The sequence below is a fragment of the Thunnus thynnus genome, chromosome 3 (genome assembly GCF_963924715.1).
Source record: "Thunnus thynnus chromosome 3, fThuThy2.1, whole genome shotgun sequence".
Lineage (NCBI taxonomy): Eukaryota > Metazoa > Chordata > Actinopteri > Scombriformes > Scombridae > Thunnus > Thunnus thynnus.
The window spans coordinates 1,921,652-2,156,510 of NC_089519.1; the positions used below are offsets into that span (position 1 = coordinate 1,921,652).

The following is a 234,859-nucleotide window of genomic DNA, read 5'->3' on the forward strand; positions in this document are numbered from 1 at the left end:
TAGGAAATGTACATGCATGACAAAATAAAACACTCCTTTTATGTTTTGTGTAAAGTACTTTGGATTGTGTTACTTTTTGTCCAGGTTAACAACATATCTGGATGTCCAACGATGCCTGGAGTATCTGGGTTACCTTGGTTACTCAATAATCGCTGAGCAGGAGTCCCAAGCAGCAGGAATTACAGGTGAAGCTTCACATCAAAGTTGATCATAACATCACATTCATGGTTGTAACAAGGACATTTTGATTTCAGTTACTCACCATCATTCATTCTAATGTCAGACCTGTTAGCATTATTCAGCATTATAAGTTCATTTATCTGTTGAGTAAACTGCTTTATTGCCACATCAGTAGTCACCTCTGACATCACAGCAGCTGTTGCTGCAGCAGTTCAAACTGAATGTTGTTGCTGTCTGACTGCAGACATGTGTTGTGTACAGCAGCAGTCTCAACTAATCCTCTGATACCCGTGTGTGTTTTGCCCCTGCAGTGACCAGAGATAAGAAGATTGACTTGCAGAAGAAGCAGACCCAGCGCAGCGTCTTCCGCTGTAATGTCTTCGGAGATGTTGGCAGCGGCAAGAGCGGCTTCCTCCAAGCCTTCCTGGGTACAAACCTCATGGTAAACAGAGATAAACACCAGCATTTTAATGGAGGCTTTGCCACTGCAGAATATTTCACCAGGTGGTTTTACTCTTTCATAAGACCCACCCCCCCACCCCCACCCCCCAGGCACCACAAAAACAAAAGTATATGTATGTATTACCTGTATGTTAGTGAGTAAAACATACAGTATATAAGAACTATTCTACTGAAATATTACATGGCACACAATCACATACATTATAACATCAAAAAGACACTCGCTGCATGTTGTTTTTTCTTCTCAGCGCCAAAATATGATCAGAGAGGAACACAGATCCTACTACGCCATCAGCACCACATATGTTTACGGTCAAGAGAAATACCTTCTTGTGAGTATCACAGTTACCTTTTAATATTGCATAATTTATGAGCATTTTTTGTATGTAATGTATTGTTTGTGTATATATATATATATAGAACTATTGTAGTGCTTGTATAAAACAATAATTACTATATATGTATATATGTACTACAGTGCTTTGTGTTTAAGATTCTCACTTCCAAACCTTCGAGGCTGTGAGGATAGCGGTGCTTACCTGGCTGTTTGTATAAGCCTCTTATCATGTCCACCTAATGCTTTTGTCAAGGAAGCATTTATGCTTGCATGACAAAAGTATTAGCATCGCATAGCTTCACTTCACTTGCAAAAGTGCAGGAGTCTTTGCATTCTCTGTTACAATACACAACAATTGAAATATGGCTAGTTTTGGGGTCAGGCAAAAAAGCGCTATTTAATTAGCAATTAAACCACAACAGATGAAAAAGTATTGCATTACTTGCTATATTTAAATATAGTACACTCCTTGACTCATACCTGGCTGAGTTACAGTGATGCCCTCAGAGGTGGAGGGAAATGAGCCAGACAGACCATCTTCTTATACATTAGCTGATGACATTAGTAAACTGTGCCTCTACAGCCAGCCGCAGCGATACAGAGAACATCAGCAGAGACTAAAGTTGAAACTCAACAGTGTTCTTTCTGCTCTCCTCTCCTCAGCTTCATGAAGTGTTCCCTGACTTTGACTACCTGTCTGACGCTGATCTGGCCTGTGACATCGTCTGCCTGGTCTATGACGTCAGCAACCCTTACTCCTTTGAGTACTGCGCCAAAGTCTTCAAGGTAAAACTGTGTAACCGGATCGAAAGAAATATGTTCAACCCTGTTGTGACTTCATCTTGACATCTACTTGATAATGATCATTCATCACCCGCACTTTTCCCTCCTCAGCAATACTTCATGGACAGCAAGATCCCGTGTATGATGATAGCAACCAAGTCGGACCTGCCAGAGATCAAACAGCTGTATGGCTGCAGTCCTCTGGAGTTTTGTAGGAGGCACAAGATGCCACCTCCCCAGTCCTTCACCTGTAACACTGCAGACGCACCCAGCAGAGACATCTACACTAAACTTACCACTATGGCCATGTACCCGTACGTATACAGACACATCATCTGCACTCGTTCAACTTTACCTAAGCATGTTTACACATTAGGTTCCCCAGAGGGTAGCAGATATAACTGTAATTTTACAGACTGAAGTCTCATATATTACTTGACCTGATTACAGCAGCATCCATCTGATAGAACGCGTGGAAAATATATGTATGTTCACCATATTACACTAAAATCATACCAGGATATTCAAAACTTTTATTATCACTTTGCTTGTTCATAAATCTACCAGCTAACGGATAGCTAGCATGGTAGGCTATGATGGTTAGTACACACTATCACCCACCAGAACCAGTTTTTATTTTTGCTCCCAGTGTCAGTTTGGTAACTGTAATTTTATTTATGCAAACTTCGACCTTCTTTCAAAAGACTAAACAATGTCTAGTTTGCAACATGTGTGCAATCCTCTGTGTATTTGTGCCAAATGTCACTAGACAGCTTTTTGTTTTTGTTGGCTTAATGCCTTCTTCTCAGTCGCTGTCTGGGACAGAAGTGTGCAGCTGCTGATTAATTATTAATAGAGAGTTTTGTATTTTTTGGTTGGATTAGATTTTGCTCTGTTTTAGCCCTGTTTCACTATTTAGGCTGAAAGCATCGCACTGTTTTCATGGTTCTTTGGTGCTTTGATGGTTAAGATTCACCTAAAGTTAAAAACACAAACTGTGATCAGAATTGTCCGGAGCCCCGGAGTGGTTGTAGAGAAAAAACATGGGCTTTATGGTGAATAAATTGTTGCCAAGTTAAGGTTGATTTTATAGTTTAATACTTAATTGTCAGTGTACAATTAGTGCAGTTTTTTATTTATATTTATTTCTTATCTGTTTGTTCACACAAAGCACATATACATCTCTTTCTCTCTGTGACCACTCCGGGGTTCTGTAGAATCTTTCTGTGACATCACTCCCTACCTCAGATAAACTCACTTCCCGTCGGGATGTTTCTTCTCTTTGCAAGTGTCAGTATCTGACATCATGTACTGCGTCTACACGCATTAACACACTTCACTGCCCTCTGGACATGTTGCCTTCAGTCTGAAGCCACAGAGGGTTTCCCTGCTGAGCAGGGATACTGATCTCTCCCAGAGGGTCACAGTCCTGCAATCATACTGCAGTTCACTGTCAACACACAGCACCGCTCTGCACGTCACTCACATAATTACATGACAGTAGATTTTAACCCACAGCCAAGTCAACTACATAGACTTTTTTTTTTGTTCCGTCATAGTTTTTTGTAAGAATTTTTCATTCACCATAGGATTTATTGTTTTAACAGGCTAATATCTGTGACTTTCTGATGCACTAGAGTCAGAAAAGATCACAACAATAACAGTGAATTCAAGCACAAGCAGTTTTTTGAATACTTTCTTGAGAATAATATAGTTAGTTTAGAGATTAGTTTGTGTAGTGATTTAATTGGTGTCGAAGCGTATTTTCCTCATCTTTCATGGATCTACAGATGACTCTTATGATGGTGGTGGCATGTTTTAACTTGAACCGTCTTTTCTTCCCCTCCTGTGTTTTGTGTGTGTTGTATTTGGTTCTATATGCGTTCATATATATATGAACGTGTGTGTTGGTGTTTGTCCTCCCCGTATCTCTCCTCAGCCATGCCCGGCTGCGCTGCATGTGCACTTGTAACCGGTGCACCTTCTGCTTGTGTCAGAACTTCCTCAACTCTGAGCTGCTGCAGACGGTCAGGGCCAAACTCTACACTGTGGTACTCAGAAGGTCCTCTTTACCTCTTACATTCTTCTCTTCTTCTTCCCGTTCATTTGTCTTCCTTTCATCCCGCCATGTTTTTTTGTAAAGTTACTTAATCTTGTGGCATCAGTTTCTCAGAAATTAGATTAAAAGTGACATTCATCAGCAAAACCTTGACTTACTTCCAAGTCCCTTTCGTTTTCCCGCCACTTTCCCTTTATTTCATGTCGTCAGAGTCCTTTCAGTTCATTCTTTTCCTCTCAGAAACCATTCTGACATCTTCATTTCCTTTCAGCTTTCTTTGATATTCCTCCCAAGCTTCCTTTATTAGTATCGAAAGCACTTCCGTTTTGATTCCAGTCCCGTTGTCATTCAGTTGATGTTGGTTTTTATTGCTTGTGCTGCGTTCCTCAGCTGTCTCATCTAACAGAGATGTCACAACTCATGTCAGGTCCTGCTGTCTCATGTCATAACTAAAACCCCGCCTGCCTCTCATCTGCCTGAGAATCTCCATATCTGAAGGCTTCGTCCCCGCTCTGTCATCAATATCATCCATATTTTTCTGCATGTCTCTTCTTCCTGTCGACATCATCCCTCTTTGCAATATGTTTACGATTGAGACTATCTTTATTCATATTTGTTGAGAGATATCAGTTGAAGAGAAATAATATTCTGTACAAACTTCTGTGAACTGTGTTAACTCTTTGCTGTCCTCCCCCTTTGTCTCTGTGTCCAGATTTCATTCTTATATTACTTTTTGTTCTGCTGCTCTGTTTCACAGACACGTGAGTCAAGCAGACCTGAAGAGCTCAACCTTCTGGCTGAAAGCGAGCGTCGGGGCCACAGTGTTTGTAGTGCTGGGCTTCGCTATGTACAGAGTACTGCTCAAACCACGGTGATCGTCAGGCACCTGGGTCCACCCCCCCTTACACTGGGTACATATAGAACTATTTTGACCAGTCGCAACACTAGACTTCCCCACTTGTATTCAGCAAATTTATGAAAAAATCTGTCATAGGTTTATGGTTGAAAAGGTCCCAATAGACTGAAAACAAAATGTGTGCAAGCTTACCTTAACTTTTCTTTTCTTTTTTTTTTTGCATTTTCATTCCACTTTACATTTCTCTTCTTGGGGAAAAAAAAGAGAAAAAAATATTTAATTTTGTACCAAAATTGCTAATTTGCATAATCTGTTTGTCTGCAAGTATTTGCAAAGTAAAGATAATATATTTATATTTATATTAAAGAGAAGGATAAGCTGCTGATGAGCCGTAGTGAGCTGCATCTGAGAGTTGCTAAATAGATATTTTTTCGGTTGCTCGCTGATTGAAATAACGAACAACTCGTGTCACTTGTAATAGGGATTGTGATGTGTGAGGTATGCAATAGAATTTATGATTTTATTAGAGTGAACAATATGTAAATACTGTATATAACATAGTAGATGTACATTTGTTTGTCATTAGTCCAAAAGGTCAATGTTTGATTCACATTCAGACACTAAATGCAAAGATATCAGTTCAACAAACAGGTCATAAATGACACTTAAAGTCTCACAAACATTAGCATCGATTGTCAGCACTGACAGATTTCTGGTTTGCCTGTCATGGCCGAACGCTTGGATGTACACTTTTTCTTTTAACGGTTGTACATCTGAGCAGGTCAGTGTTTGATTAACGGATGTGAATGTGTGGAACGAAGCTGCTCTCTGTCTCATGTCTTCCCATTTCCTATGTGTGTGTGTGTGCGTGCGTGTTTGTGTTCTAACATATTGAAAATCTATACTGTATGTTTGCATGCTTCAGAATTTCTGACCACATTCCAGTGTGTTAAGAATTACTGTAAAAAAAAAAAAAAGACCATGCCAATTTCTCCTCATTGCTTGCAAGCTGTCAGAGACCCATGGATGCAGAAAAGTCTCTTAGATGATACTTTGACCCTCTTGGTGATCCCCGGTTAGCTCTCCTGGTTGCAGAAGATGCAATAATGTCAGCCCATTATTAATTTTCATGCAATTGCAACTGTCTGCCATGAAGTTCAGTTTGATGTATTCACTCATCCCTGCCTTTCCAGAAGTTTACAATAAATAAATACGTCTGTTACATTTGGTGTGATGGAATTGATTCTTTTCAGTTTACCAAAAATCTAATTGTCTTGCTTGCTTTCCAGTGAAACATTTTTAATACAGCCCCCAATTTATGATGTAACTTTGTTGTATGAATCAGGTATTAATCAGGTAATGAAACTAATTATTACTCCCTTGAATCCATATAGTCTTGTTTTCTTCCACTGCACTAAGTATTTTATTAGTATGTAATTAATACTGTAACTGCACCATAAATTACAAGCTGAATTATAAAGTGTTATTGAAATGTTTTTATTCTTTTGTGTATTTCTGAATTGCCCGTGATCCGTATTTTTTAAATAAGGCTGATCTTTCAGTCTACAGACGACTCCAATGGAGGGAAATGCTTTACAAGAACATGATCCAGACAATATTTGTCAATTAATAATTACAATCACAGCTTCTATCTCACCAAATAATCAACTTTGATCTCGTCCTGTCTGTGTTATCTTGGGTGAATACAGTATCGGCAAGCAAGACAGAAAACTGTTCAGACAAGATGAGAAGTTGTGTCCAGGATGATATGAGGGTGAGATCTGTTTAAACACAAGAGGGCAGCATTGTTTCAAAGAAGAAAAAAATCCTCACAAGTGTAAAAACTGAGTCACCGATTTCTTTGGCTGCATTGTAATGTATGTTTTACAGTTTAATGTGAAACTAACTCAAGTCTGTTCATGTGTTTAGAAAAGTAAACCAGCTTCCATAATGAGCCAATTTCAGGAGAGGATGGACCAGAGTGGCGTCATGTTTAAGTGGTCAGTGATGTTGTACAAGGTGAGGCTTTTCTGTCTCTGAGTTTGAGAAGATGTGTAAGGAGTCACTTTGAGAAATATCACATTGATGATAAACACTTCAGATCATTGTCTGATTGTGCTGATGTTCCAGTCTGATACAAAAACATGATCAAGGCATCATCTCGACTTAGGAAATCAATTTTTCTCCTCAAGAAGGAGCCCTTCCTTCTGTCATTGTAAATTAACAGCGTCCCTGAGTCATCGCTGTCAGCCACACAGATGCTTTCTCACAAAGAATCTAGTACCTTTGATGATTTTAAAATTTAATTTGGAGTATTTTCAATTCAACTTTTTCCTCAGTTTGACTTTTTCACAGCATGTTTCAAAAAGAGCAAGAGGATATGATAGAGATCAGGCAGAGTTTACAAGCTATTACTGTGAAGTCATGAATAAACTAATCATTTATTTACTGGAATATTAGTCTGAAGCAGCTATCGGTTAGAGCCGCTGGGCAGTTTTGAATCACTTATTCATGAGGGATGTGACAGAGAGGATTATGTCTGGTTTACTCAGAGTCCTGACCTTGAATTTTAATCTCCTCCAAACCTTTACATTTCAACTACAGTACTGTACTCTCTAACCAAAAACTTTCTTAAAAGCAGAATGCAAAATTGTGTTAAATGAAGCAGTAGGGTACACTAAAAAGACCCCAGACCTATTCTGGGTTATTAAATCCATAAGACATCTGAGGCTGAGTTGTCTGGTGCAGCTGCTTTGTCAGGACATTTAAAGCACCACTGATTCTCTCACTAATGAGTATCTGTAACTATGTGAGACAGTCAGACACTGTGCTGCATGAGAACTCCTATTTATCCATGAAAATTAAGTCCCTGCTAGTACATTACCAGCAATGTATGAACAAAACGGCCTTTCTGTAGTATTACCAAGCCAACACTTAGTGCCTGCCAACAGCTTAGAGAGAGACTCCTGTGAAAAGAAGGTAATACTCCCCGGTGGTTAATTTATACATGAGCTAATTCTCCCACATAGCAGGTGTTTTGCTTATCGCTCTCGTTCTTTCACCCCCTTGTTCACACTCTCTTCCTTCATCTCCCTCCATCATCTTTCTCCGCCTGTCACGTTACGGCTCCTCAGCTAATGTTAGCACATGACTTGCAAACACATCAGAGCTTATTCGGTCCAATTAGCTGCATTTGATGGAAATTCCCACTGCTGCCTTTAGCTAACAAGACAATAATTCCCTTTACATCCCTCTTGTTAGCAAAATGACCAAAATGAAAACCCCCTTGTTAACCTGCCACCCCCCCTCTCCATCCCCTAGTAGCAGAGAGAGTGCAGGGGCTGAGGGGTTGTTTAGTTGAATATGTTAGTCTAGTCTGCCTGCGTGATGGATCCTTTATCTGACTGAGGTTTGTGCAAGTTCGAATCTATGGCCCCGACCGTGGCTCTGAAATATCAGCAGCCTAACTGTGCTGTGTATTGATAAATCCATGGTGCTGTCCGTGGTGCTGAAATAGCAGACAGATTTGTAATTGTTCTCAATCCCGCCCTTCTGTCAGTTTTGTCTTAGATCTATAATATTCTCTAAACTATATACTATAAATACTCAATTCTGTACTATATTGTAGCCTATACACTCTATGGAGTAGTGTCACCTTCATGATCAAAGTGACAAGTAGCAACGTGTAGTTGCGGAAGAGTGAGAGGATCATAGAGACACACTGCTGCCGGTATAGCTGAACACAGAGATTTGTTATAAATTCTTAATAGAAGCAGAAGTTTTAAAATGCAGACTGACTGGTTTTGCAATATCATTTGGAGTTTTGAGTATGCACTGATAATATAGAAACTATTTATATTGTAAAGCTAAATTAGTGGATTTTGGGAAATATTATGACTGAGAGGTTTTTACAAGCTGAACTTTAAACATCATTGAGTATATGATTACCCTTGTTATTTATTTGTAGTATCAGTAATATCTAGTTTGCTGTCTCAATTGTCTTCACAGGCCACCATCCTCTTTTCACAACTGCTTCCAGGAACAGCTGAAAAAAATTGTTGTGTTAATTGTGAAGCTCAAAGGATTCTAATGAAGTTTAACGTTGCATCTGTTATGCAAATCCCAGCAGCTTTATACCCTGAAGTCCTATATTCTATTAATAAATGTGCAACAATATGCTGTCATCTCCGTTCTGGCTTTTTTTTTTTGCATAGACTTTGTTACTTTGAAATTTATTGTTTAAGCTTTAATGATTATCAGTATGTGGGAGGTAACAGTCAATTATTTTGCAGCTGTTCATATTTTGTTAGACGTCTGCATTCTGATCCAACCCTTTTGGCCATGGTTTGCTGACTTATGACCGGTGACGCAGAACAGCTCCTGGGTGTATCTCGACAATGTGGCAACAGGTAACAGACAACAGGCTCCAACTTTAACCCAACGCTGCTGTGTAGGAGTCAAGAAAGGACCCCCAGGGTTTAAAATATCAACTGTCCATATTGTTTCCATGGCAATGCTATCACATAGCTGGGGGAGTTTCACTAGAGGGATACTGATCAACCTACACACTGTGGACCACACCGCCATCGCATCATTTCTCTTCATAGATGGCTTCCACCCAACTATTAAGTGTGTTTGATGTCTCACTAGTTAATAGGTGGGTGTTTGTCTGAAATGGGACCCCATCATTTGAGTGATTGCTGCAGCAGACCTGGAGGGGACAGTTTATATCCCCATAAAACAACCTGGAATTTAAAAGCTTGGACACTCCCTTCTTCCTGAGTCTATAAAGGAGGATACTGTGCAATTTAGGAATTTATGTATGCTGTTTCTTTGGGACACTTACCATTTATAACATGAGATGAGATACGATTAAATGTGAATCACTAAGAAACTGGGTCATTGCAGCAGTAAATATTATCAGGATACATAACAAAAATGAAGTATTTCAACAAATACACAACAGTAAGAACATGCTGTAATGTAACTAAAATGACTGAAAATGAAAATCTCATATGTCCAAACTGTGTGGAAATACAGCAACACAATAAATCAATGCACTAAAGAAGAAGAAGAAATTAGTTAAATTAATTATGTCCGAGAATAGCTGTCCTCTAGCAAGAAGTGAATTAGACATTTTGGATGTTAATCACATTTGCACTCCACATGGTGAATACTGATTAATATTTGGAAAATATGCACAGATTGGAAGAGGGTGTAGTGATCGAATGACACTGCTTGTCTCCAACAGAGCTGTTACTGTGTGGTACCTGTGTCTACATGAACAATCTGCAAGTTTTAATTCACTCTTGAGTAACCAGAACCACTAACAATCCAAGTGTCTGTTTGCTTCATCTTTTACAGACTCTGGAAACAGTGACCTTAATGTAACTTGTGTAATCCTGCTATCAGTTATTATCCATAGAACAACGCTGAAATTAACCTCACATTTTATATATACTGCTTTTCAGGTTTTAAATAATTTCAGTGAAACATCATGGTCATTTCAAATTAAATGCAAACCTACAGTAATAGCCTACCTTAAGGTCTAAATACTGAATACTTTGTTTGGCATCATTATGATGGTTGAGGTTGAATCTGAACAACCGCCACTTCCATAAACGATACCTTTTTTATGAGTTGATGTTAATAAATAATTTATTATTATACATCAGTTATAAGTTATTAATAAGAACAACTTTGGGGTTTTCCAAGTGTGTGACAAATCCTATTGGCTGGTGTTAATCCTTCAGTTCTTCTTCCTCAGGAGGACCACTCCACTGGAACTTTAGACCACTTAACTTCTTGGAAAGATTTTCAGAACATTGGACCAAAATCCATTTATTATTAACAACATTTACAACAGCAGATTGTATTAACGATTCTAAAAATCCTTTATTAATGACATATTAATATTTATAACTACAGATTTGATGACTTATTAGAAAGTGAGAAACTCACGACCCTTTAATGGATTACCGACATTATCACCTGCCAATTTATCCCAACCTGTCAATCCGAAACTTATTCTTATTGATGGCTTATACCTGATCTATGAAGTATTGGTTATTATACAAAGGGTGCGTCATTAGGAAAGGGTACCTCATTTTGTCACATTATTGCTCATTTGACTGGTGTAATAATGACCACATAATTATAGAAGTGCTACATTTCATCATCAGGCATAAATGACCAAACGACGTAAACTAAACCGTCTGAGCCAGTGACAGAGTGACAGCCAGCTGTTTAGGAAGCCGGAGTTCCTCGAAACCCCAGAGCGGGAGTGGCTGGTGATCCCTCCTCACCGCCGGCCAAATCTCTCCATGCCTCTCCGCCCCCACCCTCTCACTCTGTCTCTCTGTGCCTGGAAGGACGTATGCGGCCAGAGTCCCGGTGTCTCCTGGAGCATCCCGGCGGAGGCGGACAGTGCCCCCCCCCTCCCTCCGTCCCCCCGGCACACAGCGGAGAAACCAGACGGTTGGCCCCGCGCTGCGCCGCAGAAATCAGTGTGCCAGGTATCATGACGCACCAAAAAATCGGGCACTTGCTTTGACTTCTGAGTCCGTCATGTGACTGTGCCCACTCTGTTTAAGTCGAGTTTCACCGGCTCCCCCTGGACGAAGCAGCCAGGTGAGACTTGTGCGTCATTCAGTCCGGTTTGTCATTTCTGTCCTGCGTTTCTTGTTGTTGTCAGTATTTGATGATGTCATTATTTCTTTCAGATGGATCTGCGCTCCGCTGCCGCTGCCGCTGCGTCGCATCTCTCAAAGTGAAAAGCTCTGCAAATGTGCGTCCCCCTGCTTCACAGACTTGGACCTCTGCCTGAGCCTCTGTTCTTGGCGAGGAAAATTCAGGCTCCCTTCCAGCTCTGCAAACCTCTGTCACTGCTGCCCGACAAGACTAACGATGTGCTGGACGGTGGTGTGACGCCGCAAGGGGACTTTATAGCCCAGAACTATTTCTAAACTATTACCAAATCAACTTTTCCTCAGTGGGTGGTTTGTTTGCAGATTGTGGAAATGCGCTGGGATTAACTGGAGTTCACACACCCCTTTGATTTATTGCTGTTTGTATTTTCACTTGGACTCATCCAAAATCAGAGAGAAGAGATGCGCGAGTGATCATGATGCTCAGCGTTTACATCCTTTGTTGTTGCTGACGCACACTGGGAGCGAAATTGGATTGTAAAACTATGTGGAGTCATTCCTGAGGACTGAGTCGCTGCTCTCCGCGGGTTTATGGAGAAGAGCAGTCCGAAGATGACGGGCGGAACCCGGGAGGCGCCGGTAAACTCCTCTCCGGCGGTGGCGGCCAACGCGGAGGGCGAGGAGATCGAGGTTTTGGAGAGCACCGAGGTCCTTCCCGTGGCCCCAGAGGACGTAGGTTTTACACGTAGTACAGAGGGACCTGAAGTGAACATTAGACCATTTTTCACAATTACGCAGCAGGATTTCTTACGCACTGGAGCAAATCCAGCAGTGTATTTGATTCTAAGAAAGTATGAGCCTGAGCCTATAATTAATTTTAGAAGGTTATTTATATACATTTCATGGCGTTATTTATAACTGGAGTTTTACAGTGATAGCAGAAGGAATTTAAAATACTACAGAACAACGAGAGTAGCTACACAGCACATCCTTTTCAGCAATATATTTGTTTTTTGAGGGAGACAACACGTGCACATGCACACCACTCTTCCTCCTGTAGTTGTCTCAGACTTTGAGATAAGAGAACCCTCACACATAATGATGTACACCTTGGTACCCTATTATCTTTTTCTGCGGCTCATTGACCACAATGATCAGATAATAACAGGATTTGATTGCAAGACTGCAATTAAGGCAAATGCTCACAGAGTGAAAAGTCCTTTTAGCCAAGATTCATCATTTCCAAACAGGTGCACCACTTAGTTCTGGCACCTGTTCCAGAGATTTTTTTTTTTCCTTTTTCCACTGTCATCCTCTCTCTCACTCCTTCACTTTGCTCTTTTTTCTCTTTCCTTGTCTCAGCAATGGAAGTCTCTGTTTGACAAGGTATGTTCTTCAAGCTACGGTGGCTTGAAGCTCTTTCCACATGCATGTTTCACTCATTGTGGAGCGGTGTTTGTCTTCAGAGGTGCTCATCTGTGTGTGAACTGTGTGTGACCTCTGACTTAATCTGTGTTATCACCGAGAAGCAACACAGATGTGTTCAACAGACGAAGCACCACAATGGTTAAAGGTCATGAGACATGGGGGAATTTTTGGAAGAGCAGAGATACAATATTGCACTAAAAGCAGAGGGGAAACTGGATAAATCCGCTTTCTAATGTGAAACAAATTAATAATACATGGCTATAAATTACATTAAAGACAAATGTTGCCCATGTGTCATGACCACAATGTTGTACTTACGCTGTAACACTGGCTCTGTCACTAATGGAAGTGACTTAAAGCTGCAATAGGAATTTTCTTTTGGCAGTAAGCAGTAACTGTGAGAAAATTTTGAACTTCAGTTCTCACAAATCACAAGTCATAAGGTTAGGTAACTCCACACAGATTTCTCATGTTTGTCAGCCATCCCAAAGAGGTTAGGCAAGAAAAAGAGCGTTAGTGAGTCCTTTTATTGGTCCAACTGAGTGCATCACTAATACATTTTGATTAGTCTCTCACCAGAATTCCATTTGGCTAAAGGAAATGAATCTACTGGGTCTCAGCTGCTGGAGATGAGACACTCTTCTTTCCCTCAGCCTCAGTTTGTGATTTGGGCTGATTAGACAAATGTATTTTTAGATCGAAATCTTGGCTATTGCAGCTTTAAATCCTTTGCCTGCTGGGTAACAATCGCGGCATGTAACATGTAACCAAGCTGTGGCTTTGTCGGACTAAACTCCTGCAGAGAGGCGATGGTGTCAAAGGAGTGCGAGCACAGTGGAGGTTTTGGGTGTGTCATCCGCTGACATTGACCCTGATAATGCAATTAGAGCGATACATAATCCAGGGTGCATTGATCTGTCAGCAAGGCCAGTTTTGTATGAAACACATGCAGGCACTCGCGCGCACACACACACACACACACACACACACACACACACACACACACACACACACACACACACACACACACATTGATACAGCAGAGAAACCCCAGGAGAAGGGAAACACAGACCAGCTGAACATGCGAGCAGCAGGTCGGACTGACAGACGGCAAGCGGACCCCCTACTACCACACGCATATACACACACACACACACACACACATTCATGTGCGCACAGTCACCACTCTGTGGGACTGCCCCAGCACCTGCCCAGCCTGGGGCCCCCTACTTTCTCCTGGGGGGAATTGTATGCATGTGTGTGTGTGTGTGTGTGCGGCGGGTTAGTGGGGATGTTAGGGGTTGAATCAGAGGCTCGTGTCAGGCTCACTCTTTCAGGGGGAGACTGAGGTCCCGTGGGATTAGGGGAAAGGCTAGCTGGGGTGTGGTGTGTGTATGTGTTAGTGATGGAGCATTTTCTATGGACGAGCATTAAGTGGGCCTCTCAATCCACTGTCTTTATGCGTGTGGCGTCATGGCTTTGAATTTCCTGAAGTGGACGTCGGTTTAAAAAAAAAATCGTGGGTTTGTCCAAATGGCGAGGTCGGTGCCCGGTCTGGCAGCAATAAGCGTCCTTTCACTCTTTTATTCTCCTTCCCTCCGTCGTCCTCACAATGAGTTGTTCCATTTGTCAAGAGGCTGACCCCGGAGACCCACAGCTTTTCTGAAGTGTCTAAGGAAGAGAAATGATGGGCCACTGAAGACCAGGAAAAGAAGGACTTTAAATCAGTCTGGCAACCTGTGTCACTGCATGAGGGACAAAAGATAAATGTTGCTCGAAAATAAAGAGCAAGATCTTTTATACGTCTAATGCAAAGACACACACTGCAATGTGCAGCTAAGTGTGCGAGTCCGGTGTGTTTGTGTAGCTCAGTTTAATTGCCAGCAATATGAGAGGGAAGTCATAAAATACATCTACAAATGTCAAGGATGACACTGTGTGGACTGCTTTTATCCAAAAAGCTTCACAATTTTGCCATCATTCACCTATTCATACAGTCCTTGAGGGCCTTTAAGAGCAGGAGGGGAAGAACACCTTGATGTGGAGCTTGGGATTGAACTGCCAATCCTGCAATTAATGAACGACTAGCTTGTCCAAGACATTTTCATTGTGACTCATTATGTAAACACAAGATATCATAAAGGTGTTGGGAGTCCATGTGGCTAGGAAACATCCTGTATCCAACAAACCAATACATGAAATATCTGATAAATATAATAAAATCACAGCAGGCTAAACCACACCTTTCCGATGTCAGAATTAGGATTCGCACAACAATTATTGCGTCCAGCGATTTTTTTGTAACCTTTTGAATCTGACAATCCAACAAACACGCCCACTTCACGCAACAATTGGCCAGGTTTCCAGAGGTGAGACATCATGTTTCACTCTGCTCTATGACAACAGACTTTTCATCCTGCCTTCGAGTGTGTAGCCATTTGGAACAGCTGGTTTTAGATGTGGTCAGATGACTCTCTGTGTGATCTAGTCTGTTTCATGGATACCCGTCATTATGCTTACAAACTTCCCACAAGCTACAACTTGACTTCTAATGCCTGTAATTTATTCATTTGAGTAAAATGTTCCAGCGAGTGTAACGTGTTGGCGAAATAAGATGTCCAGAGATGAAGACAATGATTCATCTCTTGTGTTAATCAATTTTGGCATTGCTGCCTTGTTAAATGCAGAGCACATTCTATTCTGTCCACCCCATCAGGGATGTTTACACAGCAGAGAAAAGACAGGATCATCTTTGGACTGTGGCTTTCCTCCAGCTTCTTTAAAGCAGTTGGGCTGTGTACAAAACCCTCCCCATCGTATCATTTTTACCGGCTCCCATGTGAACTCGGTACATACAGCTATCAATTTCTGGGTTTCAGACCATCGGGGGCTGGAATCAAAGTGCTGCGTCGCTCTGTTCGCTTTCCCCTTTACTCCTCTCTCCTGTCCCCGGAGAGGATTTTGTTGCTGTATAAGTGCTTTCCTCCTCTGCGTGCAGGAAGTAAGTGAGCAAACCTCAGAATGCTTTGATTCATGTTCCCTATCGCCTGAAACAAACATGAGGACTGAACTCAGACAGAGACAAAGTCTAATGAAGCAGAGGAGATGCTGTTAGGAGGACAGCAGCTGCACTGCCATTTAATCAAAGTGTCCCAGCCTCTGTCTGTCCTTTTGAGACACACAAACCAATCAGGAAAGACTGCAGTCATTGTGGTCGGATTATTCACAATCTACTATATGTATCATCCAAAAGAAGAAACAGGATGTTTGTTTTGAAGTCTCCATTCTGTGTTGATTTGCACTGAAGTGCCTTCATGTTGCTTTTTTGAGGATTTCTGGGGATTTGAGGATGGAGTGTGTGTCCAGGATTTATCTGATAAACCGCATTAAGCATGTTTAGATCACACTACGATATGAACCAAACACATTTGTTTTGTTCTCCCCGGGAAGGCACCTCTAACAGATTTCCTTGTATGACTGTGACTGAAGGACTTACAAGAATTCTTTGTTCTTCACCAGTTTCTGGTAGAAAGTGGAATCTAGGGGGCTCCTCTGTCTTTCTGTTGGAAGTTATGAGGAGCTACATCTACACTACAGACACAGAAAGTCATTATTTAAGAGGACAGGGAATGTCCCAGTGCTTGTAAACCCTTAGAGTGGAAGTCCCCAGTTATACAGACTGGAAACCTGCAGCTCAGAGTAGATGGAGCACTTGTAGAGACAGGATGTATACAGATACTTTTCTATCCAATAGAAATCTACATTTTTAACCCAGGTGGCTCCTCACTGCAGCCCTGGAACAGGAATATTTGTCAGTTGTGGTGATTTAAGTCTTGAAGCACTTTTACTATCAGTGAACAGTAACGTTTCTTTGATTCGGGGTTGAGTGTGTGTATCATTATGTGTGTCCACATTTGCCTCTGTGTTGACAGCTTGCTCCCGATGGCATGTTGAAATGCCCCAGGCACGCGTCCAGAGCAGCTTAGTGATTAAACACTTTCACATGGCTGCATACTTTCCATCAAAGTGTTTTCCCTTAATAACTTGCTTGGTGGCAAAAGGCTCCGAATGTGAGCTGTGATCCCAAAACTCCTCACTGGAACAGCACAAATTAAAAATCTTCTAGGTCTTTTAGGAATGTCTTGTAGCCAGAGGGACTTACTCAGCATGTACTGTTATGGGGAAAACGCTTTATTAGCCATGTGATGCATGATTTATGATGATCATCATCATTTTTTTTTTACTAAAGTAATGACAGTGGGTCTAGTCTCAGAATAGCCCAGCAAGCATCATTAATTAAAACAAGCAGAAATTCAATGGTGGGGAAGCCACCTGTTCCCAATGGGACTCATGTTTCCCAGAGTTTCTGTTGTGAGCTTGTTAGTTGGACATTCAGTAGCCAACTCTGAGAGAAAAAGAAGGTCATTATTTAAAGTTGTTTTGTCTGGCATTGCCGTCTCACCTCATCATCCCGTCACAGCACAGTTGGCGCTGTCTCCAATGCTGCTTTTTTTTTGTTTAAGTGCACTTCAAGCGAATGGTCCACCACCCAGGTAACTGGTACTTAATGGATAAGCCAACTGGGAACCCTGAGCTGTGTTTAGTGGTGCCTGCATGGATAGCATGTCTCATCACACCCTGTCAGTTTTACCTACATTAAACGCAACAGGAGGTTTAGAAAATGAGGTCCGAATGTCAGTCACAGCAATTATTGATGGCAACAGTAGAGGATACCATATGCAGGATGTCTGCTTTCTTACTGTCTCAGGTGCATCAGTTCAAAGACTCATGTAAGAAAATGACCAAAAGGAACCTGCAAACTGTATGAAGGATAGAATTCCAAGAAAACTAAGAAGTCAACTAATGGAAAAAAAGTTATTTTACTTACATCACAGAACTGATGGTGGTGTTGTATTTCCTGTTTGTTCACAGTTTCTTTTTTTGTCACTTAAACTTGATTAACTGACAAGCTGTAAACACAACACTGATATAGCTTAATTCTCCACTATGTTCACCACTTTGTCTGCCTGTTGTTTGGTGCTGCTCTGGTGGCAGATGGTGTGTTTATGAGAGCAGCTACCTTCTGCTGAAATGCTATGTAGAGGTTAGAGGAACTGCAGAGACAGGTGACAGCTCTGTTGTTTTATCACTACAGGCAACCCTTTTTCACATGAAAGTCGTCAAGTGATCTATTGTTAATATATGAAGGAATATTTTTGCATCATTTGACCTCTCCTTGGGTTTGTTTCCTTTATATTGTGCAGAATCCCTTTGGTCTTTTTCTCTTTTATCCATATCATCTATGGTATACCGATGTGCTTATCAGCCTAATTGCCATTGACACATACACAGATGGTGGGGTCACAGTCTGCTGACCTGTCATCTAACACTACCCCAGTGATTGACACCAGCTGAGTCTCGGGGATAAACGGTAAATGGCTGCTTATATAGCGCTTTTTTTTTTTTACAGTGTTTATGCTGCTCACTCATCCGTTCACACACACACTCACATGCTGTCGGCGGCAAGCTACCACACAGGGTGCTGGTGCAACCATCGGGAGCAATTAGGGTTTCTGTATTTTGCCCATGGACACTTCGAGATCCGACCACCAACCTTCCGATCGGTGGACGACCCGCCGCTCTACTTCCTGAACCACAGCCTATTCTACCACAAACAGTTTGAACAGCGCAGTCTTGATTCACTATCATAAAAGCAGTTACAGCCACCAAACTGCACCCCGCCCCATTGTATTAAAAAGCAGCCGGGTTGTGTGGTGATGAAATAACAGACAGCGCCTCAAACATTTTCATTGGAAGATTTAATCAGAGCTCATCTTTCCCTGCTTGTCTGCCTCTCCCCTGTTCAGCTCTAAATAGATTTCCTTAATGAAAGGCACAGTTCCAGTTGGCGGAGTGTGAAAACAGCCTCTGCCTTTATGCAGAGGTAAAAATAGCTGCTGTGCCTGTCGATCTGTAAATGGGAGAAAGAAGATGTGCCAGTTTACCCGTAATTGGCTACAGTGTGCAAACTCATAGCAACCGTGGCATGAAATCGAAGTGTCTCTTTTGATCGCTGAATGGCCCAGTGATCTGGCAACCTCCATATGCTTTGTGTCTGTGTGTGTATGCGTGTATGTGTGTGTGTGTGTTCATGCAGTTTGTTTGTACATACAGGACCTAAAAATGTTAATCCATTACTAGAGGTCGAAGGAGGGCAGTTGAAGTGATGACAGCAAGTAACACCTGCTAAATACTGTGTGTGTGTGTGTGTGTGTGTGTGTGTGTGTGTGTGTGTGTGTGTGTGTGTGTGTGGTGGAGACTGGATATGCCTGTTGCCTTTTAGGGCAAATTAGTGCTAATTTGTCTGCCTTCTATCTTCTCTTTCATCTCCCTCTCACTTATTACCTCTCTTTCTCTCTGACTCTCATCTTTTTGTTCTGAAGTCCATCAGAGTAAAGTGGATGACACTGCAGATATGAAGAGGCCCGAGTCTCAGTCTGCTCATCAATGCTTTCATCACGTCTCTATTCATCAGCTCTGTTTACTGTTCACTGCCGTCACCGCATATGAGTTCATCAGTTTTATAATAACAGCACAAAAACTCAAGGGCTCCAATGGGAAAACATCTAATTAGGGTTTAATCAAGGAGGTTATATTGTTTTCCATAGAGGTTACGTGTTGTGTCATTGTGAATTCAGTGGGTGTCACTGCTGGCTGTAACCTGCGTTTGTTTAGAAGCGTATCATGTTTCAGTCTTTGTTGTTTTCTGATGGATGTGTGATGGTTTCGGCCCTTGTTAAGCCTGTTGTTCCTAAGCAATGTGCACACTAAGCTGGATAAACCTGAAACGCTGTTTATGTGTTTTTCATAAAGATCTCTGTCCACACTGAAATTCAAACACCATGGATAACTTTCTTCTTCTTCTTTGTCCTCTTTTAGTCAGCAAACAACAAATTTGTGCCTAATAGCTGTTAAGAAGTGGGACAAACACAGGTGGTCACATTATGAGTCTCAGCCGCTTTCTGTGATCACAATTTAGTTATATTTTTTATATATTTTTCACATATTTTTTCTGCTTTGAATTTATAAATGCTACCAGTTTACCAGGCGAACAGTAATTACTCTGCTCCCTCGATCAAATCACTGCTCTATGATAACAAAGTCATGTGACAGAATCTGTATGGTGTGATCAGCTATACTGACATTTAAAATGAGGATTCATAGTGAGGGTAGGAAGTGACAGAAAGGTGTCTTCCGACCTTTTCTGCCACAAAGCCCAAGACATCATTGTTAGCCAAAAGCTTATTTTCCCTGTCCGCACTAAATAGTGATGACTAACTATTCAAAATCTCTGCTTTTTGTGTGTAGAAAAATGCTGATTGAGGGTTGATTTACGGTCAATCAGAAGTGGTTCTTACAACCAAATGTGTTTATATGGAAATCAAACGTGTTTATAGTCATTCTGAGTGGCCACTAGAAAGCGGAGTGAAAAGCCGACTGTCACGGAGAGGGGAGGCGGATGGGGGAGACTCAATATTGTGTAAATATGGGATAACGGTGCATATTTTCACAGTCTCTCCTGGAAGGCAGTCACAGTGTTGCACTCGCTTGTTCATATAAAAAGCGACAGAAATAGTTGTGTCAAAAATGAAAAAGGAGAGTTCTGTTCTCACCTCCGCACAGCTGGCCAATCATCGTGTGAAGTGAGTGTGAATGTCAGATCGTCTGTGTTGAAAAGTTACAGAAATAGCCGTGCACAGCCTCCCCCTAATCCGCCGTCGGAAAGGTGTGGGTTTCCGAAGCTATTCGACCATCCGACAAGCTGTTCTGGAGGAGTATACTTGCTCCTTTAGTGTGGACAGAAGCCAAATAGATTAAAAAAAAGTCAGCGATTTAGTTGTCAGTATGCCTGAAATTAACTCGTTTAACAGCCGCAGTTGAAAGTGGGGTGAAAAGCCGGCCGTCATAGCGACGGGCACGATGCAATAATCATTTCAAAAAAGGAATAACAGCTCACACATTTGGACAGTCTCTCCTCGAGGGTAGTCATAATGACAGAAATAATTGGGTCAAGAATGAAAAAAGAGAGCTTGAGAGAGAAGTTCAAACCAGACCTACTGCTCTTCCTCACTTCCACACATCTGTCCAATCATGAACGTTGGGATTGGCGGTTTCTGAGAAAACTCTCAGAAAACAAGAATCCCAACGTTCTTCGGTGTTGGGGAAACATTCAGACGACATTCAACCATCGGACAAGTGCTTTGGTTGAAGCATACTGACACCTTTAGTATGGATGTAGTCTTTAAGCTACGGACCAAGTACCAGAATTTATTATTAGGTTGTTTTCTTTTGGGTTCACACATTTCAACATTTGCTCAGAGAGTAAGTTGAAAAATCCTCTTCCTTACCTGAAGCTTACCAATCAAGCAGCGCTTGCAGTTAAACAGCTTCCTGCTTCCTGTTTCAGTCTGTCACTCTGATCTTCAGGGCATCAAAGACACAGTGCAGCTTCATTCATTCCTTATGGCTGAAACTGTAATACCTTCCCATAGGCTATAGTTACAGTGTACTGTTGACGGAGTGCCATACTGGCCGTGACCCATCACACCAACACCTGGGGGCTCTGTGTGTGTGTGTGTGACAGATTTGGAGGCCTATTGTTTCTCTGTTTTCTAGCGACGGCTCAGAGTTTGTATGAAATGGAAAATGTCTGTTGTTTGTCACCAGACTTATATATAAACCCCCCCTCCCCTACACACACACACACACACACACACACATATTTTGGAACACATTCCTGCGTCACAGGCTGTACAGGTCCACACTGATGTCTGGCAGGATACAGGTACAATAACCCTGTGTTTGGTGCGTACACCTGTTTGTGTGCGTGCGTGTGCGAGGGCTCGTGTTAACTGATTTCTGCCTCTTCAGTCGAGTGCTGCCCATTAGGGAACGTTCCACACCGAATGTACAACTCAGCCAACTGTTTGATTCCCCTCTGTTCTCCCTTTGGAAGAACAGTTTAGTCTTTATTGAGACAGATGGCACGTTGATGACCAACGCAAAACAAATGCTGACAACTACTAGCACAGATGTATATGCTTGTGTACGCTAGATTTATAATGCCAGCTACACTTGCTGGATTTGAACTGTAAATTGTTTGCTGGCTTTTCAGATCACTTTGTCTTGCTATGTGCTCAGCTGTCCGTGAAGCACTGTTCTAACAAACCGTCTCAGCAGCGTCTCCCTGTTTACTCCTCCTCCTCCTCCCTTCTCTCCCTGGAGAGTTTGCACTAAAGTCTAGGCAGACCATGGTGTAGACGAGATAATGCGAGACACTCATAATTCAGAGGTAATGGCATTTTTCACTGCTTCATACACGCCCACGCTAAACCTGTAGGTAGAGCGTTTCATTTGCAGTTCGCAGTGACAGCTCTCTCTGGATTCACTTCTCTCATCTTCTAAAAATGTTTCCTTGGAGTATTTGTTCTTTATTTTGTCATCGAAATCTGGAGAATATTACCTCTTAAAAACATCAGATACAACCAAGTGCTTATTCTCACATTTGTGAAAACACTATTTGTCTTTCAGCAGATTTCGCCTTTTCTGGTTTGTGTTTACATGACAGCTATCGAGCAGCTTACTGCTTTCCTTGCAAACCTCAAAGAAGCGTCTCTTTACTTGACATCCCACTTACGGGAATAAAAAACACTTTCCACTTGGCACAAAGCAGGTGGGCTCCCACTCAGCTTTTAGGCCTGTGAACAAATGTGATGAGCACAGTAACCTCTCCCAGAGCGTTTGTTCTACGCGACGAGCACTGCGAGGTTGCTCAAATAAATTAAGCTCACATAAGTGGCTTCCCCCAGACTCTGTGGATGTCCCAGTTTTAAGCCTGGAGAGACGCAGCGAGAACGACGCTGTTTACATTCATAGAATAGTCGAGTCACGGTGAATAATTAGAGAAAAGGATCGCTTATTTACATGGTTTCACCCCAGGTTTGCATGCCTTGATATTGGCTCATTTATTCAGAGAAGTACATGCTGCAGTGACACTCAACCTTGCACCTAGATATACTGTAAAGAGTATTAGGGCCACCGTTACAAAAAGAAACTTGAGAAAATGGTGTAATTTTATGAGAGAAATCATAATATGTCAAGATAAAGTTGTAATTTTACAAGAAAAAGATGTAATATTAAAGAATGAACATACTGAGTTAGTTAGGTGAACATCAGATCATAATTAGAGGGCATGTTAACATCATCAGTGTAATTTTCAGGACAGTGAAACCAGGTTTTGGCCTGTTAAATAAAAGAAGTCAGTGTTTTTGGCATACCCTGGCTGTTTTTTGTTGTTGTCATGGCAACTTGGCCCGGCCCATCCCGGGCAGGCTCAGCAGATGCCCAAGGTGAGCAACAGTGCTTAGTTTTCACCCAGATCTCCGTTCCCGTCCTGTCCCCACCGTGTCGTCTTACAGGGCATCGCTGCCAAAGGCTGCCAGCGGGGCTGAAGTGCTGAAGTGGCAGACTGTGATAAGGAGAAACCAAATCACACAACACAAGAAGTAGACCAGCAGAAAATATAGCCACGTTTGACCCTTTATTCCCTGGTGTGATATTTACCTACACATCTTCTGTCTTGTAGCAGTGTTGTCGGTGATGTGTATTCATGAAGTGGTGACATATTGCTCATTTGCAATTTGGAATGGTAAAAACTTGGCCAGATGTCTCGTGTATGATTGATGAAGGCTCATGCCAAAAAAGGGAAATAAAAATAGGTCACAGATGGAATTGGCCCCAGTGATGGTAAGAATTTGTTATTTGTTAATTTGTTTACTATGAAGTACGAAGTTCTGAGATGATTTGATTCCCTTCTCTGAAGTATATCCACAGCCCAAATTACATATGATCAGGCATGCATGTCTGTATTGATCTTAAAAAGGCATTAAGCAATTTATGACTAAAATTTAAAATCAATAGAAAATTAATTGGCAAATATTTTGATAATTGATTAATATTTATACTAATTTCTAAGCAAAAAGGCCAAAATTTGCTGGTTTCAGCTTCTCATATGTGATGATTTCATGCTGTTTCGTCATACTTGATAGTAAAATGAATATCTTTGAGTTTTGGACTGAACAAAACAAAAAAGACCTTTGAAATGGTCATTTTTCACTATTTTCTGACATTTTATAGGACAAATGATCATTAGTTGCAGCCATTATTTTCACAATGCAAACATGTTTTTCAGTCTAGTGAAGAGGTGACATATCATTGTGCACTATACTGTAGTTGTATACTGTTTTGGGGCTTTAGCTTATATATATATCTTGTGTCACTTGCTCATTTCATGGTAGAGTAGATGGAAATGCACGGAGGTTTGGTGGTTGGGTCTTTAAAGTGAATACTAAATGCCAGAAATATTGCCCTTGAAGTAGAGATGCATTTATCTAACTTATACCCTCCTGACACCAGTTCCAGTATCTCAACTCAGGGAACCTGCTGATATGAGTACTGCTCCAACACCAGTGCTCCCAATTTTATATAAACCTCACTGCAGGACACTCAACTGAATAATTTTAATGCAAGTTAAGGTGAGGCACTATAACATTGTGGCACTGTAATCTTTTAGCTGGAAGTTGGAAGTCCATGACTTTAGTAAATGTAAGGTTATATATATGTAAAGTTATGTCATGGTCCCAGTCTGCTTCAGGGTCAGTGATACTGGGGCTGATACTGATCTGGAATATCAGACTGGTGCATCTTATACTTTAAAGTAAGTAATTGTTGACGTTGTGCTGTGTTCCAGCTTCCTCTGATACTAGTATGATTTTCTATGGCCCATTATCTTGTAATTAGAAGCTGGGATATCAGGGAGCACTTCCAAGTTTCAGTGTCTCTGTGTTCTACTATGTTCAAAACGTGAATATGAATTTAGTCACGCTACTAAGACGTTCTCACCAGCATTTACGTCACTTCATTGTCAGCAGGTAACCCTCACTCCCCTTTGGAGATCTGCTATTATCATTTCTGTTCTGTTAGGCAGTAAAAACCTTATTTATTGCACCAATTTGAAGGTTTCTCAAGAAACCTCTCCACTGGCTGTTGAAATCCCACATGCTGCACTGTTGTTATGCCGTCTTCATTACCAACAGTAGCGGTGAGGATGTTAGGATATGTAGGATAGGCTACGTGTTAAGAACAGCAGATAACAAGGGAATATTACATTTGGAAGGATATCAGCGTGTATACTTTACAGATATACAAGGGATTTTGTAGCAATTGAATCCCAGTGTGTCCTTGATGCATTTTTGGGTAGAGTCACATCCATATTTACAGCTGTCTGCATGGAATAGAGCACCTTAACTGCATGTTAGTGCTAAGTGCGAAAACAGGGCCAAGGAGAGCCTTTAGGCTGTCCTGTCCCATGACAACACTATCATCCTGACAGTGTCGCTGTGTCTAATAGAAATCCTCTCAGAGTTTCAGGGGGGAGATGGAGAGAATTCTTATCTTTTGTCGCTGGGTTTACTGCAGCCTCGGCTGCAGATATAGCAGCTCATCAGGGTGCCTGTCAGCGTCTGGTGCTGAGAGTGTCATTATGATAAGAATTATCTGCTTCAGGGGAACAGCTGCCAAGGTTGTGATAACTTACAGTTCCATTACAGGTGGAATAAGGATCACTTTTTATTCGTCACTTTTAGCAGAGCCTTTCCAAAATGAACCTAACTTTTTTTTAATGGGGTATAGGTAAAAATGTGGTACAATTACATTTTTTGGTACAATTACATGTTTGGCATTGAAATCTTTAGTGAGGGTCAGTGGCAGTATGTGGTGTGGGTATGTGTGCATATTTCTGTTGGTCTGTGTACTCTAATTAAACAGTTGTGTGTGTGTTTTATCCAGTGTTCTGGTATTTTCCGTCTAAAAAATGAAGTCAGGTTCTGCAGTTCATTCCACTATCTTGACAGTCAGCACGGATCTCGTTATTTTGAGCTCGAACACCTCTGCAAGAACTTGTTAAGATATTTGCTATGAGATTCTGCTCTGATTAATCACACAGGGAAAGGTGGAAGAAGCGACTAACAGTGTCACCTCCTGAGTGTCATGAGCTGACTTTTCTTTCTGAGGATGCAAGTTTCCTTCTGATTTTGTACCTGGGCTTTTCCTCTGATTTAAAGAATAGTTTGACATTTTGGTTAATATGCTTATTCACTTTCTTGCGGAGCATAAGATGAGAAGATCAACAGTACTGTCATGTTTGTTAAATATAAGGCTACTGCCAGGAAACAGTTAGCTTAGCTCAGCACAAAGACCGGAAGCATGTGGAAGCAGCTAGCCTGACCGGTCCAAAGGTAAAAATATTAGTCTACCAGCGCCTCTAAAGATCCCTAATTAACACGTTAGATTGAATTTCTTTAACCAGCAAGAAAAGTATTGCCAAGTTGTGATTTTACCAGGAGTTATGTGCTGGACTGTTTCTTGTCTGGGAGCAGTGACTCCATGGAGTCTTGTGATGTTGCCAAACAACCAGGAACTGTCCCTAGCTAAAAAAAAAAAACATAAATCCCTGTAAAACAACAACTATTTGCTCTTAATTTTGTGGATTAAACAAACCACGTATAATCTAATAATTAGGGAAGTGCTGTTAAGCAGGTTATCTTTGGACGGAGCCAGGCTAGCATTTTGCCCGTTCCAGTCTTTATGCTACACTAAACTTCATGATTTCATGAAGATGTGAATCTTTTGGCTGCTACATAAAGGCATTATATTTGCCTTACTTCTTTAGCACCATGGACTGCTGTTTCTGGAGGTCCCTCACCCCCCCCCCCCCCAACTCCAGTAATGCAGTTTGAAAGAACTCCCTTCTTCTTCAGCCGTAAAAGGAAAGGGGAGTTGGTCATAGGGGGCGCATGGACTGTTTCTTGTTCGTTGACCTCTGAGGATTACTGGAATAGGATTATGAAGTAGAGGGTCCCTGAGTGGGGCTCTCCACCGTCACCAAGGATCAGCAGACAGCTGACTGGCTGACCGCCTGGTTGTAGCTGATTAAAAAAGCTCCTCGCAAAACAGCACAGGAAGTGAAATGTCAGAGGGTATTTGTCCCTCATACTTTTACAATATGGCCCTTCCTCTCCACAGCCTTAGGCTAAATTCACACAAAATCAGGCATTGCAGTGAAAACGCCAGTCCTCCCATTCATTTGAATTGGGCTGGTGCGTTTAGCCTGCAGGGGTGGGGGCCACAGGGGTGCCGCAGTGCCCTAAGAGTGAACAGTGGTAGCGAGAATGTTGGTGAATGAGAGAAATAAAACGTTTTTCTCTGATTGTTTCATGGCGGTTGCAAATAAATACGCCCCCGCCCCCACACACCTCCGCGCAAACTCTACAGCCTTATCCTCCTGGTAGGGGAGGGGTTCTTGCCGAAGATTGACAGACAGTTTGAAGGGTCCCACCCGACCCAGATGGCAACCTTGAAAATATTTCCGACAGCTCCACCGGCTCCTCCATCCTCACCCCAAGCTCTGCTCAGCTCCCCATTTTTCTTTCTCTTTCTTCTCGAGATTTGAAGAAAATAAGTCGGGGGGCCTCCCCTCGGGGCAGCCCCAGCCTCAGGTCCATTTGCCAGCTATTAGAGATCATAAATCTCTATGCTGAATGGAGCTGCTGCCATCAGTAGTGCAGGGTTTTGATGGTGTTGTGGTGGTGGTGGGGGGGTTGACCTCGGGGCAGGCCTGGAGCAGAAGAAGGGACTGAATGGGAGAGAAAGACAGCCAGGGAACGGCTCGTTAAACAAATGTTCCTCCCCTCTTTTTGTTCCCCTTCTTATTCTGCGAAGAGCCGCCTGAATGCGTGCAGCAGTGAAGGGATGTTTGATAGAAGGTTTGGCCCAAGAGGGGTTCTCACCTCGGTGTAAATGGGAGGTTTGGGGAGAAAAGGTCACCAATCTCTGTCTTTGTCTCTGTGCCGACCTGAGTGTGCCCTATGCCTGAGTGACACGGATACACCATCACAGCTTTGTGTGTGTGTGTGTGTGTGTCTGACAATGATTTTGACTTCTGTATGTATTTTTGCAATTGTGTCTCAGTGTGAGTGACATTTATAGCTGCAGTAGTAAAGCTTTCCCTTCCTGGTGTTTTGTGGATCTTCATCCTATGTGTGTCCTGTTGTGTGTGTGTGTGTGTGTTTGCGTGTGTGTTCGATCGTGTCCTCATACATGCTTCTCTCCAGTGTGAATGCTTTCACAAGCGGCGACAGGGGGTAAAGTGTTTATTTGAACACATGCTAGAGAGCCTGCTGAGGGCTGTTTGGTTGTCTGCTGCAATCCCCTCTGCTTCTGGAGACACCCTAGGGGCAGTACAGCGCTCCCTCTCATTTAGTCTGTCTCTCCCCTCTTCAACTATAGTCTGTCTGTCTGTCTCGCTCCATCTTGCCTTATGTCACACAAAATCAAACCATGTCCACGCTAATGGTAATAATTTTGAAAACACTTTCGTTTTTTTCCTGCATCCATCTGCTGTTACAGTAGATGTGATCTCTCAAACGCTCTGAAATTGAGCTTATTGAAAATGCTTGCTAAGATGCCTCATGTGCTGTTTAAGGGCAAAAGAAGCTGACATACAGTATACTCAGACTTTAACAAACATACAGTAGCAGGCAAACAGAATTGCGAAAGAAACCAGCTGTCCTGAAATACAAAATATATGAAACCGTGGATGTATTACATGCTGGATAACATGGCATAAAATGCATGACATGCAAATGAGGATTTTACTGGGGAAAGAGGGATCCAAGTACTTGTAAGTGTGAATGTACATTTATGTCATATGTGTGTGAATGTATCCACATTTAGACAGACACCAACTTAAAGACATAATCAAGAGATTGTAAGCAGAACTCTGTAGTGGAAGGGAAATTTTTATTATGATGGTCATTTTCCACTCTATACTGACATTTCATAGACAAAGCGATTGCTCAATTAATTGAGAAAATAATTAGCAGATTAATTGATAATGAAAATAATCTTTAGTTGTAGCTTGAGGAACTGCAGTTTTAGTGACATACACATCACATCTAATTGTGCTGAACCACAGAATTATATCATACCTTTAAAACCTGTAGACAGACAGTGTTTTGTAGAATGTCACTTTATTAAAAGTGTTATGTTTAGTGTGGATATTCCACATGGCAGATTTTATGGACCGTCTGGGCCCAGTTGCTCAGAAGTAATCGGATCGGATTTTGGCTATCGGACTGGATCAAAACTTGAAAATGGGTCGTTCAAAAGAAAAAAAGGATTCTGAAATCTGATTAGATCACGTAATCCAGTCTTGTTTTGATCTGGATCAAACCTTCAGTATGTGTTGAAAACCTTTCAGTAGGATTGGGCTACCTTTGATCTAAAAAATCTGGATTATCTTGATCCCAGCACAAAGGTGGATTCAGGGTGGATTACAGGAACAAAATGCAATAAAACTATAAAACTGGTCAAATAATACAACATTTGTATCATGTAGTATATAAATGTATTTATATTTGCACTTGTTTAACTGTTACAGTGCTTTACACTCCTTTCAGTCTGGTCTGGGTCTTCAACAGGCTCAGATTCATTATAAATGTCATCACAGAGATGGACATTGCGCCTGGTAACGATGTTGTGCAGGACAATACAGGCAAGTATTATGTTGTGCACTCCCTGTGATTCCACTTGTGTGTAGTTAAGGCAGGCAAAGCACCTCTTCAGAACTCCATTTAAATGCTCAATTGCACATCTTGTTTTGCAATGAGCGGTGTTGAAGCGTGCCTGCTCAGGTATGTTTGCTGCAAGAAAAGGGGTCATCAGCCATTGTAGGAGTGGATAGGCATTGTCTTCTAATGTTATGCCATCTGGTTGGTTGGTTTGGAGCTGACTGTATAGAGAGTATAGATCCTGGACAGACCCAGGCCACTTCACAACGCAGTTTGTGATGATGAGGATCAGTGTTGCCCACAAGTTGGATGTTGATGCCTCCCCTTTTGGTTGATATACTCCCACTCCCTCTCATGAGGCACTTGTGTATGCACATGAGTGCAGTCGATAACCCCAATAGTATCGGGCATGTTCCCAAAAGAAAAAACTTGCGATTGGTCTGGGCGATCTGGTCATCCTTTGGAAATTAAACAGATTGATTGCAGGCTGGCCAGAGCTGTTGACACAGCTTTCACCACATCACAGAGCAGAGCAACAAGGCCCTGTTCTTCCACAGACAGACCATGACTCATTCAGGTTCTGCGTTGAAGTTTTGACCTGACAGTGTCTGCAGTGTACATAACAGTATTTCCCAAAGCGAAACTGAGCATACAGTTCCTCAGTTGCTCCAGTGGTTTTGTGTGCTCAACATACACCCTTTGATGGTATCTTCTCCTACCAAAAATTGTGGTGGCGATGGACAGTATCTGCCATGTCAGTGCCTCTCTGTAAGTCCTCAGGGAAAGGCTGAATTAGATGACTGTGTAATTGGTCTTTTCAAACACACACCCATTCAACATCAATTAGCTGATGTGCTTCGGCTTGTGTTCAATTAAATCAATCCTGCCCAAGGCTTTCAAACTCTATGTTCACTACACCAAAGAGGTGGAACCACCTACTTTTGACTGTTGCAGAAATCTACGCACTGCTGGAGGGGGTTAGGTGTCATTATGCCTCAGTAGTAGGAAGCTTTAATTCTACTAAGGGTGGAGAAGTGACTCACAAAAAGTTAAAAAGACATTTGGGTTGAAATCACCCAGAATGTGAATGTCATGGGGTCTGGCCAGAAGAGGACCATGGAGCAAAATGAGATTTAGATGGAAGAATCTGAAAGCCAGGGCAACAAAGGACCATGCTGAAGCAAAAAACACCCCACAGGAAACAAGTCATTTAGGAGAGGTGATTACACAGATTTGGTTATTGACATTATTAGAGGTGAAAACTTAAAATTCAAGGTGTTATAGGGAACAGTGAGGCCACATTTGTAGAGGAAAGCAAGTCAATTTCTCCTAAGGCTGCATTCAGGCCAAATCAGGTGTTGTGCTGCACCGCCGCAGGGTTGAGAGAGGTGTGGGCGTGTTTGTGCTCTAGAAGGTAACCGCTGTGAAACAATCAGAAAATAACGTTTTATTGATCTGATTCACTGGCTTTCTCGCTACCACCGCTCCCTCTCTTCATTCACTCCCTTGCTGGCTCAACCACAGCTGCTCTCTTTCTCTCTCTCTCTCTCTCTCTCTCTCACCCGCTGGTGCTCTCAGCTCTCTCTTTTTCTCTTAAAATGAGTTGGGAAGCCAACAGCAAAGTCTGACTTTACTTTTAACGTTATCAAACAAAGAGAAATGTCCCTCTTTCTTACTAGTAATGTCTTTGTACTCCCTCATGGCAGAGTGTACAGCTCTGATCAGTCAGATCACCAGCTGTGATTGGCCACCGCAGCGTGATGCGGGGTGGCAGTTCTCAAAAGTTGATTCTGGATAACTTTTGGGCCGCAGGCTGCTGTGGCACTGCTGCGGCCAAAGCGCCTGCAGCCTAAACGCACTACCTCCATTCAAATGAATGGGAAGACTGGCGTTTTCGCCACACCGCCTGATTATGTCTGAATACATTCTAATGTTGAGGAAACATTTATTCTGGATCTCAGCACTGTTACTGAGGAGGAAGGTGGAAAAGAGGCCAGAAGTGATCTTTGCCAAGTGACCTCATGCTGGTTATTCTACCCGTTGTTCTTACATAGCTAGTAGACTACATTGTGATACGTAGTCCCATTCAGAGCTCTGGTCATCTGAATTTGGTAATCTTGAAGTTTGTATCTGGATCCAGGTGATCCAATCCAATGTTGCTTTGAAAAACCGACACAAAAGTAAAACGAATTACCAGATCCTGGATAGCAAAACATGGGATTTCCAAATCTGGATCATTCTGATCCAGATTAAACTGGGCCTTGGTGGAACGTAATTGTAGAACTTTTCTTCATTTTGTCAGAATTCCTGGTAGTGAGAGAGAGACATTATTGCCAATATCTATAATACGGTTCCAGTAATAGTACTGTATGAGCTTTGGTCACCCTTTTGTATCATAGCTGAGCGTTGTCAGACCTGGTTGGACAATTTGTGTTGACCCACTCACACTGAGGGCAAAGATGTTTTTATTCCAGGTCACTGCGACAGTCATCTGTGGCTTCAGTCACAGCACTCAGAGGCTGGATGATGAACAATCCTTGTTTGTTTGATAGTGTAGCGTCTGTCCAAGAAAAGCCCTGATGATATTATGATGGCATCTCATCTCTCAGACACCTGAGTACTTCTACTTATGCTACGATTGCATTAAACCTGCAGGGAAAGATGATTTTAAACTTAAAGGACCTGGTTTGTAGAGGAGGAAATTAAGTGTGTGTTTGTGGAGTGAGCTGCTGTGATATGGTAGGAATTAGTAGAGAAGGGACACAGACAGATCAAGCTGCTGGTTGATCAAGCGTATTGATACTGTGTCGCTTAGAAACATTTAATTTAGATTAAGATGCTCCAAGGTGCTATCGGTCCTTTTTATTCACTGTTAATTACTCAAGCAAAATGAAGTGGACCACAGAATTATTCAACAATGAGTGGGCTGGTTGCAGGGAAGGTTGCACTTTCTGCACCTTCTAATATTACATCAGGTTTGCACAAATCTGAGCACAAGCTGCATACCATATCAGCACTACACACATCACTGAAACCAAGCGTCCAAATAAAGACTCATACAGTAGGTCATAAATAGTCAAATAACTGTTTGAGATCACCTAAAGCTCTGAGAGAATTCATCATTATCTCAGTTAGATTACCTGCCATGCACAGATGGACTGAAATGATGACTCTGTGATCTATTTTTCTGATGTTTAGCTGATCCAGTTTTTCATTTATGTGATCTAAAGTGGATTTTTTGCACCAATGCTATTGTACCTTGAAGGATTATCCTTCTTTAAAGCATCTTGTTCTGTCAGGATTTCCTCCTTCAGTCTTAAGAACATGAAGAATGATTAAATATCAGGGAAATTTAACAATGGTTACAAAAGATGAAACCACTCCTTTGACTTGTATATCGAATCAGGGTTTGCAGATACTTGTGAATACTTGTGAGGCCGTTTAAGTCTTGATATACTGTATATGTCTGTGTGTGTCCTTGTGCGTCTGCATGCTCATGTGCAGCACAGTGAGGGGATCAGATGTCCGGGGATTTAAAGTAATACCTTAGTGTCTGACACCTATCCACATATCAAGCCTCATCCATGTGTGTGTGCGAGTGTGTGTGTGTGTGTGTGTGTGTGTTGTGTGTGTGTACATGCCCACTGAAGACATCTTCACACTGACCAACGTTGCTTGGTTACAGGCCAGTTGGCAAGGAAACGGTGACGGCCCATTCTAATTTGTGATGGCCTCAGACGAGTGTGTGTGTGGCAGTGCATGTGTGTGTGAGATGAATGAGGTTCATCTGTCAAGCGAGACAGGTGACCCAGCACGCCGTTGATTAGCCCAGACAGATACGTCAGTCATCCCCGCAGCCACCGTGAAACACACTTCTGTGTGATAGAAAACCAATTCAGGACTGTCTGAAATCCACCTCAATTATATTGATTGAATGAGCAATTTAGGTGGCTTACCTAGAAATTTTTATTTCGTAACCAAAGTGGTCCAAAATGTGACTACTGGCAGCAGCTATCTCTAATTCTGATAGCAATTAATTTAATATTTTTTATTTTTTATATTGTTCCAACATAAGAGAATAAAATGATTTCAGCCAGCGCTGCAGAAGAATTACAGTTAAAAAGAAAACTAAATCTGTTCTGCATATAGAAAAGCGTAACAGTACAACAGCTGCATGATCTAAAATTTCATTTTGGCTCCTGAATGTAGGGGCGTGATCGTGTACTCTGTGTTATCTGTTTTATGGTGAGGAAGATGGAGAAAAAAAGAGAGCAGAGATAGTACATTAGACTGCATGTGAGAGAAAGCAATTATCTGTGGCAGACTACGTGCTTTTCCCATCACAGGAGGACAGGAGAGCAGAGGAGAGAATGGGAAATAAAAAAGAAGACAGAAGAGGAGAGGAGAGAAAGCGAGGAAAAGAGAGTAGAAGTGAGATACTGTAGACAGCTGGACCTGCCAGTCAGTTCTCTCCTGTGTCTGCTGATAAGACTGAATATAGCTCCACAAGTAATGCCATGCACTCCAAATTTCACATTTTTTTTTGCCTCATACTGGGACTTTGACTTGGTATCACTTGCAGGAAGAGATGATGGGGCTAGGTAGGAAGAGCTGCTGAGAGAGCTTCAGCCTCAGTGCAGCAAGGAGGTGGATTTGATTCTTTTTCTTACTGGTGAGTTTTTTTTCCCCTCGTATTCATGTGGTTTAAGTCGGGCAAGTTGACTTCCCATTTAAACCCCAAATTTAGGTCTGTCAAATTCTTTAATGTAATTTTTAATTGTAAGACTCTTGAAATGATTTTGGACATAAAGTCTGCTACTTTCAAGAAACACCTGAAAATCTCAGCTCTTCTATGAACACCTCAACACTTGAGCCCCTTTAACGGTTACTTTTAACTGTTGATTGTTGCAGTACTTTCTTGTTGTTTATGGTATTTCTAATGCACTTGTCTACTTTCAGTCATTTCTTACTTTGATAATAAAAAATAAACTTCTGTCTCGCACTGGTACCCGGTCAGCTACTTGAGAATTTGTATCACATCTCTCTTTGAGTCACTGTCCTCTAACACTTGATTGTCTTGCCTCACTTGTAAATTAAACTGTTGTACTTCCAGACTACTTTGAAGTCAGGAAGACACCATATTTTCAAGTTTCCAGTTGTATAGTCTGCCATGCATTTTTTTTGTTTGTTTTTTTTTCAAAATGACTGAAAAGATGAGAGTTTAATCTATCGCTCGACATATTACATGTGCTTATTCATCATCTTTTCATAGCAGCCTGTTAAAGTTCTACATCACGCTAGTGTCCCGGGGATGAAACAATGGGTGGTAAAAGGTTAAGTTTAAATTTGACCCATAAGAAGCTATAAGAAAGTTTTTTTACTGCTAGGATACAGAGTATATATTATACACATTTATGGCCATAGTTTGTGGTTTAATTGTACTGGATACCTAATATTTTGCCACTTCTGCTCTTTTCTACACTAACCTTTCAATTGAAAAATGACAAACAGCATTCACCAACACCCATCACCTGTTAGTGATTAGTCCTCATCTTTTGTCTCTCTTCCTGTTCCTGTGTCAGACACTTCAAAGCAGACTGGATTCAGTCTGCTCGCTGTCCTATACAATAATCACCCCCTCACACAATGAGCCAGGGAAATAACAAGTTCAAGTGTGCAGTCTGTGCAACGCTTGCCCCCTCAGTCTTTCACCAGGAAAACACTGCTCGTATTCAAACATGAGTAACGAGGGGAAAGAAAGGAGAGTGGGTGAGGAAACGCTGGAGGAGCTGCTGTTTAATGAAAGCGCATTATAATGGAGTGCTGTGCTGGGATGAGCGAGGTCCTCTCTCAGCTTGTTGATCTTGCTGATGAATGCTAACTCAGATTGTTGCTTAATTGACTTGGTCGGCGCCCAGCTGAAGGGTATCCTATCAAAGGTAGCGGTTCTATTTCTGTCCAGCTGTCTATGCTATTTTTCTCCAATAACAATCAAAGTCTTGGTATTTCTTAAATCTTATTAAAAGCTTTCATTGTACATGAAGATGACAAATCAGCAGGATAGTTAGTGTTGAATAGCAGCTTCTAGTCAGGTGCCCATATGAACTCTGAAACAGGTTTTGCTTGCTGTAATCATTCCTCCTGATCATAACGACCATTAGAAGATCCAAATCCAAAAGTACATTATAAAGGGAGGATGTGTCAATGTTCATTTGGGCACCTGACTATTGTTTTAGGACCTATCCATTCATTTATCCTTATTTTCCTGAGCTCAAGCAGGACTGTTGCTCCCAAGTGTGTACAGGCGAGCTATATATTACCTCATCTATTTATAACATCTCCTCTTTTTTATAGTGCTTTTTTAATCTTTTACCCTTGCTTTTTTCTTCCTTAATGCCTTTTACTCCTTGTTTTATTCCTTTTCTTCTGTCCTCCCTCCGTCTTTCCCTCTCTTTCCTTATTTGTCTCTGGCCTTGGCCTCAGTCTCCGAGTCTAGTTGTTGTTTATGGCCACATTAACAGCCAGTGCTGTGGCATTTTGGGGGCTATTAGAAGTCTTGTTGAGGCATTAGTCATGTCTCTGAAGTGTGATGTGGGCAGAGCACTGGCTGGGCCGGCGGGGGCCGTATCATGCATGGTGAGCTGGTCTTTATGCAAGCCAGACGGCTGACCTTTTCCTGCAGGATCCTATGTGATGGGAGAGGTGATGTCTGGGTAATTAATGGTGTGAAATCGTGGCGGCTCATCACATCCCTTCCCTCTGTATCCCACCCCACTCAGCTGTCGCTGTGTCACTCAGCTGTCAAGTGACACCAGCAGGGGATCTCACTAGGAGGAGCAGGGAGGTATTGGATCTGCCCATCTGTGTTTGTCTGAGTTGAAAATGTGTTATGTAGTCAAAACGCAGGCAGAGTTCAATTTCAACGCTTAGATGATAATGAAATTGAGAAGAGGAGTGAGAATGTGAGTGGCAGCCGGACTGAAAAGAGTCATCAAGTTTCAGTGTCACACAAGTCAATTTGAATTCATTGTTTTCATCACTGTAGAAAAAAAAGATGTCTTCTGAGATTTACAGGAAGACACACACACACACACACGCACAGGCACAAATTAGAATAGAGATTTCTCCCTTTTGTATTGTTCTGTAATGGATTCTGCAACATTCCTGCATCGTTTTCATTCTTTCTCTCTGAACAGTATTGCTTTTGTGTGGGTAATTCTGAATTCCCTCTCTGTCAGAGAACAATGAAACAACCCACTGGCTACTGACTGGTACCCTGTCAGCATCAGTGCCTGCTCGAGCCGGGAGCTGTCAGGTCAGACCCACACTGTGGTGGAGATTAGACCTTCTCATGTCAGATCGACCTCCATGAACGTGGCACTTTAATCTTACAAGCTACACTGACCACTGTGTGGGTTTACATGTGTGTTTGTGTGTGTTTGTGCAAGGCTTCACAACACTTTCAGTTCATACAGGTCGGTCTTATTAAAACATCTTTATTGCATTTAAAGGTACAGTGTGAAGAATTTTTTTTGCATCTAGTGGAACGGACTTGGCAGAAATGGAATATAACATTCATAAGTTTGTTTTAATTAGTGTATAATCACCTGAAAATCAAAATTGTGTTTTCATTACCTTAGAATGAGCCCTTTATATCTACATAGGGAGCGGGTCCTCTTCCATTGAGCTCGCCATGTTGCACCACCATCTTTCTACAGTAGCCCAGAATGGACAAACCAAACCCTGGGGGTCTTTCACGCTTTTTGCAACCACCATAGGTTCTCCTATACACTTGGAAGGGGAGGGGTATTAAGTTGGTTGCAATCTGCAGCCTCACCACTAGATGCCACTAAATCCTACGCACTGGTCCTTTAAAGTAAATGTACAGGGGTAACGCATGCTCACACGAAGGCAATTATGTCAAAGTTAAAGTGGCTATAATTGATATTTTTTAATATAATGTATCAAATCACAATGAGTAATTTCAGAAGCATTGCTTATAGTGATGAACCTTCATCGACCCTACCGTCCCCTCGGCTTTACGGAGCTTTATAGCGAGTTTCAGCTCAATGTTTAGATGTCCGGTTGCAACCAGCTCAGCACCAAATGGCCAACAGACACAGTTAGTGACTAGCTGGTCAATGTAATGGAGCATTTAGCAGCTAAAGAACCAGATATTTTCCCCCAGGAGTTGATAGAGAGCAAAAACAGAGCTAAAAGAGAGTGAGTACTGGACTTACATTCATCAGATTGACAGAAACAACTTACTTACCCCCAAAATCAGCTCCAATGCAGCTGCCAGAGATATTTCGCTTCCATTCTACCCACTGTGCCAATGTTCACCGAGCACGTTACTGGAGAGACTCGTCACGACTCATGAGCAGCTATGTAGTGCACTACATTAACCCCCCACCATTTTATTTGAGTGTCTGAACTGCAAGTGTGTAATTTATGCTCTACATAGTGCCCTCAAAAATCCTACATTAGAATGAAAAAAAGTGGTGTTCATGGTATGTACACCACTTTGTGCTAACAATCCCACAATGTTGCATTTTACAGATGTGAAAATTACTTTAGTGCATCTCTACAACTGTCAGTGATGACGATGATAATCTCAATTTACTGTTCATTGTTGAGTAAACTGAGGGTCTGTTATAGAGGGAGTAGTGAATAGGTGAATGAGAGTGACTTTGGACACAGTTTCTCTCTCTTTCACACACACACCTTCACTGACATCAGGATTTCAATTCTTGATGTTGGATTACCCCACAGGCTTGACTCTAACTAACTATACTCGCAGTATGTACTGATTTGACTAAAATGCGGCATGTAAACAAACAAAAACCCGGATGTCACACAATTTTACAGTATGCATCTGACCAGTCTACCTCATCTACTGTGTCCCACAATGCAAAGCGCTCGAACGGTCATAACTCTAACATGCGTGTACTGTAGACTGTCTGGGTACTGCACTACCCTCATAGTTCATTGTTCCACCTTTTTCGGTCCGTCAACATCAAGTTAGTAAATAACATTTAGAAAATCAATTTTTGACATTTGTAAATCATGAAAACCCACATTTATGACTTCTCTTTTTTTGGAGTATGAGGGGATGCTACACATTAGCGATGGAATGCCATTAGCCGTGCTATTATTTGTTGTTGGTACATAGTAGGCAGTTCTGAATATAGCCTCTGTTCTTCTGGGTGATGTCAGCTGTCAGTCACAGGGTCTGACTTTTCACCACTCTATCACTGCCCTGCCCCTCCCATTCAGAGCCAAGCTGCCGGATCCTCTCAACCTGAACTAGTCTCCTAAATGAGACTGAGTCGAGTCCCCGCCATCGGGACCGATGATACGCCCCAAAACCACATAGCGTCTCCAAGCTTACGGTGGCCAATAACACTGATAATGTACTCTTTCAGCTGTGTCAGATAATGTGACAAAAGAGTGTGTGTGTGTGTATCTGTGTGTATGAGAGAGAGAAATAGACAAAGATAGAAAAAGATCTCACAGAGGAAACCCCCTTGGTGTCAAGGCCACGGTCTGAAAAGCTTGATTAACATGAGAAGGTGAGTGTGTTTCCATTGTACCTGCTATGTAGGAGTGTGTGTAAGTGTGTGTGAGTGATGGCCAGTGAATGAAGTGCCCCTGGTCTCTCCTGTCCTCCCTGGTGCTTCAGTGTAATTAGTGGGGAGACTAACGAGCTTCTCCCACTTTAACGAGGCTGGCTTTTTATTAGAACTGCTAATTGCCGCGTATCAAGGGAATATGCAGGCTCTGTGTTCAGGAAGCACGGTGAAGCAGAATAACTGTGTATGAGGCTTTATCGTTTGTGTGTGTGTGTGTGTGTGTGTGTGTGTGTGTGTGTGTGTGTGTGTGTGTGTGTATTAACATGTACAATATGTTAGGAATCTGTTTTAATGCCCACAGGCAAAAATAGTATAAAAGCTGAAGAATGGATCACCTTTAAAGACTTTATTGTAATGTCTGTCTAAATAAAGGTATCCATATATCTAAATTGATGTCTAAATATACAGCATTATGACCCTAATTAGCAGTTGTCAATTAATTACAGTGTGTACACCTACTACAGTTCTGAGTAGAGGTCTAATCGAGCAAAAGTGAGAACACCTGTGTGGGTGTAACATGAACATGTAGCCCTTGTTGCCCTTTTTATTCATGAAGATTAAGATTAGACTGTTGATCAGTAATTGAGGATGTTGATCAATTGGTATAATGATTTAATATTCATGGTTTAAGCATCATTTTGAAGCCCCTACTGCAGCTCATAAGAAGACATTTTTTAAGGCGTTTGAACTGTCTAAGCCTCACACTGCTTAACAGCAAACACTGTAGTTCTGGTGAAGTACTATAGAAGTCTAATTTGCTAGTAGTTGAGTTCTAAATGTAAGTGTGTGTGTGTGGAACTCCCCTCCTCCTCCTAAGCAGAATGTAGCTCTTCACTAATCAGTGTAAATTGATTAATTGGTTAACAAGCATGCTCTTAATTGCCTGCCACTGTTTCCCTTTCCTGCCCTACACAAGGCACCAAAGCCCCATTCAGACCGGATTATTTCCGTACTTTGGGTGATTTTAATTTTTCATGTGCCAATCAGTGCTTTTAATCCCATTTGGAACACATACGCGTGCATTTCTATTAATTATAGTATTACTTACAGTCACAAATACCTACTGTTTGGTTGGTTCTACTAAACTTTTAGTCTTATCCAGACACGCTTTGCATGTTAAAAGGGTATTTCTGAGTTCACTAAAAGCGTGCAGTCTGTAATCAAGTTGGGGAACCCATATGACTAAGAAACAGTAGGAAAGCCATTAGGAGACCCTGCAAGCTCATCAAATTGGCTGTTCTAATGTCAGCCACAGGTAATTAGTCTGTCTTGGCTACTCTGCCTTCATACAATATCACAGATTTTATGCGTAGCAGTATACCCAATCACCTCATAGTAAGCCTTTAAATTAGAGGCTTGCAATTGTACAGAAATGAATTGAAAGTTGAGTTGCTGGCTAATATGGAAAGTATCCAAAAGAGCCTTAATATCTTCAAGTCTTAACACCTTTACTGTAAAACAAGGTTTTTTTTTCTCTACAAGGTTTTTTGTAGGACACTATTGTATTTTTAATCAGATGTTTGATGCTCTGTAGAATATAAACCAGTGTCTGGACAAACTAATATCTTGTTTTGTCTGCGGGTCAGCAGATTGAACAGGTAGAGGCTGTTTTTATTGCATAGTCTTCATAACAGCAACAACTCAGTGGTGCACACTGTCTGACTTTGTGGGAGAATTGTAAGTAATTATACTGCTGGACAGGCTCTATATTTAACTTGAAGAGGGCTATAATAGTATGCAGTGAATCTATCTTATAACAATACATTTTTAATACTTTAAATAGTACATAGCGTAAAGTAAATATTTGAGATGAGCACAGCTTCGTAGCATCAGACTTATATTTATATTGACTGTGTTTCCCAGGAATGTAATTTTGTGATAATAATAATAACAATATAGGGATATATTCTATGTTGTGAAATATACTGTAAGCATTTGTGGACTGATAGATTGAGTTAGTTTGCTCTCCTCTCTGATGCTTGTTTATAACAAACAAATGTAAGTCTTCTGCATCTCAAAGGCAGGTTTATTTTTGGCACTTCCTCCCTCCGACCACTTACAGTATATGCATGCGCACAAAGAGCCACACACATACTTACTCACACATACAATTGGGCACCTACTGCAGTCCTTTGTCTGCTGCCCCTCTATCATTATGACCATACAGTAACTCAAGGGCTATTGGAGCTCCTGTTGCTTAGGTTACACGTGTTATTGCACCCTCTGCCAGTCCTGTCACGCGTGTTGCCATGCTGATTAACCATGGTCATGCCTGTTATTCTGCTTTAGCCTGGGAGGTGTTATTATTTAAAAGTGTAGCATTAGAAATCTTTACTGAGGCCCCAGGCAGCAGCCAAGGTTTATGTTAATGCAGTGTGTTTACTGCTTATGTCCTTGTCCACCAGCATACCTTTGCTGTCATTCCAGGTAACGTGCAACTTAACTTCGCACAGCATTTCTGCTAGAAGAGAGTGACACTAACTATGGGAGAAAGCTCCACCTGCTGATATCCTGCGTGTCATTGCATCCAAATGTGGCAGGTCACACATGTTATGGTGCTGAATGACTGCTTCATACTGCATGCATGAGTTGTATTACTTTCCAGTGTGAAATTAGATCACTTAAAAGGGGATGAAACTTCAATTTCCTGCCTTGTCAATTTGCCTTCATGTCATTTCTTCTTTACTATGTATAAGACAGCAAAGAGTGAAAGACTGACTGGAGAGTGACAGACAGGATAACTTGCAGCAAAAGTATTCATACCAATTCAATACCAACATTTCGTGATTACATGGTACAGTGTGAGCTGCTTCCTGCAGAGCTCCGAGGGTGCATCCTGTCTGAAATGGTATTGCTATCTGGTTCCATTTTCTGTATACGCAGCATAAATTGGATACAAATGTATCATCACCAGTGTAGCTACTGATCTTTTTTTTTTGTTTGTTTGTGCCCTTTCTTGTATTTTCCAAAAAAAGTTGGCATGGAAGCACACACTAGTTTTTGAAAGGTGACACTGGACTGATATAGAGTAGAAAAGATAAAAGATTTTGCACTGATTTATATCCATTCCATCCACTTCCTGCTGCTTATCCGGGACCAGGCCGCGGTGGCATCAGACTGAGTAAGGTAACCCAAACATCCTTCACCCTGGCAACGTCCTCCAGCACTTCCTGGGGGATCCCAAGGCATTCCCACACCAGAAGATATATGTAATCTCTCCAGCGCATTCTGGGTCTGCCCTGGGGCCTCCTACCAGTTGGACGTGCCTGGAACACCTCCAGAGGGAGGTTACCAAATGCCCAGACCACCTCAGCTGGCTCCTTTCGACACGAAGGAACAGTGGCTTTACTCTGAGTTCTCTGCAGCTCTCTGAGCTCCTCACCCTATCTCTAAGGCTGAGCACAGACACCTTACGCGGGAAACTCATTTTGGCTGCTTGTATCCATGATCTCATTCTTTCAGTCACTACCCAAAGCTTGAGACCATAGGTGACGGTTGGAACGTAGACTGAATTTAGAGCTTTGCCTTCTGGCTCAGCTCCTTCACCACAACGATCTAGTACAAGGCCCACATTACCGATGATGCTGCACCGATCCGCCTGTCAACCTCACGCTCCATCTTACCCTCACTCGTGAACAAGACCCCAAAATACTTGAACTCCTTCACATGGGGCTGATTTTCAAGGAATTCAAACAAATGCACATGAGAGTGTAATGTTGTCCCACTGCTGAGGCACTTTTTGGCTACACACACAACACGTCAGCACTCACTACATCAGCTCTTTAATACAGTGTGATAAAGAGGTGTAAGAGGATTTGAGCGTGGCCACCAGTTTGCTGTTAGTAGGCCAGGATATAGGATAGAGTTACTCACTGTCTCTCTTAATCAACTCAGGTCTCTCTCCATTCATGTCCCTCACTTCCTTCTTCCACTTAGCCTGTGCTTACTGTTCCAGACAGCAGTTCAAGGCTCATGGAGAGTGAACCGTACCAGTCTGGGTCAAATGTCAAAGGTCACTGGAAGTGCTGGAGATCAGACAGGGCTGAGACTCGGTGGTGAAGTTGATCAAATACTCTTAAACCTCCTCCTGCAGAACCTCCCTCTTTTTCTTAGTCTTAAGGGATTTGATGGGTGCATGTAACTCAGGGAAACAGGTTAATGGCTTGTGCCAGTGGATATGATTCATGGGTAAGGTGAAAGAATGAGTCATGAAAATTACTGCATTTTGAGCCACATTTTCAGGTCTGTAAAGACGACATAAAAACAGATTCTTATTCAGGTGAATGGGAAGGTGTGCCCAAATGTGAGAGTAAGAAACTCAGACAATTTTTCCAATTTTCTCCATAACTAAATCTTCTATGGACAAGATGGTTCTTACTTTTTTGACGGTCATGAAGGCTCAGTCTGTCACCCTGAAGGTGATATAATATCAAATTTTAAGTTATCCAAGGAGCATTGAATCGAGGGCAACTGGATTTGGATGTAGATACTTGAAGACATTTCACCTCTCACCCAAGGGGCATCTTCATTTCTAACTAACTGGCAGGGTGCCCCAGGTATTTAAGCTCTGTGGGGTTGTTATCAAAGTCATTGGTTTGTTAGTGCTGTAAAGAAAGTCGTTGGAGTTATTGGAGTCCGGAGGCCAAGTGTAAACGACAGTCGTTGGAGTTGTCACATGAGGTCAAATGTAAATGGTTGTTAAGTCTCCTGGGAAGTGTTGACAGGACAGCATTATAGGTGGGGGATAAATAGTGTCATAGACCTCCTCCTCTGTTGAAGGATGGTTTCTCTACTTTGATGTAGATAGCCTCCTTCACTCCTCTTTCAAAACATCTGTCCTCCATATCCAAAATATGTACGTTGTTGTCCTCGAAAGAGTGTCCCTTATCTTTCAGGTGACGGTAAACTGCTGAGTCCTGACCTGAGGAATTGGCTCTCTTGTGTTGACCCATGTGTTTGTTTAATTGGTTGTTTAGTTTCCCCGATATACAAGTCTGTGCATTCCTCACTGCATTGGACTGCATACACTAGATTGCTTTTCTTGTGTCTGGGTCTGCAGTCTTTCGGGGGGGACCAGTTTCTGTCTTAGTGTGTTTCTGGGTTTGAAAAACACAGGGATATGGTGTTTGTTGAAAATCCTCATGAGTTTCTCAGATATTCCAGACACGTATGGGATGATGTTGTTGCATTGATTCTTCTTTTCTTCACCACTGGCAGTGTTGGAGTTCTTCCTGGATTTTGTGGCTGTTTTCCCAAAGGTCCAGTTGGGGGACGGGTTTTAAGTATATCCTTAAGGTGTTTGTGCTCCTTCTCTTGGGCCTCCTCAAACCATGTTCACAAAGTCCATGGAGTTTTGAATATGATGAGGAGTGTTTCCAATCAAGGGGGGCTAAGACAGTAGATATGTTTGGTAATGTTGTAAGTAACTGAGTTGATGCTGCTGATAATGGGCCTTATGGGGGCTCTTTCATTGCAGATCTTGGGGAGCCCATACATGCATGGGATGGCTTCTCCAGGATACAAGTGATAATATTGTTTGTGATTGATGGTTTTCTTCTTCTGTAGCTGTTGTAAATATTCTATGAACTTTTTCTTGTTCTTATTGAATCCACTGGTGGGATCTCACCGCAGTGTTTCAGATGTGTTAGTGTCACTGAGTAGCGTGGTGACCCTGGCCTGGTAGTCTGCTGTGTTTAGGACCACCGAGCATCTTCCTTTATCAGCTGGTAGATTGGTGATGTTTTGGTCCTTGCTCAGTGACGTCACAGCCTTCCTTTCCTGGATGATGAGGTTGAAAGGAGGTGCCTTTGCATTGGAATGGGTCGCCGATACCTTCAACCTGAGCTGTTCGGCCTCTGTTTCCATTAAGTTGTTTTTCCTTAAGGTTGATTCTGTTGCTGTGATGATGTCAACTATTGGTAAAGGTTTAATCCTTTGGCTAGGACATCTTGCTCTAACTGGGTAAGTTGCCTGTCTGACAGGTTTTTCACTCATCTGTCGTATGTTTCATCCAGTATGGAATTATCTTTCTTTTGCATCCAGATAAGTTCTTCTGCTTTCTTAGTATCGCTGGCTCGTGACTCTAGGTTTTGGAATTTTCATGTCTGTCTTTCCTTGCTTCTGGCGTATTGAGATAATTATGCCTTTTCAATGAAGTCAGTGACCTTCTTCAAGACTGCACTGGGCAGATGTGATTTCAATATCTGGAGTAAGCTGTCAGCCTCTTTATTCAAAGCTTCAATGATGAAATTGATCTGTCTCACTCATTCTCATTCATTAGCTGGTTCTGTGCCTTCTCTAGGTTCTTTCCAGCTCTGTGGCCTTTCACCGTAGAACCTAGACGTAGGCTGTTTGGTATGAGTCTGTGTTGTTGGCATCTCAGGTTAAACCGTAGGTGGTTTCTGTAGTCTGTAGTTTGCATCACGTTGTTTTTGCTGTTTGCAAACAGCAGATTTTAAGTTGTTTTGATTATATTTTTCACTGTAGCCTTTTGTATATTTTGTTTGCCTGGGCTGCTTCATTTCTCCAGGCTCTCTTTACAAACTGCAATACTTTGTAAACTCTCTGACCCATACAAACTGCCTACCCTCTTGTTCCTTAATATTCAGCTTTATGAAAATGAGGATGAAGACAAACAGCCTTGCATTGTGTCCAATCTGCACACCCTCCCACCCTCTGCAGTTTTCCTCCTCTGCACTGACATCAGGCTATGGAGAAGCCCTCAGTATGAAAGCTTATTGGTTGTGAATGTTTTGTGGTATTATGTCTGCACCAGTATGTGTGTGTATGTGTGTGTGTGTGTGTGTGTGTGTGTGTGGTGTGTCTGTGTGCTTATTTTAATCTGAGGGATTTGCATCACACTCTTTTTGCTGTTTGCAAAAATAAGCCCCAGGGAGCACAGACAATAACATAGTTATAAAATAAAAACGTCCTCGGATAAAAGTTAAGTTAAATTCACAATCTATTCTTATATGCACAAGCTAAATACTTACCAGCATGTAAGCACTGCATTACCCAAAACCTCCCCTCATCCAAGTCTATATGCACTGTAGTATCAGTAATGTTGTGACCCAGAAAATAAGCATCTCCAGTTTTGTTTTTTACCACATTTTCACTTGGAGCTCACAAGTTCTCTGACATTTAGAACATTTTATTACAAATGCAAATAAATAAAAGATAGAGATATAATGGCAACATGGTCAAAACGACTGAGTAGAGCTGAGACAATTAGTTGATTTATCAGTTAGGCAGTCAAGTTATTCTGCAACAATTTTGATAATATTTTTTGAGAAAATGATGCCTAAAATGTACTGGCTCCAGCTTCCTAATTATAAATATTTTCTGTTTTTCATCAACTTCTGTGAGAGTAAATTCAATAACCTGAATATCTGAATATCAGACCAAGAAATAAATAAAATATCAAGCAATAACAAGCAATTTCAATATGTCAACTTTGGCCCTGGGAAATTCGGATTTTGCACAGAAACTATAATCAGAAAATAATCGTTTGTTGCAGCCCTGTATGAGATTTTAAATCTTAAATCCTAAAATGTACCATTTTTAGTTTGGATGGAGAGTTCTTGTATCATGTAATGTCCTTCTCTGTGTGGACCTTTCAGTTCTTCAGTAGGAAATGATCACTAATTGGAGTGAAGGGATTGGGTAAACCTTGCATGAAATTGCCATCAGAGGCCCATTGTTGAGTGTGTGTCCCTCTGCAGCTCCACCCCAGCAGCCAGCCTGTTGACTTCAGAGAGTGCTCACTCAACTATGAAGCCTGTGGTGTTGCAAACTGGAGCCAGGGAATGTTTGTGTGTGTGTGTGTGAGAGAGGAAAATAATGTATGGCTGCCTGCGTCTGGGAGTGACAGTTGGAGAGATAACAGCCACATTTATTGAACTATTTATTTTTCTTGTGAGGGAGCTTGCATGTTTGCTTTAGAGAGAGAAAGTGATGGGAGAAAGTGTGATAGCCAAGAGAGAGCGGGGCACGAATGTAGGGTGAGGGGGTGTTCTATGTGGGGCGGAGCGAGGAGGGTGAGAGGGGGCTGACTGGGGTTTTAGGGGTGTGTTGTGTGTGTGTGTGTGTGTGTTTGAGAGAGAGATGGGGGAGGTGTGTGGCGAGGGTCTTGGATTGGACTGTAATCCTTTAGTCCTGGTTGGGAATAACCCTGCACAGTCTGGGACAAACAATATGACAGGGGCTCACACACACACACACACACACATACACACACACACACTCACACACACACTCACACACACTCACACACAACATATTGTCTCGCTCACTCACTGCGTGGTGAGACGGGCTTTGGCTGACGTTACTTCATCATGACAAAATGTCCTGGCAGAAACTGGCTGATTTACTGCAGGAGAAGGTCAGTTCTTTCTGTAAAGTAGAGCTTTGCTTACATTTGTGCATCAAGAGTGTGTGTGAGGGTGTGTGTGTGTGAGAGAGAGAGAGAGAGAGAGAGACAAAGATGTTTTGGTGTGTTGTGTACATTCAAGGGCACAATGTTGTGTGCATGTTGGACTCTGCAGTGCAAATTTTATCATAGTCTGGAGTTAACTTCTATTTTTTTTCTTATTATAGAGTATTGTTGGAAAGATGAATTGTTAATATATTCTCTAGTACTTTATTAAGAGGAATGTAGAAAATATTTCTGCACCTTCTTCCTCCTCCTCTTCTTCTGTTTGAAGCCATGAGGCAGATGGAACACATTTACACCAGTTGGTTACACTTGTGATCAATGATTGCTTTTTCCTTATCCAGTCACACCACATCTCCCACATTAGATAAGTACACGTATGTAAGTTGTCACATACTCATGTCATGACAGAATCTAGTTTAAATAGCCATACTGTGAAGTCAATGTAAAGTGGGAAAAAAACGTTAAAAAAGTTAACAACTTTCTCACAAATGGCATCTATCTATCTATCTATCTATCTATCTATCTATCTATCTATCTATCTATCTATCTATCTAATAATCATTTTGCATCATCACAGACAGCTACAGAGTGGCACCTCTGTCATTTTTACATATATAAAATGCAGTGCATTGCATTGTGGGATTGTTAGCAGAAAGTAGTGTAAATGTCACAGACTCTTTTGAGAGCACTAAATAAAATGTCAGATGTTAAACATAGTGCAGAATACATGGATGGTAAATAGCAAGTGATTTCAGACAAAGCCTTCATCTTTACATTTTGGTACTTGTGATGAAATATTCCTTCTCTGGTTTTTCTTCTTTTTGCTCCAGTAACACAAGTAAATAAACGTGTTAGTGGAGGCAGGTGTCCCTCTGCAACAGAGCAGACTAACGTTCACCTCATCTGAGAGACCCTGTGTGTGTATAATAATGCAATCTGTGCACTCCTGAAGAGTCTTTCCATCTCATATCCCCTCTTAAAACTTAATATACAGTACCTAATACTGCATTAGCATGCTTGCCAGACAGAGTTATCGGCCAAAGGCACGGATGATTATGGAGATAATCCTCTCACATATCACTTATTAAGGAAGCTAAACGTGCCAAAAATCAGTACATACATTTAATTAACTGCAACCACAGAAGCTGCATAAAATCAATTTTCAGCCAAGTGTGAATATACACTTGATTATTACAGTAAGATCTCAGATGACATTGAGTGGAACGTATACTGACAACCGTCGTCTTAACAGGGAGAAAAACTGCCTTATCACTGTTAGGTAACATTGTGAAAAACAACATGAGGGAGAGCCAAAACCTCGTCTCCCTGTTGTCATTTGGTGGAGCATAGAGCACCTGCTGCCAGACTGGCTTTACTCAGCGTCTGCCAACACCAGCATATGGCAAACACACACACACACACACACACACACATATATATATTCATGCATGCATGTACACAGGCACTATTCTATTTCTGGTTCAGGGGTGTTGGAATCTGGCAGACGGCTCATTTTGTCTGAATGTCACATCTTTATGCATGGATTCACTGTATTTACACAGAAGGACATGGTTACTCTCACACACACGTACATTTGCAAATATACGGATTCAAAGACACACACACAGTTACATTTACAGTACACTCACACACAGACGCAAAGAGACTGTAGAAGTAGCAGCTTTCTTCTGCTCGTACTCACAAAACAACCTGACGTTCAAATCAAACTTTCAAGCCCTAAATACTGTATATTCCAACCCAAACCTCTATCATTGCTCTCTTGGAAGTTAACAACATCAAACACAAACAAAATGTATAGTTTTTCATATTTATAAGTAGCAGTTTAATTATAAATTGCCACTTCAGATTTGAAGTCTACAGCTATTCAGTGTGAAGATGATGTCAGGGGTAACAAAGCTTTAGAACGACGTGCGAAGCTCTTTTCACATTCAGTGCTTTAAGTAATCACTGCTCTGAAGGTCTTTTGAATTTACATTTAGGTTTTGTTAGAATATCTCTGGTGTTTTTTTTTAAGCCATATTTGAATGCCTTTTCTGTTCTGGCTGTGAATATGCATAAAAAACAGCCCGTGGTTAAATGTGGCGCTCAGTGTCGTTTCAAAGTGAAATCCAAAGCTGTTAAAAGTTGCTGCTGCCTCTCGGGCCGTTTTCGAGCAATTAGGGCTCTTTCATAAGGAGCTCAAACTATGACTAAACTGCTGCTGATGGCTTTTTGGCTTTTGATGTTTGGCTGCACAGAAAATTATGCACTGGGGGATATTGACAGCTCATGAACTTCACATGTTTTGTTTTTTTTTGGATCTGGTGCTTATTTGATACACTGCATGTGTGTTGTGTTTGTAAGATACTGTTGACCGTTTAGTTTAGTTTGCTTGAAGTGGAGATGTCCTTGAAGTGTTCCTGTCTATTCTATTCAACACATCCATATCCTTTCAGTTAGACAGATGATATAAAGTCTTAATCATTTTGCATGATCTGTTTATGTGTGTGTTCAACTGCAGTATGACCCAGAGAATTCGGGCTTCATCAGTACCGAGCGGTTCAGGGACCTGCTGGCGACCCACAGCTCTGAGCTTGACCCCCACAAACTAGAAGTCCTATTGGCCCTCGCCGATGGTAACGCTGATGGAAAGATCTGTTACCAGGACTTTGTCAACCTGGTGAGATACTTTAACCTTTTATGGACTCGCTGACGTCAATATCAAGCAGAAATCAGTAGTTTATTGGGACCTCTTGCCCACACACTTACATCTAGGTTTAAATTTCCATCTCAAACTCTGGTCAATCTGTAATTCATGTGAGAATAAGAGTCTCTGCTGTCAGCTCTGTGAGGCTGTACCATAGACTGTATTGTACGTAGACACAGTAGTGCTTTGAGCTCAATGCTTACAGCATGCTACTGTTTGCTAATCAGCACTTAACCCAAAGTACAGCTGAGGCTGATGTGAATGTTTTGCAGGAATGTAGTTATAAACCAAAGTACTTGACACATTCAAGTTTTGAATTTATGCTGGCACAAGAGGAAAAGTCAGGGGATCATCAAAGGTATTGCAATTCATCCTGAGGGGAGTGTGAATGTTTCATTTCATGGCAATCCATCCAGTAGTTTTGGAGATATTTCACTCAAAACCAAAAATGTCAACCTCATGAAGGTGCCAAAGGAGAATTTGGGATCAGGAATCATGAATGTCAACACAATTTTATAACAATCCATCTAATAGTTAAAACTTATTTCAGTCTTGACCAAAGTGGTGGAGCGACTGACCAATCTAGAGCTGCTTGTGTGGCTAGAAACCTCACTGTCTCCATTATCTACACTTTGGTCACACATCAAACTTTTTTTTTTTTTTCCATTTTTACATCCAGTCTCAGAAGCAATATTCCAAGATCACCTCAGTTACAGAGTGGAGAGTCTTTCTAATAGGAAATGACTCTCTGTCTGGTGATAAATTCCCCTCTAACGCTCACCTTGCTCCACTTTAAGTTTCTCCTTCAAACTGCTGCCTGCTGCTGATTGTCCAAGGTCTCAGTCAAGCATCTCCAGCTGCGCTTGCTGCCTCATAAAATTCTCATTTTCTGTTTTCCACTGTCTTGTTGCTGTTCCTCATGGGAGGCCGAACCGCTGACCCACGACAGTGTGACGTCCTCTTGGTGTGGGAGTATCTGTGTGGTAAACAATAACTACTGGGTGGCTGAGGGGTGGGAGTGAGGGGTGCGTCTGTAGAGACTGTAGGGAATTCATTGTTGTCTGTGATAGTGAGTATGTCCATCTCTCCCGTTCTCTCTTGTTCCTCAGAGTTGTTTATTGTGTGATACAGTGGGTGAGGAATGGGCTTGTTGGAAGCTTGGAAAAATGTCAAAAGGGCCTTTTGCTGTTGGTTTCCAATTGGTCCATTCATGTCACGCGACGCGCTGTATGTGGTGGTATGCTACTAGAAGTGAGACAGAGAGGAATGGGGTGCAAGTATCTATTTGTACATTCACATTTTTTTCCTTAGTCACTATTGTGTGTGTGTGCCCCCTCCACAATGGTTTATGTATTCATGGATGCAGCCACAACAGAGGCTGAACACGGAGAGCAATACATGCAGGAAAGAAAACAAGAAAGAATGGAAGATCGATGTGACGTGTTTTCGTGATTATGGTAATGATGTGAACAGTTAACTTATATGTGCTAAAAAAAAACATTTGCTGGATGCAGCTCTCTGATGCTGCCTCATTCTGTATATCTGGGGGTTTTTGGACTGTGTTGGGTCGGACAAAATGAGTTGGGAAAATGTGATGTTTTTTTCACTATTTTTTGACATTTTATAGACCAAACAATTAATTGATTTATCAAGAAAATAGTCACTAGATTTATCAATATTGAATTAAATATGTAGTTGCAACAACTCAACAAAAATAGGGCTTTTTTTGCATTATGCTGGTGTTTTTCAGCTGTGTTAAACTGTACCTTTTATTAAAAACTGTACAGAAAAATGTCCCCCTTTGTCTTAAAACATTGCCGATGCATTGTGCCCTTCAAACTACTACTCACATATATCTGGGTTTTACACTGTCCAAAACCCTGAATGAGCTTTTGAGCACGTCACTTTGGGCTGTGAGATGTTTAATGGACATTTACATTATTTCCTGGCAGATTTCAGACTAATCTATTAAAGGGTTTATTGAAAAATAAACAAATTGACATATATTCATGCCTATAGTAATATGTAATGAATGAACTGGTCCTGAAAAGACTATTTTGATAAAAAAAAATAATTCTTGAAGTCAGTTAACAGGGAAAATGTCAAACATTTGCTTGTTTCAGCTTCAAAAATGTGAGGATTTGCTGCTTTTGTATTTTAAAAATAATTGTAAATTTTGACTCTCTTTTGGTTTTGAACAGTTAATCAGGCAGAAAAAAATCCCCAATTTGAACCTTGGAGTTTTTGAAAATGTGATTTTCACTATTTTCATTTGTAGACATTTTATAAACTAAACTATCAATTGAAAAATAATCATAAGACTTTTGGTTGGAGGTTACACCAAGGTTTGGTAGAGTGAACACCCCTTTTTGAGCCAGTATTAAAGGCTAAATGTTCATGTGTTATCTGTAAGGAGTCTTGCACATGTGCACCCATAGTTCTGTGAAAAATTGACCATGTTGCCCATAAATATGATACGAATATCTAAAGGAATGTAAAGCATGTAAGTACAAGATAATGGATTTTCAAAGGGCAGACATTAATGGTCTGGAAGATAAAGATCAAAGGATCAAGGTCAATATGGGAACTTGAGTGAAAGTGATATAAATATTCCAGCAGGTTAATCAGTGGTGTCTGGTCTCTGTTGGTACATTTCTGCCTCCACGGAGGGAATAAACGAAGGAAGAATAGAAAGGAGAGGAGGTGGGCCATTACAGACAGAGACAAACTGCGAGGGGTTTATTTGTTGCACCATCTCTCCTTTGCACCACAGCTCCTCCATCAATGTGATTGTCAGTAATTGCCTGCTCACTTCTCTGTCACAGGCGGCGTTCAAATCACCGCTCACTCCCGCTCTTTACCCCTTCCTCCCTCCCTCCATCTTCTCTCACTCTTTACCTTTACCTCTGTCGCTCTTCCTTTGCATAAGCTCTCAGCTTTTTTTTCCCCTGCTGCTTCTTCCTCATCTACGCCTTTTCTCTTTCTTTTTTTGTCCATCTGTCTCTCTTTATCTGACTCTCTCTCATACATCACACTGAAGCGCTGCCTTCCTTGCGACTATCCTGGGTGGAAATGAGCTTTTATAAATGGTTTATGCTTCCCAAAATATCCACAAACTGATTCAACCAGTCTGTTTTTCCACAGTGGGGTGAAATTATGGAATGCTTATGATGGATTTGTATCTGTTTTGAGTTGTGAATACCTGATTCAGTTGTTTTTTTGGTAGTGATACACTACAGGGGCAAAAATATGTGGACGCCCATGCTGTTTTTCATGGTTTAGACAATAGTGTGCTTCCAACTTTGTGGCAACATGGCGACGCTCTTGTGCACCAAGACAGATGAATAAAGAAATGATGTTCCAAGTTTGTTTTGGAGGAATGTGACTTTTCTCCACAAAGCCCTGATCTAAACCCCATCAAACGTCTTGGGATGAATTGGAGCACTGATTGTAAACCAAGACTCATCACCCATCAGTGCCCATCTTCCATTTGAATGCGGCCACCCCGTCGACACAGTGGAAATGCTAATAAAGAGAGCTCCGGCAAAAAAGTTGAACCTGGCTCAACTTTCCTGGCTCGACTCTGGTTTGGCAAATCAAATATGTGCCAGCACACATTCATGGTAGATTACTTTGTAACATGAACGCTGTTTTTCTTCTGTTTCCCTCACAAACATTGCAAGAAAGATAAAATATAACATCTGTGATGACTTTCCAGTTGTAAAGTCCTACCTAATAACATTAAAGATAACTTTTAAGTGATTTGACATCTTATAAGTAATAAGACTCATAAATCTCTCACTCAAACTGGACTCTCTAGACTTATTACACAGTCTCACTGGAGCCTGGAACAAGCAAGCCCCCTTCAATTCAGCCCCTTGCATATTTGAACACAGGGCTGTTTTCAGACTGAACGCCCACTAAAGCTCTTGTGGCTGAATGGGAGCAAATCTCTGCAGTCAGGTTCCAGAAATATATGAAAAGCCTTCCCTGAAGAGTGGAGGCTGTTTACAGCGGTATATTAATGCCCCTAGTTTTAAAGGCAGATGTTTAAAAAACAACATATGGGTGTAATGCTCAGGTGTCCACAGACTTTTTGCTGTGTCATGTTTTCCCTCTCTTCCAGCCTTTATCATTTTTCCTGTGCTTCCCTCTTCCATCTGTCCACTTCTGTCTCCTTCTTATTCTATTTATATGTCCCTCTGTCTTTGTCTTGGTTACGTCTCTCTCCTCTGATTCCGTTTTCCATTAATCAAACAGGGAAATTGTTTCTTGCTGGTCGAATACACATTTGTCCCCTTCACCTCCTCTCCTCCTCTCTCCCCTTCTCCTCTCACCAGTAGGTAAACAGACAGAATGTCATTCTTTCTTTTGTGTCGTACAAAGAGGAGAGGAATTGCAGTCACTTCACACGAAGAATTGACTGTCTTTATGGAGCATGGCTGCCTGGGGGAGGTCTCTGTGTGTATGTGTGCGTGCATGCCTTTTTGTTACCTCATCGGGACCTTTTCCGGTATAAACACCAACCTCGTCGGGACCAGCAGTCCTCATGAGGACCGAAGCCCGGTCCTAATGAGGCAAAATATCTTTTCTGTGGTCATGGTTAAGGTTAGGGGTTAGTCATGAATTGGTTATGGATAGGGTTAGGGTTTGGCTTAGGCTGTCCACAATGAATGGAAGTCAATGCAATGTCCTAACAAGGATAGCTGCGCAAACTTATGTGTGTGTGTGTGCGCGCGTGTATGTGTGCACACTCTCTCTATAGTGTGCGGTCTGGAAGTGGCCATGGTAACCCGTAATCATTTTCCCACAGTTCTCTCTGCCTGACAGAAAGGCTGAAATAATTGGCTTTTTCTGAAGTTTATCTCCAAGCAGTGATCCCTGCAGAGACACTAAAAGTCTCATTAAACAGTGCCAGAAGAACCATCAGCCAACTGTTCATACAGCGATTTTTATTGATATTCTGATTTTACATCTGTCTTCTTATCAATGTTTTCTCCTCACTGTTTTTTTTTTGCTGTACATATCTTTTTCAACTCAGTCAGATTGAAATTACTTAGAAATTGTGATATTGTACATGTTGTTTCCAAGCTTTTTACAGATAAGCCCGTTATCTTTAAACCAGAAGGTTCCTTCTTGATAAGTCTGAGCTTCTATTTGAATAAACATCAATCACAACTTCATTACCATTTTAAAGCAAGTAAAAGTTGTAGCTTTTGGAGTTGCAAATATTATATCCATCCACTATCATTACTATTTAGTAAACCTTTACAGCTACTAGACACTCTGCCACATTAAATCGATCCGTTCTGCCCTCACTGAAAACAATATCAACCATCTTTATTGCCTTAAAATAACATCCACTAACTGACACATTCGGGCTTCCTGCAATCCTCGAACTCAATAGAGTTGAGTTATGGAGTGTGACATAAACAGAGCAGAGCAAGCAAGAGATTGGGGAAGGTGAGGAAGAGAGAGAGAGACAGACAGACAGCGAGAGAGAGAGTGAGGGAAGGAGACTGTAGGAGAGAAGTGGGACAGGAGTCATTGCATCGTCATGGAGAATCCCATAAAACGCACAGCAAGTGTAATGAAAGACACGAAGCTTGGAGACGGGGAAGCTGAGACTGATACAGATACAACCAGAATCTGTTTCTCATCGATGCAAAGAAATAGCAAAAGTTGCTTTGCTCTTAAATATGAGCTCCGCCCCTTAGCGTCATTATTTCTTTGTTTTGCTTAGAATTAAATTAGTGATACAAATATTTCTATGTCCATTGCATACCACTCTTTCAAGGATTATTTTAAATATTTTTCAGCTTGTTGCGCTGTTACTGAATTGCGGCCCCTCAAAAAGTAACTGAAACAGACTAAAAATGGCTACCACTGTATGTGATAAAGCTTGTGATCCTTTATTGGCAGCAGATTTAGATGGAGCACTCGAGTTGTAATTAAGCTGTATGATGAGTACATTCTCAACAGTTGCTTTGGAGTGAGAAATAAATGCATGTACTTCCATAATTTCTGCATCTAAAATTCAAAAAGACATGTTTCTGGGCTCACCCGCCTGGTCTAAGGGAGGTTCATGAATAATTTCAACATGATTTAGCTAGAAAAACATTTCTAATCCCCGCCGTGGACGCTTTTTTTTAATGCGAGGGTGTGTGTTGTGCAAGTAGTTCAATAGAAAATGTGTGTGTGTGAAAATGAGATGCCCACAATTTGAAAAATGTCATGGCTAAGCTCGGAAAAATAATTGCACCGAATCAAAATAGATGACAGTGCTTTTGAAATGAAAGCAGGAAAGTCATTTCATAAGGTAAAAAAAACAACAACAACAAAAAAAAATTCACTGACAGGATCTTTTATAACTGAAAGCTTCTGAATGATGAACTACTTGAGAGGTCCCTGCCCCTTAAAAAATTGACATACTCTGCATATGTTTGGAAATGAAGACAGAAAGTGATGAAGAGAGGGGTTTGGTGGTTGCTAGGTGATGATACAGGCATTTTGTTGCCACGGTGAGGTGGGAGGGGTCTGTCAGTGTGCTTGACTGAGGAGGATTGTTGTGTGTTTGGCCTGAACCCAGAGTAGAGTACCCGTGTGTGTTTAGGCTTTAATGAGTAGTTCTTAAACATTACAAAATAATCTGTGAGTATATTTAAGTGTTCATATGATACATAAACAACTATTTCTAAGGTAAACTGGATAGTTATTAGTAAAAGTAAAGCAGTAAAAATCTCTGACCTGTACGTCACCCCTCTCTACTTCCCCCTCTGCCCTCCCCTCCATCGTCTTTCTTCCTCCCTGGCCTTACTCTTCACTCCCCTCCCTCCCCCTGTCTCCTCTTCCACCTCCTCACCATACCTCTCTTTCATCCCCTTCACCATTTTTCTCTCTTCCTCCAGATGAGTAACAAACGCTCCAACAGTTTCCGGAGGGCCATCCTCCAGGGCAGCAGGCAGCTTAAAGGCTGCAGTCTCAGAGACGAGGTCGGCTTGGGACTCTCCCAACGGCTAGTCCGACACGTCGCCTACGAGACGCTGCCCCGCGAGGTCGACCGCAAGTGGTACTTTGACAGCTACACCTACTGCCCTCCACCCTGGCTCATCCTGGCTATCACCATTGCTGAGGTAAACTACATAGGACAAACAGACCAATAAGTGTTTTATACTCTCTCTTCTTCTTTTAGAAATCTCCATAGGGTACCTTTAAATAAGTCATATATGTAAAGGTTTTGCATTATAAACTTCAATAGACTGCAGCAAAATCTATTATCACAAGTCATTGTAGAGAAACAGCATTGTTGTCTGTGTTAAAATGAGAGGAAGTACTCCAAAATAATCAGCTCTTGATGATAGCTTGTTTATCCTTTGGGATTTTTATTTGCCTCCATTTCCTTCCTAATGTAATTTGGCTGATAACTCTTGAAGATAAGTACATAAATAAAGTCTGTATTCAGCATTCATCTCATTACTGGGATGACTCATGGATTGATTTTTGATGCTGAGCAGTATTTCACTGTATTTACTGTGTTGACTAATTAATTGCCTGTGCTCTTCCAGGTAGCCGTTTTCATGTACTATGGGTTCCAGCTGGACCGTTTGGTCCTGCAGGTGTCCAGTCCTTCATTCCTAAAGAGTCCCTTACCTTACCACCCCCAGCTCCGAGCCCAGGCCTGGAGGTACCTCAGCTACATTTTCATGCACACTGGGTGAGTTCACATTTCTCTATTAGAATATAATATTATTAGTGTTTCTATGAGCAGCTTCCAAATTTCCTGAAAATTCCTCAGTCTTATATTTTACATGACATGAACTCCACTAGAATGAGTTCACATCTGTTGTTATTTATTGATAACAACAAATTAGATGTACTATATACCAGTGATGCCTCAGTGTTTGTCACATAGCTGAGCTTGTTACATAAGAATCATTAAAAATACAATTAATTTTGAGTGAAACAAACCAACTGAAAGCAATTAATTCGTCCTTAGTCATGAAAAAGAAATGCAGATAAGGAAGAGAAGCGTCCTTATCTCATCCTTTGGTCAAATGAGGGATTCTAAGTTGCCAATAAGTCTTTGGATGCAGTTCATAATATTCAGTAAATTCAGACTAAGTGAGGTTACAAACCAAATAAACAAGTGACAAATAATCTTGTGGGATTAAGTATCATGTTCACAAACAAGCGATTATTATTGGATAAATGGTGTAATGTGTCTATACAACAAAGCCGATGTCTTATCTGAGTGTGGGGAACACGCAGATACGACTGCTCCTCTACGCCATCAGTTCAGGCCGGGTCATCCAGGTTTAACTACCCCTCTAGGTAAATGTGGTCTCAGGCAATAGTGAGAACTAATAAAAATGATCAGTTAGTCAGGAGAGCTGGGGGTGCTGGGAGACACGCTAGCAGGGATGACACATAAACTAGAAGTGATGAACCAAGGGATGCAAGGAGGAAGGTGAGATGTTTAATATGAATTGATTACAAAGGGACATACTGGCTGTAAAGTAAAAACAGTTCAACGTATAGTAAGCTAGAAAGGAAGAGAAAGTTTAAAACCAGTTTTATACAACCTTATCTTATGACATTATGACACTTTAAAGATGATCCAGTACTTTTCACATGTACATTCTGGCAAATTCTAAGAAGAATATCATCAATCTTCTTGTTCTTCTGCTGTGATGCAATATCCATTTGTGTTGTGAAGGAATCCAATAGATTTTCTATCAAATATTTTCTGATAGCTGACAGCGTGGACTGAATTGTTGGGACGGCCGATGTTTGTAATAAAGATCTCTACCAACGCTCCTACATCATGGAGCGTCATCTCTGAATCTCACAGCTGGCCCTTGTTAAACCAGAATAAGTTCAGTCAAAAGTCAGATCTCATCCACTGTAGTTTTACGTTCATTGCTGCTCTTATGGGATGTTCGCTGCCACTCAGTATCTGATATATGTATCCAGCCAAGATGGTGGAGATGCAACTAAATGATTGCAAATCTACAAAACACTGATATTTGTATGACCTTGATGACCTGTTTGAACAAACAGATTCAAATTTCATGAATACTGAACAAACTTTAATATATCAGTATTAGTTATGTTTGTTTGTTTCTTTCTGGTCCACTGGTCCACTTTGACAACCTAGAAGATTATACTTCAAATATAACCTTCCTATCATTATTCAGCACCCACTGCTCATGACCCTACACGCTGTATTTTCAGAGTTTCACTTGCGTTCACACACACATGCAGACATGTACACACCATGTAATCCCGTCAACAGCTTAGCAACACTGATCCTTTTCTCAATCTCAGCGCTAAAACAGAGTGTAAATATCAGCCCCCAAAAACAAACCTCACGAGACCACTATGCTCTACCGTCTTTTTCTCTCTCGCTCCGTGTCACGCACGCAAAAAGCGACGTGTCTGTGGCAGCTGTGACGACTTCAGGATGATTAGCTTCCTGTAGGATTACACCATGACTCGAAACAGCTCTTTGCTTTGATTTGTTTATGGTTACATTTGGCCTTCTTTTGTCCACTTTTCATTACTTTTACTTCATTACATGACGTACAATAATAAATGTTAAAGGGGAACTCTCAGATTTTTACACATCAACGTCTATATGTATGAGAAAAGTTGTATAAAGCCCTTTGAGGCAACGTTGGTTTGGGCTGAAGACTACAAGTCTTAAAATGAATAAAATCTGTGGGTGTGGAGCAAGCGGCACCTACCATGGCTGTGGAAGTGCAATGCCACCAACGGCCACTAGATGCTGGCTCCAAAAATATCTCTGGCTCCAACTGACTCCCATTCTAAAGGTCTAGATCTAAAGGTCTTCTAAGGTCTAAATTGCTAAACTTGAGCCCTCTAATAAGCGTGCTGGTGGTCATTTTGGATATTATTGCTCTGTTAATAAGATTTGAAGACTTATAGGAGGCTTTTATATCTGCTCTGTGGCCGACCATAAGCAGCAACTCCGGGCTTCAAACTGGCTCCAATGTAAACCAGTGGGTGACGTCACACCTCACTACGTCCATCTTTAGTCATCATATGTTGTGTATGAGTTAGAAAGAAGTGAAGTTACCACACCTCCTTAGTAGCTTGAGGCTACATCAGCAGTTACTACACCTGAATCTGTACAGTCGAGTGAATCAAGTTGAGTTGCATTGTGGGTAATGTAGGCTCCAGGTTTTGACAGGCAAGAGGAGTGTGTGGAATAAAAAAGACAATATTTCTGGTTCTGCTGCATTGATGTTGATCCTTTTTTATTGTTCAGTGTGAGTCCAACAGTGTCATAGGAGTGCGAGCAACTTCTGAAAGTTGACATATTGAGCACATATTGTTTTGTTTTTTTTATATGATGTTCCTTGTTAGGAAAACAACACAATTTGTGTCTCTTCTCTTTTCTATTTCAGAAGTGCATCACGATCCTTTCATCGGTTCGATGCAGCTGAGACGTGAGAATAAGTTGTGCTGAGTGTAGTACTTAAAAAAGTTTAGCTGTACTTTGGTGAGCCAGTGATAAAAAAAAGGAAAAGATTAAACAGTGCTTTTGTCGAGCTCCCTGACAGACCATGGTCATCTGGACACAATAGGACCTCTCGTGGGTATCCACAAATCTGCCAGACAGTGCAGCCCATCCCTCACAGCCTCATTAGCAGTATAGAAATAGATAACCGCTGTTATCTGGAGTGGAGTTGTCCTTGTGCATTTGGACAGGCCTCTCCGAGCTAATCAATAACCCCCGTTGTCTCTCTGATCACTGGAACAATCCTCTGTGCCGCACATTGTAGTTGAGGTGGCTGGTTTATATCAAACTAAATAGATTATTGGCCTTGTCTCGTGTTTTTCCTGCCTGTGTTGGGGGGATTGTTTGTGTGTGTGTGTGTGCTTGTTTGTTAGGGGACTGTTTGTGTTAATTTCTACAAAGATGCAGACGCTGTTTGTTTTGTTGAGAACAAACAGTCAGGACACACTGCATTCACCAGTTGAGTCTGTCAAACTGTCAAACGGGGAGGGGGGGGAGACTCCTGAAAGAGTCATTTTCGTCTCTCTCATTTGTCTTTCAGCAAATGTGAAACTGAGATGACAGTATAATTCAGACAGACACAGAAAAAAGGAGGCGATCGAAGCGAGTGAGAGACTGCGATACGGAAAGAGAGGAAGAGAGGGAGAGAGAGAGAGAGAGACTGAAAGGCCGGATTATGCTAGCTGCTGTCCTTTTGGATTCTGCTGCGACACCCGAATTTGTCTGCACTGCTGACTGAGGTTTGGCTGGAAGGACTCTCTCCAGCCATGAAGGGCACGGGGAATGCGTGTTTGTGTGTGTGTGAACGACGTATCCCTTTGCTTACAGTCATCACACTGAAACACAAGTCGTGAGGGGCTTTTGGATAAATTTGCAGCAGCCACACAGCTCTTTTATCTTCCTATTGTGCTGGGTGTGCATGAGTGTGATTCTGCCAGCACTTTTCTCTGTGTGTTCACTGTGTGCCCCTGTGTCTGCTCATATGTAATGTTTGAGTGCACTGGAGTGTGTTGATGATTATCTGTTGATGGCCACAACAGTGTGGTTTGATGAAGGAGCAGATGTTCTGTGTGTGCATGTGTGTGTGTGTGTGTGTGTGTGTGTGTGTGTGTGTGAGCAAGCATAATAATATGGTTTTGGAGGGAACAGGCTGGTGATAATGTGATATACTAGAAACTACACACTCTTACACTCAGTAACTGATCAAAGTCTTATTACTTTTAAAAGAATTTTGCTGTGTAAAACACAACGGACTATTTGCTTAAGAATTTCCTCTGTTATTGTTTTCGTTATTTGTCAAAGAATTATAGTGTTTTTTTCTTCTCCTTTCCTCTGTTTATGATGTTTCTGCACACTCACAGAAGAAGCCATTTTCTGCCATTCACTCTCTGAGACTGTGGAAAACAACTTCCATCATAGTAAACGTCAATCCACAATTTGATTTTGTTACAGTTTCTGTTTTATCATCGTACGGTGCCACAGTTAACTGTGTTTGCTGTCAATCATATGACACCCACAGGAGGAAACAGAGGCTTGTCATTCCTCCAGAGTTTATTACCACATCCATGTCTTAACATTTTATTAGTGGGGAAGGAGGTTCATTTCAAGCTGATTTTGATTATAGGTTTGCATAAAAATCTGAATAAGTGTGTCGTGTGTTGCAAAATCCCCGGAGAAATGTAAACTATCTGTGAATAGACGTAAAAAGCAGTGGGTGGGCATTGATGTGTGTTTAGTTCATTTTGTAGTGTTTTGAAGCGAGAAAAGTTGCATAAAACGAGGGATTGGTGATTCATATGTCATTTTTGTGACATTTTATACTCACTAGATGTAATCCTGTCTACAATTGAGCAACAGTGATAATTCCCAATTTTCAAAACTAAAATTTAAAAAAACAAAACTTGGCGAACACTAGACAGACACTCTCCAGCTCTCTCTCTTTATTTTCCTATGTTTCAACACTTAAAAAAAATATTTGATGCATTACAAATGTATAAATATGTTTTTTTGTGTGTTACAGGATTGAACACTTGAGCCTGAACATGGCCATGCAGCTGCTTGTTGGAGTCCCTCTAGAAATGGTCCACGGAGCCCTGAGGATCGGATTAGTCTACGTGTGCGGTGTGCTGGCAGGTGGGTGCAAACACGCTCATACATGAGCCACATAGTATTCACAATCTCAACATACATTTCCCTCTCTCTTATCTACACAATCACTCCATCCCAGAGATAAAAACACTCACTCTAAAGGTTTTTTTTCTTTCCACCGTTGTTCCATCTGCTTGTTTTGTGTGTTTTATGTATTTAACAGCCTATCAGATTCCAGCCAGTGTGTTGGTGGATACTGCTCAATGAGAAAATTGAGTATGTGTGTTTGTGTGTGGTGTGTTCAGGACAGATGGCACAGCACAGGCCTTGTGTTTCTGTCCTCCAACCAGACGTGGTGGGATACAGGGGGTTGTCAGTGCCCCATCAAAGCCCCCTCATCCCCCTACGGTCATGTACAATAGGGCAGAGCAAAGAGAGTCATCTCAAATGGAGCTCAATCAAGACAAACACACACACACACACACACACACACACACACACAATAATAATGAAATAGAAAGGGGGGGAGTGTGTGATGTAGGGATGAGGAGAGAGAAGAGGAAGGGAGATGAATTCATAAGTGTTAATAAGCCTGAGAGGGTTTGGAGAGGGGAACCAGGATATGAGAAACATAGATGGGAGAAGAGAGGAGGTGGGTGAGATTCAGGAGAAACCGAGCGAGCAACTGCAACTAAGAAAGAGAAATCAGACACAAAGCTTTGAACAAAATGTCACCGCTCCCTTCCTGCTTCCCTATCAACCCCAGACACTGGTGCAATTTCAGTGTTTAGCCCTGTCCTGCTGAGACAGTAAGTCTGTGTTTCTGTGTGTGTGTGTGTGTGTGTGTGTGCACTATGTGTGTCATCACTGCTGTGTTTTTCTCTACTGAATCAGTACACACTAATAAAGTCATCCACCCTGGTGTTTCCTCCCCTAAACGAAGCATTAGTATTTTTTAAAAGCTTTTTCGGTGGCCGTGGGTGACACCTCCAGCCACTATGTAACTGGGGTGGAAATATTGGTCTACTTTTTTTGACTTTTAGGGATGGAATCATGATGCCTCATGGCGGCAAATATGTGTTATTGGAAAAAGCAGAGAGAATCGTGAACGATGTGCGATTTTGTTTAATATTAATGAAAATGATGTCTCTTTTTCTCTCTATGTCTGAGTTTCCATCTGTGTGTGTGTGTGTGCAGGGGTCAGTGACAAACACCCTGGGGATGCCAGCTGTAGCAGCCTGTAGCATTAACCTCACAGTGAAATGAGGAGGAAACGCACCATAAATCACACACATTTATGTACACACACAGACACACGCGTCTGCTGTTTTAATTAGATATCGACCAACAGCGGAAGAGGGGAGGCACGCTCTGCTTGTATTGGTTGTGATGTTTTGGTTCATTGTGTCTGACTAGATTTTTTTTTTTTTTTTTGTCGAGCAACTCCAGCCAACGTCACAGTTCTCTTCTCAGAATATTCAGCAACAAGTGGATGAATATGATAAGCTCAGTTATCATGTGATAGATATGCATCTGTTTTTTATAGGCTGCAGTTTTATGTGTGACTATTTTATAATATTTCTGCCTTTATTGGATAGTAAACAGTATAGAGAGGTGGAAAATAATTATTAAATTTCCAATGAAGTTTAGCACTGAAATCATCTTATATTACTGTAATTTTTGATGCAGCTGTAAAACACCATGCCCTATATTTATACTTTTTTACAAGTTGTCAATAAGCAAATTTGAGGGATCATTGCGAAGTGTTTAAAGTAGCAAGATCAGCTTATCATTTTTTATAAATGTACTTTTTTACTCTCAAATATCACTACATGTATCTGCCTAAAAAATCACATATCTGTGTGTGTGTGTGTGGGGGGGGGGGGGGGGGGGGGATTTTCAGCTTATTCACAAGGACATTGTTGTTAAATAGTGCTTTTCTGGAAATTAATTTACTATGTATATAAGTATGTATATGTATCATATATAGATATATACTGTATACGGGACAGTTCATTTTTTTACATGCTTTCGATTGAATGCTTTTTCAGCAGTTTGAGCATCTTCATCAAGCTTCACAATGTAAACTATCAGTAACAACACAAACACTGACTTTTAAATTGACACACTAATTGTGTGAAGAAAAAAAAAAGAAGCAATAGTGAACAGAGAGGGGCTCAGCTGGCACACACAGGGGTCACGGCAAAGTTCAGAGGTCAAGTAATGAGTCAGAGAGAGGTCAATGACCCTCTAGGCCCAACACACACTCTGACACTTTAATGGAAACAATGGACTTGCATGTAGACAGCAGACAAGTACACAAAGACAATAAAAACAAGTCTACATACACAGAAAGCATCAGACAGGTGCAGCAACAGGCCAGAACAAGTATTCAACAGCAGAGAATCAGACGTAGAGACAATAAAGTAAACAACAGGGTCTCTATGGGAGAGAGTGAAAACGCACAAAGTCACACAACCCCACACAACCCCACACAATCAATAGACAAAACTCTACTATTATGACTTTGTAGATCCAGTCAGCTCAGCATGCAGCCAAACTGTTAATTTTTTTTCCATCATGAGCGCTGATGTATATTATTACCTTCCCTCATATCTCGGCTTCTTTTGTCTCCAGTTTGGAACAACAGCCAAGATAAATGAGATGCCACTTCCTACTCTAAAACCTACAGGCCTCCTGGGACCTGCTGAGGGACTATGAGAGACTCTGCCCTTGTCTGTGTGTGTTTGTATGCATTGGCAACCACAGTACTAAAATAATGTTATTAAACCAAGTTAATTACGGGGACGGGGGTCACCCTGTGTAGATACAATGCCTAAACACAGGAACTACAGAGGTGGAGGTGTCCTGAACGTCACTGTACGTCTTTAAAAAGGGTTTATTTTAGAGGATGGGAATCTTTTTCAATATTACTATTCAATTTTATTATTGAGGGTCACAATTCAATCCAAAATTGATTCACGATTTAAGATGTTTTCTAAGTAAATCAAATCTTTTCCAAAGTAAAGAGTCTTGAATCTTCATGTGTATCTATATGCGTGCCTGTGGGTAAGTGAGAGGAAAACAGTTAATGTGCCTATTGTGAGCGTGTGTGTGGGTGTGTGTTTATGTGTGTAATCATCTAGCTGTTTTAGATTAACTCTACAGTGTTTAATGGCCTGGTGATTCAGACGCTGTTATTATACCACCTCGTTGTGCTTTTATTATGGTTCACATACCTGAGAAGGTCACACATTAGGAAAAGAAGAAACTCCCATTTGGTGCTAAATGTCAGCGTCAGTTTTTGAAAAAGCCCTTTCATTTCACTTTCAATCACGTCCTCCTTTGAAAATACAGGGTTGGAAGCCAGTGCAGCCAGTAGGTAATCCCTGATTATTTTGAATAATTTCAGTGCAGTTTTGAAGGCTTATCAAACACAAAGACACAACACAGTGGTTTATATATTTTAAAACTCTGTAATGGAAATTACTGAAGCAATTTCTCCTCAGTCTTGATGCTAGTGAGGAAAACAACAACATGTACGATAATTATTATGAATATAATTACTATTAGGACTGTATGTCTCCAAATGTTTTTTAGAGGTTGCTTCACTGAACAACATTGTGTTTGTTTTAACAGAAACTTTCTCAGGTAAATGCAGAATTTAACTGCATATTTACAGCGACAGAATGAGGCCACTGTGAGAACAATTCATGTTTGGATGGTTTGCATGTATAAATGTACTGTATGTGTCTCTGTTATTGTTTGCACATCTGTATGGTAATTACTGTATCTTATATACAGTATTTTTGACTATGTGCTTATTTGTATGGGTTTACTTTTGCCTCATGCTTTGCCCACTCCCATAAATAGCACCATGATTGAGATGCCAGAGCTTATCATCACTTCTTATGGTGATTTGATATCCATGAAATCCAATGACCTTTCTGTCTGCTGTAATTATGTACAGTATGCCCTGTGAGAGAAAACTCAGTTGCATGCTCATAGTTTGTCATTTCTTTCTATGTTAATCATTTGTTAATTATCATTTGACTTTCAGAATATGCTTGGTCACTGTAAATGTGAGCCATCTTTTAGTGTAAATGTGTTTTATATGTGTATTATATGTTTTCAAAGTCACAGTGGTCCTTTGTCGAATGGATATATCATGTGTGTGTGTTAACACCATGGCTTTGGAAGAGAGCCCAGAATCTTGTGATGTGTTGTCATAGCAATATGTTTAAAATAATCCTATGAATTTAATTCATTGGATGATGCGATGCTTTACCGATGGATAACAGCTTCTTTTGTTTAGTTTCTTCTAAAAATCACCCCTGATGTGTTTCATCTTAGAGATGCTGAAAGATTCCTGTAATCTCCATATTGTATAATATATTAATTTTTCCAACAACCTGCAAGTGTTGATGTATATTGTTTAAGGTTCATAGGAATTGAAGGCAGTTTTCCAGCACAGCCTGTAGTGTAATATAGGCTGCTCTGTTGTTTGTGTGTGTGTTAGTGTGTGTATGAAAGAGAGAGATAGAGCGACTAAACATCTGTGTGTGGAACTGAGCTTAATTTAAGCTGAGCACGGCCCAAACTGCACGACTGCATTAATGTACAAAGTTACGAGGTCGGCTAAATGTGACTTAAGCTGAGTTGGTTCATTTTACAAGTATGTGAAGGCTGAGAATAGCCGGCTGCAATTTTACCAGAAATCATGCAGGCTTATATGTCTAAATGGGGTCTAATGCTCAGTGGGTCATATATATATACATGCGTCTATATATTATGCACATAAAGCATATTATACATTTATATGTATGTGAGACAGTAAGAGAGGAAAAGAAAGAGTGCTGGTGAACATAGAGGGAAAGTAGAAGACCATTCATCAACAGCTCCATGTGCTCTCATGCAGTATGGGTAGTAGTCTCTCATACACTAAGCATCAATTATGTACACAGGTCAGTGCCGTGGCGAGGAAGAAAGGAGGATACAGTGAGAAATGGAGAGTTTCTGTGGAGAAGAGAAAGAGAGGGAAAGAAAGAGAGAGGAGGGTTTGTGTTTGGGTAATTTAAAAGTCCAACTATGCATTTCTGTATCTCTCTTTTTCTTTTATTCTGTGTCTCGCACATAGACTGCAGTAAGAACAAATCTTCTCTGGAGAGTCTCTGTCTCCTTCTGAATGTCCCATATTTAAAATTTTGAATGCTTGATTGGATCTTTTGTGCCTGCGATGAATTGGTACCAAGGTGCTGAAGAGAGCAATTTCCTGTTTGCTATTGCCCAATTTGTATGAATGAATTAGTTTTACAAAAAATCCCAGTGTGTGTTGGTACAGTATGAGCCAGACTCTATTCATGAGGGCCTATTTATAATACACCCACATTAAATAGCGAGTAGCAAAGCTGCCTTTATGCCATACAAAATAGATGTTTCAGCGCACAAATGGTCACAGCTAGTACAAAAACATTTTAAATTAGACAGTTAGTCACAGTGTCTGCCAGTGTGACTGTCTGAGGGAGAAAAATATTTGAATTTTCTTCTGAAAAGTGAAAGCTCAGACTCAAGATTGTGGTCATAATTGAAACAAACAAATACTGTATCACTTTCATTGTATGTCGTTATAGAAAATACGCAATTGGCAAACAATATATATCCAAACCGTATCTATCCATTCATCCTCAGATTGACCGATCTCACCACAAGGTCCATTTAGTAGCGGTTTAGGAGCTTTCAATCATATCACATGAGTTGCCCAGCACTTTAAAGTACAGGTTCACAATTTTTCAAGTTTGTCTTTAAGCAATCGTCAGATGTCTGTATGAACATTGAAACTGGTTTTCCTGGCTGTAGTCATTCCTCCTGTTCATACTGACCATTAAGAGATCCTTTCCTATTGTGCTTTAAATCCTCCTTCTGTGCAAAAATGTATTAAAAAGTTTATCTGAGACTAATATGAGGCTTCAGTTGTCCAAAGTAGTCAAAGCAAGTGGATATCTCAGATATTTACAGCCTATTTAGTACAAATTTCCCTCTTTTTTTGTTACCATACTTCCACTGCAGCTCAACAGGGAAACACATAGAGAGAATTTTCTACTAAAAAGACACCAACTTGGAAGATAACCACATGATTTGACTAACGTGAGAGGCAGAAGTATTATATTAGCTTAAATTAAACTTTTGCAGACATTTTTATGAACAGCCAGCAAACCTGTTTCAATGTTCATACGGGCTCCTGATGATTGTTCTAAGACAGACTTAAATAATTGTGAATCTCTCCTTTATAGACTGTTTGTTTAGAAGCTGAGGTTCAAAGTTCCTTCTTGACCTTGGAAACAGCAGTTGAGAAACACTGAGATTGTTGTTTCAGGGTAAAGAATGAACCTCTAATCTAATCTAACATTACTAATTTCCCCTTCCTGGGTATCTTTCATGCTGTGGATAATACAAGAATGTCCTACTTGGTTTATAAATGTATCTAAAACATGTTCACTGACCTATGACTCATCACTACAGGGTCTCTGGCGGTGTCCGTCACTGATATGACGGCTCCCGTGGTCGGGTCATCTGGGGGAGTGTACGCCCTGGTCTCAGCACACTTGGCCAACGTAGTAATGGTGAGTTTTTTTTCATGTGTGTGTGCATCTGTGTGTAGATAATTATCACATCACTCAGTTGTCCCGTCACTACAGAGCATCGTCACATCATCAAAGCCGTCTGTTTTGGGGCCCTGCAGGTGCTGCTCTATCTACAGATGCCATACATTCCACAACATCAGTTTTTCCTTTTCTCCCCCCAAAGATCTGAAAAGTGTGTGAGCAAGTGCACGTGTTTGTGTGACAGCATGTGAAGAAATCTCATCACATCCCACTGCACTATAATGTCCTTTTACATCTATGCTTACTCTGTTTGGTTTAAAACCCAACCTGTTCCCGCCCTTCCTCTGCGGGTCGTCACACACACATACATTTGGCAACAGGCACTCAAGGTGAACCTCTATTATACGTAACAGGGTACTCATTATGTACCCTTCCATATCCTTGGCATCATTCTCGGGGTCTGGATGGAGGGGATTTTCTTCCTCTGCTCAACTGAAATCATATTATCTCCCTCAGCAAGAACAGATCGGGGGTCAGAGTGTCTCTGAGGCTTTCAAAATTGACATGAATTGGGACAGAGGGTGAGATCTCATGTCATGTAATGTCAGCATGTATGTGCGTCTGAGAGAGACGTGACCTTCTAGCACAGTTTTTCCTGTCTTTATCTTCAGAATTTGAAAATGTCCTCATGAATTCTACATCCCTCTCTTTCTCTCTCTCTTTCTGTAGAATTGGTCGGGAATGAAGTGTCAGTTCAAGTTATTCCGGATGGCCATGGCTCTGGTTTGCAGTAAGTCTGAATAAAGTGGACACACTCCACTTTCACCTCAGCTTAAAGGATAAGGCTGACAATATACTATATTCTATATTTGTTATTGTCAACACATCCCACTAAAAACTAACAATGCGTTAAGTCTGTCTCTTGGTGTTTTACAACTTCTCTACTCCGTCTGTGGCATCTTCAAACCCATTTATTCCTGCTGAGGATATATACTTTTTTTCCCATTTTGATGTGTTTTTAGTTTTTGGACAACACTGGTGGAATAAGCTATATCAGGCTTTGGCTAGATAGACTCTACTTGTTAGGACGATCAATTTGTTGTTGATTTTGGTTTTTTCATTGGATTTGTTGACAGTAGGAAAAATACAGAATAGACTCAGACAAAATAAGATAAGAGATACTTTAATGTCCCCATAGGGAAATTTGTTCTGGACTTCATCCTGCAGTTCCACAAAAGATAAAATCATACATACTGCATAGTAAAAGAAAAAATATCAGCAGTTTGCCTGTACACATATACACATACACACCTATTGACAACGGTGACATATTGCACAACTCTCGTGGCCAACGTCTACATTACATGTTAGTGTTGAGAAGCTCAATGCACACAGTCAGGAGTTAATGTGTATAACGGTTCAGCCTGCTCTCGGGAACCTTGAATGCTCTACCAGAAGGTAAGAGCTGGATCTCTGGCTGGAGAATGTGAGTTGGATCAGACACTATTTTCTGTGCCTGTCTGATAATAGACTGCTCATAAATTGTTTGGAGGCTTTTTTTAATCTCCATAATTTTCATAGCAGTCTGTGCCAGATGAGCGATCTGTGATTTCAACTGTACTGTCGTTTACCGTACCAGGCTGTAATACCATATCTCATAATACTCTCTAATACTGCATGGTAAAATTGTAACTCCATAGATCCAAAGTCTACATAAAAAATACTGTTGAAGTCTAGAGCAGAGACACTTATTTCAAGCTTTACTCTTAACCTGCTTGTTATACTATTCCACCATTAGAATTTAGTCTTACAGCAAAGGTATAAAATTTCCCCCCAAAGGCAATAGTGTTCAACTTTTTGCTGGTGTAACATCTGCACATGGTGACTGTCTAATAGGGTAATGGGAACAGGGCCATAATCTGGTGGGAACCTCCTTAGTTTTTGTTTTATTTAGATCATTTAGGATAAAAGTGGGTCAGCCTTCTTGTGTGTTTCAACTAAAGGGTGTGCTTGCCCTTGACCCATATTGTTCAGAGGAGGTGTAGCTTTGAGCCACGACATTTGTAAGAGTAGAGAGTTGAGGCTTTCATTAACACAAAACTGTCACTAGTGGTAATGAAACTAAACCTTTTACCATTACAGTCGTTATTGATGGAGTCTCTAGTTAAAAGATCAGCTCAGACTGTCTTGAACAAATTTACATCAAGACATCATCCTTGTTGTCATGAGCTCAGTGACTCGGTATAGTTTTCAGTAACTTTGTACTACATCCTTTCTCACATCGTGCATTTCTCTCTCCTTTTTTCTGCTCACAGTGAGCGTAGAGTTTGGTCGGGCAGTGTGGCTGCGATTCTACCCTCCGGCCTTTCCTCCATGCCCCAACCCCAGCTTTGTAGCTCACCTGGGAGGGGTGGTGGTTGGTCTGACGCTCGGCGTGGTGGTCCTGCAGAACTACGAGCAGCGACTCCAGGAGCAGTCTCTGTTTTGGATCTTTTTCTGTGTCTACACTTTGTTTGTGCTCTGCGCTGTCTTCTGGAACATCTTCGCTTACAGCCTGCTGGACGTGCGACTGCCCCCACCACCATGACGTGCTCATTAGAGCCGGACAAGACATTGTATTTCCTTTTTTCCTCCATTGGTGGATGCCTGACCGCCTGGCTGGATGAGTCACTTCACCCTTCATATTCTGAGCACCATTGAAGGGTGATCAGAGTCGTCTGACAGCCACCTTATTCCTGATGCAGGGTTGGATACCTGACATGCATCGGCCCCTTCTGTCGGTTTCCACACACTTGCTTTCTTTTTGGGATAAGATTTACCATCCTTCCCGCTAACCATACAAGCTAACCCAGCTAATACTTGTCGTCATCTCTGTTGGATGTTTGTCTCACGAGTGTCAGCCAGTGGGGCTTTTGTTGACAACACTGTGTTGACAAATGAGAAGCCTCAGATCTAACACAACAGGAACAAGCAGGAACAGTTCTGTCCACATCGCTTAACCTTCTCTGCCTCTTCATCCTCGACCCAACGGTGCCTACTCATGGAGACGTCAGCCTGATGAAAGTATATCTGCACAGTTGCCTCTTGTGTAGGGTGACAGCAGTAAAACCCTGCAGTAGAAACAGTTTTCAGACAAAAAAAAGTTCCTGAAAATCCTGTAATCTGCCTGTGCCCTCATCATCAGTAAATGAAGAATAAGATCATATGACAATTTAGGCTTAGTTGATGTTTTGTCCTCATCATGAGCATGAGAGGTTCAGATTAAACAGACAGCAGAGTTGCTGAACCTCTGTTGCATTAACTCCAGGTTTCACTGTAGCGAGCGGGTTTGCAGTATATAGGCTACAACAACCTTCAAAAAGGAAGAGGAGGGTTATGTAATCAGTGTTGCCTTCAGGATTTGGCACTTCTTCATAAAAGGATTAGTTTGTGTTCAGCACTATTTGAACCTCAAACTTGTGTCTTTGACTTTTTTTTTGTGTGTGCAAGAAGCGCAACAATTGTAACATTGTGTATACAGATAAAAAAGAAGCAGAAGTGCCATTCAGACTTTTAAGCTTTCAAAAATGATGCCAAACCATTGCTACAAGCACCAGGGGAAGAGCACATCCCTTGACAAGTATTGCTCTTGTGTCGAAGCGAAATGAATCTAATTTTGTCTGTAAAGAGTCAGTCGAATGTAACAGAAAATCTCTCTCTCGGGACAACCCAGAAGTGCAGTCAAATTCTTGTCATTTGGTTGCCCCCTTTGGGCATTTGCAGTGATTTTTGTGCTGGTTGAAATCTGCAAAGAAGTGACAAAAGTTTTATTTATTGATGGGGAGGCGGTGAATTAATGAAAGTGGGATTAGAGTACCGAAAGCATTCATCAATGGGGACAGTTTGGCCATTCTGAATAAATCTAGTCTTTTTCTCATAACCAAACGTAGAAGAGCACACATGCCTGACCTCGACTACATCCGGGCTGGGGTCATTTCACTCTCAGTTCAGGACGCAGTGGGGGGCGGGGGGAAGTCAATCGATGATGTCTCATTAGTCCCTGTCACAACTTAAATTGTTAATTGATTGAACTGGGATAGACAGCGACCCCAGCCCTATGCTGTAGGTCTCAAACCGTACTGTACTTTAACCTCATGTTACACTGGTAACTGCTTCGCACAAACATTATTATAATGTAATTAAATACAGATTAATATTTTAACATTAATGCATTTGCTGTTGATTTTTTTTTTTTACTTGGTGATATTGGTATGTTGTGTAAATTGTTTGGTCCGTCTGCATTGTGATATGTTCGCTATATCCTGTATGTACCCTATTTAAAAATTGGTTAAAGATGGTCGGGGATTGTATATAATAAGGGCTATGATGCAAAACTGAGTGAGGGGTAAATCAATGATAATATTTTAACATTGTGCATATTTTGTAGATTTGATATGTACATACTGGAGTACATTAAACAGTTTTATACAGAAACAAAATGTGATTTCTTTGGATTTATTTCCTCACCTATATCCGCGTCTCAATTGTTGCCATTTCATTCGTTTCACATGATTTAGCTGTTTAGCAAACAGAAAATAGAGAAAAACATAGAAAGTGTGCTAAATGTTCTTGTCATCTTTCTTGTGAGTGTGTATGGACGCACATGTGTGTCTCTGTATATGTGAGTGAAGGTTTAAACCCATTTGTGCTGCTCCAAAACCTCATTGTGACATTACCTCAGGTCACACATGCTCTCTCACACACACACACACCAGTTTTATTCAATATCCAAGGACAGGAATTACCCCTCATTGTTCAAAGGAAAGTGCTCAAACCAAGCCGGTCTGCAGCCTTGAAACCAGATTAGCTTTAAACCCAGTGTTTAGAAAGAGCTCAGGGCCCCAGACTGGAGAGCCGGGGTAAGAGCCTCTGAGAAGAAGCATACGTCAAAGTGATCAATGAAATGTGTGAGCATACAAGAATCAGCCATAATTCATTCAGAGAAGGGACCCCTTAAGCTGTCACTGAACGTCTTCTCTGTCTAGCCAGTACAAGCATATGGAGAGCAGCGGTTTTTGAAGGCGTACAATGAAAAATTCATTAGGTGGCCAAGGAAAGTTGTCTCTGTTGCATTTCCCCTTCATAAATCTCACATTTCACAGGTAATCATTCACCTTGGTGAAGAAGAGAAGACAAGGGAAACTGTAGGGATGGAAAATCTGTCTGAATGCATTTGTAGCGTCTCTGCATTTACGCGTCCTGCTGAGAGCAGCACTTGTAACAATTTGGCTCTGATTTAATATGCAGTGCAAGTAGACAAAGCAAGGTTGAGAGCTTGATTGATACTCTGTTGAATGATTATTACCACTGTTTCTAACTAGAACATACCGCCTCAGTAGCTTATGTATTTTAAATAAACGATGATGATCATAATGTGAAAGTGTCATAATTGGTGTAGTAGTTATGTATGTTTTTCATTTTATCTTGTAAGCGTGTGTGAATGTTATCTATGCATTGCATGTGTATCTGTGTATGATGTTGATCAGTGCTGTGCAGTGGTTAATTCAGTGATCTCTAGTATTAATGTGGGACCAACAATTACTACACTACATGGCAAAAAAAATATGTTTGTGACAACTTAACAAAGTATTCATCTCAAAGGTGCTGAATGGCTCAGTGCAGGCCAGTCAAGTTCTTCAGAATCAGGAACAGGTTTGTTGCCAAGTAGGCTTACACACACACAAGGAATTTGCCTTTGTGTTGTGGTGCATAACAGTCAAAAAAATAGAAGGTAAAAAGAAAAATACCACTACCATGAAAGATAGGTGATATAACTATATAAATAAAAATTAAAAATTAAAAAGTGAAATATCGTAAATGCAGTAAAAATATATTTTAAGTGAGAGGAGCTGTGGAATTATACAAGATATTGACCAAGAAAGTGTAAAAGTTCACAGTATAAAAAACAGTGTAAACACTTCATGTTATGTGCAAATGTAAAATTACAAATAATTGCATTAATGTGACATGCCTGTGATGGTTTCACAGGTGTGCAGATGATGACATTTTTACAATAATATAACACCAAACTTAGAAAATAAGTTTTTATTGACTGTGGTTCATGCGTTGGGGGCATCGTCATGCTGAAACAGGAAATGTTGCTACAAACCTGAAACGTGACTGCCACTGTTGTCTGAAACTTTACTGAATGTTGTGGCATTAAAATGTCCCTTAATAAGACCTGAGGGGCCAAACCATGAAAAACAGCCCTGGAACTAAAGTGGACAGGGGAGTCCACATACTTTTGACCAAACAGTGTATGGATATTATAGTTAACTAAAACTAAACTAAAAACTAAAACTAGGTGTGAAAAAACATTTTAGTTAACTGAAATAAAATACAAACTACACTTTAGAAAAAAAACTAAGTGAAACAACATTGTGTACTGACAAAACTAACTAAAGTAAAATAAAAATATACAGAAAATGATTTTAGTTTTAGTCTTTGTCCGATTGGTCAAATATGTCAACACAACACGCATGTCTACATGACTTCACAAAGTGTTGTGTTTGTATTGTAATATCTATATACTTCTTAAATCTGAACTTCTTAAGTCTCGTGCCTGACAAATATTCCCCATATTATAATTAAAAACATAATACTGAAACCAATAAAAAAACTAAATTAAAACTAAACACTTTTAAACAATAAAAACTAAACAGATCTACAGTATCTACTCCTGCTACGTTGTCTCCATCAAGCGGACGATGACGAAATAACAAGCAAGCACGTGAAAAGTCTCGCGTGTTTAGGTACGTCAGTCTGAAGCCCACCACGTGCACTTCTCACTGCCCGTAGTGAAACATTTCAGAGTCTAAAATAAATAAATGAAATACAAATAAAATAACAGACTTTTCCCCAAACAGTTTAAAATACACACTTAGCAGTGATCAGAAAAGTTATCAGACATCAGGGATTTTTTGGATTCGAAAAAAGTAGTTTTTTTTTTCTTTAAATAAAACAAACAAACAAACAAAAACAGTCTGAAGTTTGGCTTAAAATGTTTTTGACCTAAGTGTGAAACTTCCCAAAGAAGACACAGATTGATGGCATCATCTGAATTTTCAATTTATCATCCCAAAACAAAACAGAGTGAGCTGTCTGTAGCAGTGGAAATAAATGATGTATCCAACGTCTTCCTCTCTGTTGCAAACTAGGAGTCATGGTGAAATATCAACATTAGATGCATCTTGAATTGGATTTGGTAATAAAATGTATGAGGCTCACATGGCTTTGTACAGCAGTAGAGACTTTGGTGTTGATGTGTAGTTTTTAATGGCACAGTCTCAATAGGTGATTAATGACGTCATTCTGCTGACTGACATAAAATGAAGGAAAAGCTGGATAGTTTTGCTTATTCATTTACAAAAACAGACACCAAACATGTATCTGTAAACTCAGTGTGAGCTGATATAAATGAAATGTTACCTGTTATTGCTCTTGTAAGGAGACCTGTGATAAAGCCAGCTCTCACAGTTTGTCATGAGTGATACCTCACAAACAATACCCCATTAATACAAATAGCAAAAAAAAAAACAAACAAAAAAAAAAAAAAACCCCAAAACAAAACAAAACAAAAAAGTTGGTGGTTTGTATAGAGCAAACATTTTTCAATCCTTTCGCTATCTTAAAGGTGATTTTGATTTAGTGGACAGGTGTGAGTTTTGGAGGTTTATACAAATAAGGAGCTGCGTAAAGAGTTTGGGGAGTTATATTAAGTGAAAAGGAGAACCAACTACTATCCTATTTTTAATTTGCCTATGAATGCACAACCAGCATCAGTCTTTTATAAAATGATGGCAAACACTCTATAACTGTGAAATTTAAAGGCAAATATGGGAAAGAGATCTGAACTCAAACATTGAAGCAAAACAAAGAGTTAATAAAAAAAACTGGAATCACAAACAATACAACTTTAAGCTTGACATAGCACCCGTCTAAACCATTAAAAAGTAATTAGGCTACATAAAACCGACTTTGACAGAGGTTTGTCGTGAGCGCGCACAATCCGGGGGCGTGTATATGACGTGACGCTGGCTACGTCTATTTGCTGGCTACGCGAGACCGTCCACTACAACTTCCTCCAGCGAAGCGCCATTTTCGGCGTCGTCACGGGACCAACAGCATGCTGTTGTCAAACAGATAATAAGACTGGGATATTGTGTTGTACGACCTCTTTTTCAGTATTCATTGAAAGATGGGACGAAAAAAGAAGAAGCAAATGAAGCCATGGTGCTGGTATCCTTTTGAATGGATGACAAAATACCAACATAGGAATCGCAGCGGTTAGAAGTTAGCTTGACAAAAGGAAGGCCTAAGCTAACGTTAGCCTCTCCGTGGGTTTTTAGCGTTTAAGATAATATAAGCCTAACTATTTGGTCATTGGAGGTTTGAAAATAATTGTAATTATTGATTTTATCCAGTCTATACGTAGTGTGTGTAAAACAGTTGGCCTCGAGTATATTTACACGGTAATAGATAACGCTCAGTCCACGGTAATGCTACGAGGAAGCTCGCTAATCTGTTAGCCATACATTAGCAATCCAGGGTATCATTTATGGCTCGAGCTTAAAGGTTGAATAGTTTGCAGTCTTGCTTTCTTGTTGTGTAATCTTACCGTTTGTGCTGCTCGTCATTGATCGTAAGTAGGGATTAACGTTTCTAGGAAGCAGGCGGATTGTTTGGGCAACGCTCACGTTGTTTTGGAGGCTTGTATGTGTTTATCCGCTTTGTTGAACTTGGGTGTTGCATCGTGCAGTTTTCAGTGTTTTGCTGCGCACGTTTCCACTTTTCGAACACAATCCATAACTCCTCCCTCAAGGTATTGCAATCGAGACTTTGATGATGAGAAGATCCTCATTCAGCATCAGAAAGCAAAGCATTTTAAATGTCACATTTGCCACAAAAAGTTGTACACTGGCCCGGGCTTGGCTATTCATTGCATGCAGGTGGGTGTCTTGTTTTTCTTGTCCATAGAGTTTCCTCATAGTGTAGAACCAATTTGCATTTGTTGTTGCAGTATGTGCTTGCTCACTTTGCATGTGTTTCAGGTACACAAAGAGACGATTGACAGTGTACCAAATGCAATTCCTGGAAGAACAGACATCGAGCTGGAGATTTACGGCATGGAGGGAATTCCAGAGAAAGACATGCAGGAAAGAAGACGAACGTTAGAACAGAAATCACAAGGTTTGTACAACTCCGCGTACTTTACTGGCTAATTTTAAAAAAGACCAATGAATGAATCTTTGCAGATGCTAGCCTAGATGACTGAATTAAATGTTTTCTTAGACTGTATTATGGAATTGTGTAATTGATACACACATACAAGGTTAAGATATATTTCAGGTAATGTGTAACATCATGTGATATATTCTTCTTTCTTTCTGAAGGCAGCGTTCTTAAATTGTATGAACCCACTAACCCTTTCCTTGTGAAAGCTTGAGTTAATTAACATTTAGTTTGTGCACCTTTTTAGTATGAGCATTACCTTTCTGTTTACAGAGAGTCAAAAGAAAAAGTCAAACAATCAGGACGATTCTGATGAGGACGATGACGATGATGAAGCCGGACCGTCGGTTCAGCAGGTTGCTGGTATCCAGCCCCAGCCAGGCTACGCGGCTCCGATGGCTCAGCCTGGGATACCGCCTGTGGCTGGTGCACCTGGGATGCCTCCTGGCGGATATCAAGGCAAGGACCACTTTAGGGCTGAAGATTTAAATATAACGTGCAATACTTTTTTTGTAAAAATGACAAACTTAAACCCCCACTATTCTGTGCTTTATATATGTTGTCTTCATCCTGTCTCTGGATTTAATAATCTGTCTATGGATTGACTTTTCCAGCTCTCGTTTGTGTGTTTTTCATGTATGTATGTATTTACTTCAACAATAGCTGTTTAATCCTGTGCTAATGCTGTGAAGCATTGACAGCGTCCACAGGTTCAGACCTGCAATCTAATAAAAATGTATCAAAACAGAGTGCAAAACACCGTCTAAATCCAGCTTGGAAAACTTTGAGAGGGTGTGGGATAATTGCATATGCATTCTTTTGTTGTGTTCAGTTACCAAGATGTGTAGCAGCCTGTGTGGAGTGATGCACCGTTGAATTTTCAGTAAACAGAGCAACGTCCTCTTATTCATTGTTACAGGAATGCCGCCTATGATGCCAGGTGTTCCTCCCATGATGCACGGCATGCCTCCTGGTATGCATGGAATGCCACCAGGGTAGGAACTCGCTCATTAATTGTGCCATGCTCTGTTTTGAGGTTACAGTTTTATTATAGGGTAGACTGTATTGATTACATGCTCATACAACAACAACAACTTTGATCTGAATGCCTTTTGCAGCATGATGCCAATGGGAGGGATGATGCCTCCAATGATGCCAGGGATGCCTGGTATTCCTCCAGGTGAGTTCTGTGTTTCTGATGAGAGATTTCAAACCCTCTCTACACATCAATTGACTGAGTAATTGTCGGTGGTTTAAGCTGTCATTTATTTTCCAACAATATTGTCTGTGAAGCGTTTGATTTATGACACTGTATGAACCCCGTAAAACTCAGCCACACTACTGAAAGCCTAAACATATGAAAATGGATGCCTGTTTATTAATCATAACTCAGTTTAATACTTTTTTTCACCATGATTGTGGCTCACAAACTATAACTTGCATTGCTGTTGGGCAGAGCAGTTGAACATGTTGGTATGTAATGTGTAAGTTAAAAAATTTCTTCCATTTAAATAACGGATTTCAGACAAAGAATTTAGGACCATCATAGCTCTTTGAAATTCTCTTGTGTTTTAAACTTGCAGCTCTTGTTGACTAAAAGGTTTCAGGAACTTTGGACTAAAAGTCCCTTTTATGTGCTGGTTTCCAGTTGCATCACATCTGAAGACCAATGAAGTTTAGGCAAATTAGACCCATGACAGATTGAAAATGTCAGCGGTTTAAAACACAGTTTGCATTCACAAGGAATCAAAATAGTGACTTCTGCTTTTTGATGAGTCTTGATGTTTGAATTAGATTCACTCTCAGCTCAACCGCAGGTCACTCTCTCGTCTCTTGTTCACTTGCGTTCTCAGCTTAGTCACACTGTCTTTTTTTAAAACAAGTTGGAAAGCTGACAACAGAGCCGAACTGTTTGACATGAAGATTTTTAACACTAACAAATCATGAGAAATGTCCGCTCTCATCATGTCAATACCAGAGTACTTCCTTGTTTTATGAATGAAGTTGTAGCCTCGGTGTCTGTGTTAAACCAATCTGTGACGGTCAGACCATCAAACCCACCTTTGAAGTTTCAGCTTCTTTGGAAAGTTCCCTGATTCATTTGTTCCAAATGCAAGTTTAGTTTCTGAGTTCCTCAAAAGGTTAGTGATCCCCTGAAGAGCTTCATGTGACGGAAACCAGAGAACTCCTTTAGTAAGCTGACTGTCTGGTTGATTACTCAGGAATGCCACCTCACATGGCTCCGAGGCCAGGGATGCCCCACATGGCTCCAGCCCCCGCAGCAGGAGTGATACCCAGTCGACCGGCAGTACCAGCAGCCCAGCCCGCCATCACCAAACCTCTCTTCCCCAGTGCAGCACAGGTGATTACCATGAAACCCTCTACAGCACACACTCACACACAAACACTCACACACAGTATTCAGGAAGATTGTGTAAAGAATTTATATCTCAACATTTCTGATGACCAGTTTCCTCATATTCTGTCGTCAGTTGTTCCTCTTTATCTGTCTACTCCACTCCCATTTTATTTTTTTTAAAAACCGGTGTCACTCTCACATAGTAAATTTTGTTCTCATAATTAAATTTGGATAGATTATGTAGACATGTGACATGCCAATGCTGTGATCTCCTTTCCATCATGCTGCAGATGGGCTCTGGTGTTCACAGCAGCACAGCAGCCGTTTCCTCTCCACCTGCAGACCTTCAGTCTGCCTCCTCAAAGCCTCCCTTTCCTAACACTCCACAAGTACGCTCACAGACAGGACTTTGACTTGGACTGTGACAGCTGCATGTTGCTTATTTATTAACTCTGCCTGTAGATTATGAAGTTGTAAACTAACAGGATCTGCCTTGTTAGCCTACTTGTGCATCAGAACGAGCATGTCGGTGACATTGATGATGTCAGAGATTGATAATTATCCCTGACAAGAACTGGCAAACTGTTTGTTTGTGCGCTTTTATTACTGTGCATGAGCTTTGTTTCATTAACACAGAATGAGGCATAACAAGGGAGTTTTAGTTTTGCATCAGCTGCCCCTCCTAACATCTGAAGCATGAATTCTGCAATAACTGCTCATCATGCTTTGAAACAACTTGCAGCAGTACATAACTTGCTGGCATTATTTCCCCCCACAATCTGAAATCTAAATGTCCGAATTGACACAGTTGATTGGTTCTGCTTGTATATCAGGATTTGTTTCATCTAATAATCAATTAACTCTTGATACAAAAAAGGCATTTAAACATTCTTAAATTGAATGTTGGTGCTTTATACTTCTCAAAGTGATGTCTTACATAATGATCGTCTCAAATGTAAAATCCTTTGACTCTTGGAAAGGTTATGGAAGCACCAGTTTGTGGTATTTAGCTTCACCAGTCAGTTACCTGTATCGTCTCTTTTGTACAGGCCCAGCAGAGCGCTTCAGGAGCCGCAGCCTCAAACTCCCACAGCACAGCCTCCTCCTCCGACCCACCCAAAGCAACATTCCCTGCGTACACCCAGCCCTCTGTCTCTTCTTCCTCTTCCACTTCTTCTTCTAATCCTTCTAGCAGCACTGTGGCCAAACCCCCAGCCACAGTGACCAGTAAGCCTGCCACCCTCACCACCACGAGTGCAACTAGTAAGTTGATCCACCCTGATGAGGATATCTCACTGGTAAGTTGCTTGAGCTTTCTATTTTGCCCTTTTCACAGTAAGTAATGACTGATACATATAATAGTACAATTAGTAATAGAAAATAAAAGGTTACTGCAGTATTTTTACCACCATATCTGTTCAAAATATTAATATGATAAGCATGGAAGCATATCTGCCAAATGTCATAAAGAGCATTTAGTTTGTATATTCTTACTCTTACTTGGTAGTTTCTCCTTTTGTGGTCATGTTGAAGGATGAATCTGAACTTGAATGTCCTCAGTCTGAAATCAGGGCACGCCAACATTGGTACCCAGTTTCTCAGCGTTTTTTGTGAGCATTTATCTCTGTACTGTAAGGGGCCTATCAGTGTTTCTTTAGTCTGAATGTTTGCTTCGTGTGTTGTCCCTGCCAACAGGAGGAAATGAGGTCCCAGTTACCCCGTTACCAGCGTCTTATACCCAGGCCGGGCCAGGCCCATGCGGCTGCTCCCCCAGTGGCGGCCGTGGGCGGCATGATGCCCCCGCAGCAAGGCCTGCCACCTCAGCAGCCTGGCATGAGGCATCCCATGCATGGTAAGAATAAATAAATTAAAAAAAGTAAATAGTCAGACTTGCAGATTTTGAAGTCATGCATTAGACATAAATAATTGAATCTGATGCATTCTGTCCACCCTGTGCTCTCTGCAGGTCAGTATGGTGCTCCTCCTCAGGGCATGCCAAGCTACATGCCTGGAGGGATGCCTCCATATGGGCAGGGTCCTCCTATGGTGCCCCCTTACCAGGGAGGCCCTCCCATGGGCATGAGGCCGCCTGTCATGTCTCCGGCTGGACGCTACTGAAGCAGCAAAGCAGCCACCACATTAGGTTTGAGGTTAACACCTTTCTCTCATCCTTGTGCTTTTTCAAACCTAGCTGCCAGCAAAGAGCAGTAAGACCAGTGGTGGTGAAGACAAATAATTCATTAGAACACATGGACATTAAATGTAACATCTTTATTGGAAAACAGCACAACACCACACAAGTTCCTGACAGCTATCTTGTTGTTATTTGATTACATGTGAGGATATATATTATTTTTTTTCCCATAGGTTTCACTCAGGTTTATAGAAGTGAAGTGTGTTAAAATGATTCATATTTCTTTTGAAGCTGCTGGAGTTACATGAACGTACCAACCCCTTACAAAGGCAAGTTTATCTTGTAAACATTTAATTCATTTTTATTTTGTTTCTTTTTTTGGTAGATTGATTGAGGCCCTCACAGCACGCGTAGGTGCTGTTGGACTTGCGTCCCCAACCTTGGTTGGTGAGGGTCTCAGTGACGAAGATGATTCCAACTGAGTAGTGTTAAAAATCCATGACTCATCCGTGTCTCTAGCTTTATTCTTATTTCAGGTTTGTTTTAATATTTCCTGGTCAAAGGGGTAACTGTATGCATCCTTTGTAATGTTTTATGAAACTGTTGTAATAAAATCCATCTTGAAATCCAATCCTGGTTTTTCCTGACGTACATGGAGGTGAGTCATGAAGGTTTGTACTGGTGTTGTATTTCTAGACATCTTCAGGCTCTTTTTTTTTAACTACAAGATGTTATCAGCTATTTTAACACCAAGTTTGCCATCATTTGACCACTTTACATTGTATATGTCTTAATAAAAGACTTTATTAAAGTACAAAATGCTTTATATTAGTTCCAGAATACAGATTTAGTGTGCTTTAAATCTTTTTGAATGACCTGTGTTAAACTGAGATGGCCAACTTCTGGTTCCAAATACTGCATGACATGACTCATGAAAGAAGTGCACATTCAAATTCTGATACTTCAAATGAAAGAGACCAAATTGAATCCTGACTCATTAACTTTTTTTTTTTTTTTTCTGTGTATATACTCAAACATGCATGAATGGTATAATGTTAATATTGTTCATATGTCAGTGTCATGCCCCCCATAATGCACTACATGGGGTAAACAAAATAACGCCCAACAATACAGACGCTCTGCAGGAAATGAAGTTTGTTTGTTGTTCTAATAGGTGTTGACTCTAATTTTAAAGTCACGCCTTTTTTTAATTTTAAACTTGCGCTTTAAACCACAGCATCAAAAATATAACTGTAAATACGTCTAGTGATCTCCAGAGACTGAGCTTTGACAGATTGGTATTTTACCGCAGTGCTAATTTGTATTGCTGGGTGGTTTTGAGTTTGTCCGTCCTTTCTATTCTTTCTATTCCGTTGTCTGCAAGCATCCTGTTTTGGAGATTGCTGTACAAAAATGCAGACAGCAGCAAACTAAGGCTGATTTTGTCTTCAGGGCTGTAATGCATAAACATGGTGGCGGGTAAAGCTCTAGCAGTATTTCAGTGTGGCACAAGTTTTTTCCCCTCTGCTTATATCACTTACTGCTTTGTATTTGTTTTTGTTGTCTGTAGCCCATCCATCAGCTTTTCAGCCTTAAAACCCACTCAGCTGGCATGACAGGTCAGTTAAACTCAGTAAGTACATGATGTTTATTATAGTGTGGGTCTGTCCTGTACAACTGGATGATAGGCCTTGTATTACATGATGTATTGTGTTTTTAAAATTCAGAAGCAACCAGTGGCATGCTTCTTCAGTTTTACTAATGAAAAGGTACAGAAAGAAATGTGGAATTTTGATGGTTTTGTCCTGTCTGGTATGAAATGGATCAACATGGTGAGTAGTCAGCGATGGGCTCGTTTGGTGGTTCTTCATGTCAAAAGGTCAGGTCACCCAAAGGAGACACATCTACTTCACACACACATCTCTAGAGGCATCGAGCCAAGCACATGAAATAAGACTGAGTTGAATGGACTTTAATTTCTGGTGCTCACAGGAAAAAAAAAAAACATTTTAAAAATTGAACTGCAACATTATTTCCCAGCAACTGTGTTCCTGTTAGTGGAGTCATCAGTAGATCACACAGTCAACAGGTTTACATTGGGATAGTTTAAGTGGTTCCAGTGAAAATCTGTAAAACAACATAGAGGTAGAAATTTTTTCTTTTTTTTTAATGTAATTTTTCAATTCATCAAGCACCACAAACACGTCAGTTTACCTCAGTTGTATTACTGTAGCTGCAGAAACATTAAACTTATAATAAATATAACCAAAACCACAACTGCCAGCAAGTTTTTATTTATTTATTTTTTTAATTTGGGTGAACTGACTCTTAAAGTAAAAGCTCAGAAGAGTTGGCAACAACATGTACTTAAGTTTCAAAAGTCAAAGCTCTCAAGCATGAGATGACCTTTCATGGTGACCTTTAAACAGGTGTTAAAGTTCTCAGGCACCAAGACTGACTGAAGGCAGAGAGCAGTTTTAAATCCGTATAATACTTCATTCAATACATTATACACGTTTCCTCCTGGACAACAGTTCAGGCTCACACATCTTTTCTTGCTTTTAAATGTTTAACCAAGTAGAAACTTTGATAGAAGCCAAATTGCCAAGAGCTGTGAAGAACTGCTGAAAGACTTTAACACTTTTCAAACTTTCTTTTTTCTGGACCAGATGTATTTTTAATTTATACATCTGTAAATGAATACAAGCTGTCTCTATAAAGATACAAAAAGTAGCTTGACATTTACTGGAATGAAAATGTGACGCATCACAATGTTAAATCAATGTTTTATTTAATGAAATAAAGTAGCTTAATTGCATCATTTTGCTGCAACGTGTTTTTCTTCAAATTTGAGGTGAAGTCACGTGAATCTCAGACACGTTTTAAGTGTTTGTGTGGATATTCACGAACCAGTGCACCACCAAGCGGCATATGGCAGAAAATGCGGACCCCTTATTAAATATCAGCCGTTAGATATTCACAGTCTGATGAATCTGTCATTATCTACAGGATATACTTGATTATGAGAAGACGCCAATAACAAGTATGAAGCCTGATTAAAGTAATTATAGATGATTCTCATCACTTCCAGGGAGCTAAATAATAGAAAATTCAATCATTGGTCATTTTTACGGGACTTGTGCCTCAGTTTAAGTGAAGCTGCTGCAGCTGTTAATATCAGATTATATAATGTCCTCCTATAACAACCTGCGGGAGCTGAAGCCATGTGAGGGATTGTTATTTAAAACACGTTTCCTGCATTTCTACACCAGCTAACCTCTAGTCTAGATTAGTTAGATTGATGGTGCTATGAAAAGCAGGAATGCATCAAGAACAATAATTATAATTGGGTGGATCAGGACAGGAAATGATTATTAGAAGAACAGCTGTTTCATATTTGAAATGATATTCATAAAAACATGTAGCCTAAAATGTTCCAATGTGCCATCCTCAAGGTTAAACAAGGACAAGCAATTTATATAAATTAATTATTTGTATAATTAAACCTGATTAAACAATGTTAAACCTGAGAGTTGCTATTCTCAATACTCACAAGGCGTCTTCAAAGTCGAACAGTTGCAACAAAGTAAACATTTGGATGAATGAAACGACCTCACACTGGTTCTAGTGGGAACTATTAGCACCACTAGATGATGTAGTTGGAATATTATACAATATTATCATAACTTCAAAAACAGATTATTTTAACCTGCATTATCTCAAATCAAGGACTATTTTAATGCTCAACTCAGAGGGTGATTTTTGCTCCTCGAGAGTTAAAAGAGCCATTTCAGTTGAGGACTAGAGCTGACTTCCTCTTAGATGAAACTTGTATGAGAGAATAATCATCATAATGAAAGCACAGCGCAGAGCAGCCGGATGAGAGATCTTTACACAGAGTGATGGGTCATCACATTTAAAAATAATTCCATTCAAAGTCTGACTTAAAGTGAAACTTAAGCGGGGCGTCTAAACAAGCTACTTTCCACCGCAGAACATTTAATTCAGAAACTTTGGCGCTGTGAGGAAAAGCTCTGCTCTGCTCTGCTCTCTCTCTCTCTCTCTCTCTCTCTCTCTCTCTCTCTCTCTCTCTCTCTGACTGAACCAACTCAAAGGGTTGCTTTGAATGATCATTGATATAGGCTGCTTAAACATAATCACCTGATAACGGAGACTGTATGATGATAAGTTTATTTTTAAAAAGACAAAAAGTGGGGTAGCAAAACCATAACTGTGCCCCCCCCTGATGAATCACGGGGATGTATTGGCTCCACTTGCTCAGGCGTTTATTACTCGTGTTATAACTGATAATGACTTTAGTACCATAAAATGAGTAACTGAAAATATGAGTTCCAAAAGTTTATTAAATTACAATTTTCTATCTTTCTGTATTTATGAATAGGATTATATATTATATATATATATATATATATATATATATATATATATATATATATATATATATATATTGTATTTATTTTTATACTTAATGATCATCTTGCATTACATCAAATAAGCTTTATAAAATACTAAATGGGAAATGCACTTGCATATGTTGACTGTATGTTTCTGCCTCTTGTGGTCTATTTGCATGCACTACCAGGATTTAGTTTTAAAGATAAATTTGCGGTTAGAAGCAAGAGTGAGGGCGGACGTGTTAATTCATCACTAGTTTCAGACTTCATCAAAGCATGGAAGTTAATGAGCCCATATTATACCCCTCTCCCAGTTTAATGTTTTCATTTTTTTTGGGTCTATTTAGAAACATTTGCATGTTTTTATGGTCAAAAATCACCAAGTTACAACTGAACAAGCTGTGGATGCAAACCTTCATGTGATCGGGATGCAAATAAACACGTGCATCATTTCCGTTTGCAAAGACAAAATTGGTTTTTAACCGTGTACCTTCTGTCCAAATGTGTGATCGACGTGTTTGATAACAGGATAATCAATAAACTATGGATTATGTCTCCACACTGAGAGACGCTGCGCGCATTTACGCACGAGGCACAGCGGTATAACTTCATTGATTATTTAAATCTCCGACACGCCGACAGGATCTAATGTTAATTAATATTCTGTGTTCTTCTACACATCCATCACACACACAGTCCAGGTTCGTACTGTTTGGTGTACAGCAGCCGTCCTCCTGATAAATCCATTACGTCGAGCAGCGCAGTAAAACTAAAAACTGTCGTTATTAACTTGACAGGACAGAGGAAACTATCCAGCAACGTTTAGCTTTCTGAAATGTTTTTCAGACGGACGAGGGAAAAGTTATTTTCTGGTTTTGGTTTTATTTCTATTCCACTTGTCGATTTGATGAGGAAAATGGGTCAGAGGAACGATAAAACAGGAAAAAACGGGAGATGAGTTGCGTTCTTTTAATTCACACTTAATTCACAGACGGGAAAACAACATAATGCATTTGTTTATCCTGTTATCAAGCAAGTTGAACGCTGCTTCGGACCAGGACGCAGTAATGCACTTCCCGCGCCTGTCTGCAGGAATATAGAGGACGTCAGTAGAGTAGGCGGTCCTTCACACTACTACTACACACATGCAGCCCAGACTTCCTCCTAATGTGGTCTGATTAATCCGACCTCTTGTCGCATTTTTTTTACAGTCTCTGGTCTCACTCCGCCTGAAGCGGTCTGTCTGGTGTCTGCTCACTGTCCTTCTCTTCTGATTGGCTGACTGTTTTCTGAGTGACGCACGCCCAGGCCAACCACAGGTTACAGACTGTAGCCCAGCCTGTAGCTACGTAAAAGAGGGCTCTGGTTAAAACTCACTTGTAAATTGGGATGGATATGCTTGGAGTTTGTTTAACTGATTGGTTTCATCAGGCTTCATTGATAAATATAATTGGGTATCATCTGCATAACAATGAAAATTTATGGAGTGTTTCCTAATAATATTACCTAAAGGAAGCATATACAAGGTGAATAGTATTGGTCCAAGTCCAGAACCTTGTGGAACTCCGTGTCTAACTTTTGCCTTCATGGAGGTTTCATCATTAACAAACTGAAATCGGTCTGATAAATAGGACTGAAGCCAGCTTAATGCAGTTCCTTTAATGCCAGTTAAATGTTCCAGTCTCTGTAATAGGATGTGATGGTCAATTGTGTCGCATGCGGCACTAAGATCTAACAGAACAAGTATGGAGTCGAATCCTTTGTCCGATGCAGTTAGGAGGTCATTTGTGACTTTCACCAGTGATGTCTCTGTGCTATGATGCCTCTAAATCCTGACTGAAAATCCTCAAATAAACTGTTGTTATGTAGAAAGTCACATAACTTTGATTAGAGGCTGCTTTCTCAAGGATCTTAGAGAGAAATGGAAGGTTAGATATAGGTCTATAATTGGCTAAAATGCCTGAATCAAGAGTAGGCTTCTTCAGAAGAGGTTTAATTACAGCTACTTTAAAAGACTGCAGTTCATAACCTGTTACTAAAGACAGATAATATCTATTGAAGAAGCGCTAACTAAGGGTAAAGCTTCCTTAAGCAGCCTGGTTGGGATGAGGTCTAATGCGAACATAAATACAGCAAAACCTAGTAGAGACTCTCACACTGAGCTGAAATGAAACGAGTGCACATTATTTAGGTAAATAACATAAATAAACATAGGGGCGGGCTGCTCCTCCAAAGCAAACACTGAGTGCGTAGTTGTGACATCACAACCTTAAGGAAGTTCAAACAGCTCGTTTCAAGGCACAGCTTCTGAATACTGGCTGAGCATTTTGATACTTTCACAGTATTTATATTGCATCTTCCTGCTTTATAATAAAAAAGAAATGAAAATCTCCTTTTCTATAATATTTCTCCTTAAAGTTTCAGGAATGCATTAATCAGCAGCCACTGGCTGATATGTAAAAGTGATTGAATGCATTTTAAAGAGAAGACACTCGAGCTGAAGCCTCTTGAAACACCTTTAAACGTAGCTTAGTCACCTAGCACCCAGTAAACAGTTACTGAAAACAACCTGTTAGACACTGTGGTTTCCTGTTGGCCAAACAGTGCATTGTTTATGAAACCGCTGATTTGCACCTACGAGTGCGAAACTATTTTTTATTTTCTTGACATTTCTTATTCAGCGTTTAAATTGTGCTGCAGTGAACAGGGTTAAAGTGCATTGAACTCTCCACCAATCAGTGATGATGCCTCTTGGAACAACAACTTGTTGTTGGAAAAACAGATCAAGTCTCAAGTTCAAGGGAAAATCAAACTCATGTCACAAGTCTTGAAAAACAAAGTCAAGATGCAAGTCTTTTTATGTCTCTCAAATCAGAGACGTTTGAACATTTTCCCTTCAAAACCGTGTAAAAGGATAGCTTAACATTTTTTTTACTTCTGTCTATGTTGTCTGAATATCTGAACAGCCTTTAATAGTTAGTTTCATAGCTGAGATCAGGTCCCTAACACTAAACCCTTTTTCATGCAAAGGCCTAATAATCAAATACTGAAATTGTAAAGCTATGCAATTTATTTTTTTATGTCATCAAGTCAACACATGAGACTTGAATGTTCTTGCTTCAAAGTCTCAAGTCAAGTTTTGGAGCAGTCAAACCTCATGTTCAATTTTTGTGAATTAAGTTAGACTCAAGTGCATAAAAAGGAGCCTTCAGTCAGCAGGCTTTTTATGGAGTTTCCATTCTGATCGGTGCGCGAATACGTTCACACTATTTATATAGCACCTAGACCTGCTTTATAATAATAATAAAAAAAACTGGCAGATGTGTAAAAGTGATTGAGAACACCCTCGAGCTGCAGCCTCTGGAAACACCATCACAGTAGTAGCGCTCAAAAAAGTAAAATCTGACACGAGCTAGATACTAAAATAAACATTTCACATGTGACCTCTATCCTCTTCTGTAGTAAACAGTTAGTGGAAACTAACTGTTGACGTTGTGGTTTCCTGTTGGCCAAACAGTACATGAAGCCACAGGCTTGCACTTTATCAGTACGAAACTATATTTAAGCGTCTAAATTTAAGACAAATTTTAATTTTTATTTCTTCTTCTGCATTCAAATTGTGCCACAGTCCCACGCACAATTAAAGTGCGTGGGACTCTCCACCAGTCAGTGATGACGCCTCTTGAAAGAGTGTTTTCAATCACTTTTCTTAATTTACGTATGTGGGAGTTCAAATCAAGTCTCAGGGTCAAGGTCATGTCTTGAAAAACGATTTCCAAGTCAAAATGCAAGTCTCAAATCAAAAACTACTGATACATCTTTTTTTTACTCCTGTCTATGTTGTCTGAATATCTTAACAGTCTTTAATAGTTAGTTTCATAGCTGAGAGCTGAGATCAGGTCCTTTTTCATGTACAGGCCTAATAAAATGCAGCTCATTTTTTTATCTAATAAAGTCAACTTCAAAAGACTCGAATGTTCTTGTTTCTAAGTCTTACGTCAAGTCTCGGAGCGGTCAAGCCTCAAGTTCAATTTTTGTGAATTAAGTCACACAAGTGCATAATATCTTTTCATAGGAGCCTTCAGTCAGAAGGCCTTTTATGGAGTTTCCTTTGTGTCCAGTGTTGCAAATAATCATCACAACACAGACACATCCTGTATCGGGCATCATCACGTCCTCCAGGATACGCAAAACTTTTTTGTCTGTGGAAAAATTTGTCAGAATTTTTTTTAAAAAAGGAGTAAATTAAGCTAACTGAGCAATTGTGCAGCCAGTCCTCGATAGATGCTTCTTAATTTGATCTTTCGTGACCTTTTTGTCTCTGCATGGTTATATTTATATATAACCATATATTTTTTTACTAAATCGCCTGAGAAGGAACGTTCATCTGATCCATCATGAAGCCGCTTCCTCTTCGCATTGAGGTTTAAGGCGCTCCACCCTCCCTCCAACCCTCTTGGTTTCATTTGCAGTGAAGGAAATGTTTGACATCAGTTGTGTGCTGTCATGGTTTACATCACTGACCTCCCTCAGGATCTTAATTAGCGTCTTTATAACAGAACAATAATGATGAGTGGAGTCCAGTACCTGGCCTGTCTGTGGACTCTGCTCATTGCACAGAGCGGGTTTGGTAAGATTTATCCTGTCAGGGGTTTTGATCATTTGCTGTCTTGTTTCAGTGTGAATTGCGGGACTCAACGGGAGTCAATTTCTTCTACTGGGGGGTGGACAAAATAACAGAAACACCTCACAATGCATAAGAATATTTGTGAAATTTGTAATCTTTTATTGAGGGACCATCAGATCAGTTCTGGCGGTGTTGCTGCTGTTTTGTTCTTCTCAAAGTTATTGTGGGAAATCATTACAGAATATGATTTTAAAAAATGCTAACATGAAGTTAGATGAAATATTATAATTTACATACTGGATTTATAATATTTTTTTTTGCATTAAAGCAGAATAATCTAAAATAGAAAGCTCCTCTTCTTTTTAAGACATGTATAATCTCTTTCTTCAATAACTGTCTCACTCTTTTCTCCTTTTTTTCAAGTACGCAGTGAGATTCAGTTCATCAAGAAGGATGAAGGAGATTCTGTGCTCTTTCCCTGTGCGACTGAGCAGAGAAACCCACCGCCGTTCGGCGTCTACCTGAAGCGCAGCTGGTTGAATCATAGTGACATACTGTTCAAACACACCGGGGAAGAGTTCACTGTGGGCAACGATCAAGACAAAAACCGCACCAGTGTGAAGGGGGACCCGAGCAGCCACTCAGTGGAAGTGATCATCTCTAAGCTGACAGTCAGGGACACAGACCGCTACTACTGTGAATTTGTGGTGGAAAACCCTTCTTCTGAAGACGAGCGAGTGAAGGGAAAGACTGAATTCTTCCTTCTCGTTGGTGCTGGTGAGTGTTTTTTGTTTCTTTTTTTTTTTGTTTTTTGTTCCACACACTTTTCACTTGTTTTTCAGCCGCAGGCGGTTGACAATCTGAGTGGGTGTTTGGTGCTTTTGCTTCCTCGGCACTAGTGCACCTACTAAACACCACTTCTAATAAGGCATATTTTATAAGAGATTACATATATGCAGTTGAAAATGTTGTTATTGAGTTAGATTTGAACATTGGTGGGTCTTGCTGAGCTAAAAATAAAAAGCATATCATGCTAGAGAAGGATTTATACCAACAAAATGGATTTTTCACAACCTGGCAACCTAAAAGTTCCCTTTATCAATAACATGTTACTGACAAATAGTTTATAAATCATTCATCAACATGAATAAATAAACAAATAAAGCTTTACTGCTTCTATATAAACTATGCCTTATTAAAAACGGTGTGATGAGTCTGTTTTTTCTTTGGGAGCTGTTTCAAACAACAGAATGAAACAGTTAACGTGGTCTCTCAGCAGTTCCTGAAGTATCGTCGACAGTTTAACTGCAAACAGAGCAGATCATCTGATCCTCGTCTGTCCTCGTTTGACACACATTTGCCGATGAGTCACTCGCTGCCACTGTCAATTATTCTTTGTTTAAGCATTGTCAGTTGTCAGAGTAGTTTGGCCATAAATTACTTCATTTGTGTCAGTTCTACTGCTTAAAGTAACATCTTTGATGAAGCTCAGGACAGATCCAGTGATTGGCTGCCAGTGATGATGTCACTGTATACCCTTCACATCAGCCCAAACACACCTGAGGTCATATTCTAAGTTTTATTCCCTTTCCCTTCCGGAGATTTGTCCGGGTCAGTCGACAGAGGGCGGTTAGAGACATGTGCTGGGGGCTCTGTGGTGCTCCCCTGCCTCCCTGAGCAGGAGGGCTTGGCCGTGGAGGGGGTGAGTCTGAAGCGGCAGAGGGGCCGGGCGCCCGTGGAGGTGCTGTACCACTCAAAGCGGCACCACACCAGCAACGGGCCCCCGACCTCATCCCAGTTCCCCGCTGAGAGATTCCACCTGACCTCGGCGCCCGGCCCCAGCGGCATCACCTACAACCTCACCCTGCAGCAGCTGCAGCCAGAGGACAGCGGCCGGTACAGCTGCCAGCTGCTCCAGCATGGCAACCCTGACAGCAGCACCAGTCTAGGGAGACAAGTGTTCTTTGTTTCTGTGCAAGGTGGGTCAAATCACAGCGGGGCTCGATCATCACCAGGTCACTCAGACTAACTTCTTTTTTTTTGTTCCCCTAACTCTTGAAAATGAGAATACCATTTATTTTCATTATAACTTTTTTTTGCTCTGTTGTTGCACCTGTGCGTTTCCTTCAGATTAGCCTTCACACACTAACACAACTACTACTTATAATATTAATAATGGCAATAAATCTACATTATTATTATTATTGCTGTGTGTGATTTCTTTTCAAATGATTTGTATTTAGTTGATTTAGGTTTTGTGGGACACTCACAGGCTCTTAAACACATGCAAAAGATGTTCAGTTTCACAATAGAAAAGTTCCCTTATTTCATTACTTGTATGTCTGAACACAACTAGCAACACCAAACAACAGCAGACATCAATAACAGATGAAATTCATATTTTTCTCCTACTTCATTTGAATCTTATAAATGTATGAAGTAAAATGAACAATAATCAATCAAAGGTGCCAGACTGCAGGATGTGATGTATACATATCGATACTGAACATCTATTCAAATCTCATGTTAGTAACAATAAAAATGTACACATGTTTTTGTGTGTGGTTTGTACATGAATCAACTACTTCAGAGTAGTGGAATGAACTCAGCAGCGAAAAGTGAAAATTGAAATAGTGAAATGAAAAGTCTAGCGGAGTCATTTATAGATGCAGATTGTCTTCACTCACGGTTGAAGGCCCAAAGACTTCAAATGTATAATTTAGGTTTGAACTCTGTGACTCACTTTATGTAAATTCTATAGAGAGTCTCGTGTTTGAGGTGAAAAAGAGTATCTTTCATTTCCACTGAGCCAAACAGCCTCCGATGATATCAGACCAATCAGACACACCGTTTGATGATAACCGCCGTAATTCTTGTAAAGTTTGCAGTGTTTATCGGTTAACCTTTACCTTATGCAAAACCTTCTTAAATTCCTCCTTCAAACTGTAGCTGAACTAGGAAGGAAGCTTGGCTCAGCGGTTTCTGCAATGCCACAGGACCTGTCTTACTGGAGATGTCTTAACCACTAACAGTCGTCTGACTGCTTGTTTTCAAGCTCATGCAACATATTTGCATAGTTGAGCATCATGACGGGAAAGCACTGCAAAGCAGGGAAGTTGAATTATGTTCAATAACGACGCTTGTCTTTGCTTCTTCATACAGGAGGTCAGTGCAGCTGCTCCGGCTCCTCCACTCTGTTCTATGTTCTGTCCTCAGCCGTGGTCGCCCTCCTCCTCCTCCTTGGATTTGTGGGGATTTATCTAGTAAGTCAAATTGTAACTCATAAAGTGCTGTTCTGACATAACGTACAGGAAAAGGGTAAAGGGAAAGGAGATATTACTGATGTGTGAGGCGGCTGTCACGAACAGCACCTGCTTGTCAAGAAGTTCCTCTACAGCTGACCACAAAACCACAGAGCTTTCATAACTTCTCGCTGCCAGTTGTCAGCATGTTTTTTCAAATTCAATGAGGAAGGCAGTAAAACCCCTGTTCTTTTTCTTTTTAGTTTAGTTTTAATTAGATGATGTGTACTCAGTTTTATAGTATTTTTTTTTTTCAAGTGACAGTAGAACCACGTCATAGTGAGGATTAGATTCGGTTAAGACTTCCAATCAAGGCTGCTGCCTTGACAGAAAGTCACTCACTCTGATTTTAACACAGGAAATGAAGCGTGCACTATCTGTTGCCTCCACTGATTTGTTTTTCGTCCTGTCTGTGACTATCAGTGCAAAACACGACGGAGTGTCAGGTCACACCCTCAGGCTCCCATCTACGAGGAGATGGCTGGTGTGAAGCCTCGAAAATTTCCCCCCCGCCATCTGGAGGATAAGGAACATGAGAACCGAAACTGCATTGTGAAGAAATCTTGCTCTGATAACCACTATGAGAGCCCCAGCGGGGCCCTCTTCCCCAGGAGAGAGTCTTAGAGATGAATTATCGCTGGCATGATGAACTAGAGAAACTTATCAATTCAGCTGCCTGAAACTCACTGGAATGAACTCTGACTACAATATCTGCTCTGATAAACAGCTCAAATTCTCCTCAAGAGTATTTTTCTTATCTCATGATGTTGGATTGTTGCTAGTTTGAAAGAATGCTTGTATTTTTGCATTTCCTTTGCAGAGCCTTTGTAAATGTTTTTGGCTGCCATTGTGATATGGACAAAATCTTCCATCTGAGCATATGGAAAATTGAGTAATTGTTAACGGGCCAATTCAGCTAATCAATCAAATTAAAGATGGAGTTTTTGTATAAAGAAAGTTTACAGTTCTCACCAAAACCTGTTGGTCTTGAAGGGCTAACCAACATGTTGAATGCATTAAAGTCCTCATTAAATATTTGCAACATTGATTATTGGAATGTTTTTTTACATCCATGTTTGCTAGCTGCTAGCCATCTCTACTCTAACTGCTTTTTTGGCACATTTCTTGACATTATCACCACTAACTAGATGGAATCACACTTCTACACAAGATACCAACAAAACAAGCTCCTCTTTAAAACATCGCGCCGTGGTGTCAAAAACTCCACAGGGTACCTTTAAATACCCTTATCACATATACATATCAATATTTCCACAATATAGTCCTGCTCATCGATGTGCAACATTGATCACAGTGGCCAAAACAAGCAAGTGATAATAACCAGATGACAAATTCAGATCACCCACCCCCAATATCCTGTATATTAAATATTAACTTGTTTCTACTGCAGTTATATTCACCATGCATTCAAACAATACAGTTACCTTAAATCACAGCTGAAGCTTATGTGGAGCCCATTTAAAAAAATAAAAAGGAAAAGAGGACAAGACAACCAGTAACAGCCAAGAAAATTTGTAATTTATTAATATAGTCCGAAAGAAGCTCCATAATTCATGGAAACATTTTTTTCCGGTGCATGTCCTTAACAATCACATTCTATGAGGAGAAAAAAGAACAACATTAAAAGCCACAACTTTGTATTTCAGTTACAGACATTTTTCCTTAATGTTTTTTTTTTTCAAAGTAAAGAGAAAGGCAAAGGCAAAGGACCCCCCCATTCCCCCACCCTCCCTCCTCCCCTTTAAAAAAAAAACAGCCAGCCTTAAAAGTCATGGGCTTTTTTTTTTTTCAGTACTACCCACAGTGCTTTAGCAGAAGGATAAGCGCTCATTGGTTAAGGATTACACAGCATGGCGACGCAATGTAAAATTTTGCTAAAATATTAGATGACGATGATAATAAGGAGGAGGAGGAGGAGGGGTAGGAAGGAAGTAAGAGTGGAGGAAATTTGAGCAAGAGACAAAAACAAGAACAACCCTACATCAAACCCTGAACCCCAGAGTCTAGTCGACGAGCGGCGAGGCTCGGACTCTTCCCTCCCACTTGTGCATAGATCATGATCCTTTAAAAACCAGCTTTATTCCTCCACTTCTAACCTGCCTCTGAAAACCTTTTTGATAAACATGTCGAGAAAATCTCTCAGCTATTGAAATACCTGTCACAGGAACAGACATGTGAACAGACAGGAGAGATGATTTGAAACAAAAAACACGAACATCTTGCACGATGCTCCTGAACGACGACAGGATGGAAACTTAAAAAAGTCAAAACATACAAATGCATTTTCTGTCGCTGTCGTCTTCGACAGTCAAACCATTGATCAGTTTAAATGTAAAGCAATTTCTACTTAGATTTCACATGTAAAGCACTCCACTTTTTTCAAAGTTGATTCTCAGTCTTATTTGGTAAATATGTAACTTGCTACGAACATTTTTCTTTTGTTGTCTTAAACAAATGGCACTCTATATTCTGTTAAACTCATAACCTTCAGTGCTTGCTTGGAGTTTAATTGTTTTCAGTTGTTGTTGTTTTTTTTGTTTTTTTATTGTTTTTTTCTTTTCTTCCCCCCCCACCCCCCCTCCCCCACACACAAACATTAAACCTAGAAATGATGGAGTTGGTATCTGGAACCCTGGCCTTCCTGAGACAAAATCCACATCTTTTTATGAGTGTGCAAGATAGTGAGCAAACTGCGTCGCTTGCAGAAAAAACACAAAAAATCACAAATCAATACATACAGAGATAGTCTGTCGACACGGAAAGAGAAATTAAAAACTGAAATATGACAACACTGATCAATCCCAGAGTTCTGAAAGTAGCATAAATCTTCATTTTGCAAGATTTTCATGTCCATATTTGATGGAAGATGATTTTTTTTTTTTGTTTTTTTTTTTAACATTCCTGTTATAAATTCCTATTTCCTTGAACTTCAGACAAATGAAATGCTTGTAAACGACAGGTGGCTTTTTGCAAAACAAGAACAGAAAAGATAGGCACCTCTGAAATGAGTCTTGTAACAAACTCACCTCCCACACTTGATCCCTTTCCATTTCTCCATGAAGTTAACATCGGGATTACTAGTCCTTCTACAGCTATCTATGGCCAACAGTTCTTTCTTTTTTTTTTTTTACCCCTTTTTTTTGTTTTTTAGTTTTTTTTTTGCTACTTTTGTACTTTTTTGATTTTTTTTTCATCTTTTTTTTTGTATAATCGGAACAAAATGGTGCAATACTCAATGATAATCCTTGTATTGGATTATTCCACAATAAAAGCCACTATAAGGTAGATAAACTTTTTACAGATAGAATGAAAAAAAAAAAAAAAAATCCATTAAGTCCTTGAGTAAACATGTACACATGAATTGTCACCATCTCCCCTCCGTACTTAGACTCGTTTCTCTACGATTAGCTGAGTGAGGGGTAGAAGACACTCAGTGCAACGTTAGAAGATAATAATGTCTATCAGAATAGTTTTTGACAGAACAACAACAACAAAAAAAAAAAGATAAAAACAGACACAAAATAGAACATACTGAGTGGAACATAACAGCAGGCCATGTGCCCTGTACACACACAGTTTCTTGCGCACACATTCATACATACATCTGACTTTCAAGCACACATCTAAGATGACTTTTGCATTTTTTTTTTTCAAAGATTTTGTATTTGTAACTTAATGCAATACATTTTTGATATTCTCTAAAAGCCCCTAAGTGTACCTGTCAGATAGAGAGAACAAAAAAAAAAAAAAAAAAAAGAATTACTGACTTCACATTTCGTTATTGGCGCTCCATGATTCAAGTATTTATGTTCAATATTTTGTTTTTGTTTTGATATGTTTGTGATTTTTTTTTCTTTTTCTTATCAACTGGGTAAATATGCATCAAACCAGGTGATTCAGGTTGGGCTTTTAGATGGGCTAATTAACAAATACACATATGTACAGTACAAGCACTTCAGAGTACTGTAATATGTCATCGAAACCAAAAACGTGCATATCCAACTCCGTATGAGAAAGACGTCGCTTTCAATCAATCAAGTATCAGTTTACATCCGACCCAAATTCTTTCCTTCGTATCACTTATTTGCGGGGAAAATACATATTGCTCATTTTCAGGTGTGTTAAACCAAGACCTTTCAAACAAAAATGAAAAGTTTCAGAGGTTACGATCCAAGAAGTCTGAAGAGGTGATACCACACGCCGTTCCTTCCAGTATATATATATATATGTAGTGTGTACATATATACTGCTATCTAGAACAGAGCTGTAGAGAGGAGAGCCTCTCGATGCTGGTGCAGCATGGGAAACCCCCTTCACTGTCAGGGTTCTCCAGTTAGTACAGGATGCTGGGAGGTCCTCGGCTATTGGGTCTGTCTGAGCTTGGATCAAGGCAGTTACAGAAACAGGCAATAGTGATTTTTGCTTGTGTGCTGCAGGACTGCAAGTCCTGAAAGGTAGCCTTTTCCCGTTTTCTTGTTTTAAAACATTTTTTTAAACTTTTTTTTTTTTTGTTTGTTTGTTTTTAAGACTTTGTACCTCTTGAAATGTGCCCCCCCTCCCCCCCCCTTCCTGCTGATGCAGAGTGAGGAGAGTGAGGCTGATACAGTGGGCCCAAGCCATCTGGGTCTGTGGAAATGTACAGTTCAGTGGGCCCGCTTTGAGCAGGACACAAACATAAAAACAAGATAAATACAGCATCCACAAAAAAGGCACCCCGGCTACCAGTCTACTCCTTTAGATGGTGGTAGTAGAGGCTGACGACCGGAGACGTTTCAGCTAGAAGTGCAGAGCTTTAACATATTATAGATCTTTTTTTTTTTTTTTTCATTTAGATTTTTTAAGCATTTTTAAGATTTTTATGTCAAACTTCATAAAAATGACGTTAAAATGCGATTTCATTTTTGGTTTTAAAAAAATATGTACCCGGGATTACCCATCATCAACTGTGCACTGTAGCAAACTGGAACCCCCAACTGAGTAAAGATTTTCTCCTTAGTGTGGGGCGTTCCCCACAAAAGCATTAAAAAAAAAAAATCTCAGTCATTGAAGGGTGTGATGCTGCCGCCCATTTGTTTGATCCCTCCTGTCCCCCGCTGCACCCTCCGCAAAGGTTATCAAAGCTCCTCCGGACAGGGAACAGAAGTGCTCTCTATAAAGATACAGTATGACACAGCAAATTTATATTGGCACATTACATTGGCATCTTTTACATGCAATAATGGGCCCCCGAAAACAGTAACGATAGGCCACCTTTGGAGAAAAGGATTCAATACCAGCCTTTTCCCTTCCAATTAGGATTAAGTTTCGAGGCATGAGGTCTGTACATATTGTTGCGCAGATGGCCTTTAAATTTAAGACTACGCTCTCACAGTAGAAAGGACAGATACGGAGAGCTGCATCTCATACTTGGTATCATCAACTCCCCTACCCTGAGATCAAGCTGGACAAAAGTGTCTTCAGCGCAGAGAGAAAGGCCGACCTTTAATAAAGTGTTTGGACTCGAGTACGTGACAGTGTTCTGGTGGCTTAGCCTGACTTTACAGAAACGGCGGCCGTTCTGAAGTGCCGACAGGAGTGCACGGGAGACAAGTGTTAGGGTTTGCCAAGCTCTGGGAGGAGTGCTCGTTCCCGAGTCAGGTTTGGCGTGCTGTAAAGGGCCCCAGCCTCTAGTCTTTTGCATAGAAACAGATACAAGGGCCTGTTGGTGCCTGGTCAGGGGAGGGCTACTGGGTCTGGTTGAGGTGGAGGAGAGGAGGAGGAGGAGGTTATAGCATAGCAGCTAGGCAAAGGGCAAGGGGGGACAGCCTGCGGGCAGGCGGAGCAGCTTGGAGCGACAAACACCCACACCCACGTCTGAGACACCCTATTTTTACACATCTCAAGATACTACCTGGAAGTACTACAGAATACTGTCAAACACAAAAGCATGATCAGTTAAAAACAAATAGACAATCAATAACGGTCTGTAGTATTGATCCTTGTTTTGCATTCAATACACAGGATGAACATACAGAGGCACCTCTGACCAAAGTGTTTCTGCATATGAACAGTGAAGGGCTAGTTCAGCAGCCAGTAATTTGTAGACCACTGCATGTAGACAAAAATAACAATATAACACATTGAAAAAAAAAAATCAAGTCAAATGATCTTTTCAAAAAAATAAAAAGTACAACTGGCAAAAATTCCAGAAATATGACTATTACATCTTCCAGCTAAAGTGATCTTTGTGTCAAAGAACTGAGAGATGGGGGAGAGGGCAGGACGACGGCAGGGTCGAGTGGTGGCGGGGCCCCCCCCCACGTTGGAGATGCCGTGTGTGGCGGAGAACCGTGATTGGCCAGTCTCGGAGGAGCCGCTTTCTTTGCCAGACTGAAGGGAGGGTCGAGTGGAGCCCAGGAGGAAGTGCTGCGCTGTGGGGCTGCCGCGTTGACACCCAGAGGACCACAGCAGAGAGGCACTCAGTGGACACTCCCCCTCCCCACCCCACTCCGACTCACCCACCGACTGACTGACTGACTGACTGACTGGCTGGCTGGCTGGCTGGCTGGCTGGCTGGCAGGCTGGCAGGCTGGCAGGCCAGCGGGTGTCAGAGACAGCTGACATTGCAAGTCTAGTGCCTCCAAACAGAACAAGGCTAAACATTTGGAGTAACAGTGATATTCACTTTGATATTGTTCAAAGAAGGAAAAAAAAAAAAAATTCTTGGACTGCAGTTTTTCCCCCAAAGTCCAACGGTACATTTCAGTTTTGTTTCCCTTCATCCTGCTACCAGAGGAACAACGCCAGACACATTTCCGAGGAATAGATACAGTACATAAAAGAGCAGTATTTTTTTTTTTTTTTTGTCGTTTTCAATGTTTTTGCTGCTCCTTTTTTTTGATTTATTGGATTGCAGTTGAAGCAATTTGCTCTTCATAAGTGCTATGATAAAACCCTTTGAATTTTTAAAAGTCTTAGTCTCTTCTGTTTGTACAGTACCAAGCGCAAGGAACACTCGTAGGTCTACTGCATTAGGAAAAACCCCTCTTATTTGGTATTGTGCCAGATACCCAGAACCATCCAATCCCACTGTGGATTCAGTTTCTGTTGGGTGTGGCTGTGGCACGCAGAGAGGAAGTGTGCATTGTTATGTACCCAGTGTCACTTTGAAGTACAAGATTGCTGCATGCACAGTTCAACAGCTGCTTCTTCCTCTTTGCTGAGTTTTCCCAACAGTTTCAAGGGAATTGGTGGCCTGGAGGGAATCCAAGTTTTGAAAAGGGGGGTAAGGTTTTTTTTTTTTTTGAAGTTCCAAAGTCTTTTTTGTTGCGATCAGCAACAATCAAAAACAGAAAAATCCAAAAACAAAAAGAGAATCCAGCTCCGGTGGACATCGAGTATGGACGGAAGAAAGATCTATGGTGTATATTGCACAATGTAACTGTCACATGAAGGTGAAATTGTGTTCTTTTACTTTTTCCTCAGAAAACTGGCTGACCATACAGACTGCTGGGCTTCATAACAAATCGGACAATAGAAAATTCGACAAAGCACCAGTTAACGACTGGGTTCCATGTTGAAGGTGACCAGAAGGATCTGGGCTTGCAGACGTCAATGATTAGGTGCCACCGTGCACACATATAACTCGTGTACGAAACGGAGACACGCAGCCAGGTTGACAAGATAATCTTCTCTCAGCTTATGTTGTGATAGATATCAAAAAATGCGCTTGGATCTAGACCTACAAAAAAGAACATTTAACAGCTGTGTCAATCCCTTTGAGAAGACATATTAAAATAATTAAGCTGATGATTGGTAGGGCCAGTCACGTGGCCAGGCCTTCTTACTGCCCAGTGACAGAGTTGGTCACCAGTCGTGTCCTGTACCACTTGCTGGCTCAGAGGTTAAACTGTGCAAGATTTCAGCTATTTCTTCAGTTACAAAACAAACTAAAAAAGGCGGCTTGGGAAGGACCTGGGCCAGAGAGCACTTAAGGCTAATATTAGTGCTGAGAAACAAACATTAACATAACTAGTAAAGGTCTTTGAACCACATCATTGGCCATGGACATGCTGGGAATGGTCGTTTTAAGTCTTATTTTGGGATGATTCTTTTTTTTTTTCTTGGAGGGAAAAGGAAAGTCTCAGATGGCAGCTTTGATTGCTTCTCTTAAAAACACTTCACACAAAATGTCATGTATACTTATGGAAAAACTAAAAAACACTTAAAAGGTTTCTTTGTGTTGTGTCTCGTTTTAGTTTGTTTTATATGATGCATTTCAAAAATACCAAAAGGAATAAAAACTTGCTTTTTTTTTTCTTTCCAAAAAAGGTAAACCTAACAAAAAAAAGGTAAAACAGAAGGACTGGAGTCTGCAGTCTGTGTGGTGGGGACCCCGGCCTTCTGATTCACAATTCACAGTTCAAAACAGTTCAAATTGATACTGATTATCGCCACATGATTTGCTTGGGTTTTGCTCCTGTTCATATTGAATTTTTTTTTTTTCCGTTAAGTTTTTTTTTTTTTTTTCCCCTCCATCCCACCCTCCACCGATGGCTTACATGACACGGTGGCGGCAGGTTTGGTTGGTTAGTGTATTGTGGCATCATCCTACATGGACTCCCCACTCAGCAGATCTCCAGGCAGCAGGGTGTTAATGGGGGTGGGGCTCCCGATCACGCGGGCGTCTTCTCCGCTCGGTGGTCCCCACAGGCTGGAGTACTGGGGCACCCCTCCCCACAGCAGGTCGCCTCCGCTGGCCTTTCCTCCGCTGCTGCTCCACTGGCCAATTGAGTGGGACTGCGCTGCCCCGCCCATCCGGTTTTGATTGGTTCCTGGGTTGGCCTGCCAACTAGTGGTGTTCGCCCCTAGCGACTGGCCTTGTGCAAAGAAGCGGTTCACCTCCTCCTCGCCGGCAAACTCCGCCAGGATGGTGGTGTTTCCAAGCACACACCTTACAAAGACAGGAAGACAAAAAAGCAGTCAGGAAACAGTTTTTGTTCTGATTGTTTTTCATTTGAAGGTCGTTTAAATTCTTCTTTTTAAGCAAAGGGTAGATGTTTAGGGGGGCTGTTTTTTTCCTGTACTGCTGTAACCACATTTCGTTCTGCTGATCATGAAAAATATGTCAAATATCTTGCATTTTGTTTCCATGACGACCAGCTGCAGTGGCTGCCACTATTAGCAAAAACAAAAATAAGGAACAACTCTTAGACACAGCAAATGTGCCTCCGGAGAAACTTGGCACTGGTATTTCCCTAATTTCATGGTGATTATTACAACATTCACTGTAATATTACAATACAGCTGACTACAGCATGACTACCTGCCTCCTTTTCCATGTGACTGGTCAGATACTGAAATAGCTTTGTACTCATTTGAAATGCTTTACTGCTCTCAGACGGGGAAAACACCGACTAGAAACCAGGAACACAGGGTTTCTCCCCGAGTGTTCCCCATTTCCTTCCTGTCTAATAGCTGCTTCACTTTAATCTAAGATGTGAAGCAACAAGCAAGAATTTGAAAACAAATGTCCTCAATTTTTTAGTTTGCTAAGCCCACTTTGGTTGATGTAAGAATCTGTGCTGAGGCTTACATGTGCAGAGACTTCTGGGCCTTGGCGGCTTCGTCCTTGGAGCTGTAGCGCACCACGGCGTTCCCCTGGGTCAGGTTGAGGTGGAATGTGATCAGGGGGCCGTGCTGCATGCACAGGGTCCGCAGAGTTGAACCATCAATCTGCAGTAAAAGAACATAAAAGTGAAAAAAAGTTGCAATTACAACTGATATCTGAGTTTATTCATCTATTTTACACTGTAAATGTAGTCACTATTTATTTCTCTCACTCATTCCATTATTGTCTGCATTTCTTTTTTCAGTATTATAGGACTCCTGTTTTTTAATCTCACTTATCATTTGAATTTATGTTTTGTATCACATTTTGAGTATGCTTCCTCTAAGCCATCAGACAAATCCACTGTTTTTTTTTTTTTAATCTTTGAATTAATGAATCATATTTACATGCTGACTTGAGCAGGAGTACGTACCTGTGGGGTGAGATTCCTCAGCACCAGCCAGCTGCTGGTCCTGTTGGAGTTGTCAGTACTCCAGGTGGTTCCCTCTGTAACAGAAATGTAGACACAATATACATTTTATATATATTCTGTATATACAAACAACACGATATTAACTTAAAAGTGGTTTACTGGAAACAAGTAACCATTTTTAATGATAAAATGCTGTCAGTGTGTTCATTTTCTGCTATTTTGTCACTATCAGTGATTCCTTTGACATTAGTGGAAAAGCAAACACACGACACAGAGCTTTGACAGCTTTTCTCTTCAAAAGCTTTATGTACAAAGGAAATATGCAGCAAACTCATTTCAAGTAACAACACCTTAAGAATACAGTTTAAATGGAAACTGTTGTCTTCAAAATGTGTTTGTGTTGATTCTTTTTAAGCCGCTGTCTTGGTTTTTTCGAGAGGGCTGTGCAGCTCTGCGTCAATGTGTTAAACTTAAAAAAAAAAAAAAAAAGTGACACCTTCCTCAGACTGTGAACTATTTCCACACACATTTCTTGTCTACGCAACTAACAAAAGACGTTCCTCTTCGATCTACATAAACCCGATGTCAAAATAAGGTCACGTGTACCATGTTTACCACAGAGCCAGTAAACCTCAAGATGTCAGTTGGGTGTGTTTACCCGGGCCTTAAATAGTGAGCTAGAAGAGGCAGCTGTGAACTATGCTACGCTTATGCATTTTCTGCTTTCTGTATCACTTTGATGAACGTTACCTTTGATAAGACATTGTTTGTTGATTTATACGTAAACAACAGAATTTGTATATCGCTTTAAATTTTGCAATCTGAGAAAAAGTCTTAGCAGCAGCATCATCATGCTTCTTTCTTCAATAGTTAATGGACTAAAGACTGGAATGATGTTCATATATGATAAGAAGTCATTTAGCAAAGTTTCCATGTAGGCTGACACAAAATGATGCAAACAGTTTTTGGTTGTTGTGTCTGAAGGAACGGTGCGTGAGTTTGTGACTGAGATTGTTTCAAGTGAGCACCGTCAGATGCTTCTAATAAAAATGAAATGAGAACATTGTGGCTTATAGGAGAGTGCTCACCAGAGGAGTAGGAGCCACTCCAGCCTTGGGCCAGGCCCAGCGAGTTGCCACCCCAGGTGGAAGAGGGCTTGGTGTTGGTGAGGCCTGGTGGGGGTCGGGAAGGGGCCGTGGTGCTGCGCGGCCCCTGTGGGACTTTCCATAGCTCGTGGGAGAGAGAGGCTTGGCTCTGGGAAATAGGCCCTGGAGACCAGGTGGACTTCATGTCAGACAGTTTACCTTCACATGGAGAGAAGATGGGAGATAGAACATCGAGTTACAGATGAAGATGTAATGTTACAACTAAGGCTTTAAGATGGGAGACTAAAGTAAAGTCCCTGTTGAGTCCCTTTATCTTTTTGTAAAAGCAAAAAATATGTAATAAACAGTGTCTACATATTTTACAAACTCACATTACAAATGACCTTCATAAATTCTGAATTCTTTGTGAATTCTTGTCATAAGACGCACACACAGGGTGTGTACTGATGTCATGACCAGCAGGGGTGAGGCTTGTTTTTTCGTGGTTTGGGTAAAAGAGCACAGATGGTTGAGGGTCACATTCAGGTGAGGTAACTGTCTTAGTATCAGAAAGAGTGTTGTCTAAAAACACTGAGGGAACAAGTTTAGGTGTGACTTGGAGCGAGAAGGGTCACAAAAACAGGTCAGGGTTTGGGTAAGGTTTAGGATAAGTAGGAGCCCAAGACAACGTGGTGTCAGGGCTCCCTTTTCTGTGAGGATAGGTTTGACAGGTCCACACATAGAGGGTAGATACTCCGGTTCGTGTACCTGAGCTGTCTCCATCAGAGGACGACAGACTGAAAGAGTTAGAGTAACCACTGACAGGCCAGTCACTGCTGGTTGAAGGCAGAGAGCCGTTCTGAAGAGAAGGAGCTGGGGAAGAGGCTATATGGTCGTAGAGGTAACAGTGTTGTTGCCGGGGACAAAGAGAAAAAACAAACAAGTCACTTCATGTAAGCATCAGTACCAGAAAAAGATTCGGGCCTGTGGTGTAACGGAGAACATGGACCAGCTTGTGTAGGTGGAGAAATGACGCAGCATGTTTTTTGTGTATGATTGATTACTGGGTGTTTTAAATATATATTTCCTGTTCATACCTCCATTCCTGTCCCTCAGCAGGTATCGGTTAACGTCATGGATGTTGGTGTTGATGGTGGGACCGCTGGGGACGCTGCCAGGGGTCATGTTGGGGTCATTCTCAGGGTCGATGTTCTGAAGGCCCTTCCATGGCACACCTGGGCAGAATTCTGAGGAAGTGAAATTAAGCGCTGAATGAAGCGTTATTTTAACAACAAGATCAGATATCGGAAAAAAGATTCTCATCTGTTCTAACAAGTCACACAAGCCTCTAAGCCACAGCTTCCTTCATAGTTATTCTTAAACTGATGCAAATGCTGCAGGACATATTCCGTGAATTCATCAGTTCCTTTGGCCTCTACTACTTAAAAGCTTTCATGGTGTATTTAAAATGTCAGACGGAAACCAAGACAACAGATCTGATCTGTGGAGGGAACTGCTAATACTAAAACTAAAACCAAAAAACAGAAAAGGATCCACTGCTATAACTGTGCAGCATTAACAGTTCTGTTTTTGTATCTGGTCTTCACCTGGGGGCCAGTTAATGTTGGTCCCATTGGAGATCTTCTCGTTGGGGCTCTTGCCCTGGCCCCAGCTGTCTGGGGGCACCAGTGGGCTGGTGGGGGACTCAGAGCTGGACATCAGATTGTATGGGCTGTATGAGTCCTCCAGCTGGGGGGGCTTCCCAGGGGGGCCCAGGGTAGAGGCAGCAGATATGGCACCTAGGCATATAAAAAGAGACAAATAACAGACTTTACTTTATCTGACTTGAAAGTATAATAAGGAGCATAATATGTGAAAACTACTCTTTAAGCTAAAAAAAGAAAACAACAATGTAGAGCTTTTCTTTTTTGCACCAGTTTCAGGCATTGTGTAAATCATTCCTGTAGTACTTTACACCATTGCCAAAGGAGAAACATGAACACTATAAATACTGAATATATGACCTTTCAGGTGTAAAATGTCATCGGTGTGATATCAAAAGTAAAACTGAGATTACCTTTCCATCGCACAGGAAGGGGAAAGCCCCTTCCTGTGCGATGGAAATGCACTTCAAGACGACACTTCAAGATAAATGTTTCTGGCTTATAGATTCTAATCTGAGAATGAGCTTGAAAACAGAAATAGAATTTAAAAAAAGTGAATAAAGGAGGGTATATAAATATGTTTAGGGTGTGTAGGAGATGTGACTGTGTGACCTGTCACTGTTGGTGAGGGGCCTTCTGACACCTTAAGATCAGTGATTCTTAGCTGAGCTTGCGGTCAGAATGTGTGACAACACACAAAGGCACAGGGAAAAGGCTGATGACACCTCAACTGTTGCAATGAGACACTCAAGTGACAACAAGCTTGTGACAGCTGTTGGGTTTTTCATCTGCACATGTAGCTAAGATAAATCTTAACTATGAACCTTCAAACTTCCACATTTTGCAAATTTTCAATTTTGCAAACACTGACAGAAACTAACTGGTATTGCACAACATATTAGCTGCCAAGTTCCACTTGGCATTGAAATTGATTGACAATTCTAACTTTATGGATATATATGGTCATGTGAACTCTTTACAGTACAGGTTTTTTCATTTGGGTACTACTACTACTACTACTACTTGTGTACTTTCTTCAACATACCGTGCTTATTGAGATTGTTCTCCATGTTTGAGGAGTTGCCAGAGAGGCTGTCCATGGAGTTGGAGTGTGTCCACTGGGACAGGCGGGACTGGGGCTGAGGGGGCTCCTTCAGGGACAGACCCCCAACCTCCATGCAGTTTACATTCATGTTTGGATTCAGTCCAGCTGCGCACAAAACACAAGAATCTTTATTCGTCATATGCAAGTCACTGCTTTGTATCCATTATCAAAAATCCAGTGAAAACAGCCCAAAAGAAAAACACACATTGAATTCCACAAAAGTTGTTCATTGATCCTTGCTATAATTCTGCATGTATTTCTCAAAGAAAAATGTCTATAGACTGATTGTGTTTTTGATTGTACACATCTATTAGTGGTTAACATAATGCATGTATGAATTGTGAGTAGCTACATCTACCATTCCTGATTGAGGGATTCACAGGAAGGAATAATCCAGAGCAATTTTATCTCAGTAATAACAGCTTCACCGTTTACTGTTCGCTCTCTTTACACTCTTTGTGAGTTTCAAACTGTGTGGACTCCATTCAGTGTGTTCCCCATCCCAGACTCACAGAGAGGGTAGGTGCTGTAGGCGTTGGGCGAAGACGGCGGCTCTTTGGTGTGCAGTGTGTCGGCGAGGCCCGGAGCCTGGTGTGGGCCTGTGAAAGGGTCCAGGGTTGATTTGCCGGAGCCAGGGCCTCCAGCTGGGCCACCAGGGGGATGCAGACCAGCGGAGGAGGAAGAGGAGGAGGAATGAGAGGGAAGTTGCTGCTGCTTCATCAGCAGCGCCTGGTACAGCTGACGCTGGTGCTGCTGGATCTGCTGCTGCATGTTGGTGATTGTACGTGCAACCTGGGAGAAAAGAGAAGCGTTATCATAAAGGAGAAGCATGTCAAGCAAGCAAGTCATGAGAGGAGGAACAATTAAGATGAATTAAATGATTTGATATTGCTGAGAAAACAAGGTGAAGTTGAGAGAAACGGCAGAAGGAACAACAACATGTTCACACATGCATATCCTCTTTCAGCAGACCTCATCTTGCAGCAGATCTTCCAAAAAAGAGAACAAACTCAAATAGTTGGTTCATGCTGAACGAGAAGTAACCTATTCCCATGCAGATATTCTTGAAGTTTGAGCAACAATTGACGTAACAACACATGTTTTTTTCATGAGAAAAAATGATGTTGTGTCACAGTATTGGAGCTGAGCACTGATGTGTTGTGAATCAGTGCTAACACGAGGTCACTCATGAAATTAATAACAATCATTATCATGCTTTTTGTGAGTGTAATGATGCATCTGTTGACTCACTTGCTGCTCTTGTTGTCTAATGGGGCCGGAAACATTGCGTTGCGCCTGCATCATCTGCTGCTGGATTTGTAAACGCTGGTACGCCTGAATGTACAATACAAGGATTAAAAACATTAATGATGATCTTTTTCATACATAATAAATGAGAGACCTTTGGCAAAGTAAACATTCTTAACCCACATAAGCTCTACTTTTACTTGTGTTTTTAAATGGACATATTTTTCGTTGTTCATTAGATTTTTGTCAGTCAATGAAATCAAAAACTAACATCAAGACATTAGAAAAAGTCTGACATGTTTTAGTATTGTGTGCTTGTTTTAATCTCCTTTCCATTTAGATTAGAAAAAGTCCACAACACACCATCTCTGCCTCAGGTCCCTGAGTAAAAGTCGCACTATGAATACACAAGGAGAGAGGGACTCTGACTCACCATTTGCAGTTGCTGAAGTTGATACAACAGGGTCATTTGTTGAGGGTTTATTGGTGAGGTTAAAAGTGCAGGGTTCAGACCAATGTTTTTTGCTGCAAACTGCAAGAGCTGTGCTTGGACCTGGAGGGAAGGGAAGAAAGGGGGGAGCAAAAAGGAAAGATGACAAGTTAGTCATCGCAAATCACAACAACGGAACATGAGCAGCTTCTGGCAAAACTAGTAACTGCTACATGCATGCAAGGAGGAAAAGAGAGGAGAGAGAGAGAGAAGGCCTGCAAATAGAGCTGTGTCTTGCTAAGCAAAGTGGGCACAATAGGGTCCACAAATAATAACTTGTGATGATGCACACAAGACATGTTAACATATACATGTTCCTGTATGTTATAAAATGATATAGCTGCATATCGTAAATAAAACATGTACATTATTGTGTGTTCTGTGTGTGGTTATCTACCTGAGGGGAGAGAAACTGAGGCACTTGCGCACGTAGACTAGGCTGGGAGGAGCTGAGAGGTGGCACTGGTGGCTGAGGAGGAGGCTGCTGCTGCTGCTGCATGGCCCGGGTTTGTGCTGCTCCACTACTGCCAAACATTCCACTGGGTATCTAGAAGCAGGAGTCGTGAGGAGACAATTAAACGTCTACAAAACTTCCATGTTTATTCAAATTACCCGAGCACATTTCACACATCATTATGCAGCGAAGAGCTGAGCCACTGAATTGGGAAGAATGGTGTGTAGCCTTGACCATTCCGGCAAACAGCTACAGAAAACCTCAAGAGTGAGGTCAAGAGTTGAGCATCCAGCTGTCACGCCTTTGTGGAAAAGAAGATGGGTTCATTCAGTACACGAATGAGTGCACTTGAATTGGATGAAAAAGAAAAAAAAAAAGTGCACTCAAAAGCTTAGCCTGAGTCGATGATATTCCCAGCCCACATAGCGATGTCGAAAAACATTTTTCAAAGCATTTACCCTCAAGGTCTTCACACTTCACACTACACCCTTGTGCACCAAAGCGTATACCGAACACTACGTGAGAGCAGTTAGCTCTTAGATCATGAAATTGTGACTATTTTGATTTTTCAAAGGGCCCCAAACAATTAGCCTGAAAAGGCAGCCCTCTCCACATTTCCTAATTTCATGTGGTTGGAGAAGTCTTTCTATTCAGTGCCAAAAAAAAAAAAAAAGGCTCGCTTACAGTGCCTTTGTTTGGGCTTCAAGGACATATTGTTGTTTTTCTAGGCCATGGCTGCCTCTGGCGGTGGTATTTGATAGAACATAACTATCTGGTTTCAATGGGCACTTCAGGCAAGGTCATAAACACAGAAGTGAGCAATAGAAAAGTGGAGATGTGGCTAAGAGAGATGTGTGTAAGATGAAGTCAGTTTATTTGTTGTTGCATTCACTGCATCATATACACTTACATCTCGCATGATTTAAAACTATTTACCATTTTGCAGGTTCTGTATAATCTGTCAATAAATTCCAATAATGTTACCTTAACAAGAGCATTTCAATATTTACTGCAGTTCAATGTCTATTTAAGTTCACTAACAGATGCATAGTGGAACTGTGTGCAGGGAATGTCTTACCTGTCTGTTGTTCAAGTTTTGCATGGCCAGCCCCGGGTTGCCCTGTCCCAGACCCTGCCCAGGAAGGCTACTGTTGGCCAGGGGGAGCTTCAGGCTGGGGGAAGGCAGAAACGGTGATGGGGGGGCGTCATCTGACAGAACACCATCCTGGAGCAGACCAAGATAAACGGGTGACGAGGGAAAAATGGGCGATGAGAAAAAAGAATTAATAATTAGATATTACACACAATAATCATTGATATTATGCTAATATTTGTACTACTGACAACAAGAAATCTCGGATGATGAAAATGATAACAAGCCTTCGATAATCTTTCAGTTTAGCACACATCAAAATAGAACACAATGTAAAATATATACAAAAGGGAAAAACCCAGAAAAATCAGTAGAGGAATAAATACCATAGATTTATGTTTTTTAGACGTATTATTTCCCACGTATGTTTGCAAACAGTTCTGAAAGCTGTTCAGATGCTTAATGTCTTACCTTGTCAAGAAAGGTGTTGCGGTCGGAGGGGTCTTTGGAGAGCGCAGAGGGCCGGCACACCAGGGGCTTGTTCAGGCCGTTGCTGTAATCAGACATGCCCATGCCACGCTTGTCCAGGTCTGTCTTCTTCTCCAACAGGGCGCCTGGAAGCAGAGAGGAAGACAGAATGGGGTATTATGAAGTGTAGTTTTTATGTATTTCCTCTGAATTGGGAGCTTATTTACTTGAAATTAAAAAAATGCTGCAAATTTGTGCAGTTATACAGTAGGGTCCAAAAAGTCTGAGTCAAATGAATGACACACAAATATATAAGTTAACTTACTCATGGCCTGGTCAAGGTTCATGTTGTTGCTCTTCAAAGCCTCCTCAGCAGGGTCTCTCTGTAATACAAATATAACATAACATACGTCACTGACCATGGTTTAACTGCAGGAGATGGTCTTCCTTATTTAACAGTTTCTCATGTTTAGATGGGATGGTTTACCTGCACCTTTAATTGACTGTGTTCATTGTAATGAGCTATCTTTATTAAAATAAGATCTGCCTTAAAGAAAGCTTATCAGTGCTACGTGTCAGTGTTAGAACTTCTCTCTAAATATATCTCCTCCGTACCGGAAAACCCATGTCAGTGAGCTGTTTGATGAGACGGTTCATGATCCAGGCCTCGTCTGGCTTGTTGCCCATCTTCACCTGAGAACACACAAGCAGGATAATTGTAATTTAATTTGTCAATAATGTAGTTTCTTTATATGAAAATAATCCCCTCCATCTGCCGGTATGACTATAATGTAAGTCACATGCATTCTGACCTTGCTCGGGCCCTTCTTGGGTCCATTGCCCCAGGAATTGCAAGAAGAGCTGCTCTCCTGGGAGGTGGGGCTGTTCCACATGTCCCCATCCTCAGTGTCCCATTGGCTGCTAGACATGCCCATTTCCTCTCCTCCGTTTCCCCAGCCATCTTGCATAGGTTTGGGGCCTGAGAGAGATGAGGTGAGAAAGATTAAGATCAAAGCAACAAATAAAAATCTAGTTGGTTATCTGAAGTGTGATATACACTATACATAAGCCATTTCAGTGTGAGCAGCTGGTAATTTCCAACCTGACCACTTGGTGCCACTGTTGCCATTAACATGCTGCATGTTCCCCTTACAACACCCTCTAACATTTTCATTTTAAACCAGTAGCACAATAACTGAGCTCTACTGAGGTGTGCAGTTGCTTTAATCCCAGCATTTCTCCAGTAGCACTGACAAAAATCTTTAGAATTGGCACAAATGGTACAAGTCTGAAGAAATTTACTGTTTTTGTTCCTTAACTAAGTGTGTTTGTGCGTATATACAAGCTGGACCTTAAACACCTAAGGTGACAATCATTCAGAAAGGCTGTTCTTCATTGCACTAATCTTCCAAATGCCACACAATCTGCAGTCCAATTTACAATGTGTGGTATTCTCTAGATTGTGTGAAATTGCCTTGTATACGACTACACCTGAAACTAACTTAATTAGTCTGTTCTGTGTAGCACTTTGCTGGGGTAGTATATAAAGCACACAGGGTACATTTTCAATGTTAGACCATGCTGATTTCCTATGGTTGCCATCATGTATAACTACATCTGCATATATTATTTATCTAAGAGTGTTACCTGGCTTGCAGGGTGCAGGACCCGGGGGTCCGTTGGCCCTGCCATAAGGTCCAGAGGGCTCGTGGCCACCATCTCCCCATCCTCCTACACCCCCTGGGGGCTTGCCCCAGGCAGAAGTGCCATTGTCCACAGTTGTTGGAGTTGCTGGTTCTCCCCAAGCAGGCTCCGATTTGGGCTGAACATTGGGAAGCTCTCCCCAACCTGGAAGACAGGGGAGGTGATTTAGAAAAAAATGATAAAATAAGTATATAGTGCAGTAAAATCTTCACCACTAACAAATTTATTCTTGCAGTTATACATTACTCCCTTTAAGGCGGCAGTCACACCACAAAATAACAAGCAAATACATTGATTTTTTTAAATGCTAGTGTGGCCAGGCTTTAAGTCCTTCACAAGTAGTAAGGATGTGAATTTAAGACTGTTTGAGAACTAAATTATATCAATACACAGGTCAGATCTTAAACTGTCTTTTACCCAAAACTATATCATGATCATTCAAGCAACTGACACCCCCGTGCACTGTTTGAGACTCTCTGTCTTTTCAGGCCCTCATGATGAGCTGCATGACAAGTTAATAAGAGAGTATACTGACAGTTGAGGCAGTGCCATGCTGCCTATATGTAGAGAGGGCTTTCACTCCATCTCTTCTCTCTTTGCTATATACTTTCTCTTACTAAGTTCACTCTTTCTCTTTTTATCTATACTGGTTTCAGTAGAGATGACTGATTCATAATTCTAACTGTATTCAGTGAAACTGTGTCTTAAGGTGGCCATGATGCTCCTTGTAAGTGTATTGCAAATTTCAGACAGCAGGGGGCAATAGTCTCATTCATAATCAAAAGTAGAGGAGAGTGTTGAGCATTAAATCTCTGCCATATCTATATGCATGGCCTTTGTCTTCACAAAGACTTGTTTGAACTGGCTGCAGCACTCACTCAAGCTTGCTGTACAGTCTTAATTATGTATGCATGGCCATTAAGAGGTCCTCAATACCTCTGAGACTATCTACTTAATAATCACTGTGAGAAAATTCTTTTAAGAAATAATCCTTGAATGGAATAACAATCCATGCCGATGCTGCTTTTATTGGTAATTTAGTCACTTTATGTGTTGATGAGTAAAAACAGCTCTCCACTTAAGCTTTGTTTATCTTCATACTTCATTCAGTTCATTAAGACCAGCTCTAAAGCTTAATACCATTAATAAAACATAATTATGCTGTCAGATAAAACTCTGAGTCTCAAAAACATCAGGTTTTATATGTATATAATTTTTTTAAGATCTGACTGACATATTCTACAGTTTTAAACATTCCACTGCCTTTTGCATTGGTTTTTGAGATTATACCTTTTTCAGCATTTCAGTACATCAAATATTACTTTAATTTCAAGTCATACAAACATTTTGAACACAACAGCACAGCCATACTATGTTACCTGAGTTGGCGAGGGGGGGTCTACCCTGGGGGCCCGCACCTGGGTGTGAAGCGCCATTGTTGGGTGACCCATTGTTGTTTCCATGGTGCTGCAGGTGAGTTGGGGGATGGCCATGATGGGGATGGTGGTGCATGTGGTGAGCATGATGGTGATTGTTGTTGCCAGGGCCGACAGAGTGATTGTTGTTGCCAGGGCCGACAGAGTGATTGTTGTTGTTATTGTTGGGCATAATCATTCCACCATTCTTACTGGGAGGTGGGCCGCTGTTGCCTGGGTTACTAGAGGGATTGTTGCGATCCCACATGTTGACAGTCTTGTTGTAGGCGTTGGGATCGCCCCAGGTGGACGTTCCATCGTCAATCTCCATCTTCCTGCGGATGGAGGGAGGGGAAGGCTCTTCCCAGCCAGTGGGCTCCATACCCTGGTCCTGTTTGTTGACACTGCTCCAGCTAGAGGTGTTCTGCTTCACAGAACCAGGACCACCCCAAGAACCAATGCTGCCACCTCCTCCACTGCCGGTGCTACTGCTGCTACTCTCCTGGGGCTTGGAGGAGCCCCAGCCTCCCTGCACTGGGCCATTGGCACGTGGGGTCTCCCCCCAGCTGCTATTACTCACAGCAGAAGCAGGCTTACCCCAGCCTCCTCCTCTAGTTCCTCCTCTGGGGCTTTCCTTCCACCCACCACTTCCTCCATTTCCTCCTTCTCCTTCCCACATGCTGCTGGAGGACCCATTGTTCTTGACTTCTGCTTCTCCCCAGTCCCTTGTGCTGGAGCTATTGGAGCCCCCATTACTGTTGCCCCAACCATGGGAGCTTTTGGGACCCTCTCCCCAGTTAGTAGGCTGGCTTTTCGTCAGACCATCATCCCAGTTGGGTGACTTGTCCTCGGATCCCCAGGATGGTGTGCCTGCACTTTTAGGACCATTGGTAGGCAAAGGGTCGCCCCAGCCACTGGTGGTGCCATTTGAGGCTTTGTTGAGTGACTGTGGGGGGTCCCCCCATCCTGATCCAGTCTGGATTGACTGAAGTGGAGGGGCTCCCCAGCCAGAGGATGATGATCCTTCACTGTCATTTTTTCCTCCAGACCCAGGCCTCTGACTGGGGCCAATGTTAGGGTTTATGGTACCTCCATTGGTGGCTGATGGTCCACCATTAGAGCTTGAGCTTCCTAAGGTGTCCGAGCTGCTGTTGCTCTTCACATCATCAGAGTTGGCTTCTTCCATCTCCCATACGGTGTGCTGTCGGATGGGGGTCTGTCCCCAACCCGAGTTACTCAGCACCCTTGGGTCCAGGTCCTGTCGGGGTAGCACAGGTGTAAAATCCATGCTTGAAGACCTGTCTCTGTGGTGGGATCGACCTTCACTGCTGTCCCCACTACCCTCACTTGCTGGGGCTGTTCCAGGCTGCTGGCCCCATGAGTTAAGTTGCTGCTCTTGGCCTGAACCAGAACTACCAGCATCTACTGAGTCCCAGCCTTTAGATGTATCTCCACCACCACCAGAGCATTTTCCCCAGTCACCCCAGCCACCACTTCCACTACTCCCACCACCACCACTGCCTTGGCGGCCCCAGGCAGAGAGGCCTCCAGAAGGAGCTGAGTCCCAGCCTGAGTCCTTGGGGGAGTCAGCTGCCTTATTTTCTCCACTACCCCATACAGAGCTGCCTTTTGTGTCCCCATTGAGCTGGGATGATTCAGTGGGTGACTGGCCTCCCCAGCCAGTTAACCCATGGATAGGGCTCATAGGCTCCTGAGCTTGCTGCTGTTGCTTAGTGTGGTTTGGTCCGTCAGTGTTAAGGTTAGCAGGTTCCATATTGAAGGACAAGCTTGTGTTGGTTGAAGGGTGCTGCTTATCACTTTCATTAGCACTTATCATGCCACCCCAACCTCCTCCACTCGTATCCGCACCTCCCAGGGTCCCATTTCCCATATTTCCATTGCCATTAATACCTGGTGGAAGGGATGATGAGTTGGACACCCCATTAGGGCCAATACCACCACCTCCACCACCCTCATGGCCCAGAACAGGCCAAGCTGATGGGTTGGCATTAGGATTGAGGTTCAAGTTAAAATTGGGAGACCCCCAGTTACTGGGCGCTCCTACACGGCCACCATTCATACCATCTTGTTTTGCATCTGAGACCCAGCCTCTGTTCCCAGCTAATGTGTTGGCTGACCCAGGTCCTGTCATCATGTTATTGTTAGATTTGAGAGAGGCGTAGTGGGCCTGCTGGCCTGTGGCACCTGTGGCCATACTCAGAAAACTACTACTACTGGTGGTAGTGACAGCACTGGTGTCTGGGTTGGAACTAGCTGAGCCCAAGGGGCATTCTGTTGCTGCAGGGTGGCTGGGGTCACTACTGCGGCTGATGGAGGGCCAAGCTTCTGTGTCACTTCCGTCAATAATCACTTTGTCCCAGCTGTTGGCACTGGAGGGGCTGTCAACTGGTAAAGAGGCGCCCCAATGAGAGGTCTCATACTGGGCACCAGGGCCACTCTGGAGGGATATGTCTGTAGAGAAAAAGAGAGGGAAGAGAGGTTGAGACAAAGGGGAACAGAAGAAGACAATAGCTTGAACCTAGTTTTAAAAGCCTAACCAGAGATGCGGGCTATACATATATATATATGTATGTGACATCAGTTGCATTGCTTTTCTGTGTGTAACAATGTTTATCTGTATAGTTCCTGTTAAATAAACGAATAAAACCAAATCAAATAAAACACAGGGAGCTGGGTGGAGATGACTCAGTCAGAGGCAAAAAGAGGACGTGAGTGGCAGAAGATGGAAAAAAGCAAGAAATGAAGAAAGGATGGAATAACAATGCAGAAGAGAAAAAGGTGAAAAAGAGAGACGACATAAAAGGGAGGAAAAAGGGGGAGAGGCGGGGGGGAGAAAAAATAGATTAGGTTAGACTAAGGAACATCGTGTAATACAGCCCCTGTTAGTTCCCTGGACCAATTTTATCTTCTTGGTTGGTTAATGTTAGCTATCAGACTTGGCAGGATGAGATGGTCACACTTGCACGTTCCACAATCCAACACATAATCAGAATGCACAGCCAAGCGTGCTACATGTCATATCAGCTATGGCATATCCATATATCCTTGCCCTGGTGCAGTCAGCCAAACAGAAACAGGGAGATGGAGCCTTCGCTTTCTTTCCTTTACCCATCCTTCCTTCCTCTCTCATTCCACTTTTCCTATTCCACTTCTCTTTCCAACTCGTTTCCTCTTCCCTCACTGTCTTGTTTTGCCTCTTCCTTCTCACTCTCTAGCTGCCCTTATCCATTATTATATCCCCCCATCTCTCTCTCTCTCTCTCCCTTTCTGCACCCACCTCTTTCCTCACCCTGTAATTTCTCCCTCTCTCCCCTCTGCTCTCTTCTAACACCCAGCAGTGAGAGGCCCATCCGTCTCCATCGTGGCTCTGCTAGCTGAGGCTGTGAAGGGAAGCCCAAGTGGAACGCCGCTCATTTATTGGAATGAAACCAAGACGGCTTCTCATCCATCACTCCCTACGCTCCACCAGACCTACTCCTCCTCCTAACTGCACCGAACATCGAAACCACAAAACACTTCCTCCAAGCTTGTGTGAATATATGTATGTGTCTGCTGGCTTCTCGACTACTTGCATATACACAATGTTGTGTGTGTTAGTGTGCATTTGATTGTGTGTACTTCTAGATTTATCACATCCTGGGAAATAAGGACTGCATGTAAAACTTATCCTTCTACTTACAGGCCTTTAAGCATGATCTAGAAATTCAGTAGCACGTTATCAAAAAAACTGAGCTTTACCAAAAATTCTCTAATCAACATTTTATCGCACACAAGCAATTTCATTAGGCACAAAAGCGTCCCCTCAGAGGGGGAACTAATAATAGTCTGATTCGATGCTGTAAAAGGGTAATCAATCAGTTGGAGGCAGCTAATCAATGATCTTATTAATGCTAGTGGGCGAGAGCAGGGAAGCTATCGATCCAGCATGCAAACATCCTAACCACCAGGCCATCCTTCCTCATGTTATGGTCTAAAACACCAATGAGAACTACTGCTATGAATCTCACTAGCACACAGGCCAACCAAGTATATGAAGAGAGAAAAGAAAATGAATGTGTATTACATTACTAAAAAGCCAAAAAGTGTAGATAAAGTCAAACAAAAGTGGTGAAAGTTTAGTGGTGAAAAACATTACTGCATGTAAAGCACTGTGCAATCTTAAGCAAACACCACATTCCTTATATACACTTTAAAATATACACTCTAACGAAGCTTACAAGCTGGCTGTAACATTAAATATGAACAAAGTGTAATGCCACTTTCAACAAGCATGAGTACCCTAATAGACAATAATACACTTCTGGTTACTCTACTGAGCAGCTGCAGTGAGAGTGGCTTACTAACCTTTAATTATAAGACCCAGGCAGTGCTTGTAAAATATTTGCCTTGTTTGGTAATTAAGCTGCCTTACCTTCTATTACTCTGCCATTAGCTTTCATCATATTATTGCAGTGATTTCCATAATAGCTAGAAGTTATCCATCAATAGATAAAGACCCAGTGGTCAAAACAATCCAGTCAGATGAGGGAAAAGTCCATTTGTTTGAGGAGTGTGGTCACACACACATACACACATAAATACTGGCAGATATGTGGCTTTAAGATACTGCGCAACACGCTGCAGAGTGGCTATGAATGCAATTTTCGCCTCAAAACACTTATCTCCACTCCCCAGGCAGCCTTATCACACAGGGTCGTCAGACTGATGGCATACACACACACATAACACACACACACACACACACACACACACACACACACATAAAGTCTGCAGTCAGTGTGCAATCAGTTGTACACAGAAAAAAAAAAAACCTCAAACATCACAGCAAAAGTGATCCCTCACTACTGATGTGAAAGTGCCGTTTCTTTTTGAGGAAAGTTAGAAGTTGTTCAAACTTGAAAACAAGCCAGATGTTAGCCTTCAATTAGAAAGCTTTTAATTAGACTCTCCATGGAATTTCTGTCTCCTGACAATAAGTTGATAATGAGAGTCAAGGCCGAGACATAATCTCAGTTTGAAGAATAATTTCCAAAGACGCTGATTTCAACTCCAGTATATGTGTATGATTACATATAGAGGAATGAGATATTATTAGAGAGAGTATTCTAGAGATGTCAAATAACCAAATTACAGTGTTTATCTTGGTAAACTATATCTTTGTGTGGTTTTATATTTTATTAGTCATGACCACAACCACCAAAGAACCTTTCCTACACCACACACTGAAGTGGATACAGTCGCATGCCAGTTGAATCATGACACAGAAATCTGCTGTCTATTCTTCTATGAGTACCATTAAATGCTACAATCACCACATTTTATGACAACTCTTTGTGACAATTCTTTCCAAGGACTGTACAGTGAAAGCAGCCGGCGACATACACAGTAATTCATTTAACAGAAGTCAAAAAGAGGTTTGAAAAGCTCCATGAATATCTATCTCCACATCTATCCTTGTTAAAAATACGTTTTTAAATGTGTAGGTATCAAATAACACCGCTTGAAAGACTGAATGAGGTTTGAGATCCAAAACAGTGTCTGTGTTTCACAAACAGCTGGTTTGGCAGCATTTCACAACTATTGATTTGGTGCATGCCGGCCTGCCACCCAGTTCAATTGTAAAGAAACGAATTAAACAAAACCCAAACAGCTGCCTTTTTCAGTTAGTAGCTCTCAGTGGCTTGTAGGAGGTTTTTTTTTCAACACACAGAGAAATACAGGACAGTATACTTAAAGCCACTGATGTTACTCCCTGTCTTCTTAGTCCCAGCTCTGTCGATGCTAGCTTCCCGAGCAAAGAGGAGTGCCATTTTATCAGACCTGAAACACAGCCACGAAGCTCCGAGGCTGCAGCCTCAGGAACATTCTCTTCATTCAACCCCTCACCCACCCGACATATCTTCCTTTCCCTTTCTCTGTCTTTGTCTCACAGTCTCATTTGCACATTTTGTTTCCTGAAGAGCAAAAAAAAATAGGTTACATGATAAGTTAATCAAAATCTGGAACGCAGCCATGTTTTTAATCACTTCAGACACTGCACACTTCAGACACTACAAACAAACCAAATGTCAAACAAAAAAACTCCCACATACAACAAAAATGAGAGAGAGAGTGGAATGTGTGTTGCCAGAAAACAGGTAGACTAACACCTCTCACCACAGTGCTCACAAAGATCCACACAAGAGTGCAAAACAGTAGATAGGGTCTTAGTAGGTTTGCAAATCAAACCACAAAATCTTCTCCGTGCTGCTACGGGGTGCCTGAGCTGTATCCTAGACCTACATTATCTGCAGTAAGTGTATGCAGTGTAGTAAACGTTGTATTAGGAGCTTCACAAAAGAAGCATTTATCATTAGACTATTGTGTAAGATTGCATTCTAATGAATAGGTGTTCATGTTATTGTAAATACATACATGTGTGCATGTGTGGACTAATGCAAAACAGCCTCTTTTTCCTTTTCACCTCAACATGCCTCAATTGTTCCTCTCAGCTCCCTCCCCAGACATTCCAACCGAAAGGTCTTGCTGATTCTTGGCAAAGCAGTAATTTGGCAGAGGGGAATACTAACGCAAGCTGAACATGAAAAACAAAGAAAAGGGGACAATTATTTCCATCCTCCATTTGCAATCATGTGACAGTAATGCAGTGCTGCTTTCATTCTGGTTGCAATTAGGAGGGCAGTCTCTGATTACTCTTTGTGAATGAAGAGGGTCAAAAATAAAAACAAAGAGGCCCTCTATGGCTCCCCATGCTTCTAGCAGGGAACAAGACTGCCTGTTTGTGTGCATGCATGTGCAAGTCCGTGTGCAAATACAGGCCTGCTCTCTGCATACAACCTGGACTGACGCTAAACAGTAACAAACATTTCCTAATGATGAGCGCGTCGGCCGTGCTTGTGCTAAAAAAAAAATGACAACATCGCAGTGAAGCCGTGTGATTCCAGCTTGACAAGAGTTGAAGCAGAAATAAGCAAGAGATGAGCTCCAAGATAATGAGACTAGCTGCCATCATATAAATGGGCAGGTAGCCAAGAATTAAATGCCTCCCTCCCCTTTGAATTGAATGAAAAGCAGGGTGACAGAAATAGGGAGAGAGGGTGGAAGGGAGAGATGGAGGAGAGTCTGGGGGGGGAGGGGTTGGCACTCGCAGTGGCGAGGGAAAAGAACAGGAGAGAGAAAGCATGAGCAGAATAGGAGAGATGGTGTGGCAATAAATGGATTCCTTAGTTCGTGTGAGTTTGTCTGTGAGGCTCAGACTAAGCTCGGTTTTCTCAGAGCAAACTGTGGGCTGACATAAACCAGAGCCAGAGCAGGAGGGGATGTTTAGTAGTCTTTTGTCCCCAAATAGACCTCCACCATTTCTCTTTGAGGGGGAGCTTTACGCCCACTTGGATCAAAGACGGCAAGCACTTGTTTTTCCGGAAGCAGGGAGGAAAAAAAGAAAGAATGAGAGAATGGTCACAGGAGGGTTTAAAAGCTCATCCTTCATGTCTGTTTACCTCTGCTGAGAGAAGAGAGAAAATAGAAGAGCGATGGTGACTTCTCTGGTTTCCCTGACAGAGGCTGGATTAATGAAGCCACTAGGGGGTTGTCTCACTTGTGTGTGTGTGTGTGTATGTGTGTGTGTGTGTGAGTCACAGCCTGAGCACATGGGGCGATCTATACCTCCCTGGCTTCGTTAGGGGCCAGGTAGCCTTGTGATTATTTGATGATTTCAAAAACATACAAATAACATATTTAAATATTTGTTAAATTTACATCTTAATAGTAGAGTATTTGAAGAAGCACACTTGAATGAGATGGCACTTTAACATTACAGTTACATTACAAAGCCTTTGAAAAAAAAGATGCACTATCTTTTTTGCCTCATTCAGTCGACCAATTTTTTAGTAAAAATAACACTGTCCCACTTTCAACCACTTTACCTACATATCAAAAGGGTCTCAATGAAAGAGCCAAGTGTGTTAACAGCACCCAGCAGGGCGCCTTCTGGCAACATGCTCTGTCTGGGTGACCAGCAAACAGCTGTTGGGCTGCAGTTCCCACAGTCTTAAGAGACCCCCACTCCAGCACCTGCTACTGGGGAGCCAGTCTGGACGGCTGCTGGCTGCTCCGGACTACTTAATGGTCCCCAGTCAGCTGGAGAGACGGGGATGTGGTGGGTGCGACGGAGGGAGGGGTGGGGAGGGAGAGGGGGGACAGGGGTCTCTGTCTGGTGTTGGGGACAATTAAACGGGTGTTGGGATAAGCGGAGGTTATGCGGGAGTGGCGTGAATGCCCTTGAATCTAGAGGGCTTCGCCTTTCAGACTTTGAAGATGAAGTGATGTGTGTGGATGGCCTGTAGGAATGTTCTACATCACACATGATTTGCACAAACCTATTATGACCTGGTCTGATAAATTCAAATTTGCTTTATTGGCATGAATGTCGCTACAATATTGCCACAGCATCAAGAGTCAATGAAGCAAAATAGCATTGAGATAACATTAAGATTGATGTATATTAAATATATTCAGTGTATCTATGTATCTATATATATATACAGTATATCCTATGCATGTATTTGTGTGTGTGTGTGTGCATAAATTCCCCTTTAAACTCTGAGCCAGCTGGCCTGCAAGGCAGACACAGATCTGAGAGGACACAACTAGGTCAGGCTAGTGTGTTCTTACTGCTGCACAGTCTCTACATTTATGTTCATGTGTTTGCATGTGCACAACAACAAAAATGTTGGAGTATCTGTGTGAAGGAGCCTTCACATCATCACTCCCCTTTGGGCCGTGGTGACCTCACCAGAGAGGTCAGAAAAGTGCCCTCACATCAGAGTTCATCCTTTACTTATAGTTACACTGAGAAAGGAAACTTTGTGTCTGTAACACCATGATGATTGTGAGAAAAGTTGGACAACTTTAGATTTAGAAATTCTATAAATCATTTTCATAGCTATGATGAAGATGATGTGCGTAGTTCTTTACTTGAAGATCAGGTTGAGTAAGTCCAAAACACAGAGTTGCAAATGTTAAAACAGTTCAAATTTTCAGGTATTTCATCGATGTTGATCTATATTAATTTTACAACATGTTATATCTCAAGCTTATTCTACAACAATAGCACTAATGTCCTGGGATAAATAGAGGCTTAAGCTTATATCTTCAACTTTTTAAATTATGTATACCAAAATCATTGCAACCACAGGGCCACCAGCTTGAGGCTATTAGCCGAGTAGACGGGACAGAACAGGCTGGAGATGGGAAGCCCTTGGGACAAGAACAAGAGGGGAAAGAGGTGGGAACCTAGCCAATGGCTACTCTGCCACAGGCTGTGTTGTACTGAGAGGCCCCTGGGAAAATCAGGGTGAGGTAAAGGCCAAACAGGACAACAACTGCTGGACTCGGACTAGGACAATAATTAGGACATTATAGCTTAATACACTCAACCAGGGGGATCTTAACTAGTTTGGAGCACAAAGGGGAAATATATTCTTTTAAATCTAATCTCCTAAAGGCTTAGAGGTATTGCTTCTCTTGAGTGAGTTAAGCCAGCAGCCAAATTTAGAACCTGGCCCACAGCTGAGGAAAGTCTGCGCTAAACAGCTGAGCTCAGAGAGGAAATATAATAGAAAAAAGAAAACTCAGCTTCTGAGCTAATAAGCAATAAAAGGATAACGCAGAATCAATGCAGGATTACCAAATCTGGTCTCAATTGTTCAAGTTCATGCTGGAATACATTTAAAATACCCCCATAAAATCTGTTTGTATATGTACCAGTAAATGAGGCACAACTTGCAAAAAGTAGGCATTCACTGACTGTTTCTGTGATCGGTGGTATAGGCCCGAGTACAAGAGCAACATGGACTAGAGAGAGCATAAAGGGACCCGTTGGCTCTGTGATGCAGGGGGACTGTAGTTTGCCGACTAGCTAGCCATGAACCACAGCTGCTGCAGATTTGTTTACCGAGCGCCTGGTGTTCTCCCAGCAAATTTGAGTCAGTAATGAAAGGCAGCACAGAACAGCAAAGGAGCAAACAGAGAAGAGAAACTCAACAAAGATGCAGGCAGACGCTCATGCTAGCTCCCCCTCGAAAAACCTAAACATAAAAACATTGTGTGGTGAAATACAGTTATTCTCACGTTAGAGGATGTGAGGTGCTGCCATCCTTTGTGTGTATGTACGTTATCAAGCAGATGATTATGATTGCCGTTGCTATTTAAACCCCAAAAAGCAGAAATAGTAACGAAAATCAGGAAATCTTGAGTGTGGAAATAAAAAAAAAAAAAAAGGTGCTTTCCACAGCTGTATGGTCATTCTTTATCAACATGCTTGCATTCAAATACACACCATCTAAAGCACAATGGGCACCTCAAGGCAGGTTCAATATTAGTGATCTTGGGTGGCCACCGGTGAGTTCATTAAAAGGCTACCACTGGCTATGGAGGTTTGACTGTGTGTGTGTGTGTGTACGTAAAAAACGGGAACCATGTTCTTCTCACTTGAAACATCTAAACACAGTTTTCCTCGGCTATGAAAGAATTCGGAGTTATTATTGGCAGTTTTGTGAGCACCACAATCCAGAGTTGCGCAGTCTAACAGCACAGACCTACTTTGGGAACAAGCATATAGCTATCAGAGATCCTTTCAGATGGCCAAAGAAAGTAACATCTGAAAAGCAGGGAGAGCAGAAATGCCAATTTAAAACATCTGAGACTTGAGTCTTAGGTTTTATTTTGGTCAGCCTACCCACATAATTTGGGAGTTGTAGCTTGTTTTATGCTGACAGGAAGTGAAAGTGTGCTGTTAAATCACAATGACCATAATCATCATAATTCATTGTGGTTACAGTGCAGTATATTAGCCAATACTGTTCTGCATACCACATATCTGTTCCAAGGCAAACAGAATACAAACTGACATGAAGCTACATGATGGATCCTTATATTTGTCAATATGCCAGGATGATAGATAATTAGTGTTTGAATAACAACAAGATATGTTGATATTGAATCAGAATGTTAGATTTTAAAGGTAAATTTGCTGAGCTTGTTAAAATGAAATGTAGCCAAAATATAGCAAACATGCACAAAAACCGAAAAAAAAAGATGTAATAATTCACAAACAGCCACCACCAAAACATCCAAATTAAAAAAAAAATGATCAGAAGTCTATTTCAGGGCATTTTTTTTTGTTTGTTTTTACACACAAACCTGGGTGGCGTTTGCCCACAGCGGACACGGCAGAGTTTGGGGTAGCGCTGCTGGTACTCGTAGAAGAAGAAGAGTAAGACGACGAGGGCGCAGAGGAGGAAGAAGAGGAGGAGGAGGAGAGGGTGAGAGCGCTGAGGGCTCCTGCAGGCAGTGGCTGGCCTCTCTTCAGTAGCTGCTTGTGCTCCTGCTGGCGGAAGCGCGGGGGCACCTCTCTGGGCGGGTAGCGAGCACTGGCAGAGGACGACTGGCACTGCTGCTGCTGCTGAGGGGGAGTCTGAGTCGGGAGCTGGCTATTGGAGGAGGCACGCTTGCCATTGCCAGAAGAAGAGGAGGAGGAGGAGGAGGAGAGGGGCAGCGTGGGGCTGGCGGGGTGGAGGTGGTAGGGTGGGCCGGGACTGGGCTTAGTGGGAGCAGGCTCTGGCACTGGATGGATACAATACACAGGCACACAGGCATACACACACACACACAGAAAGACACATGCAGGTAGCAAGGTATTAATGTCGGGGTTAACTCAGTATTAGTCCTTTATGTAACAGACATTATATTTGTCTGGGTAGTTCCGCCAGCGGACAATAGGGTGGAGCTGTAATTATTCTTTACAAGGAAGTCCCGAAATTGAAATCAGCCAACAGTGATGTTTCCTTGGATGGTAGTCCAGTTTAATCAATTCTTTGTTAGAGCAAAATGTCTTTTTCAACAGCACATGTGACAATATGTTATGTCAGCAGTCTTTGATAGAACAAGAGGACTTTTCCAAAAAAACATAACGTCACACATTCAAAGTTTCAACACGTTCTCATGAGATCTCTGTAATTTCAATTGTGTGTCTTGTACTAGTGCTCAGCGAGTGGAGGTAAAGGACATTTAGTTGCATCTATTTGTCTCCGCGCTGTATCTTGGCGATGCACTACCCCTTTAAGTTGACTGTTTCATGCAGCCTGTTGTTGAACATATGCTACTGGCCTAGACACACTCTCTGAAAAGGTCATATTTTTTTCTGCTGACTGAGCACAGACACACACAAACACATGGAGACACTTCGTTTCCTCTTCATTACGCTCTCTTCTCCGGCTCTTTCTTTACACACACACACACACACACACCTTTCCCTGCTGGTCTGGCCTCAGCCTGACCCCTTTCCCTGTGGTTCCGGTGACCAGCCAGCCGTCTAATTGAGCGTTACCGTGAAAGGTGTTATTATTAGCGGGACCTGGATAGCTAGAAACCAAACAGATTGGCTTGGCTGAAGTTTCCTCTCCAGGGTGCTGCAAGACTGAAGAAAAAAAAAAAACACACTCCTGACCTATACACTGAATACTTCTTATTGAGGAAGCTGAGGAGGATGTTGGTGTGAGTATTCTACCTGCTGCACAGAAATAGCTGCTTTCATACTGGCTGCCAATAGCTAGTGACCTAAGTGCTGCTGTGAATTACAGTTTCTTGGTCCATGGGTAAATGCATGATGAATACTTGATGATGTTGTTTTCTGTAGTCCCTAGACAGATACGTTCGACACAACAGCTGAGACTGCTTTCACTAAAGGGAGGGGATAGAGAGACGGAGAAGGGAGGAGGAATGTTTTTTTTTTTTTTTTTTTAAACCGAGAGATAGTGGGAAATGAATATGCTCGAAATAATTTGTTAATTAAAGCTTCGGTCTGTCCAGTGTGGGAGTCTGAACTCCTCTCATAGCAGTCCTGTACTGCAGTTCTGGCAAGTAACCACAGTGACACGCACACACACACACACACACAGAGGCCAATGCTGCCACACTGGAGGTTAAAGTAAATTGAGAACGCAGAGGTATTCACCGCGCCTGCCAAGAGCTTGTCTAAGAGCACGGCTAAAAACAGAGGCCCTCTCAGTGAGCGCAACACTAATCCAGATGGCTGCCTACCTGCTGACACACAGAAAGAGCAGCAATAAGGAGGAAACGGACAGAAATTCTAAATATGACACCTCTACATGAAGAGAACTACATATGTTGTCCTCTTTCTTTTCTTCTATTCGTGTCCTTCACAGACACACACGCCTTTGTATCTTTCTAGACAATATAAAAATGCACTTTACACACCACATATACACGCAAAAAGACACTTTTATAGTTCTCTGCACCCCCTTCCTCTGATGAGACTTTAGTCAAATGCAGAAAGAGGGAGGGAGGGAGAGCGAGCGAGCCTGCCCCCCTCTAGCAGTATCTGGCTGGCTGTTGGCTTGGAACTGCAGCTGGTGACGCACATCTCTGATTAAATTCAGCTCAGCCCGCCTGACGCTCCCTGGACCAATCAGACAGCAGGATGGTGAATACATGCTTCCCTGCCCCCTTTCCTCTCCATCCTTCCTACTCAGATCAACCCCCCCCTCCCTCCCCCCTCCTCCTCCTCCTCCTCCGTCTTTCCATCAGCGGGCTGCTCCATAACCCAACTGCTCTCTCTTTCTCCATGTCCTACCTGTCTCTCAACCTGGTCTACTATTCTCCCTCTGGGCCTTAATCCATCTTCATTCCTCATTTCTTGTTTTTGCCTCCCCCCCCCTGCCCCCCCGTCTTGTTTCCGTCTCCTTTTTTTCTAATCTTCCGTCTCTCCACTCCAAATCTCTCCCCCCTTAACTCCGTCAACTTCATCTCTCTCAACCCAATTTTTCTACCGAGTGAAAACTTTTTGGCGTCTCTCTGCCCCTCAGGGTGCAGTTTGTTCTTGCTTCGTGTTGCTGACTGCTCAAACACAAGCCTGGCGACCGTTAATGCCAAATTCATTAAGACTAATATCACACAATGGTTTTTTCCGAGTATCAATTTATCGCCTACGTTAAACATTTTTGAAATTTAAATGACATTTGCGAAGCCAACTTTCCAACTAGTCAGTAAGCAAGACAGTGATGGAAACAAAACTCAACTTTTTCGTTGCGGTTACGTACTCGAGGCGGAAATTAACCACATAAATGCAGCAGATGATTGCTGCTCTGGAGTCATTTTCATTAAACCACTCCACCTCTGCATGTCTCCTTTCTGACATCAAGTCAAACAAACATCACAGTCAAAAAATAACCTCATATCTCACTGGCTAGAAAAATGACATTGGCCAAATCTTTGCAGTTCTTACACACACACACACACACAAAAGGAAATGAGTTCAGTTCCCTAGACAATTTGGTCAAAAAGCCCCATATGGGTGTTACTCAGTCAGTTCACCGTTTATCATAGCTTCAAGTCTGGTACAGGAAGCACATGAACCCAGAAGAAAGATAGAGACAGACAGACAACTTTCCTGGCTCACGCATGCCTCACTCTCACACACACGCACACGCACACGCACACACACAGCTTCATTCAGCCTGTTTGTGTGTTGTTGTAGTAACAGGAGTGTATCCATGCTACAACTCTCTTATGTTGTTGCTGATGACCACATCTTATTTCCTCTGCACAATCACTGATACGTTTCTCTACATGAATCGTGATGTGTTTAAAATCACAAACCTGTTCATTTACATTATTCTATGCTTGCAAAAAAAAGCTAAAATAATCTCTCATTTTCACGGAAAACTGTTGCTATAACACTCTCCATCTGGGTAATGTGTAACCATCTTTTGTATAATCTGTATTTAACAAGTGTATCAGTGAGAATTAATGGTCTCCTGAGCGGGAGGGTGTGTGTGTGTGTGCACACGTCTGGAAATCAGACAGCAAAAATGGCAGTCTGAATGTATAAGAGGTGAGAGACACAGCTCCCCTTTGCCCTGAAGAAACACATTTACAGAGAGACATCTTTCATTTAGAGGAAGAGAGATCTTTTCTTAATCCATGACGGATCTGTGAGTGCTTTTCAAGGGGTGGGGTTTAAATAAAAAGGACTATAAAGGGAAAAAAAAAACAATGGAGAAAAGTGGGGAAATCCCTCAGATGAGAGTGCGTCTATAAAAGATTAATTGAGGAAAGTGAAGAGTATGTTGGTTACACTTACTGCCAATGAAAGGGAATGAAATGCACATAGTAAATTGGTGAGGTTGCAAGCTTATTGCATCTGAACTCAACTGGATGAGTAGCAGCTTCAAAGAAACAGCTGTTGATGTCGTTTCTTCTTATGACTAATTGACATGGTTAAGGTTAGGGATGCGGTTTGTTGTACACCTGAGTTAAACTGGGTCATTGCCTTGATGATATTGGATCTAAGTGACTTGCTGCTCAGAGCGAGGCCTTTGGCTGGAATGTGATGGAGACCTTTTCTACTTTATCTAATTGGCAGCTTCTACTATCATACATAGAAAAACATGAATATCTAGTCACAGTTAGCTTGTTTAAGATATCTACAAACTGAAAGTTTTACTGACTATTTCTGAATTGTGTTACAGAGCCAAAGTGTTGAGTGAGTTTTGGGGAAGAGGAAGTTTTGACTTGATAATGGCAGGAAATAGAATATCAGTGGCGAACCAAAATAAAAAAAAATCTTCTGTTACGCCTTGTTTTTACACTGACGGAGCCAAAAATCCTATCAACTTTAAACATAGCCAACTTTTGGATATAATCTTGATCTTATCAACTGGTATATGAGGCATACAGATAAAAACAAGCAAACATACTGTTGGAAATATCCCTTTGTAGGAAGAGGTAAATACAGAAATCAGTGCAAGTGAGAGTTGTATTGTGGAAACCAAATTTAGACTTATGTGCTGGTGGCCTTAGTACCCCTAATTGAAGATGAAAAGGAGAGCCAATTAAATAAGCATTTGTAACAAGTGCACTGTAAATTCCATTAAACCCTCCAGCTGAGGCGCTCTCTGCAACCTTGCACCAAACTTTTAATTACAGCCCATCTTCACACTAAATGGTTAATTACACACAATGAGAGAGGGTGAGAGAAAGAGCAATAGCTTTAAGAATAAGAGAGCAAGTGAGCGTAGATGAAGGAAAAAAAAAAATAACACACACACAAGGCAGAGAGAAATCTATCTGTTATTGTAAGAACAACTGTGCATAGTGCCAGGCAGTGCAGGTTCCCACATCTCTTCTGTCTATTGTCTGCAGAGCCACTTTATTATGCAGCCATGTTTATAGCAAAGGGGGTGGGGGTGGGGGGTGGGGGGTGGACACAACACACAGGCCTATATGCCCTACACAATGGTGCCTTTCCCTAATCCAATAAGAGCTAAAAGGTAGGGAAGGTAAGGAAATACAGCATGTTTTAAAGCAGGTTTACATGGGTTTTACAGTTTATGGGTGTGCGGTTGTGTGTGTCAGTGTGTTTTCTTAGAGTGTGTTAACAAGCTAAGGTCCATGTGAAATTAGTGAAACAAGTTTTGGCCAAGAAACTGGAAAGTTAAAAGAAATTTGAAAGTGCAAACACCGAAAACAACATGAGTTTGGACTCAGATCATGAGCATTTCTTTTTATATCACACTGAACATTTTTAGCTATTACATTTGGTCTGTGACCCTCACACTTGGTGACTATATTCTCCAAATATTAATAGATATTTGAATGGAAGTCAGTGATACTAATCCGTTTGGTAGTAAAATTCTGTAACATTATGTTATATGTTACTGGTAAACAGGAGCACATAGAAATGCGACTTGGTTGTTTTGACGCGGTAACCAAGAGGACGCTTTAGTCACAGTGTTTACACACACAAGGGAGGGTCATGTGGGTGCGTCTCTATGAGGTCCCATCTGTCAGTATTAGTAGAGAAAAACAGAAACTCCCTCACTCACACACAAAATAAAGGAAAAATTTCTCACCCCTCACCCTTCCTATATAACGCCCCATTGCCATAGAGACTGACAGTTGCCTAACGTACCTCTATTTTGCCTCTTGTGACCTCTTCCCATGCCACGCCTCTTCCACCCTCTCCATCTCATTATTGCCCCCACCCCCTCTCCATGCCAGCCTCCCTTTTCCCTCTCTCTCTCTCTCTCTCTCTCTCTCCAGTTGTGGTTGTTCATCTCAGCTGTGTCTCTCCTGCATGTCAGGATTATGACAGAGTTATGCCGAGAGCGCTTTTTAGCCCTAACAGTTGCTAACCTACTATCTGACTATATAGCTTTAACAAGATCATACTGCACTTCCACCTGAGGTCAGCGCCTCGGGGCAACGACTGCCTGAGGTTAAATCCCTTTTGAATTTGATAGATATGTAGGATGATGCAAGGTGTCTTAAACTTTAAGAAACATGGTCTCCCACAGCCTGAGCTGCGGTGTTATTAGAGCGTCGGGAATGATAGCAACAACCCATGCTGGGTTAAAATGTGCAATTTAAGAAGCCAAGTCTAATGAAAAGGCATTGTAATATCATACTGTATACAATTAATAAAGGCAATCTCATCAAATCAAAACTATACTGGCAGAATATTATGGAGTCTCTGTGGTCTAACTCCAGTTTGACAACAGCCTGAGGGATGAGTGAGAGGGGCCCCTTATGCAGCCGTACAGGCAGTCTTTGAACCATATACACATGCACGTAAAAGCACAGACTGAACTGTCATTCATAACAGCTGAGCTACATCCTATTAATCTGCCCCATATCTGACATGAAGCAGTTCACTGCTGGGGGGGAGAGAAGATGATACGGGAGGGGCAGAAGGCATCGAACGGGCTCTCTTGTCAGCAGCTTGTGACTGATCATACAACATGAACACACAGAGAGGAAAGCCTTGTTTAAGTTTGCGCTCCCCTCTTTTGTTTCCTTTCTCTCTGACCCCTCTCTCTCTCTCTCCCTCCATCTCTCCCTCTCCTCCAGCGCTTGACATGCATGCCGGGTGAGTACACGGGGGGTAGAGGAAAAACAATTATGCTTGGCAGTCATAAATCCACAGGACGTAATTCACAAGCTATTCACTATTAATTCATTGAGTGTTTATAAATGTGGTTAACAGAAGAGAAAAGCAGCCCCAATGCTAAAGTAAATTAGCCTCTAATTAGATTGCAATTCATGGAATTCCCTTTCAAAGTGTTGACGCAATTAATAGCATGTGAAATTGCAAATTAATCCAATACAGAATTATACGACACACTTGTGTTTATGTACGTCTCTCGCCACTTTGAAAAATATAATGCTGTTATCACTGCGGTGACACCGTGTAAATATGTTTCTCCACAGATGCGGTCGCTAGGGCCGAGCGTAGTGAGGGTGAAATGAAACAGGCGCAGGAAACTATGTTGGAAAGGGGGGAGAGCGAGGGACGACACGGCGACAGGCGTTACATTTGTTCTCTAACCTTTCAGCAGTGAAAAGTGCCTGAGCAGCAAAAATGGAGATTGCAGATTTTCTGATTATCGGTGTGAGGGAATGCAACAGACGCACTGTGATATTACTGTGGCTTTCTGTGCCAGCGTGTAGCCACCTTTTTCATGAATTGTATTTGTGTAACTTCCTGCTTGGGCCATGTTTCCTCATGACTTCATGAGTCTTTGTGTGTGAGTACCTGTACGCCACCATGAGCCACCACGGCTCGCATACTATTGCTTTTGCTCTTCTGCAATTCCACATTATACGCATTTGCTTCAACCACTGAGAATGGATTGAAAGGATCCAAGTCCCTGTAGCGAGGGAGTGTGCACATCTTTTAATGTGACTGTGGCTACAGATACATTATCTGTAGCTTGACTGATATGTACACTATGTGCACTGTCTGTGTGTGTGTGTGTGTGTGTGTGTGTGTCTTTGCATGTGCATGTTTTTGTCAAGGCTGGTAGGTATGTGTAGCAGTCAAGCTGACTGAGTGTGATTGCAGTGGTGGCAGAGATTGTGATGAAGCTGCGCGTGTGCTGGGGTGAATAATCAGCATCCCTCTGAGGTAATGGGGACCGGGGGAGAAGGAGGGTGGGTGGAGGGGTGGAGGAGGGGGGGGCTGCATCAGAGGTCCAGCCTGTGCGTGTGGGGGAGGTGGGTTGGGGCAGTGGGACACTGCCTCCTGGAACCCTGCGTTCGTGAAGCGCCATGCCTAATGGGGGGCAGAAAAGTTAATTCCACCGCGCTGAAGCTTTATCTCATTTTCATACATATGAACGCGCCAGGCCGAGATCGATTACCGCAAACAAATTGAAATGCCTGGGACCAAGGAGGCCTGCAGAGAGGAAAGCAGAAAGAGGCGGTGAGGATGGGGGAGGTGGTGTGCATGTGTATGTGTCTATGAATTTCTGAGAGTGTATAAGGAAGGCAGAATTCACTGATATGGATGGAAAGACACAAATCACTGCCGCATACTGATTTCCTACCTTCCTCCATATACACACACACCTCTATTATTTAGTGTCACGCATGAAAACTCAACTCATTCCAGTTGATGCCACCTTCCTTCTAAGAGATATTGCAGATGGGAGGTTATAAGCAAACTCACAGAGGTCCTGATGGCTCACTGAACGATTAGCCTCCAAACAGGCCCTCTTTCTCCCGACTTTCTTTATCTTTCTGTCTGCATGAGGACTCACTACATTCACACAATCAGTTTCTCATTCTCTGTCTGTTTCTCTCTCTATCTCTCATTAAACATATCATAAAATAAATGTCCATGTCATTAGTCCCGTTCTATATTAGCACCGTCATTGACTCCCGATGGTCATTTTTGGCACTCGTCTAAAGTGCTCATTGCTTCATTACTTTCTTTCCTTCCTTCATTTTTGCTCCCTTTCCTTCCTCCTACCTCCTTCTCTTCAGTCGTTCCCCTGCCCCTGGGCCTCTCTCACAGGCAGAGTTATCAAAATTCCCTCCTTGCCCCGAGCATTTCCCTTGTTACTCCTGCCAGTAACACTTGATAAAGCCCACATTCACTTATTATACAGTGTAGTCAGAGAGTATTAAGGCTGTGAAACACTTTTCATTGTTTTGGCTTTAATACGGCAAATTGAATTTGTAAATGAAACAATGAATATGTGAATTTGAGTTTATAACATGCCTAAATGTTAGAGAAATGCACAAACAAACGCACAAGACAAGCAATGAGGAATGTTCTTGACTGGTTGAGTCAGTCACCTGACCCCAATCCAAATACAGGCAGTATATCATTTGTCCAGTTACTTTCAGTCCAATACAATTAGAGGCCTTATGTTTAAAAGGGGCTCCAACCCCAACACTCTCCATCTACTGTCAATATAAAAAGCCTCAATTGAAGTGTGACTAACTCCTGGTGTGTCTATTCCAACATGCGTTTCTTAAATATGTAGCAAAGACGCTCACCAGCCAACAGTCTGGTTGGACAGTTACAGAGGAGAGTTTACCTTTTCTTTATTACCACCAATAAGGTGCCCCAAAGTGGGTAATTTAAGCACCAACTAGTCCAGTAAAGCTGTTCAGTGGTTGTAAAAGGCAGGTTTCAGGTGTGGATGTTCACTGTGAGCGTGAAGCAGGATGTTCATGGAAACAGTGAATCTGTTCTGTGTAATATGCGCATTACAAAGTCTGCTTGTTCTCTCCTAATATGTGCATATGTTCTTTGTTCCTCGCTCTAAAGACTATTTATGACAAGTATGTTTTATCTGAGTTCTATACAAAGAGACATCAAACACATCGGAGACTGAATTCAAATTCAACCTCAGGGAGCCAGAAATTCTTCCTCGGAAAAAAAAAAAATCACATTTCCATGACATCACTCGAGCAAAAGAGGGGCATTAAATGCTTATTCAAATGAAAGATAAGCTAGCGTTGTGTGGGGCCTTTGGAACTTACTTATAGGTAAAAGGTCAAGCTCACAGATAGGGCAGTGGAACACAGGGAGGGCAATTATATAGGCGGGTTAGCGTTAAGGCAAGCTGTGATGACCTTTGTTAAAGCCCGACAGTTACACCCAGATGGCCACGCTGGTGCTCAAACTGGAGGAAGGGGGGGGGGGGGGGGGGCTAGCACGCTAAAAGACACACTGAGGATTGCTCAGATCAATGTACTGTCTTTACCCTTCCTAACCTATTTCAAGAATGGTACTTTAATTGCATCATTACCAACTGTAAATGCAGGAATCACACCAGACTGGTGCTGGTTAAAAAAAAAATAAAACAAAGGACGGTCTGCTTGACTAATACGAGGCAATAAGATGACGAAAGGGCCGAAGACGGAGGAGACAGGGCCTCGTACGTCTGCCACGGCTAAATCGCTCACACCATCATTCATTCATTTTAAATGTATTTAAGATTTAGAAAGGTCACAGTTGAGGCACAACCTTTTCCTTATTTTGAAGGCGGAAAAAGCATCAGACAGTAAAGGCTGTTGCTGTGGGAACATGTTACTATACATACAGTACCAGTGAAAGGTTTGGACACACTTCCTCATTCAAGGGAATAGGAAGGTGGTGTTAATGTCAAACCTAACACTGGATTCTAATAATCTATCCGTAAACTGAAAGTATACACAATAAACCACCACGCAGATATTTGTACTTGCAAATCACAAGCTTGTCATTGGGACAACTGACGGCAGCACTCAGTAGTAGTTTCAATCTAAAACTATAAGAAGTCAAAACTACAGTAATACTTTTAGTATATAGAACAACTTGATTGTCAGACTGATGCGTTTCGGTTAGTTTGAAGTTTTTTTTTCGGCTTTATACCTTCCCTATTTAAATGATGTTTGTAATGAGTTTCATGATGACCCTGATGAAAGCCATAACCAATTATAACAATGAAGTTGTTCTATATACAAGTGTTGCTGGAGTCTTTTTCCCTTCTCCAGGCACTTTGGAAGTAGGTGAAGTTGTGCCGGAAACGGTTGTTCTGCTTCTACAGTGACCTGAATCTATAACCGATGTAACAGCAACACACAGAAACAACATGTTTCAGCATCTTAAGAGAACACCAAGGGCACGTGAGGACACTGTTCTTTCAGCTCCACTCTCACTGCGTTTCAGCTGCACTCCATGCCCTTCTTTTATTCCACTCCTCCTCTTCCCTTCCCCCTTCACCCCATCCCCCCCCCCCTATCCACTACCCACACAACACAGTGTGCTGTCTGGGCACACTCACGCTTCACTGCCTGGTGCTGCGGGCGTACTGGGCGTCACTCTGCATTTGACTTCACTGTATTTGCTCTGCTGTGTGTGTGTGTGTTTGTGCGTGTGTGTGTGAGACACAGTGAGTCAAACGGCACAATTGTGCATGCATGTGCAAACTGTGTGTGTCCATCTGTGTACAAGAACGCTAAATGCTACATGTGTATAAGGCGTGAATAATGTGTGTATATGCCTTTATGGGTCAGTGTGCGTTAATCAGAAGTGATTAATGCATATCAGTGGGTAGCGTGTACTTTTTGAAAATGAAGTAGATGAGAGACTGTAGTTTACTTGATGGTGACACTCACCTTTGGGTTTCTGATCAGCAGCCTGCAAGAGGGGGAGAGAGAGAGAGAAACGGACATGCTTGAACTAAATATAGCAAGGACGATGTTCAACAATCTTTCAAACTGCAATAATAATACAAAAAAATGTAATGAGAAAACCTTGAGGAGCATTATATAACAGGAAAAGAACTACTGGATACATTCTTCTGTCAGCGTTGGACAGAATAGGTCAATTGTTTGTTGGCTAGTGGTTCGCTGCCTACATCCACACAAATCAGCCAAATCTGCTTTTTTTCATTGAAAGCTGTTCATTAGGAGGATCTTTAACGAGTGTGTGTGTGTGTGTGTGAGCATGTGCATCAGTTTTCACCTTTTTCTGAGCGACGTCCTTCTTGGTCTTTTCTTCTTGTTTTTTCTTTTTCTTTTCTTCCATCAAATGGTTCTCTTTCTTCTGTTGCTAGCTTCTCTCAGCTGTCCGACCAGAAAAGGGAAAGAGCAACGAGTGAAAACATGAAGCTCAAATGCTTAGTTGTCCTTTACTTTTTCATGACTTTGCACACCCCGTCGGCGTCAAACACTTTACACATGTATGGCACGATCGCAATGAACACACACATATACTGAGCGTATAAACTTTCAGCCCCCTTTTCCTTTTGATCCATGTGTAAGTCAGAGCCAAGTGTCTGGAAAAACTTTTCCACCAACAATCATCAATTCATACATAAATCACAGCAGGCACGTCTGAGGAAGACTTTCCTTCATGGACGAAAACTGAAAAGGAGAAGATGTAAAGGGGAGACTAAAGGGGACAAAAAAAAGGGAAAAATGAAAACATTGTTCTTGAAACTTTCATGCCAATAAAGCCAATTGAATTGAATTGAATTAACAAAAAAAAGGCACATGCGTGAGTTAAAGAGAGAGAGAGAGAGATAAAAACAGAGAGAGCGAACAATAAGAGTGAAGGTCTGTGTTAAAAAAGGCTGCTTTAAAGACAGCGGGAAGCAGCAAGAAAATAAAAAGCCAATGGATTAAAAGGATTGAAAGGAAGACAACGTAAAAGCCAACAGACAGAGAGAATAAGACACAAGGCCCTTTTTTACCAAGATCTGTTTCCAGTGGGCGTGAGTCAAACTAGCTGCATAGCTAGCCCCAGGGCCAGGGAAACTAAGTGCTTCATTTCAGCCTGTATTTCCTTTGGCTCAGCTTTAGTGACTGGAAACTATTAGAGGCATGAGCTGGACCGTAAGGACTAAATGTGTGTGTGTTTAGTCTTTGCTAAGTGCAATGGACACTAATCTATAATACAGCACTATGTCATATCAAATCAATTATACCGCTCTCTAAAACGTACAAGTAAAATCAATCATCTCCATGTCAGTGTAAAATAATGGCCTATTTCTTGTTTGCTTGCCATCCTGTGAGAAGTGCATATACACACACACGCACACACGGACTTGTACAATAAGCCATTGTGTTTCATCCTCAACGGAAGGACATAACTTTCTTTCATAAAGTGCACCACTGCTTAAGCAATATGTTCAATTTGCACAAACTCGACAACACGAACTTTAACAATAATAATCACTACCATAACGCTGCAAAAGACTGTGTTAGATCAACTCAGCTTTTTCTATTGAAACCAAACAGGAATGGAATTCTATGACGGCATATATTATGAGTTGGAGTCTGTTATTATTTGGACAAATTCTGTGGCTTGCATTGTTTCTAAGCTTCTACATTGTGTGCAAGACTCCTGACCATGTCATTTGTTTTAGGGAGTCCTTTTTAACCCCTTGTTAGCTGATCATGTTGGCTAGTAACGTTGGACTGTGAGAGCAAAAGCTAAATGATGACATCATAATGTGGTCTGATAATTCTGATGACTGATTAAGCGCCATTAAAAGTCATTTGTCAAGCAAAAATACCAAACATTTACTGGTTCAAGCCCCCCAAAAGCAGAAGAGGATGCCCTGCTATTTTCTGTTCTATATTGTTATAAATTCATATATTTGGATTCTGGACAGTTGATCAAACAAAGCAAGCAAAGAGAGAATTATAATAGGTGTTTTTGACTCATGGTACTCTGGCATTTTAAAGACTAATCTTTATTCAGTTAATTGAAAAAAAATGGCAGATGAGCTGATAATGAAAACAGTCCTGACTGTCTTTGACTAATGTTCCTACACAGGGCCTGGACACCAACAAAAATCTAAATGTATGAATGAATCCTGAAGCTCATAACAGGACATTAATGAAAGACCTGCCTCCCACTGTACTGCCCACTGGCAGGGAGACGGAGCTGTCAATCAAAGAGACAGGAGAGGCCTCACAGAGAGTCTGACGCTGGAGTAATGTCTCTGTGGCAGTCAGGCAGGGAAGGAAAAGAGAAAGTAGACAAGGGTTAGACAGACATACAGATGGGCAGCGAAGGAGATGTGGGGGGGGGGGGAAGAGAGACACCGAACACTGTTGTCAACAGTCAGTCTAGAGCCAAACCCTGGGGAAGACTGCCAGACTAGTGGCCATGGCAGCAGGGCTAAAATGAAAGAAAGAAGATATCCCTACATTGCTATTTTCTCCTCCATCTGTATTTTCTCTTCCTCATTTTTTTTGTTCCTCCTCTGATTGCTCCCTAAGGCCGCATTCACATAGTTTGAGTTTAGCACTGCGTGAAGAAAGACCCAGTCCAGTGATGCAGTAGGGGTGCCAACGCAATGTGACATCATCTGGCAAGGCACAGCTTCGGTCAATCAAACGCAAGTGCACTTATTAGACCACTTTGTAACATGAACTCTGGATTTCTACTGTTTACCTCACCATTGTCAAAACAAAAAGAAAAAATAATTGCTGTAAGAAATTTCCAAAGTTGTAAAATCTTGTCTCTCAGTATTATAAAGCTCTGAGACGTGTTTTGGTGTTTGATCAGCTTTCAAACTCATGGATCTGTTACTCAAACTGGACTTCCTGGATTGTTTTTTATTTCTCACCTGCAGCAAAATACACCCCATGCATTGTTATAATGCAGGGTTGCTTTCAATGTGAATGCCTGCTAAACACGCTCTCTCTCTCTCTCTGTCTCTCTCTCTCTCTCTCACACGTTCACACACTTACACAGTCCTATTTTTCATACACACAGGAGTCTGTGTGTATTATTGTGCTTCCTCAGCAGCTAAGGGACGGCAGCCCTCAGGTAATAAATAGGAGCACCAGTTATGTGTGGATGTGGGTGTGTGTGCGTTTGTGAACACACGGATAATTGTATGCAGTATGTGTATTATGTGCAGCAGTGTTTCCACTATGAGCGTTGCTGCTAAAATTTCACATGATCATTAATATCAATGGGCTACTAATGATATTCATGATAACACCCTACGTTATCATCCTTCGTTATCGTGGAATTGTTTTGAGTCATTGACTAATAGGGGGACCACAGTCCAGGTCCGGACCCAGACGTCCTGTCTGACTGTCCTATCCTGACCAGGACCTATAACTGATCATTTTGATGGAGCGTTTCTATTTTAACCGGCGCAGCTTTTCTAACCTTTACGGCACAGGTTTAGCGGTCCAGGAAACTCGCAGACCAATTGTATGTGTTGTAAATCATCTCACATGATGCTACTCGGCCAATAAAATCTCTGCATACCGATAAGTAGTGCAGCTAGAGTCAGTGAGTGAGACACACACACACACACACACACACACACACACACACACACACACACACACACACACAGGGGAGAGAGACAAGGCGAGACGAGAGAAAACAGTCAGAGAGAAAAGTGAGTCAGAGAAAAGAAATTTCACATGGCGTGCTCTAAAAAAGAGAAAAGTAGACAGCGAAAACAGAGCTTTTAATCAAGAATGGACAGACTCTTTTTACATGTTCATTCTTCCCACAGGCACTTCAAAACCAGTATGTCTCATATGTTCCCAGACCATGGCGACAACTACTTTAAACAACTATACCTCCTCTCTCTCCAATTCTTAGCATGCCACCCGAAACACTGCACACCAAAAACTAAAAAGAAGAGGATGAGAAGGGTTGGGGACGGGGACGCAGTGACAGCAAGCAAGGACAGAAAGAGACAGAGGATGTGGTAGATGGACTGTACTAATGTAGCACTTTTCCTATATTCACCCATTCAAACATACCCCCCCCAATAGCATGTTAGATGACACACCCCCCGAACCCTAGCCATCCCCCCCCCATGCCTAAACCTAACCATGTGGGTGTATCATGTAGTAAAGTGGGTGTGTCATGTAGATACTGCATGTTCGTTCTGCGGCTGCAGCTGGATATATTTGCCGTCAGGAACAACTGGGCAGTGAGAGCCAGAGACTGAACCACCAACCCTGCAATTAGTGGACAACCCACTTTATCTCCTGAGCCACAACCACCCACATATGAGGGGGAAGAAACCGGCTTTAGCTATTAACTCTGTGTGCTAGATTTCTCTTTCCCCGTCAGTTGCTTGTGATATAGCCTCACTACTACAGCTGACCATGTCTCACCTTTTACCCCCCCCCACCCCCAGACCCCATCTAGTTACTATGTCTGATGCCGCAGAGGATGGCAGGGAATGACGGCTGGGGAAATCGGGTCACTGGAGAACAAATACTACTACAGTTATTTTCATTACAGATCAATTTGCCGGTTATTTTCTTTATTGATCAATCGTTTGGTCAATATCATGTCAGAAAATTGTGAAAGATGCCCATCACAATACCATTAAGCCCAAGGCAGCATCTTCAAAATGTATCTAATGAAATATCACATTAGACAAAGAGGCTGGAGCTAGAAAGTATTTGGATTTTTTGCTTGAAAAAAAATCACAAATTATTAATTTACTAGCAAAACAGTTGTGGAAATAGTATTTTTTTATGTTGATTAATTGTTGCTGACCTAGATTTATCCTCATCTTATTTCCTATATGTCAACACACTATGGAAGGATTGTCTTTGTTATCAGATGTTGGAAGCTCCGCAGTAGAAGAACAGTTGTTGTCATATGAAACGTGAGAGAGGGGACAGTTGTCTTTTGAGCTGACGTAGTCGATGCCAAAGTTAGCTTCCCTCCTGACCTCTGTTAGCTCCCACATATATCCTTACCTGCCTCTCCCTGTCTCTCTCTCTCTCTCCCTCAGTACTGCTGACACCAGCATCTCCTCGGCAGTGACCCTGCAGCGTCTACCCTCCAGCATCAGGTTTACCATCGCTGGCAGTATGACACTGCAATTAGGCAAATATGTCCTGTTTTGAGGTTATTGACCCACAAGGCCACAGTCTGTCATTCAATTTCCTCCTACATTAAAAGGGCTTAGATCACCTTAGCCAACAGAATACACATATGACATACACAATACACATATGAAGGCCCAAATCCTGCTCCTTCCTCCACCGTAAAGCTTGCCCTAACAGGAGATCCCACACTGACTTAGTGGCATTTCTTTAAGTAGGAAAACATCCCAAGTTTCAGCAAACTGGGGCCTCTGTGCAGCAAGGCAAAATCCTCTCTTCCTGTGCTGCACAACACAGCTCCATATCCTGGGACTATAGGGCTAAGCTATAGTGAAGGAGCTATGACAACAAGAACACGCTGTACAGGAATGAAGAGGCTAGAGACTCACAACACACACACAAACCCAGTCACATAAAAACACACAAGACACACACGGGGAAGCTTGATGTACATAGGCAGGGGGAAGTCTGTCTGATGCCTGTCTTTTTCCGTCAGGGATGCAGAGGAGAGGGAGGTGGGTGGAGAAGGAGAGGGGGAGGGGGGGTTGAGAGGAGGGAAAAAACAGGCGGAGGATGAAAGCAGACACAGAGCAACACCAATTAAGAACGACAGCCGCCGGAGAAGCAGACAGGGCACAGAGAGAAAGAAGAGAGACTATGCTGGAAGAGGAGGACGACAGAAAGAATTCTCACTGAAGAAATGGAGGAGTTTGAAAAAAAAAAAAAACTGGATTAAGGGCACTGAAATATCCATGCACCTTGACCACAAGTAGCTAGAGGTGCAGGGAGAAAAACGTGGGGTGAGGAGGGGGAAACGTGCAGAGTGGAAAAGAGAATTAAAGGGGAGTAAAAAGAGCTGCACCGGTGTGAAGACAAAGGCAGAGAGAGAGAGACAGAGAACTTAAAAAGGGAAAGAGCCACAAGGAAAACACTCGGCTTCACGTGTTCTGAACGGCTGTCAGACCAACCACAGACACAACACCAATCACAGAGGGGGGGCGCAGGAGGAAGAAAAACGAAGAGGAGACTTTCTCAGCAGAAAAGTAATATGGTTAGGTCGTGGCCACAGAATGTGGTAAATCCACTCTCCACCACCATTACCATTCAGCCAACCAGCCATTCCTGTGGCATTAGAGAAGCCACAGGGCTCTCCAGAGCCTTATTACATGGGACATTATCATGGACAGCCCTTACCTGGGGAATAATTCCTCAATACCTGTTACTGCTGCTACAGAACTCTAAACTCTCAATGAATGTGTGTGGGTGTGCATCTGTGTTTACTCAACCTGAATGTCTAAGGGAAAACAAGCCTGTAAATTCCACAGTTGATAAGCAGTAATAACAATGTTGTTGTTGGTGTGTTTCTATCCTTTAGTCACACTGAAAGTCTCACTGGCCGCTCGGTTTGTAAGCATTCTGCTCATACCAGCTTTGCTTTCAGCAGGTGGAGAGAGCGGCTTGTGAAAATATACAACATACTTTATTGCTACTAGACTGGACTTGCTCAATGAACTGTGGCAGTAATATTCTTGGTTGGTGGAATCTGTTGACGAGGGACTGACTGAGGGCGAACGGGTGGGTGGAGAGCAGCGATGAAGGGGGAAGCAAAATGGAGAAAGAAAGTCAAAGAATCAGAAAGTGAGAGAGTCAGAGCTGTGCTATAAATAACGGCTTTGAGGTTTGCCTCCAGAATTTTAGAGCTCAGTGTCTCTGGCTGCTTCCTCTGCCAAGTCGATATGAAACTTTAACACGGTGGCAGCTCATTAAATAGGAAAACAGCACAATGCACAAGACCAAGCAGGCCTGCGTTGTTATGGATCGCTCTGCTTTTCTTGGCAAGACACGCCCTGCGTAGCATTCGAGAGCTAGGATTGGCTAGGCGCCCATGCTCACGCCGCTAGCCTGCTATCTCCTAAAGGTGCAGACGCACCGAATCTGTTGACGGGTGTCAAGTCGATGGATCCCGTTCGTTTTCTATGGAGAGCTGCAGATCCGACTGACGGACCAACCGCCATATCTGAATTTGCATAATCACGACTCGACCTCACCTGGATGCAAATGAGGTCCCTCCAGCGCACCACGGCCGGCTCACGAAACTCAGATCAAACTGTCAAACTAGGCAGTGCTGATCAAATATGAATCAAGATTGGCTTACTGCGTTGCCTATTTCTCACCTCAAATGTTTTCAGAAACATACTTCAGTAAAATGCAGAGCAAAAACCAAACGCCGCCCAGTTCGCGAACGTCACCCACGCGGCAGAGCATTTAGTGGTCCAGTGCATCCAGATGCGTCCTCGTCAGAGTCCGTGTGTCTGCACCATGTAGACACATGTATGTTCAATGGGTGTCTGGTGTTAAGTAATGAGAAACGTTAATTCTGTTAACAGTTAACAGTTTGAGCCAAGCATAGAGGCTGTATTATGTGTAGCTTGGAAAATAGCGATATGGGGCACTGAATCTGATGAATTTTAGAACACAAGTGAGACAAGAATCAGCACAACACACTGACTCTCTCTCTCTCTCACTCACTCTTTTCTTTACCCTCTCCTTGTGCTGGTGATAAATTAACGGAAAGCAGCTGTCGGTTGTTTTAGAAGCGAGGCGGCCGTCTGGCAGCTCAGGGATCCTGTTTTGCCCTCTTCTCTCTTCCTTGTCAGATCTCTTTTCCCGCTGCACCGAGGAGCCGTAATAAAGTACGCCGGCCACAGCGCACCGAAGGACGGATAGACGTGTTGCCCGTGTCCACCATGTGAAATACAGGTTCGGGACTTCTGGAGGTTTGTACCATCCACCAGCAAAGACTGCTCCCACCTCAGCTCAGAGCACTGAATGCACCGTGTTGCTGCCCTGTGATTCTTTTTATTTCTGGATGGTGCAAATCTGTTATTTATTGTTATTTGTTATTACAGCAGTATGGTGCAGTGAACCCCATAGTGAACCCTCAAGGTGAACCCCTTCCTGAGTTCAGGAAACTGGCAGAGTGCAACTGCTGTCTTTTGTGCATCTGTTAATTTATGTTTGGGAGATTAGGAGGACTTAGACATAAGCTGAGTCTGAGAATGGTCCTTTACTGGTGTTTCACAGGCTACGCAGCTTGCCTTTACTGCCACCATCAAACTGTCAAAATCAGCAGAAGCAAACTAAATCAAAGGACACACACCAAAACACACATGATGCAGGCTAAGACAAACGAGATAATGGGCTGGGCTATACTCCCCCTCAAGGTTACTTTGACACAACAAATGTCAGTAAGCTATTCGCCGGCTGTCAACAGTGTAAGCAATAACATAGACCCTGAAAGAGAGACAGAAAATAAATGCTGTGCTTACACAAAGCTTGCTCTGATGCAAGCCAGAAAGGAAGAAGAGAAAAGAAAGAAAGAGAGAGAGAAAGTGACAGCCCTTCCTATAACGCTGTAGGGATGATGGAGGAAATGTAGAAATACCAATTGCTGTACCTAGCATGAAAACTGTCACTGTGAGATCAAGGCTCACAATAACAGCTGTAGCCACCAGAAATGCATTTATACATTTAGCTCATAGCGGCGTTCTTAAAATACTAAGAATACTACAAAAAAATATAGAAATGTCAGCATCAAAACCTTATTAAAGAAGGTACAATTTGACATAATATTATCTTCCTACAATAAATGATATATTTTTTTAACTTAACCAGGTTGCAACTCAAACATTGACACAAGAATTGTTCTGTTGATAATTTCCTGCAGTTTGGTTAGTCAAACATCTTTCAAAATGTATTCTAACAATCAAAATACACAGTAATCACTTGAGTTTCATTGACTGTGTTCAAGTTGATATGAAGGCGATATAACAGTCCTTACAGCAAACAAATGACTAGAGCTTACTAGCATTAGCTGCAGCACATGCGAGTGCTATTTACATAGCCTTAACTGAGGGCTTTGGAAGTGGTGTAGGGCCTTAGTCCTGTTACATAATGAGTAAGTAAAAGGGAACATTGTAGATTGGATGTCCTGCATATTCTCTGTCAGCCTCCATGTGATGTCCCTCTCCTTCTCTCCATGTCTCTCCAATTAACCGACATGGAGCAGAGAGAGGGAAGGAGGCCCCTACCAAATCTCAGCACATTGAACATTCCCCTGGACCCCTGCCAAGACTCACAGGCAGCAGCTCGCCAGGTTTCAGCTTCCCTTCCCCCCATCCCACTGCTTCAGTTTCTGACCTGGCTTACCCCTGGTGGGCCCCCTAAGCCCCTGCCCCCTCCATTGGCACACACGCTGCTTAAACAGACCCCCAAATCCCCCCCACACACAAACACCCGCAGGACTCATCTGTTTTAAGCCTCCTATACTTCTATCACGCAAAAGCCAAGAGTATGACATAATAATGAACACAAGCTCAACCCAGTTCTGTCTTTTTATGCAAGACTGCTGGTCACAACAAATACCTGGTAGCTTACCATCGCTACAGCAGTTCAGACCCAACGCTAGGGAAATATTTATTATTTCACCTTATGAAAAGTTAATGTAACAACTTATAAACTCATCTCATCCAAGTGTCACTGCAATCAGAGAGTCTAGAATATAAGATTATGACTATCTTAACATGAAATCATTCTCTCATACCACAGCTAAACAGTCTGAGACTTGTGGGGAACCCTAGTGAAGACAGGTATAGATGCACGGTTGAGTAAACCGTGTTGAGCCATTGACATCAATGGCAACCCCGGGTTTTTCCTGGGGAATATTTCTCAAGAGAGAAATGCCAAAAAACCATCTTAAACCACTCCCTGAAAACTCATGAATGAAGTCTTACTGGGCACTTTGTTAACGACAGATTGATTATGTTTACTTTCAGGGTGATGCCCGTTCAACTACAGATATGGCAACTATTTTTGGCTTCCTGACTACCTGCTGTTATTACTGCGAACAACACAGTCAAAATACACCCCCCTCTCACTGGCTCACACACACACACACACACATATACAAACACTCCTCATTTAGTACAATGGCCACACCAAACACAACTGCCTGGTAAGTCTTTATTCAACCCCCTTCGACTTGAAAATAGCCATCCATAGAGCAGAGGAAGAGGGTAATGGCTTTTGGCAGTCTCCCATTGAATCCAGCTGATTTTACTGTCAACGCCCCCCTACTGGAGCAGCACCCTGTGGTGGTGTTAAGCGCGTTATCTATCAGGACTGTGCCAGTTGTTTGAAAAGCCTCATAATCACAGGCTCAGTGACTACCACGGTCAGGCCTGGGCTAAGGTCAATGACTGGGAAAAGGGATAGACAACACAAGCCACTTTTCCAAAGCACGACTAAGTGGGATTTACCGGGGCCAACACAAAATGTCTGACATGGGACTGAAAGAACTTTTTGTTTATTTGAATTTGCAGACTCTTAGGCAAACCGGCTAACTACCACATGGAAATAAAAATGCAGAATATAAGAGCTAAAACCGTGCATGGGGGGGATGCAGTGACATAGAGTAAAGCCAGTCCATTCCGGTTGGTACTGTAGAGGAAACGAGGCAGATGACAGCAACCTGAGGACGAGGTTGGTGCGCATGTTTTGTCTGTAAAGGGTCAGACAAGGCAAAGCAAGCCTTGGGTTTCCTTTTAAACAAATGATTCTGCCCCTTCAGTGATAAGGGACTGCAGATGGAGTTACTGCCAAGGTTTGTCCTCATGGCTTTGTTACAATACACTCTAATCAAAACAATGTCTAGAATCCAACAGCCTACAGCCTGGTTAGATCCAGAGCCAACATGGGTTATGGGTTTCCTGCTTGTGTGCTGCCAAAATAGCAAAAGTAGTAATATAATTCATTGAGTCTGGGCCCCAGTGAGAGACTGAATTTCTCGTTTTGGGTGCTTTTGCACTGGGAAAGAACAAATTATACGCCTCAGGATAGAGCTAATTTATACTTTGAAATGTTTCAACAGCGAAGTCTGCGTGTAGATTTACAGATGTTGGCGTAGATTGATTGACTATCCATGTTCACCATAGACTATCAAGGTTATCCATGTTCTCCCGGTGGATAATTTACACATTACTTTGCCCAAAATAACAAAGGCTAGCCTTTTATACTACTCAGCAGACTAGATATCGTCTCACATTTTGGATACTGTAATCGTGATATGGCATGATTTTACCCGCGTAGTCATTATATCCACATTACTGATGATTATTTATCAAAAATCTCATTGTGTAAACATTTTGTGAAAGCACCGATAGTGATCCCTACAATACTGTCTCAATATCCATATCAAGGTATTTGACCGTATCAACCAGCCGTACCGTAGACTACAAACATTTGTAAGAACATTCAAGAAAGAGAAGCCGGGCTGACATCTTAATTGCAACATGAAATACCTTCAGGGTATCCCAATGCAGGTGACCTAACACCCCCACACACCCTGAATTTGCCCCAGTGCCCTCCAGATGAGACACCTGCTGTGGCTGTAGGGGTATCTATGGTAAAGCTGTTGTGTCTGGAAAGGGTACGTCCGACTGTGAGGGACTTAAAAAAACACCAGACTCCCTCCTCCTCTTACCAGGCTTTAGGTCTTTCTTCTCTCCTATTCACAAGTTTTACGTACACACCAGAGGGCCCCTGCAACATCTTTTCACAGCCACCCCCTTACTGCGTACTCATCAGCCTTTTAGAAACTGGGCATGTATATAGAAGGGAGGACCCTTGACCCTGGGTGAGAACAGGGCTCTGTGTGTGTGTGTCTGTTCATCAGCTGGGTGTCTAGGGCATGCAGGAGGCACCTCATGACCTGATTAACAACTGCAGGGCATTAACCAACTGCCAGGGCCTTGAGCTTGACATAAATGGTCACACACTCCCATGGCATTCCACGTGTGTATTCACTGGCAGATCCAGACACAAACACACAACATTTGCGGCAACACACAAGCATTCCAAGACACGGCACAGTCATACTCACAACAGGAGCGAAGGCATACACGCAAATAAACGCTCAAAACAGTCTCCACGCTCCCACTGCGAGTGTACACGTGTAAGTGTGCCACTGCTGCTCGCACGCATTTTTTCATTTCATCATCTCACTGGTGTGTGACGATAGAGATAAGACGGTGGTGACAGAGATGTCGGAGGTGGGGGGGGGGGATAGAAGGGAGGGTTTGAAATTGAACGGGAAATTATGTACTTCAATTAAGACACAAGGACATTAAAAGCTATACTCCAGTGCCTGGGGACAGGATGCAGGAAGGGGGGATGCAATGGAAGGCGACAGTTCAATCAGAATCCCCGGCTTTCTCGCCGAGCCGGGGGGGGGGGGTGGAGGAGGAAAGGAGGAAGAGAGACAGGACGGCTATGTTTAATAATGTACTTGGAATTAGTGTAGTGGAATGTACAACAGCGCGCAAAGATACATTATGTGATACAGCTACAGAACGAACCAAACACTCAAGGGGAGTGAAAATGGGTTTTCAATGTGACGCCTCCGTCACAATGAGAAAACTCCGCAGCTGCGATGTGCAGGCACAAATCAAAATATTTAAACATCAAATATGAAGTCCTGCTGTCATAATATAGCAGCCAACCCCGACAACCTATAGGTAGCAGTGTGCGATCGAAACAAACCTATTACCTTCTCATAACAAAGATTTCAAAAGGCAAGGCAATTCTCTCAGTGAGTCAAAGAAATCATCACATTACACACTCACATGTGCGGAGTGTGTTCCAGTCCCACTCAGCCAATCATAAAAGAGCTGTGATATAACACAAAAGTTCCCAACATTTTCATGGCAAGCGCCTTCAAATAAACACATACTAAATCTAGTCATCGACCCCGTTATTTATGTCGGAAAGCAGCACATCAGAACATACATTTTTACAGAATATGATGTAAACCAGATCTGTATTGCTCATTATAATTTATGTTAAGATTAAACTGAGAAGAGTGAAACCTGGAATCAGTCGTTCCTATAGGATTGTCTTGTCGCTCCAACATCACATTATCATTTTGCCGGGGATCCCCATTGAACAAAACCCTTTGGGTATTTGGGTGCTCACTTGGGGGGGTGATGTGTCTCACATCAACATAAAAATCCCATTTTTTTTGGTAGAAAAAAAAATGTGAATAGCTAAATTGTGGCACATTAAGTAAGCATAGATGATGATTGCTAGTGGGTGTTATAATGCTGTGACACCCAAACTTGACATTGCTTACTGGGGTATTACCATTGTAGTTAAGTAAGTGAGCTGGTTGAGATTTACCGAATATACATGACATGCTCTGAAAAATAATGTCGCTATATAGTTAATTATTCTGCGCATTTATTTGACATTACAGCTATCTTCTATCCACTTTTCTCTTGCCGCTGCGATTTTGATCCGTTCACACTATTCAGCATTGACAGGCACCAATTAATCAGGAGAAAATCTGTTCAATTTTAAAACTTACCTTGCGTTAACCACAGCTTTGGCAGCTTTCAGTGAAGAGTCGGTGCATGGCAGAAAAAAATATGCAGAAAAAAAGCATTCTCCGATGTCTTTTCTAAAGTTACCCGTTAAGAGATGGAGCAGAGATTCAGTCGCAATTGAAGTCAGACTTGGCAGATAAGCCGACTGCCGCTGAAGCAGCTTGGTGACAAGATACCGAGGTAAACAACGGCTACTCAGCCAGATAAACACACAGCAAATACGGTAATTTATGCTTTGAGCAAAAACATTTAAAAAAACATGCCGTGAAATTACACTCGCCAAAAAAATAGTTTGTTAAAACGTCACGATATAGCGAGGGGCGGGGAGGGGGAATGAAGCACAACTAACAGCAAAAACAAAAAAACGAATACGAATAAAAAAATGACTTGTAAAAGCAGCTAAATTGTGTTAGCTAACGTTAGCTGGTTGACGTTGTAAGTCGTCGACCGTTGCGAGGTTTAGCAAGCCAGAGAAATCAGGCAGTTTTCGTCAAAAATCGCCGGCCAACTTGTTTTAAAGTGCAAAAGAAATGGTTTTGTTGTTTTTGTTGTTGTTGTTGTTGTTGTTTAGGTCGCCAGCTGGACGACTAGCGACGGGCTGGCTACCGCGAATGCAAAGTGAGAAACGACTCCGGGAGAATACATTCTGTGTGGATCCAGACAGCGGAGCGGACAGTCATGGTAGGCGTTCAGTGAGCTCTCGTTGACAGTGGTCTCGCAGCCATTTTGTTCAAACTAACAACACTGCAGTCTCCCTCTCCTCCTCCAGAGAGCAGGCAGACCAGGAAGTGGCTCCAGACACGTCACTCCCGACCAACCAAAACACCAGACGCTAACTCCGCCCGCCGCCCTCCGGACCGCCCTCCCCCGTTCACCAAACACCCAAGCTGCCACAGAGGACGGACAGGCTGGCAGCTCATATTTCCAAGGCAGTCGCTGAAGCATGCAGCCTGTGACGCTGTTATAGATTTTGAGAGGATGCTGTTGTGAGAAGGGCCAAGTGTAAACCATATATGAAATTCAGTCGCAATATTGTAGTTAGAAGCAATAGATAGAGCATAATTAAATACCACGACTCTTAAAGACTGTACAGAAGGCAAGGAGCACTAACGAACCAAGTGGTATCAATGACCTTGATAACGACCCCACTGAGGTTTATACCTGGGACTCCCCAACAGTCAGTTAGAAGTGAAGAGAGGAAACGTCTTCAATTATCTTCAGCCAAGTCCAGTTGCCCTCAATTCAACCCTCCATGGATAATCACCTGGATGACTGAGAATTGTCAGACATAAATACCAAGTAAATATATGGTCACTTTAATGTTGCAAACACGCTTTTTTCTCCTGGCAGCGGTGGAAGAAGTATTTAGGTCCTTGATTTAAAGGTCTTCTCATCAGTATTTTTTGTAATAACAATTAATGATGAACGCACAGAGAATAATCACCCAACTTTGCAGCTTCCCTTTTTAGCGTCTTTTAGCGCGTTGTTTTGGTTTTACAGATTTTTTTTTTTTTAGGTTTGCTATATGGGATTTACATTGGTCAGATGGCATGACTCCAAATTGATTCTACTTTTGCACATCTGCCATTTCAACTTCATAAGGTGGTAATATGTGACTGTTGTGTTCACAGCTTGTTGTGTTGCCCTCAGGTGGCCAAAAGTCAATCAATGCAGCTTTGCAGCCTTTCTAGCTGGTTTAAGTGGAGCAAAATGTAACTATTTGTAATACAAAAAACCCCCTGAAATTCTCATGTAAAGAAGTACCTCAAAAATGTAAATAAGTACGGTGCTTATGTGAATATACTTAGTTATTTTCCACACTGGCTCCTTGTGATACTGTCATATTCATATTCATATTCTCTAATATAGAAACATAATACCATGCCCTCATGTGACACATGATGAAATTATGCGAAAGAGTACAGAAATAGATACAAGTAATAAAAACAATTTGGAACTTTATTTAGCAGATTTGAATGCATCTTAAAGGGCCAACACCAAGTTCCTCTACCCAATATGACCTTTGTCAAGAATCTCTTGATCACATGATGTCCAGAAACATGGGCCGATAATTCCGGGCTATTCACAACATGATGGATGAGGTCGCCCTTGTGCCCCTGAGCCGCGTCTGCAGCCGCCTCAGAGAAAGAAAATGCGGCCCCTGTCCATTCTCTGCACTCCTTTCTCATGGAAATGACCGCTCCATGCGCAGACAAACACACACAGACACACACAGTGTGCGGTGGGAACAGGTCAAGGCTGCGGTCCACAAAGGGAAAGGCTGACCAGTGAGAACTCTCTCAGCAAAGCTCTGGGCTCCTATACATCACTGGGAGAGACTGCTAATGAGAAAGCCAGGGGCCCCGGCCAAAAGTTTTTTTTTCCTCCTTTTCAAGGCAAGATGCCCAGAGCTATTAAAACAGCAAGCGCCAACTGAATGGAGAAAGCAGATGTTCCATACTCAGGGTTAAGAGAGGTGAGAGCAGAGGGGGAATGCCTTCAGAAAAACGCCTAAAGGGATATGTAGTTCACTATGTAGTTCACAGACTATTAAACTGTATGCAGGAATTTGCTGTTCATTCATGCCACCTAAATAAATTGTGTTCCTGGTAAACATTTAGTCTCGGAGTTAATTGAATGCGCCTACTTGAGGCATCAGTTCAGTGATTGATTACATTCTCAGTACCTACATTACTTTTAGCTTAAATCACCTTCCTGTAAACTCACATGAGTTATAGTGAGATGGAAATCTATGCACCACAAAGGACAACTGAGACTTGAATTAACGATAGTGGTTTGACATGATCTTAGCCATCAAAGGCGAGAACTACTTAGGTATGTGTGCGCTAATGTGGGTGAAAAGAAAAAAGACAAGGAGAGTGTGTGTGTGTGTGTGTGTGTGTGTCATGCACACATATTTACATGTACGAGTGTGCGCACATCCTTCACTGTGCTCATCCACTCTCCATCTCATCACTGCTATTCTTTTAGGTGTCTCTGAGATGTTTCTTTGACTCCACCAATTTCCCTAATTGCTTTCACATTTAAGCAGACTGCTGACAGAAGCGAGCCAATGGGAAAGGTCCGCCTGACATTCTGATAAGAAACAGCCCAGACACGAGCTGTAGGACTGCAGCGGAGGCAATCGCTCACTCCTTCCCCTCTCAGACAATACACTTCTCCTCCTTCTGCTGCTTTCGCCCATTCTCTTTTTCTCCTCTCCTTTCTCTCCAATTTTTTCAGTGCGCTCCTCTGCCTTTTGTTTTAATTCCAGCCCAATCATGAGCCGCGTTCCGCATAAGGTTTTAATTTCAAGCCTGCCGTTGGAGTCTGCCAGACACACACGCACGCATGCACAAATTCACACAAGAATGCATGTGCATACACCAAACCACAGAGTCTTATGCATACCATGCACACACACACACTTTACACTCACATCACAAATACACACACACTAAGGCTACATGTGCATATATATGCATGTGCTCTGTGGCTGCATTTCATCATTTAAACATGTTTCCCATGAGAGATAGTATCTCCATCCAGAAACATTAATAACCATGCACATTCATAAAAGGCAGACACATCTCCAGACAAATTACATTAAAAGAATCCCAACAGCCTATATCTTTTGCTTCAGAAGTCAAAATATATTCCACTAGATTCATAGGATCATCAAATACATTTTTACAAAATCTATTTTTTGCCTTACTCCATAATACAAAGCCCCACTCCACATGCACCATCTTAACATTTAATCTTGTGGAATTAAACAAACAAACATGATCTGAGGGGTAGCCAAACATTTCATGACAGAACTGAGCCCAGAAGCAGATCGTGATTTTAAAGCCTCATTCCCCGGACGCTGCATTCTAGAAGAAGACATTTATAGTTTGCTGTGTGATGCGGAGTGACTGATGATTCGGGGGTGTCAGTATTTTGGTATTGATTATGAATACACAATCCTCCTCCACAGTCTGGACTTTATGCATGTGAGTAATCAAAATGCAGACAGCGAGCTACTGCTGCTTCGCTCAAAGTGACATTTCCAAAGGCATGACTTGACATATGCAAAAGGACCGTCATGATGATAATTCTGACAGAGGAAGGAGCCAAATCAAACCTTCTCCTAACTGCACATAAAAGACAAATGTTGCGCAGCGACTCTCCCGGTCCCGCTACTTCAAGGCAAAATTTGCAAGTAGAAGCTGTGTGGTTGAGCTGAAACATTCATTGTGAGTTTTTCCTTACTCTGATTAGCAAAGTGATTGAAGTGCCTATCCATTGAATAATAGTGCATAGAGTAGTAAAACCCTGCTGAGTTGCTCATTGCTCATCTCCAAGGTCTGCAGCATTGCAATGAGAGATAAGAGAGACTGCAAGTAGCTGAAGGCATGGTAGTCCAGAAGAGGAGGGATCCTTTTTGTTAACTTTCATTAAGACTAAAGAGTAAATTACCCTGAACAAAGATGGCTCAACACATAAAAGCCATTAGGAAGAGTACACACACTCACACACACACACACTCCCATACACAAAAGCACACATGCATGCACGTAGAAACATGGATGCAGTTACTGTTACACATGTTGTTCATAATGGCACACAGATACAGAAATTACTGTTAGACCATTTCCTGCACACAAATGCATTGCAGACCTTGGCAACAAGATGTCTCTAATCCTCCATATACTGCTGTGCCTCTCTGCTGTACATAATATATTATGGGGGAGGCACAATAGCAAGAAGAAACAGGCTGGTAAAGGGGCAATGCTAGGGTGAGGAAGGGTTATGCAGCTGCTGTGTGTGCGTGCGTGGTGGTGGGGGGTATGCACGATTGTGTGTGAGTGCATCTCTACAGTATATGTGTGTATGTGTGTATATTTGCGTGTGTCCATATGTGTGCGCTGTATGGGCGGAGGGAGGCAGAGCAGAGCGTTGCAGTGCAGTAGGACAGCGTTTCTGAGCTGTGGTAATTTCCCCTGAGACAAGCAAGCAGGTAAAGGCCAGCGAGCGAGGCAGAGAGGGATAGAGGAAAAGCTAGGATAGAGGGAGGGAGGGAGAGAAGGAGAGAGGAATGCTAGAATAGAGGGAGGGAGGGAAAGAGGCAGCGAGCCAGTGTGTCAGAGAATAATGAGGAATGATACAGCGGTGGCGGAAAAGAGGCCGGCAGATGCATTAAAAGCATCTCAAGGTTGAATATAGTAGCCTAGCACTCATTGTCAACACATTAACATTAACGTTTCTATTTTCATTTCAAATGCCTTATCACGTTAATGGCTGTTTCTGAACTGAGTCATTGTTTTTGTAATGAATTCATCTATTAATTACAAGTGCGCCTTTTCCTGATGACCTTGCTTTATTTTGTTACAAGCTGCAGACCATAATATTAGCATACATTAAGCCTTGCTTATCTTTCATCCCCAATAGCTAATACGTCAAATTATCACCCGAAAAAAAAAGGCAGCACCCAGAACAGTGGTTTGTATACCAGGGTTTGTGTGTGCACGTGTGTTTGTGGGTGAGCACCCTCACTTATTAGCCCCTTCCCCCTCCCTACTTGCAAACTCATTACCAGGGTATAAGACCTGCGTGGATTTTATGGTGTTTTGGGAACTGACTGGTTAATCAGATTTATTGCACACTTAAGCTTAATTGATTGCCTTTATGGATTCAAATGAATAATTAAGTGCTAACAAGCCTAGTTTCTGTTTCATCATTTCAGAATGATGATAATGACCCACAGAGAGGGAAGGTAGCAGAACTGTCAATCAAAAAACGTTAACATCACAGGATCTGCTTTTCTGCCTTATTCAAAACTGATTATAATAATAACGTCTAAATTGTTTCACCTGCCGATCACTCAAAACACCGAAGCATCCCCCATCTCTTTAAACTAATACTCGTAAAACTTAAAGCCAGAGATGTATTTTTCTGTCTGCGGCTTTATAGGAGAGGTCCGCCGCTTTGATATTTGATGTTTCTATTAGAAAGTAAATAATATAACCTGTTTCTATACCAGCAGTGAAAGGACAGACAGTGTATTAAGATCAAGGCGGTCCAAACAGAGACAACATATCCTGACCTTCAGATGATCTTCACCAGATCAATACTATCATCAGTGCAGACGAGCAGTCACAGATTAACTCAGCCCCCCATAACCACCCCCAACTCAAACACGCTCTCACTTTCTCTCTCTCTGTCTGTCTCTCTCTCTCACACACACACACACACACACCAACACACACACCAAGACACACACCATATCCAGTGAGGGCCCTGGGTGTATTGATTCGTTTGTATTGACTGACACACAGAACCACCGCATGTACACACTTGCTTGTTGACTTCATTTTTCACTGGCTGACTGGCATTGCATACTGTCGATGGGTAGGGAAGTGAAGCCCTACTGTGTATCCCCCAACTGTAGAAACTGTAGCAGGCTGAACGTTAACCTTGAGTTTTCAAACCATGTTTAACATAGATATCCAACATCATAACAGTATATAAATAACAGAAAATCACAAAGAACATGATATGTCTCCTTTGATGAAAAAAGTTTTGAAACGACTGGATTACTTTTATTCTTACGTCTGACTGTAGGTCACAAATGTTGCACAAATAACGATTACTTCTGTATTTACATGTATGTTTGACATTAGAGAAAAGGGCATGATAAAGGCCACATGAGTGAGCCAATATCTGAGGTCTGGCACCGCATGTCATTTTTCACATACCTCTGCACATTCATTACATACACACATACTGTAATTTTAAACAAAGTATCCACATCTGCCTCCCAGCCAGCCATTCCCACAAAATATGCGCCACCGCAGAGAGAGCAAAACAAGCAAATCGATATCTAGATGTCTGCGAGTGGCCAGAAGGCAACTGACTCAATCTCACATCCAATGTAAATGTTGGTGGCATATCCACAGGCAAGGACTGATATTTAGAAGTCCATTAACACAGGGTGGAGATGGGTTAATTCACTGTTTGTAGCAGGGGATCCAGAGATGGTTTAGGGCATACGGAGAGGAGGAAGGCGAGAGAGAAAGACGGAAAGAAAGAGAAAAAAGAGAAGAGGATGGTATGCAAAAAAAAAGCAAGATAGACAACAGAAAGAGAAAAACAGCAAATATAGAAAAAGGAGAGGAATGCAAATAAATGTAGGGGGAGGGAGGGAGATGTGTATGTGAGGAGGGTTGGAGGGGTGCTGGTGATGGTGTGTGTGTGTGTGTGTGTGTGTGTGTGTGTGCGTAGGGGTGGTTGTTGTTCTGAGCATTGCTGCCTGCTATCATCCGCCTCAGCCTGGGCATCAGTTTGATTAATGCTGCTTTCCTCCAACTGACCTCCAAGGTCACTGGAATAGTGGGTACTCAGCCTCTCCCATTCGCTGCAGCACCAGAGGGGGGTAACGGCCATATAATATGCTCCCCCCAGAGGCTCTTTCTCTCTGTTTTTCCTGTTTCCCCTTTTCTCTCTCTATCTCTCATTTAAACTCTTTCTCTCATCCTCCCTAGCTGTCTGTCTCTCTCCTTCATCTGCCCTTCCCCTCGCTCTTCCTGTGTTCTATATATCTCTCATCCTCATCCATCTCTTTCTCTCTTTGCCACCATTTCTCTTTCCTCGCTATCCCTGTCTATCTGACTCCTTTGCTTCTTCTCCACCGCCGCTCTCTAATCTGAAATGCAATCAAAAGCAACTATAATGCAATGTGTTTGAAGACGCTGGAGAGAGGCAGGGGGAACGGGCCTGCGAGGGGCTATTAGAGCACCCAGTGAGGTTTAGATCAACACTTACACATTACACACACACACACACACACACACACAACCAGCACCACTCTTCCTCCCCTCCCTCTGTTCACAGACCGACAGCCAAGGTGAAGGCACATGAATAGAGTTGTCCTACACCAATAGACACTTGGCAATGACACACTTCCTCTGGCTGAGAGGCCCATAGCAAATGCTACTCATTGTGCCAGCCGGTCTTTCCTGGCATGAACCTGGCAAGAGAGGAGTTACAGAGACAGAGAGAGAGAGAGAGAGAGGGAGAGAGAGAGAGAGACAGAGAGAGAGAGGACAGAGGGAGAAGTAATAGTTTTGAGTGTGCCAACCTGGTTAACTGTGACAACTTTTAGAGTTTCCTTTCCTGACAGCAAACCTTTTTCAAAACAGGTTTATTTTTCAGTGCTGTATTATCATGCTGGCTGAACTACCTGATCATTTGTGTTGACATGGCCACCTCCTGTACATCGCTAACAATTGTCTGCAGCGAGGAGGAACAAGTTTGGGGAACAGTAATTGATGGCAGATGAAGCCATGTACCAACAGAGACACTAAGCATGTATTATATATATATATATATATATATATATATATATATATATATATATATATATATATATATATATATATATATATATAAAACCATCCGTGAATGCAGGCACACAAATTTCATCTCAGCATTACCTGTAGAAACGTGACCACACTGACGCAGCCCGTTGCTATTTTTATCACAGTGCTATTATTTGTCTGAATGCCTGCTTAGTTCTATGAAAAGTAACTCAGGTCGGTTTATGTGTATGTTTGCACTGCATGGCAGCTGCATATTGTTGCTGTCCTGTAAAAACCCTGTATTAGAGATATTCACGAGTCCACGACACCCAAACTGGGACCCATGTCGGACCAGTTCCAAATTATACTCAGTCTAATTGGATTGGATGGGCTTTTGTTTTACTGTCACAGGTGTCTGTGTGTCAATATGTGAAATACTCAAAGGGGATCTGAATGTATTTGAGCATCATGAGTACTGTGAGACTAATCATGTGGTCACTGTGGGACAAAATACATGAGGAAATTAGTAACTTTTAAGATTTATGCAGTTAAATGACCATTTTTTTATTCACAAATATTAAATCTACTTTTATTCTGGTCTAGTCGGATTGGGTCTGACTGTGGCGGGTCCATTTTGCATCAAGTCTCTCCTGAAGATTAATGAATGCACATCAGATTCAGGTAAATTTTCCATAGATCTTTTCTGGATAGGGTCCAAGATTTTGGACCCAAGAGGACCTCTATGATCTATCGAACAGCTTATCTGAAAAATTAAAAATCACCAAATTTGGAGATACATGGTTTTCACTGGACACTGATGATGCACATTTATGTTCCAAACTTTTGTCATCGGTCATTTCTGTAAGGCAGGCCTAACCAAGATGGCGTCTACAAGCGTGTGCAAAGAAGCCAGTAGTATAATCGCAGCCTGGAGAGTTAGCCCTGCTGTGCACCGTCAATTTGTCTCACACTCTGTACCTCCATCCCCCCACCTTCTTTCCTTTTTTCTCTGTCTCTCCCTGTTCCCTTTTTCCAGTCAGTGCCTGAGCGTGAGGGACACACACACACACACACACACTCCCAAGCATCATGAATCTTTCATGCGAGTGGGCTGTATAATCCCTGAGGCGTGCTCTCTGAGACCCACACACACCCGCCTCCATCACCTTGCACCAGGAGAAAGGGAATGAGAGAAAGAGAGGGAGAGACAGGGAGAAGAGAGAGAGAGAGGGCGAGTGACAGAAAGAGACAGAAAGATAGATGGAGAGAAGGAGACATTGAAAGGGAAGGAGGGGGTAGCAGTGGAGAAAGAAATGGAGAGAAGGAGGGAGGGCAGGGGTAGGAGCAGCAAAAGACAAATTGAAGGTGTGAGGTAGGATCTGGTTGGAATTACTTTCCTTCTTTTGACCATTGAGGGAGGGATGAAAGAGGAGGAGGAAGAGATAAAAATGTAGAGGTTTGTTCTTTTTCTTCGTGGCTGTTGAAGGCTGCAGTGGAAAGTCAATTGGCTTCTCATTACTAGTCCTCATCTGATGGAGGCACCACTAACCCCCCCTGCAACAGCCCACTTAGTGATGGGGGGAAAATCTCAAAGGCAAATCTACAGTATGTCCTTTATACTGCCTTCATTACACATGCATACACATTATTTATACACCCATCCATAGTTAGAGCCATAAATATACATACATCCATAAAAAATACATTCAGGTTTTCAAACTTTTCAGATAGCCTTCAGTTTCTTTGGGCAGTGTATTTGACAGAATTGTACTATTCCATTGATTTTAGATGACAATATGAATATATGCAAATATATATATATATAACACACCCGTGTTAAATCTTCAATTAAAAAAATAAGTCAAACTTTGGGCTCAGGGGAAGTTGGTGAACCAATAAAGAGAGCATATGAAAAAGAACAACCAAGACAAATTTTCCAAATTTGCTTAAAAATTGTAGAAAAGTTTTGATGGAATGTAGCTAAAGACTTTAAATGACGTCGTTATCAAGCACTTTTCAAAGTTGGTCCATTGTCAGTAAATGAGTGACTGGGAGCTCACAGAAATTTTGGTTGAGGTAGTACACTTAAATGAGTTTTATTTGAATACAGGGCTTAGTGCTGTGAATCAGTGAAAGTGCCAATGAAAATTGCCATGGGTGATATCATTGTGTTCATGAGTTGTTCCGTTATAAACTCCCATCCTTTTTGGTTTTTACCCATTTTCCATTTTCACCATATGATTTAATAAAAAAGGAATTGATCATTAAAATAGACTTTAACCTGGATTTAGCTGTTGTGCTTCCTCTTGGCTGACTACTGCCAAGTTACAGACAATGATTTCCTTTTGCGATGAGTACAGCTCAGTGAGAGAGAGGGAGGAGAAAAACACAGGAAACCATAGATGAGATCAAAATAGACTGTTAGATACATAACACTGACATATTTTCACCTTATAAAGTTATTATAGCTATATCATGTTAGCAAACAATGTCCTACGTATACAGAATCATACCGGAGGAGACGCGTTTCTGGTCATTTAAAGTAAATTAAAGTAATAAGCTCTGTTCTCTTGAGAAATAATTAAACCAGGTTTATGAGAATGAGACTCAACCATACAGTAAATGTGCAGGGCATCAAATCAAAACAATGAGCAAAAAGAGGCTCAATGGTAAAATAAAAATATCTGATTTATGCAGCTTTAATATTAACAAAGAAATCCCCTGATTTCTCCCTTCATGTCTTTATTATACTCCTAACAACAGTGTTCATATAATGTCCACTTCAGCACAGGGTGGATGATGGGCAGTTACAGTATTGTTTCCTTTGCATTTTCTCGTAGGATTATCAAGGTGTATTCATGAGGAGATATCTTTTAACCGGTTGCGTGTCATCCCTTTTTTTTTATCTTCCCCCCTTGGACATGCTCAGATAAATACCACATAATGGTTCCTCCAATAGACTCCCAGCGCAGTTGATTAGCTTCATACTGGCTTTCTTTGGTGTGTGTCAACTCAAATACAGGTTGTCCAGGTTAGTTGCTAATGGAGTGACAATGGAGGACTAACAGGGGACTGGACAGCACAGTTGTGGCTGCTTCTTTAATTACCTGAGACCAGTCAACACAGCAGCGGAGGGAACCTTCTCACCGTCCAGATGAGCTTATTATGCCCCCCCGCCCCCACAATCACACCCCAGGTCTCTGATTTACTATGACACTAATTAACAAGGCTGTCTGGGAGGGAAAAAGTGCAAGTGTGTGCGCGTGTGCAGACACATGTTTGAAAGTATGACTGTGTCTGTTCATATGTCTGAAGTCGTATTGGCAGTATGAATGCATGCAAGGAGCGAATGTGTTATTAGCATTTTCATTGTGCATCCAGAGTTTCATGTGGTCCAGACTGGGACGTCTCAAGGTCTCCAGCATACACAAACAGCCCAGGATAAGGTTGAATAAAGGAGAAGGGGTGCAATAACTTGTTCATGCACATGTGCGTTCATGAGCAAGTAATAATGTGTGCACATAGACAGGTGCTCTACGTATATGTCTGCGTATGACTTTGAGAGAGTGCATACAGCTGGTGTTTCCATACAGGGTTTGTGCCATTTTTAATGCTCACGTCTATGCATTTGCGTAAATTCATAGGTGTGTTTTCATGCTTGCTGAGTGTGAGTCTGTGTGTACGTGTGGCCATCCTACATGCATAATGTGTGTTTTCAGGGGCCAATAGGTCGATCGTTTCCCTCCTTCCAGTACCTTGCCCCCACTCCCATTACTGCTCTCTCACGGTCTCAACCACATTTCACCATGCACTCTATGTCTGAGCACCACCTACCAAATACAATTAAGGTGAGTTATGACCACTCCATAGGAGGGGCAGGGAGGGTGGGGTAAAGAATGCTTACGTGTGTGTGTGTGTGTGTGTGTGTGTGTGTGTGTGTGTGTGTGTGTTAACAAAGTGATATATATATAAGTGGAGGGAGTGAGAGAATGTATCGCTTGGGCATGGCAAATACAACCACCCAGTGTCACGCGTAGCTTCCTGGGGTACTGGGCACATTTACAGACACACAAGCACATACATACACACTCCTGTAGTCGGTGCAGACATGGTCCTTTCCTCGGTGGAGAGGAGTGGAGGGGGCAAACAGGCGGTAGGTTGAGACTGGGGGGGGGGGGGGGGGGGGGGGGGGCTGTGCGTGGTGGACGGTGCAGTGCCAATTTCACGCCTCCGCTCATCTCTGCCTCTTCCAGCTGCACGCTGCATGCTCTCCTCTTCTCTCTGCCTCTCCTCCCCCCAACTACGCTTTACCCCCTATACACATACACACACACACACACACACAACTCTCTCTCCAAAGACTGAACCCCTCCCCTCCCCACCACCACCTCCACCCGATCCGTCCCTCCTTGCCTCTCCCACCCTCCCTCCATAGGTTGGCGTGTGACAGCATGGTGGTATGGGGGATCCATCTCCAAATAACAACCCAGAACAAATTATAAACCACATCGGACCAGCCTTGGAAAGAAAAAAAAAAAGGGAGACAAAGAGACAAAATAGCAACTCAGCAGCAGCGCAAAGCAGCATGAGAGAAACCTTGTTCCTGTTCAATCCTTCAGCACCCACATCCAGCTCAAGATGGATGCCTCGGTGCGCTCGCTCCTTATGCTTGGCGGCACAAGGACAAAAAGAGGGCATAAGGAAAAAAAAAAAAAAAAACAGCTCAATTTGCATTCGTAAAGGTAACATTTGTTTATAGCGTGTGCAACACCTCTCTTAACGACCCCACCACTGATTGAAGCAAGCTTCCTAATTAAGCATTAATTACACAACAATAGAAGTGGCAATTAAGCAGTGGCGACGCAATGCTGACATATTCCCACCTGGGCTAATGTCAACACAGCATTATTACCATCACCGCCTGCTGTGGTTATGGCTATCTAAACAGTCATAAACGTCAGCTTCAGCATATTGTACCACAGTTGCTATATAAACAATATGTTTTTTCTCTCTCTCTGCTCCTCTCTCTCTCTCTCTCTCTGACAGTCTCTTTATACTGGTAAACACCAGCAGACGGCACACAAGTGGTGAGTTTTTTCCCTGGTGTTAATTGGTGAAAGCATGGGATTTACACAGGCAGGCAGCCGGCGAGGGTTTTCCCTTTGTAGTGGCACAGTGTTTACAGTCCTGCTGCAGCGCAGGCTGGGGCCGCGTGAACGCTGCCTTTGTTTGAGCCACATCACACAGACACAGAAGATAAACCCTGCTGCTTTTCGCAACACACATACATACATACACGTGTACACACAAAATCACGCAGAGACACACAAACTCAAACACACTTGACAGAGAAAGAAGAGGATTAGAGAGGTAGTGGTGGACAGACGGGGAGGCAAAATGTGTGTGTCTCGGGTGTGTGTTGGAGCTTGGGTGTTCTACCAGACATGAAATGAACTCAGCCTTGTGTGGACACCTCATCTGGAGATATAGAGTGTATGGGTTTATGACCACAGCAGATTGGAGAGAGGAAGATTAGCAAAAATGGAGGAGAAGGTGGTTGACTGGAGTGTTTCACTGCAGTGTGTTTGACAGCAGCGAGCACATCAATCTGGAGATGGTGTGAGCGGTTGGGGTGAGATAGAGGAAAAGGACGGTTGGACAAACTAACAGCAGAAAACTTGTCAATTTCATATATTGTTACAGAAGTAGGCGACAGTAGGTTGACATTGATTAGACGCAAACTAAGAAACACACACCTATTGTTATTCAACTGATATGATTAGTATGCATGATACGATAAGGGAAAAGATTTATTAAGTACAATGCTTTAATTAAGAGTATTGTAATATGCTGGATTTGTTTCATTTAAATTACAGCTTCTGTTTCCACCTGTTCTGCATCACTGGATGTGTGAATATCGCCCCAAGTCATTAAAGGCCCTTATTCAGAAAAATAAACAGTGCACAAAAGGGAAATGGGTTTCTAGCAGGAATCTATAAATACATTGCATAATATCTGGTGAGACTGTATCCTGTAAAACTGAGGGATAACTGATCTCTGTCCATCTTCTTCTTAGAAAAAGCCCAAAATGTGGGTTTCACACATGAACAAACTTTGCTTTTTTCTTCTATCCCCAAAGGCATCAGCGTGTGCCTTTAGGCTAACTAACTGATGGGAGAATCATCCCATTCCTGATCCGCCGTTCCCTTTGGTCTATTTCCCCCACCCCTAAATTAGTGGAATTTTCACAAAGCGGGAATACATTAGGGAGGGATCAGAGCAAATGGCACATTATGAATACTGTCAGAAGTGGCCTATTAAAGGGGAATCAGACATTATCGACGCCTACGTATCTGGAGAACAATCTCAGTTAAGTTAATAATGTGCAATTAATCATAGGTCACTTAGCGCAGGATGGGGTATAGCATACTGGTGTGAAAGCAGGCCTAATCTGCTGTCCATCTGTCCAAAGGAAGAGAGAGATGGATGGAGGCAGGCTGGCAAACTGTAATCTAGATGGGGAGCTGGGCTTTGGTTTTTGACAGCTAGCCAGATATGGAATGGTTGAGGCTAACCACTTGTCACTAGCTTACAGCTTTACTCAGCAGGCCCTCGGGGTACTTGCCATTACAGTACAGATAAGCATTTTTCATGGAATTTAAAGCAATATTATTTTTTTTTAATGTTATCACTGATGTATAGAGCTCTGCTGGGCGACAGGGAGGCATGGTGGTGACAGGCGGAGTCAATAGTCACCTCATGTAACCTCACAACAAGAAGGTCCGAAGTTCTAACCTAAAGTTTGAATGTTCTCCAAACGTCCATGTGAGTTTCCTCTGGTTTCCAGGTATGTTGGCTGTTCGCGATGCTCCTGCCATCACCCTTAAGGGTTAGGATTAAAGACGACGGGCCTTGTGCAAGAACCACTCATATGAGCAGATGTGTTCTTAAGAAGCACAAGAAAATTTATGACATTCATCAATTTTCTCTGTACTTTCTCTTTCTCTTTCCTGAACAGTGACTTTCTTCACAATGGGAGAAAAACTTGTCTGACTCAGAAGTATATTGTCTTAACTTGAATGAATTTGGACATATTTTGGAGCAGTATTACAGTAGTTGCTAGGAAACTTCTCTCACTCCGACAGCTGCCTCTGTGTCTTTTTGCAGGTCTCTGTCCGGTATCATCTTCTGTTGCAGCCTTGACAGTGTAACATCACTTACTGTAATGCTACACAACAAGTCTGTTGAATCTAACTTGGACCAATGATATGAGTAAACCTCACAGATAAAAAGAAACAACAAAAATATTCTTGCATGATGCCCGATGACCTTAGAAGTGGAGTACATGGGCCCGGGTGCTGAACTGTGACCTATTGATTCTCAGTTGTTAAGAAACAGAAAACTTCCTTCACATGGACACAGGAAAACTTGCAGTATTTTTTTTTTTACAAACAACTCTTCATACAGGCTACTGCATGACTCAGAGAGAAACCTGGTTATTGTCATTCTTGTCTGAAGCACACACTCTCAGTGGAAAAAGCTAGAGAGAGTTTTGGAGAGACTTTTATTATCCTGGCTGCACCTCCTAATGGGGCTTAGCTGATGGATTTCACGCGGAATGGCACTGAGTTCAATAAGGATGTAAAAACATGTAACTACCTACTGCTGAGAAGCCTTTGTCCCAGACACATGGAAAATCCATATCTCAAAGACTAACACATTCTCATCCCAGGTTGTCAAATACCGACACTTTGTCAACGCCCCAGTATTTGACGCCCTGGGAACGAGAACTGGCTCCAAATACATACATCTGTGGAACCAATAACTTTGTCAGTTAACGGTATATCGGTTTCAGTTGGGGATGTGTGAATGTACTGTATGTCAGACTCTTTCTGCCATTCAGTTTTTCCATCTACACACTGACACCTTAGATTGTCCCCTCTAATTAATACTTTACCTAATATAACAAAACTTCACATCAATTTGGCCAGTTATTGTTAACATATCTGAGCTCTGTCCTTAAGTGTTGCATGGGCAGATGGACACATCATCCAGTAAACTGATCGCCCAACTGACCCATTACCATACTTAGGCCCCATCTCAAAAGTTGGCTAAAAGCAGGGTTTTCCCAAAATATTGTTGACCTATGTTTGGTCATTTTGTAGGTTTTGTTGATGCCAGACTAGAGGTTATAGATTGCCCAACACAACTGGATATAACTTAGCCCTTCATGCATCTATCTTACCTTTGAAAGGATACCATGTTTGATTTCCGGCTTTAACTATAAAAACGTGGAACATTGTGACAAATGAGTGTAGATATAAGAAGACAGACAGGTACCACAGACAGAGGATAAGGAAGTATAATCTGATATCACAAAAGCACTGGAAAGGAAATAGGAGTTTAATCCATTGCTCAGTGACAGGGAAGATACAGGTGGGACAGAGAAGATGAGGGAGAAAGTGCCAGTGAGAGGTGGAGGAAGAGAGGGAGTGAGAGGAGACAAGCAGGGGAAAAATTCACTTCTACAGTTGGCTGATCTAGGAAATCCTGCAATCTTGCAGCAGCCAGAGAGCAGAAGCAGATGAGCCATGTCTCTCTACATCTCTCATTCTCTCTCTCTATCCATCTTCTTCCCTCCTTTTCCTCTCTCCCTCGTTCTCCAGATGAGTTGATCTCCATCTTTTTCTTCCTCCCTCGCTCCTTTGTTCTCTCTCACTCGCAATCTTTTATATTGTCTTTTTCTTCCATTTGCTGCTCTCACTCTGCCCCCACGCCGCTTCTCTCTCTCTCTCTCTCTCTCTCCCTCTCTCATGATGTCCAGAGCTGTTTGACTAGTGCTCAAGCCAGACTATAGCCCCCAGTGGGCTCATTTCACACCTCTAGGCCTGATGCCAGCCAGTCAGCCAGGCTGTGATGTTACATCTGACAGACAGACAGTATTCTGCACTCTGCTGGCCCTGATTGGGATGCATACAGTGACTGGAGGGAAGAATAGGAGGGGAGAGGAACACTGAAGTGCGGCAGGTTAATTTTCTCCCCCATTTGGATGAGCCGGGCGAGAGGAGTTTGGGTAGAGAGATAGAGTAAAAAGTGAGTGTGTGTGTGCATCTGTCTGTCTGTACATTTAACACTGTGTGTGCATGTGTGTGTTAAGACACAGAATACAAATTGCCAGTGATACAGCCAAAGCCTAAGGCTCCCTCATTGTAGTTCACAGCAAACCACCCATCACCAGTGAAAGCCCACTTCTCTCCATAAAGACAATAAAGACAACTCTCCATGCTTGCAGAATAATAACTGAAGGGGACTGTCACATATTACATAGCAGGTCAAGTATGGATGAGCATGTGCATTGTATAATGGCAAGAGTAAACGGCGCACAACAAGGACAAATTGAGATGCTCCAACAAAGCAATTACATCTTCTAATAAAGCTGTAATTGTGTTTCATTATGGCGAGACGACATCTATTTGCATCATCTTTTATTCCCTTGCTCATCGAGTGGTGCCTGCTCGCTAACCTCTGACTGGCTCAAACAATGCTTATTATGCTTACGGTGGTGATCACACACAAACACAGGCAACACATAAATGCACATGTGCACATACTCTCACACACACACACACACACGCACACACACAGCCAGACAATGAAGTGAGGGAAGCCTCTAGCATCACAGCGTAGATCTCTCCATTGAGAACCTGTAATTATAGACCCTGTCTCAAGATAAATCAATTAACGCCAACATATAGCTTTTAATTTAATACGGAGCTAATTAAAGTGAGGAGACGAGGGAGGGGTGGAGGGAGTGAATGAGAGAGGGAGAAGGGAGGAGGGGGTGGTGGTGGTGGTGGAGGTAAGACAGTACAGGAGGTGTGCGTATCCGTGGAGGCTGGGGGATTGTCTTAGTCCCTGGGTTCAACCACGCACAGCAGAGATGATTGAAATGAATTCCGCTGGCAGTTTGGTTCGGGGATCTCTCATGCTGGCTCAACATTACAAAACATCACCTGGAGCTGTCTGACTGACAGGTGACACTTTAATTGAAATAACTTAGTTGCTCATTAAGGGAGAAAAGACTAAGCCTCGGAGAGGGGAAACAGGAGAGAGATGAGAAATGTGTGTGTGGAAACAGACATGAAAGACAAAGAAAGTAATGGAGCAACTTGCCTGGAAGGAGTCTTTCCTCTGTGCCCTGCAGATACTAAAAACTGGCACAGTCCTAAGGCCGCTGACTGACCCTCTTATTACACAGAATGGAAGAGGGAAAAGTCATTCTTAGCTCTGCCTTCGCCATGCCAACCGCCTATTTATGACATTGCTTTACATGGTGACCAGACAGATGTATTATTAACAACAGACAAGTCCAGATATGTGTGAGATGTGTCTGATATAGATATGACGTGTGTGTGTGTGTGTGTGTGTGTGAGTGTTACTGTGTCATATTGAAGAGTCCAGGCATATCTCATACATCCCCTCCCTACTCGTGACTGGGATCCAAGCTGTTTGCGGTATTAAACTCAGTCCAGACGGAAATCTTCACTGTTCTTCAATTTAGCCATCCCTGTGGTCCGCTTGTTTATCTCCTTATTCAATCCTCCCCCCTCCCGCCTCCCCACCCACCCCAACCCACACCAGCTCCCACCTCTCCATATCAGCCCACTAGAGGCAAGAGAAGCCAAACCAGCTGTATCGTCTCACTGTAATGGAGATGAACAATCCTGGATGGACTTGTATTTGTGAGTCACAGATGTTCAAAAGCCCGAGTCAAGTCTCAGTAAGGGTTTAGACTCTATTATTGTCCAAGCAGTAGAGCTGTTTCTACATATTTCCCTGCACATTCATTATGTTCTATTTAGTGATGAATGAGTACATATGTACAGTATAGGAAACACATTTATATGCTGCATTTAAACATGAAATGAAAATCAGCATTTTTTTACAGCAGACATTCATAATACAAGCACAGGTGTTACTAATAACATTAACAATGGCTCCGTTCTATTCAAGTGTCCCAGTAAGCCAAAATGGAATCCATTCATCACCCATTTTATTATTTACGTGTGTCCTTTTTCTACTGTGACATGTCAAAAAGTGAAAAAGGCCTATTAAACTGAATTTTTTCCAAGTAGAAAATATTTGACATCCAATCATTTTCTAAACAGCGTAACTGTGTAGGGGGGTGGAGCCTAGACAAACATGTTCACACACATTGCTATACTATAAACTTACATTAACTAGTCAGCAATACCGTTAGTCAGTTCACATACAGGCAACTGAAATGTCTTCTATATCACAACTTGTTACTGCAAGAAATGTCTAATTCCAATGAAGTACTATGATATGAACATACACTGAAGCACTCATTTCATGAATAACCAGGTGGTCTCAGCAGGGTGCACCTGAGTTTGTACAGGAAGACCTGAAATGATCCAGTACCAGCAGCATGAAAATCAAGTTTCCAGTACACTCATTCACCAGTGTTACTGATCATTCTCAGCCCAGTCGTTTGATGGATATGGGAAGCCAGGAGGGGAAAACGTGTCATCAAACACACGGCTAAAAGTAAGCAACACTTCATCGCAGTAATTTCTGCAGTCTGGACAGAGTTTGTTTACACAAAAATAAGAGTAATGGTTGTATCATGGTCACTAGCAGTGTGCAGTTAGCTTGGTAACATATGGAAATCATGAGTAGGTGGGGGAAGGCAACTAACCAGGAGGAGCGTCTGTCTGACTCAGACTGGAAGGCATGCTTTACTGGAAGCAGAACATACCACTGCAGAGTTCAAAGTTGAGTTTGAAAATTAATCGCTACAAAAGAGTGGTTTGGCACTGCAGTGGGGACTTTGTACTTGTAAAATGGATAAGAAGAGGCGAGTCAGCCCTGCTGCAAAAAATTTGATCCAGTAGCCAATTGCAGTACAGCAACTATAAAATCCTCTTTAGTGCAAAAAGCAGTTTCCCAGTAGGTTGCCATTACAAAAGATATGTCAGTTAAACTACAGGACACTTCAAATAGCACACAATGCCGGTTATTACTCTTTGTATTATGAATTTTTAAACCTTGTGTAGTGAGCTGTAAAGAGCCGAAGCAAACTAGGGAGAGAAAAAAAAAAAGCATATGCACTGAGATGGCAACTTTCATGAACGGGTGGCATATTGCAACACAATACATCCACTTTTTATTGAATTAAATGAATATACTGTAAACAATTACCTCTAAACCTATGAATAATCAAGAGTAAATTACAATTATTTGTGTGTAATTAATAACATGACTCCATATTATTAAACTATATCAGAGAATATATTTAAAAAGTGGCGACACACACAAAAAAAATGGAAGGAACTCAAAATAATGAGTAAAAGAAAAGAAAACTATTGAAAGACGAGAACGGTGACAGATCCCCTCCCACTCTGCTCTCTCATTACGAGGCCCCAGGATACACTGAGAGGTGACGGCACACACACACACACTATCACACACACACACACACACAAAACACAAATGTACAAAACCACACTGCTCATAGTGATCTTTGTCTTTCTTCTGGGTTGTCTGCCTTCACATTCAGTGCCACTTGAAAACTGGTTGGCACTAACAGCTGGCAGATCATTAGGAAAAAAGAACTTTTTTTTTTTTTGCGGTGTTGTAAACGGACAATTTTGTCATCAATTAAGGCAAACTTTTGACTCTCCTTTTATTCCTTTGTCACACATACTTTTTATTTTTTTTTTTTAATCTTATCTCATTTGCCAACATTCACCACAGCAACACACATTGTGGGCCATTTCCATTGCAAAGTGACGCCAAAACTCAACCGCTATGAAAACATGTGATGCAGACACAACAGCAGAATCCCACAAATACAATAACAACAGAAAAAACTCATGGTGAGTGAAAGTTCTTCATCTACATCTACTTCAAAATGATACACATGCTTCATGGTCTTTACTGTGAAATAACTGAAGTTGGCTAGAAGAAGCAGACTGAAGCGCTGGGGTAATTAAAATCACAAATTATCTCAATGAGGACATTAGTTGCTTTACATATTTTAGAAGAAAGAGAGAGAGAGAGAGAGTACACACGTGAGAACTGAGAAAAAAAAAAGAGAGAGAAGAAGAAAAACAGAAGCACAGACAGATCAAAGATAAATAGGACGATATACCATCTGTCCATGGGAATGTACTAGCTACACTGCTTTTATGTTTCCAACAAAGACATGAAATGCCTATTATATTTAATAGCTCTCTATATATCATAATCCATATGGACACAACATATTGAAAGACTATATGTGTGTACATAGAGCGCATGACCATTCTTGCCAGCCCTTTCTGCCCTGGGGGTTTCATAAAATGCTCATTAATTCCTTAAATTAGCTTAAATGCCCTTATTGAACGCCACCTTCATGATTATTTTTTTGCTTATTAACTATTCCCTAAGTGGGCTGCCAAGGGTCCTGTCAGGTCAAAGGATATGTGTGTGTGTATATGTGTGTGTGTCAGAGCAGAGGAGAAGCTAGTGCAAAGGCAGACCTAACAACCCCCCCCCACCCTCCTCCTCTTCCCCTTGTCTCTCTCTTGCCATGCACAGGAGCCTATCGCAGTTGCCTTGGTGACGCTGGCTGGCAGCCGATAGGAAAAGAGGCTGGCAAATGGAAAATGTCAATTACTGCTGAAGATATGTAGATCTGAGTGAGAGACTGCTGCAGAGAGAGAGAGAGAGAAAGAGCAGGAAAATAGAGGGGTAGAGGGGAAGAGGGGGAATAAGGAAAAGAGGAAGAGGCGATGAAGAACATTGTGGGGAGAAAAGCAAATAAAAAGGAGGTGTTGTGTCAGAATGCAGCCGGAAAAGAGACAGAGACAAAGATAGAAAGAGATGGGAAGAGGGAGGGAGAATGGTTGACGACCAAAGATAGCAAGAGGTTACGGAGGACTGTCAGAGGGGGAGGGAAGGGGGGGGGGAAGGAGCGATGGAGGGATGGAGAGAGGGTGTTAATGCGGGAGATGAGAGGCTGAATTGAGCGCCGGCTGCTGACAGAGAACGTCTGTCCACATCTATTATAACACCTTTCCCTTTCTGAGGCGGAGCGGAGCTGCACGGTTGTGTTCATTATTCCCCTCTTTCTCTCTCTCACTCACTCACTCCCAGGCTATCTTCCATCCACAACCTTCAGCACCAGCCTCTACCTCTAACTGGCAATTTGATTAAGCCTGGGAGATAAGGTCGCACAGGAGAGGAGAGCAGAGCGATGAGGGAGGGGAGACGCTAGACAGAGCTATAGCCATTCTGGTGTAATCACTGCATTGATCTCCTAAGCATGTGGCCAGTGTAGATTATGGGACCGAGTTAGGTCCATCATCTTGGGCTTTGGAGCCCGAGATAAGTGTGTGTATACGTGCGTGTGTGTGCCTGCCTGTGTGTATACATTTAAATCCAGTGCAGTTAATCATGCATGCATATCCTGCATGGTGCATGTGTCCACCCTATTTGAATGTGTGCATATTTAGCCTTTTGAGGTAGATGTATGCATCTCCTAGGTTTGTGTGTGTGTGCGCGCTCCATGGAATAGGCATATCCTATTTGAGTGTGTATCACTAGACCTAAGTTGAATTAATGTGTCCCTACCCCCATACCAATTTCCACTGGAGGTCTCTTGACCCTCCCACTCTGCAGACACATAATGGTCCATTTGGGGCTTAGCAGCAGGCATTACCAGGGAGCATGGAGACAGTGAGCTAGACTGTATTTCCATAAGACTGGGACACAGAGGCCCTTCTATACATATATTACCCTCTTTGTGTCTGAGAGGTCTCATGTGGGGCTTGTCTACACCAATGCATTTGCACAGGCAAGCGTACACACTCCCACACATACACATACATAAATGCACGGAAGACAGGGTACATATATACGGCCTGATGTGAAAACACACATACATAGACCGTTCACACATATGCACTCCTATAACAATGTTACCTCACATACTGTATGCACACACATGCATGCAGACGTGCACACACAGATATGACAGGCATAATGGGACCTACGCAGCAGCCTGACTGTGATTGACACTGATAAGCTCTGAAGGGAGACATTCCACCTTTGCTGTCACACTGTAGCTGCGCGATCTCACACAAACATTTGTGGTCTCGAATGCATTTGCTTGACTCTGACGCATTCTCTGATCTATTCTGCGTAGTCAAAAACCAAGGAAAAGTTTTTGTATCCATATGGATTGTTGGCACGGTTGCTCACTTTCCTAATTGCAATTCAGCTTCACGAGAATGCTATGTGATGTTCATTGTTCAGTATGACTAAATATAGATGATTACATCAGCAACATTAGGGTTTCATAAATGGACTGAAAATACAAGCAATTACAATTATATCTCATTGTAAGATTCCTTTTCATGCCAAAATTTCTTTCATAGTGAGAGATGGAACTTTAGCTCGGTGCTTCAACTATATCATTTTCCCCCCAGTAGATGAAAAAAAAAAAAAAAAATCTATTGAAGTATCTTTAAGGGAACAATTTCATTGAAATCAAAGGTTTCATTTGTAATGGGAAAAAATGTTCAATTTGACTTCAGTTGTAGATCTTCAGTTTTATGGAGTACCTCTAATAGGCACAAATTGTCAGTAAGAGCTTAAATTGCTATCAACTGTTAGGGCTGGGCTGTTATCAACATATCATTTGATCATGAGTGTGCACGACCCTGAGAGAGCACCTTAATGAACACAGCGCTAGGCTTCCTCACATCAAACACAATGTAAATCAATGTCCCTCTCTCTTTCTCCAACACACACACACACACACAAACACACTATAAATGTACACACACCGCACATCGCACTCTACAAATATCAGCAAACAGCTGACATTGCTCTCTGTTGACCCACTTCCGATGGTATCATCTTCAAAGAGAGAGAGAGAAAAAAAAATGAAATGGAAAGGAAGTAGAAAAGGGGCGAGAAGGGATTAAATTGAAGAAAAGGGAGTAATTGACCGGTGTTTCTTTATCTGAGGGAATGTGTGGGGTGCCGGTGCTGTGTAGGTAGGTATAAGTTGGGTTGCCCGGAGGCAGAAATGCTCCCCGTTCATTTACAATTTACAGGCTGCTGCTGTTTGAAGCCAGCCACTCGTCTTCATTTGGGATTCACACACGCCTGCCTGTGGCAGATGGCTATTTCATCATCATCACACATGTGCACATGTACACACACACACACACACAATACCAAGTAGCTGGCAAGCTGATGAAGTAGGGTGGCATCTCTCTGTGTGTGTGAGTGTGTTTATGTGTCTGGATATGTGTGTGTGTCAGTGCTGGTGGTTGGGGGATTCCAAAGTATCATTATTTCAGCATAATTGGTTGACAGGAGCATTTGGAGTTAATTGGTTGGCTGACAGTGTAAACCCTAGGGCTTATGGGTATTGTAGTACTGATAATGCAGACATTCTGCTTGGTCACACAGCCTGACTGAGACGATTATCTGAATGCTTGAACAAATTTATCAGTGCTTTTTTATTTTCTTTTGTGAGTAAGTGAATTAGAAGTTGATGTGACTTCCTCCGATGCTTCACCCCAATATAATATTTAATTTTTCTTTGGCTCTATTGTCATTGTATAAGAGATTTTCCTCATGTTTAAATCCTTCAACTGGTGTATTTTGGAGTAGTTGCGCAGTAATTATAAGGTAAATGAATTGTAAATGCATTTAATCCATGTAGAATTCAGCAAAAGACACTGATTTTCAGTGTGTTCTGGATACATTACTCCAGCCCAGGATTTATTTGCTAAATTTTTTTTCATGAATATAATCAGGAGATTTAAGGATTGGTTTTGGCAGCCAGTTATTTGTCAAACTAAAGTTTTGTACCATGTCTGTTCAGTAGCATTTGCACAGTCCCTTGACGGAGGATTGACATTTAAGATATGATAGTGAGCACAGTGGGCCTGGGTCAACAGCAGAGCAAATATGCTCTCAGAAATCAAAGTAAAGCAAGTCTTAAATTGAACTGTGCCCCTGAGGCAAACTTCTACTTTGGCAGAGCAGTAGCTACTGTATGAGAGATGCTGCCACCTACAGCAAATTTACCAAGCCTGTGCCTGGTAATGAATTCAGCTCAACACAGAGCAGCAGAGAGAAAGAGCCTCTGGCAAATACGAACAGAGGTTCCCAAATCTGCTGCAATAAACCTCAATCATATGCTACTTAGGCTGACTGTCAGTCAGTCAAAACAGAGGCATGAGTCACCAGATTAAAAGGGGAAATAGAGTTGAACAAGGTGAAATTTGAAGAGTTACTTATTTAGTAAGTTGTTCCATATAAAATCCTAACATTTGTAAAATTCCCTTCACCTCACACCAATCCTGAAGGATTAAGTACTCCGTGGAAGAAGTTGGACTAATTTTGTGGATATGTGAATGTGAGGGAATGAAATCTTACAAACTAATCTTTCTGTTTGCAGTAATGAGCCGAAGGTTTTCTCTAAGTTTAAAGAGAGGCACATTCACTTCTGTTCTACTGGCCACACAAACATTCATTCTGTCCACACGCCCAGAAGTGTGTATGTGTGTTTCTGTGTGCGTCCCTTTGAGACAAAGGCTATGAAAGGAACATAGACTGATAGAAAGAAGCAAAATGCACTTGTGCGTGTGTGTGTGTGCGTGTGTGTGTGTGTGTGTGTGTGTGTGTGTGCTTGTGTGCTTGGGTGCATGTGCTCATGCCCAGTGCTAAGGAAGGCAGTAAATAAATCACCAAGCTCGAATGTGAGATATTACCTTGGGGCAAAACAAAAGGACAAAGCAGATAGAGCGACCAGCAAAAGGTCAAGGGGAAGCAAGGAGGAGAGGCACTAGGAAAAGGTCGGCTGGCACCAGTAAAAATGAACTGGATGTGAACAAAATAATGTAGTGGAGTCAGGAACAGCATGTTCTCTAACCAAAGTGGAAGACCTGAGAACAGAGGGCTACTGATGCCTGATGAAAAGAACGAGAGAGTTGATGAGGGCTCGATGAGGGGCTGCGATGAGTGTGAGGTGTGAAGCCAGTGTGAAGCCATCATGTGTGAAGCCATCATGCGGTTTCCATGTAAGTGCACGCGCTCGTTCTTTTTTCCCCCCTTCTTTTTCTGTCCTTGTGAAAACCAGATTGAGTTTTGTGTGTGTGTGTATTTGTGTGTGCAAAAAAATAGTTTTAAAAAGAATGAGAGCAAGAGGAAAGGACCTATTTTCATCGAAATAAACATGAGTAATAGTGAGTAATAGATCGCTAAACAAAGCCCAGACATTTTACAATAACCCGTCCGACAAACGTGTTACATAAATGATAATCCAATGGATACACACAGACATTAAATCATAAACACACCCTCAAAATAATCTATCACCTTGATGTTACACACACACACACACAACGATTAAAGTGCTAACTCGGAACATGATTTACATCATTATGATTATGACTGTCATAATTACGAGCGCCGTTATCACTCTCATTATTAATAGCAATGACACTATTATTAGCCTGTCTGCTGGTGTGCTACTTAGTCTGCAGGCTAATTACTATGTCTGACTGTCCAGGCATGGTGGCGGTCCACAACTCCAAGGTCAGAAACCTTCTCCTCCTCTCGTCAAGGGGCTCTCACACTTACTTAATTCTGCCACTCATAATCTCCTTTAATCTCGTAAATGATAGTGAAAGCACTAATTCTCTCTTGCGCAATTTATTAGTGTGTGTTTGTGCTACTGACACCCAGTAGTGCATTACTGTCACAGCTAATCCAATTAGTGTGGATGTATCTAACCGGGCCTAAGGGGAAGAGGAGTGGAGGGACGGTGAGCAGGTAGAGGAAGCAGGCAGGAACACACGGCACCCCGCTGAGGGGAGAGCGCATTAAGGAGATTCCTCCCGCGCCCGGTGTCTTTTTATCACCGCCGTGATGGCCTGAAAATTGGTGTGTGATCACAGGAGGGATAGTGGAAATATGGAGCTTCCTTCTTTGTGCGTGTTTGCTTGTTTCTGTGTGTGTGTGTGTGTGTGTTTGACTGTGTGCATTTATTTGTATGAGTGTGCACATCTGTATATGTGTGTCTGTCTGTCTTTCTGCTTTCCATGTGTGTGTGTGATTGTTTACACAGTTGAGGTGGTGTAATGATTAGGTCCTTATGGGGCAACCCAATTTCACACACCATAGACCTGAGAGGGCTTTGGTGCCCATACACCCATACTTTCCCCAAAACAAACACAAACACAAACACAAACACAAACACAAACACAGACAGACAGACAGACAGACGTTGTCATTACAGTAACAATCAGGGAACCAATAACAGGATGTGAAGCTGTTTTTCAGTCAACGCATCATATTGTAAGATAAAGCAGGTAAACTGCTTCCATTTAGCACAGCAACAGTAACTGATGTCATAAACTCTGCATAAAAATTTTGACTCTAGACTGTTATAACAAGGGGGTTATGTCTCTCCATAATAATTTGTTTATAGGTTTATACTGGTCTCATATGCATACAAAGCTTGTTTTTCAGTATTTAACATATTTTCACAAAAAAAGTACCCTGTATTTTTGAGAAGAAGCAAAAGATTTTATGTCACCACACATCCAAAAGTGAATTCCTCAGAGTTGAGTGTGAGTGAGTTCAAAGGAGGCTTACGGGAATACAAAATGAACAGAAAAATAAAGAGAAAACATGAATTGTCTGCTGAGTATGTGCCAGATGAAATGGGTTTTTCCAAATCACTTCTTCTTCTTCTGGAATTTTGCATTATTCATTGTTTTATTAGATTTTTTATTGTATATTCAAAATAAGCGCTGATAAATTCTACGACATAAAACAGGAAAATAATGATCCCTATATATGCAGCACTATACACTGAATACATACAGAAGGCTGTAATATAACATTCCCAGATTTCTAGATGACTAATATCCATGATTATCAGCTTTAAAATGGTATTATCTTCATTACTGAAAACTAAAAATGGCTTACGTGTGCATTATAATCTTTGCAGAAGGATTCACTAAATCAAGTGGTTGTTGTATGAAACTCCTTTTTGCTGATTGCTCACATAAACACAGTGTGTTTGCAGCACTTGTGACACCAATTATGACAGAAGCTTTAATTAAAGAAGGCAGGAATCATCCACAGGGGACAAAAAACAACAGGCTGTCTGACATTAAATACCACAAGTGTAGGTCTCTCATCTCCGCAATTATGATATGACAGCACACTGACAAATTAAAGTCTCAAAAATAAAATAAAGTCTCGTTTTAGACAGAAATACAGCGGTACAGCATTGACAGGCATTTGTATTAATGTGGTTTAATAGTTTAGCACATTAGAGAGATCAAGATGAATTGAAAACAGATTTTAGATAAAAGTTTATTTTGTAGTAATTTACCTGCTGTTATTTCTTACAGTAAGTATATTTTTCTGAAAACAACATTTAAACGTATGTTCAAATCACGCACACACACACAAAAGGCATTACCACTCACTTGCGAACCACCCATTTGTCGTCATTACTAGTCTTGTCTTCCAACTTCCACTTTAAAAGGGAGGGTAAAAACAGCTCTTGAGATGGGGATGAGGCAGATGGAGTGAAAAGTGACAGAAGAAGAGAATGCATTTGGTCAAGGATCCTTATGAGCTCTTCACAGTCAGCATCTAATTTTATTAATCAGCGCTATTGTACTGGTCCCTTCACAAACATCAGGACAGGATGTACCCTTTATGTGTGTGTGTGTGTGTGTGAAAGACAGACTGTTTCTGTGCATGTACAGGCTTGTGTGTGTATTTTTTCATTGCCCCAGCAACTTGCACTCTTGAAACTGCAATTGTACATCTATTTTTTAATTAAAAGTTCCTCAGAGCGACGGTCTTCTCCTTAATGATGAGACTGCCATTTTCAGAATTTTCCGACACTTAAAACCATAAATTACAATAAAATGATCAGTTAACTCTCATTCAGCATTCGCCTGATGATTATACGGCAAGAAAATACAGAAGTCATCTGAAAAAAAGATGCTTCTTTAGTATTACTAAACATATTTATGGACATTTATGTGCAATGGACAACAGAAATACGGTATCCCTGTAAAGTGTAAGTCATGCTGATTCCAGGTGTGTGTGTGTTCAGATTTGACTGAGTTATAAAGTTCTGACTCTACTTTCTCCATAGACAATTGCCTTTGTGGCCTACACCATTAATACAACTGAAAATGAATGAAGTACATCTAAAACGTAAGAACCTCTTCTCTAAAAAAAGAAAGATCTCACGTTATCACAATGTGTAACAACCACCTGAGACCACCTATTTTCATATTTTAATAATTCTCAGATTTACCAAGAAACTATCACTTTTTTCTCAGAATCCTTGGTCTAATCATACTAATGACACAGATAGTGTAGTCACACTGTGGAAATGTGAAAGAATGCACCACGCACTTTGGCTGTTTCCTTCCTCTGATGATAAAAAGCACAACGAAAGAGGGGTCAAGCTGTTTCTTGGCAGACAAGAGCTTTTTCGAAAATCCATTAGTGACTCAATGCCACATCATTATCGCCAGCTGCTTAAGCATACAATATTCCTGCTTTGAGTTTTTTGTCTCCTTGGCATTTTCTTTCCGAGGTGAGTCTCGAAATACCATATGAAATAGGAAAACTAGAGAAGGAGAGCTTTCTTTAATGGATAAAGTGGAGGTGTGGTATTTTAAAAGCCATTTCATTCTTCTGCTGAAATGCCATGAAGTCCTTCCATTAGCAATCATGTTGTCTTTGTGGCAAGACATATTTGGGAGCTTGTAGAGTGTTATGCAGCGGTTTCTGGTATGCTCCAATCAGTGCCCCACAGAGGAATATTGGAATTGACAAGTCTGAAATGGAGGGATACCAAGAGTCTGAGAATTCAGTTACTCAGGCAGAATCAGACAGAGACACACAGAAAAAGTCACGCAGATACACAAAAAAAGAGACATTGACATTTTTACTGTACAATACTGCAGACCTAAGGGTGCTGCAAGCTTATTTGGCACCACTGACAACCAAACAGACACCAACAATTAAAATCCTCATCTAATTCTAGACGTCTCGATCTGGATCTTCATCCTCCGGGAGACCTAGCTGAGGTGTAGCTGGGTCTCCTGGAGGATGAAGATTGTCCTCTCGTCAGTGGTGTCCTTGAGTTTTGCGTCTTGCCTGTATGTATGGTCCATATGTTTTCCAGGTATTTGTAGTATAGAGAAGGTCATGTAGCCCAGGCCCTATCTGTTTTGGTAACATATGAAAGTTACTTCTTATTTTTCAATCTATGTAACTAATATTGTCATTCTTTTTCTAAGTAGTGGAATTTTATTATTGTTATATGTCATTGTTTACTCTGTAGACATAACATCTATTGCATGCCTCTATAGGGGGATCCCTCCTTTGTTTGTCTTGCTGAAGTTTATTTTTCATCGTTAAAGGGTTTTAAAAAATGTTTGTCTGAATCAAGGGTTTAAGAATAGAGGCTTTCATATACTGCACAAATTGTAATGCCCTTGGAGATATATTTGTAATTTTGGGCTATATAAATACAATTTTGTTGACTGATTTATCAGTGTGATAATAAACATCAATACTACAGACCTAAGGGTGCTGCAAGTTTATTTGGCACCACTGACAACCAAATGTTAGAATTTTTTTTTCTCAAAAGTTAATAGACCTTACCTCAAGCATGTTAGAAATCACAGCTTAGATGAAGGAAACAAAGCTCCAAAATATATTTTCTTGTGAATTTTTTATGAGCAAGCATATTACTAATGTGTATAACAACAGTGGCCCATTATTGCACTTACAGTTCTCTTATTTATTTATTTTTACTTTCCAGTTATCATTTCCCCATGTGATTGACCATCAAGAACAATTAAAATTAGTTAAATAAATTTGACTTTTTCATTAGCATACAGGCATTTGTATAATCTCTAATATCCACTAACACATTAGCTCTGCCTATAGAGACATTCAAGATAGGCAGAGACATTTGAGATGAAACAGATATAAACAGATTTAAAGATTTATTTAAACTCCCCCAAGAAGTGTCACTCCTCCAAGAATCATGACCCTGGGAGATGTGTTGATGGGGGCAATAGCCCCCAGTAGGGGCTACAAAGGCAAACTGGTCCCAGGTGAGGGTCCAGACCAAGAACCATTCATAGACCTCGACCGGGCACAGCCCAAAGACATAACATGCAGTTACTGTCCCTTGGGCCCACTGCCTGCAGGGATAAAGACTGGGGTCGGGTATGTTGCCAATTGGGCAGCAGGCAGGAGCTGGGACCTGGTCACACTGATACCAGGCATTGAAACTGGTTCTAGGGACGTTGAACATCACCTCCCTAGTGGGGAAGGAGCCGGGGCTATTGTGGGAGGTGGAGCAGTACTGACTAGATATAGTTGGGCTCGCCTCTATGTACAGCACTGGCTCTGGAACCCAACTCCTAGAGAGGGGCTGGACTCTCTTCTTTTCCGGAGCCCAGAGCAACTCCGGGGATACTCATGAGTCCGGCTGAGCGCCACAGTGTTGGAGTTCTCCCTGCAGAATAAGAGGGTTTTGTGTAACAACAGAGGAAGACTCTGTTGTTTGCGCGTACACGCTGAACAGCAGTTCGGAGTACCCGGCCTTCTTGGAGTCTCTGGGTGGGGTCCTGGAGGGGGAGTGGCCCAGCAAGTTCATATTTCTGCTGGGGGATTTCAATGCTCATGTAGGCAGTGATGGAGATACCTGGAGGGGGGTGATTGGGAGGAACACATGGCCTCATCTGAATGTGAGTGGTACATTGTTATTGGACTTCTGTTCTAAGCATGGACTGGCTATAAAGAGCACCATGTTCAAGCATCAGGTTGTTCATAAGTGTACCTGGTACCAGAACACCTTAGGCCAAAGGTTGATGATTGACTTTGTAGTTGTGTCATCAGATCTGCGGCTGCATGTCTTGGATACTAAGGTAAAGAGAAGGGCAGAGCTGTCAACTGATCACCACCTGGTGGTGAGCTGGATCAGGTGGGGGGGGGGGGGCTGCTGGACAGGGAGACCCAAATAGTGTGAGGTAGGACTGGGAACATCTGGCAGAAGCCCCTGTCCATGAAATCTTCAACTCCCACCTCCGGAGGAATTTCTCTTGTATCATGGTAGAGGTTGGGGACATGGAGACTGAGTAGGCCATGTTCAGCTCATTCAGCCACCTCAGCTGTGGAGCCCAACAGCCCAGGCTGTTTTCAGCAGGGGTAGAGAACTGCTGACCTTGATTGGAGACATTGCTGGGCAGTGGAAAGATCTCCTAAACTGGACCGACATGCCCTCTGTGGAGGAGTCAGAGTTGGATAAATCAGGGGAAGCCTCACTCATATTTCTGGCAGAGGTCTCTGAGGTAGTCAAAAAGCTCCTCAGTAGAAAGGCGCTGCGTGTGGATAAGATTTGCCCTGAGATGCTGAAGGCTATGGACATTGTTACTGCTCTTCACCCTTGCAAGGATACTTAAGGGGTCATGGGAGTTTGCACATCCAGTCTACATGTGCTTTGTGGACCTACGTAGCTTACAACCGAGTCTCTCACGCACCTTGTGGGTGGTGCTGTGGGAATGTTGGGAGCAAATGGAGCAAATGGAGCAAATGCATCTCTGTTATTCAATTAGGGGGAGCAAAGTTATGGTTTTGCTACCCCACTTTTTGTCTTTTTAAAAATAAACTTATCATCATACAGTCCCCGCAATCAGGTGATTATATTTAACCAGCCTACATCATTGATCATTTTTATATTTTCAGCAACTGAAAAAAAGTGTCTGAATTAACAAACAGTTAAATGTTTAGCAGTGGAAAGTAGCTTGTTTAGACTTCTACAAAATACTCTGCTTTAGTTTCAGTTTTAGTCAGACTCTTTTATTATTTTTATTTTTAAATGTGATGACCCATCACTCTGTGTAATGATCTCTCATCCGGCTGCTCTGCGCTGTGCTTTCATTATTATGATTATTCTCTCGTTTTCTCATACAAGTTTACTCTAAGAGGAAGTCAGGTATAGTCCTTAACTGAAATGGCCCTTTTAAATCTTGAGGAGCAAACACTTTCTAAGTTGTGCATTAAAATTGTCCTTGATTTGAGGTAATGTAGGTTAAAATAATCTGCTTTTGAAGTTATGATTATTCATTCCTGTGTGCTAATAGCTACCACTAGAACCCGTGTGTGGGATTGGAATTAGATAGTTGTTGTGAGGCCGTTTCATTCATCCAAATTGTTTGTACTTTGTTGCAATTGTTAGACTTTGAAGACGGCCTTGTGAGTATTGAGAATAGCAACCCTCAGGTTTAACATTGTTTAATCAGGTTTTATTATATAAATCATATGGTGATGTGTTGTAAAACAGACTTTAATTTATAAACATTGTTTGTCCTTGTTTTACCTTGAAGATGGCCTAGTAGCCTGCAACCTACTAACATTTTAGTTATGTTTTTCATGTTTTTATGAATATGAATATCTTTTCAAATATGAAACAGCCGTTCTTCTAATAATCATTTCCTGTCCTGATCCACCCAATTATAAGCTGTTCTTGATGCATTCCTGGTTTTCATAGCACCCTCAATCTAACTAATCTAGACTAGTGCAGGTGGCTGTTTCTTGACTTAATCCAAGAGGTTAGGTAGTGTAGAAATGCAGGATTTTTTTAAATCACATTTTTTTCTGGGGGAGAACCCCCAAACCCCCTACCAATTATGTATTGCTTCCCCATTTTAATACATAAACGGGCACCTATGGCTGCGAGCCATTCGGCCCGTATATAACAGTGAGAGCTGTGTCCACATTCTCAGCAGCAAGTCAGACTTGTTCTCAGTGGGTGTTGGGCTCCGCCAGGGTTGTCCCTTGTCACTGATTCTGTTTGTGATTTTCATGAACAGGATCTTAAGGCAAAGCTGGGGGGAGGAGGGTTCCTGGTTTGCTTTTTGCAGACGATGTGGTTCTGTTAGCTTCAACACAACGTGACCTCCAGCAGGCACTGGGATGGTTTGCAGCCGAATGTGAAGTGGTCAATATGATAGTCAGCACCTCCAAATCTGAGGCCATGGTGCTCTGCTGGAAGAAGGTGGACTGTTGGCTCTCGGTTGGGAGTGAGTTGCCGCCCCTAGTGAAGGAGTTCAAGTATCTTGAGATCTTGTTCACAAGTTCACAAGTGACATGCCTATTTTACACATCCTGCAGACATGAAGACACCTCATGAATGTGAGTTGAATCTGACTCTCCTTTTAGCTCTGCTTTAGTCTCCACCAACTCCTTACTGCACTATGTTCATCAGCAAGTCACTAACTTTGTCTGGCTGCAGTTTGGTGCTGGTCAGGTAGCATGAAGTGGGTTTATCAGAGCATGATGTAGAATTGGCTGGATCCATCATTACCAGTGACCACTTTCACATCACGTGGTCCTGTGATATTTTGTTAATATAAATAAAACATTGATTAGTGTAGCTTTAATACAGTTTAGTTTTCTCTGCATTGTTCAAGAAAATGTTTTGATGAAGCAACTATTGTTTAAGATACAGATTAGTAGTAGAAGTGAGCTGCTGGTCTAGAACATAAGATGTGGTGGTTTGTGGTGCACACACAGACTCATACATGAGTGGCCCAAGATGGTGCAGAGCCAGACTGAGGGGGTTTGTACTAGTGTTCTTGTGTAATGGCTCGAGCTGGAGCTATTTGTTCTGTGTGAGTAAAGTCTTATTGAAGGTGCACCAGGCTCCCTTAGGATCAAGTGAGATTGGTGTTGCAAGGAGCTAACACAAAAACACAGAGGATACAGCCCTCTGATTCTCACATACAAAGGCACCATATCAAACACACACACACACACACATACAAAGACACACACACCACCCTGTGGCACTGTCTAATCACACAGCCTGTATGTATCTCTGTGTAGTTGTGTCAAAGGAGTCTCCATGCTGGGCTTACAGTTCCCCGGTGAATGCCAACCCAGTGTGTGCCTGTGTCTTGATCACGTCTTGATCACAGTGGTGGGTTCTGTCACACAGAGGGATAGTTAGTGATCAAGAAGCTACAGGACAGGTCAGGTGAGAACAAATAACTGTAGGGAGAAGAGAGACAGAGGTAGGTTGCCAAAGATAGGAAGACAGAAGTAAAGAAGAAGAGAGGGAAGAGAGGGAGAGAGTAAAAACCAAACAAGTGGAGACTTTGTTCAATCTGGAAACAGAAACGAAGAGAGAGCACTTGCCAAATCAGCAGACACCTTTCTGTGAAAACAGCCAAAACCGGAGATGGTCAAGCAGGGCCACTTACTTGCCTCAGAATCATTTTCATTTAGTTCAGAGTGGATTAGAGAAAAAAAAATACACAAAATACTTCAAAAAGACATCATGAGAGGATGAACAATGGCACATATGCACTCAGCCTATCCCACACTACCATCATGCAATCCCAGACACACCAAAAAACACAGGCACACACACCCAGACACAACCTCATTTCACTGCCCTGTGACACAAAATGGGATTTCTGTGTTTGAGCAGAGGGGGTCCGATGGTGACAGAGGGGCACATCAAGAGGTGAGGGCTTTATAATCGCTGATGCCAGATTGGATGTCAGCTGTGGCATAAGTGACTATCTATCACCAGCGCGCTGCACGTGAAGAGGCCTCTTTGTAGACGGCTAGACTTCAGACACACAGAGAAAGCCTCCTCCCTCCAGCCCACTCCACTGCCCCGCAGGAGGGATTGCCACACATACACACAGAGGTCTGCATTCATGCATACATGCACAAGGCTGATACACACACAAGATATTTACCCACACGGCTGTAAACATTCACGCACATACAGTGGCGGAGAAATGTTTAGAAACACACACACACACACATGCTCATTTGCATTGTATCCCACACACGACTCCTTCAGAAAACGCATCATAGACAAAGCCTTGGGCCTCCTCTAAGCACTCACTTGCACAACCACACACTACGTTTTTTGGTTATCTACTAGTGCGTAACAGCTCACTGTAATGGTCACATTCACAGCAGCAATAGTGGTGCAAGTGGCAGGCCCAGTCCTAGCTATAGGCAACCAGCTAGATGCCATCTAATGGGGGGGGCGGGGGGGTGCATTGCACTATGCACCGGAACGAGCTGCAGCTAACATGATCCCAGTGCCCCTATCAAATGCACTGGTGCCCTTTGTAGTTCCTGCCCTGAGCACTATATGTTTGGGTTTTTTTGATGTCATGTGAAAGGTGTTGTTTGTGTTTGTTTTAGTGATATATTATATTTGTAATTAGATTTATTTTATGAAATTAAATTTAAATAGATTAAGTATTGTAAAAAAAATGAAAGGCACGTTTGTGTCTTCAGAACCATCGCTGCACATGCATTAATTTATGTATCTATTTAATTTTTCAGGGGGGGGGTAAAACAGGGCCGGCCCTGGCCAGTGGCCATTGGTTTAGAGGAGGTTAAGGATATGTGCATAACATTTCAGTAATAAAATTTGTGGGTTTACCTCATTCAAATGGCTATTATGTGTATTTTTGTTTTTGATTCAGCATTTATATACACATTTAAATACCTTAGTTATAAAACTTGAAGAAAATTTAGTTTTACCTGAGATGGAGAGATGTTTTAGATGTACATAAGTTGACGAGAAATGAGAAAGAAACAAAGAAAAGAAAGAAAAAGAGAGATTGTGTTTCACCAGAAAAGCAGATATAAACAGTGTTTATTTTCATCTCTGGGATGATTATGTACTAACGCATAGTCTCTGTCTGCAAGTGTCCATGTGGACAATATGTGTGTGTGTGTGCCTGTGTGTGCGCCGACTAGCAGCGGCGGCGGCAGCAGCAATGGCAGATGCTAATCTGTGCTGAGAGTCATTATCTGTGTTTCCTGGGCCATTAGACTAATGCTAAGGGATAACACAGAGAAGTGGATGAGACCTGACGCTAACAGGGGCTAATCATCAGGACCACCTCTCACAGTGAGTTCAGCTATGACACTAAATATCCCTCAGAGGCAGGAACCTCAGGCACTGGCAATCAGATAATTACAGGAGCCCGGAGCATTTTATTAATAAAATTTCAATAAATTGTCTCAAATATTTGAACTAGCTGAGGTGTGTGGGAATTGATTTGACACTTGAATGGCCTCAGAAGTGCTAATATCCCTTTTGTCACCATTATAAATCATTAATATTCTCAAATACTGATAATTGTAGAGTATTTTTCTGGTCCAATATGTCTGTGTAAGCATGAGGTTTTTATTAGATTCAGGAAAAAGGTTGAAAAAAAAAAGGCAAGTATGAAGTGCATGCACAAAACCTGCTGAAGAGATACAGGTGTATTCCTTACAGCTCATGGTTCCCCTCACCTCAAAATTTCCCCTAGCAACAAACATCTCAGAATATTCCCAGCATGTGGTGTTGGAGCATTAGCTTTGCCAGGCATTGGCACAGCAAGGCAGCTCTAATCTGCATATCACCTGATCTGACCAATGAATCGCTTCCTGTTTAATCATTCCATTTGACCTAGCAACCAAAAGCACCCGGCGAGCTTTTGAATGGCAAACAGTAAAATAGAATACATCCCCGAGACCTCAGAAGATCAAATGTGGAAGAAAGCGCTAACGAGGCAGGTTTCTGGGCCTTTTTTTTACTTTTTAATGAGCTGATGCCCAATGAGGGTGACCCCGCTGCTTCACATTGCACTGGGGCTATTGAACGCGCCCCTGCAGATTCATCAAGGCTACAACTCAATATTAAACAGTCAAAGGTACGTATTTACCCAGGGTTAATTTACCGTCTTGCCCTCATGAGAAATAAACTAGATTGCGCGGTAAAATAAAAAAATTATGTAGAGGGAGAAGAGAACAGGAGGGGTGAGTGTGTATCAGGTAATTTATGATTAATAAAAAGAGGATGTTCATCTGCTCAGGTACAGTATATGTGTTTTTGTGTGTGTCTGCCTCCTCCAACTTCAAACACACATCTTTAAAAGCTGAGAAAACACTGCGTCCCTGTCTTCTGTCGTCCCTGTGTAGCAGGGCTCTGGCTGCATTTCAAAGCTGACCTGGCTGACTGAGGCCTGGCCATGGAAAAGGCAGGAGGAGGGCTGCATATGATTGAAGACAGGCTGAAGAAATACAGTACACACACACACATACACACACACACATGTACATGCATGTAAACGCACAAACTTCTCTACTGGAGGAAGCAACAGTAAGCTCCAGCACAGGGCCCAGCTACAAAGAGACCCCACTGAGGCTGAGCAGACACACAGAGGTGGCCCTGGGCCGAGAGAGATGATTGAACCATCCGAACAGCGAGGGAGAGGAACTTCAAACAACCTCCAGGATGAAAAGATAAAGGGAAAAGGAAAGAAGGATGAAGAAGAAGAGGGGAGGCCAAAATTCCTTTTTAGCATATGAGCCTCTTCATTAGACAGGACAGACTGGTAGACTTATAAATAGACAGAGGGAAGGAGGAAATGGGTTAGGAAAGAATAGGAGAGGGAGAAAGGAGGGGTGGAAGAACAGAGAGGGCCCCTATTAGTGAGGTCCGTCACCTTTTGGCCTGCCTGGATCTCCTCATCTCCATAATAGGCTGACCCCCTGTGTTTCAGGCTCATTAGAAAGGCAGACAGCAGGGCCAAGCAGACACATGCCTGTCACCTCTCTGCTCCCACTGGAGACCTCGATGAAACAGAGATAAAAGACAGATGAATGGAGAGATGGTCGGAGAAGGAGAAGGATGAGATGGAAGGTTGGGCCCCTGGTTTAATCAGGACAAGAGAAGAAAAGGAAAAGAGCCGGACTGCTTCTTTGGTGAAAACATAGAGCAGAGAGATGAACAGAAAGAGTGGCTGTGTGGAAAGAAATCTGCCTAGAAACAGTAATTTGATAGGGAAAGGGTGGGTGCAGGAAAAATAGTCTGCTGTGATTTGCCATTGTAAGCCAAGCATCACTTTCAGTTGGTGTATCACAGTCAGTGTGGGTGTATCGATAAAAGAAATAATTCCATATGAATCCAAAATCCAAAGCTATACAAAGCTTTACAGACAGACAAGAGTAGGACCATGAATGAATAGATTATCCTAATAGCTTCAACCTAAAATAAATAAATAATCCTATATTTAACGCACTTGTGTTTTCTGTTTTAAAGTGTAAAAATCATTAATCAGTGAAAGTAAGAGTCGACAGCAGTTCTACGTGTACCAAATGTCATTGCAGTCCATCCAATAGTTGATGATAGTTGTATCGATCCAGTAGATGTAAAGATATTTCACTGGATAAGTGAAAAAGCTTGACCTGATGGTTGCCCCAGAGGAAAAGTCAAGAGATCATCAAAGTTATTAGGATTCCTCATCTAAGCACCATAAATACATGCAATCTAATGGAAGTCCATCCCATAGTTTTTGGGATATTTAATTCACTGAAAACCAAAAGTGTCAACCTCACGCTGGTGCTACGACGGATCACCAAAGTCAGTAGGATTTATCATCAGGGGACCATGAATGTTTATATAAAATTTCATGGTAATCTATCAGTTGTTGTTGAGATATTTCAGTCTGTCCCAAAGTGGTGGACTGACAGACCTACTGACAGACCAACCTCGCTATCTGTAGGGTCATGCTGTTAGCTCGGCTAAAAATGGATTAAATTTCATGAGAATCAAACAGCAGGAGGGCAAAACCATCTATGAGTTCATTCCTGTCACAAAATTGCTCCCCTCTGTGTACAAATCCCCCCTCTGTCACTGCTTATAGAAACAGACAAGCTTGTTAAAAGCGTAACACTGTACACGCGCAAAAGTGGTTGATTGACAGGCTGCTTAGCCATTCAGGACACACGTGGTTTGTTTGGGATCCTCCTTGGAGAGTTCTTGTTTTATTACACGCCGCCCCTGCTGATTGATTAACCCGGCGTCCCTACGCCAGACTCCCCCTAGACCAGACCCAGAGGTCAGAGGAGCAAGGTCAAGAGTGACAAGGTCAATGACCTCATCTGGCCTTCTCACTATTGAATGGTGATCAGCTACCTCACAGCTGATTGACCGGTGGGTTAAGTCGATGCTGCATCTCGCCCGCAGGGAAATCACGGCTGATGAAATCACAACTGTCCCACAAGGAGACAAATTAAAGATCTAACGTTAGATTGATGATTAAAAAGGTTTCAACGATTTGAAATACAAAATAGACATTACGCCCATACATTTAAAAGTGTAGGGAAGGGAAAGATGTCTCAAACTTTAAACTTAAGACTGATCTCACTTTACATCTCTCTCACTCTATTCTTCTCATTCCTTTATCCATTTGTAAGTCTCTTGCTTCCATTTTTACCCTTTTTTTTCAACGCGTGTATCATTTAAGTCCCTTACCTTTCTCTCCTGCTCTTCAGCTCTCCCTCATATCTCAGTGTCCTCCTGCTTGTTCTGTTGCTCTCTTTCATTGCTTGTCCATTAATCCCCATACTAACCCTCTCGGTGTGCTGTGTGTGCATTTGCTTGCCAAACACACACAAAGAGCAGCTTCCTGGATGGTTTCGGTCTGGTTAGGTTTAGGGAAAGATCGTGGTTTGGCTTAAAATGATCACTTTGTTAAGGTTACAGAAACATGCGATGTGGGTTAAAGTTACTACTTCCTTAAAGTTAGGCAACCTTCACCGCTACAATAATAACCACGGGGTTAAGGTTGGGGGATGATTGTAGTTATCGTTTTTAAAAAAATGTTCAGACTTGTGGTTGAAAATGTGAGACTTGCAGTTGGAAACAGGGAATGAACAATGGTCTCCTGTGGCAAAGTCCACTGTTGGGTTAATGACTCCAACCACCCCACCTCCTCCTCTGAATGAATGAATCGTAGACTCATACAGTCATGTCAGCTGTGCCACAGCCCCGGGTCATAATTACTACAGCTGCTAGATGGCATCTGTCACTCAAACATAACTATATTTCATCTACAGGCGACTGACATCATGACCTATTGTGTCGTTTTTCCTGAGAGGACAGTCTCTTTTAATGTAGTCTCTGTAAATATATCTACAGTATATATGAGGGTTACAAGCTTTCTAAATGGACAGAATCCCCCAAAGCAAACAACTAAATATACTGTTTGTCATTATTTTCCAAAACGACTCATACAGTATCAGTGTTTTCTGATCTGTTGCCCCTATCAGCAAGACAACATCCGAAATGCATATGATGTTACAAAAATGATTCACATCACTGTTTAGTAATCTACAATGGCTGAAGTTAAGGATTGTTTAGGTTTAGGTTAAAAAAACGACTTGGTTAAGTTTCAGGAACGTTTAGGAGAAACCAACATTGACTGTTGGAATGAATGAACGGCACTCTCTGACTCTGTAAAGCTTCAAAGTTGTCAGAGAAAATTAAAAACAAACAAAAATAAACACACGTAACACTGAATTAGGCTTCATTAACTGGTCTCAATCTGTTTAAAGATGATCACAAAGTAGCACCGACAGACACACCGAACGAAAAAACTCAAAACATCATCAACAGGAAATCCAGCGCCAAGGACGTCACAGTAGCGGATCAGATCAGAAACACCAGAACAATGAGCGTTTAGCACCTTTACCACCATGATGACAAAACAAAAACACACAACAAGAACCGTATGCATAATCACATGCAGCCATATACAGCAACCGAATACAAGAAAGCCTTTTAGAAAGGAAAAACACACACATCGATTAAAATGCATCCCTTCTGTCTTGCTCTCTCTCTCTCTCCAACACACACACACACACACACACACACACACACACACACACACACACACACACACACACACACACACACACACACACACCCCTCTTTCAGAAATACACAGAACTAATTGAGTGGATTTCAGATTTCACTTCCTCACAACTGATACACTGGAGATCCCTAAACAAATTTATCCAGCTTTTACACAAAGCTCTCCCTGGTGTCTTAGATCTATGCCCTCCATCTCCCCCCCTCCATCTCACCCCCTCTCTCTCCCTCTCTCTCTCCCTCTCTCTCTCTCTCTCTCTCTGCTGGTTAAAAACCTCTGGCTGTTGGGGAGCTTAACCATTTATGGCTCACCTGTCATGAAGCCATTGATGGAGACAGAAAGAGGACAGAGGTGAAGAAAGGAATAGTAAGAGAGACATATGTATGGGTATTTATGTGTGCGTGTGTGTGTGTGTCTCCCTGCATGACAACCCTGTCTTCTCTCTCCACCACAGTCTGCTGTTTGCTTTAATTTGACCTGCCGGCCGCGACCGTGAGCTCATAGTTTATTTTGATAAATTGAAGGGGAAGCCCCGCTAATAAATCAGGGCCCGTGATGAAGAAAAGCCTTAAATAGGATATTAAGATTTATATCAGGGACTCCGGTTGTACGCTGACAAGTACACAATTGCTCCCTCTTCTCCCTGTCTTTCTTTTTCTGAAACACACTAATTCTATCTCCCTCTCTTCCCTTCTCTGGTACTGACAGGACGATTTCTTATCAGGGCTCCAGAAGGTGGAAGTAAGGGAGTGAGGCAAGAAGAAATGGGAAATAAAAGAGGAAAGGGTGGGGGTGGGGGGTGGGGGGTGAGGGGGAGGCACCAATGGGAGAGCAGAGAGGGTTCTCTGCTGCAGCCTTTGTGTTATTGGCTCAGTGGCCGAGCGTGAACGCAACACACAGAGCTTCATTACTGAAGCGCAGGGGCTATCTGTGTGACAGGATGCAGGATGGGGAGTGTGTGTGTGTGTGTGTGTGTGTGTGTGTGTTCTGCATTTGTAGCAAGATGCAAGATTGAATTTGTGTTCCTGCTCCTGGGAGTATGCACTTCTGTGTGTGTGTATGTGTGTGCATGCCATGTGTATGTGCGTCTTCCTTAGATCTGCGACGTGAGCACACACTCTCACAGTGACTTATTTACTCCAGAGGCGAGGCTCTAACCCCAGGTACAGAGCCCCGTGCAGAATAATTGCTTTTTTTTTTTTCTCCATCCCCCTGCATCACGTCGCCTCTTTGTTCTTAACCACTCACATGCAAGAAGTCAAATCTATTTGTGAGTAAGAGTGTGCCTGCATGCATATGAATAAATACGTGTGTGTGTGTGTGTCTGTCTGTCTATCTGTCTGTCTGCCTGTGAGTATGTGTGCCTGCATGGATATGAGACCCAGAATGTGTCCAAGTTTAAAGGACTACTTCACCATTTTGAAATGTATTGTATTGCAATACATATGCATGCATTCGCTGCCCTTCCAAGAATGAGATGTGAAGATAAATGTTAATCTCATCTTTGTGTGTTCGATACAGAGATATGTAACATGTTTAGCCTAGCTTAGCACAAAGCAGGGAGAGTTAGCCTCCCTCAGTACCTCTGTACTGACAGGACAGTAATGAAGCTGATATTAATCTCATCTAGTGCTCGGTGAGACGTAATAAACAAATTTGGCAAAATGTTGGAATATTCCTTTAAACTGTATTAGTGGCGTCTGTGTTTTCAAATATGCTCACATCCTCTTTGTAAATGATGCAGCTATGCAAATCAGCAACCACAACTGTGAGTAATTACCAGTTCAGCATTCGACCATCATTTCATTCAGTTTTAGAGAGAACGGCTCCAGTATCTGGTCTATTAGAGTGTTGAGTAATGCTTTTAACTCCGTTCCCATAATTAAACCCAGTGTACAATTGAACACTCAAAGGCGGGTTACTTGCGTTGCGTAATGATTGCAATTAAGGGTCGCACACAAAGCTGGGGCTGCTTTCGCAGTCGCCGCGCGTGACGCTGGCAATTAATTGAAAATGCAAATACACAAGCTGATGAATGAGAAGAGTGCTGGGTCTACACTGCGTGAAAAGACTATCCGCCACACTTCAGAAGGCTGTGTTGGGGGGGGTGGGGGTGGGGGTGGGTAGGAAATCAAACCAATTGGATGTGAAGCATAGCTGTGCCGCTGGGGAGAACGTACTGTTTGCTGAGACAGTGTGATACTGCAGACCCCCGGCACAGACACAATAACACTCTAACAGGGTCATGGAAAAGAATGCCGTTTAAGTTTACATTTGCAACTTATGAATGAAAGAAACTCATATACTCTATTTATATAATCATCAGCATAATCCTCCAAATTTACCGTTTTATCAGTCAGACACAGCCTCACAGTCACGGTGATGCTGTTGCCAAGCTGCAACCAAATATTGCTCTCAGTCTGCAAAGTACTTGGATGTTTAAAAAGTACCAGACAAATAAAATAGGCAGGCAGGTACATGCAGACAGACAAATGGACACACAGGCAGAGCCGCTGTGTGCGGTTGTCTTGACAACAGAAGAAGAGCAGCACCCTGGACTCTAAGTGTGGATGGAGAAGAGAGACATGAGAAGGGATGGACAGAAAAAGCACTGCGTCAACCCCATTAAATCCACCCAGCTCTCACAAAATCAGTGCCACAACATCAACCTTTGTGAAGTATGCACCGCAATTTTTCTTTCCTACAGGAGAGGACACACTGGCAACGTGAAGCAATGGAGATGACTCAAAACTGTTCATACAGCCCATAACGTTATCTACACTGAATTCACCCCAGCGGCCATTCCCAGAATGCTAAATGAGGTATCAGCAATGCACCAAAATGTTCCCCATTATCCCTCATTGCCTTAATATCCTGATCATCTGATGACCAACATGAACCCTGGCATTAGTCTAAGCTGCAGTCCAAAAAAAGCATGAATTTCACTGAGAGTATGTTATGTGGTTGTTGGCCGTCCTGTATTTTATTGTGCAGCAGACTGCAGAGTGTTAGCATCACTCCAGTGCTTGTTTGTCCAATACAACATGTCTAGACGCATTCATCTCTATGTAATTTGACGATAATGGTGAGCTGTCTGAATCTGTGCCAGCTAACAGTGTTCCATGTTAGCTGCTGCTGGTTAACCCTAGTGAGCTGTGGCATGACACAGCTGGCACAGTCTGGCAGAGACGAGGGGTTATAGAACTGAAACGGACATAATGGACAATTCTTCTTCAGAAATGACATGTTTAGTCCCATTGAATCGAACTCTTTTTCCCTCTTGGTGCGATTCGTTTGGGCAGGTCTGAACACAGCAATTGTACTCAGGTGTAGACCAAACAACACTGTAGAGACCAGTCCCAAATGAACCCTGGATCCAGGGTGACAAGCAGTGTCCAGCTGGCTGAACCTGGCAGAGAGCGAAGGATACGCACCTGGTTAGCACGCTCCTGTTCAGCACAATGGAAAAAATGGGATCAACTCTAATTCCTTTGAAGTCGGTTGAACTTCCAATTGAGCCTGGATCGTGTCAAAGATACTTCCTCCTTTCAATTACAGAATAAGAGACAATGTCCAACACAGTGAGTAAGATGTATGAGGTTTGTGTAAAGCAGGTGCTGTAGCCTCCTTCCTTCTTCTTCTACCCTTTAGAGTTCTCCTTGTTATAATAAAACGATGTAAGAGGCAAAAGGAATGTGAGGAAGAGATAATAAGAATAACCACAGCTACATGGAGGCGTTTATATTTCTTTTGTTTTTATGTTTCTGACTTGTGGTTGGACCTGTCACCCATAAAATTATTTTATCTTTGGAGTTATATTGTGGTCTGAATGCAGTTTATTATTGAAGATTTGACAAAATTAAAGTATAAATTTCAACAAAAACATTATTTTCCCTAAAAAACATTTTGGTCAAAACCCAACCACACACAAACACTTCCAAGAGATGGTCTGCCTCTCCGTAGTGTGGCACAGCACAGCATGGCTGGGCCTGGCACACAGAGCCATACCACCTGGCTAATACCAACTGTGATGTATGGCGTTGCTTTGGCAGGGGCCCCCTGCACAGTGGGACGGGGGCATCGGGAGGGTACCGACAGTCTCATGAACAAAAGGCACTTAACTTCACCGCTCTCCATCAACATCTCTATTCACCTCCTCTGTACAGGAGGGGTGGACCCCGCGTATCCCGTGAAACACACATACAAATTCACACACACAGGTGCATGTCTGTGTGTGTGTGTGTGTGCCTGGTGACAGATGGGGGATGAAGTTGTCAGACCCTTGCTTGGCTGTGCTGTAGGCCCTTGTCGGCTGGCTGCTACTCGTTAATGTGTTAATTAGCCTACTTGCTCCTCCTGTTTGGTAATTACAATCAGCCTGGGCCGGGACACTCATCAGGGGCCACTGAACACAAGACGGCAGTGCAGGCAGGGTTAGTATGGGGACATATGGTTACGTGCATCATGGAGCAGTGCAGAGTGGTAGAAACTGGCCAGGAAGATCAGATTAAACTAAAGATAACATTTAACTTACTAAGTAGCATTCTAGCATATCTGCATGTTTTATCACCTTTTCAGTAAAATAAATAAATAAATAAATAAAACAAGAAACAAAAACTTTATTTAGACGGGGAAGCTTCAGGAAGGCTCTGTTCACACTCACACACTCACACCAGGAAGCTGGTCTGATCTGATGGGGGTTAAGGGTCTTGCTGAAGTGCACCTCAGTGGTGGTAATGAAGGAGGGGCAAGCGCTGCTCTTTCACTTTGCATATCCAGATTGATCCTGCCACTCCACAGATCAAACTGCGACCTTTCGGTCATATACATGAGATTCTTTAATGTATTTTTCCTACAATTCCAGAGAGCCATTGACTTCCATTACCATGAAGATCAAATCTGCATAAAATTATCATTGCCTGATAATGCAGTTTAAAGCCAGATTCATTTTTAAAAGCCTGCACTGCATTACATCACTACAATAATATACCTATAACTAGAAAGAATGCAGACGTGATGTTCACTGCCATGGTTTCAGAGGCGTTGACAGATTTGATATAATATGGAAATGAATGGAAAGCAATGGATGCAAAATACAGCATCATGGTTTGCAATATGGTTAGCTGTGATATAAAGTATAAGTGGTTTGTATTAAATGAGCTAAAACATGCAAATCCACTGGCAGGTCCTTTAAGAACATTAGGTTGTGAGTTACATGATAATGTAAGGTTTGGAGCCAATCGTGGTCCAGTATGCAACTTACACAACTGTGACAACTTTTTGAGGAAAAACCATACCGGACACAAATTATAATTATACTCTGCTTTTATATAAATTATAATTGTATAAAAGCAGAGTATTTTTATACATCACAAAACATGGAGGGGGGTAAACTGATAGTCACTGTGAATGTTTATCTTGAAGGAGGTAGAGCAGGGAGGGTGAGAAACGATAGACAGGGTAATGTGTAGGAGAAGGTGAACTAAATGAATATACTGAGCAGAGAAGCAGGCAAGAACGGATAAAACATGTTTTTTAAGGACCTTGAATGGACGTCAGATAAGTGCTAGGACAGGTGGAGTGGTGGTGACGTGGTGTCTCCATCTTTGCCGTTATCTCTCTCTCCCTCCCACAGGAAGCAGCCGGTTCATTTGCCTATGAGTGTCTGACAGAGCCGATTAAGAGCAGTTTGTTTTATAGACGTGCGCTAATTGAGTTGGCTAGATTGCCGTCACTGGGTTCGCTGTCTATATTGAAGATTACATATTTCCTTTTCATATCTTGGCGCTGCAGCCCGCCTGACCCATCTATCTCCATTCCTCCTTTCTTCCATTCCCCCTCTACTGCCATGTAAAGTGAGAAGGGGCTTTGGTCGTACGTCTAATTAGTGCTCCTCTCCATCATTCTCCCTCTGCCTTGTTCACTACTATATCCTTGCCCCAGAGACCTTGCTTCGCCTCTTTTCTCTCTGTTTCTGACCCCTCCTTCTCATTATCTCCTCCTCTTTCTCCCCCTTCCTCCTCATCTTCCTCCTTGTACCACTCCATATTTCACCCTCTACATCTCTGTCATTATTCAACCCCCCCCCCCACCCACCACCCCCTCACCTCCCTCCTTCTACCTCACCCCCCCGCCCACCTCGTCCACCTCTCCTTCCCTTGCTCTCTCCTTCTCAATGAGTTAATTAGGCTCATCTCTGGCACCCTCTTGCCAAAGCTTGTGCCCACAGGGCCAGCCGCAGCACTCCTCTGATGATTGTGGGGGTCTATTTTTAGAAGACAACAGAAAGAGGAGAAGCGGAGAGAGACAGCTGAAGGTCATTTGGTACTTTCACTTTGAGCATATCTATATCAGAATGTGTGAAAGAGAACGGCGTGTGAAAGAGAAAAAAAAATGGAGAAAGGGAGGGAGAGAGAATAAAGAGAAAGTCACATGGATTCCATAATTTAAGACAAAATTCTGCTTATGCAGTGCTTGTAGTATAAATGGCTTTTTACAGAAGTGCACATAAAATATGATGATTTAACACTTCAAAATCACATAACTGAAAAGAGCACTGCTTCCTATACTGAACCACTCTCAGTGGTTGATGTTCCATGTTGGAGCAACAACACATTGTGTGTCATCATAAACTGAACACTCTAATGAGCCAAGCCCTTTCAGAGCTCAGTATGCCTACTGTAACTCCACAGACAATGTGGCGCTGACACAATGGCTCATTCCCAGGTAACCCATCCATACTAGAAATGCACATATTCATGTCTGGTGCTTTGTTAAATTGCCTGAGCGAACCAAATGGAGCTCCATTGTTGCAGTTACATAGGACTATGAGGACAACAGATGCATTTCAGCGATCTGAAGGTGAAGTTTGCTGATGCCATTTGTCAGCACATGATTATGTTCATGGTTGAAATGCCTTGAACATGCTGGAAATTCACAACAAGGACTGATCTTACTCTCAATACTTATTTTCTATCATTCCATTTCTGTATTGTGTACTCACAATATCTTACAACTCAATGCTGCAGGGATAGAATGAGTCATTTGTAAAATGTAAGCTATTGAGATTGGAGGTATGGAAGGCCTCTCCTCTGTAAAAGGAAAATTCTCTCTTTCTGTAAAATACTGTGGGCGAGAAAATGAGGAAACTACACGTAGGATGATAAAAGCATATACAGTACATACGTAAGCTGTACCATTTATAACAGCAAATGCTGAGATGTGGTACACCTGAGCTGTATGTGGTGAGTACTTTTTGGATTTTGATCCAGATAGCTTGTAGTGAATCAACACTATTTCCTGAGAAATCCAACTGTGGATTTGTAATGCTTAAAATAATTTTATGCATACAACTGTAGCTCATTTGATTTCATCTTCAAAACATCACAGTTCAATTCACGCAATAACTAGAGGTATACCTGAATAGACTTGTTATGAGACAGTGGCAGCACACCACTGAGTTACAAATGTCTTCTACTTTGCCACACACTGTCAAGCAGACTGAGGGAAAAATGTTCTTATCACTTGACTATATATACCAACAACTCTTCTATGACAAACAGGACCAAGAGGAGAAAATGCCTGATGACAAATATAGACACCAGGAATAGCAGAGACGGTATGAGTCAAAGCACCAGGAGTTCATTTACCCCTCTCCCTCTAATAAACAAAGCAATCACTGACAGTCAGAGACACAATTATGAGGTAATTACACAAAATAACAGATTTTCCCTCTCCACCTTCCGTGCTTGTTTCACACGGGTACCCCCACAGATTACAACAACCCCCATCAACCCCTCCTCTCCTGTGCAACTGTTAACCCCCCGCACTCCCTAAACACATACACGCTCGCATGTACTTACACAACATGTGAGTATACACACAGATACACAAGCACAAAAACTCAGATTTATGCAAAAGGTTATTCATGCGAGCGTGCGCTCACTCATACTCGCACACACAGTCATCCCCCTCCTTCCCAGAGCTCGTCTTAATTAGAAGCCAAGTCGTCTCATGGCAACGTACTCGTCAATCTCCCTCAATGTAGTCTCGTGCTAATTAACCGATTTAAATGGTAGTGTGTAGTGGAGTGACACAGGGCGCAGGTTCTGGTCCCTCAGCTGCCTCGTGTTTAAAAAAAAAAACCTCCTCATTGTACCCATCTCTATCTCGCCCCTCCTAACTTTTCCTCTGTTGTTTACTCATCCCTCGCTGCATCTCTTCTTCCCTCTTTCCTTCTTCAACCCTTCTATCCTCCAACACCGCCGCTGACTTATTTGACTATAGTTATCGGCCCATGCAGCCTCTTCGCCCTGCCAACTGGCAAGCCACCGTGTCCCCGTGCCCACATGGCTTGTTGGCACGGGCACTGCCGCTCATTTCACAACATGGTCATTATCATGGGCTGCTCCACAGGGAGGGATTACGCTAAATATGTAAATGAGAGCAATGTTGAAAGTGTCACAGTGCAAGGAGGGAAAGAGGAGAGAGCTGCTGGCTGTGTCCTGATGTCAAAGCATCTGATGTTGATGAAAGTGAAAAATTACAATTTGAAGAGTCTGGGGTACATCTCAGAATCAAACTGAGCCAACAGCCATGGGATAATGGGTAAGTGCAGAAATGAGATCTCATTTCCATAAAATAAAATGTATCTGCCCGACTGACAATTTTGTTTCATAGACAGTCCTGCCACCAGCGGTTTTCAGCCCAGGCAATTTCTTTGTTTCTGCAAGAAATGAATGAAACCCATTTGGTTGCCATATATTCAGAGGAAATGAGGTTGAAATCAAAACTTTGCCTGCCCCACTCACTGGCCAAATTTGATCATATTAGTACATATGAAAGAAAACTACAATACAGCCTTCATGTAGGAGGGGCTCTATCTAGACACAATGCTTCAATTTGTCCCTGTAGAGATGGACTTAGGAGCATTTGGAGGACAAATGATGTCCAATTAATGTGAGATGGAAAAGTATATTCCCTACAATTCTCTGTTTCAGTCCGTGAGGCATCATGGGAGGTCCTCGGTTGAAGCAGAAATATAGCTTCTGGTTCTTGCAAGCTGCCCTGAGGGCCTCTCTCTTTCCTACTGCTCAATTACAGCCGAGGATGATAAAGCACCTCAGTAGCCAGGCTACAGAGCTGCAGGCTCCATGTCGGGCCCTCATCAATATTTCAGCTCCTTTCCTTTATACTGTATTTACCCTTATCTGGACAACGATAGGCCACATCACACCTCCAACCTCCCTCCCCTCAGGCCACGGCTTGTTTTAGAAAACGAGCTGTTACTGGGTTACACCTGAACGAGGGCAACAGCAGATGGGGTTTCACTGAAGTGTGTGTTTTATGTGTTTAGGGGGGAAAGGCTTGGCTACATTGTCTTAGACTAAGCCTGAATTTAGCGACAGGTATGTCCAATATGAGAGGGCACAGTCCATCTCTGGGGACTCGGCACAAAGTGATGGCCTTTTTAACACTGCTGCTGAGCCATAAAAAGGCCCCTCGGGCTGTCGTCTTTGGATTCCATCAGCCTGGCTTGTTTTACAACTCACCTTTTTATCCTTCTCACTCTCCTCCCTCTGATGCCTCTTTTCATTCTCCTCTCTTAACTTCTGGCCATCATCCCTACTGGTGATAACAACAGTGTACTCACTAAGTTGGAGTACGATGATGGTAAAAAAGAAGTCAGACTGGGTCACGAGTCACACGATAATACATGTTTTAAACTTGCCCAAAGGGTAGCCAAACTTATTTGGAAGAGAAAAAAAATGAAGACTAACAGTTCAATTATTGCCCAAACTGTCTGTTTCAAATATCCATAATTTACAGACTGACTTCTTGGTTCAACTTTGATCTACTGTTGTCAAGGTTCTGTGCACAGATAGCCCCCAGTAACACTATCAGAGAGAGTTTTTTCAAGATGGGCATGTATCATGCATATTTCCACGTCTATATTTTTGTTCTACTGGAATATCTTGCATGATTTACAGTACAAAAACTTCCTTATATATCTTATACTGGTCCTTTATGCAGCCCCTCAGTTCAAACAGGCCGGTTTAGCTTCTGAAGGCTTTTGACTTGCAGGCAGCAACCATGTTTAACATCCGACATCATAACAATATATAAATGACTGGAAATCACAAAAAGCATGTTATGTCCCATTTAATACATCCATGGAGCATAATCTGATTATTACAGGTGTCCAAATGAAATGGTACATAATCTGAATAAACTGTTGGCTTTTTTACAGACTGTCCAAATGTCTAACCGCTTTGTGTCTTGTGCCCCATCGCACTACTTAGTAGCAATGTCACCACGATCCCAGATCTCAATTATTTTGCTAAGTATAGTCTATCATAAATTATAGAAATAAAGTTAATAAGAACAAAAATAAGACCAGACCAAATAGTAAACCAGAAATATCCTTTAACTGAGGGAGTGACAGGTAAGAAGAAATGAAGAGCAATAGATGTGCAGCAGTGAGGGTCAATATCTGGGAGCCTATAGATGGACAAGCTGAAGGGATGTTGTAAGGCCATTTCTCTCACAGCGATCCGATATTATCAGAATGGCCCCCAAACACACACAAACACATATACTCTCACACAATCTGTAAAGCCCTGCACCCCCCCCCCCCCCTCCTGAACCCCCCTGGCTCTCCATCAAGGCTCGCGGTGCCCGTTTTTCACAGCAGGTAGCTAATTCTGCTTTTATCCCCAAGTAATATTGGACTTATTGCTCGCGCCACTGCATCCACGCCGAGACTCAGCGAGCCACAGGGTGGGAGGCGGTGGCGGCGGTGGCGGCGGCGGCGGCGGTGGAGGGAGGCGAGGCGAGGCGAGGCAGGTGCCGGTGGAATGTCAGCTTGGTGGAACTGATTGCGCTTTGCGGCCACAGAGCTGTTGCCCCATTACACACACAAACACACACACACACACATACAGAGAGAGAGGAAATAGAGAGAGAGAGAGAGAGGGAGAAACAAACTCCCCCAGGTCCTGCTCACTCAAGCCTCTTCTTAGACCAACAATATTGCCACTGATATTGCCTTGCTGTTACATCACTCAAGACTCACCCACACATACACATACCGGTCTGCATTCCCCTCAGCGCAGCCACTGCTATCGCCTGCCATCCAGCTCTCTTAAGGCATCCACAACCACACACAAACACAAACACACACACACACACAGAGGAGGGGCAGGGAAAAACCATTTCACATTTCACCCACCCCTCTCCCTCTATGACTATTTTCACTTTTCCCATCCACATTTTCTCATTCCACTCCTCAATTACGAGCGAGACCCGGGGCTCCCCTTGTGCCCCCTACCTCCCTCTCACCCCCACCCAGAGGATAGGGTCCCTCACTCTCAGTAAACAAGGTGCAGATGTCAGAGAATACAGCAGCCTGGTAATGTGCTCCGCTGCTATACCACATCATGCATCACCACGTTAAGGTCTCTTGTTGTCACTTACTCTTACAAACAATTGCAAGCGCACACATACACACTACACACACACACACACACACACACACAGCAGACAGGCTGACAATACTGGGGAGACTTTGCGTTACTGAAACCTAAATGCCATTAATAGGTTGATGCTGCACACACAATGAATTCAAATTGCCTGCTGTGCTCCATATTGAGCTTAACGCACTACACTGGAGCATTCCCATCAAACTGGGGGCATTTCCCCTGATGCCTATCTGTGCTGTGTTAATGAAGATATATAGCGCAGGTACAGCGATGACATTTTCATGGACAGCAGACAGCCTTCATCTGTCCTGAGGCATCGCTTCCATACCGCGGCTGTCCGCATGGTGATTTGGCGAGTCCATGGTTTCGGACACAATGAGAAACAGCTAGTGGAGAATTTCGGGGTATGAGTGCTGTCAGATGGAGAAGTCTGGAAGTGTGACATGTTGATTTTATGGTATTGTTTTCTGGCATTGATGGATTACGCAGCTCTGATTGATTTCATGGCACCTTAGCTTATAAAAAAAACCCCAAACAAACTCCTTTAACAGTCATTAAAGGATCATTTTATTATTACAACTTTGGCAATTGTTTCTATCAGTTATGATGACAATTTACTTACCAAATTAAGTATAAATACAGTAAATAATTTGATATCTGAGATCTGGGAATGTGGCAATGCTACAGTGACGTCCAACAAGGCAACTGTTTATCTTAACTACGTTACTTGGAGTGGATGCAACTGAAATGTTAGTAATAATCCCTCATTGCACAGTAAAAACTATGCGGGGGCATGATAAGTACAACAGATCAGAGTTGAACCAGGAGGTCAGATTGTAAACTGTGATAGATATACATAACGGTCAGTTTGGGTTAAAACTTCATGAGTATTTTTTAACACAGTTATCAGAGAGCGGACAGGAAACGAGGGGAAAGAGATGAACCTTTACGATTGTCGGGGAAATGTGGTAAAATCTTTGGTCATTAATCCATCTAGGTGGGCCTAGATCACACTGTTAGACACATTCACTGACAATTCATTTGGAGCTTTGGTGACTTAAGACAGCTGGAGGCAAAAATCTGACAGTTCCAGAAATTTAAGAGCAAATTATCACAGTGTGATTGCTGCTATGACCCACGTCTTCAAAAAACCCCCAATCAGAATACGACATGAAATGAAACAGAGCGCACTGGCCGGCGTGACGTTTCGTAAAGTACAGTTTTTATATAAAATTTAGGGGGAAAAAACACTTGCTCTCCTTAATACGTCCATGGCACACAAAAACCAAAACGATTGAGGTGAAACAAAAACAGATTTGTGTGACTTTGCTGCATTTTCAAAACATATGAGTGGTGCAGATGGAATACGTGAGCCGATGACGTGCTTCTGCTTTCATATTCTTTTTTCTGTCGTAGCACTGTGATTCATCATGCATTCAGCACACGATTCGACATGCCTAAAGATTGATATTTTGCAGTCTGACACTGATTTTATAAGGCCCATGTGTTCAATTTTATTATTGTATATTGTAGGAATAGGAAAACTGGACAATAGGAATGATAACAAGTTGTAATTAACTGTAATGATCCTTTAGAAGATGCTAAATCTAAAGTCTGTTTTACCCTCTACTATCTTCTCTCATTTTCAACCATTGCATGTCTGATACCTTCCCCATTCCTTGCTTCTTCTTTCTATCCCTCCTTCTGTTTCTTCTCCATCCTTTACTCCACAGACACTGTGTGTCTCTCTCTCTCTCTAGGTGGTTGTAGCTGGGAGGGTTGGGGCGCTGTCTGGCTTGCTGATGGATGCGGCTGAGTGCGTTGCCATGGTGCTACCTGGTGGGGAATGCTCTGCAATGGGAGGCTAAAGCCAGAAGCCTGCTAATGGAGGTGTGTGTGTGTGTGTGTGTATGTGTGTGTGTGTGGAGTGGATGTGTGGGGGAATCATCTAATTTCACAAATACATACACACACTATCTACAAACAAAACCTCACAGGCCTGCATGCATCTAAGCAAGTGCTCACACATTCACGCACACGCAGACATTCACACACACACTTTCCATTCAGTAGAATTAAATCTCACTGCTTCCAGAGACAGTGCAGTTGAATTATTTATGGCTGCCCGTCTCCGGGCCAGGCCGTAATAAAGTTACGGCCGAGACTAATTTGCAGTTTGATGAGGTGGGCTTTTAGCGGTGGATCCTGGGCCAACATTAAGTACATATTGTTTTTACAGATTTGATTACCTTTTTATTGTTATTGTTATTAATGCACTGAGTGTGTGCATAGGGCATAAAGGAGCACACCCCTCCTCGTTTGCTCTAGACAATACAAAAACCTGACCAGAGGAGGAGAGAGCCCAAACTGAATAAGCAGTGTGTGGGGAACCATTAGACATATACGGGATGTAATCTCCTCACTTTAAAAATCCAATAAAAGTGGCAGCTCAACACCTTTTATAGGAACCTGGAGGCAATCTGCTTCTAAATACATAAGCCTCAGCTGTGAATCAGCTGTGAATTGGACCTGAGCCATCTGCCGATTGGCGCATACACACACACACACATCATGCACGTAAAAACACGCATGCACACACAAACATGAGCACACACCTCCATAAGGGCCTATAGAAAAGTATCAGGGCTGGTAAGCTGATGTCGGCACTCATAGATAGTACATTAAGGCCAGAGTGGGGAGCTTTACAGTAATGGGATGATGGCTTTGGGAATAACAGATTTTGATTTGCGATTTACCCAGGCTAAACAAAATTCAATTTCACACAATTTTCAAAGAACCCCACTTTACCTGGCAAAGACAGCACACTGTAAACCCTGCGGATAATTTGATGGAGTGTTGTTGGGCTATAAAATAAGTACTTTCACAAGCTATTAAAGGCTTAAAGCTTGTAAAAAATGTTATGGCGATTAAAATAAAAGGAGAAAAGTAGGGTTATACAACACCTTGCGGACACTATAACATCTCACACTGCTAAACAGGAACGAGACACAGTACATCTACCCTCCCCTGAATACATGATAATCCTTTGATTAATGACACCCAGCATATTTAATGCTCAATATGTAGAAAGGGAGCTGACAAGCCAAACAATTAGGTCAATTACCGGCTGACAACTATGTTGTGCTGGGTTAATTACTGGAATCTTCTATGGTGGGACACATCCATTTGAGGGCCAATGGCACGTAACAGAGCGCACATGCAAATGAGCTCACCTTCAGTACAGGACACAGCCATGTTAGAATATGTGATCTGTGTTATGGATGAGGATCAGCGTATATGGGTATGCTTTTGCAGTTTTGCAGAGATAGATAAAGGGACTATTTCTTTCACAGTAATTTATCACCATTTCATAGGTGCATAGGTTAGGGTTGAATGCATATATCTTGCCCATGCTGTCCATGCGTGAATATATTGCCCTAAACTAAATATTTATAGAGAGAACAGCAGAGTCAGAGAGATAATTTATGTGTGTATGTATTTTCAATATTAGTTATATTAGTCTCTGGTGTGTAATGCTGGTGGCTCCACCAGGAGGAGAGGAGAGCCGAGGTCCTGGCCGTGCTCTCAGTCTGTCAGGGGCCGCTGTCGTTGGAAGTATATTAATTAATCAAAACCCAGACACTTGAGCCGGTCATAGCCACTCCGCAGGGCCAATCATATCATCACCTTCTCTCTCTCTCTCTCTCTCCCCTCTCATCTCTCCCCCTTCCTCTGCAACTTAAACACACACACACCTCCCTTGTGTGCTATATCTTAACTAGAAATGCACAGACACGCTCCTTTAGCGCACTGACATAGACACATAAACAGAAACAGGACATGCTCATCTCATATGCTGCTGCTCTGTATGTTTGGAGAGGTTGGCGTGGGAGCAAAAGAGGATGGCGGAGGTCATTTCCATATTCACTTAACAGAGTGTTGCCTTTCTCCTTTTCTGCACTGTAGCGCTTTAATCAAAGCGGGCGGCGCTGCCACTGCTCCTAAATGGCCCTGGAGCGTCTTTGAAACACACTGACACCGGTGTCGCGCTGAAAAGGACATTCTTTTTATCCCCTTAAATAGCTTGTAAAAGGGCCCCATTGACTACACAAGCAGCCGACACTTCCATGCCTCCTCGCTTTGGGCTCTATTGTACTACCAAGTGAATGTGTCAATGATACTGGACGAACACAGGCGCCCTGTTCAACACATATCTTGTGGGTTTTTTTCTTTTCAATAGGCTTGGAGCATTAGTGCATGGAAAATATTTATATTGACATCCGTGAGATGGTCTTTTGTGCCACTTAGGGGGATAAATGAGGATGCCTTGATGCAAAATTTTTAAAAAATAGAAGGGAGAAACCTTATTTTAGTGATGAGAAATTCAAGGACATCATTTTCACAGTTTTCTTCAGACACAAACGTTGACACAGACAGTAACGGCACGCAGACATACACATTCACACCAGAACACACAGCCATACACACGCAAACCTAATCACACACTAACATGCGCATATACACCGAATGCCCCCTCAGCACACACATCCTATAAGCACAGCGGTACAATATGAAGGCTGTCATCCATCAAGAGGTATTGCCTGTCCTCGTTAGAAAGTCCTAATCCACTTGTTTCTGCAGTCTATTCTCCTGGTAGTCGCCCTGCACTACCACTGTAATGGGCCCAGAGAGCTCACTGCACGCACACGCACACGCACACGCACACTTTCCTTCTTTCTCTCTCTCTTCCACTAATGGTGTAATGGTCTCTGGAGTGTTGAGAGAGAAGCAGGACAAATGTTGGGCCATTGCCCAACAGTTTTTCCTTTTTCCTCCAAATTACTGAAAGCTACAAAGTAGACAGATACAGTGTCATTTCTACAATTCACTGATTCACTATTCTTCTAATGCTGCATACAAATTTCATACGACATACACTAATTGTATACAGTGAGCACTTTATAATAATTTTTATACTGTTTTTTTGTGAGTAGCATACAAGAAATCAATATTCTTTACCATTTTTTTACTGACAGGAAATGGGTTGTGTGCAGATGCATGTCAATCAAACTGTGACAGTCAGCAGAATGTAAGTATTTAATAAAGAAATATTTGTGGTTCAGCAGTGTGCAGCAGCATTTTTTTTAGTAAACATCCATTTTCAAGTATACTCATTATTATTAGAAAGATGTGTCGGCATTGATTAATTGTCTCTGGTCCCTTTCCCATGAGGGGTAATGATGAGATGTACAGTAGGCTGACCTCAGTGAAATGCTGACTGGCTCGTCACTGTGAGGAGCAGGGATCTGGCTTGTTGATAACTGGCTGCGTTTACCTGCTGAAAATGAACAGCCTTCACCCGACTGGGAACGGTGCCGCTCTTTTATCTAGAAATATAGACAGGTGTCCACGTTGGTTTGACTCCAGGAATTTATTATTCAGCAGGTCGCAGGTGATTAGAGAGCCTGCTAGGTTTAAGGCCGTTGCGGATCTGGAGTCAGCTAATCTACTTAATGTGTCTAGCCAGGGAATTTCTCACAGCATAGACTATCAGACTGATAGCTTGCTTTATAGGATTGAGACTGTCTCCCTTCCTTACTGTGCTGCTTACAGGCTCTCCTTCCCTAAATTTGTGAATCGCAATAATCTAATTATCACCTACCACCAGTGGCGGTGAAAGGTGCAATAAAGCACCTAATCATCTACAGAACCAAACATTTCATGTAATCAAAAGTTATCATTAAATTTGAAGCATCATCGGCTTGTCCTGTTAATACAAATGTATTTACCACTCGCCACATCGGTCCATCTAAAGCTGCATTCGGCCAGCAGTTGCCTGAAGTCTTGGCTCCTTTCACTGTCGACAGGCTCTGTTGTTTTAAATGTGGCCCTCTCTGGTCTCCTGGATCCTCTTACTACTAGCGCTAAGCAACTGAAGACGTCTACACCCTGATTTAATGAAGAGACACATGCTCTTCAGCAGGCCTGCAGGAGACTGGAATTTAAATGATGAAAATCAAAATTGGAAAAAAATTGGAAATTAGCTATCTCGGTACAAGTGTTTATTGAAATACAAGTGTACTTTATCTGCTGGGAGGGCAGCACATTTCTCTTGCTTAATCAGTAATAGTAAACATAATCCTAGATTTCTCTTCGACACTGTAGCTAAACTTACTAAAAAGCAACCGTCTAGAGTCACAGTCACAGTCCCCTCTTCTTATGAATTTCGAGACTATCTCTCTTGAAACTTTGACTAGGATCTAAACTAGGATCTAAACCAGCTTCTTGCCTACTTGACCCTTTACCAGCAAAACTTTTCAAAGACCTCTGGCCTTTTCTGGGACCTACAATTCTAGATGCAGTATAGTTAATTCATCACTTTCTACTGGCACTGTCCCCAGAAGTTTTAAGACAGCTGTGGTTAAACCTCAATTTAAGAAACTGCACCTTGATCCAGGGTCTCTTAACAACTATTGACCAGTCTCTAATCGTCCAGGGTCTCTTAACAACTATCGACCCGTCTCTAATCCTCCATTTTTTTTTTAAGCACTAGTGAGTTGTGTCTCAACAAATTTCGATCCATATAAAAGAAAATTATTTATATGAACCTTTTCAATCGACTTTCAGGGCCTGTTACTCCACTGACACTGCTCTAACCAGAGTAGTAAATGATCTTTTACTTGCTGTGGATTCAGATTCCACCTCTGTGCTTCTATTACTGGATCACAGTGCAGCCTTTGACACCATTGATCACTTTATACCATTAGACAGGCTAAATTGTAATGTCGGTGTCTCTGGCCTCGTACCCCAGGGCTCGGTCATCTCTTTATATTTCACCTCATGGCCAAATTATACATAGTCATGGAATAAATATCCATTGCTACATTGATGATACTCAGCTGTATGTGCCTATAAGGGCTGATGACAATGCTCAGCAAATGTGTGATTTCAAAAAGTGTTACAGCTGACGATCTCAGTGTTATGTTTGATCCCAGCCTCTCTTTTGATAAGCACATTACAGAAATCACCATCCACTTACGCAACATAGCTAACATTCAGTTCTTCCTGTCCGTGGCTGACGCAGAGACTCTAATACATGCATTTGTTTCATCCAGACTTGATTACTGTAATGTTCTGTTTCCAGGTCTGCCATGTGCCAGTACTAAAAGTCTTCAGATGGTTAAAAAGCTGCAGCTAGAATCTTAACTGAAAAAAGACAATTTGACAGTGTTACACCAACTCTAGCCTCCCTTCACTGGCTTCGTATCCATGTTAGATCAGAGTTTAAGGTGCCTCTGATGACTTATAGAATCCTAAATGGGCATGCCCCATCATATCTGTCTGATCTCCTTAAACCTTATATTCCATCTCAAGCTTCCCACTCTCAAAATACAGGACTCCTGTGTGGAACCAAAGTTAAAAAGAAGTCTTCCTGTCTTCCTGTCTCCCTTCCTCTTCCTCTCAGGCATCTCTTGCTGGACCAGCACCCATCCTGGAACTGCTCTGCATCCCTAACTGTCGGAGTCATTTCCTGAGATTTTGGATCTGGTTCCCCATCTTGCAGGAGCTCAGACTCACCTCATGTCTCTCTCTCTCTGAATGATGTCTTTATCCTTCTCTCTCTCTTGTATGACTATGGCTGTGTCTTTTCGTGTCTCCTCTACTGTGTCTGTGAACGGTGTGATGTCAGTCTGTATGTGTAGTCTGTCCTCCTCCCAGGTCTCCATGGTGATGGCTCAGATCTTATTCTGTTCTGGTGGCACCTGGAACCTGCTCAGCATCCTCTTCATCACAATTAGTATGTAGTCTGGGACTTTTTTTCTCCTTCATTAAGAGTTCATATTGCATATTCCTACAACTTGATTTTAAATATATATTCATGTGCACACACAAAAAACATAAAACTATATAAATCTTAATCTATTGTATATATCTTGACTTATAAAGACCTTTTGAATAGTGAAACCATGCCCAGAACAGATTCATGATTCATGAGTTTGTCAGAATTTTGACATTTTCTGATGCAATTACGATGCAACAATAATTCGCCCAAGATGCAGCGACTGATTAGTTCTTGTTTTCATCCATATGATGTGTTGTACGAGTATAAAGTGAGGAATCATATGTTCTGGAGGAGAGTGACAGACATTTCAAGTCCTTGTAGACACAATGGAACACTGTATCGACTATTTGGTTTACCCTTGCACTGCGCCCAGAGACTTCTCCGTGCTGCTAGATTAAGTGCATCAGATGTGATTGGTGTGTCTGTATTGTATGTGTGTTTAAGTGTGTCTTGTTATATATAATAAGGCATGAACAGTGGCTCTATTACGAGTTTTACACTTTATACTTCCTCAGGCGGTTTTATGTGTGTGTGTGTGTTTACTCGTGTGTATGTGGGAGTAGTGTGTTTGTGTGTGTGTGTGTGTGTGTAATTGAGCCGGTGCAAGCATGGCCCTATCACTTCTCACTCTCTCTCTCACTGTAGTCTCTCAATTAGACGGAGAGTGGGTCCATGGGGAGCCATTGTTTGAGCAGCAGTGGAAGATAAACAAGACTGCCACCGAACGCAGGAGCTCCCTGGGCAACACTTGAGACTGCTGCAGTCATTCACTCAGCAGCTCCTGAACACACACACACACACATATGCACGCCTACCTTTAAAATTTGCATATACTTGCCAATGCATATAGGCACAAATAAAATCATAAACACACACACACACACACATACACACATATACATATATGCATGTTAAATTATGATGCATGCGTTGGTGTTCATGTTTGTTTGAAAAAAAGCACATAATGTTCACACACACATAGAAAATGCACACATACATTTATGTTAAATCCACACACAGAACAGGAACCATATGCACATACACACAAACATACACAGAGGATTATAGCGCAGTGCTGCTCTTCTTGGTAAATGGACCAAAACCACAGATCCGGGGGGGAAAAACGAGGGCACACATGTTTACACACAAATTACACCCTGTGGGATAACTTAGCCCCGTTTCTACAACGAAAGGCCACACAGTGTTAGACGATAATGTGCACACGGATATTCCCTCATGCAAGTTTACTTAATAACAGCAGCTTTGGGGGGGGGGGACACAGAGCCGAAAAGATTGAGCGAGTGTGTCTACAAATTGGGGTCTAGTCGCTGAGGTGAGAGAGCAACAGAGATGGTCATTCTGGTGTTTTCCATCTGTCTTCATTTCTCTCTCATCCTTTCATCCCTTAATCTGAGTTTTTTTCTCTCTCCAGAGAGAGAAATAGAGGATTTTCAAGTCATAAAAGTTTTATAGGAGCTGTAAAGGGTAAGCGTGTACAGTCAGCCCTTCTGAACTCTCACTCCCTGCTCCTTATATCCGTCTGAGAGGAGAGATGGGTAGTCAAGTAAAGAATTTCTCTGGGAATAATCTAATAGCCTTTCTTTTCAGCTTTTCTTTATTTCATTTTCTGTCTTTTTAGTATTCATTTGAGTTTTTAGGCTGCATCTAGCACTCTGTCAAGGTTTCCCATTGTGTGATATACTTCAGTGGTTCTCAACCTGGGGTCCTGGGACCCCCAGGGGTCGTTGAGGGTGTTTCAGGGGGTCCTCAGAAAAATGAGGAATATTTTAATTTCACTATTATTTCATTGACTAGAAGTTAGCCCGATGACAGAATGTATAGAAATGACTATTCTGTTCACTGTTAATCTACCAGTATACTACGGAATAGACAGTTATGGAATAACTAAATATTATCAGATAGGGATCCCTGAGACTACATCTTATCAAATATGGTTCTGCGGGCCGATGTGTATCAGTTTGGGGGTCCTTGACACTAAAAAGGTTGAGAACCGCTGATGTACTTCATGTTCATTCTTCCTGCCAAGTGTGTGTTCAGTGACTTGAAAGCAGTTTTAGACTTATGTCAATGGAAGCTCATTGACGGATAAAAACAAAAACATCTCATTCAGCCTCAAGTCAGAGACAATGTTACTTCATATTGCAGTCTGAAGTGTGAAGATGTACTCCAAGGCTTTCAGTGTCACATTAAAGCACAGGTATATTTACTGTTATGTACTCTGCACACCACCGTTTCTATTGTGGGTATCTCTATCTGTCTTTTCACAAAATAGGGAAATGACTTCCACGTACAACATGAGCTAGAAAATGGGAGATGACAGTTATTCAGCTGAAAGGGGGGCAGCCAGCTCTTTCCCCCCCTAACCTATGCGGCAAGCTGTAAAATAGCAAGCGAGCGAACAACAAGAGAAATAAATGACTTTCTGGACAAAGGCAGCAGCAAAGCAGAAAGCATTTCTCCTGAGACTAAGAGGGGGAACGAGAGAGATGGAGAGATGGAGGAGGAGAAGCAGGGAGAGGGGAGGGGATACATCACCTTGTGCGGTGCTCCATATCATTTGCATGGTTTATACTCTCCAAGGCCCCCACCATGCAAATGACTCATAAAGTAGAAATAGAGAGACTTTGGAGCTGGTGTCAGGAGTGAATTTATATATGATTGCCAGGCGGGCCCGGTGTCCTAAATCATTTTCAATTAGATGACACTTTCAATATCGAGCCGCTGATTTAGAGATATTAAAACTTCTTCTCCCTTATCCTCCACAGAGTTGAAAGCAAGCAAGCTTATCTGCCAGCCTCCACACACCCCCCCCCCCCCTCCTTCCTCTCCTTCTTTTCATCCCCGTTTTCTCATCTTCCTCTTGTTAAAGGTATATGTCAGAGAGATCTTTTACAGGAGCTCTTCCAGGGAGCAGAGGACCCCGCATATAAAATGAGGGCGATTTGCAATTCATTTCAAATTTACCATGTCATTGTCTGGGTAGGCATATGCAGCACTGAAACAAATAGAAGAATTTTGCAATTTGTGAGCAATTGACTTCTGTTACAATTAGAATGGGGGGATGTAAGTCAATGTGGCATCCATTTACAGGGGGAAGCTTTTTTTAAAAATTCATTTTTGGGATTTATAATAGCGTTGCACCGAATCACCTTTGCATTATTAACAGTTACAACTTCAAGTACCGTCACTGAAAAGTTACCTCACGGTGTTTGTGACCCAAATAGGCGGCACATTTCTTGTTAAGCAGGTGAAACTTTCAATGCCTCACACTCACAAATAACCTTTATGTGCTCCGTCTTTGCTCTCACATCATCAAGACAAGCATCGATCCTGAATCTCTTTAAATAGTCCTCCCTCATTCACATTCTGCTCATGTGGCCCTCTCGACCTTTCTCCAGGCTGCCTTTCAAGGATTCATTGTACCGCACTTAACGACTCCGCGGCATCTGCCTGCCTGCTCTATATTGTAAACCTGAGTCTGAAAGGCACCTACATTTAACCAAGTGCATCAATGCGCTCCTACTTCATCCAACTTTCCTTCAAGGCAATAAAGCTGACTGAAATTGACAGAGCGGCGTCAGTATCAAAAGCTTCGCTCGCCAGCACCATCACCATCATCTTATCTCCCCGACGGTACACTGAACATACAGCAACCCCGACCCATTTCAAGGCAATAAAAGCTATATCTTAATGGACATACACTAAGAGAGTATCTCAGGTAACCAAATGGCATCTCCTCCCCTCATCGTTACAGTCAACCCTAACTTATGTCTCCCTTCCCCCTCCACCCACCACCACCACCACCACCCTTTCAGAAACAATAAAACCAAGGCTTAGATGGACATCTCCCATTTCTACACTTCCCTCAACATGCTGCCCTCCACCTCATCTTCCTCTTCCTCCTCCCACCCCCACCCGTCTCTACCTGCCACCTCTCTATTCCTCTCTTCTCTCCCTCCCCTCCTCCTCCTATCTGTTGTACCCCACCTCTTCGATCTCTCGCTCCATCCTATCTAGGCTCCCCCCTCCTCCTCCCTCCTCCCTCCTCCCATCTCTTGCCGCTCCCGGTGTGATTGTGTGTGGGGCAGGTCCTGCTGACAGGCCTGGGCTGGGCCGATAACGCCGGGAGCTGAACAATAGGGGGAATATTGTAAAGCTTAATGGAAAGGAGCTGGAGGTGGAGGGGATCAGGGACATAAATCAGCGCGCCTGGCACTGATGGGGCTTTTCAACAGCAATAAGAGAGGCAATACCTCTCAGAGCACCACGGCATAGGATAGGAGAGGGGACCTAGATACTCCTCCTCTTGTCTCAGATTGAGGGAAAACACAGATGAAATGACCTGACATAGGAGACACACTCTCACAAAGACACATATGCACATTTTCATGCATACACAAATGCTCATACATACACAAAAGTCTCTCTGGAAAACAAATATCCACAGACATCTGGTGTAAAAATAATGCTTGTATGCTCTCCTGTATGCACACACACACACACACACACACACACGGTCACACAATTTAAAAGCACTTTCTGAATGGCTATGTTAAGTAGGTACTGTGTCAATCTGTATGGGGATGGATGGGGGCGGAGGTTGGGGGGGGGGGCAGCTTCTATAAGCCAATGAGAGTGATAACTGGTGGGGATGGATGAGTCACATTTTACCTTTATGGTGTTCTGCTATTCACTGTGTAAAGATAATGGACGGAGCCACTTAGTAATCAGAGGTAGAATTAAAGAGCTTCTCTCATCTCCATTCTGACTCACTACAAAGCCTTTCTTATTCCATCACTTCTTATTCTTTTTTGCCCCCCCCCCCCCACCCCCCCTTCTACCTGCCATCATTTTTAATTATCTGGAAATAAATGAATTGCTCTTCCATTTGAAAAAAAAAAAAAAAAGGTGCTGTGTGTGCTGTTTTAGCCAGTCAAAATGTGAGCAGGGGGCATCGACAGTATGTGGAGTGACTATTTGTACAAGGGAAGAGAGGTCTGGTGGGTTTTTTTATGAGACGGTGACACTGTTTGCTGTCAGTGTAAGTGTAAAAAAAAAAATTATTTACACTGTCAGATGGTTTCTTGGACCTGTCCGTCAGATTTGCTGCAACATTTGACAAGAACGCTGTACTTTTTCTGTTCAATTGTTGAAGGATAAATCCAGTTTATTACAGCTTAGGTCTGCCGTTTATAGGTGTAACCATCATTTCTAGAAGGTGTGATAACACCAAACTAATCACTGAGATCTGAGCACATGTTGCCATCACTACAACAAAGTCCTATAAAAACAGAGGTTTTCCCTCCTTACACTGGACAGTATGTACGTATGTGCACAAATACAGCAAGTGTGGCCGGTCAAAGTTGAATGAAGAAGTTGATCTCTGAACTGTAAAGGATGTTTACTACATATTAATGGGTCATAAGTTTGCTGTTTACCTTGAAGGATCGTCTGACCGCTCATATTTCTTGACTTCCTGTTAGGGATGTTGCTGTGTTGTTCCCAGATCTCAGAAATGAAGTTAGTGAGTATAACATATAGTATATGTTGTTAACTATTAGGAATGCAGTCCAAAACTATGAAAATAAGGTTGTAATAAACCAGAATTATCATTTAATAATACTTGTTTACAGTATCCAGCTTTTAAAATTCTCTAGTCTTTGCATTCGTGACTCGTGGTTAAGTAACATATGCAGATCAGAAATATGGGACTTGTGAGCTCTGATACAGCAGGTTAATCAATATTAACCAAATGAAAGACTATGCAAGAGAAAAAGTCAATGAAAACAAACTTTGGACAATAAAGATACACAGCAGATATAAATGTACAGAGTTCACACAGAGAAACTTTCACTCTCATCTCACCTCTGATCTTACAAAACATGGGCCATCTTTGAGCATTCATCGCTGTAATTGACTACATAACAGCAGCTGCCCAGTCTGAAACTCCGTCTACAGCAGTCAGTTTTGTTTAAGGAGAGAGCGAGAGAACGAGAGGGGAGCACGAGAGTGAGAGTGATTAGACATCCTTCGTAGGTCTTAAATCTCCATTAATCATTGCCCCTCAATTCACGTCCCTGACTCCGACACAGATAAGAGCTCGGTATAAAAGAGGAACTGGGAAAGACAGAAAGAGGGAGAAAAATAGCAAAGGAAAAGGGGGAGATCACAGACTTGTTAAAAATAATAAGCTGCTACAGAGCCACGTGGAGAGGCCCTGGCGAGATGGGAATTGCTGATTAAATTAAAGGCTCATTAATCAGCCCTTGACCGTGACTCCCCCATTTCTCTTGTTCAGCTCGCGCCACTGACTTCCCCCATTTTTTTTTTTCCTCTCGCTTTTCTACCTCCCTCTTGCCAAAGGAGGGATCCCCTGCTGAAGGGTCAGGGTTATGAGTCAGCAGGAGAGGGGGGGATAAGAGGGGAAAAGACCTGGCAACCTGCTCCCATGATTAGCCTGGAAAAATAGCAAACTGGCCTCCAGCCTCCTTGACTGCCCCCTGGTGAAAGTGAGTACAGCCTGGGCCTGCCAGTTTGGCAAATGCCAAAACTCCACTATTTCACACATGCTCACACACACACTCTCTCTCTCTCTCTCTTTAATCCCAACTCATATGAACAAAGCTTTGTTGGCGGCCTGTTACATGTCTGCTGTGATTTGGCGGCAGATCTGGCAGCAGTGTTGGTAATCTGTTTGGCTGACTTTGTGAAAGACGAGCGGTGTGAATGAGCGATGGCTGTAGGCATGAGTAGGCAACACTCTGATGATGAAGTGGTTTTGAGAGCTGAGCGCCTGCTTCATAATGGTGGTGATTATGCTGAGGTCATTAGAACCTATGCATTACATCATGGCTGCCAGCTAGGGGGAATCCCCCCCAGTTTGCCTTAATGGAGAAAAATGTGTTTTCCCCTCATTACAAAACCAATCAATTAGTCAGTCAGTTAATCAATCAATCAGTAAATCCATCAGTTGGTCTAGTAGGAAAATGATCCCTGCTCCCTGTAATATGGAACATGCATTATGGATGTTTTGTGTCCTTTGATGCTCTTAGTGGAGAAAAACATTATTTCCTCATTATGACTCAATCAATTAGTCAGTCAGATAATCAATCACAGAGCCAATCCATCAATCAGTATTTGGATGTTTACAATATGAAGTGCATTCTGTGCTTACAGTAACTGACATTGTATATTATTTCTGATTTCTCTCATAAAGTTATGTGTTGCTTAGTATATTAATGCCTTGTTATCTCCATGTCTGAATACTTACTGTAATACTTAATACACTGGAATTAACAATCTTGCAGATTTTAGCAGTAATATGTAAAAAAAACAAAAACAAACAAACAAAAAAACAAAAACAAGTGAAAGTCCTGCATTCACATTATAGGTTAGTTAAAGTACAGAAGTTATCAGCATAATATGCATGCACAATGGGCCTGCTCTATATAACTGGATTATTATTAGTGATCTATTTGAGTAAGCAGCATTTTCATGTTGTAGCAACCAATGTACTGTTTCATAACTATATATTATCTTTTATAAGATGATCTTATGTTTTGCATGTAAAATCATAATCTGTGAAGTAAATTTCCACAGAAGACAATACTTTTTTTGCCTACATGCTAAACAGCAACTCACACATGTAAACAAACCAGCATGTGTAAGTGAACAGGGAGCTGTTTGGTTAGCCTGCTGGTGGCACCTCAGTGGATTCATATGCAGTTAGCAATAGCTAATGCATGGGGATACTCTGTGATTACCTTCATATGTACTCAGAGAAAAGTGTCTGTGGTAAGTAATATTTAAGATTATTTGGAAAGTTTTAGAAGGGTTGCACTATATTATTTTTCCAGAGTCACATTTCCCAAAATCTCTGCAACAGAGGCTGAAAAGCTCAAAATTGTAAGTACAGTACTGTGTTCTAACAGAGCCTAATGCTAAAGAAGGCAATAATAAGTCATTTCATGATTGAAGTCCAACTAGCTGATAATATCAGTGTTGCTCTCAATACTTAATAAATGGAGACACACATTGAAGACCCTTTTACAAAAGATATCAGAGACAAATATAAATCTTCTCTCCCCCATGCTGTCAGGTGGATGTGTGCTAAGGAGGATTTAGACCTCCAAAAACACAAGTCCACCCGTACTCTCAGCACCTCGCTTTGTCGTCCCCCCTCAGGATCACCTGATAAATTGAACAGGAGTCCTTGACAGATCTGACAGCATCCCTTTCACTCCTGCCCTATCCCTCGCTCACCCCGCTGTCTGCTACTCGCTCCATCCACCACAGAGCGGGGGAGTAATAGGATCCCTGGGCTACCTGACCCGCACATATGAAAAGGGCCGACACACAAAGCGAGGCACTTAAAAAGGAAATGGAATGAAGGTGGAGGAATAGAATAGGAAGGAGGGAGAGAAAGAGAGAGAGAGAGAGAGAGAAAAGAAGAGGAGGAGGATGATGAGGAGAGCACAGAAAAAAAAAACAAGTGCCCAGCCATGTGTGAAAGACATAATTGAAAATGTCAAAAGATGTAAGGAATGACAGCAATGAACTGGCTGAGCACGGCGGTGCAGTCCGTCAGCGAGCTACCTCCATCCTGAACAGATTCTTCCTTTCTCTCCTCTCCTCTTACATATATTCTCTCTCTCTGGCACGTGCACACACACACACACACACACTTAAGCACACACTTAAATAATTTGCGATATTATCCTTTACCCCATCTGCTTTTTGTCTCTGTGTGTCTTAACTTCTCTCCGGCTGCGGATCGTGTGGGCGTGCGGCGACACATGTGTAGCTACAGACTCTGATGTGTGCATGTGACCGTATGCATATAGATGGATTTGAAAGGGAAATGTGATGCCAGATCAGCACTTGACCCTAATGTCAGCTTTATCGCTTATCCTCACTCCCACCCTTTATTCTCTTCTTCATGAGTTAGCCCCCCCCCCCCCCCCCCCACCCCCCCAACCCATCATCTTTTTTGTTTCTGAAGATGAAGACGAGGTTCGTCGCCCACATTGGCCGTAGATGATGAGTTGAACGCATGACTTGTAATTCAGCAAATCTGCTCGCCGTTAGGTATGTTTTTTCTTATAATAGCACAGGATTGGGGCTCTTTGTGGGTGTTAGATGTGCAGCTCACTGAAAAAACAGCACTTAAGCATATAAGCATCATCATACCACTGTAAAATATACAAGAAAAAGGAAAAGCTTTCTTCATTAAATAGTTTATACAGTTTGTTATGTGAGTCACAATTATAATACCTCTGTAGTAAGATACAGAAGAAAATATCACTACTGTAATAATATACCAAGAAAATTGGATGTGGGGTATTAATTATCAGTTAAATGGATCAGAATCAAAAATTCATGGAAAATGTGCACTCCTCATTTCAACTAAGTTACTAGACAGAAAATACATTTATTAAAGAGGACATAAAATGCACATTTCCAGGTCTATATTTTTATTCGTGGGCTCTACTGGAGTATCTTGCATGATTTACAGTTTAAAAACTCTTTATTTATTTATATTTATGTTATACTGGTCTTCAGTCTAAAACTGAAGGCTGTTTTTAGCTCCTGTCTCTATAAGCAACCCGCCTCCAGATGAGCCCACTCTGTTTTGATTGGCCAGCTTCCAGGAGATGTCCCTTGGCAAACATCCTCCAGCTTTGGATGCTACGTAAACAAACAGTAGTAGTCGGATTTCACTTCTTTTTCTTGTTCTGCACTCAAGATGGAAACTTCTCAAATACATCTGTACACGTTCGATATACAAGCGGACAATGCAAACAGCCCATGAACAGCCCGCAACCTTAGCAACGAAGGACAAGGAACGGACGGCCGTTTGTGGACAAGCAAATGATCTGACATCAGTTCGATGGGGAAGTAGATGTAACTCTGCAAACAGAGCATTCAGAGCAGGTTGAAGCCTCTAAAAGGCTTTAGCTGCTGTTGCATTATGTGTAGTAGGTAAAACAAATGAAACTTGAAACTTAAAAACATTTCCTCATTATGATGATAAAGAACTATTCATATTCTTTCTTGCAAATTAGTAGTGTATAAGCATGAATTGTAGGATTCAAGGTTGGCAGATTCCAGCTGTGTGTTGGCTTTTGTTATAGATAAATGACTGTTTTTGTGTTAAATGTTATGGTACTACAAATGCATGAAGGTCTATCCAATCAGATTTCACCTTTGAATGCAGGGTAAAACTGGCTGTAAATTCATTTCTTCAAAGTATTTACAAGTTGAGGCTCTGGTTTGAGGATAGTCACATAAAGAGATGTGACCATCTCATGTGGAATATGTATTTCCTTAAGTCATCAAGTCAAAAACAAGTCTAGAGATATCACCTCCTGTTAATATCTCCACCAATTCTGTCTTGAAAGAGACAATTTTCCTCAGAAGAAAAAACATTTTCACAGCGTCATTAATTAGGGAGAAAGAGGGGGCTGTACGGCCGTATGGAGATGTAAGGATGTAATTTGCATAGCTTGATGACACGGGTGGAAATCACTATGATACATATAGGCCTTCTGCGCATTCATGAATATTCATTTATTCAGTACACCACCACCAACACAGCACATCAAAAATAGATGTGCAGGGTGGAAATGATCTTATCAGAAAATCCATGGGTGACACACAGCATTCAGCTGCAGTCCTCCACCGTGGAGAATCTGCTCAGTGATTTTAAGTTCATTGAGTTCAGAGTCTTGGTGTAAGCCGGTTTACACAGCCCATTTGATAACAGAACTCAACAGAAATGTCATGCAAGTCTTGTGTGAGAGATACCGAGACCCCCCGCTGTAAAAACATGGAACTCTGAAAGACTGCAGAACAACATCCTGTAACTCTCTTCCCCCTTCAGCGAGAAGGCAAACATCACTGAGGCGGTGACAGACTCTATCCTGCAGTGATGTCGAAGGTGAACGAGGCAGCTCATCTCTGAAGACTAATATGTGCTTCTCTTAGTTGCCTGTGGGAATCGGTTTTACTTATACTGTAATGCTGCCCTCCCAAAAGAGAGGGAATGAGAAGGAGAAAGGGGGGAGGGAGGGAGGCAGTGGGGGGGAGCAAGAGGAGAATAAGGAGCCAGAAATGGCTGCAGGGTCTGGGGAGTTTATTTAAGACTCTAATTAAACATTCAGAGCAAAGGCACCAACAAAAATGAAACCTTTAATGACAAATTATTACCCCTGTAATAACAACTTGCCAGATACACAGAGAGAGGGAGACCGTATGCATGCGTGTGTATGTGTAAAGATAACATGGTCCAATCAAATTATTGCTCATCTGTCTCACATTAACCTGAAATGAGAAGAATATATACTGGTGATGAATTTTTAAAACGATATTGTACAAAATATTAGTTTGTATGATGATGTTTATGTATTTTGTCTCAAATAAAATCCACCGTTTGTACAGATTTCACACAAAATTATACTTAGAACATCTGCTTTTGGTCATAAATATTTACTGTATTACTCAATATATACTGTATTGGTACAATGGCTACTAGCATAGGAGTAATTTTATTTAAATGGCACAGAAGGAACCATAATCATGCAACAAAATACAAAAACATTGTATATTCATGCAAAGTTCATATATTTTACTTTTTTTTTCATAAGGATTTTCTTCGGTCATGCTTGCAAAGTCCCTCGACCTCAACAGGTATAAAGTGGAATGTGCTGCATGTGTGTATGTCTGTGCACACATATGTCTGTGTGCTGGCATGCGTATCCGTGCATATGTGCCTGCGAGCGTAGCTGTGTCGAGTTCAGCTGCATCCAAACAACCTGTGAGCGCCTCAACACACAACTCGGTGCAAGATGAGCCGGCCAGCCAGCAAGAAAGAATGCCGACACAGCAAACAATGCCACAACCAGGGACAGTCGGTAATGGGATAAGTGGCGGGTTGCAAATGTGTCAACTGGAGTGTGAACACCATGTTAGGTATGCAAATGAAGAGGAGAACCTATTGGCTCGGCGTGCATGGCCCATCTATTCCACAGCTGCCTGCCACTGTGACACAAGACTTGACAGAGGTGGCCTGTGGTGGTTGCAGCAGTTTATACTATAAACTATAGTTTATGGGTTATTGATTGCAACCTAGTGAAATTAATTCAATATATCTTTCACTGTAAGCTGAGCGATAACAAAAAAAAATGCCCTCTGCTCTCTGAATGCACACTGTACCATTGCTCCAAGAATTTTTTTTCTCCAGAAATTCAGGTTACATGGAAGATAACACATAAAACTTGCAAAAATGGACTGGAAGGAAAGGAACTGTTGTTTGCACCACAACGCTGCACTGACCTCCTCACTAACAGGACAAATGACCACAGTACAAATTTAACCAGCTCAACACACAATGTTTCATCCCTGAGATCTTATATCCATCCAAATAGTATCATGATCCAGTTGAGACCTGCGTTTGAATGTATACAAGTTGACATGCATAATATTGATCGGTGTTCACATTTGATTGATCTATGTGAAATTGAAACTACTGATTAACATAAATACTACACATTATTGAGCCGCTAGAGTGAAGGATTCTGATGGGTATTGATAACTCTCCTTGCTGAAAACATGTTACTTTTACAGTTCACGTTGTTCCACCTGACAGCGCAGCCCCCCTTCGGCGCTCGAGTTTGAAAACACGGTCAGCAAATTCTGGCCACAATCTAGAACAACATTCACTCAAGATGCTCGAGGGGAACACATTTCCAAAATCCAAATGTCAAGTATTGAATGAATAAACAAAAGAAGGATTTTTTTTAAAGTCTCACATGTAGCTGAGTACCATCATTCCAGTTGAGCACGACTTTAACTTCTAGTGGAGAAAATTTTTTATCCTTATGGACGTGGACGTCTGGTTATGTTTTAAAATGGGGGAGAAAACCTAGAAAGATACTTTAGAAAAAAGTAATTTAAAACAAATTTCCTGTATTTCTACACTAGCTAACCTCAGCCACCTGCACTAGTCTAGATTAGTTAGATTGATGGTGCTTTGAAAAGCAGGAGTGCATCAAGAACAGTTTATAATGGGGTGGCATATTTGAAACTATATTAATAAAAACATTATGCAGCCTAAAATGTTAGTAGGTTGCAGGCTACCAGGCCATCTTCAAGGTTAAACAAGGTCAACAATGTATATAAATGAAATGACTTGATTAATTAAACCTTGTTAAACAATGTTAAACCTGAGGGTTGCTATTCTCAATACTCACAAGGCGTCTTCAAAGTCTAACAGTTACAACAAAGTACAAACAGTTTGGATGAATGAAACGGCCTCACACACAGGTTCTAGTGGGAGCTATCCTCACTGGCACCACTAGCTTGTGTAGCTGTAATGTTATACAGGAATCAATAATAATTATCTCAAATCAATGACCATTTGAATGCACAACTCAAAGGGTGATTTTTGCTCCTCAAGACTTAAAAGGGTCATTTTAGTCAAGGACTAGATCTTACTGTGAAACCACCCCTTATACCCTGTATGTGAAAATGAGAGAATAATCATAATAGCAGTCCTTTATAATGTTAACCAAAAATATAAATTTATGTCGTGTTACTAGATTTCAGCAATGAGGTACTTATTCATGATTTTTCATTGGCATACTAACATAAAAACCTGTTATTAGGAATCGCGAGAAAGTTTCAGAGTGACAGAGACACAGAGCATCCCTGTAACCATAGTAACGCACAGCACGAGAGGAGAGGAACAGATGCTGTGCTGCTTCCAGAAGAGCCGCTGACTGAGATCACTCTGAGCAGATGCATGAGAATAAAGTACAATATAATAGATTTATGTATATTTCTCGCTTTCCCCCTGATGGTCCGAATAACTCGCCGCTGCGCTGTGCTGCTCTGTCTTGTCCGTCCGTACGCTATGTCCTCTTTTCATGCTGCCATGTTATCAGTTATGAATTTGTTTTTCATTGCGTGAGAAAATGGACGTGTGGCATGAGATCATGTGAGGTGTCAAGAGGTCTTGGCTCAGATATTTGTAATCCATTATTGTGATATCCGCTGGCTACACCGGAGCCTCCGTTGCCCCCCAGAGGCTCATGGTCAGACAGATAGCCAATGGGCTTCTGAGATTGTATTTCTCACTTTTGTAAACAGTCAGACTCCTGTGTGGACTGACAGACTGTGGTTATTTTTAAAAAGACAAAAAGTGGCATGGCAAAACCACAACTTTACTCCCCCTAATTGAATTATGGGGATGCATTTGCTCCACTGCTCCATTGCTCAGGCGCTTATACTTGTGGAGACAGAAAAAAACTGTAGTTAGCTTCAGAAATTAGTGTAATTTCTATTCCTGGTCTGGTCTGATAATCAGACTGAAAAGCCACTTTTATTTTCACTTTTATTTTCAGAGCTGTGGGCAGAAATACAGAGGTTAGGAGCCAGGCTATCCCTGGTTTCAACCTGCCCAGCGTAGACAATCTTGGCACATGAGCTGCATGTTAGCATATCAAACGTCTGTTCCCAAATGACATGGCTTCTTGTGGTTGGTATCACAACAGATTAGTCAGTTGTTGAGCCAGTTCAAACACAAACATACAGACACGCACCCTTTCCTATGCACTCCCTCCTCCTCCTCCTCTTCCTCTGCCCGTATTTATCTTTTTGATTTGGTGCCCTCACAGCCACAGAGTTTGTTTTTCCTCTTTGTACATAAACAAATGACAAAAGGCCAGCGGCGGTGTTAGTGATACGGAGGAGGGCAGAATTTATGGTGAATGCAAACACGGAAACAAAAGCAAAAGAAAGTGAAAATGATCCACGGCAGCATGCCTCCAGCTCCTTTGAAGAAAACTCAGGAGCCCTTAAGGTTCAGGGAGGAGAAAAACCTGATTTCTGTTTCTCTGCATTTTTCTTTGTCCTTTCAGCTCTCCCTTCGCCTCCTCCTCCTCTCCCTCAACCCCCCCCCCACCCACCCCTCTTTTTCTAATTTTCCTGAGGACGGAGGTGCGTGCCTGCCTGGCACATGACATTGATTTCCATCAGCGCTTGGAAATAACCTTGGAGCCGTTGCCAGGGCAACCCGCATCTACCTTTTTGCATTTTTGCATATTGCTGCTGAGTATTTTTTTCTGTCTTTCTTTTTTTCATCACACCGGCCGCGGCTCACAGAGCGACGGGATGACAAATGCTCTCAGGTAGAGAGGCGATGGCAGGGTATGGAGAGGAGGGGAAGAGGAGGAGGTGGAGGGGAGGTTGATGGAAGAGGCGGAGAGAGAGCAGCAGTCAGGTAGTTGGGTGGCGGGTGAGGATGGAGGGGTGGAGGGGGGAGGGGGGGCACAGAGAGATGGATGTCTATGCCAGGCAGGAGCAGGCAGGGCCGCGGAAACTCTGCTACATATATGTGTGTGTGTGTGTATGTGTGTGTGTTGTGGGGGTGGGTTATTGATGTCTCCCCGTTGGGGGCCGGGGGGGCCAAGAGGGGGGAACAATAAAACACCAGAGCACTGACACCAATGGACTCCTGCCTCCTAATTAACTACATAAGGACGAGTGCAGAGATTGAGAGAGAGAGAAAGATGCATGCAGAGAGGTAAAATGAATTGATGGGAAGAAGAAAAGAGAGGACAAGTGGAATTATATTTAGTGGGTCACAGGTTTAGTGATGACACTGTAGCACAGCAAGATGCTTCCCTCTCTCTAACATGAACTATCAGCCATACATATATCTGTCTGAGCTGCAGGCCAGTGCCAGCACTGTCACTCACCATGTAAGCCTGTAAGGGACATCAAGTTCCTTTGCTGACAGCGACAGTGTGTGTGTGTGTGTGTGTGTGTGTGTGTATAGTGATATGTGTGGGTGTCACTAGTGGACTTCTTGCTGGTCATTTACAGTTCAGTGGTGTAGGGAGGCATCCTTGTTATTGTGTGGGTCTCCGCAAATTTGTATGTGCGCAGGAGCATGGGGTGTGTGAACGGGTGCGTGGGGGTGGCTATCGAATCAACGGAGTGTGTCATGAGAAATGTTGATGCACAGAGAGAGTGAGATAGAGAGGGGAGAGAGGCCGGCCAGCCTACCAACGACATTCCCTCACCAACATTTGCCTCGTGATTTCTCTTCCTCTTCCCTGTATCAACACCCCAGTCAAAGTGCAGCCAGGGAGAAAATTAATTTCTTATTACCTGATTATATTATTAGGTTTCGCTTGGAGTGTCAGTTAAATATTCCACATCAGCATTTCAGCAAGCAGGGTATAGCGTGGTATAGAGGAGCGTATTGTAAAGCAGGGCTATGGATTGAGCAGGGCAGACCAGCAGTGTGAGCCTGAACTGGGGGCTGTAATCGTCTGAGACGTGCCTCCCCATCTCAAGGAATAAAGACTGGCGCTGGCAATATGCTGGCAGAAAGCAATTTGCTCGAGTGCTGTTCCCTCTCCAGCATCCACCGGACACACACACACACACACACACACATACTCTTGCATGCATGCACACACACCAAAGCAGTGAAATGCCCGGCCATTCCTTTCACAATGGGTTCAGGAGTTACACTCGGGTAAAGAACCCACCTACATACACATTTTCTGTCCATCCCCCCCCCAAATACGCTCAAGCTGACTGCATTCATCCAGCCAGCCCTCTGATTTGCCTTTCATTCCCCCTCTGCTCGAACACACAGAGGATTTAAGACATGACTGATGCCTGAACACAACCTGCAAAACCACCTGCCACATCTCACAAACACACAGCCTGACGGAATTTAGAGGCCACCAGATGAAGAAAATGAAAAACGATATTCTGAGCACTGCAGGGGCAACAACCAAGGGTATATAGACTGTACAAAAAAAAAAAAAAGAAAGGAAGATAGACATTTCAGGTGTAAATCAATCTCATCTTATATATCCCAAGCTCAGAATGTCCTGATAAGTTGTGGAGGGGCGACGGTAAACAAAATTGATCATTACAAAATTCATGAGGTCCAGAAATCCTAACTTGGGTCTCTTTCCTCCTGGAGGGCATTGTTATTATTTTTTTTTCTTCCGTTCCTCGCAACAAATCTGAACACTCAGTGGCTAAGACTCGAGAAAAGGGCAAATTTGCATACCTTCCATAAGGAAGAAAATCTGATCATATAAATGTAAATAAGGTGAGCTTAACTTATATTTTCCTTGAGAAAACAGTGAATTGATAACATGAGTGAGAAGCGGGCAGAGGAGGAGAGGTGAATGGAGTGGAGAGGGCTCCGAGGGGCTTGTGGATCAGTATATGCATTAATGTCAGGGAGTGACAGTGGGAAATTAGCTTTTTTTTTTTTTTTTTTTTTTTTTTTAATGCTACTGCTGTGGACAAACAGCAGGAGGCAGTGGTGCAGCATCAGCAGCACAGAACCAAACACATTCTGCACATACCTCCTATCCACCTTTTGTTTTTAAGATGTTTTTAAGAGTTTTTCTCAATTGTTTAAGCACATTTTCTCAAACACTGTTGCAGTTCATAACACTGAGTGCGATCACTCCATCAGTATATACTGTGTCAAGCCAAGGCAGTCAAATGTAAAGGGAACTGTGTCTGTATGACAGAAGACACTAAAACTGTATTTCTTTATGTAATTTCTCATTGATACTTACATACAATAACTCAACAATAAAGTCAAAGATCCTCTTCAGCCAACTGAATAAACTTCTATCATACAAACGCTAATCTATTCATCTTCACTGGCAGCATGTGGTCTCTGTCACATCAACACATGACATACAGTAACATACAGTTGTTCCTCTCTGATGTCTGCCTGATCCATGTCCAGTAACTGTGGCACCAACATATCACAACATGTGATAAGTCCCACGTTACTGACTGAATGTAGAGATCAAGAGACAATCTCAATACATCACTGGGTCAGTGAAAATTAGCTGTTGATTTGAGAATTGCACGCAGGGTTTTGAAAATCATTTGAGTGTGATTTGATTGTGCCAAAGCCATTGAGAAAAAAACATAATTTTATGTGGTGTTTTTTTCCACCATTTTGGAGAAATACATGGATGTAAACATGTAGGAGCCTGCTTTTTTTTTGTAGAGTTCAGGACTTTTCTAACAGTATATGAATGAGCGTCCTTGTCAAGTTCAACTTAAGCATTTGACTGCTTTACTTTAGCTAATATAGTGTATTTGGCTGCAGGGTACACAGGCTTCCAGACTGAATGTAATTGTGACAGAGAAAAGTTCATGGCTGAGAAGACACAAGACAAGCATTCTATTAGCCCGCTCCGGGACATGCTGCTCTACCTACAGAGAAAATGAAAGGACAATCTCTCTGGCTGTATGTGCACTGGAGGCTCAAATCAGATTATTTTCCCCACCTATTGTGACGCAGAATTTGATCTTTTCATTTCTGTCCAAACAAACACTTGATGTGATTTCTTCCATGTTTTAACACACAACGAAAACATCAGATACATGCTGCATACTGTAAAAAAAAAAAAAAAAAATCTGATTGAAGGGTGCGGTTTAATTCTTCCTCAGAGCAGTTCAACCCACTGAGGAACAAAATGTGATTCACATTATCATGACCTCGAAGGGGGGTTTCATCACAGTGCGACTGTGAGGATGCCAACTCGGTCAATGGTGCATGAAACTGCCTCCTTTTATTGGCATGGCATTCAATCAGTTCCTCTTGGGTATATGTCCTTGGCTTTGCAGTGAGGGCCACCCATTACAGCACTCCTGCACCTGCCCACATCTTACTACCCAATCCCCTTTAATGCCCCCCCCCTCCCCTCTCGCTTCCATCCCTGCATAAATACAATCAGGCCTGTCAAGGAAGGCACAACCACTCTCTCACTTCCTCCATTGTTTCTGATTGATTATGCAGAGCAACCATCGCTCCATCCTCCACCCATGTCTTTGAATTCCACTGGAGCTGGCTTGATGCCAACAGATCCTCCCCCGTCCTTCCTCCTCCCACCTCCTGACCTCATAGGGTGCCCAACCCGTCTATACATCACTCCTGTTCACCTCTGGTAGTGCAACAGTCAACCACAACCAGTATAAAGAAAAGGGGAAGAAGATGACTTTTTGCCATTCACAAATTCATTCTGGCACACAACAGATTCATCCGTTCATTCATGCAGGACTAGATTATTACTGTGATATTGCCCGGTTAGCCCTCAAACACTGAAAAGACAAACACAGCTGACCTAGGTGAGAACTTCAAATGACACAACGTATTTCTCTGAGGAGGTGAAAATTCATTGGGGAAACAATGTTTTTCTCTTTCACCCAACCCACCAGGGAACAGCGTATCTGTCGCGGATTAAAAGATGACAACATGAGGAACCATTTCTCATTGAAGTACTCAGAAACAGAGGTTCGTCTCAGGAGCCTGGTGGCGATGAGTAGAAATACAACTGCCTTGACATGCCAAAGCACCTTGAAGCCTGATGGGGGGTCTATATTTCATTGTCAATTTCTCCCCTTATCATGCAATGCACATTCACCCACGCTCTGGATCAGCATGAGCCTTAACTGATGTGCCAGTCAGTCAGCCCCATTAAACCCCAAAGCAGTCCCTGGGCAGCCCTTTTGTCTTCGCTATTTGTTCCCCTCAGCAGGCAGCAGCTCTAAACAGCAGCTTCCACAACATTCACTCCAGCTAAACAACCTCCGCCTCCCCAGAGAGGTATGACTTCTCCTCTCCCACCGCCACTGGTGACTTTAATGAAATATGCAGCTGTCTTTTAATCAAAACAAGGCCAATTTGCATACGGACAGGAAGGGGCGGTGGAACCTCCTCCCCACCACCCTGACCGCGCCAGAGCTGGCTGCGATCCAGGCAGACGAGCGCCCTGATGTCGGAACGGCAGGAAGGAGATGGAAAGGAGGCAGAGGAGGGGGAACAGGAGATGAGGGAGGTGTGGATGGGGGGGCGAGGGGAGGAGACGGGGGACAAGGAGGGGCGGGAACATGGCTGGAAACAAGCAAAGTCCAAATTAAGCAAACGAGCAGATGGATGTGGCATACATCAACAACAAACAGGGACACCATGCTTCGTGTCCAGGAGAGTGAGTTGGCAGGGCTCAAGGGTAAACGAGAAGAGGATTAGAGAATACTAGTGGTCTGTGTGTGTTGTGTGTGTACACGTTTGTATCCGTGTAAATAAGTTGGAGATTTTAAAGGTGCTGATTAGCCCACAGTGGTGACAAAAAAATACAAAACATCGTTAGCATGCACAGTTTTAATAAATGCAAAACCATTAATGAACGGCAATTAATTATCAACAAATTACCTTGCGTCGATTACTTTGAGGGCGCTGTGCAGCGAGGCAGGGGGTGTGTGAGGTGGGCACCGTGTAGCGATCTTTTGTTTTGAGATGTTTTCGCAGATGAGGGCCGAGGAATAAGCAGATATTACAGAGTTCTCTCCTGTTCTGTGTGTGTCTAAGTAGCTCTGAAGGAGACAGAGGCTGACGAAAGATGTGTGTGTATGTTTGTGTGTATGTGTGTGTGTGTGTGTGTGTGTGTGTGTGTGTGTGTGTGTGTGTGTGTTTGGAAATGGGAGGAAGCAAGACAACTGGCCACTGGTTCCACACCAGCACAGACAGGCGCTGGCTTGCTCAACGATAGGCTTACCAGCCAGATGGTTAACTGGCTGACTGGAAGTCTATCTGGTTGGCTTGTTGGCTGTCTGGCTGGCCTGGTGGCTCATTGGCTATCTGGCTGGAAGAACTCTGCCTGGTAACGACAGAGCCAGTGAAGTGAACAAGGAAAGCTGTGTTTTTCATCACTGTGGGGTTCTGTTTCTTCTCTTTTTTTCCTTTCTTAAAATCTGGCTCTGATCTTTCAGTTTGCCTTTTGGTGCAGCCTGTATTCTTTGTGTG

At 42.1% G+C, this 234,859-nt stretch overlaps 5 protein-coding genes and 1 long non-coding RNA gene across 13 annotated transcripts in view; 5 read left to right on the top strand and 1 right to left on the bottom strand.

Annotated features, from left to right (window-relative positions):
- Positions 1-5,899, top strand: part of rhot1b (ras homolog family member T1) — a 12,110-nt gene extending 6,211 nt beyond the window's left edge. Inside the window, exons 14-20 of one of the 2 annotated variants that reach the window (XM_067579965.1) lie at positions 85-185; positions 492-622; positions 891-974; positions 1,643-1,765; positions 1,874-2,076; positions 3,702-3,824; positions 4,579-5,899. In XM_067579965.1, coding sequence (XP_067436066.1) covers positions 85-185; positions 492-622; positions 891-974; positions 1,643-1,765; positions 1,874-2,076; positions 3,702-3,824; positions 4,579-4,696 — 883 coding nt within the window. In that variant the 3' untranslated portion in view covers positions 4,697-5,899. The remainder of the gene's footprint in view (positions 1-84; positions 186-491; positions 623-890; positions 975-1,642; positions 1,766-1,873; positions 2,077-3,701; positions 3,825-4,578) is intronic. The other variant, XM_067579973.1, reaches the window with a different exon arrangement.
- A 5,099-nt stretch (positions 5,900-10,998) lies between these two features.
- On the top strand, positions 10,999-73,075 carry rhbdl3 (rhomboid, veinlet-like 3 (Drosophila)). Of its 2 annotated transcripts, XM_067580034.1 has the most exons (10): positions 11,000-11,307; positions 11,400-12,056; positions 12,687-12,710; positions 50,028-50,186; positions 57,122-57,346; positions 57,779-57,927; positions 62,777-62,889; positions 69,364-69,464; positions 70,176-70,236; positions 71,762-73,075. In XM_067580034.1, exons 2-10 carry the CDS (start codon positions 11,916-11,918, stop codon positions 72,031-72,033), a joined length of 1,245 nt encoding a protein of 414 aa, XP_067436135.1. In that variant the 5' UTR covers positions 11,000-11,307; positions 11,400-11,915; the 3' UTR covers positions 72,034-73,075. The 2 variants fall into 2 exon arrangements, with proteins under 2 accessions (XP_067436143.1, XP_067436135.1); XM_067580042.1 differs by lacking the exon at positions 50,028-50,186 and having other exon boundaries at positions 10,999-11,307.
- Positions 73,076-77,544: 4,469 nt separating this feature from the next.
- On the top strand, positions 77,545-83,840 carry znf207b (zinc finger protein 207, b). 2 transcript variants are annotated; one of them, XM_067580023.1, is made up of 11 exons: positions 77,545-77,723; positions 78,307-78,433; positions 78,536-78,674; positions 78,990-79,175; positions 79,636-79,711; positions 79,835-79,896; positions 80,939-81,078; positions 81,366-81,464; positions 82,125-82,373; positions 82,771-82,927; positions 83,042-83,840. In XM_067580023.1, the coding sequence occupies exons 1-11, from the start codon at positions 77,683-77,685 to the stop codon at positions 83,191-83,193; spliced, it is 1,428 nt and encodes a 475-aa protein (XP_067436124.1). In that variant the 5' UTR covers positions 77,545-77,682; the 3' UTR covers positions 83,194-83,840. The 2 variants fall into 2 exon arrangements, with proteins under 2 accessions (XP_067436124.1, XP_067436117.1); XM_067580016.1 differs by lacking the exon at positions 81,366-81,464 and having other exon boundaries at positions 77,551-77,723.
- Positions 83,841-83,972: 132 nt separating this feature from the next.
- cd7al (cd7 antigen-like) lies at positions 83,973-96,601 on the top strand. Of its 2 annotated transcripts, none has more exons than XM_067580065.1 (5): positions 83,973-84,828; positions 92,675-93,028; positions 93,853-94,230; positions 95,414-95,514; positions 95,977-96,601. In XM_067580065.1, the coding sequence occupies exons 1-5, from the start codon at positions 84,822-84,824 to the stop codon at positions 96,175-96,177; spliced, it is 1,041 nt and encodes a 346-aa protein (XP_067436166.1). In that variant the 5' UTR covers positions 83,973-84,821; the 3' UTR covers positions 96,178-96,601. The 2 variants fall into 2 exon arrangements, with proteins under 2 accessions (XP_067436166.1, XP_067436155.1); XM_067580054.1 differs by lacking the exon at positions 83,973-84,828 and adding an exon at positions 91,906-92,254.
- A 1,440-nt stretch (positions 96,602-98,041) lies between these two features.
- tnrc6c2 (trinucleotide repeat containing adaptor 6C2) lies at positions 98,042-153,221 on the bottom strand. Of its 4 annotated transcripts, XM_067579982.1 has the most exons (23): positions 152,459-153,221; positions 139,169-139,269; positions 138,820-138,841; positions 127,546-127,968; positions 116,287-118,794; positions 114,851-115,051; positions 114,016-114,182; positions 113,819-113,896; positions 113,529-113,586; positions 113,207-113,349; positions 112,721-112,867; positions 111,586-111,735; positions 111,132-111,251; positions 110,702-110,785; positions 109,963-110,242; positions 109,391-109,555; positions 108,289-108,480; positions 107,779-107,928; positions 107,450-107,566; positions 106,685-106,900; positions 105,597-105,670; positions 105,149-105,288; positions 98,042-104,506 (listed from the first exon to the last, which is right to left on the bottom strand). In XM_067579982.1, the coding sequence occupies exons 2-23, from the start codon at positions 139,229-139,231 to the stop codon at positions 104,164-104,166; spliced, it is 5,841 nt and encodes a 1,946-aa protein (XP_067436083.1). In that variant the 5' UTR covers positions 139,232-139,269; positions 152,459-153,221; the 3' UTR covers positions 98,042-104,163. The 4 variants fall into 4 exon arrangements, with proteins under 4 accessions (XP_067436083.1, XP_067436096.1, XP_067436090.1 ...); XM_067579995.1 differs by lacking the exon at positions 127,546-127,968; XM_067579989.1 differs by lacking the exon at positions 107,450-107,566.
- Positions 152,572-155,081, top strand: LOC137174641 (uncharacterized). The gene is made up of 3 exons (XR_010925430.1): positions 152,572-152,657; positions 153,049-153,158; positions 153,247-155,081. It is a non-coding gene; the product is annotated as an uncharacterized lncRNA (long non-coding RNA).
- The last annotated feature ends 79,778 nt before the right edge of the window (positions 155,082-234,859 follow it).

What these genes read in the sequence shown, in the direction of transcription:
- rhbdl3 (XM_067580034.1), top strand. Translation starts at nt 11,916, where the DNA reads ATGGAGAAGAGCAGTCCGAAGATGACGGGCGGAACCCGGGAGGCGCCG. An exon ending in GGAAGTCTCTGTTTGACAAG is followed by an intron (nt 12,711 to 50,027) that starts GTATGTTCTTCA and finishes GTTCAACTGCAG; the next exon opens with TATGACCCAGAGAATTCGGG. An exon ending in ACTTGGCCAACGTAGTAATG is followed by an intron (nt 69,465 to 70,175) that starts GTGAGTTTTTTT and finishes CTCTTTCTGTAG; the next exon opens with AATTGGTCGGGAATGAAGTG.
- znf207b (XM_067580023.1), top strand. Translation starts at nt 77,683, where the DNA reads ATGGGACGAAAAAAGAAGAAGCAAATGAAGCCATGGTGCTG. An exon ending in CAAATGAAGCCATGGTGCTG is followed by an intron (nt 77,724 to 78,306) that starts GTATCCTTTTGA and finishes TCCTCCCTCAAG; the next exon opens with GTATTGCAATCGAGACTTTG. An exon ending in GCCTCCTGGCGGATATCAAG is followed by an intron (nt 79,176 to 79,635) that starts GCAAGGACCACT and finishes TCATTGTTACAG; the next exon opens with GAATGCCGCCTATGATGCCA.
- tnrc6c2 (XM_067579982.1), bottom strand. Translation starts at nt 139,231, where the DNA reads ATGGAAGAAAAGAAAAAGAAAAAACAAGAAGAAAAGACCAAGAAGGAC. An exon ending in GCAACACCTTTCTTGACAAG is followed by an intron (nt 112,868 to 113,206) that starts GTAAGACATTAA and finishes GGTCTGCTCCAG; the next exon opens with GATGGTGTTCTGTCAGATGA. An exon ending in GCTGAGGGACAGGAATGGAG is followed by an intron (nt 107,567 to 107,778) that starts GTATGAACAGGA and finishes ACGACCATATAG; the next exon opens with CCTCTTCCCCAGCTCCTTCT.
- cd7al (XM_067580054.1), top strand. Translation starts at nt 92,191, where the DNA reads ATGATGAGTGGAGTCCAGTACCTGGCCTGTCTGTGGACTCTGCTCATT. An exon ending in CATTGCACAGAGCGGGTTTG is followed by an intron (nt 92,255 to 92,674) that starts GTAAGATTTATC and finishes CTTTTTTTCAAG; the next exon opens with TACGCAGTGAGATTCAGTTC. An exon ending in GATTTGTGGGGATTTATCTA is followed by an intron (nt 95,515 to 95,976) that starts GTAAGTCAAATT and finishes TGTGACTATCAG; the next exon opens with TGCAAAACACGACGGAGTGT.